Raw genomic sequence first — 267,572 nt, 5'->3', positions numbered from 1 at the left:
TGCAACACTGGCACTGCTGTGGCTCCTCGTGTGCCCACAATGTCACTCCTGGGAGAACAGGAGGTGGGGGCTCAAACACTCTCCCGGAGCAGGGGCTTTGTCTCTTCCTCAAAGTCTGTCTTGACTGATTCTGCCTTTTCTGTTTGATGGGCACGTTTCCCAGTCCCACCCGGTTGTGTTATTGAGATTCCTGTGAGCTCAGATGCAGCTGTTGTGGGTGGCTGTGGGGTTACCAGTGGCATTGCTAGCTCCCTTGCCCCGCTCCTGTCTTCCGCACAGAACTCTGCAGTGAGGGGTGCAGGGTGGTGTCCCTGTGTGACTGTGCCTTGCCTGTGTGGGGCAGGGGGCAAGGGAATATGCAGAGAGTGGGGCTGTGTGCCAGGCTGTCCTCAGTGCAGGGTGCAGGGGGGCTGGCTGCTGAGGCCTTCGAGTGGGGAGATGTCAGGGAGCTTTGCCCCATGTCTAGACGGGAGCGCTGGCTGCGGGGAGGGATCAGGCCGTCTGCTTGCTCTGATTAGCATGCTCTTTAAATAAGACTCTAATTTCCGCTGTTAAAAGAGCTCAGATCCCTTGTGCCCAGGCTGGGGCTGCCGCCAGCCTGTCCCATCCCCCAGCCCTGTGTGCTGGCAACAGATGGGATGGGGACCAACGTGCCATGGCACCCCGGCTCAGCCACGGTAGCCCCATGAAGTGCCCAGTGAATCAGCCATGTGGGATGCCAGGGAGCATCGGTGAGGGGTGAGGGCTTGCCTGTTTCCTGGGGGGGGGACAAGTAGCTTGCCCTCCCCCTGAAGCCCCATACGGCTGCCCGGCTGAGCTCAGCTCTGGGGAACGCGCTGGGATTCCTGGGCGCCATCCCAGAGTTCGTGAGAGAGTCGAGAGGAGAGACCTTCCTGCCCGAGGAGGTTGTGCTGCCCGCTGCCTTCCCTGGATGTCAGTGAGGGAGGAAACCCCCTTAGTGAGGGGCTTCAATCCCCTGGGGTCGTGGCTTGTGCCCTTTGCTGCTGTGTGTGCATCAGAGGGCGCCCAGGGCTCTGAGCTGGTGCTAGCATCTGGACAGACTGGGTAAACAAGGCCAGTGCGTGTGAGATTCATGGGAAGGGAGCATAACTCCTTCCCTGCTTATCAAGGTATGGACTGGCCTTGAGCCACAGATCTTGCAGGGGAGATGGCAGAACAGGGCCTCACAAGTGAGCTCAGGACATTAGACACCCTCAAGGACCCATGGGCATGGGGCTGGGAGCCCCTGGAGCCCTTCCTGCCCCTGGGGATGGAGTCATGGAAAAAGACATCAGAGCAGGGCTGTATGGGCCAGGAGCTTCTGGGATCCCTGAGATAATTCCTGGAGAAGCAGCTTTCACCAGACCTTCCCTCCCCGAGTCTGCCTCTCCTCTAATCTTAAGGTGTCCAACAGCACGTGACTGCACTCAGACCTCACCCAGCTTATTCCAATGGCAGGTGGCTTTTTAATGAGGAATTAAGCCACAGGCACATGTCGACTGTGTGGGGCTGAGCTGGTGCCCACCAGACGCTGCTCCCTGATGCGGGGCTGCTGCTGCTTGCAGGGAGCTGGGCGGCCCTATGGCACATGGCCACCGAGTGCCAGCATTGTGTGTGCCGCGCGGCATTCCCGATGTGGGCGCGTGGCGCCGGAGCCTTGCCGCCTCCAGCCGTCCTGGCGGGGATGAGCCTGCCTGCGCCACTGAGCCGGGTCCTGCCGTCTGGCAGCTGCTGGTCCCAGCCAAACTGACTGAGCCAGTCCTGTCAGCCGCACATGGCATGGGAAAGGAAGGAAGCACTGCCGCCGGGAGAGCTGGGTCAGGAGTGATGGGTTTTGCTGGGCAGCAGCTAGCACCAGGGGCTTGGCAAGGCTTTGGATCCTGCTGGCCTTGTCCACGCTCTGGCTTCCTCAACCCCCGGCTCCATGGGGAGCTGGAGGAACCAAGGGAGACTGTGCCCACCCTGCTTTCATCACGCAGGCCTCCTCCTTAAAGCTTGCACTGAAGCCTGGCTGAGAGCCCATCTTCTGTTTCTGGTGGTGCCCTCAGCTGCCCTGCCGACAAGGATGAGGTGGACAGAAGACAGCGATGGTGGGGATGGGGTGGAGTTGCCCCTTGCCCTTGGTCCAGGTGTGACCAAGGAGTCCTGGGGCAGGAGTCCAGCATGATGTTGGCGGCAGTTGCAGGTGCTGCTGGGCAGTGGTGTGGTGAGCAGAGTAGTGAGCACTGGGATGTCTTGGAGCACCATTAGATGGAGCGCTCTGGGTGCTCCCCACAGCAGACACTGCAGTGTCACCCTGAGACAGGCTCAGTATGTCCAGTGCTCAGCAAGGAGGAGGCATGGGGAAATCCACCCTCCCTTCTCCCTGCAGCATGGTGGAGTGCCAGGATAGGGACCTGTGGTGGTAGGTATCTGAGGTGTCCCTTTCCCACTCGTCCAGGGTCCATTCTGAGCTCTGCTGTCACGTGGCTCATGTCGGTGGATCAGGAATGCCAGCTGGCTGTCTGGGACTGGCTGGAGGTGACAAAGGTGTAACTGGAGCAGGGCGCCCACAGGCAGGTGTCTGCTGAATTATTCAAAGTCTCTCCATGATCTCAGTGAGCTGATGGCGGCATAGCCTCTCACTTCCACTCTGACTGGGACTGGTTTGGCATCAATGCACACAGACATGTAGAGGGATCTTCACAGAGCACTCATTTCCCCCAGGCCCTTTTGAAGGGATGTGTTGCTGCCCCATCCCCTGGGTATTTTCTGCTGGATAGATCCATGGCATGCACCCCAGGACAGCTGCTCCCTGAGCAATGCCAGTCATGGGGTGAGAGGAGAGCCCTGGAGGGCCCAGCATGCCATCTTCCCTCTGTTGTGGTGGGGACAAGGGCCAAGCTGCGAGCTGGATGGGGGTGCTGGGGATCCTGCCTCCAGCCAACCCCCTGTGTTTTGCCTGGGAAGGCAATCCCTGAGGTGAGGGGTGTTGTGGGGGTGTTGTGGAGCTGGCAGCGGCTCAACAGCCTCAGCCAGCATCGACTAAAAAGGACAAGAGCAGGGAGCTGACGGCAGCGCTGAGGAATGCCTGCGCCTCCGTGCGCAGCTCCGTGTGTGCTGGGGGGCAGCTGGGATCCATGGGGTTGTCCCCCCAGGCAGCTGCTGCTCCAAGGCGGGGGTGGCATCCCACCCCCAGCACCTGCTCAGGACGGGACCCTCAGCACTGGTTTGGCCCCCCCATGACAGTGCTGGGTCAGGGCATCCTGTGCTCTTCCCTTGCCCTGCACATGCCAGGGAGCTGCAGATGGACGGGGTGTCCGTGCTTGGCCATGCTCCAGCTGCTGTTCTTGGCAGGGGACCAGGCCCCCAGATCGTATGACAGCATCGGGCTGGGGCTGGCTAAATATACAGCTCATCCGAGCACCATGCCCTGCCAGGCTGGGGTCAAGCACTACGGAAGTGTTTGCCACACCTAGAGCTGGTTCTGAGGGGCATTGTGCCCCCTTTCTTCTCCACCCCATGCTGGTAGGGTCTGGCTAGGTGGTGCTGACCTGAAAAAAGCCCTCCCTGGTGCTCCCCAGTCCTGCACCTGCCTGTTTCTACAGTGGGGCTGTGCTCACAGCTTGTGGGAGCTGTTGTTGCCTCTCGGGAGTTCAGGGCAGTGTAGCGCGGTGGAGGGAGCATAACAGGGTGCCCCAGCGAGGATGGGGATGTGTGTCATCAGTACTGGGCGTGCTTGGAGATGTGGGGAGAGTGCCCCTCTAGCCCTAGTGGTCGCTGGGGTGCCATATGCCTTGGGCACATGGGATGCTTAGCACCTCTTCTGGGGCTGGGGTGGGAGCCACGTGAAGCGTGGTGTCCATGGGGGCTGCAGAGGTACATGGGGCTCAGCCTGTCCTGCGTCCCCCTCCAGGTGCGGCACCGCCAGTCGGGGCAGATCATGGTGCTGAAGATGAACAAGCTGACCAGCAACCGGGGCAACATGCTGCGGGAGGTGCAGCTGATGAACCGCCTCTCGCACCCCAACATCCTCAGGTACGACCTGCTCCCCCACTGCCGGCCCCATTGCCCCCCTTTTCCCTAGCCTGGGGGTTTGGAGCTACTGCTGATGCTGGATAAGCTCCTGGGGCTGGTCCCTGCCACGGCCACCCTCAGGTCCCCTCTATCTCACAGGTTCATGGGGGTGTGTGTGCACCAGGGACAGCTGCACGCGCTGACAGAGGTAAGAGTGTGGCAGCAGCTGTGAGTCTTGGGGTTCCTGCAAGCCTGGGGAAGGGACAGTGATACCTGTGGGGACACATTCTTGGCCTGAGACATGTGCATGCAAGGCCTGCTGGGAGGCTGTGCTGTGGGGTGGTTGGAAGATGCATTAGGATGAGAGATGGGCAGCCAGTGTTGTGGGCGGGAGGGACACAGTGATGCAATGGTCTGGCTCTCCCCATCAGTACATCAACGGTGGGAACCTGGAGCAGCTGCTGGACAGCCCTGTGCCCCTCTCCTGGTCCATGCGTGTCAAGCTGGCCCTCGACATCGCCCATGGCCTACGCTACCTGCACTCCAAGGGCATTTTCCACCGCGACCTCACCTCCAAGGTACAGGATGCTCCAAGGCACTGCGTTGCCCTCCTTGTCCCATACCCGTGTTGCTGCCTTGCTGCCCCAGGCGTGGCAGGCTGGGGAGCAGGAGGCTGTGTTGTGCTGGGGCGTCCTGGGAGCCCCAGAGAGGCAGGGCTGGTGCAGTTGGTGTGACAGGTCCTCCTGTGCCCCCAGAACTGCCTGGTGCGCTGCGAGGCCAGTGGCTACACAGCTGTAGTGGGTGACTTCGGCTTGGCGGAAAAGATCCCCACCTACAGGTATGTGGGCAGCATCCATCTGTCCATCCCCATCCCTGGAGCCCACCCAGAGCACAGGCTGGAGAGGGATGGACATTGGGGATGCAGCTAAAAGGGTAGAAATGGGGGTGGTGAGGTGGTCCCTGGCAGGGGGGACTTCAGGAGCAGGTGGACACATTTGGGAATGGCTGGGAGGGGATGAAGAAGGGGGTGGTGTGGTTGGGGAGAGATGCGTTTGTAGGGTGCATGGAGGAGGGTTAGCCCAGGAAGGGAGATGGAGATGGTGATTTGGACTGCTGCAGCAGAAGGGGGGAAGGTTGGACATTTGGGGGACTGGGAAGCTCCTGATACTCCACCATGTCTCCCAGTGAGGGCAGCGAGAAGGAGCCGCTGGCCGTGGTGGGCTCCCCGTACTGGATGGCACCCGAGGTGCTGCGTGGGGAGATCTACAACGAGAAGGTGAGGCTGCCCTGCATGGGGCTTTACTCAGGCTTGTGCTGCCACTGGTTTGCAGAGTTTGCAGTCCTGGGGTGCACCTAGAGGGAAGGAATGGGGCATCCCTCTGGTGACAAGGTGGCAGAGCCCCAGTGTGGCTCTGCAGGGAGGAGCAGGGCTGTGGCCTTGCAGAATGGTGGGCACATCACCTCAGGGCTGCGGCACACCGCCCTGACTCCCCACTCTCTGCAGGCCGATGTGTTTGCATACGGCATCATCCTGTGTGAGACCATCGCTCGTGTCCCAGCTGACCCTGACTACCTGCCCCGCACTGAGGTGACTCTCTGGGATGGGAACAGGGGGAGCTGTGGGTAGCAGCACTGGGGCTGGGACCACTTCATCAAACAGAGGGGGGCATTCTGCGTTGGGCAGAGACCCATGTGCAGGACTGGTCCCACATCTCAGGGCAGGGGTGCTGTGTCCTGCTTGCTGTCCACGGAGGGGTGGTCTCTGCTGGTAACCTCAGAACCCAATAGTCAGCCTGAGCAGAACAGGACAATTGGATTCAGGCAGAGAGCAGAAGAGATATCTGTGTCCCAGCATCCCCCAACCTTACCCCAATTTGGGGTGACATCAGGGTCCTCCTCTGTGTCCCAGCTGGCGTGCTTCCAGGTCCACAGCCCTGTGTGACAGCACAGGGTGGGGGGCGGTGCCAGGCCGTATTGGGTCCCCTGGGCCTGGTGGTGCTCCAGGAGACCCAATCTCACTCTTCTTCCTTTCCCTGGTGCAGGATTTTGGTCTGGACGTCACCACTTTCCGCACCATGGTGGGAATTGACTGCCCGGCGGCCTTCCTCCAGCTGGCTTTTCACTGCTGCAGTGTGAGACTCCCACCTCCACTGCCCTTCCCTGGCAGCACAGGCGGGCAGGACAGGCTGCCTTGCCTGCTCACAGGAAGAGCAGGGAGCTGCCTTTGCTATGCAAGGCTCCCTGGGGTGCTTGAGGAGGCACAGACCTGACGGGGAATTCCTCCTGCCCACAGATGGAGCCCACCTCCCGCCCCTCATTCCTGGAAATCACGCAGTGCCTGGAGAGCATCCTGCAGCACCAGCTGAGAGCCGAGGGTGCCGGGGCCACCCTGTTCGGCATCGGGGAGAGCCTGTCTGCATCTGGAACTGCAGCCACACTCAGTGGTACGTGGGCGCCTCGGGGACAGGCCGTAGCAGGGTGCAAAGATGGGGGAGTGTGAGGTGTCCCGTCCTACCCCATCAGCTGTAGGGGAAGGAGACAGGGGCGTGTGATGTCTGCAGGATGGAGCTGGCCCCTGTTCCTCCCTTGGGGTGTGCCCCATAGTTATTGGGTGCCCAACACCCCATAGCACCATGCACGGGCAGCTGCTGGCTGCTGGTAACACTCTCCTGTGCCCGTGTCCAGGAGTGACCAGGAGGTCAGCCAGCCATACCGAGCAGTCGCCCCTGCATGAGGTGGGGACACAGCACCTGCAGCCAGACCAGCGCCTGTCCCGCAGCCAGTCTGACATGTTGCCTCCCAAGCCACCTGCCCTGCTGTGGCCGCTGGAGCCTTACAGCGGGGCCAGGTCCAAGGAGATGTCCCCCCGTGTCAACCCCTTCTCCCAGCGTGAGGACCTGAAGGGGGGGAAGATCAAGCTCTTTGATACGCCGAGCAAGTCGGTCATCTCGCTCACCTTCAACCTGCCACCCCCCGCCGCGCTGCAGCTCAGCTCCCCAGTGACACCTGAGCCCGCCATGGAGGTGCAGTGTGACTTCTCAGCACCTACCACCAGCCCCCGCAAGTGCCACTCTCTGCCCTCCTCTCCTGAGCTGCCCCACCGGGGCGGCCTGGAACTGGGTGTGGGGTCCCCTCATCCCACTGATGACCCCCAGCCCCCCGCCCTCCTTCCTCCCCCAGCATGGGGAAGAGCCTCTACCCCCAGCTCCAGGGCAGAGGAGCAGATGGACTGCGGCCCAGACAGCTCTGAGCCGCCGCAGCCCACCCCACTCCCCCTCAGCAGCAACTTCATCCGCACCGCATCCTTGGGCACACAGCCCTGGCAGCCAGACGTGCGAGCCCCCAACGGGCTCCTCATCAACAACAACCATATGATGGTCAGCAAACCTCTGGCCTGGGGCAGTGGGCTGGAGCACGGCTTCTCCGAGCTCAGCATCTCCTGTGCGGCAGCGCTGGAGCGGACGGAGCGCTCGGCCATGCTGCCTGGGCACAGCTCTGGTGCCATGCTGGAGCAGGATGATGTGCTGCCCTGCCCCGGCTGCTGCCTGAGTCCTTTCAGCTTCAGCTTTGCCTCCATCTGCCACCGGCCAGCGCCCAGCCCACCCCGCTACCAGAACCTCAACTGCGAGGCCAAAAGCCTCATCTGCCATGATAGGGGCCAACACCAGAAAGCCCTGGGGCCAGTGCTGGCTGAGCCCAGCCTGAAGCTGCCGGAGGCACAGTCCTAGTGATGGGGACCCCAGGGCTTGCACCCCTCTGCAGCCACAGCACTGGGCAGTGCAGGAACTTGGCACGTCCCCACGGTCTGTCCTCACTCGGCACGTGGTGGCCACCAGTGGCTGTGGTGCCGAGTGCTGTGGCTGCCGTGGCGCTGCCCAGGCACTCGGGCACCCACCCCACCAGGATCAGCCTTGGGGATCTGCAGGGAACCCTGGAGGTGGGCTGGGTCTCTGCTGGGGACCAAAGTGCAATAACACTGCTGCCCTGAGCACTGCCCCAAGCGGCAGGGCTGGTCCCCCGCGGGGGCCACGGGGCTCAAGCCCTGGATCCAGGACCCCCTTTCCCCAAGGGCTCACCCCTCTGCAGGCTCTTGCAGAGGGGTTTACAATGAGCCTGCTACCTTGGGAGAACTGGGAGTTCCTTGCACCCAGGTGGGTGAGAGGGACTGGGCTGGGGTAGAGAGGTCAGCGTGTGTATGTGTGTTTTTGGGGATCCTGGGGGGCTGGTGGGTGAACCCACAAGCGCGGGGAGCACAGCCAGTCCCTGACACGGGGAGAAGAGGGCAGGGGACCGTAGAGGGGCAATGCCCATGGGCAGTGCACGGGGAGGATTGCCAGCACTGGGGTTGTCCCTGCCTGACCGATGCAGGGGGTTGGGTGCTGAGTCAGCACAGCGCCTCACATCCCCCTGGCACCCAGGTTTGGGAGCAGGATGCTGGCAGAGGGGCCAGGATGCCATCCTGGCATCATGGGGATGGGGCCAGTGGGCAGCACAGCTAGGCTGCCTGGCCCCCGGCAAGGGTGGGAGCCGGCTTTCCTCCCTCCTGCACAATGCACTGGTGAATGCAGAACTCTTTGTGTTTTTTATTATTATTAATAATAATTGCTAGTAATATATACCCAGCTTATTTAAAGTGTTCAATAAAAACTGAATGTCCCAGCAACTCAGACTGCTGGTTCTGTCTCTTGGATGCACATCAGATGTCGGCCCAGAAGTTTGCATGGTCTTGCCTGGGCATTCTGGGGAACTCCTCCAGGACTGCAAAGCAGCCTTGCTCAGCCCAAGATCTCAACTCCCCTAAAGCGCCCATCTCAATTGAGATGGCTTCAGACAAATTCCCATTCATTATTTAGGTCCTTTGGGTTTGTGCCCTTGAGCCCGTGTTTGTCATGGTACACAAGAAAGCAAAGAGCAGATGAACTGGGTCTCTTTATTGCTACAAAGTGGGTTCAGCGGACAAGACAGACAAGTGACACGTGCCACCTCCAAAAAGCCTGCCTTTAACACCCTTTTGCTCTTCATGCAAGCTCACTCACATAGCAGTTAATCAGCTATATATGGCACACACAACCCCATCATAAATCGAGGGCATTTTCGCCTGGTTGAGCACAACTTCCTCTGCTCTCACCTGGCTGCAGTGTTACATCAGGGCTGCTTTGCTTAATCTTCACATGTGCACATGTGTAGCAGCTATTTAAAGTCCGGATGAGTTGTCTCGCAAAGCGTCAGCCTGCTACACGTGCCTGAGTTAACTTTTGCTTTTGAAAGGCACAATCACACCATAGGACCCTAAAGGTCACTGCTCTACTTTCTAATTAGCGCAAAAAAAAATCCCCAAACGTCAGCACAGGCACCGGCCAGTTCAGGCTCAGCTTCCCTCCTTGGGCGCCGAGGCTTTGCCGAGGCCGTTGAGTGCTGGGTTGTCTGAAAGCCATGGCCAAGCTGCTCCTGCAGTGGGGTCAGGCAGAAAATTCCTGCTGTGGGGAGGGGACTGCATGGAGGGTGGGGCTGTGCTGTCCCCAGCACCTACTCCTGGCATGCCAGCACTGCAGCTGTCTCCATGCTGGGCATGCAGCATGGCTCCAGCTCTGAGTGTCAGTGCTTGCTCCATTCTGCAGCCGGTCCTGGGTTCCCCATTGCCCACCAGCCCTCATGCTCAGGAAGACCCAAAGTGTCCCATGCAGGTGTGGGGTGGGCTGTGGGGCCTGTACCACTCAGCCAAAGCACATCAGCTGGAGACAAAGGGCCACTGGGCATCAGTGGGAAGGACCTGGGTGGCCCAGGGGCAGCGGGCTGTGAGAGGGAAGTGGTTTTCTTGAATGGATGGGATATCCTGGGCAAGGATGCAGCAAGGCTGGAGCAGAGGCAGTGCAGGATGCAGGTGCTGCAGGGGAAAGCAGAGGAGGGTGAGGGTGAAGGTGAAGGGGAGGGTGAGATGCTGCCCAGCCTCCACCACATGCAACAGGGCTGGGAAAGCACCTCACCAAGGGTTTTCCCCCATCTTGTCCCTTTGCTGAGCCATGGCTTCAGGTAGTCCTCGAGCAACCTCAGACTCAGAACGCCTGTGGCAGCAAAGGGATGGAGGCAGGCTCCATCCAGCACAGGGAGGTGACTACATTCCTCTCCCTTTCCAAGGGAGGGGGTCAACATGCCCCAGGCAGAGCTGCAGGCTCCCCGCTTTCCTCCCTACACACCCCACAGGCCCCGTGCGTCCCAGACTCAGCAGAACCTGGTGTGGGCAGACTCACCACAGCAGTGCGGGGGCCAGCAGCCATCATCACCTGAAAGGGAGGCTTGGCCCTGCTGCCTTCTCACAGATCCAGAGGTTCAGGTCTTTGGGACCAGTGCACTGGGTGGGTTTGATACTCCCTCGGCTTATTATGGCACAGGTTCCATTCGATTTTGACTGCCACGGCCTGAATGGGGAAACAACACATCAGGCACTGACATGTTCTTTCTACAAACTCGGCCGAGGCAGCTGCGGCTGCTGAGAGCTGCCTTTCATACACTGGCAGAGGAGGGGTTGGATGCTGCAGTCAAAGGGGGGATCCCCCAGTCCTCCCCTACTGATTTCACAGGCTGAAGGCTCAGCTAACGCATCCCTGCACTTCCTCAGGCAGGCTGAGAAACCCTTCTGCAAAAGGTTTGCAGTGCTTGCGACACCCCTTTAGCCTTCCCCCTCTCAGCCTCGCTGCTGGGGGTTGTTCCATGCCTGCAGTGGGGAGAGCCAGGCCCTCCCTGAAGGCACGTGGATGACCAGAGGAGCTGGCCTGAGCCCTGGGTCTGCACTGGGGGCAGCCCCTGTGGCAGGGCTGAGGATGGAGGGCCAGGTACCCAGAACCTGGCCAGACAGGTTTGTTCCTCCCCAGTGCTCTCAGACACTGCAAGAGGAAGCAGCAGCAAGCTGAGGAGGTGGTGCACGTGGCAGGCAGGAGCCCAGGACTCTCCACAGACAGGAAGGCTTGATCTCCCTTTGGAGAGGAATCAAGAAGGCATGTGGGGGATAGAGGTGGTGCTCAAATACCTTGCCTAGGCCCCAAATAAAACCTGGGGTTTCTTCTATCCACTCTTGCTGCCTCCTGTTTCACATGCCCTGCATTTTACCCAGCCCCCTGAGTCTTGGCTTTCCATTTGCTTGTCCTCTAAGCATCTCATCACACCACTGCACCCACCTTCCCTCAGTCCCTGCTGCTCTGATGCTCTTTGTTTCCCAGGGCCTGTGCCTGGAACTGGGCACTGGTGGGATTTAAAATGCTTCCTAGAGCCATGCCAGAGGAAGGGAGTTTTGGCAAGAGTGCTGCCACTTACCTTTCGTAAAGGGATCCATCCACCCAGAACCAGGCCTCTGAGACCCCCTCACTCTCCGGATCCTCTTCCTCCAGCCAGCTGTATTCGTACCAGGGAAAACTGCCCTTCTGCAGTCCAATCCAGTAAGGGACATCTGCATTCTTCAGGAAGGTCTGGAGAAGAAGAAAAAGTGCCTTTCTATGTTTTATTCCATGCCACCTATGTACTGCAGTACTGTGTCCTTAGCAGGAGGGTCATCATCTCGCCAAGGAGCCCCTGGGGCTGGAGCTTCTTGAGGCAGGACAGCTGAGCAGCCCTGGTGCCCTGCTCCAGCTTGGGAAACATCCAGGGGTGCCAGAGCCCTTCTGTCCAACGTCAACCACCAGCCATGTGCTCCAGAGAACAGCCTTGCACCCTCCAATGTTTTAGCAGGACAGGGGGCCCCCAGAACAGTGCTAGCCCATCTGGGGACCCCATCACTGGATCTCCTGCCCTCAGCTCCCCCAGCACCCTACCGGCACAGTCCAACGACTCCAGGATTTGGTGATCAGGAGCTGAGAATATGTCTTCTCACACTCATCTCTGCTGTCTTCCCATGTCTTCTTCTCCGAGGAGATGAAGAGGCACTTGCCCCTGTACAGCAGCCAGCCCGAAGGGCAGCAATCTGTGGGTAGGGGCATAGCTCAGGGGCTTGCTCAGCCACAGATGCCCTGGGAGGGAACAAGGAACAGCCCCACACCTTCCCAGTGGATATCACAGGCTCAGCATCTGCTCCAGGCATAGCTTCAGCCTTTGGACCACCCTGTCCACACCATGTGGCCAAAAAAGCCACATTTGCCCCTTGGCACCTGCTGAGGGGTGCCAGTCACCTGGAGCACCCCATCCCTGCTCCATCATCACTCTACCTATAGCTGTGCAGGAGCGCAGGAGGGCCACGGTGTTCTCGCTGTTGTTGAGCCTCCCCTGCACCTCCTGCACCTCCCTCTCTGTCTTGCTCAGGACCCCCGTGACACGACGCAGCTCCGCGTTCAGCCTGTTCAGCTCCAGCTGGCTGATGTTGCCCTCATGCCACGCTCGCTGCAGCTCTTCTCTGGCCCATGCCAGCTCCAGCTGTGTCTGCTCCAGGCTCTGCTCCCGTGCCCGCAGCTCCTGTGACAGGCGGCCCTGCTCAGCCGCGTGCTTGCGGGAGGTGTCCTGCAGGCTGCGGGTGACCTGCCAGTCTGGGGACAGAGTGGGTGAGCTGAGGCATAGGCTTGGGACAGTCTGGATGTGGGACTGACCCTGTTTAAGGCAGGAAGGACGGGCAGGGCAAGGCAGGGAGTTATCCATGCTGAGTGGGAAAGGATGGGAGGGAAGGGCACAGCAAGGAAGTGTACGGTTAAGGGTTGGGCAGGATCTGGCAGGGGAGAGCAGGGCAAGGCAGGATGGGGTGTAGGAGCAGAAGCAGCAGGTCAGGGGCAGGGAAGGTGCAGCAATATGAGGCTGGGCAGCGCCAGGATGCAAAAGAAAAGAAGCAGAAATGGAGAGTAAGGCAAGGAAGATGGATGATGGGAGGCAAAGGAGGTGGTCAGGATGTGCGAGGGATATAGGCCAGCTTGTGGCAGACAGGGCAGAGGGACTCACCAGTGAGTGTGCATGAGTATGCCTCTCTTCACGCCCCCCCCCCCCGCTCACCCACAGCACCCACCCCAGCCCAGATGCCTCCCTGACCCAGCCACTCCCTGCCCCAAATGTTCACAGTCCCCTGACTCACAGCAAGCCCCCAGGGCCACAGCGGCCACCAGCAGCAGGCAAGTTGCCAGCAGACCCACAGGGAGGCACCACCGACGGGACCAGCACCCTGTACAACACAACAGACCACAGATATCACCTGAAGAGCTAGAAAACTGCTGGCAGCCCCCAGACCTCCTTCCTGCAGGCAGCAGAGTGGTGGCAAGGTGGCACAGATGGCATGGTGTGGGTGATGGGAGTGGGAGGACCCCAAAACACCACCCACTACCCACACCAGAACCATCCTGGGTCTGCTGGAATCCAGCTGGATACTCACCTGGGCTGGGCTCTGCCCCGTCCCCATCCTGCCCTGCCAGCGCTGGCTGCGTGTTGTCATAGGGGCTCTCTGCCTCATTCATGCTGAGGGCTGTTGGAGGAAGGCAGGGGAGAGCAGCTGAGGCCGTGGGGTTGAGCATGGCAGGGACAGCGTGGCAGGGCTGGTGGGCTCTCACCTGCCTCCAGTGCCTGGCTGGCCATGCTCCGGCCCCCCATCACCTTGGCAAACCTCAGGTCAGCATAAAGCTGGGCCATGTAGGCAAACGCTGGGCAAGCCCTGAGCCCTGCTGGCTCCCGCTCCGCACTGGGGATGCCTTTCTGAGATGTTCCTGTTCCTGGCGATTGCACCGTCTCTCAGACGTGCAAAGGAGAAGTGCAGCCAGCATCTGCAGAAGCAGAAGTTTGCTCCGCACTGTAGCAGATGGGACCAGTGAGGCACGGCTGCGGGGACGAGCACCCTCTCATTGGTCCCAGAAACACTGGCCCATCCCCTCCCATGCCCTAAAAATGCTCATGGTCCCCCTCAGCACAGGGCAGGGCCAGGGCAGCACAGCCAGAGGTCACAGCAGTGGAAGAGCAAAGGACAGACCCAAATCCATGGGCTAGGGGAGAGCTGGGGGAGAGCAGAGCAATCCTGAATACAGGAGCAAATTGCCATGTGGACAGCTCTGTGGAGGGCCGGAGGTCCTCACAGACAGGTATTTCCCCTCCCAGCCTCTGAGAATGGGAATTTCCCCATGATGTAATTTGTCCCACTGCCTCTCATCCCCTCCCCGGTCCCTGTCTAAGAAGATCCCAGCTTTGGCATTGCTCCAAAACACCCCCAGAGAGTTACAAAGATCAGTGACATCTCTTTGCCTTCCCTTCCCAAGGCCACAATCCCAGCATTCACAACACCTTCTTCTTGGTCCCTCCAGGCCCTCAGCCTCTCAGAGGTCTCCACTGAACTGTGTCCAGAGAAGGGCAGGTTTCAGAAGGGATGCCCCCAAACCTTCCCACTGCCTCCCACTCCCACTGCCTTCCCACTGCCTCCCACTGTCTTCCAGATGGCATCTGAACACAGCCAGTCCCTGGGACAGCACTGGAGGCACACAGTGGTGCTGGTGGAGCACAGCATTACAAGGCCACTGTCCATCACCTCTGCAAGAGCAAGGGAGGTTCTTCCTCAGTGGAGAAAGGCAAAAATCAAAGCTAGCTTCAAAGGGGACAGGAAGGAGATTTGGAAAGCTAAAGGTTAGGCAGCCTCTGCTCAATCTCTTGGAAGAAAATGGAGCATGTCCTCCTGGGGATGCAGGGGCCCAGACCCAGGGAGGACATGCAGGGGAGAGGCCAGTGGGATTTATTGGGTGACTGCCCAATGTACCTCCTACTGCTGGGAAGCACTGGCCTTGGGATGAGGGGAAAGAAAAGGGGCCATTTGTCATGACCCTTCTGTGGCTGGGGTTTGGTTTTCCATAGTGTACTTGCTGGCAGAGTGGAGAAACGTGGCTATGATGAGAGGAGAAGTGAAAGCTTGTGCTGCAATGTAGAAATCCCTTTTAGGCACTAGGGCAGCGATGCTCAGAATCTGGAGCAGAGCACAAAGAAGAGGGAACCTCCATCCTGGATGGGGTCAGCACCAAAGCTACCTGTTCCCATCTGGAAGACAGACCTGCTCTCCCCTGCCCTAGGGAATTTGGTCAATTCTCTGTAGGCTGAGCCCTACATCTCTGCCAGATGCTCCAGCGCCGAGCTGCACCACCCTAGTGCCATCCCAGGGGACATTGACCAATTTCGGGGTGCGGAGGACGGTAAGATGGTGGTGCCGGGCCAATGGCAGGGCGCGGGTGCCGTGGCCGTACTTTCCCCTCTGCCGCACCTCAGCACACTTCTGCTTCTGCAGAAACCAGCTGCTTTTGTCCTTTGAAGCGGAACAGAGCCCGCAGGGCCATCGGGGCCGCTCGGGGCATGGCCCAGAGCGTGGTCTATGCCGACCTGAAGTTTGCCGCGGGCCCTCCATCCACCGTCCCCGATGAGGATGACAGTCCCTACGAGAACGTCCCGCTGGGGCCGGTGACAGCAGCGCCCAGCCCAGGTGGGAACCCGGCAGCAGCCGCTGCCGCGGGGACGCCGCGGAGCGCGGTGGTGGCAGAGGGACCACGGGGTGATGCCTGCGGGTGCTCGTCTCTTGCAGGGCGCTGGACACGGCGATGGCGCGTCCCCAGAGCGCTGCTGGCAGCCAGCCTGCTCCTGCTGCTGCTGGTGGTGGCCGTCGTGGTTCTGGGGGCTTACTGTGAGTCGGTGACTGCCGCGGGGGGGGCAGCCGGGAGGGCGGCAGCAGGAGCGGGGTCAGGCTGGGCGAGGGACAGGCTGCTGGGGGCTGCCAGGGAGGAGGGGGGCTGGGGCTGGGGTCCGGGGCTCTTGCTTGGCCACCAGGAGCTGCCTCCCACTGCCTTTCCCACTGCCTCCCGCTGCCTTTCCCACTACCTCCCTTTGCCTCCCCTTTCCTCCCCTTGCCTTTTCCACTGCCTTCCACCGCCTTGCATTGCCTTCCCACTGCCTCCCACCCCTTCCCATGGTCTTGCCGCTGTCTTCCCACTACCTACCAATCCCTCCCACTGCCTCCCACTCCCTCCCACTGCCTCCCACTCCCTCCCACTGCCTCCCACTGTCTCCCACTTCCTCCCACAGTCTTCCCACTGTCTTTCCACTGCCTCCCACTGCCTCCCACTGCCTCCCACTCCCTCCCACTGCCTCCCACTGTCTTTCCACTGCCTCCCACTGCCTCCCACGGTGTTCCCACTGCCTTCCCACTGCCTCCCACTGCCTCCTACAGTGTTCCTGCCGCCTTCCCACTGCCTTCTCACTGCCTTCCCACTGCCTCCCACTGCCTCCCACGGTGTTCCCACTGCCTTCCCACTGCCTCCCACTGCCTCCCACAGTGTTCCTGCTGCCTTCCCACTGCCTTCCCACTGCCTTCCACAGATTCTCATTGAGTCTCCTTGCCTTCCCAATGTCTCCCACTGCCTTCCAGTGTCTCCCCTCCACTTGCCACCATGGGGGCTTCCTCTCCCTTCCCACTGGCACCCCCAGGACAATCTCCATCCACAGCCAGATACTCTTATCCTACTCTTCCTTGCTCGAGCCATGCCCCAGGCAAGGCCCCATGCCCACATCCAGCTCAACTGCCCTGTCCCCAGACTGGCAGGTCACCCGCAGCCTGCAGGACACCTCCCGTGAGCACATGGCCGAGCAGGGCCGCCTGTCACAGGAGCTGCGGGCTCGGGAGCAGAGCCTGGAGCAGACACAGCTGGAGCTGGCATGGGCCAGAGAAGAGCTGCAACGAGTGTGGCACGAGTACAACATCACCCAGATGGAGCTGGAAAGCAGGAATGCTGAGCTGGGGCATACCCAGCAGGAGCTGGCTGTGTTGCAGGAGGAGGTGCAGGTGGTGCAGGGGAAGCTCAACACCAGCAAGAGCCTTGTGAGCAGCCTGCGTGCCTGCGTGAACACAGGTAGAGCCTGATGGGGATGGGGCACAGGTGGTGTTGCTGCTGCGAAGATGCAGGGGCTGAACTCAGCCAGTCTGAGGCCCCTAAGCATCCACAGAAGGATGAGCACCTGAGCTGTGCCCCTGCCCCCAGATTGCTGCCCCAGTGGCTGGGTACTCTACAGGAGCAAGTGTCTCTACATCTCAATGGCAAAGAAGAACTGGCAGGATAGCCACCAAGACTGTGCAGAGAGATCTGCTCAACTGCTGGTCCAAGATGACTGGTCATCATTGCTAGTGCCGGTACGGAGCAGGGGGGTTGTGGTACCCCAGGAGGGTGGGACTGGACAGAGCCCTGCTGGGCCAGCTGCAGCACTATGTGTGGAGCTGGCGGGGTGGCACCATGAGCCCCGGGTTCCCATCCTGGAAGGCTGGGGGGAGAAGCACAGCCAGCCCTGGGGCTCCTGGGCACCTGGCAAGCACTGGCCATGAAGCAGGTGGTTGACAGCTTCTCTCCCTCCCAGCTTTTTGTGCAGGCATCTAATGCAAGGTACTGGATTGGAACAAGAATTTTTTATGAGGCAGGATCTTCTGTACGGAGGGACAGCAAATACCCGTAAGTGCAAAGAGTCCTTAGCACAAGCACCTGCCGTTTTGCCATGCTAGAAGGGTGCTGTTTTGCCCCTGTGACACCTCTCAGCAAAGGGGGTGATGGTCCCATGAGCAGAGCCCCAAGGGAGGGGGGTGAAGGTAGACCCAAGCTGTGGGGTACAGTGCCAAATATCCAAGTGGCAGAGAAGAAGAGCAGGAGGAGGAATATGACACTTTCTCAGACTGGTCTGTGTGCCAGGTGCCCTGCCTGCCCCAGCAGTACAGGGATCTGTGGGAAGTGGTGTCCACGGTGAGGATGTTGTCACTGCTGCTCTGAGATGTGCCCTCTTTCCTAGGAAACGCTATAATTCAGACTGCTGGTCAGTAGGTAATGGGGAATTATGGAGTTTGACGTGCAAGAATCTCTTCCAGTGGATCTGCGAGAAATCCCCAAACTTGAGCAGTGCATCTGAGACCCGACCTCCTTTTCTGACCAAGGACTGACTGCTGCCACTCCCCTCCATCACTGAACTCAGGAACAGGACCTGGGGGTGTACCCTGGGACTCTGTCCCCTTTGCACACTGCCTCAATTGCCTTGCAAAACTGCTGGGAAAGGGTGTGTCTATTTTAAAGCAAGGATTATGGAAAATAGACCTTATTCCCCTCTCCCACACTCATGCATACATGTATTATAGTGCTTTGTACTGTGCCCCTGCGTGTCCCTGTGTGCCCTGGCCAGCAGAGCTCTGACCAAGGTGTCCAGTGCAGAGCCCAACTCCCACCTTCTTGGTTACTCCAAGGCTGCCAGGGGTGCAGGATCTGCCATTTGCATCTTTTTGGAGCTGGGGGAGGACACATCGATGTCCTCAACCTGTCCGTTTTGGGGAGTCCTGTGGATTTACAGCCTGTCCCTTCTCTCAGTATTGACAGCTCTTGTCCTGTCCTTTCTCCTGCCTTCCTCACCTGCTCAGGGCTTTGGGCTGGTCCTGCCTGGAAAGGGTGCTGACAGTGGTGCCATCAGCATGAAAAACTGCTGGGAAGCCCTGAGACTGTATAGGAAATGAAGGAGTGCTGGGGAGCCTTGAGAACATGGTGGGTGAATGAGGAAACCATGGGAGGAAAATGAGTGCAGTGAAGAGCCCTAAGACCATGGGAGGTGAATGTGGGAATCCTGAGACCATGGAAAGAAAGGAGGTGCAGCAGAGCTGCAAATGAGGGTGCTCCTGAAAAAATGAAGGTGCACTGGTAAGACAATGGGAGAGAGGAGGGAGCACTGGGGAGACTTGGGAACATGAGGAAAAGGGGAGACCCCTGCCACCAAGGGGGAAAGATCCCTAAGAATGTGGTGGGACTTGATCTGCCAAAGGAGGGTGATGAGAGACCCCTGTCCAGGACCCACTTGGGGTGCGTGGGGGAATCCAGAAGGAGCACTGACCCTCCCTGTCTCACTTAGTGTTTCTGCAGAGAGGGGAATATGTTGGGAACCATTTTTCTGAGCTGGACTTGAGACAGCCAGCACAGCTTCATCACAAGCCCTGCCTAACCAACCCAGTGGCCTTCTACAATGGAGCAATTGCATCAGTGAACAAGGGAAGGGTTACACGTGTCTTCTGTCTGGACTTCTGTAAAGCCTTCAACACAGTCCCCCTCTAAACTGGAGAGAGATGGATTCGATGGGTGAACTGTACAGTGGGTAAGGTTGGACAGCTGCATCCAGAAGATAGTGCTCAGTGGCTCAGTGTCCTGATGTGGACATTGGTGATAATGTTGGCCCTCAGGGATCCACCTTGGGACCAATGTTATTAAGTGCTTTTGTCAACAACGTGAACAGTGGAATCAAGTGCACCCTCAGCAAGTTTGCATGTGATACCAAGCTGTGAGGTGTGTTTAACACACCTGAAGGACAGGATGTCATCCAGAGGGACCTGGACAAGCTTGAGGAGTGGTCCATGGGAACATCATGAGGTTTAACAAGACCAAGTGCTGGTGCTGCACCTGGGTCAGGGCAACCCCCAGTACCAGCACAGGCTGGGCATGAACAGACCCAGAGCAGCCCTGCCCAGAAGGACTTGGGGGTGCTGGGGGTGAGAGGCTGGACATGCCCCGGCCATGGCACTCACAGCCCAGAGAGCCAAACGTGTCCTGGGCTGCACCCAGAGCCCCGTGGGCAGCAGGGGAGGGAGGGGATTGTGCCCCTCTGCTCGGCTCTGGTGAGACCCACCTGGAGCACTGCATCCAGCTCTGGGGTCCCAGCACAGGAGGGACAGGGACCTACTGGAGCCAGTCCAGAGGGGAGGCTACCAAGATGATCAGAGGGCTGGAACATCTCTCCTGTGAGGAGAATTGGGATCGTTCAGCGTGGAGAAGAGAAAGCTTCAGGGAAATCTTACTGTGGCCTTCCAGTACCAAAAGGGGCTACAAGAAAGCTGGAGAGAGACTGCACACAAGGGCTTGTAGCAAAAGCACAAGGGGAAATGGCTTCAAACTGAGGGCAGCTCCTGGGAGATCTTTCAGAGAAGGAGGCTGGTGGAGCCAGCCCAGTGGCACGGCAAGGCTGGGACAGGATTGCAGAAGGTCCCCTACAGCCTCAGCTATCATGCAAAACAAAGACTTGCTGTGTCTGGCTTGTCCTGGAGAGTCCAGACGTGGTCTCCCTGCTGCCCACAGAGGACAATGCTCCCTAGTCCTGAAGCCCTGAGCTCTAACCTCCACTGCCCAGAGGGTCGTAGTTGCCACTACAAGGACACACTGCAGATCCCATCCAGCCTCTGGTTCATGGGTCCCCATGCCAGTTCAGCATGGCTGCTTATTTGCCCATCTTGATGTGTGGAGTTTCTCCTTTCTTCCCAGCTGCAGGATTTGCACTTTTACCCACTCCAATATCAGCAGGCTCCCATCAAACCATTTCTCCAGGTCTCTCTGTACCCCGGTCCTGTCCTCCAGTACTCACACTACTGACCAGTTTGATACTGCCTGAGGCCACCCCCAACCCAACATCCAGTGCACTGATGAAGGCTCCAAGGAGGATAAACCCCAGGACTGACCTTTCAGTGATTGCCAAGGGAACAAGGGCATTGCTGACACCCACGGCAGCCCTCACACCATTCAGGTTTTCCACCCACCCTCTTCTCTTCTCCTGACTTCATATATCCCCACTGTGCCAGTGAGGAGACCATGGAAAACCATCTCCCAGACCTCAAAGGTTCATGATAAATGTTCCCCATTATTCTCCCCTTATCCATAGCCCATTGTTCCCACAGCAGCAGGCAGGTCAGACAGGCATCACCTGCCCTTGGGAAATCCTGCCTGGCTTTCCCCACCCATCCTGGATGATCACATGCCCAGCAGGTGTCCTACATCTTCTTCCTGGTATCAAGGCGGAAGAACAAAGCTCATCTCCAGACAGGTGATGTAGGGAGCCAGCAGCAAATAGTGACAGAGGCAAGGGGCAGCCAGGAAAGCTAACAGAGTCCTCAAGGGGACACCAATGACACCACCTTACCCACCTTCACAAGGTGCAAGAGGCCTCTCCCAAACCCCCCTCAGAGGAAAGCAGCAGAGGTGAGCTGGAAGGCTGCTACAGAGATCCCCTTGTTGAGGAATACCTCTGCTCCAGGTAGCTGGGCTGGCAAGCTGCAGTTAGAGATGCAGATGGAAGTGGAGATTGAGCTCTGGGTGGGAGCCCAGCGCAAGAGGCTGGCTGTGAACTGCAAACCCTTAGGATAACACAGGGCAGGAAGATGGGTGGTGCCAGACAGGTAAATGGACACCGAGAGACACAGGGGGAGCTGGGAACTGCTGACCTTTTGGATAACAAAGGAGAGGGGTGACTAAAGCAAGGTGGATGGACAGAGAGAGGGGGTGGGAGAATAGGACCGAGGAAGAAGTGCAAGGCTTGAGCACAGGCAGACAGTGAGGGGATAAAAGCTATGGGGTTCCTTTGCTGGGGGTCCCTCCTCAGAGGAACCATCTCAAGCTGTTTCTGTGTTACTGCGCCGTGAATAAATGGCTTTGTGGAATGAGATATCTGAGCCTCTTCCATGGTGTGCCAGTTTGGCCAAATTTAGAAATATATCCTCTGAGAGAAGGCAGGTTACAAACCACCCCTCCCCCCACCAGGTTCGGGGAAAAAACCCTTTTTCCCCGAAGGAAAGTGAAAGAGATAAAAACTGTTTATTGAACAAACAAACAGGAAAAAAAAATACTAATGCTAAATAATGAAACTTCTCGCTGTAGAGAGAAAACCTGGGAAAATTTCAGAGTCCTTCCCCAGATCTCTCTCTTCCCCCTCCTTGGAGATGGGATGGGGTGATGGGCCTCCTCCAGGGCCAAGGCCTTGGTGGAAATTCCTCCCGATGTATTCTGATGTTGAAACCATCCAGCAGAGAAAAAAGGGGAAAAAACAAAGTCCCAGGAAAAGAAAAGTTCAACTCTCCATCTCTCTCCAGAGAAAAAGAAAGCTGAAAACTGGCTGGAAAGCAAGCTGCTCACTCCTGCTCCCACCACAGCTGAACGCAGAGAGCCGTCTCTATCTCTGTGTGACCTTGAACAAGCTGCAAACTGCTTTGAAAAAGTTTTGCTTGGTTTTTCCTCCCCCCTCTCAGGCTCAGTTTAAAGGCATAGAAAGGTACACAAATTAATTTCTGGGCATGGGGCAGTGATAGGGGATACACATCATAAAGTCACCCCAAGACACATGGGAAACCTGGGGTTGAATCAGCAAGGAAACCTGGTCTAACTGTGTAAGTGGGGTGTAGGGGGAGCCAAGTGGGCACCTGTGGACTCACTGGAGCTGCCAGCTGTGAAGAGCCTTCGGTCCCTGCAGTAGGAGTCTCTGGCATTGGGAGTATGACTGCCAGAGTCTCTTGAATGCTCAGGCTGGGAGGATTCCTAAACACCTTCCCTGGGTCACAGGAGCCAGAGCAGGGACTGGGGATGTCAACATGACCATGAGTGTGGAAGACAAAAATACAGCCTCTTTTCTATAAGTCTTGTTTTAAAATGCAGACACTTCTACTCATGGCTGGTGACAGTGGGACGGGTGCAGGTGGCCAGGATGGAACAACTTAATCGTTATACAACTTCCCATACAGCCCCTCAGGTTTGTCATGATGATTTCAATCACCTGCCTGCACAAAATGCTGGGAAGAGAGAAGCTGTTGACCACCTGCCCCATGCCCAGCATCCTGTTGGTGCCCAGGAGCCCCAGGTCTGGCTGTGTTCTTCCCTGTGGATTGCCATGGTGGGAACCTGGGGCCACAGTGGCACCCCAGCACCTCCCCAGATACTGCTGCTGCTGGCTCCATGGGACTCTGCAGAAATCCACCCTTCTGGGGTGACACAGCCCTTCCACTCTGTACCATCCGTGCTGGCCTTGGACCCTGGACCAGCAGTCAAGTGAATTTCCCTGTGTAGTCATAATGGCTGCTCAACCAGATCTTCTTTTCCACCAAGATGAAGAGACACTTGCTCCTGTAGGGCACCCAGCCCGAGGGGCAGCAGTCTAGGGATAAGATGAGTGCCCATGGGCATCACCCCATGGTCCCACTGCCACCAGCCGGTGCTCGCCCTGTGCTGGGCTATCCCTGTGGCAGTGAAGGCAGCTGGGTTCTCACACAGGCTAGACTCTGACAGCACCAGCCCCAGCAGCAGGTTCTTGTAGTGAATGTCATCCTCACTGGGGTCTGCAGGGCAGGTGAGGGCAGCAAGCAGAGGCCTCAGCAAACTTCAGGTCAGTGTGGGCCACACTCTGGGCCATGCAGGCAGCTGGGCAGCAGCAGCAGCCCAGGAACCCAGTCCTGTCCTTCTCCATTGTGGTCAGGTGGTAAACAGTGGCTAAGACCATACTGCATGGAGACACATCTTCATACACAGAAAAGCAGAAGTAGTTGCTTTATTTGCAAAAAGTGGGCTTTTTTCCTGTGTATGATCTTGTTTTAGGGGGTGGGGGGGTGAATAAGCTCCCTTCTGGGGAGCATGCTCTGCACCCAGGTCCCCAGGCTGTGAAGAGCCCAAGCCCATGGGTACAGGCCACAGCAAGGCTACAGTTCCCCATGCATCACATTCCCCCTCCCAGTCCTGCTCAGTCTGACAGGGTGCACAGACTGTGGGGGCTTGGTCTTTTGCATGTGCTGGGAGGGAGTCCCAGCGATGTCTGTGCCACAGCTGCAGGCTGCTGGAACAACCCAGTGGTCTATGCCAAAACCAGAACAGCCTCTGGGACCAAACAACTCCAAATTAAGCCCCAGCAGGCCTTTTAGGCTCTCACACATCAGCCGGCCTCAAAACAAAGTGAGCGTGTTTGCTGGGACCTCCTCAGACTTGGCAGGCATCAGCAAACAAGCTGCTGCCCAGCCCAAGTCCTCCATGGGGCTGCAGAGGCACAGGGTCACCTCTCAGCACCATGCCCCAAGAAGCAAAAACCCCAGGCAGCCACCACAATCAGAATGCCCAGAGTTTTCATGGAACCTCTGCCAGCCTGCACAGGAGCTGCCTCACACTGCCATGGGGATGTTCCGATTGCTGCTGGCTCAATGCTGGCTCCTGGCCACAGAATAGCAGATGCAATTTCCCACTTGTCAGTGATGCAACCGAGTCTGAGAGCTGGAAGATGCACCCCCATCCTCCCACCCCCATAGCCCAAAGCCAGCTGCAGTTGCTGGCAGAGTTTATTGGCAAAGTGCAGAGTTCTGGGAGATAAAGAGGTCTGGGCCAGGAGGCAGCAGAGCCTGGGAATGCCCATGCACTGGGCTCAGGGAGGGAACAGGGTGGTGGCACAGGCTGGGGGTCCCCATGGCCATCAGGGCCTCACACAGCTGTAGGTGGTGTTTCCCCAGAGGAAGGCAGGAGTTGAGGACTGGAGCCACTGCAGGGTGGCTGCACTCTGCTTGCAGACCCACCTGAGGGCTTCTGTGCATGGGCCACCTGACAGTCCCAAGCCTGACACCCTGCCACAGGCCTGGAAAGACCTGGGGTAGCGCTGGATTGGGAAGATCCTGCAAGGGAGAGAGTGGGATGAGATGGGATGGGCAGAAAGAGCTGAGGCTGTCCCATCAGCAGCTGCAGCCAGAGACCAGACACTGCACAGAGATGCTGCAGGGGCAAAGCTCACCCTCCCCATGGAGCACAGTCTCCTGCCAGGCTCCTCCCAGTTAGGCCACATGCCCTGATGCCCCCAGCCCCATCACTCACAAAGCACCCCCAGGTCAATCCTAGCAGGGCTCAGCACCAACCAAACCGAGAACCTGCTTTTGGGGGATCCCCTGCAGCCTCTCACCCAGACAGAGTGTGGGCACCAGGGTCAGGCCCCTGCTAAAAATGCCACCTCCCTAAAATGCCCCAACACAGTTCTGGGAAGAAAAGAGGTGGCCAAGACATGGAGCACATCCCTGCATGCCTGTCCCCCTGTCACCTCCCTGAGCCCTAATGCTGGACCCTCAGCAGCCCTGGCTGGGAACAAGCTGACAGCCTCACCCTTCCAGTGTGGTGCCATCCAGCCACTTCCAGTCAGACCTGAAGCCATCCTGCTTCAGCCCCACATGGAAGACCTCCATGTTAGCTGTACGCACCAGGAAAGCCTAGCACAGGAGAGGACCCACATGAGCTCCTTGGGGGAACAGCCAGCCCAGCCACACCATCAGTGATGGGGGCTGTGCTGTGTGGGCACAGCATTGCCAGCTCCCTGCCTGGAGGCTTTGTTAGGCTTTGGGCACACAGGCCAGGGAGCTGAGACAATGCTGTGGGTGGGTGACAGCTGAAGGACTGTGAGGTGGTCACCAGGACAGCCCAATGCTCACAGGGAGTTGGGACAGGCCAGGCTGGGTGCACTCACCAGGGTAGTGTTGGCTTGGATGGTGACCAGCTGTGCCCCTCTGGAGCAGCAGTCCTCTTTGCTCTGCTCCCAGCTCTTTCTGGCAGAGGAGAAGTAGTAGCACTGCCCCGCATCCCAGAACCAGCCGACCGGGCAAAACTGGCATCGCCCTGCACACCAGAAACACAGCAGCTGGGATGGGGCAACTGCCACCAGCCCTCAGCCCAAGGGACGGGAGGGTGACAGTGGGCAGTCAGGACACCAACCAACCCAGAGTGTTCATATGTCTGCCCCACTCTTGCCCTTACTTGTGAGCCCAGCTCCAATGTTCCAGTCACAGAGCCCTGGGAAGAGAGGCTAGTTACAGAAACGTGCTGGCATTAGGCAGGGCAGGGAGCTGCACATTTGGGGTGGTGAAACAAACACAATTTCCAAAGTGCTGGGAACTCAGTCAAGGTTTCAGCTGCACCAGAAGCTCATGCCATCTGGCACAGGAATGCTGGTGGCATCCATGAACCTGGTGCTGGTGACGTGCCCAGGTAACATTGAGCTGTCTGGGGTCATCTCTTCTAAAGGGGTCCCAGCAGTTCAGCCTGTTCAGCAGTGCTGGGGGAGCTCTCCATGCCATAAATCAGGGGACAAGCAGCAAGGGTGAAGGAATATGTAGGGATGGAGCCCAGGAAAACATCCTTGAGTATGGACAGATCCCACTGCTTGAAAGAAGCAGTGAGGCCCTCTTCAAAGCTTATCCAGGAGCCCAGCAGGCTCTCTTACCTTGCACTTACTTTGCACTGTCTGTTTCCCATAGCTGGGCCTCTCCTCTATGCTCCAGGGACCGTGGATGCAGCTCGCTTGTTGTTGTACTAAATCTACAGCAGAAGAGCACAGGTGTGTTCCAGCAACTCCAGGCTCCAGCTCCCGGCAGCACCCAGTGTCCTCTCCCACAGGACAGCCTCGTGGCTGTGGGTGAGCTGTCCCCTGCTTTAGGTACACCAAGCCTGCCAAGGTCCGTCCTTGCAGTTTCTTCTGTGCTTGGGATCCCTCCACAAAACAGGCTTTCTGGGAAAGTGCTCCTGTCTTTCGGTTTCAGTATCAGCGCTCTCCCTCCTGCCTTCCTTTCTTTGCCATGTGATGGAGTGGCTTTCCCCAAGCCCAAGCTGTCGCCCCAGCTTCCTTTTCCAGACATGTAGGTGGTGTCTTGCCTCACCAATTTTCCTGCTTGCCCCAGAACCCTCAACGCCCACAGCCCCAAGCAGAAAGGCCCGGCTCCGTGGGGAAGCTGCAGCTCAGTCTGTTGATACACAAGTGCTATGGTGCCAGCCCTGACCCCAGGGCCCCCTCTGTAGAGATCCAGGCACGGGATGGCCAGTACTTACAGTGGAAACTCAGGCTGACCAGGATGATTTGTGCCAGCAGGAGTATCAGGGAGAGGAGACCGAGGCTGAGGGCTGCCCAGAACCAGGGTATGTGCACTCGCTGCTGAGGAGCTGAGAAAATGAGTTAATGTAGACCGGGGCAGGGGGGATTGGAGGGTGCAGTGGGGAACCTTGAGCCAGGAAATGTCTGCAAATCTCAGGCAGGACATCAAGAGGCAGTGGGGAAACCTGGGAAAAGTGGGGGAGAGCCTGTTTGCAGCAGCTTGACTGCCCTAGAAATTATCTGCCTGCACACAGTGCTTGGTGGGGAGAGCAGCGAGAGGGATGTCTGTGCAGTGGCATGGGGGTGCAGTGGGCATTCCCTGCCATTGAGCCCCTCCTGCCCCCCACCCTGAGAGCAGGCAGTCTGCAACAGCGCTGGAGAGGAGCTGTTTGAGAGAAGGCACCCAAAAAGAGGCAGTGGGGGAAGCAGGTCTGGGAGGACATTTCTGGGGAGGGCAAAGGGCTGCAGGAGGTCAAGAAACCCAGAGAGAGCTGGGGGCCATTACCTGGTGTGGAGGGAAGGCGCAGGTCAGCATACATGACACCCTCTTCCATCTCTGCAGCCCACAGGGGCAATGGCAACCCTTTCCCAGCCCAACTCAGACGGGTGTGATGCAAAATGGAAAGTGTCACTTCCTGGTGGGGCCCCCAGAGGCACCACCTGAGACAAAAGCCCGGGGGTGTTGTGTGCCAGACACCTGGGGCAAGGGGCAGCCCTGTTGAGGCCAGCATCCAGGCATCCTGGCAGCAGAGAACCCCACACTCCTGGCTTTGGGGCAGCACGCAGTGGGAAGGGCTGCTAGCTCAAACATGGAGCCAGGGCTGGGCTGGCCAGCCATCGCTTGGAGTCATGGAGTCATAGAATGATTTGAGTTGTAAAGAACCTTAAAGATCATGTGGTTTCAAGCCCTCTGCCAAAGACAGGGACACCTTCCACTAGACCAGGTTGTTCAGAGCCCTGTCCAACCTGGCCTTGAACACTGCCAGTGATGGGGCATCAACAGCTTCCCTGGGCAACCTGTGACAGTGCCTCACCACCTTCACAATCAAGAATTTCTTCCTAAAACAGGGAAAGCCATATGAGAAGCAGCTGAGGTCACTTGGTTTGTTCAGCCTGGAGAAGAAGAGACTGAGGGGAGACCTCAGCACAGTCTACAACTTCCTCAAAAGAGGAAGCAGAGGAGCAGACACTCTTCTCTTCTCTCTGGGGACCAGTGACAGGACTCAAGGGAACGGTGCCAGGGAAGGTTTAAGTTGAATATTAGGGAAAGGTTTTTCACACAGAGGGTGGTTGGGCGGCTGGAACAGGCTCCCCAGGGAAGTGATCACAGCACCAAGACTGACAGAGTTCAAGAAGTATTTGAACAATGCTCGCAGGCACATGGGGGGATTGTTTGGGGTGTCATGTGCAAGTTCAGGAGTTGGACTTCGATGATCCCAGTGGGTCCCTTCCAACTCAGGATATTCTGTGATTCTATGACTATTATGTAACCTAAACCTGCTCTCTGACAGTTTGAAGCCATTCCTCCTCCTCCTCCTATCACTACACATCCTTGCAGAAAGTCCCTCTCCAGCTCTCTCGTAGTCTTTCTTGAACTCATGGCAGGGAAAGCTGTTTAAGGTCTCCTCAGAATCTTCTCTCCTCCAGGCTGAACAACCACAGCTCTCTTGGTCTGATCTGCCCTAGGCACTGCAAGGGAAGACTGGGTATCCTTGGGGCACAGGACACATGCCCATGCCCCTCTCTCCAAGGAGCAAGGCCACTGCGTGTTTGCTTACAAGCCCCTTGTTTTTGCATGGGGCTGCAGCTGCATCTCAGCCCTGGAAAACGGGGGGCTTGGGTCCTCCTTCCCCTGCCCAGCCTCCAGGGCTGCCGTGATGGCCATCCTTGCCGTGCCCTCGCGTGGGGGAGGGACAGAGTCCTCCCGAACCCCCGGGAGCCTGCGGGCAGACAACGACCCCGCTCCGAGCTGGCGGCGTTCTCTGGGGGAGGCTATCTCGTCCCGGACTACGTTTCCCAGCGGCTCCTCCCGGGGCTGCACATGCTCGATGCGGCGCCCGGCGCCTCCCGGCAGCTCCCGGCGCGGCGCCCGATGCGGCGCAGGGGCGGTCGGTGCGGCTCCCGGTGCGGCTCCCGGTGCGGCTCCCGGTGCGACTCCCGGTGCGACCGGCAGTGCGGCGGTGCCCGGGGCGAACCCCAGAGCGACCAGCGGGGAGGCTCGCGACGCTCCTGGTGCGGCTCCCAGTGCCGCCCCCGGCGGGGCATCCTCCCGGTGCGCCCTCTGGAGCGCACGGCTGAGCCCCGGCGCTGCTCCGTGCCCGCCGCCGGCCCGGGCCCGAGCGATCCGGGGCAGCCCCGCCTCGGGCCGGCAGCATGCCCCGCGGGCGAGCCTGGACGCAGGCGGAGGTCAGCGGCCTCCTGTCGCTGGTGAGGGGCTCGGGTGAGGCCGCCCTGCTCATGGCCTCCACGTCGCGACCCAACGAGGCGCTCTGGCGGGAGATCTCCCGGGGTCTGGCGGCGGCCGGCTACGGGCGCAGCGTGGCCCAGTGCCGCTCCAAGTGGAAGGCGCTCAAGCAGGCGTTCCACTCGGAGCGGGAGACGCGCCGGAGGGCAGGACAACACTCTCCCCGGCTGCCGCCTCACTACCGAGCCATGAAGAGCATCTGGAAGGCGGCCGGGCGGCCCGTCTTTGGCGAACGGAGGATGCCAGGTGGGTGCCGGGAACGTGTGGGCTTAGCAGGGTGGCTGGACGTGGGGTGCTGGTGGAGCACTGGTGCTGCGTGGACACCCAGGGTCTGTTGATGGTCTTTCTCTTCCCCTAGATGTGGTGAAGCTGCCCTCCAGGAAGCGCAGGTCAGCCCTTGCCACACGCTCTCCATCCTCACCAGAGCCACCAGGTACCTGTGGGCTCAGGCAGCCGGAGTGGGGCCTTGTCCTGGCTGCAAGGTGGCAGACACTCCTCTTGCCCCAGTTACTGAAGCTCTTTTCTGCACCCCTTCACCTCCTTCTGCAGAGCACGACGTTGGCGAGGACACCCCCAGCACACTGCTGTCACCAACGCTGCAGTGTGCAAAGGACGAGCCAGAGAGTCGTAAGTACTGAGCTGCCCTGCTGCACCGAGCTGCACGGCCACGGCTCCAGCCCAAGCCCATGCCAGCATGATGGGAATGGGAGGTGTACAGGATCAGGGGATCCATCACATGTCCCTCAGCAGGGATGCTCAATGATGGGTGTGTTGGGACTTCTATCTCCGAATGCTTTGGCTCCAAACCAGCCCCAGAGCATGAGGGGATGGGGATGGCTGGGATAGGGCAGGAGGGGATCCCAGCCTGAGAGCATGACAAGGCTGCTGGCTGCCCTATGGCAGTTCATGAGGTGAGAGGTCTGGAAGGGACAGTGGCCCTGACACAGTGCAGGGATCTCTTGTGGCTGGTAGCACTGCAGGGCATGTGACTCCCTTTCCTTCAGCAGTTCCTGGCTCCTCACTTGCGCAGTAACACCATAAAGCTTCAGATGAGTTAGGGCTGTGTATGAGGGCCAGAGCTGCCTGCGGCTTCCCTGCCTTTCGGCCCACCCAGGTGCGTATCCTGCACACCCCTGACTGTTCACACTCCTGGGGATTTGGCACTGAGGTGATGCAGGATACATCCCTGAGCCTGGTTTGCATGGACGCCCCAGCCAGCCTCCCACACTGGGTAACTACCTTCTGTCTCCCCAAATTCCCCCTGCAGTTTCAAGTGGATGTGGGATTCTCCTTCACTTCCAGTCCTAGTCTGTTGTGTAGCGTTGCTGTGCGCTGCTCCGCCGCTGCTGCCTTCCAGCCCAGAGGTGGCTGCATTGCAGTGGTGGGTGAGTGACTCCTGCTTTTGTTCCTAGCTCTGAAATGCTTTGGGGCCCTGCAGGGCGCTCTGGAGCTGTGGCTAGGGCATGTCAGGCTGTGGGGCTGGCTGGGGCAAGCTGGGCAGACCCCGGGCTGGTGGTGATCCACCAGCAGGTCCCTTCAGACGGCGTATCTCTCCTCTCTACTTTCTCCCAGCAGCTGGTGGGGACCACGTTACTGGAGTGCCACCCACGCCCCCCACCATGCCACGTAAGGCTTTCCTTGCCCTGCTCAGCCCGGTAAATCCCCTCAGCCACACGAGCAGGCTCTGATATGGTTCTCGTTGCAGATGCCAGTTGCTGCTTCCCTCCCCTCTCCCTCCTGGGTGAGTACCATGCCCTGCCTACCATGCTTGTGTGCCCTGGGGCAGGAAATGGCTGCAGCTCACAGGCTGTGTCTGCTCTCCTTCCAGGCTGTCACGCTGACCTGAAGCAAGAAGGAGCTGAGGGAAAGGCCAGTAAGTGTTGGCAGCTTTGAGCAAGTCCTCGTGCTCCAGGGCACAGCTCCATCCTGTCCTGCCGGTGGGAAGGGCATGGGCTCCCAGAGGCAGTGGCCTTCCAGGGCTCTGTGTTAAGCTGAGTTTGGGCCTTGAGTGTCTCCATCACTCTGGTTGTTTCCTCCATGCCAAGCTTTTGTGACAGGTTTTCCTGGTGAGACGTCCCTGGGGATGGGAAGAGGAAACCAAATGCTGCCTCTGGCTGCCGCAGCCACAGGCTCCCATGGGACAGCAGCCATGAGCGAGCAACCAGCAGCAGGTGAAGATGCATCAGACTCAAGCCTGCATGGTGGGTGATCCCTGCTGCTTCCCAACAGCCTCACAGGGAGCTCTTGGAGCCATGTTGAGGTGCCACTGACCCCTCTCTCACTGCAGGGTCTGGCGTGACAGGCTTGCTCCAGAATGTCCAGCACCTGCTGGTGCAGATCCTGCAGACATCACGGCAGCAGCAGGCACTACTGGAGAGCCTGGCCAGCGACACAGTCTCCCACCTCCACCTCCTCTCCCACAGCCTCGTGCAGGTGGGCGAGACCCTGCACCAGCTCCTGCTCCGACCGCAGACCCATCCTGGCCCCATTGGCCACTACGTCCCCCATGTGCCCCTTTTTGAGGGTGGCCCCAGAGTGCCCTACTCCCCTGGCGCTCCCCACACTTCCCCAGATCACAAAGAGGAGCCTCAGTTGTCCCCTGATGCCAGGTGCATCCCCCCATGAGTGCCACCATCACTGGCCCCAGGAGCAACAGCTTTGCTACAGAGCCATGGCACAAATCTTTATAGCAGAGATTCCAGATATTTTGCAAGTTTATACTAGAGAGACATTTTAATAAAATTAAAAATAGCTTTTCTACCAGTGATGACAAGTTGACCAGTTCTTTCCCCCTCTCTGGGGAATGTTCCCCTTCTCAGTTTCGAGATGAGCACGAGGGGAACTCAGCTATTTACAGACTCTGAGAAACTCCCAACCCACACAGCACAGGGCAGATGTACTTTGTCTACCCCTTCCAGCAGCGCCTGGGGTAGGTATCACCCTTGCCTGGGCAATGTGCTGCTGGGCTGTGGAGCAGAGCAGGGCCACTGCCAGGACTGGAGGCCACGAAGCCCAGGCTGCATCCTTCTCCAAGGGAAGAGGCTGGGGTGGGTGATGCTGGGCTGGGGAGGCAATGTGTGCAGCAGCCATGGTCCCTTAGTGTCCAGGTCCGTGGCAGGTCCCTTCCAGGGGACGATCTGGGGCTTTCACAGCCGGTGCTACAGACTTGCCACACGGTGCAGTGAGGCCCTCCTGCTCCAGGAGGGATCCTCCTGCTTCAGTACAGGGATCACCATCAGGTAACAGTAACTGCAGCCATGCCACGGCCTCTGACTCTTGGCTGGACCCCACCACCTTCACCAGTTCAGACACATCCTCCATGGCGATGGGGCGATGTGCCATCTGCCTCCAGAATCTCTTTGTCACATCCAGGGAGAGGAAGTACAGGTCATGTAGACATCACGACAATAGTCCCGCCATGCCAGATGCCACTTTGCTTGAGGGCTGGGAGGTTTGCCAGTTCTCCCAGGAGAGGAGGGACACCATATAGAGGCCAATCCATGCCAGACCAAGCCCAGCCAGGAAGGTGGGCAAGCAGTCCATGTTGAAGCAGTTATCATCTCATCTTGAGGATGTATTGATGATGGATCCACTTCCAGGATGCCATGCATGACCTTCAGGGTGAGGTTGCAGGACACGTCCCTGTAGTTCCCCAACTAAATGTCCTGGAACTCCTGCCCTTCCTGCTGCACACCCTGGCCCACTGCCTGCCCCACCATCTTTCAGGAGCTTGACGGGGCACCCCACGTCCTGCGGATGCACACACCAGCTGGCTGGAGCAGCCCACAAGTAGCCAAGCCATGGAGAGGGACCAGGGGCACAGTCACAGGGCCCACCAGTGAGGTGGCGGGGGGACAGCAGGTATCAGCACTAGTGAGCACCAACATCACAGCCCAGATGTCATCTGTCAGGGGAGAAACATGGGAGGGCCATGCTGGGAAAGCCTGTGACCTCTCGTGGCACTGTCCCTCATCCAGTACCAGCTGTGCACCCTGGGTCAGAGAGAAGGGTGTGCCACAGAGGCACGCTGGCCTCGTCATGCAGTGGGCAGGGAGCTGGGGTCTGTGGGGGCCTGCTGGGAGCAGGGCCAGACCTGGTGGGGATGGTGCTCCCACTGCTGCGTACAAAACATCCTCTGTGCTCCCAAGCAGGAGCAGAAACTGGCTGGCTGCTGGCCAGCAGCTCTGGCCCCAAGCCTCACGGTGATGGGGCCACTGCCTGCAAACATCTCTGCCCTGGATTTCTCTCCCTGGGACATATCAGGGTGGGCAAAGAGAGGAGAAAGGTGGGATCTCCCTTCCTGAGCCCTGCTTCTTGCACCAGTGAAGTTGCAATGGTTGGGCTGTGGTCGTTCATGCTTCACACCTACCTTGCTGTGTTCCCCATCACTCATCTGATTACCCTGCAGTGCTCCCTACCAGCCTGCTACGAGCCCCGTCACCCCACCACACTTCCCAACACCCTGGCTTGCTCCCTGCCATTCTGCCATGCTCCTTACCCGAGGCTACACCTACTCCTTCCAGCCATGGGACACCACGGCACCATTCCCTCAGCCCCGGGATGCTGGGGCAGTGGGGCAGGCTGCTGTCAAATTGTAACAAGGTGTGAAGTCAGAGCTTGAATACAACAAAGGCAGAGGGCAGTGAGGGTTGCAGGAAGGGGCTGGCTGCAGAAGGAGTGGTGGTGTTGCAGCAGGGACTGCGGGGGGGGGGGGGGGGGGTCAGTGTGTCTGGGGTTCCTGGGATAGCACCGGAGGTACAAGTGGGAGACACCGGCGTCAAGTACTGGGAACCGGGAGGGTTTGACAGAGTGCAAAGGGGTGCAGTGAGGGGTGCCAGCGGTGCAGTGAGGGGTGCAGCAGGATGACGGTGGGATGGCAGAGGGGTGCAGTGAGGGGTGTCAGGGGTGCAGCAGGGTGGCGGTGGGGCTGCAGAGGGGTGCAGAGGGGTGCAGCAGGGTGGCAGTGGGGCTGCAGAGGGGTGCAGTCAGGGTGCCGAGGGTGCAGCAGGGTGGCGGTGGGGCTCCAGAGGGGTGCAGTGAGGGGTGTCAGGGGTGCAGTGAGGGGTGCCGGGGGTGCAGCAGGGTGGCGGTAGGGCTGCAGAGGGGTGCAGTCAGGGTGCCGAGGGTGCAGCAGGGTGGCGGTGGGGCTGCAGAGAGGTGCACAAGGCCGCCAAGGCGGCTCACGCAGCGGCAGCGTGAGCGCACGGACCGCGATGCCCGCGGCGCAGCTCCGTGCCCCACGCCCGCGGGGCGCGGCCTGGCTGGAGTGACAGCTCAGCAGCCAATAGAAACTCAGAAAGGAGAGGGTGGGCGGGTCTGGCCGGGGAGCGCCACCCAATCATAGGTGCCATGGCGGAGCAGGGGCGGGCGCGGCCAATCAGGTAGCGGGGCAGGGCGGGGAGTGGGCGTGGCTCCCTGTGACGTCAGGGGTGGAGCATGCGCTGTCGGGGCGGGCCGGGCAGCGCCGGGGCTCTGCGGGAGGAAGCGGTGTCCGGTGTCCGGCCGGGCCGGGCCCTCACGGGGCTGGGGCATCGCCGCCCCCAGGTGGTGTCCCCCAGTGCCAAGGGGCTGACCCATCTCCACGCCCCTGGGGGGTCTTCTTCACTCACCGCCGCCTCCTGCGTGCGGGGGCTGCTGGGCAGGCGCGGGGTGTCCTGCCGGGGCCACGCTGTGGCACTCGCACGGCACCCTCTGCTCCAGTCTCTGCCCGCAAAGCATCCCATGCCCCAGTCTTCCAGTGCCCCCAGCTCCCCTCCAGCTTGGGCTCGGGGCGGTGCCAGAGGGGCGGTGGGGCAGGGCTGGACCCCAGCCTCTTCCCAGCCAGCCCCCAGTCCTGGGGTGCAGTGTAGGAGGCGGTTCCAGCGAGGGTGACAGAGGCTGGCACAAGGGGATGCAGGTGTAGAAGGGTCTGAGACAGACACAGCCGTCGCCTTTCCTGGGGGTGTCCATCACAAGCCCTGTGCCTGGTGAGACCCTCGCCCTCCTAACAAATGTAGTGTGTCTGCGCTTGCAGGGCTGGAGTGACAGCCAGGAGAACACAGGAAAAGAGGGTGGGCTGCTTCTGGGGCATGCAAGATCTTCTCCAGGCTGGAAATATAAGTGAAAGCACCAGCAGGTCTCAGCAGGATTTCAGTGCTGCTGTCTGGTGGCCCAGGGATTTTGAGGATGGTGCTCTGGGGCAGCCTGGGCCTGCAGCTCCTTCCACCTCCATCCCACACAACAGCTTGCAACAGGGCAGCTGAAACCCACCAGCCGACACTCCCTGGGGTAGTGGAGGCTTGGGGGGAGGATTTTTCCCTGTTTTTAACCCATTCTGGAAGAAGTCAAAGCTGTACCACTCTCCTGATCCTCTCCTTCCTGCATGTCCAGAGCCTATGTTTACTATCTGGAAGAACTGAAATAGTAAAGCTGTTACCTGCCAGTGGCAGCAAGCCCTTTGCCCTTGTACCTCGCTCCCAGTCAGCACCAGCACTCTGTGTCCTGGAGGTGACCACTTGAGCCCAGTCCCACCTCACAAATCTGGGGTACAGGTAGTGTGACCCAAATGACTTCCCTGAGAGCAGCTTTGCTCTGTGTGTACAGCTGGCTGCTAGTAGTTGAATGCTCAGACCTGTGGCTTCCCCGCTGCATCAGCTGCTCCTCTTCTCTTTCCTGTCCCAAAGAGTGCCCGGAACTCTGGAGGAGGGGTACACAGACGCCCTGGCCACAGCTCACCCCACAGCCCAGCTCCAATGGCCAGCCTGCTAAAGCCCCTGGCTACCGCAAAAGCATAGGGTATTGGCATTAGGAACAGTACCTGGCTCTTGAGCCTCTCCAAATCCTACTCATAATCTCCAAATACTGAAGGAGAGGTTTACCATGAAGGGAGGATGTGACTCCCACCAGCACTCTGTGCACATACTGCCCCTGCATCCTCATGCCTCTTCCTGTGCCAGGGGTCAGTGTTCACAGCTCAATCCCCTCTCCCAGGCTGCTGGATACCCAACCTGCTACCAGGGATGGGCCTGCAGCCACTGTGGGCAGGGAGTCCAGAGGGATGGATCCCATTGGGCTCTGAGGCAACCCAGCTGGCCTTTGGGCACTTCCCTATTGCACTTTCTTTTAAACACATTATGTTTTTCAATGGAAATAGAATCACCTTCACCAGGAACTCTTAGTTCTTCATAGGTGGAACAGAGGGCAATGACACAGTATTTAGGCTAATGGGCATGACCTGAAGGTCTCACACAGCACAAAGCAGCACCCAGAATCTCCCCTGCCAAACAACCATCCAGATGGGATGCAGCACAGCAAGGATTAGGCAGAAGTATAATTCCAAAATCCAGAACTTAAGTGAAGCGGGAGAGGGTGTCTAAGGACAAGGAGAAGAAACTGCTTTGATGTGTATCAGGATGTTTATCTTGATATCAAAGGCCCTAGTTCTCTTTTTTAATGAAGTGGCTCCTCCCTTTGACGTGGATCCTCCTGCGCTGCGCATGGCTGCAGCTCAGGGAGATCCTGCACAGACTTCACCCTCCTCAAACGTTAATTTTTCTCTTGTGATTTGCCTGAATATTATGAGACCAAAGTGAAAACTCAGGCATGAGAGCAGCCAAGCTTTGGACCTGCCAGACAGAGGACGGGGTCAGACGAGTTTTTGAAGGCAGGTTGAAGGCAGGGTGTAGGGAGATGCTGTGTCTGGGAGCACTTGGCACCTCCCTGCAGCAAGTACATCCTTGGAGTGTACAGACATTTATGAGGTCCCTTGAGAGGAGGTGGGCGTTGCTCCAGGTCCTCCCCCACAACAGGGAGGAAGCCTCCAGCTCAGATTATCCATCTTCCCAACAGGAGACGGCTTCATTAGTTAATTAGAACAACAATCCTCATGGGCTCATCTGGGATTTGTAGTTGTGCTGGCAGGAGATTTGCTGACTGCAGGCAAGCCCTGGGGCAAAGCTTCTCAGGAGGACTTGGCACACAGAACCCTCAGGGACTTACCTCCCTTCCTGCTGAGCCAGGAGCCTCTGGATTGCACTTGTTCCAAACCCATTTAATTTCAGCCAAAAACATTCCTCTTCAAAATGCAGAGCCTTGTGTTTTAGCTGTGGAGGTGATGAAGCATATTCATGTAGAGTAAGAATAATCTGTGATATTCCTCTCATTGTAGGCACCTCTTGCAGTCCAACAGGAAGCTTCAATGTGATTTCTTTAATGCAGTCTCCATTGAGAGCTCTCTTCATACATAACAACATATTGCTGAGCACTTGGGACTCAAGGGAAATATTAGTGGTAGTGTTTGAGTGGGGGGAAATGATTTTTAAGGGAAAACTTTAATCTGCAAGCCATAAAGGGAACAGTGGCTTTGCATCCTATGGACAATGTTCTCAGCCTCTACTAACATGATTTTATCTTCCTCTGCAGGCTTGCTTCTTAAGATAAATTTATCCAGGATTCCATTTGGTGTAACGGCTTGATTTCTGTTGGTGCAAGGCTGATTTCTCGCAAGAGCAACTGCCTTAATTTCCTACCAGTTGACAGCAAGTGCATTTTGTACTTGTAGACTTTGTCCTTGCAATTGCAGCCCTTCCTCTGCTCACCGGCCCGGATGTGCCAAGGCTGATCCTCCAGCATCACCCCTCTGTGGGCTGTAGACGTCTGCTTTGGGGATAGAAACACTTGACTTCCTTGTCCTAAGAGAAAGAGCTTGCAGGACTCACAGCTCCTACCCCAAGATTCATCCAGAGGGGTGGATCTGAGCTGCAGCACTCTGATGCACCCCTAGATATCCCCAAACTCTCATTGCTATGGCAACAATTTAGCAAATTTAGCACTGCAAAATTATTTGCAATTTTAAGCTGTTGCCAAGATCTTCCTCAAAGGCTCTTTGGGGGTTGTTTTGCTCTGGTTTTTAATGTAACCTTCCCCCCCTCTCATGTGCTCTTCATTTTGGCATGGCTCCCTTCCTTGAGGAATGACCTTTCCCACCCATTTACTCACTCTGCTCCTTGGCCATGCTGGCCTTGCAAATCTCGTTAAAGGACATGTTCATTTACTGGAAGTCTCCGGCATGCGGATCTGAGCAGTTCTCATGCTGTCTGCAGGCAGTCTGCCCCCCTAGCTGCTCTATTAATTTCTCTTAGCCAGCTCCCTGATTTCTATGCAGTTCCCTTGATGAAGTTAAGCACGACTCAAGTGGTTTTTCCGCTCGACAGAGCAGGTCTTCAACAGCCCTCTTCTAAATTGCCAGGGATAAAGTCCTGAGTCCAGCCCCCCCGCAGGTTTCCCCACCAACCTCTCCAAGAAACTCAATTAACAGCAGCTGAAAATCGTGATGCTTTGCATCACCACCACTTTTCCTGATTTCCCATGTCTCAGTGTCCCCCTTTTCTGTCTGCTGCTCCCTTCCAGCCATGGGAGCATGGCAGCTGCTGTTTGTCCCTTGACATATTCTCCCTGCAATGCTCTGGTCCCTGTGGGTACAGCCAAGCCTTTTGTCCCTCATCTCCACGGCCCCTGCACCCCTACCCTCGTGCTGAACCAGGCATGCCCTGCCACCCTCCTGTTTCCTCACTTCTCCAGGTGTTGTGACATGATGTGCTGCTGGGACAATGCTGGTTCTCAGTGCCCTGGGTGCCCCTCAGAATCGCTTGTCTCTGCTCTGGCCTCAGTTTTGTGGGACAGGTACCCATGGCAGGGTGTTTCCCAGGAACAGGGATCTGGAGAGATGCCCCATGGCACTGGAGCTGGGCTTTCTCCATCTGTAGTTTTATCTCCCACTTGTGAGTGCCTGGCTCCCACCTGGGCCTCATTCAGCATGCAGCAGACTGGGGCTGAAGCTTTGAGGAGTCCCTGATCCCACCCCTGAAGGCTGGGGATAGCAGCAGGGAGGATGAGACATGGAGCTAGGGGATGGGGGAGAAGGAGGGGTGAGCAAGCAGGCTGCACGTGGGTTCCCCCAGGGAAAACAGGGCCACTTTGCATGCCCAGAGCTGCTCCCCTAGGCTGTCCATGGTGCAGGCACTGCCTGCAGGGCTGAGGGACAGCCAGGGACCGAGCAGGGTAGGCAGGTCCAGTGCCTGTGAGCTGTATGGTGGTGCCAGCCGTGGGTGATGGATGGGTCTGTGTGGGGAGGGCGGTCAAGCCTTGCTACTCTGATGAGAAAATCATCGAGTGGCTGCAGGGTGCTTCAGGCAAGCTGCAAAAATAAGAGAGCAGCCAGGGCATTCTCTGAGCCCTTCATCATCCCCAGAGCGGCACAGTGACAGCCATGTCCACCCAGGGAGCAAGCTCTGTCTGTATCCACCATGGGATTTACATTGACTGAGGTGGAAAGGCTTTACCTCCCTGGGGTCTGGCAGCACAGTGAGCAGGAGGGATGAGGACTCCCAGGGTAGCTGTAGGGGATCAGCTGCCTCTAGACATGGGGTTTCATGAGGATCCAGGGAGAAAATGCTGAGGTGGAGACAGCAGGGTTACACATCCCTCCCTACACACCTACCTGGGGACCCACCAACCGCCAGGTGACCAATCTGGTGGCACCAACAGCCACCCTTGCACCCACACCTCCCAGCCACGGTGGCTAGCAAGGGCACAGCACCTTCGTGCACCCAGAGAGACCCGGAAAGCTTGGACCTCTCACCAGCCCCCACCCACTGCTGCCTAGGCAGGCACACATGGGTAGGGAGAGGAGGAGGGATGCTGGGTCCTGCCTGCGTGCACGCAGCCTGCTGCAGGGCTCAATAATTCAGGCCTGACACATTAAAGTTGCATGGCATGCAATCGCCATCTGCAACGACAGACTGTGTCAGGGCTGCTGGGTGATGAGTCCGGACAGCAGGCATGGACGGGAAGTGGTGGGAGGGTCTGGCAGCCTCTGGGGAGGGCAACAGGCAGAGCACCCCTGCAGTGGGGACTGGGGTGGGAGCAGGCTGTGGCAGGAAGCACAGTACCAGTGTTTGGGATACACGTTTCCAAGGAACTTGTGTTGGAGCAGGGAGTGCTGGCCCAATGGCACTGACAGCCCAGCAGGCAGGATGGAGCTGGGATGCAGGAGGCTGGGTCAGGAAGATACTGTTCCCAGGGCTGCCACCTTCTCATGCATCCCCTGTGTCCTCTGCAATCTTCCCATCAGGACAGAGGCTGTGAAGGTTTATGCTGCCCCATGCATCGAGTCAAAAACCCTTCCCAGCTCTGTCTATCCCCAGGGTCCCTGCCACCACCTGACCTAGTATGGCTCAAATCCCCCCTGTGCATGCTAAAGAGCAGGAGCAGAGGAATTTTCCAGCTGCTGAAGCATTTTGTGAAGTTTTCCTTTCTCATGTTTTAGCTGAGAAATGGTTTGCTATTTTGTAAACTAGTTTGCAGGTGCAGGCTGTTGTGGAAATACTGTGGATATTGTTTTTGTTCACTGGGAAAGATATTTTGGAAATGGGCGTTATGCTGTTCAGCCAATCCCTCTGGGAGGCAGATGGTCAAGCCTGCAATGGTTTTATGCCACCCTTGAGAACAAAGCTATATAAGCTGAATTATATAATTAAATATAGCCATTTCTGGCCTTTGAGCCTGATCCTGAATCCGTGTCATTCTTTGCGCCGTCTTGGTACAGCAGCGACACCCCCCCATCCCTCTCCAGCACTGAGGAAGCAAAGCTCTTCATCGGCTGTTCCGGGAGTTGGTTGCCATGGAGATGTCAGATGTACCTGGCTGTTATAGGGATACTGTTGCCATGGTTATGTGGTTGCTGTGCCTGGTAGAGGCAGGGATGGAGCATTGGGAAAGCTGTTTACACTGGAGGGGTGGGAGTCACAGAAATCCCAACTCTCTGAGCACGAGGGGAAGACAGGACAGTCCAGCCTTCACCCCAAGTGCATCCTTATGGGACAGAGGCAGGAGGCCGTGGGGAGCCATGGCAGAAAAGCTCACTAGACCCACAGGGATGGACACGCTGGTGCTCCTGACCCTGCGACAAAGGAGAGGTGACTGAGAAGAATCAGAGTCTCCCATGGTGTGTCCCAGCATGCTCCCAGAAAGGCCTGGTGGGAGAGGCACACACACTCCCTGTGCTGGGTGTCCCACAGGAGAGACTGGCTTCTCCATGCTTGGTGCTGGGAGCACAAAACCTTTCTGTCCTGCAAGACTGTGGGTTCTGCACTTGCAATGCACCTCAACGTGCCCCGAGCTGTGCCGGCCTCCTGGGCAGGGGAATGGGTTTCTGCCCACCGTGGGACTGGGAGATGAAGTGGGAATGGGGATTCCCAGCTCTCAGCAGGCTGCCCACGGGCCCCCAGGGATGAGCTGGGCTGGCAGAGAATGACTGGATCCCCTCCAGTGCTGCTTGGCCGAGCTCCCTCCCGGGCAGTGCGGTCAGATGCATGGCCTGTCCTTGAGATGAAAAATGCAGTTGCAGGTTTAATTAAAAGGAGAGGGAGCTCTGAGCTGCACCAGCAGCCCGGAAAAGCAGAGTCTAGCAGAGCTGGTGTGTGGCTCCTCCAGGCTTCCCTGGGCAGCTCTGCTGGCTGAAACCCTTGCCCACCCCGCCACCTCAAGGGTCCAGTCCCACATGTGTCGCCCCACGGTGTCTGCTGTGGGGCAGGCCAGGGGCTGTGCAGCTGCTTGCAAAGGGAAAGCTCATCCCACCACCGGCTGTGTTATTGTAGGGTCTTCACAAATTTGACAAGCAGCAGGTTTGCACTTCAGCCCTACAACAGTGAGACAAGGGATGAGGGATGGGTAAGGACGCTGCATGCAGCCCCAACATCTCCATGACACTGGGGTGCACTGGTGCAGGACCAGCTTGTGCCCAGTGTGCTCTGCACTCCAGCGTGTTGCTGATGTGAAAGCTAAAGCCAAGCTCCTCATCCTCTGGGGGCTGCTACTGCCAGTGGGGTGCAATTGGACTTGGTGAAATGAGTAATGATTTTAATTAAAAAATTAATCCTTAATCTGCCACCTGGCCAGACCAGACAGGACACTCTGTATGGCAGAGGGCGGGCTGCAGGGTGAGCTTGCGGGGGGGAAGGAGAGTGGCAGATGCAGGTTCCCCAGCCCTTGCACAATGACTGGGGCTCCTGCCGAGGCTGCCCAGCACACTTCCAGGCCAGGCTGGCTCCCCATGGGCACATCCCACACCAAGGCCCAGAGACACAGGCAGCAAATCCCTGAACCCACCAGCATTGTCATGGTCTTCTTCACCAGCTCACCCCTCCTCCTGCTCTGCCCACCCCATCCCCACAGTCCTCTTCAGCTGCCCCCACAGCCCCCCAAGCCCACCCCGCTCTGGCCAGCTGGAGCCCAGTTCCCAAGCAGCAGTTTTAATTAGATTGCAATCCTATTACATAGCTGCCTGCCCGCCTGCAGTTGCTAATCCTGTTAAGCATCCAGTAAATCTCCCTGTGCCGGGCTCTGTCCCCAGGGGTACAGAGAGAGGGGCTGCTGGTGGGCGGGCTCTGCTGAGCTAGGATGTGGCTGCTAGGATGCAGAGTTTTGCCTCGGGATTCCACCCTGAAGACCTCTGCAGGGCTGAGAAATTCTCAGGGGATTGGGGAGTCCCCATTGGGCTGAGAAGTGTCAGTGGAATTTTCCCTGTCCTCCCTGGTCCACCCTGACCCCTCTGAGCTGCCAAAGCAGAGTGAAAACCCCCTGTCCTTGAGGCACACACAGAGCCTGGGTGTCTGTCACCACACCATGGTCACCACTGGCTGCAGAGGGTGCTGAGCCCACAGTCTGACCATAAGCCAGACAAGGAGCAGGGGCTGAGAAAGAGCCGCCCCAAGCAGGTCACAGGGAACAGTCCATGCAATGCCCCTCCCACTGGAGCCCAGTGCCTGCAGAGACAGGGCTGAGGGCAACAGCAGGGACACAGGGTCACTTGTCTGCTGCTCCTTGGGTGCAGCGACATGTGGGGTGCTGAGGCAGGCTGCCCCAGGCAGGGGGGTGACACCAACAGGCTCTGGGCTCCTGGTGAGGCCCTTGCAGGCAGAGCACTCTTGGACCTGTGCACTGCCACAGCAGGCAGCACCAGCATCACCCCCAGGGGCACCTACCCCCATAGCTATGGGCTCCCCACAATCCTGCAGATTTGGAGGGGATCCTGGATGCCCTGGCACAGCACAGCTGCTCCTGGATCTGACATTACAGCCATCCTGTGGGAGCAGAGTGCCCCAACAAAGACATCCCAGCCTTGCAACCTGTCATGCCAGGAGCCAAAACACTGCAGCCTCTGGTCCCCATCTCTTGCCAGCCACTTTGCTCCATGTTGGAGCTGCATCAGCTCCAGAGCAGCCACCACAGGGTAGGAGCTCTCACTGAGAGCCAGAGACTGTTGCCATTCCTCCCCTCCACACACAGCCACATCCCCTCAGCAACTCCATGGCCTGGCAAAGAGAGGAGGATGGCCCAGCTCAGCCTTGAGACCCCACAGCTCTGCCGCAGACTGAGCAACAGCAACTCCTGGAGACAAGTTCAATCAGGCTGTAATTGGAAGAACAGGGTGGCACAGATGGCTGTGTGCCTGCCCAGAGGAGTCCTGGCACTCCCAGAGATGGGTGGCCAGCAAAGAGAGCGGGTGCCAAGCCCCACAGGGCTGCTGTCCGTGCCGGAGGAGTCTGAGCTGGCCTCAGCATCAGCTGGTACAAATACTGTTGATGGAGGCCACGGCAGGGTCGACAAGCCCCAGCTCCTCCTGCTCATTAACGCAGAGCTGGTACCCGCATCCCTTGCGCCGGGGCAGCGGCCCCAGGCGCCTGCTGGGCTTGGCACGGGGCGGCAGCAGGAAGCCGACGCTGCCGGCGATGAGCAGGTGCCAGATGCTGTGGATGTAGAAGTAGTTCTCCTCTGTCTCCACAAAGGCGTAGAGCAGCACGGCCGCCGCCGCAATCAGCGCTCCTGGGCACAGGTAGAAAGCCCAGCGCTTCCAGGTCGGTGGGTAGCAGTGGCGGCGACGGATGGTGCGAGCCGTCTGTGGTGGGGAAAGGGCAGGCTGGAAGGGGGAGCTGCGGCAGGGATGGACACAACCCTTGTGCCATGGTGACACATCCCTCAGGAGCCAGGGAGAGGGGGTCATGGGGAAGGGTGAAGGCAGCAGAAGGGAGGTGCTGGCAGGAGCAGGATGCTGAGCACAGCCAGGCTGGGGACATAAGGGACACCATCTTACCCAGGCGACGGCCATGATCCCCAAAGCGAAAAGGCTGGGCCCCAGCAGATTCCAGAGCCCGTGACGGTCCATCTGCAGAGCCATGGAGAGCAGCATGGCCCCCAGCAGGTACAGCACCTGTGGGGCAGTGGGGCACCCATCAGGATAAATCCCTTCCATGCCTGCCCTGCATGCCCCCTCCCCACACTTGCCTGCTTGACTATGGGCTGGAGCCGGGCCATGGCGATGACAGTGACCCAGACAGACATGAGAGAGCCCAAGAAGTCACAAAACTGCAGCACATCGTACTCCATGATGCAGAACACCACAATGCCTGGCTGGTCACAGGCATGGTAAAACTGGGGTAGCAGGGAAAGGGTGTGAGAGCTGCCCTGCACAGCCCCAGCCCCTTGCCTGCCCCTCAGCCACCCCACCCCAGACTCACAGTGGAGAAGAACATGGTGAAGATGTAGACGGCAGCTTCTAGGAGGTAGTGGCTGCGGACAGCAATGGCCACAGGAGGCACAAACATGACATTGCTGAGGCACAACAGCAGCGTGGAGAGGAGCTGGAAGCCATAGGAGAAAGCCTCAGCGTTGTCCGTGCAGCCCCAGCCATTCCAGCCTGTGACCAGGGAGAGCTGCCGTCACCGCTGCAGCACTCGCAGGGGCTGGGGGGTGGAGCAGGGAACTCCCTTTCCAGCACCCTGCAGAGACCTGGCATGAAGGGATATACAACCCGCAAGGAGAAGGGGAGGATGCTGGGGGTCCGTGGGTGCCCGGGGCAGCTCTCACCAGCTTTGCACTCGCAGGCAGCATACAGGTAGTTGTTGGTGCGCAGCAGCTTGCACTGGCCATAGATGCCGCAGTCGTTGATGCAGGGGGAGAGGTAGGCGCGCAGGTACACCTCAGCTGTCACGTTAGTGCAAGGCTCAAACCTGGGGGGTGGGAGAAGGAGGTCAGCCCTCACCCTGTGCCCTGGAGCAGCCCCTGCCTCTGCCAGAGCCACCTGTCACACCCAGACTTGGCAGGTGATGGGAGACCCAGGGACTGGGCAAGCCTGAAAATGAGCTGCTTTGGTGCTGTGTATGGTAGCTGAGAGCCAGTCCCCAAGGATGCTGTGTGCTTCAATTGTTTGTGCCAGCCTGGGTGAGCAGGAGGAACGTGGCCACGCTTAAACCCCCTCTGCCTTTAGCAGCACACTCAGCTGGTTCCTGTTTCGTTTGGATTTTGCTGTGCAAACACTGTGCCCTGCCCTGCAATGCCCGTGTGTGAACCCTTCAGGGAAGGACTGACTGCGACTGGCAACTCAGCGTGAACTAGAAACGCAGCAGAGGAGTCAGGGCAGGCACACCATCCCCACTGCCCCACGCTGCCCACACACAAGACTCTGGGCACTGCCAGCACCTCCTCAGCTCCAGCACACCAGGAGCACAGACAGCCCCACAGGCCAACAGCACGCTGGCTGGGCACACACACCCCCCCCAACACACACAAATACGCACACAGTGCCGGCTGCACTGCTATCCACTGACTGTGTCCTCACGCAGTCAAATCTGCACACGCATGCATGAAGAACACACACAGCCCTGACTGCCTGAACTAAGCCCTGACTGCTCCTGCAAACCAGAACAGGCACGTAGAGCTGCGTGTGTGCACCCAAACTTGCATGCAGTGCTGCATCCACACTTGCACCAAACATGCACACAGCATCATCTGCACTCATGCATCCTTGCACGTACAGACACATAACACACACACAGCAGCCCCTCTCCTCCACAGGGCTCCAGGCGGACACAGAGGCCAGGAGCAGAGCCACAGCACAGGACCAGTCCCTGGGGATGCTGAGCAGAGCCGCAGCCTGAGCAGAGATGCCCCCTCACACGCAGAGCAGAGCCCTGTCCTCCCAGCGACAGCCCGGTCCCCTCCCGGGCACAGGTACAGATGGGCCCTGCCGCGGAGGCGGAGAGGCACTGACAGATGCCCGGCGTTCGCGAGCTGACAGGCACTTCCTAACCGCGAGACAGAGGGAAGAGCCGCGGGGACCCACAGATGGTCAGGCAGACGCGAGATGGAGCCATCCGTGCCCACGCAGCACTCACACGGTGACACACAGCCCGCAAAGCCGCGTGCACACACAGGAACGGAGACACGCAGCGCAGGGGACAGGCACACCCACAGACCCACGGCACACACCAGCACGGGTCACGCTGGGGACATCCCCCCTGGGGGCACAGGGAGGGGATATGCTGGGGCTCTTACCCGTGCTCCGTGGCACAGAGAGAGCGCAGGCTCAGGTACCAGCTGCCTGTCTGTGGGTAGGGGATCCGCAGGCGGCTGAGGCTGGCTGTGGCATTAACGGAGAGCAGGAAGCCTGCCAGAGACTCTGTGGGCCAGGAGAGCTCTGGGTGAGCAGGGGAAGGTGCAGCCCCCTGGCCTGGGCAGAGCTGGAACAGGGACAGAGTACCCTGTGCCAAGCTCCAGGGCCACATGTCCCCATGGTCTCTGTAGCCTCCCCCCACCCAGCCTCTTGCCAGACACAGGGGGGTGTGACCCCATGGACGTGGCAGGATGGACATGCACAGCCCAGTCTACCTGTCTCGCAGGTGACCGAGGTGTTGTCACCAGACGTCAGTGGGACTTCATGGTTTAGACACCCGAACACTGTCACATTCTCACCACACAGGGAGCTCTGATGGCAGAGGAGATGGCCTTAAACCAGTGCCAGGGATGTCCCCTGCTCTGACAGCACTTGGATTGCAGCACACCAACTAGCAGTGCCCTAACCCACTGCCCGTCACCCAAGAACACTCCAAACCCAGGTTATCATCCTGCCCTTGGAGCACCCTAATCCATTCTCCATCATCCCAAAACTTCACAACCATTGCCTATGACCCCAGATCCTGTTCCCTGCCCTGTTGCAACCTTGACATCACCCATCTCCCACCCTGCCCCCTGTCCCATACTCTGGCCCATTCAGGGTATATGTGGCCACCTCACCACGTTGAGGCGCAGCTCCAGGTTGAGCACCCCACCACTGTCCAGCACTGGCAGGAGGTTGATGACGAAGACAGCGGGGCGGTCGGGTGGCACTGACACGTTGGGCCCGAAGAAGATGTAGAAGTGAACGGAGAAGGTGTCCAGCTCGTTGCGCAGCGTGGGCCGGACAGGCCAGCACCGCTCTCCAGCATGTGAGGTGACAGGGATGGGGACCGGGTGCTTCGTGTCATTGGGGCTGGTGGGCGGAGGGCTGTCCCCCAGCGCCAGCCCGCCCGCGGAGCCAAAGGAGTGGGGCATGTTCATGGAGGCGCTGGAGGGCAGGAAAGGTGGCCGGGCCAGGCTGGGTCGGGAACAGTCTGGAGGGACAGAGCCATCAGCCTGGGCACCACACAGCTCCAGCCCCCTCTTAGTTCCCATGTCCATTTGCAACCCAGCCCCAACACCTCCCAACATACCCATCCCAGCAGAGCTGGTATAACCCTGTGCCCAGCTGGGGACAGATCCTGTGGGCATCCCTTAACCCCCACACCAAACCAGAGTCAAGACCATGCCTCCACCAACGCCTCCTCATGCACCCTCACCTGTGAGCTGCACGGTGACCTGGAAGGAGACGGTGCCTGGCACCCCAGGGTGTTTCTCCACCAGTACGTAGTACCAGTGCTGCCAGAAGGGGAGGTCCTGGGCCAGCTGGCAGGGAGTGTGTTCCCGGCAGTCCAGTGTTGTGGAGTTGTGCAGGGGGGGAGCCTTGGCCCGCACACGCAGCCAGAGCGGGCAGCCCTCAGCCCCACGGCACCGCAGCACCTCCACGAGCACTCGCGATGTGTAGCTGGGCACAAAGACCCTGCAGGACAGCAGTGCCAAGTTGTGCCCATCACTGTGGATTAACAGGGCTGGGGAGGGAACCCAGCGGGATGGGACACCGTTATCTCCCCACCCTGAGCATGCCCCTCCTTAGGAGACCTTCTTGCACTCACTTGTAGAGGCAGGAGCGGTTGTGGGGGGCCATGCTCTGCTCGGTGACATGACCAGGGTACAGCACAGCAATGTTCACCAGGCGCTGCACGATGAGCTGTGGCTGGAAGAGATACTGGCACTCCTCGTAGAGCCCCTGCACCAGAGGAGAGTCAGCACACGGCAAGGGGCACAGAGCATGGCCCCCACTGGGGACACCTGCCCTGGGCACTGCCAGCGCAGAGCAGTCAGACCCCAGCCCTGCGTCCCCACGGTCCCTCCAGGCCCCTCACCTTGACAGAGATCTTGCCCTCATCTTTGGGCAGGTGGGCAGCCAGGAACCAGTCCCCAGGCAGCGGGCTGGTGACATTGAACACTCCCGTGGTGCGGTTGGGCAGGGTCCAGGTGAGGGTCAGTGCGAAGGAGCCAGGGACAGCTGTGTCCCTGGGGAAGTGCGTGTGCAGCGGGTTAATGACGGAGGGAGCCCCTGAGCGGAAATACCTGCAGGAGAGACAGCAGTCAGCAGGGTGTAGGCTGGGCATCGTGGCAGGGCCAGTATGTCCTATATGTGGGTGTCTTTCCTCTGTGCTTAAAGACATCATGGAAGCCATCTGTAAGCTGGGACCTTTCTGGAGACTGTGAGCTTTCTTGAGTGGGTGTTTAAGCAAAACAGTTCATCTATGAGATGCACAAAAGAGTGGAGCCTGCACTGGTCCCGGGAAGATGAATCATGAGGAAGGAGCGTATATGTTGTCTGGGTTTTGGCTGGGATACGGTTCGTTTTCTTCTTAGGGGCTGGTACTGTGCTGTGTTTTGGATTTAGTATGAGAACAATGTTGATAACACACTGACTTTTCAGTTATTGCTCAGCAGCACTTAGCCTAAAACACTTTTCAGTGTCCCATGCTCCGCCAGAGAGCAGGTGCACAAGATGCCAGAAGGGAGCATGGCTTGGAGAGCTCGCACAAACTAGCCAAAGGGATATTCCACACCATATAGAACATATTCTATTCCATACAGAGCATCCTGCCCAGTGTATAAACTTGGGATAGTTGGCAGGGAGCCACCAACAACTGCTGGGGAACAGGCTGGGCATCAGTCAGCATGTGGTGAGCAACTGTGTGATGAATCACTCGTCTTTCTTGGGTTTTATTTCTCTCTCTCCTTTTTGTTACTGTTGTTATTATTATTACTATTATTGTTGTTGTAGCTGTTTTATCATTAGTGTTATTGGCATATTTATTTTGATTAGTAAACTGTTTTTATCTCAACCCACGAGTTTTACTTTTTTTCCCATGGTTTCTCCTCCCCACCGGGGGAGCAGGGGGAGGATGAGCAAGCAGCTGTGTGGTACCCAGTTGGCAACCTGCTCTAATGGAACATGTCCCATGGCAGCAGGTTGGAACAAGATGATCTTTAATGTCCTTTCCAACCCAAAGCATTCTGTGATTCTATGATTCTTTGACTCTATAGGTACATGTGGTTGTGGAAGCAAAGAAGCAGGCAAGAGCGGACAAGCTGTGGGGCAAACCCAGGCAGGAGCAGCAGAGGCAGGCAGGAAGGAAACAGGCAGGGCAGGCTGCTTACTCACACGGTGATGCTACGGTCTGGGCATTGATCCCCAAAGGTGCCACCTTGCTCCTTGAAGGTGATGAGGTTCCAGACGGCGATGACTGTGTCCTCGGGAATGTGGAAGTGGAAGAGCTCAATGCTGGCAAAGGAGCGGAAGGGGCTGAGCTTGCGTGGTGTGCGGGTGAAGTAGTCGGTCACAAAGAGCCCATCTGCAAAGGAGACCCGAGGGGCTCTCAGCAGGGTAAAGGACTGGGGAGGGGGTTGTGTAGCACCCCTCCCAGAGCAGGCCCACCACCCAGGCTCTGAGTATGTTGCAAGTGTCCAGCAGCCTGGAGGCAGGAGGGGCTGGGACAGTGCCATTTCAGTGAGTCCCCAGGGCTGATGTCAGCTATCCCCAGCTGTGTCTCCCAGCCCTGGCAGACTCGGCATCATTCCTGGTTCAGCACTGCCTCAAGCTCAGTTCACAGAGCTGTGGGACTGATGGTTTGTAGCCCGAGGAGCCCACCGCCCTGGCTGCTCATGCTCTGCTCCCTGCATTTTACCTGTAATAAAGGGACATTCTTCGTGGCTTCAGCCATGCTCTAGCAGGTCAGGTCCCACAGGAACACAGATTCCCTCTCACCTGCCTGCTGGGGAGGCTCAGCACTGAGCCCATCATAAAGTGCCACGAGAAGAAGGAGGGAGCAGAGCACTTTCCTGCACAGCCTCCCAGCTCTCCTGTGGTTTGTGGAGGAGGAACGGTGCACATATGTGTGCACATATGCACACGTGGGTGCTGTCTGCACGCATGGCAGAGTGGAGGCGTGCAAACCCACGTCCATGGGGGTGTGTGCCTGTGCACAGCCCCATATCTGAAAGACACTTCCTGCAAGCCCACAGCACACACGGGGGCCACCTCCCCCTGACCAGCTGCCTGGCAGTTTGATTTTCAGGGATTTCCAGGAGCCCCAGCAGCAGAGAGGCGGTCACTTCTTTGTCACAATGGAGAGCAGGACTTGAGACAGCAGCCGTAACTTCACCTACCATTACCACACTACACCAGTGCCAGCTTGGGAGACCCATCTATTATTCCCCAGAGACACAGTAAGAATGAGATACCCCTCTTCACAAGCTGCTGGAAAGGGGGAGGCCAGCAGAGGGTGGGCTGGGAGCAGGTCTGTGCCCAAGAGGACTCGTCCAGCGTGGAGTGGGATAGCTGAGAAGAGGGTCTGCTTTGCACCGCATGTTCCTGGCCGGGAATGTGCGCATGTGCTTGTGTGCACGTGTGTTCGTGCTGCGTGTGTGCAGCCCCAGCAGGCTGTACACTGACATGCATCTGCTCCCTTGTCTGGAACAAAGGCAGCTCCCCCTCCCCTTCACTGCCAGCCGGCACAAGCCAAGCATGAAACACCTGTCTCCTCAATGCAAGAGCATCCGATCCCAATTTTTCCACCAGGAACCACCAGGTCACTCCACAGCCCCACGTGGGGACAGTGACCTGGCAGGGGACCCCAGGGAGGGTGTTGAACACAACTCCAGAAGGGGAGCTGGGGGAAGGACCCGGAGCCAGTCCCAGCACAGCCCCCTCATGCTCACACGCCCAGGGCAAGGGGAGGGAACTAGCTACACACAGAGGGTCAGTCTGAGGCGCCGTGGCAGTGCAGCCAGAGCACGGGAGAGGTGCTGGAGGATGGAGCGGGACTGCTATCCATGGAAGCGGAGTGGATGGAAGGAGAAAAGCCAAAGCCCCTCTGCTTCAGGCCAGCAGCCGGAGCCGCAGGACCCCAGTCCCGGTGTCACAGTCTCAGGTTGTGGCCGGCGGTCAGCACCGCGGACAGCTCCGCGGCTGGCGGTCAGCACCGCGCACAGCTCCCGCTGTCGCCCCACAGCTGCACTCCGGCACCGGCAGCCCCCGGACAGCTGCCCCCTTCCCAGGGAATGCCCCCTCCAAGCCCCCAAGTATCCTTCCGCATCCCGGTTACTAAGCCAGCTCCGTGCCCCACAGCGTGCTCCTGGTCTCACATACTCCCGTCGATGTATCCCCTCGCATATCCCGACGCCCCGCTGGACACATACCCCCGTCTCTGCAGGCTGTCCATCTCCGCTGCCCCTTGCACGCACACAGCCTTCTGCCCTACATCTGCAGCCCCCCGGGCCCACTCACTGCCCACGCACACGCCTCCCTCCCAGGGTGTTCACTGCCTGTGCGCTGCCTGCGTCCTCCTCGCACGCGCAACTCTGTGCCCCACTGCACATCTGTCTCCATGCCCCAGTGCATGGGTACACCGTGCCCCACAGCATGCTCATCACCGTGCCCCACTGCACGCACATCCACGCATCCCATTCCACACACATCCAGTACCCTCTACGCAGGCATCCCTGTATCCCGTTATGCAAACACCCCCCTGCACACGCATCTCTGCACATATCGCACCCACCTCATGTCCCAGTGTACATGCACCCCGTGCCCCATGGCACCCCACACCCAACTGGGGACACCTCTGTACTCTGCTGCATACGCGCCCCAAACCCCACTGCATGCTCGCCCCATCCCTTGTGCCACACTCACCGTGTCCCATCACGTGTGCACCCCACATCCCAGGATGCTATCCCCCCATTGCTGCGCCCTTGTGCTCCATTCTCACCCACACCCTGCCCCACTGCATGCAAACCCCACATCTCATTGCTCGTGTAGCTCATCCCAACCTACACACGTACCCATTCCAAACTCATGCCCTGCACCCCACCACACGGACCCCTGCACCCCACACCTGCAGCCCTTCTGCCCACCGCATCTCCCCACTCCCTTCCCCACTGCATGCACACCCCACATCCCATTATTCGTGTACCTCACACCCATCCCAAGCTCAACCCTCTGCCCCACGGCACCTCACAGAGCCCTGAGGCTCACACCTCCAGCCCTCCTGCCCACCGCACACACCCCCGTGCTCCATTCCCACCTGCCTCCCGCCCCACTGTGTGCACACCCCACATCCCATTGCTCGTGTACCTCACGCCCACTACAGGCTCATCCCCACCGCCCCTCAGGCACCCTGTCCTGTGCTCCACTGCACGGACCCCCCTGCCTGCAGCCCCCTGCCCACCGCACACACGCCCGTGCTCCATTCCCACCCGCCCCACTGCACGCACACCCCACATCCCATGGCTCGCGTACCTCACACCCATCCCAAGTTCATCCCTTGAGCCCCGCCGCGCGGACCCCCGCGCCCCACACCTCCTGACCAGCGGACACGCCCCCGTGTTCCGTCCTCACCCGCCCCCCGCCCCACTGAGCGCACCCCCCACATCCCATTGCCCCCGTACCTCACACCCATCCCAAGCTCATTCCTTGCGTCCCGCCGCAAGGACCCCCGCTCTCCGCTCCAGCATCTCTCCCACCCACCGCACACACGTCCTCCGCGCTGTCGCCGGCACCCTCGACGTGCGCTCCCGCGCCCCGTCCCGCGCTCGTCCCGCCGCCCCACACCCGCGCCCCCCGCCCCAGTCTCCCGGCGGAGCTCACCGGCGGCGGGCGGCGGCAGGAGCAGGAGCGGCAGGAGCAGCAGCGGGAGCGGCAGCGGGAGGGGCTGCCCGCCGCCCCCGCCGCCCCGCCGGGCCATCGCCGCCGCCGCCGCCGCGGCTGCCGTGGGGCGCGCGCCTCCGGCCGCCCCGCCGCGCACCGGCGGCCCTGACGTCACCCGCCCCGCCCACCGGGGCCGCCTCCCGCGCCGCCATTGGCCTCCGCGCACGTCAATCACCGGCGGTCGCACCACGCCCCGCCCACCCCGAGAGACAATTACCCCCCCCCACCCTTCCCCGCGGCGTGGACCCGGCGCTGACCGGGGCACCGGGGGACAGCGACACGGGCGGGAATGGAGATGGGAGGCTGCGGGAAAGGGACACCGGGCTGAAACCCGATATACGGGCCGGGAAGGCGGGCACAGGGCTGGGGACAGAGACATGGCGCGGGGGACCGGGACACGGGGCTGGAACGGAGATCTGAGCCGGGAACGGGGGCACCGGGCACAAGGACACCGGTGGGGAGAGGAACACGGTCTGGGGGCAGGAACATGGTGCTGGAACTGAGATACGGGCCGGTAATGGGGTCACAGGGCCATGGTGCTGGAGACAAGGATGTAAGCTGGGAACAGAGATACGGGGCTGAGGGACAGGAACATGGGGCTGCAGACAGGGACATAGGCTGGGGAAGAGGGACGTGGGGCTGGGGACAGAACAAATGACTGGGGACAGTGATGTGGGTCTGGGGCACAGGGACAGTGGCCTGGGGACAGGAATATAGGGCTAGTGGAGAGGAACATGGAGCTGCGAAAAGGACGGGAGGCAGTGAGGGCTACCTATGGGGCTGGAGGGGGTGGGGCTACCTATGGGGACTGTGTAAGGGGGTCAGGTGGTTTTCTACCAGTGGCTACCACCTTCTTACAGAAAACGGTGGCATGTGTCTTACAGAGGAGGTGTCCCACAGAGGGGCTCTGGGCACCACCTGCGGGGATGAGGGCATCTTGACTGGAAACTATCTCATCATGCTTTCCCACACTCCCTGACATCATCCCCAGGCTCCCCTGACATCACCATCCCCCTTGGCCATGATGGAGGCAGCAAGTTACTACTCATGGGAACGCTCTTCTCTCATCCCGTGCTCCCCACGGGGCACCACCCTGGGAGCTGCAGTAGGAGCAGCCACCCCACCATGTCCCAGCCTGACTTCCCAGCAACTCTCCCCAGAGCACAGAACCTCTCCAGGCATGGATCGGGGTCCCCTCCCCAATGCAGACCTCACCGGCACAGCTCTGGGGCCAGTGGGCACTGGGACAGGGATGTATGAGGACCGTGGTCCCTCCTGGAGAAAGCTGGTCATGCTCTCCTTGGGAAATGGACAAGGGAACTTGTCTCTCCTCCAGATACTCTCCAAGAGCTCCAGGGTCCCATCAGAGCCCCATGAGACTAACCTGAACTCTGTGTGGGTACCCATGGGGGTCTGGGGCCAGGTGAGTCCCTCAAGGGGAGCCAGCAACCCCCCTGTGGGGAGGAAAGAGCACAGAGCCGGGGTGGCAGTGGGTCACCAAGGCCAAGCAGGTATGAGGAAGGGCAGGGTGGGATGGGGGAACTGGACTAAACCTTCCAGGAGCCACACTTCAACCTCACACCCCCAGATATTTGAGACTGTACCGTGTCCCCACACCCTGCTGGTATGTGGGGTGCCCCATGGCCACACAACTGGGGCCATGGAAAACCAGGTACGCCCATAGCAGGACTCACGGTGGGGTTTCACTGCGCTCCAGGCGAGTAGAGGGGAACAGTGCTCCTACCCCTGCCCATTCCCCGGTGGGCTCCTGTCCTCATGGCTCCCCGGTGCCAGTCCTGGTCCGGCCCTATCTCACTGTTCCCCCCACCCGTCCCTGTCCCGTTCCCTTCCCGGTCCCACCGCTTCCCCCCCGGCCGTCCCTGTCCCGTTCCCACCCCCGTCCCACCGCTTCCCCCCCGGCCGTCCCTGTCCCGTTCCCACCCCCGTCCCACCGCTTCCCCCCGCCCGTCCCTGTCCCGTTCCCACCCCCGTCCCACCGCTTCCCCCCGCCCGTCCCTGTCCCGTTCCCACCCCCGTCCCACCGCCTCCCCCCGCCCGTCCCTGTCCCGTTCCCATCCCGGTCCCACCGCTTCCCCCCGGCCGTCCCTGTCCCGTTCCCATCCCGGTCCCACCGCTTCCCCCCCGGCCGTCCCTGTCCCGTTCCCACCCCCGTCCCACCGCTTCCCCCCGCCCGTCCCTGTCCCGTTCCCATCCCGGTCCCACCGCTTCCCCCCGCCCGTCCCTGTCCCGTTCCCATCCCGGTCCCACCGCTTTCCCCCGCCCGTCCCTGTCCCGTTCCCATCCCGGTCCCACCGCTTTCCCCCGCCCGTCCCTGTCCCGTTCCCACCCCCGTCCCACCGCTTCCCCCCGCCCGTCCCTGTCCCGTTCCCATCCCGGTCCCACCGCTTCCCCCCGCCCGTCCCTGTCCCGTTCCCATCCCCGTCCCACCGCTTTCCCCCGCCCGTCCCTGTCCCGTTCCCATCCCCGTCCCACCGCTTTCCCCCGCCCGTCCCTGTCCCGTTCCCACCCCCGTCCCACCGCTTCCCCCCGCCCGTCCCTGTCCCGTTCCCACCCCCGTCCCACCGCTTCCCCCCGCCCGTCCCTGTCCCGTTCCCATCCCGGTCCCACCTCTTTCCCCCGCCCGTCCCTGTCCCGTTCCCATCCCGGTCCCACCTCTTTCCCCCGCCCGTCCCTGTCCCGTTCCCATCCCCGTCCCACCGCTTTCCCCCGCCCGTCCCTGTCCCGTTCCCACCCCCGTCCCACCGCTTCCCCCCGCCCGTCCCTGTCCCGTTCCCATCCCGGTCCCACCGCTTCCCCCCGCCCGTCCCTGTCCCGTTCCCATCCCGGTCCCACCTCTTTCCCCCGCCCGTCCCTGTCCCGTTCCCATCCCGGTCCCGTGCCATTCCCGTGCCTGTTCCCCCGGGGCCGTGCGTTTTACCCTCCGGCCGCTAGGGGGCGGTGGCGCCCCGCGTGTCTGTGCCACCGGTGGCGCTCTGTCCCGCTGCGTTCCCGAGCGCTGATTGGTGCGCGGCCGCAGCAGCGCGACCATTACGCCATTCCCGGTGGCCATTCGCGGTGGTCGCGCCATCCCCACAGGGCAGCGGGACCGCCGGCCCAGCCGCGTGCCGCTCCCGGTGCCCGGTACCGCGGCCATGGAGTTCCCGGCCGCTCTCTTCCCGTCCTACTTCGGCGCCGGCCCGCCGCGGGAGGAGGGTGGCCCCGCGCCGGTCGCCGGCTGGGGCGAGCACGGGCAGGTGCTGGAGGGCGGCCCCGGCCGCCGCCAGGTGAGGTCCTGCCGGGGGTCCATGCCGGCCGAGGGAGCCGGCAGGACGTTCGGGGGCCGCTCTGACTCTCCCCCTTCGCTCCCCGCAGGCGCAGCCGGCGTTCATGCCCCGCCGTGGCGCGACGGGCGAGAGGTGGGAAGCCGCCGACGCTGCGGCCGTGCCGGTGCTGCTGCCCAGGGCGGGTGAGAGCCGCAGGAGCGGGAGGGAGCTCGCTGCACGGGGCCTGGGAGGGACATCCCTTCCACCTCTATCCCTGCCGCTGTCCCGCGGTGCTGAGTGGTGTCCCGGTGCTCGTATGGTGCCAGGCGGCCTCTGCCCTCTTCCCCGCAGGCTGCTGGATCCCCTCGCCCGCACCTCAGGACATCCTGTACCGCAGCGGCCTGTGCAAGAAGCTCCGTGCAGGCAAGTCTGGAGCCACTCTGGATTTCGCCCGGCAGGTGAGATTTGAGGTGTTGCATCCCGTCGAGGACCTGGGGGGCAGCGTGGGAGCTTCGCATGCACTGACCCTTTCCCGTCCTTCCCACACAGCTGGGTCATTTCTTTGTGGATCACCCAGAAGATGCTTTTGGCTCCCTGGGGCACCTGCTGCACAAGAACTTCTACCTGGGCAACTCCAAGCTGAAGGTCGCTGTCTGTCCAGGGATAACAGTGCTGTTCCCCACCCTTCCCTTGCCAGTCTCAACCTCTGCCCCCTCCTCCTGTAGAGACCAGCCCGGAATAGCACCATACGGATGACAGCCCTGGTGGAGGACATCGACCGCCTGGAGGCCCGACGGTGAGTGTCCCCATGTCCCCTGCCCTGCAGAGGTCTTGGGGGGGGGTCCTGCTCTGTCCCCCCACCTAATGCTGTCCATGCCCTGCAGCGGCTGCCCCCGGCAACACTTGGCCTCCCGCCTACGCTGGTTCTCCCACCTCTGCCGTGACTGGCTCTTCGAGGTGCCGCTGGGGCTGCTGGCAGACTGCCTGCACGAGGAGCTGATGCAGCAGTGGTCCAACCTGCTCTTCGACGACAGCCTCACAGGGGGAGCACTGGCCTGGCTGCCCGCTGAAGATGGGGGGACACCCATGGGCCGCCTCGTGCACCCTGGAGGGCAGGCCATGAACCACCTCTGTATCCTTCCCCATGGGGTGTCCCTGGGGAGGGAAGTGCGGGTTGTGTTGCACCACCCTTAGCCAGCATCCCAGATTTCCAGGACGTGGTGCTAGAGGAGCTGCCCCGTGCCCGGGGCTCCCCAGCGCAGTTTGAGCTCAGTGGGCGTGTCCGGCAAGTGGCTGCAGCCCGTGTGGATGGGGAAGGTGAGCCAGCTGTGGGATCCACATCTCGAGGCAGACAGGACGTAGGGAGGAGGGGCAGCAGGGGCTCCTGGAATGCTGCCAGCTCACATGCCACCTCCTTTCCCCTGACAGATTTTGTTGGGGTCCGCTCAGACTATCACTGTGGTGTTTGGAGGGTGCCGGGCAGGACAGGGGCAGCTCCCGCCCCACTACAGGTCATCCGCACCGACGTGCCTGCCTCCTGCCTCACTGTCAGGTAGGCGTTGGAGGAAGGGGCTGTGCGAGGAGGGAGTTCTGCTGGTGCAGCTCTGCTCCCTGTGGTGGGTGCTGTTGCCCCATGGTGATGCTGTGCCCCCCGTCCTGCAGCCCTCACCTTCCCGGGGAGCTGTCTGTCTGCACCCAGAGTGGGACCGTCTACCTCTGGAGCGTCGGGACTGGGTGAGATAGGGCACTCATGGCCATCTAGGGACTCATGCAGACAGTGGAGTCCCAGGGGTGGAGGGGCCAAAGTGACAGGGTAGCCCTGCCCCATGCCAATACTGCTGTCTCCCCACAGGCTGCAGCAGCTCCGCCATGACCCCCAGACCATGTTTTTTCGGGACCATTCACCCTGGCGCTGGAGTGACTTCACTGCACACCCACGGGTGCTCAGCTGTGCTGACCGCACAGGCCTGCAGTGCCTTGATGCCCGGGTGAGCCTGGGAGGGTGGGTTTGGGGCTTGGGGCAGGCAGGGAAGAGGGTTCCTCAGCCCAAAATGCTGACCGTGCCCCATTCTACTGCTGCAGGCCCCCAAGAAATGCCACTTCGACTTGTTCAAGGTGGGCGAGGAAGCTGGCTGCCAGCAGGGCGAGCGTGTGGTGCTGCCCATGTACCTGGGCAGGGCTCACCCCTCACAGTATCTTGTCACCACCCAGGTGAGCCCCACCACAGCTGGGAGCTGGGGGAGACACCCTGCACAGCTGCATCTCCCAGTGCCTATGGGGCATGGAGATCTCCCAGCTGAGGGGAGCTGCCGCAGTGTGTTGGGGTGTGCCCCGTCTGAGTTGAGACTCCTGTCCTAGTTCTCTGTGTATGTGCTGGACGAGCGGTTGCCACTTGTGCCTGTTCTGAAGTGGGCACACATGATGAAGGCCCCTCCACTATTTGCACACCTGATGCCAGGGAATCCCGGGAGGAGCCACCAGGTGCTGCTCGGCGCATCCCGCACCCAGGAGCTGTTGCTGTTGCAATACCGGGGTAAGAGATCAAGCTTCAGGGGTGCTGCAGGGCCAGGGCTCCTCTGTGCCCACGTCCCAGCCTCTTTGCTGCTGGGATCAGCTGCTGTTCTGGCATCTGTGCTCACCGGTAAGTTTTTTGGGTGTTTCCTCAGGGGGCAGCCAGTCAGCCTGTCAGCTGGCGGGGACTCCACAGAAGCTGCACAGCATTGGGGGGTGCCTGCAGCACCTGCCCACCCAGCTCCCACACCGCCAACACCTTCTCCAGCAGCGCCTCGAAGCCCCAGCAGCAGGTGAGTGTCCCACACTTCCCCAGGCTGCAGGTCCTGGTGTGGGAGAACCTGGTGTGTAGCCCCTGTCGTGGCCTGGCTGGAGGGTGGCTGAAAAAGCAAAAGCAAAGCCCCAAACAGTCCTGTGCAAGAGATGAATGACTTAGAAAACGATGTTCAGGGCAGGAACCAGCAGTGAATGTGCCCACTGAGGGGTGGAGGCAGCCCCCACTTCTGGCCATGGCCCTGGAGTATCCCCAGGACTGGAACCCTGGTGACAATGCCTTGCTTGTTCCCACAGGGCTGACTGCCACGCTGCAGGAGGATGGGCCACACAAGTCCATGGTGGTTTTCCAGCTCTCTGAGGCTGGGGATGTCTTCTGCCAGAGGCTGACCCACAAGGCAGCACAGCCCCCTGCACCCCCATCAAGGGATGAGGCCACAACAGCCCCTGGCTCTTCCCCTCTCTTTGAGGCTCCAGCCAGCAGCCCACAGGGCTTGGGCGGTGAGGAAGAAGAGGAGGAAGAGCAAACATTCTACTTGTCCAACCTGGAGGTGATTATCAATGAGGAGGAAGAGGAGGAGGATGTGGGCACACCAGCACCCCTGGAGGAAGCTGAACTGCAGGAGCCCTCTGCCAGTCCCCAGCCCTCCCTGGCAGTACCCAGCCCAGCTGCAGCCCTGCGGTACCGCCGCTGGCTGAGGGCCCTTTCCAGGGCCTGCAGGGATCCCCCTCGGCACACCTGGCACCCTAGCCTCAGCCAGAGGCGCCTCTTCACCCGCAGAGATCTGCAGGGGCCGGCGGGCCCCAGCAACCTGCAGAGGCAGATGCGGCAGCGGCTGCACCAAGCCATGCGGGAAGGTGGTCGCATCCAGCGCTGGGGGCTTTCGGCCGTCCAGCCCCCTCCCCTGCCACAGACCCTGGAGCCGGCAGGGGCTCCAGACCCCCTAAGCGCCCGTCTGACAGCGGCCTGGGCTGGGGACTGGGAGCAGTGGTGGGAGGAGAGGACGAGCTTCAGTGTGGCGCAGAGACAGCGGGCACTGCGGGAGCGGCGGCGGCGACAGAAGCGAGCCCGGGGCCGCCGCAGCCTTTCGGCCAGCTTCACCTCCTCCCTCACCTACCAGTCTGAGCTGTCCGAGCTGAGTGATGCGGGCCCCCCGCTGCTCTCCCCCGGCCACCCACCCGTTCTCTCCCAGGAGGGCTCCTCACCAGCAGGCAGCCCCACAGTTCGCAGCCCCCCGACCTCACCGGCACCCGATGAAGCCCTGCTGTCCTCACAGAGCCTGCGCTGCCGCGGCATCCCCAAGGAGCGTCGGAAAACGCTGCGGGACTATCTGTCCGTGTGGGCCGAGGGGCCACCCGAGCCCCCAGAGCCCCCTGGCAGCCAGGCCAGCCAGCTGTGCATCCCTTCTTCCCAGAGCCAGTTGTCCTCCGCCTCGCAGCCCCGCCGCAAGCGCCCACGAATGGGCTTCTGAGTGCAAATAAACGTGCTTGGTACAGCCTCGCTCCCGGGGTCTTCAATTGCTTGGTCAGGGCACCCACCCTTGGGGCAGGGGAGGTTGGGTGGGACGCCCGGGGTCGAGACTGCCCCCGAGGAGGGAGTGACCGTCTTCCCCGGTCGGAGGGTCCCCGCCGGGATGCTCCGAAGCGTGGGTCGCCCACAGGGCGGGCGCGGGCGCTTTAAGGAGGCGTGGAGCAGGGACGGGGTGTGAGTGGCGGGGGCGGGAGCGATGGCCATGGCGGCGGTGTTCGCGCGGGCGCTCGCTCGGGGCGCGCTGCGCCCGGGGCAGGTGGGTGCGGGGAGACGCGGGGATGGGGGGGGAGCCGGGATGAGGGGGGATGCACCGGGATGAGGGGCGTGGGGGGTAACAGGGACACCGGAACGGGTCCGCATCATGCTCGCCACTGCTTCCACCTTCGGGCAAAGTCGGCGACGGGCATGAGCGCGGGCCCGCGCACCCCCACGCCACGGCACGGGGCCTCGGAGCAGCTGTGTGCATCCACCCGCACCCCAGCCCGCGCCCCCGTGGGCACAGCCCCCTCCTCGGCACCCCCGAGGGCGGAGATCCCTGTCAACCCCGTGGACAGTCCTGTTTCCCCCGTGACCACAGTCCCTTGTCACCCCTGTAGGCACAGCCCACTGTCGAGGCTGTGGACGGTCCTCTGTCACCCTTGTGGGTACAGCCCCCCATCAGCCCCCTGGGCATCTGCCCCCCTTACTCCTGTGCGCGTTACTCCCGCGTGCACCTCCCTGTTGCCCCATGTGTGTCCCCCCCCGTCACACCCAAGCGTCACCCCCACGTGCACCCCACCATCACCCCCTGTGTGCACCCCCAGGACCCCAGTATGAATCCCACCACTCTCCACGTGCATCTCCCATCACATCACCCATCACCCCATGCAGTACTCCGATCACCCCCACATGCATCCCCCACCCGTACCCAGCGTGCACTCCATGTCACCCCCATGTGCCTCCCCGCACGTATCCCCCTGCCATTCCCACGTGCACCCCACCATCACCCCCACGTGTTCCCCACGTGCCCTGGCCCACCCTGGCGGCGGTGTCCTTGTCCTTGTCCCCCCGGGCACAGGCTGTAAGCCCCCTGTGCCCCTCAGCCCCTGCGGTGCGTGTCGGTGCCCGGCGGGCAGGACGGGGAGGTGGGCAAGGCGCAGCGGGCAGCGGCGGCCGGCGAGAAGGCAGGCGGGCAGCCTACCATCTTCAGCAAGATCATTGACCGCACCATCCCTGCCACCATCCTCTATGAAGATGACAAGGTAGCTGGGACAGCAGGACCTATGTCCCCACTGGGGCAGGGGGGCAGAACCCACGGGTGTGGGGCTTACCCTGCTCCCCCTGGTAGTGCCTGGTCTTCCGTGATGTGGCTCCCCAAGCCCCTGTGCACTTCCTGGTGATCCCCAAGCGCCCCATCCCCCGGATCAGCCACGTGGGTCCCCAAGACACTGAGGTGAGTCCAGAGAGGTCCCTGGGACACTGCTGGGGGGGGGTCATACAGTGCTGACGCTGCCACTCCCCCCTCTTTCAGCTGCTGGGGCACTTGATGGTGGTGGCAGCACGCACGGCGCAGGCAGAGGGGCTGGCTGATGGCTACCGCCTTGGTGAGTTGGTATCTCCTGCTGTGCTGTGGGGCAGGACTCTCACTGGTATTCCGGGGGGCTGGGGACACAGAGGATGGCCTGACCCTTGTACCTCTCCTGACAGTGATCAACGATGGGAAGCACGGCGCACAGTCTGTCTACCACTTGCACCTCCATGTGTTGGGGGGGCGGCAGATGGGCTGGCCCCCTGGCTAACCCCCACTACCCACTTGCCCCCCAATAAAGCATCCCCTTGGTGGTGACTTCAGTGGCTCTGCATCAGGGTGGCATTCTGGGGGGTGGAGGTGGCTGGCCTGAGCAGGACTGGCCTCCATTGTCACAGCAGTAGAGAGTTGGTACCCTGCTTTTTGCAGACGGTCTGGGCTCCACACATACCAACCTGCCCCATGCTGGAGATGATCTGGAGCCCTACAGTTGAAGCAGAAGCAGAAGCCCAGAGCTCACAGGCAAAAGACTCATCTTGGTGCTGGGCTGGGGGAGCAGGCTGGGTGCCACAAGGGTGTCCCCAAGTGGGAGAACATCCCTGGGGTATCAGTAGCACACCATGTTCAGGGCTGCCCACCCAGCCTCACTGCCATCACACACTCCCTGTTCTGCCTCACATCGCCTCCCGGCCAGCACCCCCATGTTGCTGCCAGCGCCCTGTACTGGACGCTGATGTTTCCCTGCTTTTCAAAACCAGTTAATTGCACTTGATTGATCTAAAAGCCCTCAGAGCAGGCTTGTGTACTTCTGCATGTGTACTTCTCGTCCACCCCAGAGGGGCCTCTCTGGGAGCTCACAGGAGGTTCATATCCCTGAGCAGAGCACAGGGCAGGACAGGCTGCAATGGTGGGTGGACCTGCTGCCCCCTCCATGTACACATACCCGTGTACTCCCCCCCACCGCAGCCACTACATTGCTTCCATGTGCACTGCCATGCAAAACTCAACTGCACTGCTCACCCCAGACCCCCCCCCCCAACTATGCACCTCCGAGGGAAACTATCGCTCGCCCCAGAGCCCCCAGCCACACACTGAGGAAAACACATTGCACCCTTCACTCCAAACCCCACAACTGTGAACCACCGAGGGAAACTGCACGCTCCAGACCCCCGTGCACACAAAGCACCGCCGGCTCTGTGCCCGCACGGCGCTGTTTACAGGCCTTGACCGCGCTCTCGTGCCTGCACGTGTCGCCGCCGGCCCCGTGAGGGGAGCACACGGGGGGCTCGGCGCATGCGGCCGCCCGCTCCCTGCCGCGTGCCTCCCGCGCCCGCTGCTCCGCGGCCGGCTGCCGTGGCTATATTTAGTGGCAGGGGCCGGTGCTGGCGCGGTGCACGGCCCACCTGGCACCGCCGTCGGGACCGCCTGGGCCCCCGCCAGCCGCCGCGCAGGGGACCGCAGCCCGCCGGGGAGAATGGCGGCTCTGTTCATCCCCCGGCTCGGTGGCGCTGGCGGCGGGGGGCCCCCGGGAGCTGTGTGGGGCTGTGGCAGAGCCCAGTCACTTCCCACACATACACACCCAGTATAGTATGGGGAACGTTTTCGGGGTGTAAATGAGCCTTAAAATTGTTGATATTGCTGCTTCCTGCTTCTGAGGCTCAGCGCGGGCTGGGGCCACTCGGACTCGGGACAGCCCTGCCTCAGGGATGTGTACCCCAAAGAGGGGTTGGGTGTCCCTGGGGAGATGGGGACGCTAAAGAGGGCTCAGGGATCCCCAGGACATTATCTCCCAGAGCTCGCCCAGAGCAGTCCCCCAGGGAGTGCTGGACTGGGCACAGGGCACAGGGCACGGGCTGGCACGCAAGGTCGGGGCCAGTCGTCTGCAATCGCGTTTCTTCCTGTGCCAGGTTTATTTTGTCAGTCCCCGGGCAGCGGCGGGGCAGGACAGTGGTCACAGCCCCATGGGGCCGAGGTGGGGGGAGACCGAGGCCAAGGGCTGTTTTGGTTATTCAGCCGGAGAGGATCACAAATGACGCAAGTTCCCAAAAGAGCCGGGCGGGGGGGCTGAGAGGGATGTGTCAGCCGGCGAGAGGCGGCCAGATGTGCTCCAGCAGCTCCAGGGCTGCTGTCCCGAGCTGATGCTGCCAGAGTACAGCCCCACAGTGATGCCCCACAGACCACCCCAGGGTAGTTTGCCCCACAGTGAGTGCGCACTCCGGGTTGGCATCGCCACACTCCCTGTCCCGCAGTGTACTTTGGTGCTGTTAGTATCCCTTCAGTATCCTTCAGGCACACATGCTGCCTGGCCAGGCTTTTGGTAAGCCCACGAGTGTTTGGTAGGGAATCTGGGGATACTCCTAGGAAGACCACCAAAAGGGATGCAAGCTGGGGCAGGGTCCCCAAGCTGCCACCCCTTCAGCATGAGCTGGGCTACGGGTGCACCTCAGGGGCCACCACTGGGCCCATGGCTGAGCATGGGGGCACGACCAGCAGCATGCAGCCCAGAACCCTCACAGCGAGCTGCCAGCCCTGGGGGCACCCTGGCACCCCCCTCCAGCGGCAGCAGGGCTGATGTGGCCCCAGCACGGGGGAGCCATGAGATGAGCTCGGGACACGTCTCCCATCTCTCCATCCTCCCTGCAGCTGTGCAGCAGATGGGCTTGGAGGAGCCCCTGCTTGGCACGGGGCCGAGGGCCCGCAGGGAGGAGCGGTCCCCAGTGGGGGCCCCCCTGGCCCGCCGAGGCCAGAAGGGCCGAGCACATCCCCAGCCAGGAAAAACAGAGGCCCCAGCGTGGAGCGCACGCTGCCCCGTCGGCGCACACCGCAGAGCCCTGGAATAACAGCCCTGCTCCCGAGCCCGCCGCCTGCTATCAAAGGGCCCTTCTTCTGCTCGGCCTCTGAGGGGATGGGGCCGGGGGCCCATCGAGGGCCGGTGGTGAGAGAAGGCAGCTGCTCCACGCCGGCGGGCACCGGCTGCACCCAGCCAGGCGCCGGGCACGCCCCGCCCCATCACCCTTGGCCAGCTGGGAGTCCCTGGGGCAAGCGGGCATATTCCATGCCAGGCCCAATCGGTGTTGGGGGTCACTTGGGTCAAGCCGGGGGGAGCAGTGTGTCCTCAGGAGTCCTGGGCTCTTCCCTCCTGCTGCCCCAGTGGGGCTGTGCTGGCCCTGCCCAGGCACGCTGCACCCCCGAGAGCCCCTGCGGCCACCCTTGCACTAAGTGGCGGCCCCAGGGCACCGGGACAGGCTGGCGCGGAGGACGTGGGCCCCAGGGGTGGGGACAACCACGATCCTGTAGTGCAGCGCGGGCACCCCTGTGGCCCTGCAGCCCGGCGCCCCCATCCCCCTAGACTCCCAGCCCTCCGCACTCCCGTCCCCTGCACCCCCGTCCCTCCGTGTCCCTGCACCCCCGCGCCCCGTCCCCTACACAGCCCCGTCCACCCTCAGCGCAGCCCCTCACGCCGAGCGCGCCCCGCCCCGCCCGCTCCGCAGAGACCACGCCCATTGTCCGGCTCACCCGCCCTCTTGCCACGCCCACTGCGGCCAAAGGCCACGCCCCCTCCGCAGCTCTCCGCCAATGGGAGGCGCGCACGCGCGCGGCTCCACCCACAGGCGCGCGGCCGCCGTGCGCCGTCTCCACGGAGAGAGGCGCGTCCCGCCGCGCGCATGCGCCATGGAGCGGGGAGGCGGCTGCGCTGTGGGGTGCGGCTCAGGCCGCGGGCAGCGAGACCCCGTGGGGTAACCCCGGGTGGGGAGAGTCGGGGCAGGGCCTGTGGAGCCTTAGGGGCCGGGGGGAATGAGAAAATGGTGGGTCCGGCCTGTGGGGAGGTCGGAGCAGGGAGGGGGCAGAGCCCAGGTATGAGGGTGGGAATGGTGTTGCTTCTGGAGGTCGAGGGGACAAAAGGAAGTTAGGGAGGGGGAGACCCCTTCAGATGACAGACCCAGCAGCAGGCACTGCTTCTGTCCCCCAGACGGAGAGAAATCCCTTGTCCCTTGCCTCGGTGTGGGGGTGACACAGAGGACCCGGGGTCAAGACCCTGCCCGTGGTGGTGGGGGCTGAGGATGTGGTTGGAATTGGGGGATGTGCCCCGCTGCCTTTCTTCAGGGTCTGTTCCCATCTGCAGGGGGACTCTGACAAGCCATGTGGCTCCCAGATGGCATGGGGACAGGCCACTGTGCAGGGTCCGAGGTTATCAGCCTGTGCCCGAGGTGCCTGTGGAGAGGCTCCCGTGCCACAGTGAGACGCTGACAACCACCGCCAAGAGGCTCCAGGAGATGTCAGGCACAGCCGAGCCGCCCCAGGATGTATCAGACACAGATGAGCTGCCTACTGAGGCCCTACCAGTTCTGCCCAGCACGGTGCCATCCCCAGAGACTGGGAAGGATCCCTCTGGGATAAAGCTGCCTCCCTGGCTTGGAAAGTGGGGGACTCGCCCCGAGAAGGAGTCCACCACCGCAGTGCCGGGGCTGCCCCCCACCCCACCCACGCCTGCAGAGAAGCCCAGCCAGTCGGTGCCCCAGCGGAGCTGCGTGAGCCGCAACTGGCAGAAGGAGGTAACTCCATAAGGGAGAATGCCCCTCAAAGCTGGCCCCGTCGTGTCTCACATGCTGATCTTGTGAAGCTCCCTGCTCCTGGGCAGACCCCTCTCTTTAAATAGCCACCCGGATGACCTTCAGCCCAGCGGGATAGATAAGGGATGAAACTCAATAGCACAAAAGGCACAGGCAGGCATGTGGGGAGTAACAGTAAGGCAAGAAGGGAGCTGGGATCTCGCTGCTGGGGAGCAGGAGCTGTGTATCGTGGCCCATCACAGTGGTGTGGGGATGCCTGCTTGGGCAAGCCATGCTGGGGGGCACCTGATGGGCCAAGCTGTGCCACAGCCTGGGGACTCATTGGGTTGTTCAAGTGCTGTAAGAGTGCTTGCCCAGGGGCAGTCTGTGCACCCAGATGCTTGGGACAGCCATACAAGGCTGGCTGACCTCCACCAGGCAGGTCAGCCTTGACCAAGCTGTGTCCCTGCTCTGGCTTTGCCAGGTTTCTGGCCAGAAAGACCATAACCCCTCTTTGCAGGTTATGCCTCTGGGGCTATCAAAAGCCTAAAAGCCAGGAGCAGGTATGGGGCAGTGCAGCTTGGCTCCTGCCCCCTTCCACAGCCCCCACTGTCCATCCCCAGACACTTGTGGACCCCCTGGACTCTCGGAAGGATTTGGGCTGTGAGGACTTCCAGCGTGGCTACCATGGACTACCGATCCACCAGTTCCTGTCCTCACTCACTGACAGCTCTGCCTCGAAGTACTGCCCACCTACCAGGGTCCTGCTGCTGGGGCAAGGTGAGGCTGAACCCCCCCAAGCCACGTGCACCCCGAAAAGGCAGCAGGGGAATCTTAGCTGTGAGGCTGATGGCACCTTCCCCTCTGCAGGGCAGCGGAAGGCCACACTGGCATCCATGCTCTATGAGAAATACAGGCAAGCCTGCATCCCTGCGTGATGACCACCCCAGAGAAGGGGACCTGGGGGGGCAAGGATCCCAGAGCTGAGGGGTGTGGGGTCTGCTCTGACTGCAGTAAGGAGACGGAGGAGGAAATCCATCCCCGCCCGAGGCGCATGAAATCTGTCTCCACCACGCACCAGGACTTCCGTGCCATGGGCTTCCAGTCCACACCCCAGCCCATCACTCAGGTACAGGCAGTAGACATCCCCCCCCTCAGCTTGCAGCAGCCTCCAGGGAGGCCACGAGGCTCCCGTGTCCTGCCGAGCATGCCATCCCCCCACCCACATTTTGCTTCCACTGCAGCCTCACAACTACTTAACAGAGCAGCCAACCAGCTTCTGGCTGGAGCAAGCCCGTGGACAGCTGGTAAGCCCCCCACCACCCTGCCCTGCCAGCACCCTGGGGGTCTCAGCTGCTGACAGAGACCTCTCCAATTCTCTCCTCTCCAGGGTGTCACCAGCCTCTTCGGCAGAAACATTCCCTTCAAGAAGAATGCAGCCTTCTCCACTCCCATTACCATGTACCTAGGGCATCCTGAGCCTTTCAACCTCTCTGACCCCTACGACCCCCTGAGCAGCCAGCTCCAGCCCCACAAGCAATAAAAAACAAGGGGACACAGGTGGTCCCAGCATCCTTGCCCACCCCAAGGCCATCCTCAAGCTGGATGTTTGGAGAGGGAGCACTGTGTCCCTGGGATCTCAAATCCCATGGGACCATGAAGCAAAATGGGAAACCCTTCAGCCCCATTGCAATTTCCTGTTGACCCAAAATACGTGGCAGCCCGAAGACTTCCTCCTTGGGCATGGAGGGAAAGCCCCTGGCACAGCCCCATCCCCTGGGACACGTCCCCTCCCAGCGCACGCAGCGGGTGACAGCAGCCGCTGTTCCAGTCCCCAGGCACAGGTGTGTTCCAGTAAGAGGCGGCAGCGGGGCGGCCAGAGCATGAGCTCAGAGGAACGCACTGCAGCCCTCACGCCAAAGCAAACTCCGCCACGGCAGCCCTGCCTTCCCAGCACCGCCCAAGCCCTCAACAGCCGCTGCTGCGACCGCCCGGCACTGGCTCCCCATGCCCACACCGCGGCCCTGTGCCGCAGACAGACCCCCGGGATACGATCTCTTCGGATGTTTCAGGCAGCTGTCCCCAGCCCAGGCTGAGTTCCATACTGTGGTCCCCCCTGGCCTCCCTCCCCACTTGGCATGCTGGGGCAGAGCGAGGTAGAGGTCATGGGACAGACGGATCTGGGGAAGTTTGTATTTCAACAAAATAGTTGCAGCGAGTCCTATATTTACACCTGGAGGAAGGGTGGGTATTTACATGACCCGGTGGGGTTATATACAGGAGAGGGGGAGACTGGGGAGGGGGGGAGCTGCGGCATTGAAGCCTGACCTGGCCAAGGAGTCAGTCTTGGCAGGAATCCCCATTTCCCCCCACCCCAGGGAGGGGTTGACATGAGCACAACTTCTGCTGGGGTCCAGGTACTGAAAAGAGACGGCAAAGTGCCCTGTGGGGCAGCCAGGCCCCGGAGAAGCTCAGAGCCAGCTGAGCCACAGGGGAGAGGGCAGGGGTGGCAGACCTCAGAGGGTGGGGGGGATACAAGGTCCCTCAGGCTGGATCAGGGCTGGTTACCCCACTCCAGCAGAGGCTGTGGGAAAGGTGGGCTTTGCTGGTGCTGATGGAGGAGGGCAGACGGTGCTGTGGCCGCTACCCCACCTTGCCCAGGCCCTGCTGAAGCAGGGGGGCTGCAGAGGCGGTGGTGGATGCAGTGATGGGAGGGGGGTGCCGGTGCATCCTGGGGCACCGGAAAACACTGGTGGCTTCATTGAGCTGGGGGCTCTGCCACAGCCACTGGGCTCAGATGACTTAAGGGTCTTTCCTCTCGCCCAGCAGCCAGTATGTCCGCATCTTTCCCTTGCCCTGGAGGCAGAGGTGAGCAGTTTAGACCCTGCCTGCCCCTGGAACTGCTTCTTGGGTGTCATCCCCTGCATTGAGGGCAACAAGGGGTCCCAGCCCCAACCCACCTCCCCATCACATTCCCCTGTGGTAGGAAGGGCTGGTACCCCACTGGCGTCCCTGTGCCCTCACCTTCATCTCTACATCCCCACGCAGCTCCAGCTCAAAGCAGCCAAACTCATCCAGGACTTCTTTGGTGGCAGATGAGACATGGATCTTCAGGGCTGGGGAGCACAGAGGGGCAAGAGAGACACGGCTGGGTGCCGTGGGAGCAGGACACACCCTGTGGCTCTGGACCCCAGCTGCCAGCCCCATGGCTTACCCTGGCCATTGGATTCCATGCGGGACGCAGTGTTCACTGTGTCCCCGAAGAGGCAGTACCGCGGCATCTTCAGACCCACCACTCCGGCGCACACAGGACCTGCAGGCACAGACGCGCTCAGGGATGCTGTAGGGTGGGTGGCTGGGTGGGCGAGCACCCTCCAGCTGGGTGGCATGGGGGCTCACCGGTGTGTATGCCGATGCGCAGGTGGAGCTGGTCGTTGGGACGGTGACGGATCTTGAAGGTTTTGACAGCCTCAAGCAGGGCCAGGGCCATGCGGACAATCTCACGGGCATGCAGCTTCCCATTGCGCACCGGCAGCCCCGAGACCACCATGTAGGCATCCCCAATGGTCTCCACCTGTGGGGGCAGGGGGAGCAGGTCCAACCTGGGCTCCTTGCTGCCTGCCTCACTTTGGGGGGCTGTGCTTGCTCACCACCGCACTCACCTTGTAGACATCAAAATTGTCAATGATGGCATCAAAGCAAGTGTAGAGATCGTTCAGCAGCATCACGACCTGGATGGAACAAGGGTGTGTGGGCGGCTGGGAGTGGGTATGTTCCCCCAACTCCAGGGACGGCACTGGCAGGGTGTGAGACCCCCACCACAGAGGCGCTGCCCCCCAAGCCCTGCTCTCACCTGCATGGGAGTGCTCTCTGCCGAGAGGGCAGTAAAGCCCACTATGTCACTGAAGTAGATGGTGACACTGTCGAAAGCCTCAGCCCGCACTGTCTCTCCACGCTTCAGCTGCTCTGCCACAGAGCTGGCAAGGATGGTGGTGAGCCATCACCACTAAACCCCCTGTTCCCCCTGCAACCCTTGCCCCACACCAGCATGGGAAGGGACCCCATGCTTGCATGGCAGTGGGTGCATGCTGAACCCATGCCAACCCTCAGACCCACACCCGCCCCCCCCTCTCCCCCTCTCACTGGGGCAGAATCTGGTAGAGGAGGTTCTCTGCCTTGCGCTTTTCCTCCAGGTAGGCCTGTGTCCTCTCTTCCACCAGCTTCTCCAGGTTGTTGGCATACTGCTCCATGCGTGACAGCAGGTTGTCCAGGATGCTGGTGCTTCCCTCCCTGCCGGGGTGCAGTCAGCTGGCACTGCAGGAAGAGGTGCCCCCCAACCACCACCACCATGGCTGTCCCCACTCCCACCCAGGGCCACTGTCACTGCACACCAACCACCCACTTGTTGAATCTACGGATGAAGATCTTGATCTGACTGAAGTCAGGGCGCTCGGCCGGCTCCTGCGCCCAGCAGCGTTCCATCAGCACTGCCAGCTCCTCAGTGTGCACCCCAATGTCAATGGACGGGCGGAAGAAGGGCTTCTGGCTGTTACGCACCTTCTGCACAATCTCTGCCGAGGCGTGGCCAACAGTGAGCACCAGATCTCCATGGTGGGGCGAGACCTCCACACACGTCCCCCCACCCTCACCTTTGGGGCTCAAGTCCATGCCCTCGATGTAGAAGGGGCCGTTGCGCAGAGCGACCTCCTGCACGATGATGCCGAAGCTGTAGACATCAGCTTTCTGCATGCCTGGGGTGGGCAGGTGCCCCTTCTGCAGCAGCTCTGGGGCTGTCCATAGCTTCTCTGGTGGGACAAAGCAATGGAGAAGTGAGACAAGGCCACCCCATCCCCCTGGTCCCCCCAGGCAGGCACTCACTGGCATACAGTGCATGCGTGTCCTCGTTGTCGCTGGGCGAGCGGAAGCTGGCCAGGCCGTAGTCGGTGATCTTCAGCACAAAGCGACTGTCCACCACGCAGTTGGATGACTTGAGGCTGCCATGATGACCAATGATGCTGTTGTGCAGGAAGGCCATTCCCTGGGACAGATGGATGCAGTGAAGCTCGTATCTCTCAGGCACCTCCCCCAGCCCCTCGCACCCCTCAGCTGGGTACCTTGACAATGTCATTGATGAGGGAGTAGCGAAACATCCAGTCCAGGTTGATGCTCTCGTTCTCCAGGACATCCTGAGGTAGCACATTGAGTGGACCCCACCAAGCACCCAGGGCATGGTGACAGTAGCCTCACCAAGTGCCCAACTGTGGGGGTCTGCAGCACCCACCCCCACCCCTCCACTGGCCTCTGACGCCCGCTTGGACAGCTCAGCTGTGAGCCTTGTAGGGAGGGCTCAGGTGGCCACCAGCATCCACAGCCCTGTCCACAACGCCCAGCCCAACTGGGTCACCAGGAATGTCTAAGTGTCACCCGCAGTGTCCCCAAGCCCTGCTACCTGCAAGCTGCCCCGTGGGCAGTACTCAGTGATGATGCAGATGTTGGGGGGGTCGATGCACGCCCCGATGAAGCGAGTCAAGTGGTTGAACTGGATGTCCCGCATCTGCAGGTGCAAGCGGACCCAAGACAGTCTTGAGGTCAAAGGGGATGAACTACTGCTCCTACTACCCTCCCACACTCCCAGGACCAGTTCCTGCACCCCCAAGCAGGCTGCCCACCCCAGCCCAGACCCCAAACCTACATGTTTTAGCTCGAAGAGCACCTGCCGTGTCAACTCGATGCGCTTTTTGTTGATGTGCTTAATGGCCACAACGTTGCCCTGGGGTGTTTGGGAAGGGGAAAAGGTCAATGCCCACTGGGTAAATTTGCAAAGGGGAGGAAAGTGCCAACATCCTGCAGGATGGGGGTGCAGCCAAGGGGGAGCACAACAGAGCTGGGGCATTTCAGGGGGAGGGCTCAGCTCCCTGCCTGCTGCACTGACCTTGAAGTGGCCGGTGTTGGCGAAGATCTGGTACTTGCCATGGGTGGTCATCAGGGAGCCATAGCTGGAGCCACGCTGTGGGAAGGAGGGGAATAGAGACAGGAACCCTCGGGTGGAGGGGTGGCCTGCGGCAATGTAGCAGGGCGGGGACATCCAAGAATGTGTGGGGGATGGTGCAGGATGGGCTCTAAAGGGTCAGGATAAGCTCTGTATGCTCTGTAGCAAAGGCAAAGACTCTGGGATGGGGCATGGTGCACTGCATGGAGTGTAGGACATGGATAAGGTACGTCTGTGTAGGTAATGGAGGGCAACACAGGGGCTTGATGAAGTATGGTGCTGCATCGGGGATTGGGGGCTGTGTAGAGGATGGATCTATAGTGGCTCTGCAGGGGATGGAAAGTCATGCCAGGGATGAATGGAGTGTGTCTCCACTGGGAATGGAGAACTCTGTAAGGATCAAGAGCTGTGCTAAGCAGAGATGCAGGGGGGCTGTGGCTCTGTAGGAAACAGAGGGCTGTTACATGGGAGGTAATCATGTGGGTGTCGTGCAGGGAGGGAAGGCAGCACAGGGGCAGGGTGGTGCCCCAGGGATGGCTCCTCTCACCAGGGACAAGGTGAGCCGGCTGCCCGCTGCCTTGTGGTACCGCTCAGGACTTCCAAACTGCAGCTCATCCCAGCGGATCCTCCAGAGCATGCTGGCAAGCTCCTTCTCCAGCATCAGCTTCCTGGGGGACACAGAGGGGTCAGGCCCCCATCTGCCCTGCCCTGCCTGTCCCCCCACCAGACAGAGGTTCCCCTAGTCCTGACTGACCTGAAGATGAGGAAGCTGGAGATACCAAACATGACAAAGGTGAGGCCAGTGCCCAAAGCCACGATGGCCAGCATGGAGAGGGGAGCTGCAGACAGGAGAGGATGTCAGGGTGGTCCAACTGGCTATGATGGCCAGGCTGAAATGCACTCATAGGGAAGGGTTCTTGGGTCCAAGTGATGTAGGGACCCAGGACACCCACTTTTTTCACAGGAGGGGTCATCCACATCAAAGACACAGGGAGGGTTGTCCAAGGGGGGAGCCCCCTTCACCCAGGGGATGGGTCGTCCCAGCCAGTGGATTTGCTTCTCCACACCCGAGTAGTGTCCCACCACCTAAGGAAAAGAGAGATAAGGCCACCCCCAGCCCCCACCATCCTATCCCCCAGCCCCAGCCAGAGGGAACCTGGTGCTGGCCCCCACCTCATACTGCCCGGTCTTGGGGTCGCTCATGGCCCATAGGTTGAAGTCAGTGTCTCGGTCATTGTTGCTGTCCATGCTCACAAGCCCTGTCACACCTGTGGGAGAATTAAGACCCAGGTGGGACAGGGACTGAGTTCCACTGCCCCCACGGCACCCACAGCCCAGCTTCCCCCATCCCAGTGTTACCCTGGAACTTGCGGTCCCGCATCTTCTCGATGATGTGGGTGGCATTTTTCTTGGAGCCGCCCTCGCGCAGAGTCTCATTCAGCACCATGGCGTACAGCAGCATCCCATCATAGAAACACCCCGCCACCAGGTTCATCTGCCAGGAGGAATCTGAGCACACCCACAGCCACGCACACAGGAGCACCCCAGAACCTTCACAGCAGGACCACGCACCCACCCACGGCCCCATAACCACACTGGGGACAACATGCACCCTGCAGGGATGGCAGTGCTTGTGGCTGTTCCCACCAGGGATAACCCCTCTGGCACTACCTGTGGCTGTGTCCCACCCTCTGCAACCTGGTGACGTGCCTCAGACCCATGAGAAGGGGCCCCATCACCCCAGCGTGCAGGGGGACTCACTCACCAGGGAGTAGTTGAGCTGCACCCCAAACTTCTGCTTAGCTCGCAGGATGAGTTGGGTTTGGAAATGCTGGTACTCGGGGTTTTGGGGCTCATAGTAGGTGATCACCAGCACCATCTGCAACCGAGCACAGCACTCTGTTTCACACAGTGGGGCCAGGCTGGTGAGGTTTCTGTCCCCAGGCAGGTGGGCCCAGCTCACCTGGAAAGCCTCGCGCAGCCCTGAATCCTGGCCTGGGCTCTCCTGCCAGGGCTTGAAGGCGTCACGGGCAGAGTCTCCCCGCAGGCTCTCCCCGAAGACGTCCAGGTAGAAGAAGACATAGTCACCATTGGTGAGGTTCTCCTGCTGCGCCAACTGCATGATCTGCCGCAGCATCTCCGGTGGCCCGCAGAGATACACCACTGCCAGAGAGAAGCAGGGGCTTCAGGGAGGCAGGGACACCCCACTGCACCCTGGGCACACAGCCAGCAATGGGGCAGATGGGGCAGAGCAGCCCCGGGAGCACTCGGTGGCTGTGGGGGGATGGAGCAGGCAGATGGGGCAGTGCTTGGCTCACGCCTCCCTGTGCCCCGTAGCCAGACCCACAGCCCTTGCTGGCACAGACCCACTCTTGCCCCATCAATCACCTGGGGCTGAAGGGGGAGAGGAGAACAGGGGAAAACTTGCTGCAAATCATGAGGTGGATGCTGCAGGCACCGACCCCACACACCCTGATACAGCAAAAACCAGCCAGGGGATCTCTCCCCCCTGCATCAGCTTCCCGGCTGCTCCATGCCAGCCCCAGCCACGGAATCGGGGGGCTAGGAGAGGCACTGGAGCCGTGCACCGGAGGTCCCTGGGGAACCCGAGCTGTGGAATGGGACAAACCCATGTTTGGGTTCGTGGCCGGCTGTCCGTGCGGCAGGAATGCGCAGGTTCCCAGATTCCAGCACCTTCGGCGGCCACTGGCGCTAATTGGAAACAGAGCATCTCGCCGGTGTGACCCACACGGCAAGGGGGTGCCCGGGCCCCGTCGGGCTGTCCCGCCTGCCCCCACCCTCTTCTGGGGGCTCGGTCAGCTCTCATGGGATGTCAACCCGAGCGCTGTGTGGGGCCGGCACGCCGCTCGCACAGGGCATCACAGGCTGTGGGGACGGGCCCCATAGAGTGTCCGAACCCCCCCGAGCAGGGGCCCTCCGTGCCCTTGCTGAGGATCCTGACACTGCCTCCTCCCTCCCCCCGGAAAACCAGGGCCCCCGCTCCAGCCAGTCTGGCTGGGAAGCCGGGATTGAGCAACGGAGGAGGCGGCGGCAGCGGGTGCTGGAGGAATGTCACGCTTGGGCGCTGGCCCCGGCACACAGCTCTTCTGCATGGGGCCCAGCGCCCCGGCTGGACCCGGGGAGTGGGGGGGCTGGGGACAGCAAGGAAGCCTCGCACTCTGGGAAGGGGTCTCTGCTGCTGGAAGGCACCCAGCGACACAGGCACCCCGCTATGTGGGCAGCAGGGCTGGAAGGGTCACCCATGGGGGCAGTGAGGAAGCCCACACGTGGGAGAAGAGACCCAGCACAGCCACCTTGGGCACAGGGAATCCACAGCAATGTGGGGAGCTGCTCCTGGGCACGGGGGAGAGGGAAATCGCAGCACCGTGGGCTGTGTGTGAGCAAAAGCCTGTTCCACGGTTTGAAATGGTTCCCTCTGAATGCTGCAGTACTTCAAATAAACACTCTTGGCTTCCCCACTTTGCTAGTCCTGCCCCAAGAAATGTACTGTCCCCCAGTTTCTCATCCAGGATGGGCAGCTCAGCACCTCCCCAACATGCAGAGCCTAAGGGTCCCCCCCAAGGACACAGATGGGACCCTCCCCATCCCACTGCAGGCGCCAAGAAAAGGGAGCCACAGGGGCTGGGGAGCCACAACAGCTGGTGGCAGATGGTGGGACACTGCAGGCAGCCAGCCCCTGCGGCGGCAGCGAAAGCCTGCCTGGTCAAAGGCCACCAAGCAAGGGGATGGATGGCGCCCAGACGGCTCCCCGGGGACAGGTCGCATGAGCTGTGCAGAAGCAAGGGTCAGTGCTTGGGGGTCTCCCTGAGGCAGGCAGCTGCCTCCAGCTGGCATCTTCCTGCATGGCCAGCAGTGCCTTAGGGGGCTCACGCCCCCCCCAGGGGCTAGCAAATGGCCAAATGCAGCCTCAGCATCACCCAGGACAAGGGGAATTAAGTTCTGCAAGGCTGGAGTGCATCCAGCACCCTGACATTTATTTAGGGGGCATCTCTGGTGTAGGTGGCAGAGTGCCAGGCCCCAGCGAAGGGGCAGGACCACGAGCATGCAGATGAGGTGGCAGAACACTGCTTGACCCCTGTATGATGGAAGATAACCCTAAAGTGAGGGCAAATCCTGGGTTCGGGCAGCAAATCCCAGTTTTGAGCAGCCTCACCAGCACAGGGCACTGCAGCGCAGAGACCATCGCACTGGCCAAGTGCCGTTCCATGCCCAGGGGGAGTGCGAGGATGAGGACCAAATGCACTCCCCTCCAGCAGCACCACCCAGCCACCTCCCCTGGCAGGGGACCTGAGCTTTTTGCAGGCAGATGCTCCGGTAATTCCCTCAACCACAGCTCTAATTATATCAGTGCTTTTGCAAATGGCAGGAGAGACGTGGGCCCCTGCACGTCGCCCAGGCTTTGGTGAGAGGGGCGATCCCACCCCCCCTCGTGCCCGTTCATTAGACCTGTGAATGTCAAGAACCACCAGTGTTAGGGATGCACAGGGGGCAGGGAAGCAGCTTTCTCCAGGAAATGTTTATCAAACTCCTGCCCGTGACTTGGGAGAAGGAAGGTGACGCCAAGAGGGGTGATACGTGATGTTATTGCAGGGCACGGACATGGATGCAGCTGAAGATCCTGCTTCCCTCTCCACGCCATGCCATGCAGGGGTCCCAACCCCTGGGACAGCCTTGCAGGTCCCCACTCCCTGCCCCACACACTTGGGTTAGGAAAGGACCTAGCACCAGCTTTGCTGGCCTGAGCACCCGTACCCGTGGGCCAAGCACGCAGCTCCACTCAGCCCCACACCCTGGCGCCATCTCTGAGCTGTGGCCAGAGAGGCCCAGACCCTCTCCACATCTCTGCCCATGGCAGGGGGAATGGAACTAAATGATATTTAAGGTCCCTGCCAACCCAAGCCTTTCCACGACTGTGACTATGACCCCAGCTTAGAAAGCCCTCAGGTCTCTGCCCATGCCTGGCCTTCTCCCCCAGCAACCACAACCTCCTGCCCGCACCAGGAGGGATTGATTCCTGTTGGGGTGATTTACAGCACGAAGAGGGAAATGTTGATGGGAATCACTGATTTCAGCCTTTCTCCCTGCAGAGTCCTTTGCCCCCATCCCATAAGAAGCTCCAAACGCCACGGCTGGTGATGGCACATGCAGGAGCTTCCACCCCAGAGGGGCAGCCAGAGAATGCTCACTCCACGGACTCAGCTTCACTGGCCTCAGTCCTGACGGGAACCCAGTCCAGCACCCCAAAGCACCACACCCCGCCTCCCCCCTGCAGCCTGGTCCTGCCCAGCCTTGGACACGAGTCCTGCTGGCCCATCTGGCTCCACTTATCCCGGCTAGATGTCCTTCCTAATGACACAGCATCTCAGAATCCATTAAGAAGCACTGCGGAGTGGCTGACTCCGGGATCAATACACCCTGCTCATCAATAATGAAAGAGCATCAGGCTGCCCTTGCTCTCCAGCTGCCTCCGTAAGCCCCTCCATTTCCTCCCGCTCCCAATATAGCTGCTCTCCTGGGGCACTCGCAAGGCACCAAATTGATTTATCCCTCCATCAGCAGGGTGGGGCCATCACAGCCCCATCCCAGGGGTGCAGCAGGGACAGGCACAGGCCAGGTACCCAGGTGCCAGTCTGGGGGGCTCTGCCTGACCATGGCACAGCCACCTAGGTATGTTGGCACCGTGGTTCTCTGGGCATGTAACCACAGCTGATGGCATCCTTCAGAGAGCTACATCCACTCCATCACCTTCGGCCTCCAAGGACGTGCCTGGGTCACCCCGATCCTGCTAAGACAGAAGGTGGGGTGGCCCCACAGGGTACCCTTCATAGCATGTGTTCCATGAAGGTGGGGGTCTGCCCCAGCTCTTGCTGGCAAAGGTTGACCAGGCTGGGGGCCTGGGAGAGAGACAATATGCCCCCTCCTCCTGCTGCATTCTGGCCCCTCCACTGGCACAGGGTTTGGCCCGGGGGGCTCAGGTCCTGTCTTGTCACCTGTGAACTCACCTCCTGTGCAGGTCCCGCTGCTCTTCCAGCCCCACTGTGAGAAAATGTGCTCAAGTCTCACTGCACCCCACACAGAACCCATTTTGCCCACCCATCCCTGTGCCCCACATGGGTCCCACTGTGCCCTCAGCCCATCCTCATGCCCCACACGGGTCCCACTGTGCCTCCAGCCCCTCCTTGTGCTCCACAGGGGTCTATCCCACTCTTCCTCTGGCCCTTTGCCATGCCCCACCACAGGTCTCACTCACTCTGCCCACCCCCCGCTGGACCCCACGTGAGTCCCAGCAGATCCTTGGTCCCTTGCCATGCCTCACATGGGCGCCATTTTGCTCTCGACCCTTCACAGGTCCCAGTGTCCCATCACCCTCATGGTGCCCCGCAAAGGTGCCAGCGTCTCCTTGGACTGTTGCTGCGCCCCACATGATCACACTGTATCCCCATCCTCTTGCTGCGCCCCATATGTATCTCACTGCCCTCTCTGACAGTTGCTGTGCCCTGTGTGGATCTCCATTGCCCCCTAACCCCTTGATGTGCCCCAAACAGGTCCCACTGCTGCCCCGGTCCCTTTTTGTGCCCCACATGTGTCCCACTGTGTTCCCAGTCCTTTGCTGTGTCCTGTAGAGGTCCCACTGCATCCCCATCCCCTCTCTGTGCCCCAGATGGGTCCTGCCGCTCCCTTAACCCCTTGCTGTACCCTACGAGTTGTCCACAGAACCCCTTGCTGCACCCCGTCCTTCCCCCTGCTGTGTCCCAGACGGGTCCAATGGTCCCCCCCGACCCCCACACGGATCCCACCGCACCCTCAGCCCCTCGCTGTGCCCCACGGAGGATACTGCCTCCTCCCTCGGAGCCCTACGCAGATCTCCCGAGGGGAGCCCCCTCTGCTTTCCCTTCCACCTCCCACCCCCACACCACCGCCCCCGCTCCCCGGGCCCTCAGCCCCATCCCACCCGTGGTCATCGTGCCCCCCCACACCCCACGCCGCGCCACCCCACGCACCGCGCCCGTTGGCTTTGATGAAGTGGACGGCGGTGTGGGGGCCGCCCTCCTCGGGGGAGTAGATGTGGACGGTGACGGTGAGGTTGTTGCCATCCTGCAGCTCCTGGTAGACACCCTCGACGGTGAAGTAGTAGGGTCGGTCGTCGGTCTTGCGGTCCACGTAGAGGAGCACGGCGCGGGCGCTCCAGTTGAAGTGCGCGTGGAGGTGGGAGACGAAGGCGCCCAGTTTGGGTGCCGAGGGCCCGGTGCGCACCGTCGTGCTGTAGTGCTCCCGTTTGCGGCTGAAACCCGCGGCCACCGCCCCGCCGGTGATGAGGGGCAGCCGCCAGTGAGAGGCGAAGCGCCCCACGGACGCGGCGGGGTACACGCAGCCCGGCCCGAACAGCACGTCGGGGTCGTGGTAGAGCTTCAGGTCCACGGCGTTGAGCGGTGCCACGTACTCGGAGCAGGCGCCCTCCAGCTCCGAGCTCATGAACTCGACGCGCACCGAGAAGGGCCGCGGCAGCAGGGGCGGCTCGCCCCGCTCCAGCGCTTCCAGCGCCAGGCTCAGCGCCGGACCCACGCGCGGCCAAGCCCACGCGTAGCTCACGTTGCGCTCCGGCAGCACCACCGCCACCGTCAAGTTGGCGGGCGCCCCGTCGGGGGTTGCCGCCCGCCGCCCCGCGCCCGTCGGTACCGGCAGCAGCAGCAGCGCCAGCAGCGGCAGCGGCAGCGGCGGAGCCATGGGCCGCGCTGGCTCCTCCGCCCCGGCCGCCGCCCGCCGCTCCGGCGCCCCCGCCGCGCCCCCGCCCCGCCGACCGCCACCGACCGCCCTCCCCCGGGGGGGCGGCGCCGCCGGTCCCCGCCCGGCCGGACGGGCACGGGGATGGGCGGCACCGCGGCGGGGCGGGGGGCGGTGTCCCCGGAGAGGGGGGGCCGGGGTGGGGCTAGCGGGGAGGGGGGCGCTGGTTGGGGTGGTGGGGGGGGTGGCGGGGTGCTCGCCGTCTCTGGCTTCCAGGTTGGCGAAGTGCTGTGGGGTACCCAGCGGGGGCTTAGGGAGAGCGGTCCCCACGTCCGGCGGCCCCTAGCAAGCAGGAATTGAGGAGGGGGTGCCTGTGTTTTCGGGGATCGAGGAGGGGAGGTAGGGAGGAGCATCCGCGTTCGGGGTGTTCCCAGTGGGTGGGGAACCGAGGGAGGTGTACTTGGATTCTGCTGAGGTGCGGTGAGGGGGAATTGGAGAAGAGGGCACCGGTTTGAGGCAGGGACTGGGCTGCTCGGCTTCTGGATGGAGGGGTTGGGGACGGGCTCGGGGGTCCCCCTCGGAGGATTAAAGGACGGAAGTCCTCAGAGCCGGCGGCTCCCAGTGGTCAGGGATTGAGGAGGGGGTACGTGGGATCTAGGGGGTCCGTGAGGGGAACTGGGGAGGGAGCATTAGGGTTTGGAGTGTCCCCAGTGGGTGGGCGATTGAGAAAGTACCTGGGTTCGGAGAGGTGCAGTGAGGGAGCACCCAGGCTCTAGGGTCCGCCACTGAGTAGGGACTGGGGAGGAGATGTCTCATGCTGGGGGTCCCCAGGGTTTGGGGAAGACAGTGGGGTGCAGGGGATGTGTGTGATGGGGCAAAGGGGTACCATGGGGAGGGGTGCGAGGATGTGAAGGGATACATGGCTATGGGGTACAGCCCGCTGAAAGGGGAGGGGATATATGCTGGGTGTGGGTGTCCTCACAAGGGATTTTTGGGAGGTCTTAGGCTGTGGGATACAAGAGGAATCAGGCTCTGAGAAGGGGCTGCCCGGGATCTGTGTGCCTCCTTCGTGGGGACTTCCAGTGCCTTGGGCGTGGGTGTCTCCCCTTGGGGAAGGGGAGGAGGTTGGAGAGGTCCTCGGGGATTTGGGAGGCAGGGAGGCACCTGAGGAGTTGGACCCTGAGAACTGGGATGCCCTGAGGATCCAGACGTCCCTGGAACTCAGTGTATCCCCCCAATAATGGAGGGTACGCTGGGACCCGTGCCACAGGGACCCGGCCGACACAAGACCTGACGGGGCAGGGGAAGAGGAGGGCAGGGGACGGCAGGGGCTGGATGCAACGGGCACGTCACCACTGCAGGTTTTGGGGGTCCAGCCCCTGTGCTATGGGACATTGGCCTGTGGGGGGGTGGGGTAGGAGGGTGGACGCCTTTGAGGGGAGAACAGGGGAGCGCTCGGGGTGCAAGGTCTGGCTATGGGGAGATGAGCCTTGCACAAGCCCCCAAGACACCGTGGGGCCGGGATAACGCGGGCAGAGCGGGGCTGCTGGTCCTCCCGGGGATTTGGGAAGGACCTAAGGGGATGTCATGGGCTGCCATGGAGGGACCCCCCGGCCCGGGGGGACACAGACGTGCCGTGCGTTTGTTTGCAGGGCGCCTCGGTGGGACAAGGGGGGCTCGGCGAGGGCAGCATGCCTATGGTGCATTCCTGGGATTCCCAGCCTGCTGCCTGCTCCCATCGGGCGGGGGTGGGGGGCGATAGAGACTGGAGGGGGGCGTTGGGGGTGGTGCCAGCCCCTGCCCCACGGCTCAGAGCTGTGTGGGTGGGATGCTTGCGGGTGGGAGCACAGAGGGAGCGCACTGGCTGCACGGTGGCCCCTGCAAGGTCCTGTGTAGTTCAGATGCCTGAGGGATGCTGCGCTGAGAGGCGGACAGGGCGTCTCTGTCCCCTCCCGGGATTTTGGGGTACCCACGAGAACAGAGCAGCACCCTGGGCATGGCACCGCAGGGTGCCCCGGCATGGGTCCTTCCACCTCTGGGGTTGCCAGGAATCACAGTCCCTCTCACTGTCCCTACCATTCACACTGCAGGTGTCCCCACCACGAGTGACACGTGCCTCTCGTCGTGGGGTCACGGAGCTCGGCCCACCCAGCCCGGCAAAACCCGAGACGAGGGGTTGGATTGCCGGCTATAAATAGCTCCGTCCGGTGGGGCACGGAGCTGGCAGCGGTGGCTAAGCCGAAGGACAGTGAAATCCAACCGACAGTGATTACATCCAGAAATGAGAAGCTGGAAGGATCTGGAAGAGCTTTTCTGTGGAGTGTGAGACTGGGCATGGTGGGGTGGTGATGGTCCCACTGGAGACCGTAGTGCCTGCGGAATCACCCCTGCTCACGGGGCCCAGATGGTGGCAGACCCTGCATCATCCGGGTGACCCCAGCCCAGCCCTGTGGCCCCTGTCTTGAGCCTCCGGTGGCCCAGGTCGGGGGCAAAGGGGACACAGAAAGGCTGGCAGCAGACTGAGTGGGAAAAGCCTCCGCCTCCACCTCTCCGGGAGGTGGTGCTGCTCCCGCGGGACCTGCGGCAGGCGGGATGCAGCCAGCGGAGGAATGGCTGTGGTAAAACAAAACAGAGATATGGGGAAGAAAAGCAGAGGGGGCGGAGGGAGCGAGGGAGGAGCCGGTGGGGACTCGCTGCTGCAGGGATGGGGTGCGTGGGATGCCCGTGACGGGGATGTGGGTGCGGGGGCACCCCGTGTGTGCGCGGGTGAGCCGGCAGAGGGGGCCCGGTCACCGCCCCGGTACCGCACACGCCTCACAGACACCGCACAGACACACGGGCCAGACACACACCATATACACCCCATACACATACCAGACACACGCCATATACACCCCACACCTCATACACACCCCACACACCCCCCATAGACACTGCACACACCGTACACACACCATATACACCCCATACACACACCATACACACACCCCCCACACACTGCACTCACCATACACACCCCATACACATACCAGACACACACCATATATACTCCACACTTCATATACACCCCATACACACACCAGACACACGCCATATATACACCAGACACACACCATATACACCCCACACCTCATATACACCCCATACACACCCCACACACCCCCCATACACACATACGTACACCATACACACCCCATACACACCCCATACGCACATACACACACCATACACACCCCATACACACACCCCCCACACACTGCACACACCATACACGTGTTGTTATGTATAGCACCATAACACCGTGGTGTTATACACACACCATACACACATCACACACACCCCATACACAGACCACACACAGATCACACACTCACCATACACTCACCATGACACACAGACGTGTGATACCTTAGGGTTTCTCTAACTCCATTGCACCTTCCCTGCCACGGTCTCACATTGAATTCTGCTGACATCCCACACCTTGGGATGACAGTCTTCCCTTGCACTGAGCTGCACCCAGCACCCTGGTCCTGGTGGTCTGTAGTGGTCCATGGCCATCTGTGGTGGTCCATGGGAATCCACGGTGACCTATTGTGGTGATGCATCCCCCCTGCTTTTCCAGGCTGCACTGAGATCTGAGAAATGCTTGTTAGGCCTCAGCCTTGAAAAACAGCACCTGAGCTCAGCTCTTCTTCAGCTCATCAGAAATACTGCCTGTTTCCATGAACTGCTGCTGTCTATAGAGCTCCTGGGGTTTTTTATGAACAGCCTTGGAAGCTGTTTTTTCCTCCCTGATGGGCAGAACATCCCTCTTCTGGGATACTCAAAGAAAGTGGCGACCCAAACTGTGGCCAGGATGAAACATTGTTATGACTAAAGCCCACTCTCTTGCAATCCTATAAACAGTGGTGCAAAATGAGACTCTTGGAACTCTCCTGGATCGTGGTGGGTTGCGACCCCTCTGTGTGGCGCCTCTCAGAGCCAGCAAACTCAAGTCTGCTGTACTCGGAGGATCGCCAAACAACAATGGATCCTGGGCTGATACCCTCACTCCTTAAGGCTCAAGCCTTTGCCCCTTGAGCAGATGGCAAAACCATCTGGAGTGAGTATTTCACTGACCTCTGAGGGGAATTTTTCATAGGTACCTTGCTTGCACTGACTTTCTGTCTGTGTGCATGTCCCTACGCATATGCTATAGCAAGTCTGGGGGAAATGCTACTCTCTTAGATGCTTAAGTACCTCAGTCTAAGTAAGTTAGGTCTGTAAGTAAGGCTAAGTCAGAAGTTATTAGCTAAGTTAAATGCTGTTGTTCTTTTCCTAAGTTGTTAAGTTTAAATTACACAGGTTGGATGCTGTTAAGTGTTATTCCTCTGTTAATTGGTTAAGTTGTAAGTTAAGTAGTGTTAAGTGTGACTGCTGTTGAGCTTTTAGGCCATATTCCTTTTTATCCTTGCCCTCACTGTCCTTTTGTCACACACACCTAAACACACACACACACACATGCACAAACACAACCCTAGATGGTTTTCGGTTCATTTCTCTTTTAATTGCCTGGATTTTGTTTGTTGTTGCTTTTTTTCTCCTCAGTGTGCCTTAACTGTCTACCAAGTTGTAGAGTGGATCTTGCCAATGAACCCCCCACACACCCCACACACCATACACACCATACACACACCCCACACACACCACACACACACCAGACACACACCATATACACTCCACACCCCATACACACCATACACACCTCATTGTTGTGCTGCTGCTTAATATTAAATCTGTTTTATGCTGATACCCTTGCTGGTGATTTTTTAAGTGACCTCAAACACTTGTTCATGACACCAATGCTGGTCCTAGGACTGCACCAGATCATGATGGGCACCAAGGTCACAGCCCTGGGGGGCTCACGTTCCTGGGGTTCCAATCTTCTTTCCCATGTTCCCCTGGCAAGCATAACCAAGTCCCTGGTCCCCTGAGCTGACAGTTGTTTTTCCACCTCCCAGTGTGCAGCAGCACAAGGCCATGGGCTGCAGGGCCCTGCCAGTCTCCTTCACCTCCACACCGAGAGTGGAGCCAGAAACCTGCCAGCCTCAGGAGGTGGCTGTAAAGAGCGTGGCAGGCACCACAAGTGAGTGCCTGTAGCATGGCTGTCACTACCAGGGCCAGGTGAAGGAGTCGTGCAGATGCTGCTGTGCCAGGCCACAAACAGTGCTGGGTCATGGGGAGGTCCAGCATGGATGGGCAGCAGCCCCTTCCTGCTGGAGGCTGTGTGGCAAGAGGGCAGGGATGGAGAAGGTGCCACCGAGGATTCACATTTCTACTCCAGTGGGAGTCAGGGTTCTGCTGGGGTCTCTATTGCAGGTGCTCAAGTTGCCACCCCATCCCAAATGGGAGAGTAACACCTTCCGAAGGTCACTGAGGCATTGGCCAGGTGGGCACAAAGCACACAGGGACTGGTGCAGGTATGTAGGGTGACCTTTTCACATAAGGGATTCCTGTGCTCCTGCTGTCCAGGGAACCTGAAGGGCTTCTTGTTTGGATTTGAACTTTGTGTGCCAGTAATGGAAAAAATAGAACAAAGGCAAATATTTAAAGGGTAAAATGTGGATAAATGTGACACCTGTGTCACTTCAGGGTTGTCCCTGTGTGTCTGTGCAGAGAGCCCCTAGAACCCAGATGTCTCTGTGCCCCAGACCCAGGGTGGGACCCTAGGAGTGTTCTCACGGGGCACCAGGACAGGAAGTGTCACCCATGAACCCCTTCAGGTGGGTGCTGCCTGTGCCAAGCCAGGAACACCTGCTACGGTGCTTTCCCCTCCAGCTTCTCTGGGATGCCCAGGCTGAGCATGTGGGGCCCTGGCCCCCTAGGCAGTCTCTTCCACCATGAAGCCATCACCCATCCACAGCTTTTCCTGTAGGGTGTCCCTAAAGCAGGGTGGCACCCCAGGGTGGCCCTGTGGGTGCCAATACACAGCCAAAGCACTGTGCAGGGGGATCTGTCTTTCTGATACCAGAGTGCGGCCAGAGATCTGCAGGATCCACCCAGAACACAGCCTCAGGGTGTCATGCGGTTCTCCCTGCCCCTGCATCCCAATGAAGCAAGGTGCCCAAAACCAGTCTGGGAGTCCCTGGTGGATCGTCAGCATTTTGGAGGCCATTTGTATTCTGAGGTCAGCACTGGTGGCATGACAGTGCCATGGCAAAATCCCCTCCAAATAGGGTGCCTGGACCCTTGACCTCCTCAGCAAGTCCCCAGGCCAACAAGTACCTGGCACTTTTTTGGCTGGTGCGGCTTCTGCGTGGCCAAGGAATGGTCTCCCAGGGTTATTTCTGACTCACAGGACAGGAAACATTTTGGGGTTTAAGCCAAGCTGAATAATATGCTCATTTCCTTGTGCCGACTACAAAGCACCTGCTCCAGGGGATTTATGGAGTGCCGGCCTCTCGCACTCGCTACGCAGCTGCCTGCCCGGATGTTTTTATTTTCCGGGTATGGCCAGCAAGTGCCAAGGCCTGTTTTCCTAAACACCCCGTGACCTCCCGGCACGTTTCCTTGAGGGGAGCCCGGGCAGAGCCACGGGCTGCAGCACACCCATGCTGATACCCAGGGTGATGGAGAGCCAGGGTGGGTGCCAGCACCCTGCCAGGGCCGAGGGTAGCAGGAATGCTTGGCTGACCCACTGATGCCAAAACCTGGCCTGACGCAGAGCAGCCACAGCTAGGACAAACAACCTGGGAAAGTGCCAAAGGAATGGAGTACGGGCATGAGCAAGGGAGGATGAGACCATGTGAGAGAGGGCAAGAGGGCATGAGAGCCCAAGTGAACCACAGCATGGGACTGCCCAGGACATAGAGCCCATCCCAAGACTGGGGACCTGCAGACACCATCCCACAGCTGGTCCTGTCACATGGTAGGGAACCCCCAGACACCGTCCAGCCAGGATTGTAGAGCCCCTGTGAAATACTGTGTCTAACCCCCGGGGTTGGAACATCTGCCCCCTGCAAGGAGGGTCAGGGTGTGGGTGCTGAGGCCAGGGACACCCATGGAGGACACAGGGCACGCCTTGCAGCCCATGCTTCTCCACTGGCATTAAGCTCCATCCAACAGGCAGCCAGTCTGCAGAGTAAGGTGACATCAAGTTTGTCTCACACCCCCTCTACTTTGTCCCCTTTTTGGAGTAACAGTCTCGTTGCTGGTGGGGCTGGGTTTGATCCCACCTGTACTCCAGCATCTGTGAGCTATCCCATCGGGCTTGCCAGCTGTGGGATGAAGGATGCTGTGAGCCAGCTGTCATTCCCTGGTTAGCCCTTTGTCTCCTCTTGTTCCCCTTCCCAGCTCCTGGCTGCCTATCTCTTCCTCACCCCTCTGCTCACCTCTCCCCAGGGACTGGCCATGCTGGTGAGCAGTGAGCATTCATGAGTGGTCATCACTCAGAGCCAGCATCCTCCTGCACCTGCCCTGGTGCCTGGGTACTTTGGTGCTAGAAGCATCCTTAAGGTGCTGGTAGAGCAAAGGTGCCCACATCCCAGAGCTGCCTCAGGGTCCACAGCAGCACCCAGGCAGTTCGGTCCAGTGACAAATTGGGGTTGTGGGTTTTTTCAGGGTTTTTTTTTGGGGTTTTTTTTGGTTTTCTTTTTTGGTTTTTTTTTGTTTGTTTTTTGGGGTTTTGTTTTTGGTTGGCTTTTTTTTTTGTTTGTTTAGAGAGAAAATAAAATGCCTTTGGGGAGCAGGAGCCAAGCTCCCCAGTGCCTAAAACAGCAATCACAGCACTTCCTTGGATTTATGGTGTTTGCTTTCACAATGCCAGCCGGGATCCTGTTTGCTTCCTGCTCTGCAGCTGCAGCCCCAGCTGAAGGCTCAGGAGATTGAGGTTTTATAACCCTCCTGGATTCTGCTGATGGCAACTTGTCCAGCATCATTTATTCCCCCCTGAGCCTCCTTCAGTGCTGAGGTGGGCTGTTGTCACCTCATTGCAGCACCCACTGTCTTGGGTGCTCATCCCTCCCCATCCGTGGGGTCCCATCCCCAGCACTGGGCATTCTGCTGCTCTTCAGAGGGATTGCTGGGAGAGGAGATCAGCAGCACTGTGCCCTTGGTGGGGTGCATCACCCAGCTTTTCTCAGGCACAGCTACAATCTGAGAGCCAGGCCAGGCAGGAGAGCTGGGTCCTGCTGGGGGGATGCTGAGACATGGATATGACCTTCTGTGGGATCCTGGAATACTCAGAGTTGGTGACTGCTCCTCACTGGCACATGTAGACAGGCAGTGGTCCCTGCTGTTGGGCTCTGGCTGGCAAATCAGAGTGACTGAACTTCCAGAGGGGCTCTTCTTCCAGCCCCTTTATCCTTTCTGCAGTACTTGTCTGGATCTCAGTTGTTCCCCAAGATGTGAGACCAAAAGCAGTTGCCTTCTTTCAGTCTCTGTGGCAAAACCTCCTCCAGGATGCCACAGCAGGAGAGGGTGTCAGCTTCTCCTGCCACAACACCCTCAAGAACCCAAGCAGAAGCTCTGAAGCACCAAGCCCAGTTCCAGGCACTGCTTCCAAATTACAAGCCCCCTCCTGTACAGCCTGGACCAAAATGCTCTGGATCACCCATGGGCATGTGTGTGCTGGGACCAGGCGGGTGCCCAGGAATGCAAAAGTGGAGGAAGGAAAGTGGTCAGGAGGTGGAATAGCAGGATCACCAGGCTATGGGGGACCAGCAGCCCCTTCCCTAATTCAGAGCCACAGTGTGGACAGTGCTCCACTGCCCAGATCCCTCTGCAATGTGCCAAGAGGTGTCCTGACACTCCTTCCTCTTTTTCTCTGCATTTTCCCAGCAAAGCACTGTGATGAAAAACCCAATGGCCATGAACGTTCTCGTAGCTTTAACCCTCTATTTAATAAACTGTAATGGCTACAGAAATCCTGAGTATGCCTCTCCATGTTCCTGACAGAGCAGGGCAATGCCCTTCCACACAGCTGAGAGATGCTGTCACCCCAGGATTTGAGCACTCTTCTGGAAGCCTGTCCAAATCCTGTGGCCCTCTGAGTGAAACCCACCATTTCTTTTTTTTAACATTTGCTGTTCTTGTTGATGAAACAATGATGGATTATTTCATTGCAGTTACTAGTGCGCCAGACTTCTTTTTCCAAACACACAATAGGAATATTAATTAACTGTTCTGACGACGAAAGCTTTTATCCTCCTTATATAGTAACAACTCTGCACCAAAGGGCAAGTTCCATTTGTCACTGATACACTCCACCATCCCAGCTCATGGCCCCATGGTCAGCAGGGGGTGCCGAGCATTTCTCTGATTTATTATCAGCCTTTCCCAACAGATCCCACACTTGCTGCCATCCAGCCACCCCACCGAGGGACACAGCACCGTCTGTGGCACTACAAGAGGGCTGGGGTAATTCTCTAAGGGGAAGAAGGGATGCAAAACCAGGGCTTCTCCCTCAGCAGTGAGAGCACAAGTTGCAGGACAGGGATGCAATGGGATGGTGAAGGGGCCCAGAGCACTAAAGAGAAGGGACTGTGCCTTCAGATCCAAAGGTGGTGAATCCAAAGTGGATAAAAGGAAGCAGTTTTTTTCTCACTCTGTGCTTAATTAGACTGCCACAGGAAAATGCTCAGGCCAAAATTTAGCAGGATTCAATTAGGGATTGGGCACTTACAGGGAAAAGAAAAATATCCAGCTATAATAGTGAATGCCAATACAAATTCTGGAAGGGATATTAAGCCTCACGCGTCAAGGTGTAAATTTATTCCAAACTCTCAGAAAGCAGGGAGCTTAATGCAGGGGCAGATGACCCACATATGCCACTGCTACCGATGCTGCCTCACTGGCGGCACAGCCCTGCACTGGCCGAGACCCTGGCTGGACCATCCCCAGAGCCCTGTTTCCTGCTGCTGGCAGCACCTCTGACAAGAGCTGAGAATTTCTTTTGGCAAGTCAGCCCTTTGCCTGTAGCTCTCCAGGGCCATGTGGCTCCCAGTGCTCTGACCTCTTCCCTCTTGCACATCCCCTCACTTTGCCAGCTGATAACAGCCTTATCACTTCTACACAGAGGCAACCCCTCTGGGTGAGGGTCTGTGAGGTCCATGGGCACATCCCTGGGTGGTGTGGCAACTTCCCACAGGTCCTTCCTTCCAGCCAAATGTGTTTACCTCTCAGGTCACTTGTTGCCCAAAAGCACTTTCACCTCCTGATTTTATCCCTCCTGTTTTCTGCTTTTGCTGGGGCTGGTCTCCAGCTCTAAAAGAGGATGCTCAGCTCCAGTACCTCATGGGTGCATCAGGTGCACAGGTACAGCCCCCTTTCCTGGCCACTGCTCAGATGAGCCCTGGGTCTCTCTCCTGTACTGCATCAGTGGCAGTTGCCATACTGTCTGCTCTGGGCACAGCACCAAATCTGTCAGAGCTCAGTAAGTGCTCTCAGGCACATGCTGGGATTCTTGGGGTGTCCTGCACAGGGTCAGGAGCTGGACATGGTGATCCTAATGGGCCCCTTCCAACTCAGCAGATTCTATGATTCTATGATTCCAAACATGCTGTTCCCCCCAGCCTATGCATGGCCATGAACCTGGCACGGCTGCAGCCCAGGCTGGGGTGGAAGTGCCATGATGTGGTCCCCAGGAGCTGGGTGCAAGCACCTCCTTCCCCAAATGAGGATGGTGTCATTTGCATCCCACACTGTTTGTTAGCAGAGTGCTTGCGCTGCTCTGGTCACTGCGAGATGGGATGCTCCCAAAACCTTGGCTTGCTGTGAAGGAGCAGTGATGGCTCAGCATGACCAGAGGGGAGCCTGGAGCTCTCCTGGTTAGGAGCCAGGGTCTCCCGTGCTTGCTGCTTACGTGCTCACCACGCTGCCGAGGGCAACGCTGCTGGGGACCTTTGGATCTCCCCTCACTGTGGAGCCTTGCACCCACAGGGGCTTCCAACTGGAGAAATTTCTGGAGGGCATGAATCAGCTTTTCACAGCTTGTTAAAAATCTTGATCCTACCTCTTGTTTTCATGCCTTTCAAATCAGGAAATGAGTTTTACAACTTTTCCAGTGGGGCACAGCTGGTGGCCAGGGTCGTAAAGCTGAACTTTATAAATATCTCTTGTTGGGATCAGGGGAAGAGCATTAAAAAGGCAGAGAGAAAGAGAAAGAGAGCAAAGGCAATAGAGAAGCAAAGCGAACAAGTCCAGTTCAACATCAACCATGGCCACGCAAGCACAGAAGATGAGGTGTGCTTGGGGCAGGCTTTGCCTGCTTCTTTCCCTCTTCCTCCAGCTGCCAGGCTCCCAGGCCAAATGCTACTTCCAGGCTAAAGGTAAGCGGGGAGGTGAGATGGGAAGAGGCCGATGGGAAGAGGAGGCCTCAGCTTTCCCAGCATGGCAGGGCTCTGCCCTATGCCTGCAAAGTGTGGAAGGGACTGTGCTGAGCTCAGGCATGGGATCATGGGCCAGTGGTGAGTGGAAGGAGCAGTCTATAAACCACAGAACAACTCCCCAGGGCTCTGGCTGACAAACAGCTTTCTGGGCCACAAAGGCTGCCTGGGGCCGAGTGTGCAGGACTAGCAGCAAAGGAAGGAGGGCAGCTCGTCAGCCCTCCACTGCCTCCTCCCAGGGCTGCAGAAATGCCCAGACTCCAAGGGGTGCTGGGTTTGCCCTCTCCAGGGAAGCAAGAGCCACTTGCCTCTTGCTCTAGACCCACTGGGTAGTGGGGAGAGCCACAAGGCATGGCTACGAGAGGATGGATGGGTACATCACCCATGGCAGATGACAGGGCATTCCATACCTGCAGGAGGACGGTGGACAGACCACCATATATCTTCCATACCATAAGGTGGGTGGGAGGTCATGATGACACCTCTTGTCCCCTCTTTCAGGGCACAGGGGTGTCAAGGATGCTTCCACTTGCCCTCAGCACAGGCCCATGTGTTCTCATCACCACTGTTTCCTTTGCAGCTCCCTGTGAGTATGAAGGGAAGCAGTTCTCCCTTGGGGAATCGTGGCTGAGCACCAACTGCCTGCTCTGCACCTGCCTGCACCCCATTGGTGTGGGCTGCTGTGAGACGTGAGTGAGGGGTCAAGGGGTGCTGGGGTGGGCTATCAATTCCCACTTGCACCTGCAGCAGGGGATGTCTGGTGGCTGCAAATGCAGCAGGTATCAGAGCCCTGGAAGGGCTGTGGGGCACCAGACCCTGCAGAGCAAGAGGCAGAGGTGGGCAGGACCTCACCACGGCATTGAGGGTGGTGGGGTGAGCTGGGGAAGCAATGTGGTTGGAAAGGGTGTCTCGGCACAGCAAGATGCCCAGATGCACCAGGGGCTGTGTCTCAGCCTGCCTGAGCTGGTCTGGGAAACATCCTGCGCAGGGGGCTGGCAGCAGGAAGCCATCCAGCCCAAGTCAGCAGCTTCCTGGCACAAACTGGGGAGACTGACAGCACCGTGTCCTCTCCCACAGCACCCAGCACCCCATCGACTTCCCTGACTGGTGTGAGGCCCACTATGACTCACAGACCTGCCAGATCTCGGTAGTGCAGAAGGCCAACCCCAGCCTGCCGTGTGTGAAGAGTGTGGAGCACGAGTGGGGCTCAGCCGGCACCCCCGAGCCGCTGGTGAACAAGGTGCTGGGTGCAGGGCTGAGCAGATAGAGAGGCTCAGCAGTGCCCCGTGCCCCTCGACGCCATCCTCCCCTTCCAGAGCACTCCGCCTGCATGCTCCAGACCTGCCCCACCCACCCTGTAGAGGCATCACCGCTGGCACCTTCGAGGGAAACCACTATCCACACACCATGGTACCAAGCTTTGCTTCTGCCTTCAGCTTCCTGAACCAGGGCACTCTCCCTGTGAGAAGTTCTGCACACCGTGGAAATGCAGATTCTACAGGATCTCCTCCCAGGTGGGCAGAAAACCTCTGGTGACTAAAAAAAGGGCTACAGGACTAAATCAGCCTGCTACATGGCAGTCCTGCATTCCCATATCCAGCCCCAAGCAAAGCACCTCCCTACTCCCTGCCAGACCTCTACTCCTCTGCATGGCAGCCATGGGGAGCTCACTGGAGTCACCATGGCCCCTGGTGCAGGATCCCCACACCCCCTCCAGCCCTTTCTCTGCTCCCAGAGCACGAGGGGCAGGCACAACCCACCTCTGGAACCACTAATGCCCCTGCTCCTAAAGCTCCTGTGGTCCCTGGCACTGTAGGCCAGCCCTGGGCAACACTGCAACAGAGCCAGCCCAGGTTGGGTGGCAGAACAGGATGCTCCAGGGAAAGACCCCCATCCCCACTAGCAAGGGAGCAGGGTGAGGAGGGTTCAGGAAGCAGAAGCAATTCAAGTGCCAGGGTGGAGGCAACCGCCCTGGCAGCTGCCCCAGCTGGTGCCATGCCTGTGTTGTGCAGAGAGCCTTGTGTAGATGTTTCTGTTCTTGCAATAAAGATACTGAACAAAGAGGAAGTCTCCAGCCTGTGACTGCCATGGAAGGTGGGATGTGTCCACCACCGGGAACAATGTACAAATAAGACTCTTGGGAAGGCCTAGTTTTGCACATTCGGATGTTTACTACAGTTCCATGCAAAAAGGAAAGCTCATTGGGGAGGCTTAGTAAAAATCCAGGGGAACTGGCTGTTGAGCAGTGAGATCTCCATGCATCTCTTGGATGCACAGCATGCATTCCCTACAGCCGCCCAAGGATCCAAAGACCAGCAGGATGCCTTCACACCCAGGAGCCCAGGTAGACAACAGCCCAGGGGCTCAGTGCTGCTCAGTTCTGAATCATCACGATCGTACTGACACAGCAAGGGCTTCCATCCAAGTCACCAGCACAAGCCAGCAGCACAGGGCAGGCCAGCCAGGACCTGCCTCCTCCAGGTGGGGGTGGCTGAGGCACTGCACTATGTGTGTGGGACAGCTCTCCAAGAGGCAGGACATGTGCCAGTGCAGGAGAGCAGGCTCCCACCCAGCCCAGGTGGCCACTGTGCTTCACCTGGATGCCAGACCTCTGCTTGTAGGGTCCCTGTAGGGGCACAGCCGTCACCCACAGGTGGTATGAAGCTTCACTGGAAGAGTTCCCCTCCCCCCTCCCTGGGTTGGGCCTTTCCTTCTTAGAAGCCCCACATGGGATAAAGGCACATCAGTGGTTCTCTGGGAAGGCAGATTTCTTTTTGCTGAGTGCTGGGACTTGCACCTTCACCCAGGCAGGACGGGCCCAGCTCCAGCTGGGGGCTGCAGCACAAGACACTGCATCAAGCAGTGTTCTTCCACCCACAGACAGGACAGACTTGCCCGGTGCCCAGCTGGGCATCACAGATGAATCCAAGAGGACACTGGGATGCATGCACCACAGCATACTGGTGACAGTCCTGCCTGCCATTCCTACTGGTGGCACATGCTTGCAGCTCTGCAGGCCAACAACCTCTCCCTACTTCAGATGGTGATGGAGTTAGTGCTGGAGAACTGAGATACATAGGAAGCCAGGATGGGGTTGGTGGGAAGAACTTTGATGGGCAAGTCCCAGCTGAAGGTGTCCACTTCCATCTGCTCCACCCCAGTCCAGGTGACAGCCTCTGACTGGCTCCCACGAACCAAGCAAGTTCCCGCCGACTCCCCAGAGGTCACAAATTCAAAGTGCAGCCTCCACTTCAGGGACACTGTGGGCAAGAGGGTGGTCAGCAGATAACACCACAAGGGCCATGGACAGCAGCTGTCTCAGCACTGTCTGTCCTGGCAAGGGGACAGCAAATGACCCCACTGACACAGGCCAGCTCCCTCCCAAGGAACACATCTCTGCTGAGCATGGGATATGCAGGGCTGGGGACACCACAGTCCTCCTGCAGAGACAAGCAGGGGTGGGTCCCTTCCCTGGTGAGTACTAACCGATGTTGGTGGTGAATCCTGGGGTCGAGCTGAGCGGGATGGGTAGGCTGAAGCTGCTCTGCGCTGTGTGCAGGCAGGACTCCTGATGGCGGGCGTGCATGGTGAAGGAGACAGGCTGCCCCCGCCGGCGCTGGAACTCCTCCTGAATGCTCTCCTCTGTCTGCAGGCTCACCGAGAACTGCAGGGCGATTGGCAAGGTGCTTGCTCTCACAACCTCATACACACCACGTGCAAAGCCTGGAGGCTCCATTTCCCAAACAAGCTCAGGACTGGGCCATTGTCCACCTCACACTCCCAAGGAGACCCCAGCTGGGTCCCACTAGAAACCCTTAGAGCCCAGTGCCACCCCAGCCCCTTCTCCCTAAAACCCTGCCTCTCCCCCATGATCCCAGAGACAATAATGACCTGCAGACATGGGATGTCTCCTTCTGAGAAGTTGAAGGTCCCAATGACATCCTCTCCAATCTTATACACAGTCTTAAAGATGCAGAATGTCCCCACCTTCCCACGAGTGTTGCTGATGTTGTACAGGTCTGTGGAGCAAGAAGAGGAGTAAGGGTTGCGGCAGGACAAGGCCCTGCACTGTGCAGTGCTCTGGGTTAATGACATGACCACATCCCTCCTGCTTGGGTGTGAAGGACTGTCCCTAGAGTGGTATTCCCTTTGGGAAATGTCTGCAGTGGGCAAGAGCAAACCCCACACTGGCTGTGATATGCTGGGCACAGGGTCTCTCTGCCTGAAGTAGGAACAACCTGAGACTGGCTAGGAGGCCCTGAGCCAAGCAGGCCCTGACAGAGCTGCTCCACAGCCACAGTTGGAACTTTGCTTTGTCAGCAAGAGATTTTTTGCAGCTGGCCCCGAGATGTTCTCCATGCCCAGCTTCTTAGGAAGCACAGCAGGTTTGAACAGGGAATATGACCTACGCAGGCTGCGTCGGGAGGTGGCCACCATGAGCAGTTCTGTCGCTAGGTCCGCCAGGCGAGAGTCTTTCTTCAAGCCCTCCTCCTCCTCCAGGAAGGGGTTTGAGGGTGCAACAGCCTCATCCTGTGGGAACTGGTAATCCTTGAGCCCTGGGAAGAAGGCAAGAGTATCAGCAGGGCAGGGTGCAGCCTGCCTGTGTGTGCAGGGAGGGCAGCGTGTGGCCTTACCGTGCAGCACGAGGACGCGGAAGGGCACGCGCAGGAGCTTGATGGGGGAGTTGACGCGCTGGCAGCCGATGGTCAGCTTGTACACATACTTCACGGACTGGCCCCGGAAAGAGGGGGGGCCATCAACAGGCAGCGTCTCACAGTATGAATCTGCAAGGGGTGCAGAAAATTTGCTTTCTGAGGCCAAAAGGAAGCTCCTGCAGCTGTGGTGCGCAGGCTCCCTGCGCCAAGTTAGGAACAGCAGCGCTGAGTTAGGGACAGTGCCTGGTGCTTTCTGCTGTCTCCTCTTTCCTCCAGAGACCAAGCACAGCTCAGCTCCCCTGCACCAGGCACACTGCTCCTCACATCACATGCACCATCATCCAAATATTGCTTCCAGCACATACAACCACACACACAAACTCTGTCTCCAAAGAATGTGAAAGATGTAAAATCCAGGAACACAAACACACGAGAGCTAAACTTACTCATCACGAGTTCAACCCAATTTTGCCTCTGTGCACTCCTTTGTCCACTGCTCTCAAAGTGCAGCCTTCTGCAGGCCCTGCCCCATGCGCATGTTGATCAGTACCTCACGCCTCTTTTAGTATTTGCTTTACACAAACCCTCAAACTCAGCAACAAGTTAGTTTCTTCCTGTGTTTTTCTTTGAAGGACTGCATCTAAAAGATCGAGAAACAATTCCGAGATCTTCACAACAACCTGTGGTGTGTCCCCTGTGACAGGCTGATGACTTAGACCACATAGCCTCTGAGGGCTCTGAGATACCAGGGCCTGTCTTACACCACATTCAGCCCTCCTAGAGCCCCTTGGCCACCACACAAACCCCAATGCCTCTCGACGCAGTGTGAACACTTCTGCAGCTTTCCCAAACCACATGCTGTATAACAAGAAAGACACAAACAGCAAACTGTGGAAAGTCTCCACCTCTCTGGCTTGCCCACCGTAAAGCAGATACGCCCTGACAGAGGAAGGGCAGCATCCTGCTCTGAAACCACAGATCCTTCCCCATGTCTGGCACATACTGAAAGTTGAGGCTTAGATTAAAAGTTAGGGTTATATTTTAAATATAACTCCTAGATTTAAAATAACAGGACTGGAAGGAAGAAAAAAGCCTGTGCTAGTGTGTAGTGTCCACAGGATGTCACACCTTAAAACAAGCCTCTCTTTCTGGACCAGGGTGCAGATAAAGCAGAGAACTATCCTGACAGGGAGGAAAATCAGATATTTCCAAGGAAAGAAGCAGACTTCTGTAACCCCCATACCAAACTTAACAAAAATGCTCACAAAGCCCTTCATGCCCAGTGAAGATAACCTGAGCAGAGACCACCGCTGTCAGAGGAGGATGGGAAGTCTGCTACCTGGCACAGGAATGCCAAGACTCAGGAAGTCCCAGCTTCCCTGCATATCCCAGAAGGAAGCACATTCCTGGTGCTACACATGCATTCCTTACCCACCCACTGTGCCCTCTGGCTGGGCTTCTGGCCTGTGTCCAGGCTGCTTCCATTTCCTCCCCTCTCTGTGATCTACCAAGGTATTACAAAAACAGCCACAGAAATTATTTGAGGACTTGAGAAAATGTTTCATTATGACAAATTTAAGAGCTCAGCCTGGGTCGTGTGTCAAAGGGCTGGGAGATGAGTCAACTTCAACATATAGGTACCATAACAAGAGTAAGGTATTGGGGAATAAGTTGGTCAGCAAATGAAAACAAGTCCTTCTATCAAGAGACAGTCTAACACAACCTCAACTGTATGTGCCAGCTCTGGCTGCAGTTTAATAACACAGTATACTGCTGAAGCAGAATTAAGATTTCTTGGGGTTTCTGGATTAGTTTTTTTTCCCCTTCCCAAACTGCGTAGCAAAACTCTAAACTTCTGAAAAACAGGAAATGAAGAATTAAGATACACACCCACACAGCCTCAACTCTCCCTCCACAGAGCTGGCAGGAGACCCCAGGAATGATCCGCAAGTGTGCCAGCTGCAGTCTTGTGTGAGAGCAGCAGCACCGCAGGCTGATGTGATCGGTGTGAGCAGCCTGGCAGTGAAAGACCAGGGCTGTGATACAGGGATTTCAGTGCTAAAAAACCAGTGCCACATGCAGCCACATCACATGTGATGCATGAAACAGACAGGTGCATCACGCAGCCAAGGGAAAAGGTTGTAATGTACAGCCAAGGAACCTCAAAGAATAGAAGAGTCTGTGTCCTTCCTGAGGAACTGCATCCAAGCACCAGGCAGATGCAGGCTGCTAGTGCCAGTGCCACCCAGAGGCAGAGAGGACACACACACACACCCCACACAACTTCATTGGGAAAAACAGACAAATCCTAGCTTAGCTGGGGGCTGAACAGCTTCTGCCTGTTCAGCCAGCACTACACAGTCAATCCCTCAATCCATCCCAGCCACCTGGAACATGGGCTGTCGTCACTGATCTGCTATCCCAGAACCTGCCCAACCTCGCCAAGATGTGCCAGGAAAAGGGACTTCCCTCTGCTCCCAGGGAATGGATGCTCCAGCTCCCAACCTGCAAGCAGCAAGGAACACAGGAGAATCCAGGTGAGCCTCAGGCCAGCTGAGATTTCTGCCTCCTCCTCCTTCTTGCTGGCATGGCCAGCTCCTTTCCCCAACATGCTGCTGTAGAACAATAAACTAATAACCAAACGTCTTCAGACAACAGGCTCTGCAGTTTAGGGGCACAGCCCCCAGATGGCACTGCCCCACTCCACTAACCACCAAGCCAAGCCAGCCTGGTTTCACCAGGTCCACCTTTCCCTCCAGTCAGGCCCCTCCAAGGCCAGAAAGGCAGGAAATACCAGCTTCAAAACCAGCATGTCACAACCCCACGGCTGCTTGGTCTCACTTGCAGCTCTGCTCTCAGCTCTGGAGAGCTCAGTGATCCAGCAGAGCCCACCCCAGCATAGGCATTGTGTCTCCAGTCCCTGTGCTCTACAGCATAAGGGGTCTCCATCAACCATTCCCAGCAGATCCCTGGGACAACCTAACAGAGCTCTTCATGCACAGCCTGCAAGGCCTAACATCCCTGCTGCTAGATCACAGGCCACTGGAATGCAAAGGAGATCTGACATAACCTGAACAGGCTGGGTCACACAGCCACCAACCAAGAGACAACAGCGCATACTCAGCCGTTTCCATAGCTATCTACTCAGACATGGAGAGCTTTGAGCAGAGAAGATGAGGAGTGCTTACTTTCACAGCAAGAAAACTAGAACATCCAGAAGACTGTTATCTCCATGACAGCCACAACCTGAAGAGGATGCACAAACCTCTGGAGGACACCAGTCTAAATTCCAAAAATACTCTCGTGTGGCTGAAGAAATAAAGGCAAGGAAATGCAGGTGTGTGTAGCCATTCCTTCTGCTGCAACCAGGTATTTCAGAAGTTTTATGCCTTGCAGCTACACCGTGGATTGGTAGCAAAGCCCACAGGCCAGGGGCAAGACTGAGGGACATGTTGCAGTACACAGCCCTAACGCAGCAGAGAACAGACTCTGGATAATGCAGCAGCTCCTCAGCACTCATGCTCCAACCAAAGCACCTCACTTTTCCCGAGCACCAGGGTCTCACACTTGCAGCACTCAGGTCTGTAAAGCCAGTTTTGAAAGCAGAGCTCCCCAGAGACAAGCTCTGTGAGCAGGGGAAGACAAGACAGAACTCACAGGACTTTGACTCCCCAGGATCCAGTCGCAAGTCACAGAAGAGAATCTTTGGTGGGGTGGACAGGATACACTGACCCCGCTCTCCTGAAAGAGAATAAGAAACACATGAATGCTGCTCAGCCTCAGGCTGTGCCTAGGCCAGTCAAGCTTCATCCTCATGGGGAGCAACAGGGAGAAGAGAGCCAAGGAGGAAACATCTCTTGCCCTGGTCATATCATGAGACCTTGCCACTGCAGCTGGACAAATAACTGTTGTGTTTCAATCCAAGCTAGGGTAACTGTGATTTCAGTATTAACAAGGTCCCACAACATCCATCACTAGGGAATGACAAAAGGAAAGCAACACAGACTTCCCACTCACTTCTATGCATGCTGCCATCAAGACATACACATTATTGTCTGCTTGACTCCTGCCCACTGTGCTCTCACTGTCCCTACCCAGGTGACAGGCAGGAGTGGCACTCACCTCTGTTGGGGACAAAGACGGTCTCATTCTCTGCCTGCACATCGTGCTTGCTGCCATCAGAGGGAGGGAGTGCCACCCGGTTCTCGCTGGCATGAAACTGGCAGTGGATCTGGGCGCTGGCCCATGCCAGCATCTCACTGAAAGCAAAGAGCAACACTCATATCTGTGCTTCAAACCTGAATTACAGCAGGCAGGAATTGGGAGAAGAGCAACTCTGTGTGCTCAGCTCTATGCAGGACTGCCTGTCTGGAAGAAAGAAGGCCTTGTTTCACTGTCACTGAAGCCACTCTCAACAGTCCCCCTCCAAACAAGCCTTGGGACTAAGCTCACACTGGGGTGCTGACTCAAAGCCACTTCCACCCCAGCTGCTGACAGCAGCTTCACCCAAGGCCTGGCTCTGTGGCCCAAGGACTCTTTTTAAGCATCAGTAACTGCAGCCTGAACCACAACAGCATAGGCACAGCACTGACACGGCATGAGAAAACACATCTGCCCCAAGAAACCTGCTGTACACTCACGGCAGAAGACAACAGGCAGCGGAGGTCAGCAGCCCCTGTCCCATTCCATGGGGACAAGGAGGCCTGTGCAAAACTTCACAGGGATCTTTCAGCAAACATGCTGAGATCAAGCAACAAGATCTAGTCCAAAGCCTTACTCATTTCTTCATCTTTCTCATCATCCACAGCTTGGGAATGGCCACTCACTGCACTCTTTAGAGAACACCTCGAGCTGCTGCATGTGGGCCCTGGCAAAGGAATCTCAGCCATGACAAGCTAAATCCCAAGCCAGTGGTGACACACAGAACAGCACTCTGGTAACAACACAACCACTAGGGAAGTGGGCAAATTCTAAACCAACAAATTCCTGCAACCTGGGTTCAGCTGCCCCTGCCCACAGCATGGACGCCCCAAGCTCAACACTCCTCAGGACAGGTAGGCACAGACATGCTTCCTCTGCCCCCAGAGCATCATCCCCATCAAGAACATCAGCTGCTGTTTGTGCCAGACCAAAGAAGACACTTCTGGGTCTTTCATTAGGACCTATTTACTTCTCCTTATGCAAGGGGTTTGCTGACGGCAATAGGGGAGGCAGCGGTGTCATTTTGACGCTTCTCTGTACAGCCACAGGAATTAATGTAGGGCCACACATCCAGCACAAAAAACAGTCTCATGTTTTGGACTCTGCTGTGACCTCAACCATTCCCCAGGGCACTTCCCATGGTACTACTGACACCTTTCAATTTCCAAATCACTCCTCTATCTCAATAGAGGTCTCTACTTTAGCCACTAAATAGTTCCTCTGGTGTTTTCAAACATCATGATCTGATTAGTAAGCACTAACACCAGAGCTTTAGGTGACAGAGGGATTTTTTGTGGCACACAGGTGTCCCTCCATGTGACACATTGTTCCGGTTTGGTCAAATTTAGAGATATATCCTCTGAGAGAAGGCACAACCACCCCTCCCCCACCAGGTTCAGGAAAAATAAATTCTCCTCGAAGGAAAGTGAAAGAGATAAAAACTATTTATTTAACAAACACCCAGGAAAAGGAAAACAATGCTAAATAATAAAATCTTTTGCTGTGAAGAAAAAAAACTGGGAAAGTGTTAGAGTCCTCCCTTTGGTCTCCTTGGAGCTGGGGGCTTGGTCAGGGCCAGGCCCTCTGTGCTCGGTGGGAAGTCCTCCTGATGTGTTCTGATATTGAAGCAGTCTACAGAAAAAGGGAAAAAATCTGAAAATTCCAGGGAAGGAAAAAAAAGTTCAACTCTCAGTCCCTCTCTGGAGAAAAAGAAACTGAAAAACTGGCTGAAAGCTGGCTGAAAAAAAAAAAGTTGCTATCTCTGTGTGACCTTGAACAAGCTGCAAACTGCTTTGAAAAAGTTTTGCTCAGTTTTTCCTTCCTCCTCTCAGGCTCAGTTTAAAGGCATAGAAAGGCACAAGAATTAATTTCGGGGCATAGGGCAGCAATATGGGATACACATCATAAAGTCACCCCAAGACATTCCACCCCTTATCCCATATCATTGGCTCAATGCCCAAACTAATATATTCTAACACTCCACACACACATCAATACTTATATATATATATATACATATATATATATACACAGCTATATAGGAACAGTGACAGTGACACTCAGCAAGCAGTGGTATACAGGCATTTTGCATTACAGGTGGTTTTCACCCAACAATCAGATCTCCCTGCGGTACACAACGTGTTGTTCCATCTTTCTGCATTACCCACCATGTGCAACCAGGTCCCTGAGCAAAGACAACCCCACGGATGGGTTTGTCTGTACTCGAGGCAGAATTAACCCAAACAGTCTTTCCTAACAGACCTCTGACATGCACTACTGGAACCTTATCTCCATCTACTGTATGCAGGGATTCAGATTGGGCTGGACCAGCTCTATTGGTGGAACCTCAGGTGTTAACTAACCAGGTGGCCTTTGCCAGATGCTGCTCCCAATTTTTGAAAGCTCCCCCACCTAGTGCCTTCAGGGTGGTTTTCAACAATCTATTGCACTGTTCCACTTTCCCAGCTGCTGGTGTGTCATAGGTTAGCAAGCAAAGACCCAGAGGTAATGTCCTTGCTAAGGGGTGCTTACAGCTTCCTCTGGGACCTGATAGAACCTATCAGCTGGCCAGTTTGAATATGGACAATTCTTTAAGCCACTTAAAGTTGTGACCGCCTCTGTGATCCACACTTAAGAATAGGCAAACTCCGCCCCCGCCCCCGAGCTCTGTCTCATTTCCGGCGCTGGCACAGGTGGCTGCGGGGCCCGAGCGGGGCCCAGTGGGTCCGGCCAAGGCCCTGCTCAGGCCAGGCCAGGCCGGCCCATGGCTCCAGGACGACCCCCCCCCCCAGCAGGGCTGTGGGCAGCCAGAGCGGCTCGAAATCCTCCCCGCCGCCCCGCCACTGCGGCCAAGATTTCAGCAAAGCGGCACCGCTATCTGGCAGAGGTCAGGTGACAGGTGACCAACAGCGATAAGGCACACAGCTGCAAGGCCGAGGTGAGATTAACCCTTTTACTGCTATGAAGAGCTGAAAACCTGAGGGAAGAGAGAGACGAGATGCTTAAAGCTGAAAGTCTGTTGTGAAGCTATGATATATCAGAGTACCTGCTGTAATTTCATGAAGATATGGGGGGTGGAGTGTTCAACTCGTGAGCAAAAGCACCTGCGCTGAGATAGGCAGATGCTGACACAGCTGTAATTTCATGAGAAGTTTGGACAGGGAGAGATGGAAGCAATGAGGACTTTTGCTCCAAACGGGAAAGGAGAAAACCTCAGTCCCTAGAGATGGACCAGATGAGGACTTTTGCTCCAAAGGGAAAGGAGAAAACCTCAGTTCCTAGAGATGCTCCCAGAGATAGTCCTAACAATAAAGATGATGAAGACCCTTTGCTCCCAGGGAAGGAGAAGGGCCTCTGTTTCTGTTTCTGAACGGCTCAACCTTAAAATTGTACCCCAAAAAACTTCAAGAGTGGACCCTCGAACGCAGTTGTGGGAGGGCCGATTGCTATCTGTGTGTGACCTTGAAAAGCTGCAAGTCGGGGGAAGGGACTCACATGCAGGGAGAGAGACTCTTCCTAAATGGACTGAACGGTATTTGGAAGTGGGTGGCTGTCTCGTTGTGATACTGTTTTCATAGGACGAGCAAAAAGAGACTTCTCTTTCTAAATGGACTGAACAAGGTTATTATGGGAGTGGTAAACAGACTGAACATCTTAAGGGTTGTCTTTTTACATTGTCAGTGGGAGAAGGGAGGAAGGTGGGGGGAGGAGGAGAGTTCTGAAGGTGGTATAATTTTTTTTTCCCTTGTTTTAGGTCTGTTAATAAACTTCTTTATATTCTTTCAAGTTTGGTGCCTGCTTTGCGTTTCTCCTAATTCTTATCTCACAGAAGATAAACAGCAATGAATATTTTAGACCAAACCACTACACTAAATTGGTGCTTCCACCCGGTTACAAACCCAACCCGCAACATGGTGCATGGTAAGGGATGTGGTACACCCACTCTATGCCATGTTCTCTAGCCCAGGTGTTTATAAGGCTATTCTTAAAATGAGTCCCATTGTCAGACTCGATTCTCTCAGGGGTGCCATGCCTCCAAAGGACTTGCTATTCCAGGCCCAGGATGGTGTTCCGGGCAGTAGCGTGAGGCACAAGGTAGGTCTCCAGCCATCCTGTGGTGGCTTCTACCATTGTGAGCACATAGCGCTTGCCTTGGCGGGTTTGAGGCAGTGTGATGTAATCAATCTGCCAGGCCTCCCCATACTTGTATTTGGACCATCGCCCACCAAACCACAGAGGCTTCACCCGCTTGGCCTGCTTGATCGCAGCGCATGTCTCACAGTCATGGATAACCTGGGAGATACTGTCCACGGTTAGATCCACCCCTCGGTCTCGTGCCCACTTACAGGTGCATCTCTGCCTTGATGGCCTGAGGTGTCATGAGCCCACTGAGCTAGGAACAACTCTCCTTTATGTTTCCAATCTAAGTCTATCTGTGACACTTCTATCTTTGCAGCCTGATCTACCTGCTTGTTGTTTTGTGCTCTTCATTAGCCCTACTCTTGGGGACATGGGCATCTACATGGGGGACTCTCACAACTAGCTTTCTTACTCGGGCAGCAATGTCTTTCCACTCTTCAGCAGCCCATATTGGTTTTCCCCTACGCTGCCAATTAGCTTTTTCCCACTTTTCCAGCCATCCCCATAGAGCATTGGCTACCATCCATGAATCAGTGTAGAGGTAGAGCTTTGGCCACTTCTCTCTTTCAGCAATGTCCAGGGCTAATTGAACAGCTTTGAGTTCAGTGAGTTGGCTTGATCCACCTTCTCCTTCAGTAGCTTCTGCAACCTGTCGTGTGGGACTCCATGTGGCTGCTTTCCACTTTCGGTTCATCCCTACGATGTGACAAGAACCGTCGGTGAAAAGAGTGTAGCGTGTGTCTTCTGATGGCAGTTGGTTGTATGGTGGAGCTTCTTCAGTGCGTGTCACTTGTTCTTGTTCCTCTTCATCAGCGAGACCAAGGCTTTCACCTTCAGACAGTTTGTGATTATTTCCAAAATCCCAGGGCAATTCAGTTTCTCGATACAGGCGTGCTGTGTGATGAGAGCAATCCATTTGCTCCATGTGGCATTGGTGTCATGGTGGGTAGAGGGAACCTTTGCTTTGAACATCCACCCCAGCACTGGTAGTCGGGGTGCCAGGAGGAGTTGTGCCTCTGTGCCGATTACCTCTGAGGCAGCTTGGATTCCTTCATAGGCCGCCAGGATTTCTTTCTCTGTTGGGGTGTAGTCGGCTTCAGACCCTCTGTAGCTTCGGCTCCAAAATCCCAGTGGTCAACCTCGAGTCTCACCAGGCACCTTCTGCCAGAGGCTCCAGGACAGACCATGGCTCCCGGCTGCAGAGTAGAGCACGTTCTTCACCTCTGGTCCTGTCCTGACTGGGCCAAGGGCTACAGCATGAGTGATTTCCTGCTTGATGTGGGCAAAAGCTTGTTGCTGTTCAGGGCCTCAATGGAAATCATTCTTCTTGCGGGTAACCAGGTAGAGAGGACTCACAATCTGGCTGTACTCGGGAATATGCATCCTCCAAAAGCCTATGGCACCTAGGAAAGCTTGTGTCTCCTTCTTGTTGGTCAGTGGAGACATTGCTGTGATCTTATTGATGACCTCAGTGGGAATCTGACACCGTCCATCTTGCCATTTCACTCCCATGAACTGAATCTCTTGAGCAGGTCCCTTGACTTTGTTCTTCTTGATGGCAAAACCAGCTTCCAGGAGAATTTGAATTATTCTCTCTCCTTTCTCAAACACTTCTGTTGCAGTGTTCCCCCACACAATGATGTCATTAATGTACTGCAAACGTTCTGGAGCCTCACCCTTTTCTAGTGCAGTCTGGATCAGTCCATGGCAGATGGTGGGACTGTGCTTCCACCCCTGGGGCAGTCAGTTCCAGGTGTACTGCACACCCCTCCAGGTGAAGGCAAACTGAGGCCTGCACTCTGCTGCCAGAGGAATGGAGAAAAATGCATTAGCAATGTCAATAGTGGCGTACCACTTCGCTGCTTTGGACTCCAGCTCGTACTGGAGCTCCAACATGTCCGGCACAGCAGCGCTCAGCGGTGGAGTCACTTCATTCAAGCCACCATAGTCCACTGTCAGTCTCCATTCCCCATCAGACTTGCGCACAGGCCAGATGGGACTATTGAAGGGTGAGTGGGTCTTGCTGACCACCCCTTGGGTCTCCAGTTCACGGATCATCTTGTGGATAGGAATCACAGCATCTCAAGTTGTCCGGTACTGTCAGCAATGCACTGTAGAGGTGGTGATTGGTAGTCTTTGTTCTTCCACCTTCAGAAGGCCTACTGCAGATGGGTTCTCTGATAGTCCAGGCAAAGTATTCAATTGCTTAATGCCCTCTGTCTCCACAGCAGCTATTCCAAAAGCCCACTTGAGTCCCTTTGGGTCTCTGAAATACCCGCTTTGGAGGAAGTCTATGCCCAAAATGCATGAGGCCTCTGGACCAGTCACAATGAGATGTTTCTTCCACTCATTTCTGGTCAGGCTCACCTCAGCTTCCACCAAGGTCAAATTTTGTGATCCACCTGTTACACCAGCAATAGAAACAGATTCTACCCCCACATGTTGCGATGGGATTATTGTACAGTGCGCACCAGTGTCAACCAAGGCATCATATCTTTGTGGTTCTGATGTACCAGGCCAACGAATCCATACAGTCCAAAAAACATGGTTTTCCCTGACCTCTACCTGGCTAGAGTCAGGGCCCCCCTATGCCTGCTTATCCTTCTTTCCCTGGGCCTGCATCTTAGAGGTTCCTTCATGGGAATAGGACTTGCCATTGTCTTTTCCATCATTTCCGGCAGTTTGGCTACAGGCAACTGGAGCTACTTCCTTTTTGGTAGAACTTCCTTTCTGAGAAGTTCTACCAAAAGTTCTACCTTGCACTCCTTCAATTCACGTACTCGTGCTGCCAAAGCAGAAGTAGATTGTCCACCCCACTTCCTCATGTTTTCCCCACTGTCACACAGGAAATCCCACAGCTCACTTGGTGGGATGTACTTTCTTTCTTGGGAACGTCCACGTTTGGTATCAGAATCTCTGATCTGTACCGCTGAGATTTGGAGAAGGCACTCTTTAATCTCCTGGAGACTCTTCTCCATCTTATCTTCCATTTTCTGCACACGTGTTTCCACAGCTGCGACTCTTGCATGTGTTGGGCCATGTGTTGGTGTGACCCAGCCCACTGTGGGGGTGGGGCAGCGTGATGCCAATCAATCCCAGCCCATCCCCTGGGTCAAGTTTCCCAAAGAGGCAGACTCAGAGGGTGGGTCATGGGGCGGCTCAGAAGCCTAAGCTGCACCCCCCCTCTGGGTCCAAGCCGCCTCCCCCTGTTTGGGAAAATTCTGGGTTACTTGGTTGTTCACTGGTTCTTTGTTATAACTCCCGCCTCTCAGTTTCCCCCAGTGGTTCTTGTTATATTGTATCCTCCCCCTGGCTTGTAACTCATTGGTTGTTTTCCCCTTTCCCCGAGGTTTTCAAATTCCCTGTAAAACTGACGACAAGCCTGGGGAAGGGGTCCCATTGCATTCCATCCCTTTCCGAGCTTGTTCGGGTTGCGAAACTTCTCACAATAAACCTGTTAGAAGCCAGACCAGAACAGCCTCTCTCTTCCTTTGTCTCCGAGCTAATGTGAGCCAATACCATCAGCTCCTGCCGTGTTTCCCTCTGCAAAGAAGCCAGCTAGCCAGCTCAGCCAGCAGCTCTTTTCCTGATGCCGAAGTCGCTTCTGCGACGCACAGAAGTAACGCAGCTGGGCTGTCTCTGACCTGGGGCACGCCAGAGCTCATGCATCAAGCACAAGTACTGCGTTAGCCATGCACGGAATCTGCATATGCTCGGAGCTTCACTGCCATATCCCACATGGTCTCATTCGCAGCGTAGTTCGGTTTCATTATTGCTAAAGCAGAAGTGTATTCTTGTGGCCCAAGTCGTACAAGTTTTTGCCACATGAATGGATTAACTCTGACCTGGTCTGGACTCCTCAATCCTGGGTCGTCTGTGAAGACAATCTCTATCACTCCTAGTTCTCTCACACGCCGGATCCCTTGTTCTATGGTCTTCCACTGGGTTTGCTGCATGTAGAGATCATCTCCGCACATATATCTTTCAATCATGCCTGTCAAAACCCGTCTCCAGAGACTGGCAGAGTCAGCCCCGCCAGTCATCGCTTGGTCAATCACTAGATCACATGAGAGGGATACCAAATGCCTCGCTTCAGCACCGTCCAGCATCACATCATCACCTGCCACATCCCAAATACGGACCATCCAACTTATTATGGATTCATCAGACCGTTGGGTGTAGTCCTTTCTTAAGCTGTGAAGGTCCTTTATGGACATGGACTCAGTAATGGTTTCTGTACCTGAGTCAGTTGGTGGTTTTGAGGTTCCTTCCCCTGCATCATCATCATCTTTTACTGGGCGATCAGTTTTGGTTGTGTGCTTTTTCCTCATGACAGGAGCCACTGCCAATAGCTTAGACTCTCCATCTGGTTTGGGCTTGCTATCTGGTTTGGCTGCATTCTGAGTGACTGGGGTGTCTGCAGGCTTTGTTGACTTATCTTCCTGCCCCTCTACCTTTACCAGCCAGTTTCTGAACTTGTTCAGGGGGGGAATTGCAAACCATTGGGTCAGAGAATTTCTTCAGGATTTGGCCCGTATCTTCCCATTCCCCACACCACTCAGGATTTTCCACCTCTGGGTCAGGTGTCTCGGCAGTCACCCTGGAAATCTGAGCTCTCATTCTAGACAAGCTGCGAACCACATAGAGGAAGCTTACCAGATAAAATACCAGGAAGGTGGTCTCTTTAACATCCAGGGGAAACTGAACATTCTCAAAAGATAACCTATCAAATTTAAAGGGAAGAGAAACCCCGTCTCCTCCTCCTCTAACAATCTGGGTGCAATTACTAATAAATTCCCAAAACAGGCTACTGAAGCTAGGACTGGGATTAGGACAAAGAAACCACATATCATATCACACACTTCGGACAGCTGCCTGTACCTCTGTTAACTTCTTATAAATCATTATCACCGGGCACAGGAAAATAGAAATCCGAATTCGTGTCCCTCCTCTGCAAAAATTCCTTATCAAGGATAAGATCGGACCAAGTTGCGGATAGGCAAATAGGCCTAGGGACCAGAAAGGCACTAGTACCTTAAACAAGCCTACAGACCAGAAATAGATGAATATGTCAAGCCAGAGAAACGTTATGAACTCAACCAACATGGTGACTACTTTACCCCAACACAGAGTAAGTAAATTCAAACCAAAATGTAATTAGCACAGACTTTTCACCTTCCTCCAAGCCGCGCAGTTGGGCGCCATTAAATTTGTTCCGGTTTGGTCAAATTTAGAGATATATCCTCTGAGGGAAGGCACAACCATCCCTCCCCCACCAGGTTCAGGAAAAATAAATTCTCCTCGAAGGAAAGTGAAAGAGATAAAAACTATTTATTTAACAAACACCCAGGAAAAGGAAAATAATGCTAAATAATAAAATCTTTTGCTGTGAAGAAAAAAAACTGGGAAAGTGTTAGAGTCCTCCCTTTGGTCTCCTGGGAGCTGGGGGCTTGGTCAGGGCCAGGCCCTCTGTGCTCAGTGGAAAGTCCTCCCGATGTGTTCTGATATTGAAGCAGTCCACAGAAAAAGGGAAAAAATCTGAAATTCCAGGGAAGGAAAAAAAAAGTTCAACTCTCAGTCTCTCTCTGGAGAAAAAGAAACTGGAAAACTGGCTGAAAGCTGGCTGGGGAAAAAAAAAAAGTCGCTATCTCTGTGTGACCTTGAACAAGCTGCAAACTGCTTTGAAAAAGTTTTGCTCAGTTTTTCCTTCCTCCTCTCAGGCTCAGTTTAAAGGCATAGAAAGGCACAAGAATTAATTTCGGGGCATAGGGCAGCGATATGGGATACACATCATAAAGTCACCCCAAGACACACATCAGAGCAGTTAAAGGTCTGTGTTGGAGAGTGTTGGGGAAGATGAAACAGGAAAGCCTTATAAATATGATTGCCTGACAAAAGATTTTGGGAATATGAAAACTACAGGCGACATCGAAATGAAAGCCACTTTTGAAATACCAAGTCTTAGTTACTGAACAACTGGAAAACAATGGTATGGCCAACTGAAGGTAATCCCCTCTTGATTGAACAATACCCTCTGCTTGCAAGCAGGTCAGCAGAAGGGGTCCAAAGAGTAGTTTTTAGAAGTTAAGATGTAACACTCTATGGTAATATAAGAACTCTTATAGGCTGTATGTAAATGCTATAGGATTTGTATCTTGTATTAGATTGGTTAGTGACAATTAGAATATTCAGTACAGAAGATGATTTATTGTATTGTAACCAGGACTTCACCATTCCATTCTATTCTCATCACTTCTTCACTCTCATTCCTCTCACTCTCTTTACTTACCCGCTTACTCTCTTGCTCTCTTGGGCCTGCTCAGAGCTGCCAGCTGCAGCTCTAAGCAGTGCCCCTATACCCACGCCCTTTGCAATAAACCGCATGTTCCAAGATCTGACTTCAGAGATCTCTCGTCTCCGTCCGTCCCGACCGTCCAACCCACCCAGCACCCACAGGAGAGGATGAAAGTTTGGTAAGAAAGTTTCACAGATATGTAGGCTTGGCAGAAAGATCTCTGAATGTAGAAACTGAGGATGAGATAGAAATGAAAGCAAGTTTTGATATAGAGTAAAAGATGTTTTGCTGAAACACTGGTCACTGAATAACTGAGAAGGCAAAGGCTGGAGATGAGTTGGAAGGAGATTTTTATGATTAGGACAAAGGTCTGTGACCACCAACAAAGACATGTTTTTCACCAAGTAAATAAGTCTCAAGAAGAGCATAAGTAAATAGAAAACATGTTTTTATCAAAAAGAGAGCTATCGCAGGCAAACAAGAAATGTCGATGCAGCAAGAAGAAGAGAGGTCTGAGAATTTTCCACTGTAAGCTTAAATTGTAACTTACTTACTCTTGTCATTGGATAATAATGACTATAATATGGTGATGGTAGTAGCTACGATATGCTACAGGCAAATGTAAAGGTATTGTGTATGGTGCTTATTGGTTGTTATGTATTAAGATACTCAGCAAAGTATATAATGCTTTGTAACTTGAACAGAAACTTCAGAACAGTAACTACAGAAACTTGTAGGCTTCAGATACGCCTACAAGCTCTAGCTGACAGCTGTAGGGCTGGCTCTGGATACCCACTCCCTGAGCTGCTGTAACTTTGCCTATGCAATAAACAGCTTTCAAGAGAGCCACCTGAAGTCCAGACATCCTTCGTGACCCCTTCTCCTATAAATTGGCACCCAGCATTATAGAGGGGCAAAAAGGGATTTTTTCTGCGTATAGGAGACTTCTCGCTGAACATGTAGTCGGTCGCTGAAACGAAGTGACCTGAGTAGCTGCAAACAGGACGCTTGAAACGAAAGCATGTGCAGCTGCTAACGAAAGGAGACGCCTGAAATGAAGGCGTGTGGAGGCCGGACTGACACCGCTACGGGTCAGCGCCTGGACCGGACCTCAACGAGAGACACCTGCCGCGACGGGTCGGCAAAGGTGAGCAGCGAGTAATCCAGTCATGGGTCAGCATGTGTCTGCCCAACAGAAGGATGGTCTATCAGCAACTAAAACCTCTAATTAAGTCCAGTCCAACTGAATTGCCAAAAAAAGAAATGAAAGATCTCATAGCATGGACTGTGACCCATGTCCCAATCACTGACTCTAAAGCAGTCTACACCAGAGATTTTTGGGACTCAGTGGGAATCAAATTATTTAATGCCATATTGCACCAGGACAAGAGAACCGCAAAACTCATACCAGCTTGTACAGCATTAGTGGAAATACTCACTGTGCCTCCCCCACCGCCATGCAGCTCCACCCCGCCTCCTCACCCGCTGCCACCAAGATCAGCCGCGCTGCTCCCGCCGCCCAGCAATATCCCTCCACACAGCTCAGCCCTGCCTTACAAGCCACAAACCGGGGGGGAACAGAGGGGAACAATGCAGCTCCATTAGCAAGCGAGATGGGGAGCCGCTCTGCTGGAGCTGATCCTTTGAATCTAACACAAGGAAACACTGAAAACAAGCCAGATCTGTTTTGCAATGAGCCCCAGAGTCTCGCCAGCGAGCGGCGGGGATCTTGCAACCCAGAAAGAGAAAACGAGTTCCGAGAGTTTGTCAGCGCTACTTTCTGTATCAAAAAATCCTCCAAAATGTTCAGATTATTCTCAATTAACAGATTGGCATGAAATAAGACGCCAAATCTGTAAAGATGAAAGTCTTAGTCTATTAGCTTAAGCCTGTGATAGCTGGCCAACAGCCTAGCAGTCCTAAAACATAGGCTCCCATCCCCACTCACGGAATTAAAGAACTGAGAAGGGCTGTAAGAGATAGTGGTATTTGCTCACTGTATCTTAAACAACTGCTAAAAAGTACCCTAGAAAGAACACATCAAACTTTAAAATGCATTTTAGATCAACAGAACGGGGGAGAAGCCCAGGCTACACCTCAAAGAAGGTTGAATAAAGCCGTGTATGTTTATAATTTCTTGAACAGCTCTGCAGAAGAGCCTGACCCCCCCATTTACAGACATTTCTTGAACAACAAAAAAGCAAAATTGGAAGAACAACCCCCAGTTTTAATAAAGAATTTAGAATCAGGAAAAATAGAAAGACCATATGATCTTATAACATGGGGAAAGGTGTTTGCATGTCTCTCTACAGGTGAAGGAATCAAGTCGATTCCAGCAAAGAACGTGAAGCGGTACCACGCATCAAAGCTCATTGACGGTTCCACTTCAGCCAGTGACCCCGCGAGTGGAAGCCGAGAAGCCGGCACCCAAATGTGAACTAGGCAGAACCACTGAGAGAAGATCGTCTGCCAGAAATGGCTCAAGAAAAGAATGGAGTTTTACTATTATTTGTGCAGATGCATGTTGCTTTTACCCTTTTTTGTTTTTGCAGTGAAGCTTTACCTGTAAATCAACCAAAGACAAATGTTTGGGTTGCTTTAGCCAAGTCCACAGGCTCTGACACCATCTGTTTATCCAACACAAGCCCTGACAAACCCTTCTCAACTTGTTTAGTTGGAGTGCCTTTCCCAGAAGGTTTTGGTAACGTTACTTTTGATAAATATTGGCCATATGATGATCATCACATTTCTCAAACTCCCAGCCCGAGACACCAAACTTATATTGATAATTTCAAAGTTGATAAATCTGACCTTCAAGAATTAGAAATTTTAAGCTCTTTAACTATGGACACTTGTTATGTGTTTCATTTTGTAGGAAAAAATGGCCCTCACCTAAACATCACTCCTTATCACCAGTTTATGGTAAACTCTGGAGAATCAATTGTTACAAGCATTTTGTTGCCTCAGCTAAGTTCTTCAATTGCATTGAATCAACTAAACAAATTAGGATGCTGGCTCAGTAAAGAAATAAATGACACTTCTTCTGTGATCAGTGACTTGCTGACAGATGAAGAGGCTGTCAAGCATGCCACTTCACAAAACAGAGCTGCACTTGACTATCTTTTACAAGTATGGCTGTGAAGATTTTGAAGGATTGTGTTGTATGAACCTATCTGATCATTCTGCTTCTATTCATAAGCAGTTGCAAAACTTAAGAGATTTAGCTAACCAAATTACAACAGATGAACCATCTTGGCTAGACAGTTTGTTTGATGGTTGGAGATTTACACCCTGGCTGAAGGAACTTCGTAAAATAGGCTTAATTATTCTGGTAGTGATAATTGTGGCTATAGTAGTAGTACCCTGTGTACTTCAATGTGTGCAGAAAATAATGAATAAGACAATTTCTAATGTTTTAATAGTTCAACAGAAAGGGGGAGATATTGGAGAGGATGAAAGTTTAGTAAGAAAGTTTCACAGATATGTAGGCTTGGCAGAAATGTAGAAACTGTAGAAACTGAGGATGAGATAGAAATGAAAGCAAGTTTTGATATAGAGTAAAAGATGTTTTGCTGAAACACTGGTCACTGAATAACTGAGAAGGCAAAGGCTGGAGATGAGTTGGAAGGAGATTTTTATGATTAGGACAAAGGTCTGTGACCACCAACAAAGACATGTTTTTCACCAAGTAAATAAGTCTCAAGAAGAGCATAAGTAAATAGAAAACATGTTTTTATCAAAAAGAGAGCTATCGCAGGCAAACAAGAAATGTCGATGCAGCAAGAAGAGAGGTCTGAGAATTTTCCACTGTAAGCTTAAATTGTAACTTACTTACTCTTGTCATTGGATAATAATGACTATAATATGGTGATGGTAGTAGCTACGATATGCTACAGGCAAATGTAAAGGTATTGTGTATGGTGCTTATTGGTTGTTATGTATTAAGATACTCAGCAAAGTATATAATGCTTTGTAACTTGAACAGAAAGTGGCTTCAGATATGCCTACAAGCTCCAGCTGACAGCTGTAGGGCTGGCTCTGGATACCCACTCCCTGAGCTGCTGTAACTTTGCCTATGCAATAAACAGCTTTCAAGAGAGCCACCTGAAGTCCAGACATCCTTCATGAACCTTTCTCCTACAGGTCTAGATGAACCACAGAAAAAGGCGTGCTGCATTTGCACCAGCTGACTAATGATGCACTATTAGATCTTTTGTATGTGCTGGCTGCCCTTACCCAAATGAACCTCAATTACTATACCCAGTTGCTTCGAGCCCTAGAGTTGTAATTCTGCATTTTCAAAAATACCAGCACAGCTTTTCCATCAGGGCTGCCGTATGTTTTTTTGTTGTAAGGTGTCTGCTGTTTGGAAACAGAGAACTGGTCTTGCTTGAGGCAATGTTTACTAATTTTATATAAGCTTAGAGTGATTACAGTACCTTTAAATACCATATTTTGAGTATTTATTTTTCTTTCTTTTTCAGTATTGCTCTACAATATGTCACTGGATTGTTTTCATTTTTTCTAACCAGATGTCCAAACAAAATTTGCATGTCCCTTCCTGCCAGCAGAGCTGGCTTGTTCAGCTGGTGTTTGTTCAGCAGTGGAGGATCCTGCACTGGTGCTGAGGTCACTTCCCTCCAGTCTCACCTTCCCCCACAGCTCCTGTAGCCTACACAGGACATGCTCCATGCAGCCTCCAGCTAGAAGAGATTTCTTTCCCATACTCCACCACCAAATTAATTCCCTGCCTTTCTTTCAGTTCGGTTCCTGTACTCAATATGCAGCCTCTCTGTCCCTCCACCTGTCAGCCCCAAAACCTTCCAGTCTCTGACAGGTCTATTTGTTCTGACTGCCTGTTGCAGTCACTGTGCTTTGATCTGGCTCCTGCCTTTACGCAACCCAGGGCTTCATTTTCCAAACCACCAATCTATTTGCTGCTGCCACTCGTATGACTTAGCCAGGTCTCGTCAGATTGATCACCTGGGGTTTTTCTTACTATTTTAACAACTTTTCCAAGAGGCCATCTTCTGCAGACCACAAGACTCTTGAAGTTCCCAAATGAAGGCCTCATAAATGCACTGCAACCCCCTCAAACCATGCCACCTGGTACCCTTGAAGTCCCACATGTTTCAGAAGCAGGCAAAACAGCTTTTGTCATCACACAGGACAAAACTTTGGGAAGCTGGATGCTTATGCCACAGCTGAATTTGAAACCTGAACTGAGCAGGGAAGAAGAAACAGGAGGAAAAGATGGAAAGTTAAGAAAGGCAATAAATACAGAAGCCCTCTGCTGCTGAGACTGCAGGTACTGCGAGTGGGCCCACCAAAACAATCACATGTGAGTATCGTACTGGTGATGAAAACATGCTGAACCTGACAGAGCTGGAAACAGACACTTCCCGGGAAGGACTCAAGATGAGAAAGCACTCTCCACTCCCTAAAGAATCAGACAAGGCCACACACTCAACATGAAGGCTTTGGGTGATTGCTTGTGAAATGAAGTCACCTGCTGTGAGCCAATATGGGAAGCTCCCATCTTCTCACATTTCCTTAACACGGATAAAGGGAGATGCAGTGCTCAAAGGCTGGGCCACAGAAAATGCGGCCACAGAACGTGTCCCTTTCAGACCCCTGGCACTACTCGCCCCTTTGTCTGCCATCTCTGGAGGCAGGGATCACATTGATCTATCCAGCGCTGCTGGACAGAAGAGAGCTCCTTCCACAAATGCAGGAAATAATGACGTTGCCTGGATGTTGCTCTGTGGGACTGTCACCCTGGTGTGACCAGATATCCCACTTTGACAGCCAGTTGGGCTTCATTTTCTGCCAGTCACTGTCACTGAGGGCTCACTTGAGGCACAGAGAATCTCTAACTGCATACTTCTTTCCTTGTCTACTTCTTGGGGGCACAAAATCAGCATAATTACCTCAGCTTTGCCCCCAAAATTGAGATGGTGCAAGGCCTTCTTAAGGGAGTGCCTCAAGTAGGGAAGTCACAGGGTGCTGAGCTGGCACCATTGCCCCACAATGTAGCCATGACTACTGCTCCAGAGGGAGAAGGGAAAGAGGGAGGGCCGTTCCCTCTGGAGGGACCCAGGCAGCTCCAACATTTGGAAGCTCTGGGCATGGACTGGCACAGGCCCTGTACCTGCTGGCGGAGGTCGATGAGGCCGATAATGGGTTGGTGAAGGTGATCACACACTCCAGCACCTCCCCTGCCAGGAACACGGGCCCACGGCCCAGCTTGGCCAACACTTCAATCATGGCTTGGACAGTCCTGCTGCACACCTGTCAAAAAAAGCCAACAGCGGGCACGTTATCACAGAATCATGGATTCAAGGAATCACTGAACGGTTTGGGGTGGAAGAGTCCTTAAAGATCATCCTGTTCCAATTCCCCTGCCATGGGCAGGGGCACCTCCCACCAGACAAGATTGCTCAGGGCCCTATCCAGCCTGGCACTGAACATTTCCAGGGATGAAGCAACCAAAACCTCTCTGGGCAACCTCTGCCAGTGCCTCACCACCCTCACAGCAAAGAATTTCTTCTTAATATTTAATCTAAACGTAGTACCTTTCAGTTTAAAGCCATTCCCCCTTATGCTGTTACGGCGACACAGTAAGAGTGCTGAGCCACGTAACTGAGGGGGAATGGGGACACAGACACATACACACATAGGAGGTGTGGGGGGGAAACACGCACGGCCCTGTCCTTACAAGCACATACATCCTCCCCCCAAGTCTACACAGTTAAGGGGGATCAAGACACACCGCGAGGGTGAGAAAGGACAGCCCTGACACCCCCAACCCTGCGGTCCCTACCGCAGACACGCACACGGATAGCTCTACCCGAGAGATCAGGGACACAGGGCCGCAAACCTTCCGGAACTCCTGCCTCAGGCCCACTCACCACCCGCACAGGCCGCGCTCGCCGTCCGGCACCGCACCAGGCCCGGCTCGCCTCAGCCGCCCAGAGAGGATCGGCAGTGCTCGGGCAGAGTTCGGCACGGCTCGGGCAGCGCTCGGCAAGGCTCGGGAACGTTCGGCAACACTCGTGTTACACTCGGCAACTCTCGGGCAGGATTCGGGCGCCCTCGGTCGGCTCACGGGCAGCTCCCGGCAAAACTCGTGTTACACTCGGCAACTCTCGGGCAGGATTCGGGCGCCCTCGGTCGGCTCACGGGCAGCTCCCGGCAACTATCGGGCAGCACTCGGCAACTCTCGCACGCCCCTCAGCAGTGCTCGCTCAGCGCTCGGCTACTCTCGGAATCTACTCGGCGGCGCTCGGCCACGCTCGGCCGGGCGCCCCCGGGGACCGGCGGCGGGGCGGGTCCGTGTTTCCGCCGTGCCCCGGGGGCGCGGGCGGGGCGGGGCGAGGCGATCAAGAAGAGGGCGCGCACGGGCCGGGGGGCGGTGATGGCGGAGGCGGCGGTGGCGGCGGGGCCGCTGATGCGGCGCTATGAGGGGGCAGCGCGGGGCCGCGGCGTGGCGGCGGACGGCTGGCGCGTCTGCTTGGCACACAGCTTCGAGGAGCTGCGGCAGCCCTACGGCGCTGGGGACGTGCCGGTCCGCGACGTCCTGCGGCACATCGGCCTCGTCTTGCGGTACGGGGGGGAGCGGAGGGGGCCGGGAACACACCGGGACGAGGGAGGGCGTCCCGCGGGGGAACACAGCGTCGCGCTGGAGCCGCTCGGTGCTGCGGGGAGCTCGGCCCGGGGAGGTGCCGGCGGTGTCCCAGTGCACGGAGGGCAGAGTCCGGCGGATCACGGAAGGCCCCGGGCTGGCGGGAGCCGCCCTCCTGCCGCCCGGAGCCGCCGGCACTCTCCAGCCTTCCTGGCGCCGGCACTGGGAGCGCTGGTGCTAAGGGGCAGCACCCGGCGCTCGGGCTGGCCAGAACGGGGGGAGCGGGGAGGACTGGGGCATTGCTTGGGGATGGGGACCCCCATCTGCCACCCCCAGGGCTCATCGCTGCCGCATCGTCCCCAGTGCTGGCAGCTGGAGGTTAGACTGGGGCCGGCTGGGAGGGGTTTGGAACGCAGTGCTGTGGCAGGTTTGGGAATGGGGCACCTCTCCCGGTTTGCGTTGGGGTGAGCTGGAAGTAACGATGGAGAACACGCGTGGAAAGCGAGGGTGTTGTTTTAACCTTTAAAGCGGGACTCCGAGCGCTGGCAGTGTTTGTGCACTCGTCAGGCTGAGTGCTGGGACCAGCGATGGCATCGCTTATTTCCTTGTGCTGGATTTATGTCTCCTGCCTCCATTTTCTGCTGGTGTCCTTGGAGGCTGCAGCTTGCCAAGCTGGTTCCTGCAAAGCTGCATGAAAGGGCAAATACTGGATTGCTTCGGGATGCACGACATGCTGGTCTGACCTGAGACACCCCGGCGCGAATCTGGACATCAGGGAAAGGAGAGCGTCGGTCATGCACTGGAGATAAATAAAGGCTGCTGGAAAAGCCGCCGCGTCAGGTTGGGATGAGCTGAGCATGTGGGAAAGCGTGAAGTTCTGGTGGGGTGAGCAGGGAGGAGAAGCAATCCTGGCCTTGTACTTATTGAAGTCTGGAAGTGGCTTGTATCAGACCTAGGAGAAGGTCTTTGAAAGCAAGAAGCTCAAAGTCAAATTGCTGCCTCTTCTGTTCAAGTTTAGGAGGTAATTTGGTTGTCATTTCAAAATACTTTTTGCAAGGGCAAGAGCTTCCTTGCAAGGAGATTCCAGCTTCAAGAGCAGAGGAGACAAAGTGCTGGGACGACAAGAAATACCTGTGTGGGCTTGAGTTAAAACCCAAGGCCAACACTATTGGCTGACACAGGGCAGCCCATTCAGGGATGTGAGGGTGTATGGGAGGCTGCATGCTCCAGACACGTGAGCATCTTCCATGACATGGAAACCTGGGTGGTGGTGCTGCAAGAGGAGCCTGGAGCACAGTTCTATGTCATGGTGCAGGGATCTGTGAAGCTCTGCAGACTGGCCTGCCCTTTCCTGAGTGACCCATGGTGAGTAGCCCCTGTGCCAGGGATGCTCTCAAAACTTGGCCTGGCTTGGTACGTCAAGTGCAAAGTCACCTGCTGCAGGTGTTTGTAGCCACTGGGAGTGCCTTGGAGTCACTGCACATCTTTGGCTCAGGAGGTCCAGGACTGACAGAGGAGCCACCACATCCTGGGTTGACACTGTTGTGTTGAATTAAACATGATGATGGGTGCCCTCTTCTGCAGCACCAGCCCTTGATGCGGGTGACATGCCTGGGGATGTTGACAGCCCTGGGGCAGGATTTTTTTGTTAATCAGGGCTCATCGGGGTAACTGTGGGGCATATGCATGTTTGGAAAGAAAGGGCTGTGCAGAGGACTCAGCTGGGGCTGGTGAGGCAGGAGAAGAGGTGCAGGTAGATTTCCACAGAGATGGCTTGTGTCCTGAGAGGGGTCACAGCATGAATCCAGATCAGCTGGGTAATGTTCAGATGGGTTCTAATTCCACTGCCATTTGAAGGGAAAGAAAGCCCTCCAGCCCTGGCAGGGCTTTTGGTGCTATGGAGTACAAAGACTTTCTCCTGGTTATTCTGTAGCCCTGGCAGAGCTTTTTAATAGCCAGCAATTGGGCGTCGACCACTGGGCTTCTCTTCTTGACTTGCACAATTTTGGGAGAAGCTGGCAGGAGAAGAGTTTGCTATTGAGATGGTAGAAGGACTCTGGCAGTGGAAATAAATCTCAATTTTTTTCTATTGTGTGCTCCTGGAAAAACTGCTTCTTGAAATCCATCTCCTTTCCAAGGAGTCAGAATGCCCCACTAGGCTGTGCTGCAGCCACTCTGCCTGGACACCTTATTTCCTGTTGCCAGAAGCCTGCTGGGGAAGAGGCTGGGTTGGTTCCCTGGCGCTGGGTTGAAAAAGAATAATAATCATTTCCTTGAGAGAGAGAACACTGCCAAAACCTCGCCTTGGCGGGGTAAGGCCAGGGCTGTCCTGGCTGGAGAAGAGCAGTTGCAGCAGATGTAGCTGGAAGATAGTGGCAGGCCCTGCTTCAGGGCAGTCATGCAGGACAGGCTGGTTCTCATCATGCCCTGAACCTCTATGAGCAAAACATCCACAGACAGCCAAACACAAAAGCTGGGTCTGTAGGAGTGGAGAGCAGGCTGCAATTAGGTCCTGTGAGACTGCAACCCAGAAAATCTCACCCTTTGAGGGATCTAGGGACCTTAGATGTTGGTGAGTAAAGGTGTATGCCCAGTGAGCAGCCAAAAAGTCAAGTGTGGGTTGTTTCTGCTGGGGAAGTGTAGTAGTAGATGTGTCATGGAAGCACCTCTCCCGTTTTCTCCTGGGTGTACATGTCCCAGAGGATTATTGCCCATTGCCTGTGCTCTGCATCCTGTGAAACCAGGGGCAGGACAGGCTGTGTGCTCCTGGTCGGGGTGGTTTTCTGCTTGGCAGTATGGCATGGGTGTCTGCAGGTAGCTCAGGGACATTGTCCTCCGTGGGGGTTCCCGTGTCCCCACTGCCCTCCTGGCACCCAGGGCCATGGAGCTGCTGGCTGGGTCTTGCCTGACTGCTGGGCAAGGTTCAGCAGCTTCTGGTCTGGTAGCTGGTTTCCGTGTGCTAATTGTCTCTGTACAGTAGGCTTAACTTGAGGCAGTTTATTAGCCAAAGCCAGGACTTAAAAGCACTGACTCGGAGCCCAGCCCTGATCCTCTTGCCTGGAGTGGTGCTGGCACACCCAGCCACAGGTGTCTTGTTTGGGTGTCTCGATTCCCAGGCCTTTGGGTGAGAAATTATCGGATGGGCAGTGCTGGTCTGCACAGCTGGCGTGTGGCTGGAGGCGAGTCCCCAGGATCCTGCCGGCTGCAGACAGCAACCATCCCCACTTCCAGGGAAAGGCTGCCCTGTGCAATCTGCCCCTGAGGATGTGGCACAGGGATGTGGCAGTTTATGGCAGTGGAGACATGGAGGTAGAAGAGCAAAGCTTGTGTCCCTGGAGCAGTGTGTGGCTTCTCTGGGCTTGTACCTCTGTTTTCAGGCCTTCCTTAGCAGGACATTCTGTACCAGGCATGGAGGTGGTGGTGGTCCTTGTGCATTGTGGATGTCTGGGAAAGCCTCCTGTCCTGCATGAGCTGGGAGTCCTGCTCCTGAGTTGCCCTTACAGTCAGTCCTGAGCTGCCTGGACTCTGCCTGCTTGTGCTTGCTGACCAATGTGTGCTCCAGATGGATGATAGAGGCTGTCACCCCTTGTGCCATGGGCACAGGGACACAGGTTCCTGTTGTACATCTCTACAAGGAGGGAAAGCTCAACCTGTGCTCATCCTGCCCAGTAGCACTGAAGGGATGGTGTTGCCTGCTCCTGTCTTCTTTAATGCTTCTCTTTCCCTTGCAGATACTTCAGGTGGTGGTTAAAGAAGACCCGCATAGAGAAGAAATCTGCCTTCATTGACCTCTTCTGTGCTGTTCCGCTGCAGCAGATCTATGGTCAGCCTGCACTTTGGGCACTGGGATGGGTGGAGGTTCACATGGGGCCATCTGGGTGCTAGACAGAATGAGTGAGTCAAGGAGCTTTCGTGCTGCGGGTGATGCTGAGTGTTCCTCCGCTGCAGAGATGCATGGGGAGAGTTCTTGTGCCAGATCCCACCAGGGGGAGGAATGAGGGCTAACTTTTGGTGTCTTTGCCAGGGTGTCCGCTCGGCGGGATCGGGGGAGGCACCATCACCCGTGGCTGGCGGGGAGAGTTCTGCCGCTGGCAGCTGAACCCTGGCCTTTACCACTATGAAACAGTTATCGCCAATCAGGTAGGGTCTGCGAGGGGATTGAGTGTCACTGCAGCAGCCTGGGCACTTGAGACATCATGCCATGCTCATCTCATCCCCGGCTCCTCTCCTCCACAGTTCACGGTGTGCCTGCGGTGCAAGGGGCAGACGATTTACCAGCAGGTCTTGTCCGTGGAGAGGCCCAGCACCCTGCAGGGCTGGAACTGGGGCTACTGTGGCCACTATGCCTTTTACCATGCCCTGTACCCCCGTGCCTGGCTGGTCTACGAGCTGCCGGGGCAGAACGTGGTGCTCACTTGCCGACAGCTCTCTCCCGTCATCCCCCATGACTATAAGGTAAGGAGGTGATGGCATTCCCGAGGGCAGAGCTCCTCCTTAGCCGGGCTTTCCCAACATTTCCCCGTGCCTACACTCAGCAATGATCCCGGGCAGGGAACCCCCGCAGCCATGCGGGAGCTCGGCATTGCATCGAGGGATGGCTCAGCTGCTGCACTGCCCCTGCTGGCTACCAGCCCCAGGCGAGGGTGGGAGCTGCGCTGCTGACATGTCTGACCTTCCTCTTACCCCAGCGCAGCACGTGAGCCTGTATCAACCTGCCGAGCAGATGAGTGATGAGACACCCGGCTGAGCCTTAAAAGCCGCTTTCCGTCTCTCTGCTGCCCGTTGTGGTGTTTGCTAGCCCAGGGCTTCTTTTCCGAATTTTGCCTTGCCTGCCTCCCAAATTCCTCTGCTTCTGCTGCTGCTCCTCAGCTTGGCAACAAGACCGAGTTATTATTCCTGGTGCTGTTGCTCCTTCTGCTTCCTGCATGGTGTCCCCATCAGTGGGGGAAATGATGGTGGGGCAGCTGCCTGTGGAGCAGCAGCCCTGTAGACAGCATTCTGTGTCTCTGCCAGGACTCCAGCCTGCCAGTGGGAGTGTTCATCTGGGAGGTGGAGAACGGGAGGGATGAGGACGTGGAAGTGTCCATCATGTTCAGCCTGCAGAATGGCACAGGAGCGAAGGAGGACAGGAGCGGTGGGCACTGGAATGAGCCCTTCACCTTCCAGAAGGATGGCGAGCGGGTTGCTGGAGTCCTTCTGCACCACTTCCCGGCTGTGAACCCCTTCACCTTGGCCATCTCTGCCCGGGAGAAGGTAAAGGGCTGGCCCTGGTGCTATGGCTGCTGCTGGGGAGGTTGTACAGCCCCGCTGGATGTGGGGGAGCTGCTTGCAGCAGCTGGTAAAGGATGGATGTGCAATGGGTTTGGGGTTGGCACCGGTTCTCAGTGCTTCCCTGATCCTAAGAGTGGGAAAATGACTTCCCTGAGGGCACCCTCTTTGGGGGTATCAGGAGAGCAGCTGAGGGTGAAGCTTGTGGGGCTACAAGTTTGGGGTTAGAGTTGCTGGGCAGCACATGGGAAGTGAGTGTCATGTCCTGGTGGTGATGTTGGGGAGTGGAGAGCATTAATTTTCTCCTCCAAAGTAGCAGCCCCTGATGATGCTCTTCCCTTTCCCAGGCTGGCACAGGAGTCACCCATGTCACGGCATTCAATCCCGCAGGACTGGGTAGAGAGGTGTGGCAGGACCTCCTGCAGGATGGCAGGCTGGATTCACCCACCGGTGAGTCCGTCCATCCTCTGTGGGATGGGGGGAGAGGGAGCAGGGGGAAAGGGTGGCCACACTGGTTCTGGGCACCCAAGCCAGGGCAGAGTTCCCTCCCTCCAGCTTCCTTGGTTGGTAAAAAGCTGTCCAGGATGCTTAGGCTTGTTCTCAACTTTAGGCTGTATCCAGACTTCCTGTTGCTCATCCCTTCTGTGGTTCTCCAAAAAATGTTCATGCCACTTTGGGACTGTTCTTGGGTATTGGTTACACGTGCCAGTATCTCATTAGTTGCACACTGAATTAGATTTCTGCTAGGGAGCCAGTGTGCTGCCAGCCACCTTCCCTCAGTTCCAGTTGCCAGATGAATGAGTTGTATTCCATCAGAATTGTTCCAGCCAGTGTTTAACAGTGCTGGGGGTTTAGTGCTGCCATTGCTTCCTGTCCTCTGTCTACTGTACCAGTTCTCTGAAGGTCTCTGCTATTCCTTTGATGATTCTGCATCCATCCTCAGGTCTCTGCTCACTCTTTTGGGAGGAGCCTTGAAGTAGGGTGACGTCTCCAGCCTTTGCTGGTCACCTCCTATTGCCATAAAAGGTGACCATTTCCCCAATGTCTGTCAGTTTTTAAACAAGGATGGTGCTGACAAACTAGTGATGCTGCCTCTGGGTCTTTGCAAGATTTCTTGAGGCTTAAATTATGTAAATGAAGTGTTTAATACGTAATTTTTTCCAGAAAAATAAGCTTCCTGCCTAGATGCACTCAGAGCTCCCCAGGCTATTGGGATGTGGTTTTCCTTCATGCCTGCCAGACATTATCATAGTCAGGATCTGTGCTTATGTTGCTCTAATGAGTTTACCTTGTACACATGTCAGAACTAGCATGTAATTATCCAGCCACCTCAGGGCTTTTCTTAAATACCAGCACGGCTCAAACACCCTGCAAAAAGCTGGAAACAATGACTGTCCCTAGAAAGTCACAGTGTCTCTGAGTGCAGCGCAGATACAGAGTCATGGGATACTCTGTAGCTTCCATTCATGCCTCGTGGCTTTTCCTGCCGGATTTGGATGACTGAATCCTTTTAGCCACTCCTCCCATGGAAGGTATTTTTTTCCTACGGCAGCATCATCCCTTAAAGCCCTGGGGCTGTACCTTCAAGGTTGTATGGGGGCTTTGGTATGCCCATACAGTCTCATCTCCCTCAAGGTGTGTGTGAACTTCAGTTACCCTCTCTTTGGTCTTCCTTGATTGCTTAAGAATATCTTAATTTTTCCTGGCAGGTAAAAGCAGCCCAACAGAGAAGGGGGAGGTGACAGCAGCAGCAGTGTGTGCCAGCTGCCGGGTGCCTGCCCGTGGGCACAAGACACTAGAGTTGGCCCTGGCTTGGGACATGCCCCGTGTTCACTTTGGCTCCAAGGAAAAGCTGCACCTCAGGTAGGTGGGTTGTCTCCAGTGGTGTTAGGCTTAAGCCCCCCAAAGCCCCCTTTTCCCTCTTTCCTGATTTCTGTACAATGTGGGGACCTTTTGCCACACGCTCCCTGTGGCTGTGGTCCTGCCAGCTCAGGGAGGGGACCCTGTGTCCAGCCCCTGCTCCCCAATGCCACTGCAGTAGCAGTTGAGTTCTGCTGTTCGGTGTAGTTCAGTGTCCCTCTGTGGTGTCCATGTGGGTTTCCCAGGTGGAGCCCATGGGGTGATCACCAAACCCTTGCTTGGCAGGCGGTACACACGGTTTTTTGGCAGCGAAGGCGATGCTGCTCCTGCCCTGTCCCATTACGCCCTGACACACTATGAGGAGTGGGAGAGGAAGATCGAAGCGTGGCAGAATCCCATCCTGGAGAACAGGTAGGGCAGATGAGGGCACTTTCCCAGTGGCCTCCTGGGGTTGGCTGTCGTAGCAGCATCACCACCTCAGCCACTGAGGGCAGGCTTCCCTCTTCCCTGCAGCCAGCTGCCTTCCTGGTACAAGTCGGCCCTCTTCAATGAGCTCTACTTCATGACGGATGGGGGAACCATCTGGATGGAGGTGCCTCCGGATTGCTGTGCTGAGGACCTGCAGGGGCCGGCGGGGGCTGGGCTGTCCCACCTTCTCCCTGTTCTGCGGGAGTACGGAAGGTTTGCTTATTTGGAAGGTAACTCACAGGGATGCGAGGGATTCTCCTAATTCATCCCCTCCCATTACTGTAGCCATGCGCTTTTAACCTGCCATGGGGATGTTTTTCACACTCCAGTGTGTAGGGAGCAGTGCTATTCCTAGGTAAACCCCTTGCAGCCCTGTAGGATACGGCAGGAAATATTCTCCAGACCCTTATGTAGAGAATAAAATGCACTTTGAATGGAAGCCCCTGCCTGTGCTGGGAAAGATCCCCTTGTCCTGGGCCATGTGGAGGGAGGACCTGCCCCCCTTTTCCCTTCCCCATCCCTCACCATCTGCCCTGTCCTGCCAGGCCAGGAGTACCGGATGTACAACACCTATGATGTCCATTTCTACGCCTCCTTCGCTCTCATCATGCTGTGGCCCAAGCTGCAGATCAGCCTGCAGTATGACATTGGTGAGTGTCCCCAGAGGCCCTGCCTTGGTGTGTGCTCAGGGCTTCACCTCAGGAAGAGACGGAGGATTTGCGACAGCAGCTGCTGTAGAGATGTGTGCCATGGATCCAGCATCCCCCATCAGCTGCTCTGCTGTGCCCAGGACATGCAGCCCTGGAATGTTGCTGCCTGAGCATCTCTGTGCCCAGCACTGAGGGTGCCTTCTTGCCACGCTGGGGGTGCACAGCTGTCTCTGCCTGCCCTGGGGGGAGCCCCTGGTCTTCCCATCTCTGTCCTTGCCCCTTGCAGAGCAGACACACAGAGCTGTTTGCAGACCCTGTTGCTCTGGCTGGGCTTGGTGGCTGCTCGGTAGTGCCCCAAGCAGGGCTAGAGCACGGCTCATTGCTGGGCTCTGGAAGGGTTGACCCACTATGGTCCCTTCCCAGCCCAGCCCTAGGGAGGTGATGAGAGCTGTATGTCCCCTGCTGAGGGGGGGTATGGGGAGCAGCCTGGTGTCCCCTCAACCCTTTACAGAGGGCTGTGATCTTGGAGCCGCTGAGGGCAGCCTGATGTACTGGTGGCCCTGCCTGTGCCTATGCTTGGACCTTTCTTCTGCAGCTTCTGCTGCCCTTCTAATGTGTCTTCCTCTGTGTCCTCTGCAGCTGTCACTGTGGTGAATGAGGATGTCCAGCCCCGGCAGTACCTGATGTGTGGTCAGACAGCCCAGGTGAAGATGAAGAACGTGGTGCCACATGACATTGGGGACCCAGGTGAGGGATCTGTTGGACCTGTGGGGGAGCAGAGAGGGTGCCAAGCTGTGGGAAATGGGTATGCTGCATGAGATACACTGTTTGTTGTTGTCAAGTGTTGGAACAGGCTGCCTGGGAGGTTGTGGTATCACCATTCCTGGAGTGTCTAAAAAAAGTGTAGATGAGGCACTTAGGGAGGTAGTTCAGTGGTGAACTTAGCAGTGCTGAGAGGTCTTTTCCAACTTTAATGATTCTGTCATTCTGTATTTTCTGGGAGTGGAAAGCTGGATGGTGTGGGGTGGTGATGAAGACCGTGCTGCATGGAGCTTGTACAGGGGAGACGGAGGGAAGTAGCAGGAAGGCTGTTCTCACTAGATGAGATGGCACTGGGTACAACACATTCTTCCAGTGCTGCTTGATCACAGCACCCTTGAGTCCTTGCTCCTGTGTAGGAGCAGGGGTGTTTGTTGCTTGCTGCCCTGCTGCATCTGGTCTGTCCTGGTTTAGATGATGAGCCATGGCAGCGTGTCAACGCCTACCTGATGCATGACACTGCTGACTGGAAGGACCTCAACCTGAAGTTTGTGCTGCAGGTGTACCGTGACTACTACCTGACACATGACTGCCTGTACCTGCAGGACATGTGGCCAGTATGCCAGGTACTGGGAGGTCAGACCCGTGGGGCATCACCCTTTCCCTCAGGAGCCAAGCAACTTCCTGAGAGGATGGATGCTCCCAAGCAGAGTGAGAGGAGCTTCCAGGATGTGAGGGCTGCGTGACCATCTCCTGCCTCTCCCACAGGCTGTAATGGAGTCGGAGCTGAGGTTTGACACGGATAACGATGGGCTTATTGAAAACGGTGGCTTTGCTGACCAGACGTACGACGCATGGGTGGTGCATGGAGCCAGGTGAGACAGAGAGGCAGGTGGGGCTGGAGATGGGGACTGTGGGGTGGGGACACAGCTCAGAGCTGGGCCCTTGTATCCCACTTGTCGTGGAACCCTTGAGGTGTCCCACATTCCTGATGCTTCTCTCTTTTGGCTCCGGCAGTGCCTACTGTGGCGGGCTGTGGCTGGCTGCCGTCTGCATGATGTGCAAGATGGCAGAGGTGCTCGGGGATACTGAGGTCCGGCAGAAATACCTGGACATCCTGAACAAGGGCAAGGAGGCGTTTGAGAGGAGGCTCTGGAATGGTGGGTGCTCAGCAGTGGGGAACCATGCTCAGCTGGCCATGCGTCCCTTGGGAGGGGGGGGCTCCTCCTTGGATCATGAAGCCTTGTGGGGAATGGGGGAAGAAAGGGGTGATACTGTCCCTCCAAGATGGGGGAAAGGAAAGGAGTGGAGGGGAAGGAGCAGGTGTCTAGGAGGGAACAGGTGTGGGAAAGGAAGAAGAGTCTTGTGGAAAAAGCAGCTGTGCTCCTGCCACACAGGGTGGTGTGTAGGGACAGCTCACGTGAAGCAGTATCCTAATCTATTGATTTAAAACTATCTCCTGCCTTTTCCAGGAAAATACTACAACTATGATAGCAGTGGAAGTCACACCTCCAGCAGTATCATGTCAGACCAGTGTGCTGGGCAGTGGTTTCTCGGAGCTTGTGGTCTGGACCAAGGGGAGTTTGAGGTAAGAGAAGGGGCTGCTTGGTGTAAGGTTGGAGTGAGATGGGACCTGTGGCAGGAGGGAAACAGCAGCAGGGCTGGTGCATGCTGCGGGGTACACATTAGGGCTGGTGTGGGGGCACCTGCCTGCTCTCCCAATGTGCACACCCCAGTGGAGGCTGTTGGATGGATCCAGTGGAATCCATCTTAAACCAAAACCTTCTCACAGAGAGGCCATGCAGCAGGGATGTATAACTGCAGTTATCTTTGGCCCCAATGAAGTTTGCTCTGGACAAGGTGCTATTTGTTTAAAAACGGTAGAAAAAAGTGTAGGAAACTTTCCAAGTTATTTGCTGCCCTAAAAAGTCCAAAATTAGTATCAGAGGGAACTATGGCTTATTCCAAGCCCTAGAGTCTGTTGCTCTTCAGTTGCAAGAGAAGAACTGGCTGCAGACTCCTCGTGTCTGGTGGGATGGTCCGGAGCAGCTGCTGGTGCTGCAATACCTAGAAGAGAGGGGGGCAGTGGAGAACCACTGGGTTATTTATGCCCCTTGGGCAGTTGTCAGAGCAAAGCTTTCTCGTGGAGATGGGCAGGCAAGTGCCTCTGCTGAGTGAAGGGAGGAGTGGCTTTGTCTGTGAGAGAGTGACAAACCACTTCACTGTCTGTTGGTAAATCAGAGGGGAGCTTCAGGTGACTTTACCTGGTCATTCCCTCCTGTGTTTAACCTAGTGTGGGGTTGGGACTGTGCCTGGAGCTCCAGGCAGGATCTGGCCCAGCCCTCCTGCAGTAATATCCTTTTGGGAGGAAAGAGTAAACGTGGTGCAGTCCAGAATCTGGCCTGCCTTTGCCCAGCCTCCGACTGCTGCTGCTGAAGGTGGCACTTCTCCCTGCTTTCTGGTGAGCTCTGAGCTCACTGGAGGTGGGACTGGTGAATTCCTCTCTGTTCACTATGACATTCCGTGATTTTTTTCCATGTATTTTGATCTGTTGCCTCGCTGGCATCACTCCTGTCAGTAACCTCATTAATGTGGCCTTGCTGCATGCACAAGGCAGCAGTGAACGAGTCAGAAACGTGATGTAAGAGCAGCCTGTGATCCAGTCCTGAAGAAAGTGTGCCCCAAGAGCTTCTGCCAGAGAAGGGCACGTCAGCCCTTTACTGATTCCTACAGCATCCCCATGGCTTATCTCCAGAGCCACACTGGGTAAAAATGTCTGCAGGGCTGCTGGGCTTGAGCACAGAGAGAAGGAATTTGCTGCTTTTGCTTTGAGTCTGCCAAAGCTGTCTGGTTGGACTGCCCAGCCTTCCCAGCAAGGTCCTGCCTGGTGTCATCCCAGCCTCTGCTTCTCCTGGCTCTAGTGTCACCAGACTGGCAAGAAGTGTCTGGCACGTCCCTGGGCTGTGCTGATGGGCCTCCTGGCTCTTGCTTCTCTTGCAAGTGATGAACATAAACCAAATGAGGATGGTGTGGTTGGCCAGGCCCCCAAAGCAAACCCCCAAGAGATGGGAAAGGGGCTTGGCCAGTGACTGTGGTTGAGAAGCTGTTTTTGGAGATGGACTAGTTGGATGAGCTGTCAGCCTCCTCAGGAGGAAGGTGGAATGTGGTTCAGCATTTCTCTGCTCTCCTCTGGGAGCTTTTTGCTCTTTTCGGGGAAAGAGACTTTCATGTCCTCCTGTTATTTTCCTGAGGTGGGAATTCATTGCTATTGACCCAGCGAACAGTGTTGCCCTTTTCCTCATGGAAAATTTAATCCTGCTCCAGACCCAGCCTGAGGGGTCCACATGAGCACCGAGCCCATCTCTGTCCGGCCAGGTTTTCCCCAAGAGTCATGTTCTCAGCGCGCTCAAGACCATCTTCGAGAAGAACGTGATGAGCTTCGCGAGCGGCACCATGGGAGCAGTGAACGGTATGAGACCCGATGGCATGCCCGACACCTCCAGCGTCCAGTCCAACGAGGTTTGGATTGGCGTGGTCTACTCCCTGGCTGCCACCATGATCCAGGAGGTGAGCGGGGATGCTGCTGCCGCACTTCCCAGCATGTGCTCCGTGTGCTCCGTGGATGTGCTGATGGTCCTGTCTCCTCTCCTGCAGGGCATGGTGGAGGAAGGCTTCCGCACGGCGGAGGGCTGCTACCGGACGGTTTGGGAACGGCTGGGCATGGCTTTCCAGACGCCGGAGGCCTATCGGGAGAAGAAGGTGTACCGCTCGCTGGCCTACATGCGGCCCCTCAGCATCTGGAGCATGCAGCTGGCCCTGGAGCGCCGGGCTGGCCAGGCACCGGCAACCGCCCAGCTCCCCCAGGGCCCCACCCACCCTTGAGCCTCGTGGCACTGGGCAGAGCAGCGGGCGCACCCCGGGCTGGGGGGGCCGCAGATGGCAGGCAGGGACCCTCCCCTCCCGCTCTGTGCTAGTATTCGCATTGCTGTTTTCCTTCCCTACCTCCACTACATGCCCTTGACCTCAGGGGGCTTCCAGCCACTGATGCTGAGCACACGGGGGGATCAGAGGTGTGGGGATGTCTCCTCAGAGGGGGGTGGGTTAAGGAGTGGCTGCTGGAGCCTGTGCCTCCCCTTCCCCATCGCTCAGGGCTCTGATAGCCTGCTGGTTCCCCAGCCATCCCAAACTGCAGCTGGTACCTTGTCCAGGGGCACAGGAGACCTCTCTGCTGCAGTCATTGGGCTGGGTAAGGTGGGGACCTGTCCTGCAGGGAGAAAAAGGGTGTGGGTGAATGTGTGTGTGAGGATGTTGGACTGGTGCACTCAGGCACATGGATGCTGTAGTTGTCCTGGGGTGACACTGCACATACTGACTGGCTCTGCCCCAGGAGGGCCTGTGGCAGATACAATCCCCAGGGGAGACCCGGCTCCCTGGATGGTGACAATCTGAGCCCAAGAAGCAGGTCCTGGTCTGGTACCATGGCCCCCCTCCCTGCTGGCACCGGGGGCAGGCAGTGGAGCACATTTAAGGGGATAAATCACTTCAATTCTTAATAAATCTGTCTAGCTGTCTACTCCTGTTCATCTTCGGTATCTTCTTTCCACCAGGCCAAGCCAAAAGAGGAAATCCTTTCTGCCCCCATTTTTTCTTCTTGGGTTGGGCTGGAGGGCTACGGATGCAGGGAGTGGACGAGTCCCAGTGGTGGCTGACTCTTGTGGAGTTTCGCTAAAGGGAGCAGGATCTGCCTCCTTACCTACTTGCCCAGATGTGACAGCAGGCAAGACCTGCTTCTTGCTTGGCTCCTGGCTCTGCCTGGACTGCCTTGCACGCAGCAGAGGCGAGAGCATTCCTCCTGAGAAGGCCTCTGTGGGGAGCAGCTGAGCCACAGGGCTGCAGGCCCTTGACTAAATCGAGTCCCCTTCTGCCCAGGGTTACCACCTCGCCTCCTTTTCTTTCTTTCTCTGCCACTGCAGCATTTGAAGGCTGTACCAGCCTGGTGTGGGAGGGATAGAAAGGAGGGAGCTCCCCTGCCTTTCCCTTTGTGTCCCCAGACATACAGATCTCCCTGGACAGACAGATAGTCAGCACCCCTGCTGTTATCCCTTGGATGGAGAGAGGGACACCCCAGTTCCCTTTCTGTAGCAGGATGCTCTGCCTGAGTGGGAGTAAAACAACTTGAGCAATTCCCTATTTGCTAAGTGGTAAATGGAGAAAGGGGTGTCATGCTGCTTTTGGTGTTGAAAAATGCTGAAATGAGTCAGTCCTCAAAGTTAAACATCCTGATAGCGGTGAAGATGTCATAAAACTGGTAAAGAACCAAATAAAGGAACCAGAAGGTGATACTATAGATAACATATCTAAAGCTGCTGAGCTGACACAGCTGACATCTGGCTGACAGTCAATCACTTTATACTGTAAAAGCCTGCTCCCAATTTCTAAGGGCAGGATCTTCTTACACACCCCTTCCCAGAATGTGTGTGGAGATTCTGCCCTTTATGGAGGAAAAATAGGTTTGCCCCCTCCCTAAGGCTGAACTAAAGAGATTTGCCCACAATTACTAGTACGGATGAGTAACTTCAGGCTCTTCTTTGTAATTGGTTTTGCTAGCTTTAATATAATTAATGCTGCTCCAAAATAGTGCATCATACAATACATATAGCTTCTAATCTGTAGTAAGTAATTCTTACTAAGAAATTTTTGTCTGATTATCATAACAAATAATTTATTTTTATATAAATAGATCTGATTTGCCATCCTCAGTCCTGTGGTACTACGTTGTACAAAGTTTATATTACACCTCTACAATCATTTAGACATAATCCATTGACAAAGTCTAGGGCTAAGTTTGGATCCAGCTCTGCCCAAACTCTTCACTGGGGAGGATTCTAAAAGGCCAGGGAGTCCTTTCTGAACCTTGTGATTCAGTGGGAGGGCCTTTTTAATAAACACTGTCTGAAGTTCCCATTCTGTTTGTGACACTCTCATAGACAGATAACCCCACAATCCCATGTCCCACATCTCCTCCATATCCCGAGGCAGGAGCAGATGTGTGGGCCAGTTCTGTGCCCACAGCTGGGGTTCCTCTGGGTGCCATGAGGGATTTGGGGTACCAGCTGGGGGCTCCCCCCTCCCAGCATGAGCAGGGGATCACTGGCACTGCCATACCTGAGAACTGCCACTGCACAGTGAAGCCAAAGGTGGGGTGTCTCTTGGCACTGGGATGCTGCTGGACCCCTTGCAAGGGTGACACCAGGATCTGCTTGTTGGTGGCTGCCACCACGGTGTGGTAGGAGCCCGAGAAGGTCCCAGCTGTGTTCAGGGCCAAGATGGTCATACTGGAGCCCAGCTCATTTCTGCACAGGCCCTGCAGGTGACACTGGGGCTTGTGTGGGTGTCTCAGTCAGTGCTGAGGCACAGTCCCACTTCCAGCCTCCCTAAGCAGTGGGATGTGTGTCCCATGACACAGCCCCTCCACCTGGCAGCTGGGACCAGTGGTGTGGGCACTGGCTGGAAAAGCACCCCTCTCTGCCTAGGCAGGGCAGCAGAGCTGGAGGTGCTGGGTACCCGCCTATGGCAGGGGTGGGTGATCAACACTACCCCCAGGGACAGCACAGCCAGAGCTGGCAGCTTCCTTGGTCATGGGCAGTGCAGCATGGCATGGCATGGCATGGCATAGGATGGTACCCCCAGAACGTGCAGCCCCTCAGGCACAAACTCTGTGTACTGGGGTGGCACAGGACAGCACAGCATGGCACAGAGAAAACATGCACCACAGGGATGGCACAGCCAGTGTGTGCAGCCCCTCACCCCCACCCTGCACCCGGGACAGCACAGCACGGCTCAGCACGGCCAGACTCGGCTCCAGAGCTGCCCTTGCCTTCCTGGATGCAGCGTCCCGGGGCACGAGCAGGGCCAGGGCGAGCAGCAGCAGCAGCCCGGGGTCCCCATGGCGGTGGTGGCTGTGTGTGGTGCCCGGGCTCTGCCTCTTTCATAGCAGAGGGGCAGAGCCTCCTGCCAAGGGAGACCCATGAGGTAGGAGAGTCCTGATCCCTCTGGACAGTGATGGAGTCTGAGGGGTATACTGAGGGAGGTGGAAGAGAGCATGCCCAGGGCAACAGGTCAGAAGAGCATTGCAGGTATCACAGGGAGGGCAGGGGACCTCTGGGGAAGATATAAATATTCTGATAAAATAATAGATTTAATTGTATGAAAAAGTTAGTTGTGATTACAGGTAGAAAACTGTGATGTAAAAGGTACAAGAGTGTTAGCAGTGCTGTGTTTAAAATATGCAGCCATAGAACCCTCTGCAAGGAGGTATGGGAATTCCTGTCTTTTTCAGGAAAATCTGGACACTGTTATGCACGCCAGTTACGCTGACTGGAAATGTCCCACCCTTCCCCTGTAGATTCATTACCACGGATTCCAGCCAAATTTGGAAACACACAGACTGTACAATGGCCTGGCCAGAGGTGCCACCTGCACCCTGGGTACCACCCATCCACCTGGCAGCAATAAAAAGTAGAGGGAGCAGGAGCATCAGCAGAGACCTGCAAGGAGCACATCCCCAGGTACATCAGCCGTCTGCCTGCTGCAGAGATGGTGCAAGCAACTCCCTTCCTCCTTGTACTCTTCCTGGCCCTGGGAGCTCACAGCCTCTCTACTGAAAATGTACCATCAGGGATGAGATGCACAGGGCAGGGTGGGCAGGGGGCTGTGGCTGCAGGCACCGGTGCTGAGTTCTCTCCAGTGCATCCTGACCGGGCGCTGGGTCAATGACTTGGGCTCCAACATGACCATCACGAACGTGAATGCAAAGGGTGTCTTCACTGGCATCTACTACATGTCAGCCACCATGAAAAAGACTGAGGAATCACCACTGCAGAGGTTCCAGCACCTCCCAAACCTGCTGAGCCAGCCCACCTTTGGCTTCACCATCCATTGGAGCTTTTCAGGTGCTTCATCTTTTCTTAGCATCCTTGTTGTGTACGCCAGCCTCCCTTCCATCCCTTCCTGCAGTGTCCTTGCTGATTCCCTGCCTTCCCCTGCACTATCCCCACTGCTCTCCCTTCCCTCTGGTGTCCCCGAGGCTCCCCCATCCTTGTCCCTGGAGCTCCTTGCTCGCTGTCAGCTCCCAGTCCCAGCCTGCAGGAGATGCAGCAGGGGCTGAAGCCTGCACTGTCTGCCCATCTCCATGGGACACCCCCAGCCCCCTGAGCCCTCCTGCTTGCTTTTCCCATCCCCACAGTCCCCAGAGGCCGGGGACAGCAGAGGTCTACTGTCCCCTGTGCTGGGGCAGCCACTGACCTGCCACCTCGGCCACGCTCCCCTCCACCTCCTGTCCTGTCCCTGCAGACTCCATCACTGTTTTCACGGGCCAGTGCTTTGTGGGTGACAATGGAAAGGAGGTTTTGAAGACCATGTGGCTGCTGAGACCACATGCAGACAAACTCAGAAACAACAGGAATGCCACCTTGTGAGCTCTCTGTCCCTGTCCTGCACAGGTCCCCTGTGCACCCCGGAGGGGTTGGGGCTGTCACGAATGAGTGTTTTAGGTCACTTAGGAGTCACTCTCACAGGTGCTGGCAAAAGTGGGCTTAACATCTGTTTGCAAAAACACGAATTAAGAAAGCTCGATGGCAAGGTACACTTGATTGCTTTGTGCATGGGTAAAACATAGAAAGGAAAAAATGGTTTAGAATCAATTTAGAATGATTTCCATGGAGGCTGGAGATGGAAAAGGAGAAGTGAGACCCTTTGAATGAATCACAAAGTTCAGGGAGGTACCCTTTGCTTTCTAAACTACTGATGGATCCTAGGTGGGGCTGATACCACTCTTAGTCTCAGACCTTCTCAACGGTTTCTGTCTAAAGGATTTGGCAGCACTTAACTACTGACTAATTTAACATTTATGAAGTGATTTGGGAGGGTTTACCAGAACTGCAGCAGACACTCAGTTATAGATCCAAGCTGGCAGCAGTCATACTGCATGTGCTATGGGGTGTTCACATCCATCCACCCATGTACTCGGAGGGAGATGGTGGCACAGCCCTGTGCAGTGGTCCAGGAGAGCTCGAAGGGCCTCACTTAGGAGCACTGCTGTAGAGTTGTGAGAAACGAAGCCCACTCCTCTTTTTGGGGTTTTATACATTTAATAAGGGACTATAGGGGATAAAGGTCACTTAAAGCAAGAATGACAGCGCTGGGTGCATGGCTCATAGTTAGAGGCACACAAACTTACACAAACTTCTGATAATATTCTCTAACATTATACATATTAATAAACCACAATGCATTTGCATTATTTTTCTAAGAACTAATTTACATTTTCTTTGAAGGGATTAACATAGTTCCTCCCCCGATCTGCCTTTTTAGAGCATGTGTAATGTGATCATAAGGGTCTTCGGGGGTCTTCCTCAATGAAGGCTCAAGGTCTTCCTCGCATCTGAACTTTTCGACTTTGTCTTTGGAGCACGCGCAGTTATGGTGTTCCTCCGTCTTTCTGGATCTAACTGGTTTAAATTCTCCATTTTGTGGCTAATTGACTTTACATTTGCTAGTTTCTCATTAGTACATTCTGCTGCTTCCCAATACAGCTATACTTGTCTGTTTTTGAGATTATTCACCTGGCGAGTTTCCATTTATTTAAGCATTAAGCAATTGGATAACCACATACTAGCTATTACATTGTACAGAACGTTATCATTCAGATTATATAGGTATAGAAAGTTATGATTCAGGCTATATTGGTATCTTATAACTCAAGTTATAAAAGCATCTTGTAACTTTGACCCCAGTTATAATATTAACTAGTTAATATCTGCATAGCAAAGTTATTCTTAACATATTCGCACATAACATTTCCTAACGTTTTCTGGTACATAATATTTCTTACATTTTACTACCTGCAAAAGCCAATGCTATAATAGCTGTTTATCACAGTGCCCTTCTGCGCCGGGGCTGGGTACCTTGCATCCTTTTCCTCCTTTCTGTGCCAGCACAGCATTTGAAGGTTACACCAGCCTGGTTAGGGAGGGGTGGGTGTTAGGGAGGTCAACTGCCCTTCCTGTTTTGTTCCCGGACAGACAGGGCTGGGAACTGCGAATTTTAGTGGGTGCCTTGGTCACTGCTGAGTCACAGTCCCTGCTCCAGCCTCCCTAAGCAGTGGGATACGTGTACTGCATGTGTGGGGCCAGCATGGCCCTTTTTGTGGCACCAGGGACTGGTTGCATGAGCACCAGCTGGGACAGCACCTCTCCCTCCCCAGCAGAGCAGGACAGAGCTGGGAGTGCTGGGTACTCCTGTATACCAGGGGTAGGTGGCCAACAGTACCCACGGAGACAGCACAGCCAGAGCTGGGAGCTCCCACGGTCATGGGCGCTGAACCGTGGGATGGCATTGGAATGGGGTGGGATGGTGTGGGATGGCATTGGCTAGCGTTGCAGGGCACAACAAGAGCATACAGCCTGTTAGACAACATGGCACAGCAGAGCCAGGGCGTGCAGCCCCTCACCCCCCACCCCGGCACAGCTCAGCACCAGAAAGCACAGCGGGAGCAGGCAGCCCCTTGGCCATTCCCAGTGCACCGCAGGGATGGCACAGCCAGTGTATGCAGCCCCTCACCCCCACCCTGCACCCGGGACAGCACAGCACGGCTCAGCACGGCCAGACTCGGCTCCAGAGCTGCCCTTGCCTTCCTGGATGCACGAGCAGGGCCAGGGCGAGCAGCAGCAGCAGCCCGGGGTCCCCATGGCGATGGTGGCTGTGTGCGCTGTGCTCGGGCTCTGCCTGCGCTGCCGCCTCACGCCCAGCCGGCCCCTTTCATAGCAGAGGGGCAGAGCCTCCTGCCAAGGGACACCCATGGGGTAGGACAGCCCCGTCCTCTCTGGGGATGCACAAGGGACCTGTGCAGGGCAGGGACAGGGAGCTCACCTGATCTCGGCTAGAGCTAGGCAGAAAAAAGAGCATGAAGGACACCACAGGGAGGGCAGCGGAGCTCTGTGAACACCACAGGTTGGGCAGGGCATCTCTGTGAACACCACAGGAAGGGCTATAAGCTCTTTCTGTCCACTTTAGAGCTTAGTGTTCCCTAAGTCCTTAACAGCCTTTAGGCTGGGGTGGGAAGCAGCCTATCCTACCTGCTGCAAGCATTCTTCCCCCACTTGTCTGTGTTGGGAACTGGCGCAGGCAGGGGATCACTGCGGTGGCCTGGCGCTGTCAGTGGGTGACAAATGACCTTTTCTTCACGCCCCAGGGGAGTGTTCCTGCAACCACATGGGTAGAAGAATAACAATATCCAGGAAGGACAGGCTGTCCCGGATGCAGCCCCCACCAGAGCAGCTGGTGTCATCCTCACATGGCAGAGCCCACAGATGATGGAAAGGGATGGAGATGTGCTCCCTTAGGGTCACCATGGCAAGGCTGGTGGGACAGGGGTGCCAGCACATCAGTGAGGAACACCTGGGGTTCCCACCTCCATTTGTCTTCTGTTGGCAGCTTCCAACAATAGCAGTGATGTCCCAACCCAGCTGACAAGGAACAAGAGCAGGCACTGAAGCCAGCATAGCTTCTGGCTGCACTGGCTATTGCTTTGACACACCAATACTGTTCCTTAATCGCAGGCAACATGCCTTCCAAAGGTTGGGGTGTTCAGTCTCTATAAAGGGGTATTTCTGATTTCTCCTCCACTTTTGGCTGTATCACCTCAATAAATCGCGTATTAGATAGGCTCAGCTTTCATCAACTTCTGCGTGGACGTAGCTGAGGGCTGAGAGGACAGTCCTTGGTCACAGATGTGATTTTCATCAACATTTGCCCGTACTATTGTTTTTCAAGGCTGACAACCCCAGTTTGAGCAACAAGTTAATTTGTTCATTAATCCTTTCTTACTATAATTCACCAACCCTTATTTTTCATAACATCCTGAACTTACATGGTTTTTAAACAGCCTGCTGATTTTTAACTTCTTCAGTGCTTCCTGCTTTGGATTTCTTCCCTGCCTGCTAGTTGCCTCCACTTCCTACTGTGCCAGGGCTCAGGCATGGCATTGCAGAATTTAGTTGTGGTGATGATTGCCACATCCAAGTCACTTGGCTCTCTCATTTTTGGAGGGCACAAACCACATGGAGATACCCCAGCACTCAGATGAGACCAGTCAAGAAATCTGCATGCTTGAGCACTGAGCTGGCCCCTGAACCTGCAAGATAAGCTACAGGGATTGTTAGGTACAGGAAAAATAAAGATTACGTAAGAAATAAACCGTATTGGTTGTGTGGTGCTGAAATAAACCTCCAGCTGTGAATGAGCTGTGGGCTGCCATCAGCAGCATGGAGACTTCCTGTTCTCCATCCACAGGGTTCCTGCAGGAGCTCCCTGAACCGTGGTGATGGTGAGGGGGGGATAGTGAGGGGATGATGGAGAGGGGATGGTGGAGAAGGGATAATGTCTGCCCCTCCTGCCCCCTGCAACCTTCCCAAACTGACCTCACTTGTTATCCCAAACATTGGCAATGCTTTGGGCAGCACCTGTTTGCCAAGAAGCAGTCAGAGCAAACAGCAGCTGTGCGGGAAACCATTCCTTGTTATGCAGTTGATTTCTGAGACAGCAAACACTGGGGCAGGAATGTCAGGCGGGCAGCCAGCTCTCTCAGCAGGGAACTCTTCCAGGCAGGGGTGCAGGGCTCCTGCAGGGAGGAGAGGGGAGTGTGGAGATGCCAGCAGCAGAAATACAATGCTCCCCAGCCTGGACAGCAATGAATTTTACTGCCAGAGAGAAACCAGGACTCAAATGTGAAATCTAAGAGAAAGCAAAGACTGAGAAGTATTTTTGAGACATTGCAAAGAGCTGCCTTGTCTCCAGCTTACAAAAAAAGGATTATTTTCTGATGAAGAGCTTCCATCAGCTTCTGCTACGATGACTGGTGGAACTAAAACATATTTTAGGAGACTGCCTTGAAAACAGTTTAGAAATGGGTGAGAAACTCTGGGCTGAATCCATGCACTTCAGCCTCCCTGGTCAGCAACAAATATAACATAAGGGGAATTATAAAAATATGTACTTAGAGTTATCTAAGAATCCTGTGTAAATACAACTTTCATCACCATTAAAATCAAATGTCCAAGATATTCAGTGAATGTTGGCTTTTCATTAACTAAATTATTTCCTTCCAACACAAACCAGTTTGTAAAAACAACAGCTAATATTCACATCAGACCTTTGTAGACCCATGAGTACTGGGTGCGGCGGGGGGGAAAAAGCTGGGTCCCAAAATAATCTGGGTGGTGGGTGGGTTTGCATGAGCATGCCTGGTGAGGAAGAGAAGGGTGAGCTGTGTACTGCAGCCAGTCCTGAGGTCACCAAGGTTAAGGATCCTCAACAACTGGGCACAGAACTGATGTAGCAAATGTATGACAGAATGGACAACAGCTCCAGAGAGGGATTTTCCCTGCTGGTCATTTCCCAGCAGAGACTGATCAGCAGGAGCCTGGCCCTCCCTGCAAGGTGCCAGGGGAGCAAGGAAGGACACTTTCAGCACTCACTTCTGGGAATATTTGCTGCAATTACCTCTTCATATGGCTGAGAACCACACATTTGGAAACACCCAGATTGCATAATGACCTGGCCAGAGCTGCCACCCACAGCCCTGGTAGCAATAAAAAGGAGAGGGAGCAGGAGCATCAGCAGAGACCTGCAAGGAGCACATCCCCAGGTACATCAGCCGTCTGCCTGCTGCAGAGATGGTGCAAGCAACTCCCTTCCTCCTCGTGCTCTTCCTGGCCCTGGGAGCTCACGGCCTCTCTGTGAAAAAGGTACTGTCAGGGATGGGATGCACAGGGCAGGGTGGGCAGGGGGCTGTGGCTGCAGGCTGTGCTGTGGCACCGGTGCTGAGTTCTCTCCTCTCCAGTGCTCCCTGATCGGGGACTGGGTCAACGACCTGGGCTCCAACATGACCATCACGAGCATGAATGCAAAGGGTGTCTTCACTGGCATCTACCACACGGCTGTGACAGCCACCTCGAACAAGATCGAGAAGTCACCACTGCAGGGGGCCATGCAGAAGAGCCCTAACCAGAAAGGCCAGCCCACCTTCGGCTTCACTGTCAACTGGAGCTTTTCAGGTACTTCTTTCCCACCCTCCTTATGGTATCCTGGACCTCCCCTGCCCTCCCTGTTATGCCCTCAAAGATTTTCTGCTCTCTTCTTGCAGTGTCCTTGCTGATTCCCTGCCTTCCCCTGCACTATCCCCATTGCTCTCCCTTCCCTCTGGTGTCCCCGAGGCTCCCCCATCCTTGTCCCTGGAGCTCCTTGCTCGCTGTCAGCTCCCAGTCCCAGCCTGCAGGAGATGCAGCAGGGGCTGAAGCCTGCACTGTCTGCCCATCTCCATGGGACACCCCCAGCCCCCTGAGCCCTCCTGCTTGCTTTTCCCATCCCCACAGTCCCCAGAGGCCGGGGACAGCAGAGGTCTACTGTCCCCTGTGCTGGGGCAGCCACTGACCTGCCACCTCGGCCACGCTCCCCTCCACCTCCTGTCCTGTCCCTGCAGACTCCATCACCGTTTTCACGGGCCAGTGCTTTGTGGGTGACAATGGAAAGGAGGTTTTGAAGACCATGTGGCTGCTGAGATCACATGTGGACAACATCAAAAATGACTGGAAAGCCACCAGGTGAGCCCCCTGTCCTGCACAGGTCCCCTGTGCACCCCGGAGGGGTTGGGGCTGTCACAAGTGAGTGGTTTAGGTCGCTTACAGAGCCACTCTCACACACGTTGGCAAAGGCAGGTTTAATATCTATTTCATATCTGTAAGCAGATATTAGCACAACTTAAGAAAGCTCGATGGCAAGGTACACTTGATTGCTTTGTGCATGGGTAAAACATAGAAAGGAAAAAAAGGACCCTGGTGTCCTGCCAAGGTGCAAATGCAGGGGGGAATACAGGGCTGGTGGGGGTTTGGACACTGCCATGTCCCTCCCTTACATCTCCTCCTCTGTGTCCCCGCAGGGTCGGCGTCAATGTCTTCAACCGCCAGCAGTTACAGGAGTGAGGGTGGCAGCGGGGGGGTTCCCGGGCTGGTGGCAGAGCCAGGGGTGTGGCCCTGCTCCTTCCCCAACCAACTGCTTCTCCCAATAAAGCTTTGCTGCAAATACTCACAGTCTCCTGTCATGTTGTTGCAAAATGTGGGATAAGTAAAAAATTTCTTAGAAAGGGATATTCTTCTGTGTTTGATCTTTTTACGCTTTCGAGCCTAATCAACAAGAAAGGAGATTTAGTCTGTGAAACAGAGAGCAGCTAACAAGCTCTAAGCTATGTTCAGGGGGTTAGAAAGAGATATTACTTGGTAGAGCTGTCTTGTTGAGGTTTAGATCTTGACAGGCTTCAGTGATCTCAGACCTGGGTGGAGGTTAACAAAACTTGGGCTGGAGGATGTCTCATGGTAATGGACACAAAGAGTGCAGAATTTACAGGACATTTGGCAAAACCTCCAAGATAAGAGAAAACTAGTAAAGATGACTGAATCGGTGACAACTCAGTGCTGAATCAGCTCCGACCGGGTAGGAGGTAAACTCTGGCAGGGGCAGACCATGACTTACGGCCCACTGAGTCAAGAAGCCCACCAACTCAAGGGAAGAGAAAGGCTGAGCATGCAGATTAATTAGCATGAGACACAAGAGAGTCCTTAACCAATATGAGAGAGATTAGTAATTAATAAGAGAACTGAATAACTTGTAGCCAACGAACATTAATGCCTCTGTTTGCTAAAATGTGTAAATAGCAAAATGTTTTGATAGTTGGTGTGCTTGATCTTTGGAATAACGCTGAGGACCCCGGCTTGTGGAACTAAAATAAATAACCAGTGTCTCTCTTGGGTATGTAATTACTGCCTTGTTATGCACCAGGTAACAAATCCAGTTTTTCTGGACAACTCCGTTATGGCTCAGTACACACATTCCCAATACCCTCCATGGTGTCCTACAGTCCCTCCTGTCACCATACCTGAGGCCTGACACGTGTCCTCTGCTGTGACCCTTCATGGCACAGAGTCCTCCTTTGCAACCCCCCCACCCCACCCCCGTCCTTGGGACCCCCACCTGGCCCAGGGGAACAGGATCCCATTCTACCTGGGGCAGTGGCAGGTTGCCCACCTCCCACCGGCTCTCCCTTGGCAGGAGGCCCGGCTTCGGCAGCCGCTGCCCGGCCACAGCCCCCTCTGCCATAAAAGGGGCCGGGCGGGCACAGGGGCAGCGCAGGCAGAGCTCGGGCACCACACACGGCCACCGCCATGGGGACCCCGGGCTGCTGCTGCTGCTCGCCCTGGCCCTGCTCGTGCCCTGGGACGCTGCATCCAGGAAGGCAAGGGCAGCTCTGGAGCCGAGTCTGGCCGTGCTGAGCCGTGCTGTGCTGTCCCGGGTGCAGGGTGGGGGTGAGGGGCTGCATACACTGGCTGTGCCATCCCTGCGGTGCACTGGGAATGGCCAAGGGGCTGCCTGCTCCCGCTGTGCTTTCTGGTGCCGTGCCGTGCCACTTCATGCTGTGCTGTGCTGCAATGTGCTGTGCCACACTGTGCTGTGCCACAGGCTGCTGTGCCGTGCTGTCCTGTGCCAGGCTCTGCCACCCCTGGGGCACAGTGTGCAGGGCTCACAGGGTTGCATGTTTTCACCATGCCATGCTCTGCTATTCTGTGACACCCCAGCACAGAGTGTTTGTCTGCTCTTGTTGCGTCCTGCAGTGCCATGCCATGCCATGCCATGCCATGCCATGCCATGCCATGCCATGCTGCAGTATCCATGACCAAGGAAGCTGCCAGCTCTGGCTGTGCTGTGCCTGGGGGTACTGTTGGTCGCCTACCCCTGCAACAGGGAGGTACCAGCTCTGCCCTGCCCCTGCCCTGCCCTGCCCTGCCCAGGGAGGGAGAGGGGCTGTCCCAGATGGTGCCCATGAGCTGTTCCCAGCTGCCACACGGAGGGGCCATGCCATGGGACACACATCCCACTGCTTAGGGAAGCTGGGTGGGGAGAGGGAACTTGCACTGCCCAAGCCACCCACATGACTCCCGATCCCCAGTGTCACCTGCAGGGCCTGTGGAGAAATGAGCTGGGCTCCAATATGACCATCTTGGCCCTGAACACAGCTGGGACCTTCTCGGGCTCCTACCACACTGCGGTGGCAGCCACCAACAAGCAGATCCTGGTGTCACCCTTGCAAGGGGTCCAGCAGCATCCCAGTGCCAAGAGACACCCCACCTTTGGCTTCACTGTGCAGTGGCAGTTCTCAGGTATGGCAGTGCCAGTGATCCTCTGCTCATGCTGGGAGGGGGGATCCCCCCAGCTGGTGCCTCAAATCCCCAGAGGAACCCCAGCTGTGGGCACAGGTTGGCCGCACACACTCACTCCTGCCATGGGAAGTGGTGGTGGGAGAGCTGTCTGTCTGAGGTGGGTGGCAGGGTTGTCTGGAAGAGGTGATGGGGGTGTCCATCTGTCTGTCCAAGTGGCATGGCAGGGCTGATGCCCAACTCTCTGTCCAGGAGATGTGGAAGTGATCCACCTGGCCAGGGAAGTCCATCTCTCTGTCCAGGGCATGTAGCAGGTGGTGTTTGCCTGTCTGTCTGCCAGGATCAGGTGGCCCAGGTTTCCCTGTCTCGAGGTGCAGGCCCTCACCTCCCTCTCCATCACTTGAACCTTGCCAGATTCCACCACTGCCTTTGTGGGGCAGTGCTTTGTGGATCACCGTGGGAAAGAGACCCTGGAGACCATGTGGCTCCTGCGTGAAGAGGTCCTGTCACACAAGGACACCTGGAAAGCCACCAGGTGAGCTCTGCCATCTCACCCCACAGCCCTCCCTCCCATCCTGCTGACGCATCTTCCCCACAGAGTCGGCACTTCCATCTTCACCCGCATCAAGTGATGGGAACAGGGACCAGTGCTGCCTGCACCCTGCTGTCCTTCTGCATTTCCAAGCCTCTCCACAGTCCCAAGCTGGGCTCCTGACAAGGAAATACACCCTCACCTTGTCCAGCTTCTTCCCAGCACCTCCCAGCAACCTGCTGGTGGGGCTCCCCGTTCCCACACTTGCTGCCCTCACACATGGAGCCAAATAAGACTTTCTCCACACGGCAGAGAGCTGTGTCCCTTGTGTCCCTGGGATACAAGCAGCCATTCTGTGGCCATGGGCAGAGCAAGGTGCTGGGAGGGGGAGCACAGGGAAGTGTTTTGGAGAGGCTGGGAAAGATGGGCTGAGGGACAGTAGCTGAGTAATTCTGCTTCCTGAGCATGACTTCAGGCCTCAACAGGTGCCTTCTTGCCTGTGCACCCATTTGGGACATTGACAGGGGCCCTGAGGTGGGTGGCTCCAGGCAGCACACCCAGTGTGGGGCAGTAGGATACCCCACAGCTGAGGGTTGGGTGAAAGCTGCATGTGGGCAAGCCAGCACTCTCACCTGGCCTCATCCCGTGTCTCTGCACCCCACTCTGCCCCATCTTCCTGTCAAACTCCATTTCCAGCTGCTGCTCTGGATGGGAGTCTCAGTGCTGCATGCACATATGGGGGAGAGCTGGGTGCCAGCCCCCATAGAAGGGAATTTGGGGTGTTGGGGTGGTCCAAAGTCCAGACTGAATGCTGAGGGGACCAGGAGAGAGACCTGGGACTCCAGGCAGAGCTACTGGGCAGACTGGGTGGGTAAAACCAGATCCTGAAGGTGTACCTGTTGCATGTAGGCAGGTGTACAGTGTGCTTCCCATTGGCTGGCTGTCACCTCATCAGCCAGAGGGTGGAACAGGATACAGATCCTTTCTGGCGTTCAGATTCACAGGATGTTATCTGAACATTAAACTCTATTTTATCAGCTCCTTCGGACAGGAAACAAATCAAATAAGGGTACCATGCCCTTTTCACTGATCTAACACTTGACCTCACTAATCCATCATTTCGGCAGCTCATGAATTAGTTACCTAACCCATGAGGCACAGCTCCTAGCTCCTGCTCCTGAGCACCACAGGGAGAAGCTGTGTGGGCAGGGAGAGGTGCAAAGGGGGTGAAAGACAATGCTGCCTGTGGGCTGCAGGGCTGCTGGGGGAAGAGACTGCTGGATGGAGCAGGGACTTTGGGGCAGAAAGCACACAGTGCCCCGAGAAATTGTCAGGGCCTGTCTACCATCCTCTTCCTCTCACAGTGTGCCTGTCCTTCCCCAGCCTTCCTCAGCCTTTGCGCTTTTCCCTCGTTCCCTGCTGGGCTCTGGGGCTGCTCCCAGAGAGTGCACACACCTGAGACTCTCCAGGGTGTGCTTGTACTGACTGAGCACAACTGGTTGATGTGCCTGGTGGTCCAGCTTTTGGTCAAAAGTCACCCCTGCATCCTCATCCTCAGCCCTTCATCCTCACCCTTGCATCCTCATCCTCGCACCTGCATTCCACACAGAGCCCTCAGTTCATCCCCACTGATCCTTGGCACTGCCCTGGTCGTGCTGGGCTCATTCTGCTGCTTCCCCTCCCCACATGCCCACTGTGGCTGTCACCAGCACCACAAGCACCCAAAAGCTTCTCTGAGTGGTCTGTGAGGCTAAAGCCTTGGGACCCAGGAGGAAGTGGAGGGTGAGGCTGGGAGCCCTGCACAGTGGGGCACAGGGCGACTCAGAACCATGTTGGCCCAGGGCATAAGACTTGATTTTTGTCATTTCATTACCCCCACACCTGCAAATTCCCTGGCTCCTGGTTTCTCCTGAGAGGGCAGTCAGTAGTACACAGGATGATGCAAGCACTGTGCTTGCTTAATAGGGAAACTGAAAGTAAAACCAGAGAGTTTACAAGAAATCAGCACTGGAGGTGGCACCTCTTCTTTATCATAGTCTGTGATCATCAGCTGTCCTAACCATCCCACATCCTGTCCCTGACCTTGACGTGATCCTGCCCTTTTATTGCCCTTTAATTTGCCTTTTCCTCTTGCCTTAGGTGCTACCTGGGCTGCTCACCTCCAGCCTGCAGTGCCCTATTATGCAATAGCCTGCAATTTTGCAAACCTGCAAAAAAAAAAAAAAAAAAAGTGCTTTCCTATTGCTATTGGGGCAGGTTTGCTTCCTTCATCTTCCAAATCCCTGGACCCACTGAAGATCACCTGCTGTCCCTGCACACATACCTTACCCAGCCCTCATGACTCTCTGCTCTTCCGTCCATCCCCTGCCGTGACCAGAGGGTGCTTTAGGACACAACAGCTCCTGCAGGGCAGGATGGAAACAGCCCTCAACCTGTAGACATGGGACTAAAAACCCCCAGGCTGGGTGGCGTCAGTGGGCAGCCCCACGCAACCCCTCCTGCATCCCTATTTCTGCCTACTCCCATGTTCACCTCTGTTCCAGTGCCCATGCCTATGCCTATCCCTGCCTCCAATCCCGCATCCCTGCCCCGTCCGCATCCCTCCCACCCTTGCTTCCATCCCCATCCCTCTGTTCCGTCCCCATCCATGTGCATATCCCCCACCCCTTATCCTTGCCCCCATCCCCACCCCAATTCCCGTTCCCATCCCACCACAACCTACAACTCCTTCCCGCCCCCACCCCTGTCGCTGTCCCCGTCTCTGTTCCCTTTCTTGTCCCTATTCTACTCCCCTCCTCCGGTACCGCCCAGGGCTTTCCCGGAAAGCAGTGGCAGAGCCGAAAAATAAAAGTCTGTGAGTCAGTGGCACGGCGCGATTCGTTGCCGCCGCTGCATCTCGAGCTGCATCCTGAGCCGCATCCCGATGAGCCGCCGCGTCCTCTCCGTTGTCGCCCTGCCTGTAGCGGTGTCCTTGGCCGCGGTGGCGGAGGGCTTTCAGGTGGGAATTCCTGCTGGGATACACGCGCGGGAAACTCGGCTCCGGGGAAGTCGGCGTGGGAGCACGCCTGGGGGTCCCGGTGTTCAGGGAGGGACACGAGTGGGAGACTCACCGGAGGGTGGAATATGATCTGGGAGCTGCAGCGCTTGTTAGGGATGGGACACGTGTGGAAGACCCTTCTGCGGGGGGGAATACTCGGCAACAGGAGGATTCCCTGCTCCAGAGGGTATCCAGACCGGACCTCCAGCCGAGGCAGGTGAGGGAAGAGATGCTCCAGGGCTGTCCGTGTGCCTGGGAGGGATGTGCATGGGGATTCCTTCCCTGGTGCAAGGGGCATGCATTTGGAAATCCTCCACTTCCCTCGTGGAGACTTGGAGGGAAATGGGGCGGGGGAAGCATGGGGACCCTGCCGCAGGGGGTGACTTGCCCCTGTCTCGGACGGCGCGGTGTGGGAGAGAACAGGCAGTGCTTGGAACTCCAGCCAGAGCCTTGCAGGTGGGATGTGCAGGGCTCTGGCTGAGACTGAGCCCACCGTGGACCTGAGGGCTGTGCCCATCCCAGTGGGCTTCCCTGTCGTGCTGTATGTATGCTGAGCACAGCACAGGTCCCCACAAACCCGGGCAGATGTGCCCTGGACTCACACAGCTCACCTGCCAGGGCTACAGCAGGGGTCCTGCCCAGGTTCCTGCCTGTCCAGGGCTCCCATCTTTCACTTTTCCTCTTCACATCCCCGCTTTGCTTGGCTTACCCCAGCTTTTGGCCCTCTTGACATGGCAGAGATAGCAGCAACTTTATAAATCATGTCTTTTAAAAATGAATGCTAGAGCACTCACAGGACTCCAGCAACACTCTGCAGTGCCACCATCCACAGCCTGACCTGTGTTTTTGTTCTCTTCCAAGCTCTTCTGCCAGAGAGGTGATCACCCTGAGAAGAAAAAGGCCAGCGAGAAAGAGGAAAAGGCAGCCACAAGCAGCCAGTGGAAAAGCACAAGGAATATCAAGGTGAGTGCCAGCACCCTGTGGGTACTGGGGGCTGTGGGCAGGGGGCTCAGCCTGCAAGGGCTGTGTACAGGCAGCCCCCAGGGACACGTCTATTCATTCCCAGCCGTGCAACCTGACTGGCTGGTGGAAGAATGATCTGGGCTCCAAAATGCATGTATTCAACGTTGACAACAATGGAACCTTCTCTGGGGAGTACCACACCGCAGTGTCAAGTGCCAAGAGTCCCATCCAGCCATCCCCCCTGGTTGGCTCCCAGCACCTGGATAAGGATGAACAGGACACTTTTGGCTTCACGGTCAACTGGAAGAAGTTCTCAGGTCTGTAGCTGCATGACAGCTGTTGTTGGATGGGGTAGTGGGATGGAGAGGGGAGCTCAGGCAGGTCCCAGTGCCCATTCCAATCCTTCTGTTCTCTCTCCTGTCCCCTGTCTCTCCTTCCCCGATCTCTCCCCACTCTGGATGGTGTCAGCAGACAGCAGGACACCTCCCAAAACAATGTTTGAGTAAGGCAGCACAGGGGCTTGCTTCGACAACATCTGTGGTACACAAAATTTCCCTGCAAATACAGGGATCCACACGGGCTCCACAAGCATTAAACCCATGGATGCTTGTGAAGCTCCAAAATCAGCTGGGGTCCTGTTGGGATGCTAATAGCCACCACTGCTTTAGACTCCACAGCTGTCTTTGTGGGCCAGTGCTTCAATGGGGCTGATGGGAAGGAGGTCCTGCACACCTCCTGGTTGCTGCGGGAGAAAGTCGACTCGGAGACAGATGACTGGAAAGCCACCAGGTGAGCCAAGGTACCCCCAAACCATCTGGTATCCCTACCCTGCTACTGGATGGGCACCAATGAGCTACTGCTTCCCCACAGGACTGGCCGCAACACCTTCACTCGAATGAGCTGAAAGGGGGGAGAAGCATCTTGTTCTAGCCACACTTGGGAGACAGTAGTCCCCTCAGCAGGATCAGCATGTACTAGCATGTCCTGATGTTACCAGCTCTGGAGGAAGATATATCAAAGAACACCAAATAAAATTAAAGATATTTAAACACAACCTTGTGCGGTCTGTGGATATGTCCTGGAAAAGCTGGGCTAAAACGTGGTGGTGGGTGGGTGTGGAATGAAACCCTCATTCCCTTATTCTGGGAAGAGACTGGTCCTAAGGAAGCCCCTTTTCCAGACCAAACAGGATGGTGCATCCCCAAAGTAACCCTCTGACACGTAGTGTGACCAGCAGTCCCTCTTTCCTGTTGAAAGCCAGGGAGGGTAGGCTGGGGAACTCTTCTGCATCCCAAAAACCTGGCTGGGGGGCCGCTGGCTCTGACACTGCCCTCAAGCAGGCAGGTGACTGGTCTCAGCTGTGTCCACACTCCTGAAAAGTGCCAAAGGCTGCTCTGTACCAGCCACACAAGGACAGTAGCTGCAGTACATCCAGCCCAAAATTCTTCCTAGGAAACATGTGATTTACTGGAAAAGCCATGACCAGCAAATTCAGCCTCAAATCTCTGCCCAGTGGATTATGTGACTGACTGAAACGGGCAGTGCCTGTGCTGACTTGGGCACCCCTCCAAGGCAAAGCAAATGATTTCCAGGAAATCAGCTCTGGGTCTGAATCTGAGCTTAGACCCTGTGTCTTTCATTCTCAAAATAACCTGGGACAGTGCTGCATGCCCTGAGCATACTGCCTGGGATTTGACAAACTTAAAAATAGAACTGAGCTGCTGGGGCTGCCACTTCCCACTGCTCCCCTGGTTTTTCTGCTGTGAATGCTGCACGTGGGAGAGCTTTACTAACAGCACCTATGGCTTTAGTAAGTTTGCCTGCCCTGCATTTTCATCTGCCTCGTTGCACACTTGCATGTGGTTTGCTCTTCACGTCTTTCTCCTTGGCATTCATCTTCCCCATCTAAAGCAGTGCTGCTCTTCCCTTCTCAGTGCCTTGCTGGCATTTCTCCAGCTTTTTCAGTTCCCTTACAGCCTTTCTGACCAGAAAGCCTTTACACCAGCTCTCTGCTATGCATGTATGTATCCACACAACCTTTTACATGCTTTTAGAGGAGGCTGAGAATTGGGAAGTGAGGGGCAGAGGGACCACTGGACTCTGCTCTCACCTGAAGCATGTCCAGCTCAGCATTGAGGCACCTGCTAAGCCTTCAGCCTCACTGCATGCATCCTCTAGACCTTGTTATTGCCTTCATGCCAACATTTCCCCAGGGCAGAGCTCTCCAGAGGTTGTGCAGCATTCCCAGGGTACTTCAGCAAGGCATCGATGCTGACCCCAACTGGAGCATCCTGCAAACCCCGGTAGGCAGACACCGTGCCTGTGAGAGGTGTGGTGGGTGTGAGCTGGCAGAGATGTTTGCAAGGCCAGTCCCTTTATGAGGGCACCCAGCTAAGCTGCAACACATCCCTGGCACCCCTCAGATATGGGGTGACAGGACGTAGGACATGGTGTGCCAGAGGTGCCTGCAGACATCTGGGAGTGGCTAAAGGTGGGGATGTTTCCTCGTGCACATTCAGCATCCGTCAGATCTGGGTTTTATCCAGCTGCAAACCTGCTCACGGTGCTGGTCTGCAAACCCAGCACCATTTGTTTTCATCTATCACGGCCTCATCAGCAAGGCAAATGTGAGCAGGGCTTCCCCTTCAGCCCTGTTGCAGACCCTGAGAGGAAAACCCACTATTTCTGCTGCATGACAAGCCTTGATCAAGGTCATTCACACACTGTGGATGCCTCCAGGGGCAGGGGGAGCTGGCAGAAGCAGGAGGCGCCTGCAATCACACGGACATCTGTGTGGCACAGGTACTCGTGCACACAGTGTATCAGTTAAATAAAAACCCTGAAAAATTAATTTATTAGGATCTTGGCATGGGGTGATGCTTGCATAAGGATCAAATCCCTTCAAGCAGATAGTCACTGTTAGAATGGAGAAGGAGTTTCCACTGCAGGGGTCACCCGGCACTTCCATGTCTTGACCACATGTGGAAAACTGTCCTACGCAACCGTTTCTGCGGGGACTGCTCCTGTCGACCGTTTACAGATGTCTCAACACTGCACATCATGGTGCCCAACATCTCAGTGCAGCTGCTGATCCACCCAAGCAGATGGAGGGAGGGAGCTCCCAGGTCACTCGTGGGACTCCATGGCTGGTGGGTTTGGGTGTGTGCCCAAGCAAAACCCAGTACCATGCCACTCTGCAGAGATGACAAAAGAGGAAATTTGATTTTCAAGCCATAACTTCACTGGTGAGTGAGGACACATAGCTCCCATCCCCTCCACTGTTTCTGCGCAGTCCTCTGGTCAGGACCACGCATTGCACTCTGCTCTTCTACCTCTCTCCATTGCCCTGCTCTAGCTGCAGCCTTGCCAAGCGCAGACTGCCATCCTGAGAGAATGGAGGAGCTCCTTAGTTACATTCTCAGCCCTTCCTTGGGCTGGTTCAGAACTAGGGCACCCTCCCAGATGTGTTCTGCCTCCCCATCCTACAGCTGAGTTAATCACATTTGTCAGTAAAACGCTTTGTGTGGATGAGGGCATATCCCACACCTGTTCAAGGTCCCAGCAGGACAGCAGGCTGAGGAGGGGGAAAGGCTGACCCACAAGCAGGCTTTCCCACTGACAAACTGTCTGCCTAATAGGGACAGCCCCATCTCAGCACCATCTCATCCCATCCCTTCACAGACCGCAGACTTCATCACCTCCTCCTCAGGCCAATGCTTCATAGATGACAGGAAGGAGATACTGAAGACCACATGGATCATTCAAGATGAGGCTGACATGCTCGAGGATGACTGGAAAGCCAGTGGGTGGGCTGCAGGGCGCTTGCCTATCCTGGGGCTGCACCTGTTGGTGCTGCATGGAGTCCATGGGGGAGTGCTGAGCCCTGGGTGCTGGGAGCCAGCTGGGCAGCAAGCAAATACAAGGGGTGTCAAGATCTCAAAGGCTTTTGGAGCAAGTTCCCAGGATGAGAGTTGAATACATCTCTGTAATTTTTTTATTAAAAACGAAGTGCAATTTGAACACTGGATCCTGCTCCCCGAGGAAGAGGAGAGCGGGTTTCCTTGTCTTCAGGCCCAGGAAAGATTAGAAGGATTGTGAAAGCAGATCTCATCCCTTGTGCTTGGGCAGCCCATGATCCGGACACAGCCAGATGCCACCTCTGTCTTCCCCTGCAGCATTGGCAGTGACACATTCACCTGTTTAGGGCGATGTCTTAGAGGATGTGTCTGTCCCTGGGCCAATGCCAGGCAGTCTGAGCACCCCCATTACAGTCTTGCACCATCAGGAGCCCCTTGGGAAGGGTCGGACAGGGCCCTGCCCACCCTCAAAGCATCATGCATGTGGCAAGGTCTAGGGAGGCACCGGGCACAGGACATACCCTCCCACAGGGACAAGCAAATTTTAATGTCTACATATCCTCCAGGAAAGCCCTTCTGCACTTGGAAAAATTATTGATTCAACAGTTCCTACTACAGCGACAGTCTTAGGTCCCAAACCCAAGGAAAGCCCAGCACAGCCAGGACGAAAAACAGTTTAGAAAGAGCAGCAGACTCTTACAGTGCAGGAGGGGACGGTCACAGGGGTGAGCCCCTGCTGGCAGACACATGGTGATGTCAGTAGAGCGGAGCAGAGCTGGCCGGACTGCTCTTGCTGCAGCCTTTAGGCGCAGTATTTAGGTGGCAGCACTGGGTCGGTGGCAGTGGGACAGTGTCAGGCCGTGCCCGCCCCCAGGGCTCGGGCACTGAGCAAGGAACGGGTCGGCAGAGCCTCTTGGACAGTGGATGTGTAAATCATCCCCACCTCCGTGCGCAGCCGTGCTCTCCGCAGCGTTCCTCCAGCGCTGCCCAGGTCACGCAGACCCCCTCAGCTCCCCTGACCTGGGCACGCTGACATCAGGACACTCACGCCGCAGCTGCCAGCCGTCATGGCTCCGGTTACAGCCCTATAAAGGGGTTTGGGATGCAGGGCAGGGAGGGAGCTGAGCCGGGCATCGCACGGCCCCGCAGCCATGGGGAGCGGCGCTTTCATCCTGGTCCTCGCCGTGGCCCTGGCAGAGAGTATTGCTCCTGCAGAGAGGAAGGTACAGGGATGGGTGACAATGGGAGCGCGGCAGACATGGCACTGGGATGCAGGAGTTCTCTCTTAAATGCCATTTTAGGCTTAGACAAGCAGGAGAGCTCTGCAAGCACCGAGTCCAGGCAGAGGGCAAGGTATCCCTGGATCACCCTCAGCCACCTGGTACCACCTCCAGAAAGATTTGTTCCCACAAGGGAACCATGCACTGGGCATTCCATCCCTCGGGGTTTGTGCCTGGGAGCACCATGCATGTGGCACCCCTTTCCATGGGGTCTGTGTCTGGACATACTGTGCATGCTGCAGGGCTGGGACATTCTGGCCTTGCTCCACCATCCTCTCAGCAGCCAACAGCACTCTGGGGCAGCATTTCCCCAGACTGGGATTAGGGATAGCCATGTCCTGCACTCATAGCAGGGCTCGTGGCTCCTGGTGTGGGGCAGCAGCAGGGATGGGGTCCCTCTGTGTGTGGGGACAGAGAGCATGTGGCTGTATTCCTTCAGTGCCAGCTTAACGGACTGTGGAGGAATGACCAGGGCTCACTGATGGAGATTTCAGCGTTGAGGGACAACGGGGACTTTGAGGGACAATACCTCACACGAGTCACCCTCTCTGGGGCCTGTGCCCAAATCTCCCCCCTGAAGGGCACTCAGCAGCAGCTTGGAGAGGAGGGCTGGTCCACCTTTGCCTTCACTGTGCGCTGGGACAAGTTCTCCAGTAAGTGCTGGGACACCTGGGGATGGCATGGCAGTGTCAATGGGAGCCACACATGCAGACAGTGGCAATTTTCTTTTGCCAGGAATTCAGCTGGGTGCTGCTTTGGTGCAGCTAAGCAGCAACACCTGCAGGATGTGGGGCTAAGGAGCAATTCTGGGCTTGGACAGGGCAGCCCCTCCTCACCCAACATCTTTGGGGTGACCACAGTGGGTTCAGACCCTGTTAGCGCAAGTGGGATGTGGTGCAACAGATCCTGCCTTGTCCAAGGGAGCCACAAAGAAGGGCGGGGCCCCCCAGCATGGTTTGGTGGTTGTGTGGCCATTGGAGCAGGAACACAGCTGTGTCTGGCAGGGCAGTGGGGAATGGCAGCCAGTTTCCCAGTGGATCTCCCAATAAGTGCTTCCTCTCAGATGCCACCACCGCCTTCGTGGGGCAATGCTTTGTGGATGCAGGTGGAAAGGAGACTCTGACCACCATGTGGCTCCTGCGTGAAGCTGTCGGATCCCTTGAGGAGGACTGGAAAGCCACGAGGTAGTGGTGGGATATGGGGGACACTAATCCCACAGAGGTGTCCTCGCTTGAGGAAAATTGGGGTGCATTTAGGGACACCCCATCACTGCTGTGAGCACTGGCAGCTCTGAGTGGGCAGTGTCTGTGGGTCATCCCACAGGAACTCTCAACTTCTCACAGGGTAGGCAGAAATGTCTTCACACGCAAACGCACCACAAAAGGAAAGATCCTGCCGAGTTTGTCCCCTCCCTGTGAAGATGTGTCTTCGTCAGCCCAATGATGAACCTGACCCCTCAACAAGGCAAGAAAAACTTGCCTCTCAAATGAGAATAAAATTTAAAAATCATCAGCTGTGGTTGCCTTTTTTTAAAGTCTGTCCCTGATACACCTTCTGTCCCCAAAGATACCCCTGCTGAGGTGAGGTCTCACCACTGCACTTCCCCAGGGATGTCTGCATGTCTCCCTGATCCCATCCATGCGCCTTCCTGGGCTCATTTCCCATCTCCTCTAAACCCAAACTTCCACCCTGTGTCATCATTTCCTGCCTGCCTGATGGTGGCAGAACTGGCACCAGCATCCTGAATCCAGCTCACTTCCTTGTGGTGCCTTCACATCCATTCCCACCAGACCCCTTCCAGTACTGGGGCTCCATGCTCTGTAGAGTTGGGCAATGGAGGCAACTTTATCAGTAGATTTGAGATGTTGATTAAGCACTTCCTTTGTGCTGTCCAGCAGCCCAAGTAAAATGTGCATAAGTTAAAGCCCTCATCCCATCCCATCCCATCCCATCTCATCCTTTACCATCCCCTGGGTTACACTCAGGGATTTTCCCCTTCTCTGCCACTGAATTTTGGCAGTGCCACTCTATTGGCTTCTGCAGACACCTGGCAGACTTAGCCAACTCTTTTGACACAAAGCTTTTGGCAGGTCTGTGGGTGAAGAGGAAGCCTCTTGCGGAAGTGTTACAAAAATATCCCAGCCTGAGGGATAACAGCACCGTGGCCACACAGTCCATCAAGCCTGGCCCAACTCTAGCAAAGCTGCAGCACGGTGCCATGAAGTGGAGGGATGTCTGCCACCACCCTGGGATCTCTAACAAGGTGGCTTGTCCCTGCCAAACAGCACAGAAAGGCAGGAGGTGGTGTCAGGCCAAAAGAACAGACTGTGCCACCCAGGATGAGAGCAAGAAGATCCCCAGGAGAATTTTTTTGAGCCCCTGTGATAGGCCATGAGTTTGGGACTGAAAAAGACAACAAGGAGGAGGGATGTGTTAGGAGAGAAGTGTTTTCTGCTCGGCCCAGCTTTTGAGGCTACCTAGATGAGAGAGAGATGTGCTGAGCACAGGGTGCCAGGGTGTGCCAGGGCTAGCGTGGTCACAAAGAAGTGCCACCCCAAAGGGGCACTCCCCTGCCCCCAATTTGCACACTGCATCCCTCCCAACATCCCCTGCCCCAAACACAGCTTGTGTTGGAAACAGCAGGTGTTGATTCAGGCTGAATCCCACCAGAATTTTCAGCAACCACAGCCATATGCCTGCTCCAGGCATCACAGCAAAGGGATGGCTCAGGAGCACAGGGACAGTGCCCACTGCATTTTGTACATCAGAGGTCCTTTAGGGCAGAAAATACAAGGAAGAAGTGTGAATACAGCGCTGGTTATCATGTTCTGTGTGTTTAGCAAACACACTTGCTGGGACCTCAGTAATGCTGCTGCAGTTACTTCTTCCTCTAACTCTCATAAAAGTAAAAGCAAAAGCCTCAAAATCAGCAGCTGATACCCAGAAGAGGCTGGAGAAAAGCTTTTGTTTCTGAAATGAGTGAGCCTTCCCTCTCATGCAGCGCTTCAGGATGCTGGTCTAGCAGTGGCACCAGCAAAGCAGGGAGGAGGTGAATGTTGAAATAGGTGGTAATTTCCAGCCTTCGTGCATGGGAGGCAGATTCCCAAAGAAGGTGTTGATTTCCAGGCTACTATAGGGCCTTATGAAAAGCTTGTACTCCCATCCCTCCGCACAGCCGTGTTTATGACTGTGTTCCTTCAGCGCTGACCAGGTCATGCAGACCTTCTCACTTCCCTTGCCTGTCCCGGGCACCCTGACATCAAGCCATTCATCTCACAGCTGCCATCCTGGTGCTGGTGGGGCTCCAGTTACAGCCCTATAAAGGGGGGCAGGCTGCAGGGCTGGGGGAGCTCTTAGCAGCCTTGCAGCCATGGGGAGAACTGCTTTTGCCCTGGTCCTCGCCCTTGCCCTGGCAGTGTGTGTTTCCCCCGTGGAGAGGAAGGTATGGGGAGACGTGACAGTGGGGATGTGGTGCTGACACCCTGCTAGACCCCAAATTCTGCTGCTGGGGCATCATAACTCAAAAGGGAGCCAGGGCTGGGCTGCTGGAACTGGTGGGAACAGCACTGTGCAGCGCTGATGGAAGCTGTGACAAGGTTGGGAGGAAGGGACTGCTCCTGCAAGGACGCTTTTCATTCCGGGAAATCATTCAGAGGAAGGCAAACAGAGCCATACCACAGATAGCTCCTGTTTTCATCCCTTGAGTGTAGGAAAAGCAGCACACCTGCTGCTTTAGCATGGGGGGACCCACTCCCTCTTGGGTGGGTGGAACCGTCCTGGACAGCGGCTGAGCTGAAGGCAATCGGTGCTCAGACACGCCGCTCGCACTGAGGTGGCAATGCCAGTGGCTCATCAGGTCCGCGGCACACCGCTCAGTGCTGCAGACATCTCTGGGCAGAGCCAGGGTGAAGGGGTGGGAGCAGGATGCCCCCCTCCCTGCCTGGGCACTCCAACCCACAGCACTGGCCTTGCAGTGTCTTCTCTCCGGGTCGTGGCGGAGTGACACCGGCTGCCGGATGGTTGTGTCCACCCTGGACAAGGACAACAGATTCTCCGGTTTTTACCTGCCGGGACCTGCTGCTGGCCACGTGGAACTCCTCACCTCACCACTGGAGGGCTCCCAGCAAGACACAGGGCTGGTCCCACAGCCCACCTTCTACTTCACCGTGAACTGGCGGCTCCGAGGTAGGCAGCAAGGGCCATCATCCTGTAGCAAAGATGCCAGCAGGACACAGGGTGACCTTGTGCCTCACTGCCTGACTCACATCACCTTAAACCCTTCCAGACTCAGAGGCTGCCCGGACAACTGTCTTCCTGGGCCAGTGCTATGTAGACACCAACAGGGAGGAGACCCTGCATGCCCTGTGGCTCCTACGAGAGGTGGCTGACAGTCCTGATGAGGACTGGAAAGCCACACGGTGAGTGCTGGGTCCCAGCCACTGCTCTGCCAGGGTCTCCTGCATCTCAGGCTGGAGAAGGGAGAAATCCCACAGGGTGAAGCATGGGAGGACCGTGAGGGTGAAATGGATTTGTCACCAGTGGTGTGCAAGGGCTAAGGAGCATCCGTGTATGATCTACTCCTGCATGCCAGATGTGCCTCAGTGTGGGGGATCCCAGGATGGGGTCTGGCCAAAGTGGGGTCCCCTCCAGGACCATCTTTTCACTCTCCACAGCAGGGAAAGAGGAGGAAAAGATGCCAGCACCTGGCACAGCCTCTGCTACAGGGTGTTTGAACCTGTAGTACCCCAGTCAACCACACAATGCCCCCCTTGGTTTTCCCTCTGTACCCTCCACAGCATACATGATCCCATCTGATTTGGTGTTTTCTGCAGGATTGGCACCAGCATCTTCACACGGATCAAATAACGGCAAGTGGGGAAATCGTGCAGGCTCAGGACGGCCGTGGGTCAGCGCTTCCCTGGACGGGCTCTGCCCGCACCGACATGCTGCACTTAGGCAGCTCTCAGCCCAGAGGCTCATGCTTTCTCAGGCAAGCTCACCAGATGCAAAATAAAGGGTTTCTGTGGGTCTGCAGGGTTTGGCTCTGTTTTCTGCCCTGACTCAAACTTGTGGGGTTTGTCTCACCCAGCAGCCACCCTCCCACAGGGAGGCTTCATGCTACAATGCTGAGGGCAGCAGCGTCCCTGGGGATGGGGGCTGTCCCGGCTCCCCTCCCTGGCAGGGTGCAGCAGTACTGTGCTTGCAAATCTGATGCCGTGCTGTGGCTAACATGGCCCTAGGGGTCACTCCCAGATGTCCCTAGAGATGGGGGACAAGCCGGGCTGTGGCCAGAGAGAAGGAAAAGGCACAGCCCCAGTGCGCTGCCACGGCCAAGTAGTGCGGAGCCCTCCTCATGTGAGCGGAGCAGAGGAAGCTCTCGGGCGCCCGAACGCACGGGGCCGCTGCAAATGACTCTGGCAGAGCTGTCAGCCTCCGGTTCCCAGCCCCAGCGGATGTGCAGCGGTGGCAGGCTGCCAGCTGCCCTCCCATCCCAGGCCTGGGGAAAGCTCCCAAATGCCCCTCCCCAAGAGTCCTTTCTGCACGGCTGTGTCCCCTGAGTAATCCATGGGGGTGTGTCTCCAGCCAGGACCCTGATGTCCATGCAAGCCAGGGAAAGAGAAGAGGGGAAGGCCACATCTGGCACTGGCTGGGCTGTTTTAGGCATCACAGTTCGACCTCTCTGCTTTCTGCCTTAGACACTTTGCCAAAGTGGTCCCAACATGACCCTTGGGGGTTCAGCAGGCCCAGGGCCAAGATGCCCAGCTGTGAGAGCTGGAAGGAGGCAGTGGCTCTATCGCTGTATTTCCAGCTGCTTTTTAAACCAGCTTTCAGAATTCTATTAGTTTTTCTGTTTCCACCACTATCCAGCAGCTGGTGCTAGTGGATAAAAATAGGATGGATGATGACACAGGACCCTTGAAGAGGTGGATATATCTTGTTTCTGCTACTGACTGAATTTCCCCTCTCTCTGAGAAACCCTAATTCATTTTAAAAAAAAGGGAAAACCTGATTCCTTTAAAGCCATGATCAGGAAGTGTTTTGCATTGGTTACACAGCCCAGGCCTTCCTTGGCAATAGAAGGCAAATTTCATTTATGCTTTCACAAATTTCAGTACATCACTACCATAGAAAGGAGATGATACTCTGATACTCGAGGAGTCACCAGGCACAACTGATACTTTAGGAGTCACCAAGCAAAAAAGACTCTGTTTCCATCTGGCAACACCCATCTGGGACTTGCAAGGGCTGTGCAGGACATTTTGCCCTGAAAGGCTCGTGCTTCCAGTCTGCCAGCGTAGTCCCACAAAGCTGACACAGGCACTTGCTGGGACACAAGGGAGATACAGGCTGACCTCAGGCATAACAGAAGAAACACAGTGGGGAAGGCAGGCAGGGACCACACTGCTGATCTAAGGCAGAGCGTGGGGCTGTGTGTATGTGAAAGCAGCAAAAATGCACACACAGACCATGCTCTGATCCCTGCAGCATGCCAGGAAAAAGAATGGGGATCTGCAGCAAAGAGGACAAGGAGGATGGCAGGAATAGCAGGTGGCTCCTGCTCCTCCACTTGATATACTAAAGTCCTCAGCCAAAGAACTCATTATGGGCACTTTTATCATCACTGCCCTTTAACCCAAGGCGTGAGGTCCAGGCTGAGCTTCCTTCCTCTCCCCAGCTCAGAGCTGCTTGCTGTGGGACTGGCACGACAACACAGAAAGCAATGAAAAATAGCACATCTGGGTCATTATGAGCTGGGACCATGGAGCAATCCTCCCCAAAACTCCCAACTCCTGGCTCCCTGCCTGCTCTCCCAGAGGTATCTCCCTTCCTGACGTCTGGCCAAGCCAGCCAGACTGCTACAAAGAGCAATACTGACCCCATCACACCCAAGGCAAACACCAGCTCACGTGGCTGCTCCCAACTTTGCTGGCAACACCACCATGTATTACTTCACATGGCTCATTCAATATTGATTAGTGCTGGGTCAGGGACACCATGTAACATCTGTGACGCTACACACTCTGGCCTTGAACTGCAAAAAATGAAACTAAAGGGAGAACAGGGCATTTCACACACTGACCCTGAACTGCAAAAATGAAAGTGAAGCGGGAACAGGACATTACACACCTTGGTCTCAAACCGCAAAAAAATGAAACTAAAGTGGGCAGAGGCATTACACACCCTGGCCTCGAACTGCAAAAAATTGAAGTGTAGACAGGGTCCTTTGACCTTCCTGATGCCATGCACAGCACTTCCCTGAGGAAAAAGGTCCAGTGATTCCCTGGTGATGCTCAAGGGCTATCAGCCCTAGCCGGGGTAGAGCTGTGACCTGGCCCTGTTGGGACCATGCTGCTACCTGTGCTGAGGCAGAGCCCCAGGGCAAGCCCCTCCTTGGCTGTCTCTCCTTGCAACACAACATTGTCTCATACCTTGTTTGCTGGGTGGGCTGCAAGCATGAATCTTCCTGCACTCACTGCCTGGCTGAGCTGCCATGCCCCCAAACCCTACTCTGGGCTCTGCAGCCTGAGCTCAAGGTCTGCCAGTGCCTCCCGTGGACCCAGTGATCCCAACCAGACCCAGGGACAAGCCTGAATTTAGCAACCCCGCAGCAGGCAGGGCCCACCCGGTGGCTGTTGCAGCACCCTAGCTCTGCTCCATTTCCTGTGATTGTGCAGCTCCTCATTACAAAAGCAGCGGTGGGGGCTGACACCGGCTCCTCACACTTCCTCCTGGGGAAGCTGCTCGCTTCCGCAGCACTGGGGGCTTGGGGGTGCACGGTGGATGCTGGGCGCTCACCACATGTACATTTCTCCAAGAGTGCTTTTGCACCCTTGAAGTGGGGTGAGAGCAGAGCAGCAGCCCTGCAAACCCACACAGGCCTCAACAAGCCCCTCTGCACAGCCACAGCCACAGCCACAGGGAGTTCCCCTGCACCGATCTGAGAGTGACGGTCCCCAGGCCGCTGCTGGGTTTCTCCCACAAGGCTCCCAGCCCCAGGTGCAGGCCCCAGCTTTCACCCAGCACCTCGCCAAAACAACCAGAGAGGACACAGTCACACACCACTAATATTTATTTAGACTCTTATTAATAAAGAAGCTATTCATTATTATTCTGATCCAACCGAAGCTGTCCCTACTCGTTGCAGGGGGAACTGGACTAGATGACCTTTACAGGTCCCTTCCAAACCATTCTATACGACTCTCTGAAATATCCTGAAGTAGGACAAGGAGATCTCTACAGGTACCACTAAGCTGCACTCTGAGGCAAAGACATTGCTCACCAGCTCAAAGTGCTTCTGCTCAGCCCAGAACCATTGACTGCATCACAAGCCAGCATAGCAAGGCTTGGGCACACAAGGACATGGCTTTGAAACTGTCCTGTGGCCATGAAGGCCTTCAGAAGAGCAAGCAGCTCTGCTGCTCTCTGCTACATGCTGCCTCAGCAGTCTGGCTCAAGGCATGCCTGCCCCCTGAGGCCCAGAAGCCTGCAGGAAATGAAAGGCTCAGCCCTTACAGTAGGCAAACAGCACACATGGCTCAGGAAGGACTCCACATTACCTTCTCTAGCCAGGCTGGGAGCTGTGGCCATGGCTCAAAAGCTAGCAGGAACAGGCGACATGCTGGATCTGTCACAGCAGCAGGAAGGACCACTCCTGTGAGGGCATTGAAGGTCAACTTGCTCCCTCACACCTGGAAATCAGGCAGCACTGCAGGATTAAGGGGCAGGGACATGGAACAGATGTTTGGGGCCACAATACAGACTAAGAAGTGCCTGTTCATCTCCAGCTGGGCAGTGAAGAAGCAGGGCAGTGGCCTCCACCACCAACTGCATCCAGTCAGACCAAGTACCGGCACCCCAGCCCAGCTTCCTCCAGCCTCCTGGCCACAGCCCATCCCCACAAGCCACCAGATGTGCTTTGGGCTGCAAGCCACATCAGCAGCCATAGCGAAGTTTTCAGAATTTCCTGTCCCATCTCAGATGGAGCCTGATACAAACCTAAAATGTCAGAATGATTCCTCCCTGGTAAACCCTCTGAGCTGCTGGCAATCAGGAGAGTATTCAGAAGGAATGCTCGGATAGATAATCTGTTAGTGCAGCTCTGTCCCTGCCCCATGGGGCGCCTGGTATCATCCCAAGGAGCAGGATGCAGCATTGGTCACATCTCGTTGGCATGGTGCTGCTGGATGAGAACTCTGTCAGGGTGTTCCACCCACTCCTGACCCTTGGCTTTCCACGGCACCAGCACTGCTGCTGGCAAAGGGTCACTCTGGGGTGGGTCTGGCTCAGAGCCTGCTGCTGCCGGAGGGTCAGAGGATGAGTTGCTGTTGAAAGATCTGGGACTGGGGTTGAGTGGACTCTGCCCCTCTTCCCATGACTGACTGAGGTTGCCCGACAGCAAGAGGTCCCCAGGCTCTGGGCTGAAGCCCTCCAGCTCTGTGCTGTGCTGCACATCAGGTGCTCCATGGTTCGGAAACTCGCGGATCTGCCGTGACAGCACTGTAAGAGAGGGAGAGCCAACCCTGTCACTTCCAGCCTCCCACCCTCCTGTGCTGAGTATGGAGCCACCACAGAGCCCAGAGAGAGGACAAACTGTTTAAGCACGACTTCCTCCTCCCATGGGAGGCGGGGAGAGGATGCTGCACAGCTGCCAGGCACAAGCACAGTTTGTGCTCCAAGACGGACCGGATCTCCCCTGTCCTTGCACCGCCCCTGGCGCAGGGCCCTGCTTCCAGGCAGGCCTCTGCAACAGGGCTGAGAAAGAGTCCAGAGCTGGGGCAAGACAGCAACCCAAACCTAGTGGTCACCCCAGGCAAGGGGATGCTTAGCTGGAAGTGCCCCAGAGTTCAGGCTGTCTCCAGGGAAGCTGCTGTGCTCTGAAGGGCAGCACTTCACCTGGAGCCACACCTCAGCCCCAACCTGAGCACCTCAGCCCCAACTCAGGCACTCACCCTTGAGCTCCCGCTGTGGCTCTACGCTCCCAGGTGAGTGGATGCTGGGGGACAGAACGAGGCAGAAGGACAGAACCACGATCTGGAAACAGAAAGATCAGCACAGATCTCAGCAAAGGAGATGGACAGGCATCACTGGATGGAATAAACACCTCTCTCCCAAACTTGTGAGGACAGCAGAGACTCCTCCACAGGCACTGGGGCTTGAAGCCACTTACCATGGTGCAGGTTTTGCTTCTGGTAGTTTTGGGAGCTGACCGTCTCACCAAGGCCTGCAGTTTCTGCAACTGCCTGAGCAGTGACCTGCAGGAGAGCAGGAAATGCAGGTTAGCACAGCAGCTGAACCGAGAGCTGCACACTTCCCTCCAGCCTCTGCAGCCAGAGACAAGCCGCAGTCCCGAGAAGAGGAACAGCCCTCCCCACCACATCTCCTGCCAAACCCAACAAGACAAACTCACGTGTTCTGCTTCTGCAGCTGCTGCACCTTCTTCTCCAGTTCATGGTTTTCAGCTGTGCAGGCTGCCACCCTTCCAGAAAGGACAAGCAGAGTGGGGGAAAAACAGAGATTCTGTTGGTCAACAGCAGAGACTTCACATCAGTCACCACCTCTGAGTAGCTGGGGCAGACAAAACTGGTCCTGGGGTCTACCTGGTATCACCTACAGCAAAGCCCAGAGAGCACCTTCTCACGTTTCTTCTCCTCCATGCCAGCTTGAAAGTCTCTGGGCACCAGGCCCTTCCCTTACTGGCCTTGAAGGTCTCAGGCACACAGCCAGCTCTGTGTTGCTGACAGCCCTATCACAGAGCAGGGGAACACAACAGCACAGAGTGCACCGTCCACAAAATCAAGCAATTAGAAAGTCCTAAGGGGGACCTTGGGAGTAGAGTTTCTGCTGGACAGCAAGGCTCAGGAACTCCCTGCTCAGGGACACATCTACCATTGCCTGTTTCCTGCCATGACTAAGGGAGAGACTCATATTCCTCTATAGCATTTTTGAATCTATGTTATGATCATTATATTAATATACAGAACGTCTATTAAGATCTGATCCAATCTGCAGAGGGCCTGGGTGGCTAGAAATTGTAAGCTAAGTAAGATGTATCAGAATGCAGGTGATTAGAAACTGTAAGTTAAGTTGTATGATAAATCCTGTATTACACTGCTTAGAGATTGTACTACATTGATTCTGCTTGTAGAACAACCGTGCCATTCTAATCACAAATCCTGTGGTATACCCATCATAACATCAATCAAAAACTCAGTTTTGATTGAAAGTACAATTTAGTGCCATCATCATTCTGCCAAGGATCCCTAAAAGAACATATGGGTCCCTCAAGTGCTGGATGACACTGCCATGTGACCATACCTGTTTTCCAGGCCATCCACATAGATCTTCCTCCTGCGACGACTATCCTGAGCTGCCTGCTTGTTCCGGATCTTACGACGCACCTTCCTCAGAACTCGCTCTTCAGCCTGCAAGCAGCATCTCATTAACAGCAATCCCAGGGTGTTGGCAATCCCACCCTCCCACACCCCACACACATCTCAGTGCCCAGCCTGAGTGCTTGTGTCCTCTGTCCTTCCCGTAACACTGAATAAGCTGCAAGGAAAACTCTGGCCTGCTGATGCAGCCAGCAGTGTCCATGGCATAGCAAAAGTAAAGCATATCTAAGGGAAATGAAAAGCATACAGCTCACAAGCCACTAGGCAAGCAGGAAAAAATAGCTGGAGGCACTTGTGGTGTAACTGCCTCCTGCAAGCAGCCATGAGCAGGGAGACTGACAGCAGCCAGAAGCTGCTGTGCACATGGATGACACCCAGACTCCAAAGGAGGAAAAGGACACCAAGCTCGGATGAACACTGCCGTGAACCTGGACAACACCTGGACAACAGTATTCCCATCAAGGCACCGTCCTGTAGTTTCCAACACCTGCCACTACCTGACACATTTAAGTGGTCTAAGTCTGTTTGGTTCCAGTGAGGACTCACTTTGGTTAGTGGCAGACAGGTTGGTAACGTAACACCTTCTTTCTCCAGGAGCTGCTTCTCCTCCTCTGTCAGGACCAGCTCTGGGAAGTCAGACTAGAAAACAGCAAAAATAAGCTTACTGAGAATGCAAATATATTCATTCATGGTTGTTCAGCTGGAATACAAGGAGTCCACCCAGGGCCAGAGAGGGCATGCAGCAAACACAGAGAACTGGAATCAGCTCTCCCAAGGCAGAGTCATGCTTTCCCTCAGAGATATCCCTCACAGAAGCCAAGTCAGAGGAGAAGGGGAGATGTGAGCAGAAGCAAAGGCTGGGGTCCACAGGCATGGGAGTCAGTACCTGCACAATGGCTCCAGGCACAAGCTGGGATTCATCTTCCACAGCAACAGCAATGGGGAAACTGCTGCTCTCTTCAAGTGTCTTGCTTGTGCCTTCCAGACCCACCCATGCCCCTGGGGAAGGAAAGATGAGTCAAATGCCGGGCCTCAGTGAGGCAAGCACTTGAGCAGCCAGCTTTGAGAAGCATGAAACAGCAATTTTACAGCAGCAGAAAGCCTCTACTCTTGGCTCTCTCCATCAATTGCCTGACAACCACCAAAATAAACCAATATGGGGCTGCTTTTCTCTTTTCTGCCTGTAGCCAGGGCAAACAGAGTCCATACACATCACTCACCCAGCTCAATGGTGACATCTCCTACTGCCATGTCAGACCTCACACTTTCCAGCACAGGCCAGTCCTGGTGGAGGGAGTAGTTGTGGTCAACCTGCACAATGTCTCGGCTGGCAAAATTGCTACCAAGGCAATGGGACAGATGCTGATCCTCAGAAATGCTGCTGTCACTGTTGGCAGGCAAATAACCGAGCCTGTCTGGTTCATCTTCTAAAGGGCTCAGCAGTGAGCTGATGAAGTCATCCATCTCCTTGTCCAGGAGCTGCAGAGGAACAGCTTTTACTCAGCAGAGAGACAAACCTCCTAAACCTCAGCTCATCATCAATTCCTCACAAAGAACTTACCTCAGGCATTGGTAGGCCCCAGTCTTCCAGCAGACCGTTCTGCTCCTCTGGGATTTCAGGGCAGGGAGCATCGTCCTTCAGGAGAAAGTCAAGCAGATCCACATCTGCCAGGGCATCCATTTCCTCTGGGCACGACATCTGAGCAGGACACCCAAAGTGAGCACAGGCACAAGGGGAGACAGCAGCCGTGCTTTAAGATGTCCCTCAGACCCTACAGACAAAGCATCTCCTTGCAATGTCAACAGCACGGACAGCCACTTCACAACTACTTCCCCAGCAAGGCTATTACAGCACCACCGGTGACAACAATACACTGTTTTCCCCACAAGGTTACTGTGACCCAGCCACAAGAGCCACGCTCCACCCAGAGCACAAAAGCTGCAGGAAGGAGAGGAAAAGTGAAACAATCCCAGACTTAACGGTGTGGAGAGCATGCAAGATCCTGCTGTTCCACAAAAGCCTGAAGGTGCCATACTCCCTGGTGTGCAGCCAGCAGGGAGAACTTCCGGACACAGGAAAATTATTAAGAACAGTCATTGTTGAGGTTTTAACTAAAAGGATTCTGTTAATGATTAAACAATGATCAAATTCTAAGTAATTGATGACTGAACAGAAATTAGATGGTAATCAAATGGTGATTAAGTGATCATTGAAGGGTAATTAATGAGTGATTCGACAAAGGCCCAAATGATGATTTAGTAATTCAGACAGCTGTCAAACACTGCACTGTTTAACACACTTGTAATAAATGAGTGGATATCGTAATAAATAAGTACCTGTATACATATAAATATCGTTAGTGCACAACAGAGCTTTAGGCTGAAAGTAAAATGCTCCTTACCTCGTTGTAGAGATCAGACACTGGTAAAGTGTCTCTCAGCCCTGAGGAGTGACCTGGAGAGCCGTCCCTGCTGCCAGGGGGGTCAGGGCCCGGCAGCACGAGAGCAGCAGAGCTCAGTGGCTCGGGGCAGCCACAGGTACTTCGAGGGCAGAGTGAGGGACTTGCAGCCGAACGCCGCCCTGGCGCTCGTGCACCTGTGTGGCTGCAGCAGCTTTAGCTTTGTCTGGTCCCAGCTTGAGCTGCTGCTGTTACGTCCTGACAAGACATGGCCCAGGAGCCTCGGTCCCTGAGGAAATGCGGCCTCGCATGGCTCTCACCGGGATCAGCCCGGCCGGCTCGTGGGCGATGCCTGAGCCAAGGCACCGCTCAGGCTGTCAGAGCGCGGGCATCCATCACACCTCTCCATCAGCACTGCTAAGCTTTCACATCTAGCTGTCAAGTGCCACGGTCTGAAAAAAAAAAAAAACCAACCAAAAAAACCAAAAAAACCCACGAAAAATAGAACACCACCAAAACCACCTGAAACCCCACCCAAAACCAGAGGGCCAGGGCACTCCCCAGCCACAGGGCTCCTGTGCCAGCTTACTGCGAGCACGGCTGCCAGCAGAAAGTGGCGCAGGGAGAGGAGCCGGGCAAACGAGGGCAATGCCAGGGCCCATCGCTTCCACAGGCTCGGAGGAGTCTCTCCCCAAGAAGCGTGCGCCGAGCAGGCAGCACGGGGAGAACGGGGGCAGGAGGAGCAGGTACGGCAAAAAGAAGGGTAACCACAGCGCAGGGGCAGCTCCCCACGCCGGGACACCCACCCGAGGAGAACCAAACAGCCCCTCTCAGCCCCGGCCCCAAGCCGGACCCCAGACCCCCTGCTCCCCGGACCTCCTGGACCCTCGGAGCCACGGACCGCCGGCCCCCGCTGCCCTCCCGCCCCTCACCTCAGCCCCGCCGCTTCCAACGCACCGCGGTGACGTCACCCCGCCTCCCGGCGGGCCCCGCGCGCACCGCCCCCGCCCCTCCCGCGCTGACGCCCCTATCGCTCATTGGTTGGGAGCGCGCGCTGGCGGCGGGAGCGCGGGCGGCCGGGGAAGGGAGGGGAGAGGAGGGGATGGAAGAGACGGCTTGAGGGGAGGGCGGTGGGCCCGGGGTCATGCGGGGTCTCGGAGGTGTCCCGGGTCGGGCGGGTGCCCGGGGGTGCCGTGTGAGCAGCGGGCGGAGCACGGCCCCGGTACCCGGGCGCGGAGGCGCCTCCCAGCCCCGGGGCGTCGGGCCGGGCCGCGCGGGTACGGAGCAGCGCTGTCCGCGGGAGCGGGATGCCTGCGGCTCGGCGTCCGGGCGAAGCGCAGCCCCGGGACACCGTGCGGGGCCGTGCCGTGTCACCCGGCGGCGCGCCATGCCCCGGCGCATGCGCGGCGGGGGGGGCGGGAAGCGGGCGGTGCCGCCCGCTCAGCTCCCCTCAGCGTCGCGGGGCCGCCGCGCTGCTCCTGCCCGCGCAAAGGTACGGGGACAGGGGACGGAGGACACATGGTGTCCCGGTAACCGGGGAGGGGGGGCCTCGGAGTGGGGTCCTGGGGACCTGTGGCGTCCCTGGCTCTCGGGGGGCTGCCGGAAACGGATGTCCCGAGGACCCTGCCCCCGCACCCCGCCCGGTAAATGGCGGGGAGGCAGGGAGGGAGCAGCTTCCTAGTTACCAGGGCTTCCCTGCTCCAGGCAGAGCTTGTCCGCGGTGACCCGGGGGCTTACGGGGTTCACTCAGACTCTGGGGCGTGCCCAGATCGCCCCCGGGGCGGGCGGCACCCGCGCACCGACGCCCACCGGAGGCTCCGGGGCAGCACGGGCTGGCGCGGCCACGCTGTCTCCGGCCACGTTATCCCCGGCCCTGCCCTTGCCCTGCCCCACCAGGCCTGGGCCTGGAGTTTGCCCTGGCCAGGCCCGGGCCAGCATCCCCACCCTGGGGGGGCCCTGGCGACAAGACCCCTGAACAAGCCTGGCTGTGGCCACCGGCCCGTGGGGCAACCTTTGAGGCAGGCCAGGCGCAGCTTTTCGCCCGGCACGCCGTCCACCCTGCCGAGGCGTGGGGAAGAGCTAGTGGCAGGGGTGTCTGTGTGCTGCTGCGTGGTTTTGGGTGGGGACGCGAGGGGACACGCTTCCCATGGCCACACCGAAGCCAGGGAGGTCACCGCAGCAGTTCCCACCAGGACAGACAGCTGGCCATGGGCCCCCGGGATGGGGCGCTGGGGTGGTTCCCATGCAAGGCGGGACTGGCCCCCATCGAGGAAGGCCTGGGTCCCACCATGTCCCGGCCGAAGCAACTAACTAAGCAGGGGGAAACCCTACCCCATTCTCTGCCTGTTCCCTGCCGGATCCTGCTCGAGCCCCTGCAAGCTCCCCATCCCTTTGAATCTGCCGGCAGGATGTCTACATGCTTCTGCCGTGGCTTCATCGCTGGCTGTTCGACCCATATTTGGTAGCAATAATTGTTTACTCCTTTCTCTCCCCGAGCCTCGCTGCTGAGAGGGGGAGGGCACATATTTTTGGGATCTCTAGTTTTGCCAAAACCTGCGAGTTGCCCAGTAAAGGGTCCAGACCACCTGCCTCCCCCCAGGCCATGGGGGAACCCCCCCAGGTGCTAAATGAGCTTGTGATGATGCATGGGGAGCATCAGTCAAACACTCAGCTTGCTTGCTGAATGGCAGTGGCAGGCATTTGGTGCTTCCCAAAGTGACACATCCCAGCAGATTTGGGGAAGGGTGGAGTGGGAAGGGTGAGGAAAAGGGAGGAGGGTCCTGTGGGGCACCCTTCTGTTCAGAACTGAGCTTTGCTGGCTGCTGGATGAAATGACCCCAAAGCACAGCCATGCTCTCTTCTTTCTTTCACCTTTCTGCCTGTCCAGCAGCATGGTGCTGGGCAAGTTGCTTGTTGTGGAAAGTGTGGGTGCCTGGATCAGGGCACCCAGTGCTCTCCAGAGGTCATGAGAGCATCCACCACACCTCAACCCCTGCTTTTGGGGTCCTGTGCCAGAGGGCCAGCTTGCTAAGGACGCAGGAGGGATTGCGGCTGGAGTCTCGCTTGCCCCCATGCCTGCCTTCATCATGGGCAGTCTGGAGGTGCCATGATTTGTGCTCCATACCTTTGGAGGTCAGGGGATGCTGAGCAGGAGCAGACAGGATGTGGGATATGTGCAAAATGTGGGCAGTTAATGGCCGGAGCTGCTTCAGCTCAGTGTGTGTGAACTGCACAGGCTGCGGCTGTGATCCTCCAGCCCAGCTGCCTGGCCCCTACCCACTTCCCACACAGAGCAGGGCTGCCCTCCCTGCAGGGGTGAGAGGATGCTACTGTCCTAGCCATGGGTAATAGCTGAGCGGTCACAGCAGTGCTGTGTCTGTCCTTGACAGCCACTCATGCTCCCCAGGAGCAAGCTCAGCCTCAGCTGGAAGAAACTGTCCTCCCATCCGACGTGGACATGCAGCTGGGAAAGAGGAACTGGGCTCGGCAGCGTGTGACACTAAACCAGCTGGTGCTGCTGGCTCAGCCTTCCCATTGGTGCAGGGCTGAGCCACGTCGGCCTCAGTGCCTGCTGTGGCTGCGTATACTGGTCCCATACTGGAGAATGCAGGAGAACCCAGCCAGAGCCTAGTCTGGCTTCTCACCAGCTTAATTTTTCTCCCAGTTGATGGTGCTGGAGTGCAGATGCTGACATGCCAGCCAAGCCACTGCTGCAGGCGTCACATTTTGGTGGCCTGGTATCTTCCTGGCTGTGCCAGTGGCTGTACTGACTGGGCCGTGCCTGTGGAAAACCCCAGCACTCGGGCAGTTTGCAGCTGATAAAGCTTCCTGCAGCCAGCTCCTGGTCTGCAGTGGGGCCTTTCCCAGGTGAAGTTTGGTATTGCCATAAAAAAAAAAGGAAAAAACCAAATCCTACTACCAAACCTCTTTCAGAGTATCCCTTAAGAGAGAGCATAATAAAAATGGCAAAACTGTTGCATCTGAAGATTTGCAGCTTGTTCTGGAAACTTGCCACAAGTGTTCCAGCTGTCCTCAGTTGAATTTTGGTGGGTTTTTTTTGTCTTTTAAGACACAAGCCCTCCCCTGTAACCGTTATTGCAGCAGTGAACTCGTCTGACACAAATATAGCAGTTACATCACCTGACTGAAGACTCACTGTCAGTTGTCCCCGGCAATGACATGGTGGTTCCTTGGGCCACACGGTGCTGTCTGCCTGCAGCCCTGCCTGCACTGTCCCTGCCCTCAGGCACAACGTGGAGGCCTCCACCACCATCTCTGTTTAGCTCACCTTACATGAGCTGAGATGGAGGAAGCCACAACAGCTCCTGGGGGAAGTGGTGGGACCCCATCAAGGTTACCCCCTGCCCCCTCATCATCTTGAGATTGGCTCAGAAACATGCCCATGGTTCAAAAAGGGTTGCACACAGCTTGCTATAAAATGCAAAAGTGTGTTAATCCGGCTGCTCCAGTGCCTTATCTGACTTTGCATACCGACAACGTGATTGAGAATAGGTTTGACTGAGAATAGGTTTGCTTTCTCTGGAAGTGAGCCAGCAAAAATTTGGTGTGTGTTCATCGAGACTTCGTTTGTTTGGGTTTTTTGGTTTTTTTTTTCTTTCTAGGGGGACAGCTTGAGTTTCACTGTCCTTTTCCTTTTTCTGGTTTGCACTGCCAGGCTCCCAAGCTGTCTCATCTGTTGCATCTAGTCCACCTTTTCCCTCTCCACATGGTTCCTGGGGGGAAGGGTCTGTAGGAGCTGAGCCCTGCATTGGTGCCCTCACACCAGGCAACAGAATTGCAAACCTCGTGTTCTGCTAATAAACTTCACTCCGATTTGAGGAGGCGTAGTTTTGCAGCACAGGGCATTTCTGCTCTAGACCCTGCTGTCAGCAAAGTTCAGCTGCTGGAGCCTGGACTTTTTTCATGGAATATGGCAGTTGAAGTGAACATCTCCCTTTTCCTTGAGGTCCTCCTTGATGTCATCAGCATCTTCCCTGCTGAGCTCTGTCATTTTTCTAAGTGTTTGGGAGTGGGAAGGCTTGAGCAGTCATCTTCTTGTGGGGTCTTGGGAAGCATAGCGACCCCTGTGAAGGGTGTGTTGAGGGGTGCCTCTGGTTCAGTGCCTGGTTTTGGGTGGCTTTGTGAGGGCAAGAAGAGGATGCAGAAATGGTGGCAGATGTCCTGGCTCCTCTCACTTCCTCTCTTACTGTCTGACATCCTCCACTCCCCTTGCTCCATGGTCTCTGACCTTGTCCTGTCAGTGGCATGTTCTCCTTTTCCTGCAGAGGGATGGAAAGCAGCTTTATGCTCAACTTGAGAATATTTTTAGATGTAGAGAAGTTGGCCTGGTGACCGCAGCAGCCCGCCCTACATATAAAATACTTGGAAAACCCTTTCCATGGCAGAGTGCTCCTCATTCGTTCAGCTCCACAGCTTTGCTGGTACTTCCAGATAGATGGCAGCGGGTGCCTCTGCCACCTCCTTACCTCTGCCGATGGGCTTCCTCGCTCCGGAGCTGAAGTGCATTTCATTCCTCAGCAGCAGAGACAGTGGGGGCCACGGGCCTCTGCAGAAACATTGCAGAACGGCTCAGGAATGCAGAGCTGGAGCCGCTCCATGTGCTGGCGGAGGCGGCACGCTCCTTGGTCCCTGCCTCCCACCCCGCACCACCAGCATGGCTTTCTGGCTCTGCAGAAGCAGGGCCCCTGCCCTCTGACTTGCTCCTGGACAAAACTGACCCAGATCCTGCCCCTAGGCTGCTCAGGTCTGTGTTTGGGAACAGCCTGCACTGGTGTACCCCCTCCCAGGGGGACCAGAGCTGGCCGCGCCAGGCAGGGATGCACAGACTCACCATGTGCTGCTGCAGTGCGAGGAAGGCTGCCAGCACATTTTAACCAAGAACCTTCTCAGGTCAGGCTGAGGATGCAAGATCAGCTTTCCCTGGCAGCCATAATAGGAAGCCTGGTAGGAGCAAGTCAGTCTAGAAGAGAATAAGCACATGTGCATCCCACCAGTGCTCTTGTATCCTCCCATCACTGGAGTTTAAGGACAAGGCAGCCTGGGTCAGCAGAACAGGGAACTCCCTTCACATGAGCAGGCTCTCAGGGAGAGGAAAAGGCATGTCACTGCTGGAGAGCATTGGGTTGGGGCCAGGCAGCGATAGGGAATGCTGAGAAGGGCATGGAGCAGTGGGGCAGGAGCAAAGGACTCGGTGTAGGGACCCTGAGGCGTTTGGCAACCTGGGAAAGCACTGAAAGCTGTTGCACAAAGCTGTTGCTTTGTTTGGGTTTACCCAAAAGGAAGGACTCTTACAAACTGCATCAGGCAAGCGGGGCACTTATGTACAACCTCTTTTTACTTTTGTTACTTCTTTCAGCTTTTATTCTGCAATACAAACATTGCAGTTCTGATTAGGTGTTATTAAAGTTGGTGTTTTGGAGCCCTGAAGAGGGGCACTTGCTCTGAAGGTGCTCTATGCAATCCTTTAAGCCTGAACTCTGCAACTACCTGAAAGGAGGTTGTAGTGAGATGGGGGCCAGTCTCTTCTGCCATGCCTACCGTGAGAGGACAAGAGGAAATGGCCTTAAATTGAGACAGGGGAGGTTCAGGTTAGGTATTAGAAAAAAATTTTTCCCTGTTAAGGTGATCAGGCGTTGGCATAGATTGCCCAGAGAGGTGGTGGAGTCACCATACCTGGAGGCGTTTAAGAGGCATCTTGATCTGCTGCTGGGCGATACAATCTAGTGATTTAGGGGTTACTGTGGTAGTGCTACGTGGGTGGTCAGACTGGGTGATCTTCCAACCCTGATGATTCTGTGATTCTATTCTGCGATGCTGATCCTTCAAACTGGACCAGCTTGAGTCCTTTTTCAGATGGCATGGTGTGGCCCTTGTATGTCCATGCAGTGAGACCTGCCACAGGTGGTCCCTTGCCCTCCTGTGCATCATCCTGTGCCCTGGGTTGGTGCAGTATCTGCTGCCATAGACCCTGATCTCATGAGCACTCCTTGGGTGTGAGTGGTGCTTTCCCCAAGTAATTGTATTTAACGTGTGAATTCAATGCCTGGTGCCCTTATCTTGCCTCCCTGTGCAGCTTCAGGCTTTTCCGTCCCTCTGTGCTCAGGCTGCCAGCTCAGCACCGTCTGCTGGTGACATGAGGGGTCCTGATAGCTGGGGCAGGGCCGTGCCAGCTCTGGGTCAAAGCTTGGTTTTCCTCTTGTGGCTTCTGTGTCATGACGGGTTTAATTATAACCTCTTCCATCATGCTCTCACAGCTTATCTAGTGTGCTCCCTCATGCTCATTTCCTCTCTGTAGTATCTCTGTTGGGTACCAGCTGCTGTCACTCGCACAGGCAAGTAAAATTGTCTTTGGGGCCTTAGGACAAGGAGGTAAGGGTCCCGGTGCTGCTCTGAGGTCCCAGGACCTCTCACAGGCTCACCAGCACAGAATGCAGCCCTTGCTTGCCATTGGAAGCTGAGTCCCAGCTTTCAGGTGCTGCTGGAGGAGGAAGGAGGACCGTGCGCACCGGTGGGGTCAGAAGAAAGAGCTCACCCATCTGTCTCCTCTGGCAGGTGACGCAGGAGTGGGGACAGCCCAGCCGCCACCATGGTTGCCCTCTCGCTGAAGATCAGCATCGGCAATGTGGTGAAGACGATGCAGTTTGAGCCCTCCACCATGGTGTATGACGCCTGCCGGATGATCCGTGAGCGGGTGCCAGAGGCACAGATAGGACAGTGTAAGTCCATGGTGGGACTGGCTGCTGTGCCAGGGCTGCCTTGGCTTAGCTCCTGGTATTTCACTGGTCTCCCTTTTCTTTTCTGTCTGTGTCTCTCTGGCACTTTCCCAGAGAAAGTGGTGGGGTGGGGGGACCAAGGTCCAAGTCCTCTTGTCCAGTTGAGGTGAGGGTCTGAGCTTCTCAGACTCCCTCCTCATCACCCCAGAAGAATGTTTGGGGGTTTGGAAGTTAGGAAACCACATTTGGAAGTGAAATACTCATTAAGCAATTTGAGTCCACTGCCCTTTCTGTCTCTGCTCCTCTGTCCTACTTGCATTCATCACCACTAGCCAGGTCTATGTGAGTTTAAACAGTTGCAGGGGTCGTAGTAAACATTAGTAAACCATTTGAGTTAATTTTTCCTTTCTTGGGATATATATAATCTCCACTGGGTCTGTCCTCACTGGCAGCTCTCTGCCAGACCCATGCTGGTGCTCCATTACCTTTCTAGGCTGCCTTAGCTCCAGTATTTTCTTGCTGCTGCTGGGCTCACAATTTATCCTATGGCTCATGAGCTCATGATGTGACTCACGCCCACGCGGATGTGGCCTGTCCCCATCATGGATGGGGGGTTGGAGCTCTGGGACGCTGTCTCAGGGGCTCTCCTGAGTCCCTGCAACCCCCAAAAGCGGCTGTGCCACAGAGGAGAGACAGCAAAGCGGAGGTCAAGAGTCGTGGGAAGAGGAGGGGGAGTGCAGCGACATCTGGGAGCAGCACATTCCTTAAGGTTGAAAGGAAATGCCTTCTCGCGCCGTGCCCGGCTGGTCAGCAGTCCAGCAGACCATGGCTTTCAGCTTCAGCGAGGGACTGGATGTCTTTGGATATGCAGGGCTATAGTGGTGTTGGATGGAGCATTGCATTTCCTGCTCCTGGGTGTGAGCCAGCCTGTTTATAAAAAAAGCAGCCAGGGGAAGGCCTTAAAGGGAACTTCTTATTCCTGCGTTCCTTTTCAGTTGCTCCCAGCTTTTCTTTTCCTATGTGTTCCTTGCAGCTTTTACTTCTCTTTGCTGTCCTTACACACGGGCACTCGGGCTCCTTTTTTGAGCTGCCCTGTGTTTTTGTCACCTTTGGGCTGGGGGAGCTTCAGTGTAAGTTTCCAGCTCTGCTCTTGCTCTGTCTCAGGAAGTGCCTATCCCCACCCAACCCGTGGATCTGGGGCAAGCTGCTCAGTTTTCAGTGCTGTGGATTTATCCTCTTGGAATTTGCTCTGAAAACAGTTTGGTTTTTTGTTGGGTTTTTTTTTTTTTTACTTCAAAAATAAAATGGCAAGCTTTCATGATTTTTCTGCTCCCTGTTTAGTAGGATCCTAACGGCAGTGTTAGCCAGGCAGGCGCAGGGCGGCTCAGGAATTTGTCCCTCCCCAAAGAGAGCTGCCAACAAGATGACGAGTTATAAACATAGCCAACCAAGACAGCCTGCGGCGCAGGATTGTTGCAGAGGTGGAGAAGGACCTTTCCAGGGCAAAGCCAGGCGTGGTCCTTGCCTCTTGCTACATGAAAATGGGCCTATCCCTGTGGGTCCAAGCTGAGGAGCCACTGCCCAGGCTCCAGCAGCAGCCTTTTCACCAGGTACCCCACCCTGAGGGAGCAGGATTTGGTGAGCAATATTTACTCACCACCTCTGAGACCTTGTAAGCCTTGAGCCCATCCTCCTTCAGCCTCTCATTCTGTGAAAAGAGGAGTCCCAGGCCCTCTTGTCCCTCACACCAAGGTTCCATCATTTAAGCTGCCTCTCTGTATCTTTTCAAACTGTACTGTGTCCTGGGGAGATGCAGACACCCTACCACCAGAGAATACTCAAAAAGTGGAGTGCCTAGATTTTATAGGCCAGTTCCCAGCACCCTTCATGGTGATCCCCACCATTTTATTACCTTATTTTCACTATTACTACGCATTGCACTGAAGATTTCAGAGAGCTGTCAGCCACAACTGCAAGCTCTTCCTTCTGTTGTGTCTGTCAATTCCAAGTTCAATGTTGTGTAGGGATGCTGCAGATGATTTTTTCTGTAGATAACTGTGGTAAAACCTCAGAGCTTGCGTGCCAGCTTTATTGCCCACTCATTAGGTTTAGGCTCCAGTGTTTGCAGGGCTGCTGTGCTTCATGCACTGGGCTGCACCCGGTGCATATCCCTGGGCACAGAGCAGCACCTTGGTGGCCCTGTGCTGCTCTACCAGGACTACCCTGGCAGAGACTTTACATGTTTTTCAGCCAATGATTTTGGGCTCTTCCTCTCGGATGAAGACCCAAAGAAAGGGATCTGGCTGGAGGCTGGGAAGGCTCTGGACTACTACATGCTTCGCAATGGGGTAAGTGTCCATCCCACATCTTTCCAGCTGCATCCTTTGCTCTGTGGTTGGATGTGTTTGCAGCATGGAGGTGGTGTGGGTGCCTGCCCTGCTGCCTTGCACTGTGTCCTGCAGCACGTCCTGTCACCCCCACAATTGCACTGGGCAAGGGGGAGCTGTTGGACTGGCGGTGGGATGTGGGTGCACCCTGCACTGGTGCCACTGCTGGGAGCTGTGCTCCACTGTGCCCACAGGATACCATGGAGTACAAGAAGAAGCAGCGGCCCCTGAAGATCCGCATGCTGGATGGGACAGTGAAAACGGTGATGGTGGATGACTCCAAAACTGTCACGGACATGCTCATGACAATTTGTGCCCGGATTGGTGAGGAGAGGACAGCAACAGGGGAGAAGGGTGGTGGGGAGAGAATGGCAGAATCTGACAGGCTTCTGGGGGAGCAGCAGCAGCTCTGTGGCAGATGGCCTGGCAGCACGGGTGTCTGAGGGGTTTGTGAGGGGAGGGGACGCTGCTCTGCACCCCTGCGTTGCTCCATGCTCTTTGTTTGGCAGAACAGTGCTGCTGAGTTTGGTTCTCTGCAGGCATCACCAACTATGATGAGTACTCACTTGTACGGGAGATCATGGAAGAGAAAAAGGAAGAGGTTACTGGCACCCTCAAGAAGGACAAGACCTTGCTGCGAGATGAGAAGAAAATGGAGAAGCTCAAGCAGAAGTTGCACACAGATGATGAGTGTAAGTGCCTGAATGTGCTGGGCATGGGGTCAGCCTGTTGTGAGGGCCTTGGGGAGGGGAGCAAGGACCCCTGTGAGGGGAAGAGGGCATGGAGAGGACTGTGATGAGGGAACATGTGCCCACACTCCCTGGAATGTCTGCTGCCTGGGGGCCCAGGACAGATGGGTGATAGCTGGGATGCGCCAGGTGGGCATATCTTTCTCACTTGACATGAGCAGCCCCAGGGCGAGGGCCAGTTGTGCCTCGGTGCCTGTTCCTGTTCACATCCTGGCATTGTCTGCAGTGAACTGGCTGGACCATGGCCGGACCCTGCGTGAGCAAGGCATCGATGACAATGAAACGCTGCTGCTGCGGCGCAAGTTCTTCTACTCTGACCAGAACGTGGACTCGAGAGATCCTGTGCAGCTCAACCTGCTCTACGTGCAGGTACGGCTTCCCAGAGCCACCTGGCTCCACTGCCTCCTGCCAGCCGCTGACAAGGCTGATAGCTGAAGGTTTTGTCAGGAGCCATGACAGGGGGGTACTCGGTTATGTCCTGGGTAAGAGCCAAGACTGGCAATTCCAGCCCTATCCTCCGTGGGAATCCTGTGCCAACTCTGTCTGGTAGGAACCATCCTGAAATGCTGCTGTGGTTCCTCTCCCAGGCTTGATGCCTGTAGGGGACAGCCTGGTCCTACATACTCCTGTTTTTCAGGGCCACTTCTTTTAAGTCTGTTAAACATGTTGTGCTTGATGTGGAGGAGAGCAGTGGCAGGGCCGCGTGGCTGCCCAGCCCACTGCAGTGTCTTCTATTCCCACGTAGGCTCGTGACGACATCCTGAACGGTTCCCACCCTGTCTCCTTTGACAAAGCCTGTGAGTTTGCTGGCCACCAGTGCCAGATCCAGTTTGGGCCACACAACGAGCAGAAGCACAAGCCGGGCTTTCTGGAGTGAGTGTCCTGAGAAGCCCCTGGGCTTGTCTCGAGGTGGCTGGAGCAGCTTGGCAGCACCCAGCACCACACTGCCTTATGGGGCTCCAGGGGTTTCGGTGCCTCTGGTGCAACCCCTGTCCTCCCTACAGCACAGTGCCCAAGTATGGGGATCCACACCAGCTGTGAGGGGTGCCAGCCCTCCATCCTGCTCCTTCTGACAGCCCTGTAGGGACATGCAGTCAGCTGCTGTGGGGGTGGCCCCAGCCCACCCTCTGGCCTGCCTCGATGCCGCACAAAGGGCTGCATTCTCAGCACCTTTACCCCACATTCAGCTAGGGCAACTCCCAAGGACAGCTTTCATAGCTGCGGCAATCTCTCCCACATTCTTTCTGCTTCCAAAAACTCCCAGTTTGTGCCCTGGCAGGGGTTTGTCTGAGGCTTTGGGTTGGGCCTGTTCATAGTCAAGGACAGACACTGGCTTTGCACTCTGCTGCTAACAACTCACTTGGCTGTCTCTTGGCAGGCTCAAGGATTTCCTGCCCAAGGAGTACATCAAGCAGAAAGGAGAACGCAAGATCTTCATGGTATGTGCAGTGGGGAGGTTGAGATCTGGGCTTCTTGTTCCTCCTCACTAAAGGTTGAGGCACTCCTGTCTGAGGAGGCAGCACACAGCAGTCTGGTGGGTGAGAAACAGGAGCAGGAGCTGGGCAGACAAGGCAGCTCCTGAGGTCCCAGAGATCAGAGCTGGGGCAGGGAATGCTGGTGGGGTGGGGAGAGCCCAGAAAGGCTGTGCAATGGTGTTGAGGCAGGACTGTGGAGCTGGTGCAATGTTCTGTCTTTGCTGTTGCAGGCCCACAAGAACTGCGGGAACATGAGTGAGATCGAAGCCAAAGTTCGCTACGTGAAGCTTGCCCGTTCCCTCAAGACCTATGGGGTCTCCTTCTTCTTGGTCAAGGTAGAGCAGCAGCCCCCCGGTCCCACTTCAAACTGACCAAAATCCTGCTTCTTCAGCATCCCTCCATCTGTCGTGTCTCCAGCTGCTACCCCTCAACCTATGTTGCTCCAGTTTTCTCTGCATCTCCCCTGTCCACATCTCCTTCTTGCATTTCCCTGTGTACTGCCTTCCTACTCCTTGGTTCACGCTTTTTCTCATTGTTAAGCTGCATGTGATAGTTGTCACCACTAGAAGGTGTGGCCTTGCGGGTGTTTGGTAGCTATGGCAGACTTCAGATGTCTCTACCTCGGTGGATCCATCCAGGGATAGCCCGCAGCCCTTCTGTTGTGGCCCACAGGAGAAGATGAAGGGGAAGAACAAGCTGGTGCCACGTCTGCTGGGGATCACCAAGGAGTGCGTGATGCGCGTGGATGAGAAGACCAAGGAAGTGATTCAGGAGTGGAGCCTGACCAACATCAAGCGTTGGGCAGCCTCACCCAAGAGCTTCACCCTGGTAAGGGACCAGAACTGATCCCCCATGCCCCCTCTGCTCTGGTGCAACTGTGGGGGGCTGCTCTCACTCCAGTTCCTGTCTCTGCTGTTGCCCCATGGCAGCACAGGCTTGTCCTCCTCTGGTGCGTCTCCCAGTGCTTGCTTTGAAGGCTGGCGCTCGGGTGCTTAGTGCATACCAGAGGGGCTCAGGATGGCTGCCAGTGCCCTGCTCCGGTGCTACCCTGTGCCCTGCTGTTGCAGGATTTTGGAGATTACCAGGATGGTTACTACTCAGTGCAGACGACGGAGGGGGAACAGATCGCCCAGCTCATTGCTGGCTACATCGATATCATCCTCAAAAAGGTGAGGCTGTGCTGAGAAGGGCACTGATAGCCCCTCTCCAGAGAGGGGTACAGGGTGTGCCTTCCAGCTGCCTCCAAACAGCCATTGGCACACAGTACTGCTGGGAAAGCTGGAGACAGGGCAGGGGGATCCTGTGACCCTGGTATGGTGTCTGGGCTGCAGGAGGAGGGCAGGGCTTGGGGGTATCATTTTCTCTTTCCCTTTGCAGAAAAAGAGCAAAGACCACTTCGGACTGGAGGGGGATGAGGAGTCCACCATGCTGGAAGACTCCGTGTCTCCAAAGAAGTAAGTTTTCCAGGAGCAAGGCAGCTGCCAAAGAGAAGTTGAATGGAGTCTGTGCTCCAGCCAAGCTTGCAGCACAGCAAGGAGGAAGAGCTGCCATTCCCACAGAGCCTGGTGCTAGCACTGTGGGCGTCCCTTTACCTGGTATTTCTCTCCATTTCAGGTCGACAGTCTTGCAGCAGCAGTTCAACCGTGCAGGCAAGGCAGAGCTGGGCTCAGTGGCCCTGCCAGCCATCATGCGGACAGGGGCTGGAGGGCCAGAAAACTTCCAAGTGGGCACGATGCCACAGCCTCAGCTGCAAATCACCAGTGGCCAGATGCACCGAGGGCACATGCCTCCCCTGGTAAGCTCTCCTTGTGCTGACCATAGGGCACAAGCTCTGAGAGGTGGCTGTCAGGCTTGTGTAGACCAATCTGTTTGGGTCTATGACCAAGCATTGCCTTGCTGTGAAGAGCAGGGGCTCTGTGCCACTGGCTTCATGTGCTTGCTGGTCTGGCTGAGCCAGTGTCCTCCTGCACCCTCTCTGCAAACTTGAGCTACACCCCAGTGTTTTCACCTGGCTAGTGACTGCAGCCTCTCATTCAGGCTGTGACTGGACAGCCCCACTAGGACTGTGGTTTGCAGCAGAACCCAGTGCTGTGTTTTGGTGCCCCCATCTACTGTGCAGCTGGAGGAGCACTTGGAAAAGGCCTCGAGGAGGCTGCTTTCTTTTACCCTATGCAGCCTCCTGTGGGAGCTTGCTATGAAAGCCTTGTGGGATCCCACAGCATCTGCTCCCCACTCCCTGAGAGCTGGTTAACTGTGAGACTTGATTGTAACCATGGTGGAATGAGGCATTTCCTAGTGGGAGGTGCAGAGGGGAGACTCCCTTTTTGCTAAGTGCACCCCACTTTGTGGAGACCTACCTAGAGTGGTGTCATCAACAGCACATTGCATGGAAGCATTTGAGCCAAATCTGTAATCCTGGATTACAAGCCTTCGTCTTATCTCGGTCTGTCTCTGTGTTGCAGACCTCAGCCCAGCAAGCCCTGACTGGCACTATCAACTCCAGCATGCAGGCTGTGCATGCAGCCCAGGCCACGCTGGATGACTTTGAGACCTTGCCACCTCTTGGGCAGGATGCTGTGAGTGCTGGGTGAAGGTGGGGTGCTGGGGGTGGACCTTGCTGGAGGCTGGGCTGGGTGAAGCTGGCCACATTCCCAGGAGAAGTGTGAGCAGCTCCTGGGAGGATCTCCTGAAAAGAGATGGGGTTGTATCCCACTCTGTGGGCAGACATGGAGGGGACGCTTGATCATGTTGTTTGGTCAGGGTGGACTAGAGAATTTGGGTGGTCGCAGGTCTTCCTTCTGTTTTCGACATATCCTCTTCTTTGCACTTCTCTGTGTGAGCATGTGTGCTCTACCACCATCTCCTGATCCTGTTCTCCCCATTCAGGCATCAAAAGCTTGGCGCAAGAACAAGATGGATGAGTCGAAGCATGAGATCCACTCCCAAGTGGATGCCATAACTGCTGGCACGGCCTCAGTTGTCAACCTCACTGCAGGTATGTGGAGGGTTGGAGTAGAGGGAAAGGCCAGTTCAGGAGAAGGCTTGGTCCCTCTTTTCTGGCTGAAAGACTCCTTTTGCTCCCAGAAAGGAAAACCACATCAGTGACAGGTGTGGGGATGCTCTTGGAGCACGACCCATGCTGACTCCTCTCTTCCCTGTGCAGGGGATCCAGCAGACACGGACTACACCGCCGTGGGCTGTGCCGTCACCACCATCTCTTCCAACCTGACGGAGATGTCCAAGGGTGTGAAGCTGCTGGCTGCGCTGATGGAGGATGAGGGAGGGAACGGGCGGCAGCTTCTACAGGCAGCTAAGAACCTGGCGAGCGCCGTCTCAGACCTGCTAAAGACAGCACAGCCTGCCAGCGCTGAGGTGGGGTGCTGGAGTGGCTGTGGGACTGAGAGGAAGGGGGAAGCCAAAGGAGAGCCACTGAGTGAGGTTTTAAGGCTTGTTCACGAGCCTGGTGTTGATTTTGCCTTGTTCGTTGCAGCCTCGCCAGAATCTCCTGCAGGCTGCTGGCCTGGTAGGGCAGACCAGCGGGGAGCTGCTGCAGCAGATTGGGGAGAGTGACACTGACCCCCGGTTCCAGGTGAGCATACCCAGCAGCAACCAGGGACACCCACTCCCTAAAACCATCAGCCTTTGCACAGGACCTCACAGGAGGGCTTCGGGCTGAACATTGGCCACTACCCATGAGGGAGGAGACAGGCCATTGCCCATCTTTGTCTCTAGAGTGATATAGCACCTCTTATCTTGTGGATTCCATGTAGATCCCAGAAAACCGGTGTGCTTGGATCCAGCCTGCCTCTGAACCAAAGACGGTAAAACAGGGCTGTAGGCATGGCTTGTTGGTCCTTGCCGTCTCCAGCGTGAAGGGGGCTCCTCTGGGAACTATAATCTGAAATCTTTGGAGAAGGGCTCTTGCAAAATTCTGCTTTTCTGGTGGTTGGCTCTCAGAAGTCCATGCACTCGGGTTGCTGCTGGGGCAAGTGCTGCTCTGGGGGTCATCTCTTGCAGCCACCTCAGCTCCTGCCTGCTGCTCCCTGCCTGTGGGAGCTGCCTGCCTGTACCCGTTAGAGACCCTGTATGGGTGGAGCCTTGTGTGGCATTTTTTTTTTAGATGAGCTAACTGCCAACTGGCTCGCTTTCCCATGACTGTTCCTTCCAGCACAAAGGAGGTAGCACACTGTGCTGGGGAGTACAATCCAGATATAGTATAGACCAAAATACTCCAGAAAGAAGGGGTTTCTGTTCATGGCAGCCACACAGCTTCAACTGAGTAGAGAGGCCTTGACTGATATCCAAGGGGAATAGAAAAGCTAGGACCAGGGCAGGAAGCTCTATTGGGCCATGCAGCAGTGCCAGGACAGAATATCCCCAAAGGTCAGATTTAGGACCTGGAAGACAATTTGCAGTTGAGCAGCAGGATGTTCTGCCTCACAGCTGTCAGACCCGAGTGTATGTACTTCCTTCCATGGGCTCAGATGCCGTGGTCTGGGGACTCTGGAATTGGATGCATGCACTCTCTGGTCTTTCATCCTGTCACAAAAGGTGGTGGATTGCAGTGGGAGTAGTCTTGGCTTGCAGGAGGTGAGAGGATGCTGTGACCTTCTGGTTTGGTGGCTGGGGGCTTACCTGTCATGGGGTGCAGGGCTGCTCACTGTGAGCACACACACAGCAGGAGGTTGGCAGCTGCAGCAGACAGAGAGCCCTGCCCTGCCTACCAGGGTTTTTGCTGTTCAGTGCTGGTGCTGCCAGTTTGCACCAGCAGTGTGCCACGGGGGCTAATCCTGAAGGCTGCAGAATGCTGTCATGTCTGGTGCCCTGCAGGAAAGCAGTTTGCCATGTGCTGGTCCCTGCCTCTTGCCTGCTGGCGCCTGTTGTGCACCTGCCACTGAGGAGAGACGAGGCTGGTTGCCCTGTCATACCTCTGCTTTAGCCTCGGGAATAACAGCGGAGATGTATTCTAGCTTGTCAACCAACAAGTCAGAATTGAAAATAAAAATAGCTGTCATGTCTGCAGTACGGGTGACCAGCATGGGAGCATCTCCCACTTGCCTCTTGCTGGCAGCTGCCCATGGTGTGGGTGTGCCATGGCTGGCTTGTGCCTGCTGTTTGGCTGGAAGGGTTTGTCATTTTTTCTCTCTGTTCAAATGTTTGCAAACCCGATCAAATCCAGGCAGTACCAGCAGTGCCTTGCAGCAGGTTCTCTCTGTGGAGCAATTGGGGATGGGTGGTTGCCTGGGGAGTGGGGTAGTGGGGTGATGCTGAGCATTGCCTGAGCTGCTGCAGGTGGTGTTTGTGGCAGTGCAGGCTGCAGCTCAAGGCCAGGCTACAGCCTCACAGCCAGCAACAGCAGACAGTGGAGATGGGGTCAAGGTGTTGCTAGCCTTTCCAGGTATTCAGTGCTGCTGGTGCTTGGACAGAGTGGCTGAAGGGCCCCCGAGGGCTCACATTTCCCATCTGAATATTTCACAAGAGCCCTGCAGATGGCTGTGGCTGCTCCCACTGCCATGGCTGCCTTGTTGACCTTTTCTGTCCCCTCCCAGGACATGCTTATGCAGCTGGCAAAGGCAGTGGCCAATGCTGCCGCTGCGCTGGTGCTCAAAGCCAAGAACGTGGCTCAGAAAACAGAGGATGCTGCACTGCAGACACAGGTGATCGCAGCGGCCACCCAGTGCGCCCTCTCCACCTCCCAGCTGGTGGCCTGCACCAAGGTAAGCAGCAAAATTAACCCTTGCCTCAGTGTGGCTGTGAGTTTCACCTGGCTGGGAGGCAGCTTTGCGGCAGGGCCCTAGGTGTGCCAGGACCACACGTCCTAAGGCAGGACATTGGAAATCTGGCACAGGAAGTGTGGGCTGCCAAGTCCCTGCCACTGTGCCCAAACAATGAGGATCCTCTTTGGAGGAGCAGAAGTTTGGGATAGCTCCTTCAAGGAGCGTAACCATGCTCACTGCACAGCCTTTCTCCTCCCTTCCAGGTTGTCGCTCCCACAATCAGCTCACCAGTTTGCCAGGAGCAGCTGATCGAGGCTGGCAAGTTGGTGGCCAAATCAGCTGAGGGCTGTGTGGAGGCCTCCAAGGCAGCCACCAGTGATGACCAGCTCCTGAAGCAGGTGGGGGTGGCAGCCACAGCTGTCACCCAGGCCCTGAATGACCTGCTGCAGCACATCAAGCAGCATGCCTTGGGTGGGCAGCCCATCGGGCGCTACGACCAAGCCACTGACACCATCCTCAATGTCACTGAGAATATATTCAGCTCCATGGGCGATGCAGGTGAGACTGAGGCACCCAGGGCAGAGCACAATGCATAGCAAGGTATCAAAGAGCCCTTGGGACTTGCTAACAGGCCACACTTCCATTCTGTTCCAGGGGAAATGGTGCGTCAGGCTCGTATTCTGGCGCAGGCCACCTCCGACCTTGTCAATGCCATCAAAGCCGATGCTGAGGGAGAGACAGACCTGGAGAATTCACGCAAGCTTCTGAGTGCGGCCAAGATCCTGGCTGATGCCACTGCCAAGATGGTGGAAGCTGCAAAGGTCAGTGTGTGGGGAAGGATGGATGCTGGCTTTGGCCCCAGCCCTGTCCAGTGCTATTGGCTCAGTGCTGGGGAGGGGATGATCAGCCCGTGGTTGAGCAGCAGTTCCCAGAGCAAGGTCTTGCACTGAGCCAGGGACCTGTGCAGTAGCATGGGGCTTCTCCTGTGGAGGAGCTTCAGGGAGCTGTGGGTGGTAGCAGAGGAGCTGTTACCTCTCCTGCTGCTGGACTCTTCTGGAGAGACTTTGAGCATCTCCCGAGCACTGTAAACCAGACTACCTTGTGGGGGACTCCCTGGCATCAGGCCAGAGTGGAGGTGCTGCTTCAGGAGGAAAAGGGACTCCATGGTCCCTGAAAGCTGTGATGGCTTTTCTGCTTTCTCCAGGGAGCTGCAGCCCACCCAGACAGCGAGGAGCAGCAGCAGCGGCTGCGTGAGGCAGCAGAAGGGCTCCGCATGGCAACCAATGCCGCAGCCCAGAATGCCATCAAGAAGAAGCTCGTGCACAAGCTGGAGGTGAGATGCTGGGCAAGGATCTGCAGAGGGCAAGCAAGCACAGGCAGTGAGCAAGACCTGACAGGGAGCCCCCATATACCTCCACCTTGCAGAGGGATAAAGTCCTTTTCAAGTCCAGTGTCCATTGTGCATCACAGAGAGATCTCCCTTCCCTTGTGTGCACTGTGTTGCTTTGGGGTGCTGGGCATTGAGGGCACTGAGGATGCTCAGGTGCCACTGGAGTAGGCACAGGAGAACTTGTTTGGGGGATCTGGGCCCTGGTAATGGCAGGGGGGCTTGATACAGACTGCCAGTGTTAAACCTGTGCCTCCCTGTGCCAGCACGCAGCCAAGCAGGCTGCCGCCTCGGCCACTCAGACCATCGCCGCCGCGCAGCACGCCTCCTCCTCCAACAAGAACCCTGCCGCGCAGCAGCAGCTGGTGCAGAGCTGCAAGGTAAGGGCCTGGGCCTGATCCTGGCATCTCCAGTGTTCCCTCTCCCTGTCTCATCTCCCATCAGCAATGCTGGTGCTTCCTGCTCAGCCACAGTGGTCAGACTGGATCTTGGGGTCCTCACTAACGTCCCTTAGGAGCTGATCTTTTGATCGCTGGTCCTGGGTTGAATCCATGTCCTTCTGATGGATCCTCTCCAGTGACCCTTTTCTCTGGCAGGTGGTGGCAGAGCAGATCCCAATGCTGGTGCAAGGTGTGCGAGGAAGCCAGTCCCAGCCGGACAGCCCCAGTGCCCAGCTGGCTCTCATTGCTGCCAGCCAGAACTTCCTGCAGGTACTCATACTGCCCAGAGCCGCCTCCCATTACAGCTCTGGCATTGCAGCTTTCCTACCATGCCTGTCCCTTTTAAGACATTGGGAGATCTGCACACAGGCAGCTGAGACACTGCATGTTTGTACTCTTCTCACTGCTTTTTGTTCTGGCCCTACAGCCTGGTGGGAAGATGGTAGCTGCAGCCAAGGCCACCGTCCCCACCATAACGGACCAAGCCTCTGCCATGCAGCTCAGCCAATGTGCCAAGAACTTGGCCGCAGCTCTGGCTGAGCTCCGCACAGCTGCCCAGAAGGTGAGAGGCTGGGTCCCATCCTGCAATGAGACACCACCTGTGCAGGGCAGCAGGGAACGGCGGGGACAGCCTGGTGGCAGGCTGCGCTCTCTGCCACAGCCAGAGACAGGTGGGCTCAGCGGTCACCCACTCATCTTCCCTTCTTCCCCACCACAGGCTCAGGAGGCGTGCGGACCCCTGGAGATAGACTCTGCGCTGGGTCTGGTGCAGAGCCTGGAGAGGGACTTGCAGGAAGCCAAGGCAGCTGCCCGTGATGGCAAGCTCAAGCCTCTGCCAGGAGAGACGGTAAGGGTGCAGAGAAGGGTGGCTCAGGGTGGACTCTGGGGCAGTGGAGTTGCTAAAAGGTGCAGCTCACCAACATGTCCCACTCATCCACTTGCAGATGGAGAAGTGTGCCCAGGACCTGGGTAACAGCACCAAAGCTGTCAGCTCCGCCATCGCTCACCTCTTGGGAGAGGTGGCCCAGGGCAATGAGAACTACACAGGTACTGGCCTCCACAACAGGGCTGGGGGAAGGGGCACTAAGCTGTCAGGCACTGACCTCTCCATACCCCCAGGAATTGCTGCCCGGGAGGTGGCCCAGGCCCTGCGCTCGCTCAGCCAGGCTGCCCGCGGTGTGGCAGCCAACACCTCCGACCCGCAGGCACAAAGTGCCATGCTGGAGTGCGCCAGCGACGTCATGGACAAAGCCAACAACCTTATCGAGGAGGCGCGGAAAGCAGTGGCCAAGCCTGGTGACCCAGAGAGCCAGCAGCGCCTGGCCCAGGTTGGGACAGTGGGTACCCCAGTGTGCCCTGTCAGGCTGTGGGAAGAGTGTGAGGCTGGCTGGGAGGTGGTGACCGCTCTTTGCTTCTCTGTAGGTGGCCAAAGCAGTGTCACAGGCCCTGAACCGCTGCGTTAACTGCCTGCCAGGGCAGCGGGACGTGGATGCTGCCATCCGCATGGTGGGAGAGGCCAGCAAGAGGCTGCTCTCGGATTCGGTGAGCTGAGCTGGGGCGGGAGGGGAAGGGGGAAGTCTTCTGGAGATGCAAGCTAGTCCAGCAGCATTGGGTTCCACTAGCATATCCCCACACATGTGCCTGACTTCCATCCTCCATCTCCTCTCACTTCTCTGCCTCTCCTAACCCCTCTCTTTCCTTCCAGTTCCCTCCCAGCACCAAGAGCTTCCAGGAGGCACAGAGCCAGCTGAACCAGGCCGCGGCAGGGCTCAACCAGTCCGCCAATGAGCTGGTGCAGGCGTCGCGTGGCACCCCTCAAGACCTGGCCAAGTCCTCTGGCAAATTCGGGCACGACTTCAATGAGTTCCTGCAGGCAGGAGTGGAGATGGCCAGCCAGTCCCCGGTGAGAGCAAATACCTCTTGGGACATCCTGAGTGCAGTGCGAGGTTGGGGATATCTGAGAAGGTGGCTGACCAAAGGCAGGGTGGTCAGGCAGTAGTGGTTAGGGTGGCTGCGGCCAATGCAGCCAGGGAGATGGGGACTGGAGCTGTGCAAAACTGCAACAGCAGAGAGAAGGTGGCTTGGGTTAGTTCAGCAAAAATTGCTGTTGTATCCTTGCTGTTCGCAGACAAGTTGGATGAAGGGAACCAGATCAGCTTGAAAATCACCAGAGAAGACTCAGGGTGGGTGTGGGCTTTAAAAAGTTGCTGCAGATAACTCTTACTGGCTTTTTGCAGAATAAGGAAGACCGAGCACAGGTGGTGTCAAACTTGAAGAGCATTTCCATGTCCTCCAGCAAGCTGCTGCTGGCTGCAAAGGCTCTCTCTGCTGACCCTGCTGCCCCCAACCTCAAGAATCAGCTGGCAGCTGCAGCACGGTAAGATGAACTGCTCCCTGAGAGTGGCTGGCCATAGCAGTGGCGCTGGGTGGTGGGGCAGGCATTCATCTGTGGATCTTTCTCTCATGTCCCTGGCAGGGCTGTGACTGACAGCATTAACCAGCTGATCACCATGTGCACCCAGCAGGCCCCAGGCCAGAAGGAATGTGACAATGCCCTGCGGGAGCTGGAGGTAAGAAGCCACATATTGACAAGGCACTGGAGAGGTTGAAATGTTGTGTGTGGGGGGAGCTGCACCCCACTGCAAGGAACAAGGGGGAATGAAGGGGAGGTGCAAGTGGAGGATGCAGAACTTTCCTCTGGATGTGACACCTGTGTCCCTGCAGACGGTGAAGGAACTGTTGGAGAACCCCACCCAGACTGTCAACGACATGTCCTACTTCAACTGCCTTGACAGCGTCATGGAGAACTCCAAGGTAAGCCCTGAATGGAGGTTTGGGGAAGGACAGAGATATCCTTGGGAAGGATGTGGGAACAAAGGGAAAGGTGGTTCCTCCCCTACTGATGAAGCACAGTGAGCTCTGATCCTGGGAGCACTGCAGGAGCCAGAGATGGTCTCCATAATCAGTGCATCGTGTGTCCTGCAGGTGCTGGGAGAGTCCATGGCGGGCATCTCCCAGAACGCCAAGAACAGCAAACTGCCAGAGTTTGGAGACTCCATCAGTGCCGCCTCCAAAGCTCTCTGTGGGCTGACAGAGGCAGCTGCCCAGGTGAGACACAGTCCCAGCCCTGAGCCTTAGCCCAGGGCCAGAGTTGTCATATGCATCCCACCCCTGCCCTTCCAAATCAGTGGGACAGTGCTGCCAGACTCCTCAGCAGCCCGTGCCCTCTCTGAGCCACCCTGCGGTGTGCAAGCTCTCTCTCACCACCTCTCCCGTGCTCCTAGGCTGCCTACCTTGTGGGTGTCTCAGACCCCAACAGCCAGGCTGGACAGCAGGGCTTGGTGGACCCCACTCAGTTTGCCAGAGCTAACCAGGCCATCCAGATGGCCTGCCAGAACCTGGTGGACCCTGCCTGTACCCAGTCCCAGGTGAGTGTGGTGTGGGGCTCCATTACAGTCATTTACTTGCATCAAAAGGAGTATGAGGCTGGTTGGAAATGCTGCATCCCACCAGCTAGCAAAGATGATGGCTAGTGTTTCATCAGGACTCACCAGCTGCACTGGGAACCAGCTGGCAGCTTTGGTGCAATGGTCACAGTCCAGATGGAGGGACTCTGTGGGCATGCAGGATCTTTGTGATCCTTCTTGGGTCCCAAGAGAGATGCCTGTGGTCACTGGTGCCCTACAGAGCATGGGTGGGAAGGGAGATCTGTAGGGATAGGGGGTCATGGTGGATCCTGCCTTACTCGGCTTTCCCCTGCAGGTGCTGTCAGCAGCCACCATCGTAGCAAAACACACCTCAGCTCTGTGCAACACATGCCGTCTGGCATCCTCCCGCACCGCCAACCCTGTGGCCAAGCGCCAGTTTGTCCAGTCGGCCAAGGAGGTGGCCAACAGCACAGCCAACCTGGTGAAGACCATCAAGGTGTGGTGTCCTTTCTGAGGCAATGTGGTACTGATGGGATTTGGGGCATGGTGGGGGCTGGGTAACTGCTCTGGTCTCTCCACACCAGGCCCTGGATGGTGACTTCAACGAGGAGAACCGGGAGCGGTGCCGTGCTGCCACCGCCCCTCTCATAGAGGCTGTGGATAACCTGACAGCCTTTGCCTCCAACCCGGAGTTCGCCACTGTTCCTGCCCAGATCAGCCCAGAGGTGGGGTGCTGCTGGGACAGGGAGGATGGAGCCTGGCTGTAGCAGGGTCTGCTGTGGGGTGGAGAGGAGCTGTGCCTGGGGGGCATGCACTGAGGGGGTGTGATGGGGAGGTGGCAGCAAGCCTTGGGCTTCAAGGGGCTGCTCCAGGGTAAGGTTCATGGGAGGGGGAGCAACTTCCCATGCACAGTCCCTTACCTCACCAGCCTGTTGTCTCCCTGTGCAGGGGCGTAGAGCCATGGAGCCTATTGTCATTTCAGCCAAGACCATGCTGGAGAGCTCTGCTGGCCTCATCCAGACTGCCCGCTCTCTGGCTGTCAACCCCAAGGACCCGCCACAGTGGTCAGTGCTCGCTGGCCACTCACGTACAGTCTCAGACTCCATCAAGAAGCTGATCACCAACATGAGGTGAGCAGAGTCCTGTTTCTGTGGCTGTGGCTCTGTCCCTTCTGGCACATACCCCTGCTCTGAGTGAGCATTCCTGGGGATGTTTTGGCTCATCATCTCCTTGGACACAGTTGTTGCAGACAGGTAAGGGATGGGATGGAAGATGCTATCCCTCTTGTCCTTCCTGGAAGCTGCTCCTCCAATTCTCATGTAGGTTGATGGGGACAGACACTGATGTGCCCAGGCACTATCACGCCAGGAGAGCAGTCTTGCCCCTCACCAGCACCAGCCAAGCTGAGGGTGAAGGGGTGGTGTAGCAGCTGCCAGCACTTGGCTGATTCATCTGTCACACAGGGACAAAGCTCCAGGACAACGGGAGTGTGATGAGGCCATTGAGGTCCTGAACAGATGCCTGCGGGAGGTGGACCAGGCGTCCCTCGCTGCCATCAGCCAGCAGCTGGCCCCTCGACAAGATATCTCCCAGGAGGTGGGTCAGGGACACACTGTGGGCAAGCCTAAGGGAGTGGCATCCTTCCCCTGACTCTCAGCAGCATGCAGGGACCCCTGCTGCAGCCTCATGCAACACTCTCTCTTCGCACAGGCTCTGCACAACCAGATGATCACAGCTGTCCAGGAGATCAGCAACCTAATTGAGCCTGTGGCTGCCGCGGCAAGGGCTGAGGCCTCGCAGCTGGGGCACAAGGTAATGGGGGTGTGGCACTTGGTGCCTGGGGAGGAGAGGTACAAGGCAGCTGGGGCTGGAAGCTGCTGGTGCTCACACTGCTCTTCCCTAGGTGTCCCAGATGGCTCAGTATTTCGAGCCACTCATTATGGCGGCTGTCGGCGCTGCCTCCAAAACACCCAACCACCAGCAACAGATGAACCTCCTGGACCAAACCAAAACACTGGCTGAATCCGCCTTGCAGATGCTGTACACAGCCAAGGAGGCTGGTGGGAACCCCAAGGTGAGCAGGAGGGGCACGTGCCCTCCTTTGCATGTGGGTGCTGCATGCTGCACACATGTGTGCCCAACGTGGAAACCCGCAGGTCAGTGTGCAGAATCCCTGTCGGGAGGGGAGCTGCCACCTGCCTTCCCTCACTCTGGCTTCTCCTTGCAGCAAGCTGCCCACACTCAGGAGGCTCTGGAAGAGGCTGTGCAGATGATGAAGGAAGCAGTGGAGGACCTGACCACCACCCTGAATGAGGCAGCCAGTGCTGCAGGTGTTGTGGGGGGCATGGTGGACTCCATCACCCAAGCTATCAATCAGGTGAGGGGAACACGGAGAGGACCTGGACAGGTCTGGGTGTGGGAGAGAGGAACAGTCAGGGTCAAACCCTACAAGCTAAAGACCTTGTGGGCCAGAGCTGGAGCCAGAATGTCCTGATGGTTTCTTGCAGCTGGACGAGGGGCCCATGGGCGAGCCAGAAGGTACCTTTGTGGATTACCAGACCACGATGGTGAAGACAGCCAAGGCTATCGCAGTGACTGTGCAGGAAATGGTGGGTGCAAGCGAGCCTGTCACTGTAGAATGCACTGCCTGATACTCAGTTAGGCTACTGCCCTACTTGCCCTGTCCAACTCCTGCTCTTCTTCCATTGACAGGTCACCAAATCCACCACCAACCCGGATGAGCTGGGCATACTGGCCAACCAACTCACCCATGACTATGGACAACTGGCACAAGAGGCCAAGCCGGCTGCCCTCACCGCTGAGAACGAGGAGGTACAAAACTGGGGGGAGTGCTGGAGTGTGCTGTGAGGCAGACCAGGGACTGTTGGGGTGTGAGAACTGAGGACAGGGACACTTGAACCTCCACTTGGAGCTGGGGGCAGGCAGCTTTCACACCTCCCCTGAAACATGGCATAGAAACAAAGAGCAAAGCTGTGTTTCCTTTTTCTTTCTCCTGAGTGGGAGGATTGGGAAAGAGGAGCTGGGTGATGGGTGTTTCCCAGCGGGTATCACAGATGCAGAGCTTGGTTCCCTGCTGACGCTGTCACACATACATTCCTCTGCAGATTGGCTCCCACATCAAGCGCCGGGTGCAGGAGCTGGGTCATGGCTGTGCTGCCCTGGTCACCAAGGCTGGAGCTCTGCAGTGCAGCCCCAGCGATGCCTACACCAAGAAGGAGCTGATAGAGAGTGCACGCAAGGTTTCTGAGAAGGTAGGTGGTTGAGAGAGGGGTTTGACAGCATGGTGAGGTGGGAGGCATACTGGATTCAGCCATGTGCCCTTGGAGCTACCACACTGGATCCTCTCCTGGTCCTGTTGGGTTCTGTTGGCTCTCTTGGCCATGCTCCCCCTGCCCAGCTGATGGGGTGGAGGATGGATCCACCTCTGTAGACACTACAACAGCAGCTGGTGCTTGTGGTGGGTGAGTGTGATGTCTAGGTGCTGTAGCCTGCCTGGGAAAACTGACCTACACACTGGTGACGGGCCAGGGCTCTCCAGATCAGTTCTTGCAGAGTTGGGCAAAGCATCTGCAGCAATGCTTGCAGCTCGTGCTCAGTGATCAGTCTCCACCTTTTGCTGGCATCCTGTCCATTAAGCCAGTCTAAAGAGCAGAGCACACTTCTTAAGAACAGATGAAAGCGTGGCTTAAAAAGTCTGGTTGATAAGGATAGAGCAGCAGTGCTTTTAAGTACAAACACAAAAGTAAGCACTTGTCAATTGTGCCTGGCACCTCCATCTGCAGGACCTCCTGCAGGTCCTTCCTTTCCACAGTTGCTTTCCATTAGGAAGCTTGTTCTCCTGTGAGTGCTTGCCCAAGTACAAAAATTAAGAGCTAAAAGAAGGAACAAGTTGTGATATTGTGCAGTTCTGATGCCCGTTATTAGTAAGAGATCTTACTAATTTGAAAACTAGCAGAGTACAGCTAGTTAGACTACCAAACACGATAGGTGCAAGGTAAAAATAAATAACTGGAAGCTAAGAAGGAGTGTGCAGACCAAAGTATTCCCAGTTCCTCTCCTTGGTATGGAGCAGCTCCACCCTTGGACGTGTTGGAGGTGTATGCAGTGAGGGTTCCTGAGCCTGCTTTGCTCCCCCAGTCACTGTACTCGTACCCCACAGGTGTCTCATGTGCTGGCAGCTCTTCAGGCTGGGAACCGTGGGACACAAGCCTGCATCACAGCAGCCAGTGCTGTCTCCGGCATCATTGCTGACCTTGACACCACCATCATGTTTGCTACAGCAGGAACCCTCAACCGGGAGAACTCTGAGACCTTTGCTGACCACAGGTACCCAGGCGCTATGTCCAGCCTCTGCTCAGCCAGAGACAGGGGTGTCAGAGTGGTCCTTCTGAGCGCTTCACCAGTGCCAAGGAGAGCTTCTAGCTCAGATCATGCTGGCTCCATTTCCCGAAGCTCCAGCTTGTACATAAAAAACCCAGGGTCGACAGTCCCTCTGTACCCCAAGGACCATGTGTGCAGTAGAGGGCTGTGTCCTCCCTGACCCACTTTTTCTCTGCAGGGAGGGCATCTTGAAGACAGCCAAGGCACTGGTGGAGGACACCAAGGTGTTGGTGCAGAACGCCACGGCCAGCCAGGAGAAGCTAGCCCAGGCTGCCCAGTCCTCTGTGTCCACCATCACTCGCCTGGCAGAGGTGGTGAAGCTGGGTGCTGCCAGCCTGGGATCTGAAGACCCAGAAACCCAGGTGTGTGACTGAATGTGTGGGCTGAGCAGAGGCTGCTGCTAGGTTGCTTGGAGGGGTTGAGGGATGCAAATGTCATGTGGTGCTCTGGGCTGGATCCCAAGAGTTGGGGAGAGAGGGGGCTGGGCTTTGGTCAGTGCTGGCTGAGCTAGACTCCATGTGGTGCCCAAATCTCTTATTACTGGGCCACGCCATCCCCAGCCTGAGTGTGACTGTAGCTCAGCCATTCCCATGGTCTTGCTCTCCCCAGGTGGTCCTGATCAATGCTGTGAAGGATGTGGCCAAGGCACTTGGAGACTTGATCGGTGCCACCAAAGCAGCTGCTGGCAAAGCTGGGGATGACCCTGCTGTCTACCAGCTGAAGAACTCTGCCAAGGTCTGTGCTGGTTATGATGGGAAGGAGCAGATGAGGCAGTGGGGCTGGAGAAAGAGATAGGTTTTTTTCTGCCTATCTGGGCACAGAAGCACAACTGGGGGGCAGTCAGGACAAAAGGGTAGGAAGGGGCATGTAGAAGGTGGAACACAGCATGCAGAGAAGCAATTGAGGCAGTGTGAGTGGATTATGGGGATGGGACAGTTTTGGACCAATCCACAAGGGAAGGACAGGTGCAGGCAGCAGGCCGGAGCTTGTGTGGGGATTCACCTGGCTGTCTTTCTCTTTCCACAGGTGATGGTGACAAACGTCACTTCCTTGCTGAAGACAGTGAAGGCTGTAGAGGACGAGGCCACGAAGGGGACACGGGCGCTGGAGGCCACAATTGAGCACATTCGCCAGGAGCTGGCAGTGAGTATGGCCACGGTGCTGCCCCTGCCACACCACTTGCCCACAGCCCCGTGCCTCACCGCTGCCTCTCGCCTCGCAGGTCTTCTCCTCCCCTGTGCCTCCTGCCAAGGTCTCCACCCCGGAGGACTTCATCCGTATGACGAAAGGCATCACGATGGCCACAGCCAAAGCGGTGGCCGCTGGCAACTCGTGCCGGCAGGAGGATGTCATCGCCACGGCCAACCTGAGCCGCCGGGCCATTGCAGACATGCTGCGCTCCTGCAAGGTGGGGCGGGCAATGGGTGTGAATCTGGTGTGGGTTTGTGGGTGGAGGCAGGGATGGTGCTGGATGTGAATCCGGGTTTCCCCTGTCTCCGGGTTGCAGGAAGCAGCCTACCACCCAGAGGTGAGCGGGGACGTGCGGCAGCGGGCGCTGCGCTTCGGCAAGGAGTGTGCTGATGGCTATCTGGAGCTGCTGGAGCACGTGCTGGTGGTGAGTGTCCCCACTCCAGTTCCCAGGGTGGGCAGAAGCTGATCGTGGACTGCCTGAGTGTTCCCCAAATCCCCAAGGTCCTCTGGGCTCTTCACCTCTTCCCACTAGGGCCTTTGCACAGCCCCTTCACTGCTTGTGCTGGCACAATGTGTGTCCATGGCCCTGCCATGGAAGCAGATGTCAGAGAGCTCAACAGGCTCTAAGAAAGGTAATTTGCTAGTAACAGATGGAGATTAACTGGCCATAAACAGATGGAGGCTGGAAATCAACAACACGGTAGTATAATCTTGTAAAAATACAGCTTCCAGTAAAAGTGATAGGAATAACAGACCTCAGGCAGTGGGAAAACAAAGTGTGTAATGCCCACAGCACAATGTGTGGGAGATGGACGGTGCCTGCCAGAGCAAAGATAATGACTGCAAGCGCCCGCTGCACCCTTTTGATCCAGTCTCCCTCTGACTGAGTCTTCCCAAGGACTTCAGCTGCAACATTAGTTTCCAACAAGTAAATTAAGCCTCTAGCATGGTAGAAAAGATCCAGTGAAGTCCTTCCAACAGTCTGCATTCTTGGCAAGACCACAGAAGTGGAGCCAGGGGCACTGTGGGGATGTGCACACTCAACCCATGGTGCTGTGAGATCCCTCAAACCAGGGTCAGGACAAAGACTGACAGTGATTCAGCTCTGTGTCAAGGTTGCACTAAGCTGGTTAGTGAGTGAGTGCTGTCTGGGATCACCAGATACAAAGTGATGGAGCCCAGGGTGTGGTTTCCTGCAGGGAATGCCCCTTCAGGCAGAGGGTAACCAGCACTGGCAGCAGCCCGAGGAGGTGGGCAGGAATTGATGGCTAGAAATTGAAGATGAGTAGAGGAGAAGTCAAAGGGTGGTTTTATTAAGCGGAGGTAACCACTGGGGTACAGTTCCAAGGGGAGCAGTGAGTTTTCCATCCTCTACATCTAGATCAAATGTCTGCCTGGAAGATGCTTCAGGCACACATGAATCATGGCAGCCAAGGCTGGAGTGCTGAGTAGAAATTCTCTGGCTGACCTGTTGTTAACAGATGATTAGGCTAATGACTTAGTGTGGCAGTGCCCGAGGTCAGCCTACTTGCAGGAACACGCCATTCCCCTGTATTTTGGGTGTTACCATCCCGCTGCGGTGCAATGTTTTGACTATCACACATTGGAACATTCCTTGAAATGTTCACTGGAGGTGCCTCTTAGTAAGCTCGTAGCCTCCGGGGTGCCTTCAGCTCCAGACAGAGATCATTTAGCAGTCTAAAACACGTTGTCAGAGCAGACAGCAGGCTTAATAATAAGGCATTTAGACTAGATGTGCTCATGAAGGCAAACCAGCCATCACTGTGTGCCATCAGCTTGAGTACTCTGAGCCTTACACAGCTCTGGTGAATGCTGGGATGGTCCAACACAAGGCCAGGAAAAAGCCATGACTTCCCCCAGTCTCCTTCTGTGAAGGCAGGAGTGAAGCTCATGGGTCCAGTTTATCAGAGCATAGCAGGTTCCTGGAAAACCACAAGCAGGAAGGATCTAGGGGAATGGGAGGGCAGATGGCAGATGGGGTGCAGCCTCATTCCCCAGCAGCAGCAAGGTCGTAGCTGCACACTGTGTCCCCAAGGGAACCACTGCCTTCCACGGAGCATGAACAAGTGTGGTTAGGGTTCAAGAATAAGGGTTATTTGTCTCAGGCTGGAAAACATGGCTCCCAGCAGAGGAGTGGGAAAGCCTGCATATTTCGCTGGGGAGGGGTAGGAATTTGAACCTCCATGGGGACTTGGTATTTGGTAACAATAGGTCTCTCCCTCCAAAAGCAGAGAGATTCCGTGGCTCAAAACTGCAGTGAAGCAATTCAGGGTGGCGAGAAATAAGGTGTAAAGGGTGTGAGGAGGAGAGTGGCTACTCTGAGTGTAGGTGGCTCCTCTGGCTGTGAGAGCCTCATCCCGGTGCCCTGTCTTGCCCATCTCTGCAAGGCTGAAGTAAGAGCTAATGATGGCAGCACAGCTCTCCACCCAGGATCTCTGATCCTTTGTTCCCACTTCTCCTCTTGGCTGCCCTTCACCCCTCACCAAAAAGCACCTCCCTTCCCCTACCCTCCCCTATCTCTGCTCCTCCTGGCTGGGGCGTTCACTGCTTTCTTTTCTCTCTTCTCCCTCCTCTCTGTCAGCCGGTGAGTAAGGCAACACTGGGGTGCCTGCTGGTCTCTAACCTCAGCATGAGCCTTGCTCATGGCGTGTCTGTGTGCCCAGCCCAGTGCTGGGGTGGCACTTGTGTGTGTCCACAGGGACCCTGGGGTCCATGTGTTTGTGTGTGTGTACTCACCCCTGCTCTAGCTGATGGGCAGCTGCTGCCTGTGTGGTGCAAGTTGGGCCAGCAGTGAGCTCTGCTTGTGCATACAGACCCTGTGTGCGTGCACATGTGTGCTGTGGTGTGTGCATGTGTCCCTCCAACCCAGGGAAGGACCCTTAGGGTACTGCCTGCCACTTCATCCCGTTGGGGCCAGCCCTCCTTGGTGGGGACATGGCTCCAGGGTACCCCCCTTTGCCCAGCTTGCATTTGCAAACAAACCTCCAAAATGGAGACAGCGAAGGGGAAATGCTTCTGGAGCTTGAAATGATTTGCAGGGGAAAAATATTGGCCTGCGTAGCTGCTGAGTGCAGAAAGGCTTGTGCTGAGGGTCTTGTGTCTGAAAGATGTCCCAGAAGCTGTGGATGCAGAAGGGCCCTGGGGAAGCTCATCCTATCCTGGGGCATAAAGAGAATAGACAGAGTCACTTGAGAAAGCTGCTCAGACAGTGCCTGATGTGTACACGTGTGGGAGGGGGCTGGGGGATCCCACCCTCCTTCCCTGGGGAGCGCACCCCAAACAGACCTATGAAGTCCCCCTTTTCCAGGTGCTTACATCTGCTCCTTCCCCCCAGATCCTGCAGAAGCCAACTCACGAGCTGAAGCAGCAGCTGGCAGGCTACTCCAAGCGCGTGGCCAGCTCCGTCACCGAGCTCATCCAGGCAGCCGAGGCCATGAAAGGTATGGAAAGATCCTGCTCAAAGGGGCAGGACCAAGGGCTGGGATTAGGGTGGAGGGCTCAGCAGCTGCTGGAGGAGGTAGGGAAAGTCGGAAATGAGGCTGCATGCAGGTGTAACCTGCCTGGTTTCCTGGTGTTCCTAGGGACAGAGTGGGTTGACCCAGAAGACCCCACTGTCATCGCTGAGAATGAGCTGCTGGGGGCAGCAGCTGCCATTGAGGCTGCAGCCAAGAAGCTGGAGCAGCTGAAACCAAGAGCCAAGCCCAAGGTAGCAGTGCTGAGCCTTGTCTGACCCTCGTGCTTAGCTTGGGGTGGGCTGGGGCTCTCCTGCCTGTGCTTTAGCCAGGTTTGAAGCCCCATCTGACAGCTGGTCCCTCTTCCTGTACTCCTGCTACCTCCCACATTCCCAGCTGGACTTTCCTCAGGTAGCCTATGCTGCACCCCATAGCCCTTAATCCAGCTTTGTATGTGCCTCCCTCGGCCCCCTGGAGCCATCCTTCTGTTCTGCTCCATCTATCCCAGCACTCCTGCTTGGGACTCACACTCTGCTTTTGCCCACAGCAAGCAGACGAGAGCCTGAACTTTGAGGAGCAGATCCTGGAAGCTGCCAAATCCATTGCTGCAGCCACAAGTGCCCTGGTGAAGGCAGCCTCAGCAGCCCAGCGGGAATTAGTGGCCCAAGGAAAAGTAAGGCCATAAGATGGGAAGAAGAAAATGTAGAGAAGGGTTCTCCCCTCTTCTGCGGCTACTTGTAACCCTCATGCCCTGTGACAAGAGGTGTGCAGGGTGATGACCTTTCTTCCTCCCCTCATAGGTGGGCGCCATCCCAGCCAACGCAGTGGATGATGGACAGTGGTCCCAGGGTCTCATTTCAGCCGTGAGTATCAAGGTCGTGCTGAGGGGTTGAGGGGGAAGCCTTCCTCTTGACTCCTGCTTCAAACATGAGGGTGCTCTGCCCTTTTGCTTCTCCTCAGTGGAAGAAGCAGCCATGCTTCTTCCTTCCTCTCCCACATGCTGTGGAAGCTGTTTTTTTCCATCCCGTGCCCCACAACCTCCTTGGAGCCAATCAGGGCTCCTGTACCCTCCCTGACGGCCTTTCTTGCCACAGGCACGCCTGGTGGCTGCTGCCACCAACAACCTGTGCGAAGCCGCCAACGCTGCAGTGCAGGGCCATGCCAGTGAGGAGAAGCTCATCTCATCTGCCAAGCAGGTGGCTGCTTCCACAGCCCAGCTCCTGGTGGCCTGCAAGGTGAAGGCTGACCATGACTCAGAGGCCATGAAGCGGCTCCAGGTGAGTATTAGGCTGCTTCTTCAGCCCCTGTTGCTTGAGAGGTGGCTGGGAGTGGGGTGAGGGCATGTGGGTGTTCTCCAGGGCTCATGCTCCCTGCCTGCGTGCTGTCAGTGGGAAGTTCACTGGAACACAGGCTCCAGGTTGTTTGGATTTCACTTCTAGCTGTGTGCCAGGCATGTGAGTGATGCTGGGCTGCTCAGCTTGGCAGCATTCAGGAACAATGAACTGGCACAGGAATAGCTGAAATGGGTGCACTTTTTCACTGGCATTCAAGAGGTTAATGTGTGGGGGGGCATGTTCTGTATCACTGTTAATCCTCAGAGGCCATGGCACACAGGAGGTTAATGCCCATGTGTTAACCCTGGGTTAACCTGGGGTCTCAGCACTGGGGCCGAGGGCTGGGAAGAGTCAGCAGGGCTGCCTCCCAGTCCCAGTCCCAGTCCCAGTCCCTGCCCCGCTCCTCCAAGAGGAGCCAGAGCCTGGCTGGGAGCAGAAGCGCCTGAAATGGTCATGAGCGGGTGACAAGGCAGCGAGCCATGTAAAGGAATCCCTGCCTGCAGCTCCCTGCACTCCTGGCTGCCTGTCCTGCCTGCTGGCCCAGCCTGGGCTGGGGCAGGAGTTCCTTCACACCCCCGGGCAACAATCATACCCTGGGGCTGTGAGTCATGCTGACATTCTCCTCCTCCCTGCTGCAGGCCGCTGGAAATGCCGTGAAGAGAGCATCAGACAATCTGGTGAAGGCAGCGCAGAAGGCAGCTGCCTTCCAGGACCATGATGAAACGGTGGTGGTGAAGGAGAAGATGGTCGGAGGAATTGCACAGGTGAGTGAGGCTGCTCCAACAGGGCAGGAGCAGCTCTAGGTGCCACCACAACCTGTGTGTGCTGGTCTCAGGAACATGTCCTACCACCCACCAGCACAGGTCATGTCTTGAGAGAGCCTCACAAAAATGCTGTGGGTTCACCCATCCCACTGAGCACCAGTTAAACAATGAGGCCTCACTTTGTCTGCCACAAGTAGCAGTGGGTGATGGTGCATGCTCCCAGGAGTGTAAAGCCCTGGCTTCCCCTTGGTGCAGAGCCCACAGTATCCCAGTGTCTGTGACACATGGAAAAGGCAGAGCAGTGGGTAGAGGGTGAGATCTACCTAGTGTGGGGTGCCACAGTCCCAGTGCTGGCTCCGTGCAGCTGAGACCCTCTACACAGCACATGGGGCTGAGCCCTGGGAGCTGTGCTGTTCTGCTTATCTCCTGAGTACCGTGCTCCCACCCCAGGGACAAACAGCCCTCATGCTCAGTGAGGCAGTGGCTGTGATGGGAGGGAAGCAGCAGCTGGAGAACCCAGCTCTGGGGTTGACATTGCTGGTGGCAGAGGCTCTGGCCATCCCTGTGGGAGGCAGCTGTGACCCTGGGGCTCTCTCCTGGCAGATCATCGCCGCCCAGGAGGAGATGCTGCGCAAGGAGCGGGAGCTGGAAGAGGCGCGGAAGAAGCTGGCGATGATCCGGCAGCAGCAGTACAAATTCCTGCCCTCGGAGCTGCGGGACGAGGAGCAGAACTGAGCCGCACGCCCTCCCACCGCTCACCGCACAGACTGCTGCCTGCCCACCCGCCCACCTGCCTGCTCCTATTTAAGACGACCCGCCACAAGCGAAGGGCTGTCTGGGCTAGACCAGAGCTCTGCCCGCACCCAGAGCAACGGGACTAACTCAGTTGCCCCTCCAAGCCGGTGCCTCACCAGCAACTCCGCTTCGCTGCCCAGCCCACCTTCCCATGCACACCCAAGGCACAATCAGAGCGCTCGGAGGGACTCGGTTGGGGTGGGAGCCGGGGCTGCACTGGCTCAGGGCTCACCCGCCAGCCCCGGGGTGCGGGCCCACAGAGCTCTCCACTGCAAGGGGATATTTACTTGTGCCTTCTTCGTTCCCTCCTGTGCCCCTTCTTTCTCTCTCCTCCGTGCAGGATGGGGACAGGTGGGGGGCTTGCCCTCTCCTGTGCAATGGTGTGCAGGGAGCAGCTGCCCCTCGCTAAGCTCTTGCACGGAGCTGTCTTTCACCTCCAATGCCTTATTGCTGGCTGAATCTTCCTCTATAGCTACCCTGGAAGGCACTGAGTCCACCCCATGAGTATCTTCTTCAGCCCAGGCCCCTCTGGGGAGCAGCAGGGCTGGAAGCCACAGTGCCTCCACTCAGGATGGGGGATGATGTGTTGAGTTCACCCCCAGAGCAGTTTTTTGCCTTCCCGCAGGGCTTCCCCCCAACTGCGGCCCCAGCCAGCTCTGCCTTCCTCCTTCTTCCCAAGTGCCTGCATTGTTTTCCAAGATCTACAGTATTTTTGTAACTTTTCCATTTCTCTAGTATTGAGCCTGCAGCTTTCAAAGTTCATTTATTTCCCTGCCAGCTCATGCTCTGCCCACTAACACCCAGCTCTCGCCAGGGTCCCGTAGCCCAGCATCCCACCCCTCCTTGGCTCCGGGACCCCCGTCCCTTCCCCTTTGCACTCGCTGAGGCTTCTCTCACCATTTTGATACTTTAAGCATCCCATATTAAAGATTGAAGGAAACCAGCTCCCCCCCAAGCCTCCGGGGTGGGGTGGGGGATGCTAGTGTCTCCTCAGAAAGACGCTTTCATCAATAAAATCTGGTTTTCCTGCTTTCTTGCCAACTGGGTATCAACAGGCCTCTCCAGGAGACGGGGAGGGCAGGGGGGCCTGGGCTCCTTCCCTGCCGGCAAAGGGAGGGGGGGAGTGTACCACGGGTGCTTATACAGCATGGAAAATATTTGAGGCACGTCCAGCCCCAGGCACCCGGCAGGCCGGACCCCCGCTGCCAGCCATGTGCCGGCCTCGCAGGTGCTGCCGGGGGGCCACCACTGCAGGAGGGGGCCTTGGGGATTTTGTTTCTGGGGGATTTGGGCTTCAGGGAAGGCGGGGGGCTTATGTGTGTGTGGAGCTGAGCTCCTGGCCCCATTCCTGCTACTAGCCAAATACACTCCTGGGTAGGGTGCCATAGGGTGCAGGTGGGGGACCTCCCACCCCGTAGTCACTGGTGGCCCATCAGTGGGGAGCAGTCTGGTGTGTGGGTCTGGGAATGTGGCCGGAGCCCTCCCGGCTGCTGGCGTTGATCTCACGCCCCGAAATAGCCCCCCAGAGCCAACCTGTGCGGGCAGCAGCTGCCCCAGTGTGTCCCCACCTGTTCCCACCCCGTCACTCAGCAGGGATTTGGGGGGCCTAAGCAGTGGCAGGGCAGGCAGGGGTGATGTGGGGTGCAACAGGGACATTGCGGGGTGCAACAGGGGCACGGCCAGGTTGGCACGTGTCCCTTGCCTCTGGGGCTGTTCCTGGTAGTGTGAGCTATAAACATCATCGGTGGCAAGGGCAGCATCCCACAGTATCCCAGAGAGCAACTCCTGTCCCCTTGTGGTCACGTCCCTGGGGGTGTGGAGGGGCTGTTTCTCCTGAGACACTCACCCCTGGCCAGGATCCAGGGTGGATTTGTGGCTCTCACAGGCATCCCAATCCTCCCAGCTGTCCCCTGACAATCTGCGCTGGCCTGACCCGGCACCAGGCTCTCACCCAGGTACCGGCTTGGACATGGGGCCCTTCAGAGTGTCCAGCAAGGACAGTGAGCGGGCACAGCGTGGCAGCAGCCCTGGCCTCACCCTGGCATCCTGGGGACAAGGGAGCTCCAGTACTTCCTGCACAGTGCTGCAAGCATATCCACTGCTGTGTCCTCCAGCTTGGGTACAAGCAAGAGGTGGTGGCACAAACACCAGGGAAGGGACATGGGGGTGTGATTAACCACCGCCCCTCAATCTCACATACTGATCAAAGGGTTATTTTGGCAGGCAGGTTCAGGAAAGCACATACAGAGGTTTGGAGCTGGGATGACACAGTCATGAGGTCCCAGGCCTCTGCAGGGATCCAAATTCAACTAAGTTGGAGGTTAGTGGGCAAACCATGTCCCAGCTTCTTGGGGAGCCCAGGGATGAGGTGATAGGCTGCAGCATGGATTGCACCTGGGAAGGTCCCATTAGTTGTCAGGATGAGCCCTTCCTTGGGAGTAAGGTCTGACCCTAGAGTGAAACATGGAGGGGGTTGCCATCCTTGGAGACCTTAGCCCAGGACAAGCCTGGGCATGGGGCAGCAATGGGAGGGATGTGCACCCACAACTCTCTGCACCCTCTTGTCCCACAGGTTACCCCACAGGATGGACTGAAGGGCAGAGTCATGGGCCTCAGCACCTGGATGATTCCAGCAGTGTCCATCAGACATGGCTATGATGCCTGGAGCAAAGGGGAGGGGGTTGAGAGGGAAAGCAGCATCCTTTGGGGGCACATCCGAGGGCTGGCCTGGCTCCAGGGTAACTTCCTTGCTCCTTGCACCACACCCATCATTATATTTGCCCCATGCACTGAGTACATGAAGTTGCTCAAGCCCATGAAGTTGCTCCAGGCTGAAACATCTCGCAGAAAAAACAATTACTCTCTCCCAGGAATGATGGCAGATGGATCTTTCCCCTCCCCTCAGAAGCCACACGCTGGCAGCTACAGACCCTTCTTGTCCAAATATGTGCCTAATTCATCAATACTAATAGCTGCTCTCCAGAGTCCAGCAGTGGCTCTTCTCCTTTCCCCATGGAGCCAGCAGCCACTTGGTCCTCAGCTATTCCACCCCTCCTATGCCCTCTACCATCTGGGCCTGAGGGCTCCTAAAAGGCACTTTCTCCAGCTGTCAAAATCTTTTTGTTCCTCTCTGCTTGGAGCATTGGTGCCGAGAAGTTGCGCCAAGCAAGGACTGGCTGCAGCCCAGGGGCAGTGGGCTGGGGGAGCCTGTGCACCCCTCCTGTCCCCATCCCATCCCCGCTTTTCACACGTGCCACACGGCTCCCATGGCCCCTCCACCAGCTCCTTCCAGCCCCCCCGACCCACAGCCCACCCTGCAGCTGGGAATGTGCCAGAAGCATTTACGATCGTTATTAAAGTACAGGTTATTTTTGGAGGAGCTGGGATTTGAAAGGTTTGCATTTTTTTGCCTGTGGAATACAGTTTATTTAGAGCAGAAAGATGAAGAGGGGCAGTGAGCTGCCTGTATGCCCTGTGTCACCCTGAAATGCCATTGTATGGGCTGTGCATGTGCCAGGTGTCCCTGTGAGTGCCAGGGACAGTGACACCAAGGTGCAAAACAGAGAGTAGGTGGGTGCCAAGAAGTCTGCAAAGAGTTCTGGTCCTCCTGCCCCACTAGCAGCTGGATGGGAATGTCAGGAGCTCTGCTCACTTCTCCCCCAGCTCTGCTCACTTCTCCCCTGGGGGATTTTCCCCATGTGGGCAATGCCAGCCAAACATGTCCCTTAGTGCAATCACAGCCTGAGTGTGTCCCCTACCCTTCAGTGCTGGCCAATTCATTGGTGTTCCCAAGTGCCATGCCAGCCCTTGAGGTGTCCCCACGCTAGTGCCAGCAAGCAGGGTCCCTCAGGCCCCAGTGTGCTGTGACAGGGCACGTGGTGTACCTAGGGCACTAGCATGAGGACAGCTCTGGAGCCAGTGCAACCAAGCTACCCCTACTCAGTGCCCCAGCATGTCCCTTGCCCGGTGCCACAGGGGTACCCCTAGCTCAGAGCTACAGAGTGTCCCTCACCCAGTGTCACTGAGGTGCCACCAGAGCATTGTCTTGAGGTGTCCATCACCCAGCGCCACCAGGGTACCCACAGCACAGTGTCCCGGGCTGTCCCTTGCCCAGTACCATCGGATTGTCCCCAGCGCAGTGACCCGGGGTGTCCCTCGTCCTCTGCCCCGGTGGGTGCCGGGCGCCGGGGCTGCGGCGATGCCCGCCGGGGGAGGCTGCCCCCCCGTTCCGCTCGGTGCGAGGGCCGGTGGAGAGCCAGTCCCTAAAAGGTGCTGGCGGGCGGCGGGGGAGGTACCGGGGCAGCCCCCGCCCGGCGCGGCCCCTCCCCAGCTTTTAGGCAGCTCGGCGGGGCGGGGAGCGCAGTGCCGGTGCTCCCGCCGCTCCCGGTGCTCCCGGTGCTCCGCGCCCCTCTGCCGTCCCGCGCCCCGCTGCCGACACCCCGCCACCATGGAGGCCATCAAGAAGAAGATGCAGATGCTGAAATTGGACAAGGAGAATGCCATCGACCGCGCCGAGCAAGCGGAGGCTGACAAGAAGCAGGCGGAGGACCGCTGCAAGCAGGTGGGTGTCCCACGGGCTTCCCCGGCATCACCTGGGAACCCTCCACTCTAGGGGTGTCCAGCCCTGGAAACCCCGTCCGGCTGGGTTCCCAGCCCTGGGGATTCCATCCCACTGATCGTCCAGCCTGGGGACATTGCACTCTCTAGGCTCACCCAGTCCCCACACTGATCTCCCCTGGTTGTCCACCCTGGAGTCCCCTGACCTAAGCATGTCCTGGCCCAAGGACCTTGCCCCACTGGGTGTCCTGCTTGTGGATGCCAGCTCTATTGGTTGACAGCCCTTGAGACGTTACCTCTCTGGGACTGTGTCCCCAGGGACCTCACTCCACATGGGTCTGTCCCCAGGAACCAACGCTTCAGTCTCTTTTCCTTGACCCCTCACACTGGTCTCCCCAAACATCTTTCATCTCAGTGGGACTCCCCAGTGCCACCCCTCTGTCCCCGTGCCAGGGAGAGCCCTGCGGACTGCATACTCCCACCACAACCACACAGAGATGGGAACACAGATTGGTGTCCCCAGAGCTGTATCCCCAAGTCAGAGCTCTCCAGTCCCCTATAAAGGGAGGGAGACCACCACCCCCTTACCTCCGCCAGGCTCGGGGATGATGGGGGTCCCGGCAGCTGCTCTACACCTCAAGGACGTGTAGACCCAAAGTTGTCAGAGAGGACACGTCCATGTTCTCCTGCTGTGCCCCCCACAGCCTGGGTGTCACCAGGGGAAGGATGGGGGGACAGATCCCCTTCCAGCCTTGCAGACACTGCCATCTCCCCTGACCCCCACCCTTTGTCTTTTCCCAGCTGGAGGAGGAACAGCAGGGCCTGCAGAAGAAGCTGAAGGGCACCGAGGATGAGGTGGAGAAGTACTCAGAGTCTGTCAAGGAGGCCCAGGAGAAGCTGGAGCAGGCAGAGAAGAAAGCTACAGATGTAAGTAGGCACGCCAGCAGCTCCTCCCCTGCACAGGCTCTGGACCTCGGGGGGGTTAAAGGAAGAGGGGGCCCTTATATGGAAAGCGTCCGAAGGGAAGACTCTCAGGATCCCATTCCTTCGATGTTGACACTGAACTGGGCTGATGGGTCCTGTGTGGGGTGGGGGGGCCAGGCCAGCTGTGGGGGCCAGTGATGGGGTTGCTGGTCCTGTCTTGAGCTTTGTGGGCAGCCTCCAACCTGGCTCCCCAAAGCTAACAGGGACAAATGTTCCAAGCTGTGTCAGAAGTCCCAGGCATGCACCTCCTCAATGCTAGTAGGAAAAACTGTTGTGTTTGCTGAACTGTGGCAGAGCAGAGAAACAAAAAAATCTCTTGCTGTGGTTGGCTGCTGAGTGCTGGCTGCAAGGAAGAATGCTTGGGGAGTGTGGAAGGGGATTTGGGTGGATTTGGGTCCGGTGTGCTACTTTGTACCCTGAGAAAGGCAAGGCCAGGAAGAGTTTTATTTAGTGCCAAGACTGATGTTCCTCCTGGGAAATAGATCCCTCTGGGGAGATGTTAGGAAGGTGTTGAAATTGGCTTGTGCCTGGCCAGGATGAAGGGTAGAACAGCTGTGTGCGGCCACGGGGACGCTTGGGAATGGAGTATAACGACCTGTGGTGCCACACAGGGTATTTGACACCCTATAAATAAATCCTCCTTTTGATAGCCAGCCCCTCTTTGATGAAAACGAACCCTGGAAACTGGAGGAGAAGCTAAAGGAGAGCCGTCTGGAGTACAGCCAGCAGGGCATGGCCAGGCTTTTTAGGATTGAGAACAAAAAATTCAATCCCAGCTGGTTTATGGAGCTAAATGGGGGAGATGCATCAAATCTCTGAGGCTGCCGCCAAGGACAGGGGTGAGCGGACAAGGACAAGCAATGGCAGCACCAGTCCTCTGGCAGCCCAGAGCCCCTGGGCAGCAGCCAGGGGTCTCCTTAGACCTCTTTGCTGATCCTACAGATGACTCTCCTTTAAAACACTGAGAATCCTCGGGAAGGGCACACTCAACCTGGCATAGGGCAGCCATGTCAAGCTGGGCAAGGTGGCTGCTGTGTGCAGTGGGGTTCCCGCTGGTCTAATTGGGTCCATGCTGGTGTGGGACAGGGCAAACCCAGTGTGGGTGAAAGGGGACATGATGTTCCCTGTGCAGGGCTCAGAGGAAGGGGCAAACAGTGGTACCAGGCAGATGTTGGCTGTGGGGTGTGGTTTGCTGCTGGCAGTGGGCTGTGTGATGCCATCCTTGGCAGGGAGGGTGTTTCCCGGCTCTTGGTCCACAGCAGTTCGGCAAGTCTGTGGGCTTCAGCACAGAGAGTTCTGTACCAGAAGATACAGTGGATGGGAGCCACCAGGGAAGGGCTGGAGCCGGAGCCACGGTGAAGGAGCAGTGTCAGGCTGCAGTGCTCCAACACCGGGATCTCCCCACAACTATGCCAAAGCCTGGACAGGCTGCACCATGTGTGGGACTCTGGGAGTCACCCCTTGGCGCCAGGGACCTGAATGTGCTGACAGCTCTAAGTGCCAGAGCTGGTATCACCTCCTCCCTGGTGCAAGGCACAGCACAGCTCCTGCTTCCAGCAGAGGAAGCATTGGGTAGACCCCCAGAGCACACCCACCCCAGGCACCCCATGCCCTCCCTGGCTGTCAGGACAGTGGGTGCCTTTGAGCACAGAGTGTCCCCATTCCTCAGATGGCTCAGGCTCATACCAGTGATCCAGGCAGCCTCCTGCTCTTGGCAAAAATATCAATGCCTTAAAAGAATAAACAGCCACCTCAATATGGCCCTGCCCTGCTGCTGGCACTGCATGCTGGGGTATGAAGGCCACGGGACTGCACTAAAGAGTGCAAATACAATGCCCCAGGCACTTGGAGAAGTGTCAGATAGTGGCATAGAGCAGGGAATGCCTGACTCCTGATCAGCAACTCCACAGAGCTTCCCAGCAGCTCTGAGAGCCCACCATGCCCCCAGAATCTCTTGTTCCCAGGAGGGACAGTCATGGTGCCCAGGTCGGGATGGGAAAGGGCTGCTGGAAACGGTGAGGCCGGGAGAGCAGGTTTAGCCAGAACAGCCCTCTCCATCGCCCCGCATCCCCAGCAGTGGCTGTCCCCAGCCACCCCGGAGGGGCCTTAGGGAAACTGCCATTCCCAGGCCATGATCCCAAAGGCTTCACCCATGCTCCCGCCCCAGCTGCTTTCCCCAGCCAAGACTTTGCTCTTATTTGGCGATTCCCTGAGCTGGTGGGAGGGAACAGCACTCTGCTGGGAAGTGACTGCATCTCGGGGTGGGGCCACAGCAGGAGGCACCTAGCCTGGCTACTGCAGGACCAGGGTGGCTGACCTGCATCCTGTTCCCCTCCTGCCTGCAGCTGGCTCATCCCTGCCCCACTGCTGCCAGGAACCCTTGTTTCTGCTCTGGGCCCCCATGTCCTGGCTTGGGAGCATTACTGACATCCAGGCCTCAGACTGGGAGGAGGCAGTACCAGCTGGGCCCAAGGCCAAGCCCAAGGCTGTGTGCTCCCAGGGGACCCACAGTATCGCCTCTTCCGCTGCCTCTTGGCAAGGGGACATGGATCTGCAAGGTGCAGATAGCAGTGTGGCTGAGTCACCCCCAGGACCCCTGGCCCTGGTGAGCCAGCTGGTGAGGTCAGCCTGGGAACTGGCATTCCTGGAGGCAGGTGTGAAGTGCAGCCAGAAGGCTGTCAGTACTTCTTAAGGGAGGATTGAGCGCCAGCAGCTCCAGCTTCTTCTGATGGATCAAGACATGTGCCCCAGCCAAAATGGAGAGCCAGGAGCTGGAGGTTTGGCCTCCCCCACAGGGCACAATCCCCAGGCTGGAGGTGCCAGGGTGTCCATGGGCCCCATGAGTCTCTGTGGGGCTGTCAGACAGGTCCTCACATTGGGGAGCAGATACAAGGGACTGAACATGATGGATGCTGGGGACCTGGCTGAAACCCAGGTAGCCCCAGAGGGCAGCCAGGAGCGGGCTCTGCTCATGCCTCTTACTGACTTTCCATAAGGAAAAAGTCCACAACCCTCCTTAGCTCTGCAGCAAGGGCTGTGGAGGGCAGCATTTGGGGAATACCCACGGGTACATAGCTCCTGTGGCCATGGGGGCTCACACAGGACAGGCTCCAGCACTCACAGACTCTGTGGACTGATGGAAATGAGTCCATTTCCCTGGGGTCCTCTCCGTTGCTCTGGGGGATTTCAGTGTGACTGTGCACCCCTGCCTGGGGGGCAGCCTGCATCCGGGGCAGCACCCCTGCCTTGGGGCCACTGTGTGCCCTCTCTGGGGGTACCATGTGCCCTTTCAGTGGGGACCATGCATCTGCCTGGGACTATGCGTGCTGACCCGGGGTGGGGGCCAGTGTGCCCTGCCCCGAAGCCATTGTGCATCTTGCCTTGGCGGGGATGTAGAGATGGTGACCAGAGCCTGGGGAGGACCACGCACCCTGCCCGGGGGCACCCTCTGTCCTATTTGGGATGAGGGGCACTGTGCATCCCTCCCGGCGTGGGAACTCTCTCCTGCCGCGGGTGAGCCCCGCAAGCCTTGCCCAGAGGAGCGGCGGAGCAGGTCGGTCGGAGGCAGCAATAGCAGCAGCAGCAGGAGGAGGAGGAGGAGCAGGAAGGGATGGAGGCAGGGCGGGCGGCGGGAGCGGTCGCTGCCTGAGCGCTTCCTGCCCGAGCCGGGCGGATCCCACAAAGGTCTTGGCGGTGTGGCCTCCCCGCCGGCAGTCCCCGCCATGGCCAGCGCCAGCTCCATCGATGCCGTCAAGAAGAAGATCCAGAGCTTGCAGCAGGTGGCCGACGAGGCGGAGGAGCGCGCCGAGCACCTGCAGCGGGAGGCCGATGCCGAGCGGCAGGCCCGGGAGCGGGTAAGGGCCGCTGGGATGGGAAGAGGAGGGCGGGGGGCGCCCCGGCAGCTCCCCGGGATGCCCCGCCGGCTCCGGCCCCGCTGCCGGCATCCGTTCCGGCGGGCCGGCCCCGGGCCCCCGAGCCGCGGTAGCCGGGCTGGCTGCCCGCGGGGCGGAGGAGCGGCGGGAGGTCCCCGGGGAGCCGCGGGGAGCTGCCACCCGGCTGGAGAGCCCGGCGCTGGGGAGCTCGGGGCAGTCCCTGCCTGCGGGCAGCGTCCGCCAGCCGCCTCCCTCCTCCGAGAGAAGATGCTGCGTTCAGCGGGGCTCCCCAGGGCTTCCCGGCTGGCCGGGTGCTGGGAGCGGGCAGCGGCCAGCCCTGCCTTGGGATCGGGCGCCTCCTGGGAAAGGATCCTCTCCCTCGAAGGCCAGCGTGCACAGCTCAGAATCCCACGCCCAGGCTCTTGTCTGGCTTCCAGCGGACTTTGCGGTCCGGGCCGCAGAGCTTTAGCTCTCCAGCCTGTCCCTTCTTGGGGACAAGCCGCCCCTTCACATTGCCTCAGGCCAAAATTTCCATTCTGGCAGTGGGATGGCATTCCCAAGCTGCAGCTTTTTCCTGGTTTGTCTTTTTAGTTGTTGGAGCTTTCGGTTTTCTTCCTTTCTTTCTGTTTCCTATGCCTACTCATTCAACATTCTCACCATATCAGGAGCGGCAGAGCTGGGTGCAGTACCCGGGTTGTTGTCACTCGGGCTGTGTGCGGAGGAAATGGCCCTTTCCTGCAGCCTCAGATCGGGTTCCCCGGTCACTGGGAGCTGCAGGGAGAGCTCATGTTCCCAAGTGTCCATCCGGGCAGGTCTGACCCACTTTGGGGGTGATTCCCTGGGAAAAAAATCTACCGACACAGTGAGGTTGATGCTGCGGGCAGAGCACTGCCCTGTGGGGGCCAGCTCCAGCGCCCCATTGGGCAGTCCGGCAAGGGACAAGCTCTCGGAGAGTCTGTAGAAAGGGTATTCATGGGGTGGAAGCAGATGTGGGGCTGGCAACCCTCTCAGAGAGGTGCCGGCTGTGCCTGTCCCCATTCTGCCAACTCCCCACGGGGAATTGTGAGGGCACAGTGGCGCCATGCAGGGTGACAGCCCCTTGCTGTTCCCATAGGCCTTGTGCTTGGCTAATATTCCCTGGGGCATTCGCAGTGCTGAAGCATGAGGCTGGATGTGTCCAGGCACCGCAGCCAGCCAGTCCTGCTGCAGCCTGTGAATAAGCAGGAGACACTATCTCCTGGGTTGGTGCATGGGGCTGCTCCCCACAGTGAGGTCTTATTGCCACCCATCCCCTGATTTTGAGGGGTTTGTTTTCCTTGCACCCCCCTGGTGGGAAGCGGGGCTGGGAGCTGCTGAGGCAGTGTTTCCCGACTGTGGCGATGGAGCAGGAGGCCTTTACCAAATGGAAAGAGTGCAAGGCCAGGCGTCAACGGGCTGGCGGAGGGCCAGGGCCACTGCTCCTGGCCAGCCCCAGCTCCCAGCCCTGTGCGTGGGGAGCCTGGGAAAGGGAGGGCTCTGGTCCTGCCAGCCTCATCTTGGCCGGGCGCCAGCCTGCTGAGGGCGACTCGCTCCACTGCCCCCGGCACCGTGCTGTACATCAGCTGGGGGGGCTCCGTGCTTGGCTTCAGGCTGCCCTGTTGCACAGGGCCCTGGGGGTTCCCGCAGGAGAAACTCCCGGCTCACTCGGCCGCCTCTGTAAACAGGAAATCCACAAGCAGCTCCGATCTCCTTTTCAGGAGCGAAGCCGCACAGGGCATTCCTCCCCCCTTACTCACTGCTCTGCAAACCCCAAATACCATCCCCGTGACGACATGGCTGCTATGGCCACCCTACCCCAGTGAATGTGCCCTGTCCCCCTCCAGGGCGGGAGCTGGAGGTACAAGGACATGGTGGGGCTGCACATGGCAGGCTGTGGCTGAAAGGCTGGGAGAAGCCAGCATCAAATAGCCACTAGGGATGGAGATAACCCTATAGAGAGGTGAGGGGATGCATGGTCAGGCATGCCATTCCAGTGAACATGGGCTGGTTGCACAGTGCCAAGGGGCATTCCAGATGGTAAATGTAGGAGTAACCATTGAAAATGTATTTTTCAATATATGTATGTGACATGGGATGACTGAGGGGTTTCTGTTCCCCCAGGCTGAAGCTGAAGTGGCTTCCCTCAACCGCCGCATCCAGCTGGTAGAGGAGGAGCTGGACCGTGCCCAGGAGCGCCTGGCCACTGCCCTGCAGAAGCTGGAGGAAGCTGAGAAGGCGGCTGATGAGAGCGAGAGGTGGGATGGATAGACACAGTGGGAGTGGTATCAAGTCACCACTGATTGCAGACAGCCCCCTTAATTTTGCAGTGGGGTCCCTCTGAAGTGACCTTATTGGGGTTTATGTTGGTTTTCCTGCAGACTTCAAAGGGAGAGAATAAAGCCATAATGCAAAGAAGTCCCCCATATACAGACATTCTTATCCAGAGCACACATAAAATCCTGAAAAATTTTATCTTGTATTTATAAAAGCACCAGACTGTAACCAAAGCCAGAGGAAGATAAGAGCATATTTTATTCCCCAGAGCAGCTTTCTATGCTCAAAGACACAACAGCCCAGGAGGGAACCTCTGTGCTGGTAACTAAGGTCAGATTTGAGAACAAGACAGCCTCATTCAAAGAGAGTTCCACAGGGTGTGTGTTGCCCCATCCTCATGGCAAGCAGGTTTCCCAGACTGGAACTGTGCAGGCAAGGGCAGTCAGGTTGCATGGGAGTGCCCAGACATGTCACAGCACTCCTGACAGCTACATGAGCTCTTCCCTCCATTGGCAAAGACCAGTTTGAGCAACAGCATCTGAGTGAGAGAAGAGTCTGCAGGAGTCCCTTCTGTGGGGGTTTGCGGGGTTTTGGTAATCCCCTGTTTGTGAGCATCACCCAGAATGAGAAAGGCTTTGCCACAGGATGTTTTCCAGTGTTTCCTTCAGGCTGCCAGCCTGTTGGGCTGTTTTTGTGGAGGTTGTGGCTGGCTCATCCTGGGCTGCACACCTTTTCACCCCCAAACGTGGGTTCAGGACCTGCGTGCTTGAGGGGCACCATAGGCATACCTCACTCTGGAACATTGCCCTGGGGCCAGCTCTACTCTAATTCTGCACAGGAGCATTTTTGGGGTACTGCTGGTGTGACCTTACTGCATGCCATCCTCCCCAAGCAATGTACCATGTCTCTGAAGCTGGAGGGTGGTATTGTTTAGGGTACAGGATGTGCAGATGGGCAGGCAGGATGTGCAGATGACACCTTGACCCACAGCCGTAACATCTTCTCGCATGGTCTTTCCTCAGAGGCATGAAGGTCATCGAAAACAGGGCCATGAAAGATGAGGAGAAGATGGAACTCCAGGAAATGCAGCTGAAGGAGGCAAAGCACATAGCAGAGGAGGCTGACCGCAAATATGAGGAGGTGTGTAACCCTTTCCCCAGTCCTGACACCCTGGCAGCACCCAGAGCCACCTCCTCACAGCCCTGTGCCCCCACCTGGGGCAAGCACAGGGCCAACGTGGGCCTCTTACTGCCATCAACAGGTCGCCCGCAAGCTGGTCGTCCTTGAGGGAGAGCTGGAGCGCTCAGAGGAGAGGGCAGAGGTGGCGGAGAGGTGAGCGGGGCTCCTGGTGGGCAGCGTGCAGGGGTCCCACACAGCCCTTGCCCCAAATCCCTGGCAGACATGGGGATGGGGATGGGGATGTCCCTCCCTGGAAGCAGCAGGGTCTATCATTGGGATGGCAGGCTGGGGGTGGGGGGGTGCCAACCCACCGGCATCACATCCCTGACCCTGTTCTCTGCTGTCCCCCTCCTGGGGTGCCCCCCTTCCACCCCAGCCGAGTGAGACAGCTGGAAGAAGAGCTGCGGACCATGGACCAGTCTCTCAAATCCCTCATTGCCTCAGAGGAAGAGGTACTGGGGCAGGGGCACGGGGCGATGTGCAGAAGCCCCCTCTCTCTGTCGCTGTCTCTCGAACCATGCGAGCCACCTCTCTCCTTTCTGCACCACTGCCTCCACCACCGGCCTCCCCTTGCCTCCCTCTGCAGCGGGTGCAGGCCGGGCACGCTCCTCCATCCCTCCATCCATGCTTCCCTTGGCGGGGCCAGCGAGAGCTTGGCTGGTGGTGATGCACAAGGTATCCGTGCAGGGAAGCACAAGGAATGGATGAACAGATGCGTCCCGGCAGCTCCTGCTCAGAGTGGCTCTGCTCCTGGTCCACCTGCACTGAGTTTCCTCCTCTCTCAACTTGTTTTCTCTCTTTCTTTCCTGCTTCCCCGTGCCTGTTCTTTCTGCTCCTGCCTCTCTCCTGCCCTTTGGCCCCACTCCCCCCCTCCTGCCGGCCCTGCTTGGGATGTAGTAAATGTGGTGACCTAGAGGAGGAGCTGAAAATTGTCACCAACAACTTGAAGTCCCTGGAAGCCCAGGCTGACAAGGTAGGACCCAGTGAGGCTGCTGGAGCTGGGAAGAGTGCATGGGGGGCTGGGAAGAGTGCGTGGGCGCTGGGAGTGCTGCGGTCTCCTGCTGGGGTGAAGGACAGCTGGAGGCACGCCTTGGGACTCACAGGTGCTTTTCTCTGTCTCTGCAGTATTCCACCAAGGAGGATAAGTACGAGGAGGAAATCAAGCTTCTAGGGGAAAAACTGAAGGAGGTAAGGGGTGTAGGGCCACCACTGAACCACTACAGGCATGAGCTTGCTATCCTGAATGGGTTTTGACGCCATTATGCCCATGTCCTCTCACGGTTTCCTAAATTGCAGCCCTGCAGCATAGCAGGTACCTGCATCTGGGATGACCTTTATTAGTCTGTTCTGATGTAGGGTGTGAGGCTCCATGGAGCCCTAGTCGCTTCTGTCCCTTGCCTTTCCCATGGGAGGGCTTCCGGAGAAGGGTACCAAAGATGCAAATGCGGCAGATTTGGAGTGCAGTGCAGCCTGCACCTCCCGTGTTGTGTCCTGCAGCTCACCCTTTCCCCACTGTGCTTCCCACAGGCTGAGACCCGAGCGGAGTTTGCAGAGAGGTCTGTGGCAAAGCTGGAGAAAACCATTGATGACCTAGAAGGTAAAATGTTTCCACCAGCCCTGTGTCCCTCTTTCCTGGGGTGGCACTGGGCACACCATGCCCCTGGTGTGGCTGGACAGTGCTTGGCCAGAGGGAGGGGATGGGCAGAAGTTCTGGGAGCAGGGTGGCTGGGAGTCACAATGTCTGGTGCAGGGGCACAGAGCTCCTTGGGTCTGTGCTCTGCCCTCGGGTCGGGAATAGGGTCTCATCCATGCTGCCTGTGCCCGCACACTCCTGCTGCCCTCAGCCTGCCATTCACAGCCACTCTCTCTCTCCACCTTGTGCCCTCCACTCTACTCCACCATCTGCTCCCCGCCTGCCCCCACCTGCAGATGAAGTGTATGCGCAGAAGATGAAGTACAAAGCCATCAGCGAGGAGCTGGACAATGCACTTAATGACATCACCTCCCTCTGAGCCCCACGCTGGGCACCAGCACTGCACCCGCTCCCTGCCTGTCTCTCCCTTCCCCAGCTCGGCTGTTTGCCTGCCTGGCCATCCCACCTCTCTCCCTACCCTCTCTGTCCTCCTCTGTCCTACCTAGCCTGTGCCTGTCCATCAGCTCCTTTGGGACAGGAGCTGACGAGGGGTGTTCCCGCTGTACCCCTCTTTGGGGAGACAAGATGTAGGTGCTTAGAGCTGTTGTTCAGGGCAGGAGAACAGCCCCACATACTGACTGGACAGTGTAGTTGTAGGCCCATGCCACAGCATTGCCCTGGGGATCAGGACTGTGCCCAGAAGCCCTTTGTTCCAGCAGCTCCCTCCTTGGCTCCCCAGCAGCAGAAGCACTGGGGACCCTGCAGCTCCGGGGCTGGGGGGCCATTTCCCCCCCCATGTACTTCCAGCCAAGTCCCCCGGTGCTGCTTGCTGGCCCCAGCATGGGGATGACCTGCACTGGGGAAGCGGCACCTCCACTGCCAAAGCTCAGGCCTGGGGGATAGAGGGTTGGATCCATCTGTGCAGACACCTTGTTCCCCGGCAGGCAGGCGACCCCCACTCCTCCCTCACCCTTCTGTCCTTGCACATTGCTCTTCAGTTTGCATCTCATGACTTTTCTTTTGTGTTCTGTCCCTCTGGGTTAATGAGTTGATATCAATAAAATTTTAACATTGGTTTCTCCTTTGTTTTCTTCATGCCACTCTATCCCTCATCTCCTGCCTGTCTCATGTGGGTACTGTCAGCAGTGTGGTAGGAGGTGGTTGCAGGCAGCTCGCAGCCACAGGCCCCCTGGGGTGACCATGGCTGAGACCCAAGAGGCTCCTGCGCTGCCAGGCTGAGCGGGACAGGGCCATTCTGCTGACCCCAGCCACCTTCTGACTCTCGTACACAGCTTTCCTCATCTCATGCTATCTTCTCCATGAGTCTTTTGGCGTGAAATAGCGGGGTTAGTCCTGGTCCTGTCCATTCCCTGCCTGTCTCCACTCCCAGACGTTGCCTACAAGCAGCAATCTCAGCCCTGTCATGGCTCCTGCAGCCCCTTCCCTTGGTGAAGGGTCTGATGCTACCCTTCAGCAGTGATCTCTTGTGAGCCCTAAATTGGTCCTGATCCCCCTCCTCCTTCCTCACCACCCTTCCATGTCCCAGAATCCAGTTTCCAAAGTGATGGATGTACAGCCTTGTGCCTGCACCAAGACTGGCTGCCTCCTCCTGCCCGTCCAGCTGTATCCCACCACTGTCTGGGTGGCTTGTGGTGTTTCCAGCGAAGGCTTTCAGAAATGCTGTCTCTTTTCACTAACTCACTTTTTTCTCTCTTTCCTGTGCTGCGTTGATGTCTCCATTTTCTCTAGAGCGTTCTCAGCAGGAGGCCGAGAAAAACCGTGTTCTCACTAACGAGCTGCGGGTCATCCTTACTGAACTTAACAACTGAGCTGCCCAGAGCTCCTGGCCCCGGCCCAGCCTCCCTGCCCCATTTTGGCCAGGCTGGCTCAGGGCTGGGAGCCCCACCCTGCTGGGGTGAGGCAGGGTGTGAAGCCTTGCCTTATCCTAATAGGGGTAACTACCATGCTTGGGCAGGACAGGGAGCCCCTCTGGAGCTGATCAGTTTTTTGTGGGAGAGATATGAGGGGTTTTGTGATGTCCTGGGATGCCCACGTAGTGATTGCTGTCCTCTGGCATCATCCTGGCTCTGCTGGGGAGGGATGTGGTTTGTATTGCTGCCTTCCTCCCCTTGTCCCAGGAGTCACTGGGCAGCCTCTTCCTCCTCACTCTGGTCACCCCAAACTGTGCAGGGAGGATCCCCTTAGAAAGAGGTCCTTGCAGGGTGCTGGGAAGGCTGGGATAGGAGCTGGGGATCCAGCAGCACCCACTGCCCCAAACTTGGGACAGGGAAGAGGCTAGCAGGGCACACTGGGAGATGGGGCTGGTTGGACAGCAGTCTTGTTCCATACCCATCTCTGGGGGAAGCATGATGCCATTTGGAAGTGAACACCAGAGGGAGGCTGCCTTGGCAGCAGGCTGCCTGGCAGAGCTTATCCTTCTAGCCTTTTTAGCTCTGCTCCTTATCTCTCCGTTGTCCTCTGCCCACTCTTCTGGGCTGTTAATGGGCTGTTTTCTCACTCCTTTTCTTCACGGAGCACTGCTGGGTCATGCAGCAGGCATTGGTTCTCTGCTTCTCCTGGCCAAAGGTTTGTGCATGTGCCCACAGCTGGCCAGTGGTGATGCCCCAGTGTCTGGCCAAATAATGGTACTTGCCAGCAGCACCTATGCTGCAGAGTACTCAGCCATGGGCAGTGGGGCACCCTGGGAAGATGGAAATGCTGAAGAGTGGTAACTGCCTGCCCCAGAGATCAGCCTCACTGGCCTGGCCTCCCTGGCAGATCTGAGACTGGCTGGACTCATCCCTGCCAGAAATGGGGCTACTTGTGTGGACTATGCTCCGCAGGGGACGCCCCGTTCGACTGGAGGCCATAGCTGTACTGAAATGTCCATCTGTGTGTGTGTGTGTCTGTGCTTGGTGTGGTGTGTGTGGGTCCTGCTGCACCTGGGTACATTTGGGCTGTGTCTGTGTGCGTGGCTGGGTGTCCCTTGTATTCACAGAGAGCCTGGCCAGTGCCAAAGAGGAGAACGTGGGAATACACCAGGTCCTGGACCAGACCTTACTGGAGCTGAACAACCTCTGAGCTGCCCTGGCAAGCCCCTATCCCTTTCCCCCACCCAACACATGCACCCCACTGGCATGCTCAGGATGTCATCAGCTGAACTGCATCTTGGCCAAATCCACACATCCATTGAGAAGGGAAGCTCAGCAGCCTTGCACTGTGGCTGATCATGGGGATCTTGTTTGTGCACAGCCTGAATGGCTCTGTCCTGTCTTTATGTCCAAATATTAAAGCAGTTTGACAAGACGGATGGCTATGTTTGGTCCTTTGGGTGGGTGCAGGCACTGGGATAAGAGGTGTGTGTCTCTCTCCCCAGTTCATGCAAGGAGGGTCTGCAGGACCTCTGTGGCTGTGGTGGGCTTGGAAGGATAACCATGTGGTTTGGACTGCGTTCCCTCATCTCCATCACTTTCTTGGAATGCAGAGGAAACCTCCAGGTCTCAAGCTCAGTCCAAACTCACCATCCTCTTCAAGTACACAGTGATAAACCATGTTGCTGGTGTGTCCCCTCCCACAGTCTGCATGCTACTGGGCTGGCCACCTGGGGAAGCCACAAGGTCTTTGACGTCTCCATGGAGGGTTCATGTTTATCACAATGAGGAAACACACAAGCACGTGATCATGCATGCTCACATTATTAGTTGTCAGGGTCTTCTCCAGGTCTGGGATTAGCTGCTCACCCTTTGTACTAGTTGCAATTTCTATTGCCAGTGATTGAACGCCTGCCTGAGGGACAGCTGTGTAAGCCAGCAAATATTAATGCAGCAGACAAAGTGTTCAGGAAGTTTCTTCCTGGCTTGCTGTATTTTCTCCAACACAATTTGAAGAGCAGCCGGATGTGTCTCATTGCTGCCACCAAAATGGGCTGGATTTCCTGGGGATGCCCAAAACCATTATCTAGTCCTGCCCTTCGCTTCGGGCCCCTCCATAATGTGCACTGAGCCCTGCTGTCCCACACTACCCAGCGGATATCCGTCTAAAAGCACATCCACATACTGCCAGGAAACACAACTCATGCTGACCCCTTGTCAAGGCAGACCCAGCAAGACACTGGCAGGGATAGCTTTTGTTATCTGCTTTCCTTTATTTGCTGCACCTCTCAGGTCAGGAAAGGAGGGTGTTGAGATTCAATCTCTTTCCTGCCCAGCTGCTGCTGGCCTCCCGCCCTCTCCATAGCCCAGTAATTCTGTTTCATGGTTCTAAGACCTTCTACAAGAGGGAAAAAAGCTCCCCATGCATGAGGTGCTCATTTTCAGTTCACCCTCCCAAGGTTACAAAGTCTGCTGTGAGCTGCAGCCTCCCACCCTGGGCCTGGAGGAGCCAGAGGGGAGGACAGCACATGGTGTCTTGGACTGCTGAGCTGTCCCTGCGCAAGGGCCGGAGCTCCTCCTTGGGCCCGCCTTCCTTTTCTGCAGTGCATCAGCTGAGCCATTCTGTTGTTTAGTCAAAGCCCCTTCCAGGCAGGGGGTTGTCTGGTTTTGAAAAGAACCAGAGTGTAAAAGCACCTCTTCTCTGGAAGCCTGCACCCTGTAATGCAAACAAGCCTGCCCTGTGCCCCGGTCAGGGTGCGTCCCAGTGCCCAGCCTCTGGGCGCCCTTCGTCTTCCTGCTGGGACAAAGAGCCCTTTCACACCCACTGTTTTTTCCCCATTAGCTGCTGCTGCCTCCTGGTTTGGACCAGTCCACTTTACTTAACTGTTTACACCTCGCTGCAAGGGACTTTTTATTCCTTTGAACTGCCTGTGATTTGGCAGTGAGATCCTGACTGCTGTTCCCAGGTGATGCTCAGCCTGGGAAAGGCATGAGCTATGTCATGGTTCAGCAAAGCCTTGCATTTTCTCCATTGTCCCACCCATCTCCTTTCCCCTGCAGCCCCACAGAGAAATACGCAGACCAGGGAAAGCTCTGGGAGCCTGGGGCGCTGTGGAATTGTCGGCATGGGAGCATGTCTCCCCACAGGTGTCACAGACCCACTCTGGGGACTGAAGTGCTGGTGCCCTCCTCCCTTCCTCTCTCTCCACCTCTCCCATGGAATTTCAACCTTTGGATTTGTTTATCTTGGCCTAGCAGACTGATGACCTCCCCAAAGAGCTTTCAGCCCTGCTGTGGGCTGCCACCCCATTGATATACCAGCACATTAACCTCCTGCAGCCTCTCACCTCTGCTCTCTGCTCCAGCTCTCTCATCTCTCCAGTGCCTCATTTCACCTCTGAATCCTTCCTGTTCAATGCCCTTGAACTACATGCTGGAGTGGGAGGACCACACAAAGAGCATCTGAGATGCTTGGATGAGATGTGTCGAGCTGTGCAGAGCCAGGCACAGACTACTGCCACCCCTCAGTCCCTCCCTGCATCTACAGCTTGAGACACTAGGGTGAGGACCAGAAAAACTGTGCTGCCGAGTTGTGAGGGTTTTGCAAGACTCTGGGGGATTTCAAAACAGGTCAGGCCCCCTAAAGCCAAGTGCCACACAAATCTCCCAGCCCTCAAATCAATATTACTGACTTGTCAATGCCAGCAGAGGACAAGGCAGCTGGAGGGAAGCATGGATAGCCATGACCACGTGGTGCCATCTCATTTTTGTATGAACATGCCCCATATTCAGTGCCTGGGGCTGTGCTGCCTGTGAGGGTGGAGTATGCAGTACAGGAGGACATGTGGCCCCTGCTGCACTTGCTCAGGGGATCTGGGAGCAGCACTGGAGCATCTCTGCTGCAAGACAGGCTTACAACGGTGACAGGCAGCAAGGGACCCTTGGGGGGCATTCATTGCTTTGGTTTAGCAGTTGCTGGTCACAAGGTTGATTTATTGCCTTTCAGAGCAAAAGACAATAAAGTAAAAGCACTTGTTATCAGGGTTCTGTTATGTGATGCCTTTCTTGCAGGATGTCTTCCCTATGGTGAGGTTTATTGTCTTTGTGGACTGGGCTAGGATCATCATTTTGGTGAACTTCGTAGTATTGCCTTAGGGGATGATAAATCTTGGTCTTGATTCTATCATGCTGGCCCATGCTTCATGTGCTGGGCAGATCCTGCTTTAGAATCACAGAAGGGATCAGAAGGGTCAGAAGGGATCTCTAAAGACCATTGCCACAATGAGTAGGGGCGCTCTCAACTAGATCAAGTTACTCACAGCCCCATCCAGCCTTAGCTCAAATGTTCCCATTGGTGATGGATGGGGTGGTCACAAAGATAGATCATGGTGGGCACCTTTGAACTCCTCCTGGCCACTGTCCTTCTCCTTGCTGTGGGAGCTCTCCTGCTCCCTGCAGCTGGCAGAGGCACACTTCCTTCACCTGTCCAGCCAGCAGCCCACAGCGACCAGGACCAGGGCTGCTACAGCACCTCAAAACAGCCACTGCTGCTGCACTGCAGAACGGAGTGGGGCTGCCATGGTCCCCCTCTTCCCCTCAATCACCTGCAGCAGCCAAGTCATCTCATGATGCAGATATTCCTGACACTCTTCTATCCGTTTGGCTGTGTCTGTCTCAGTCTGGTCATGGTGCTGCAGTCTGGGCTGAATGGTCAGCAGAGCTAGGAAGAACACAAGTGTTGGAGCCAAGGCCTGGTGGATAGAAAGGGAGCTCATCAGGTCTGGGTGGGAGGGAGCAGGGGGCTGGGGACATCCAGGGTGTCCCCAAAGCCTTTCTGGGCACCTGCCACCACTGAGCGCCCTAAGCTCCTCTTCTTTCAACCCCAAGCACAGTTCTGTGCCCTGTCCTGCCCTGAGGTGCTTGTGTCTCTTCTTGGCCTGGGCATTGTCCCTGTTCCTATCCAGCCCAGCACTCCTCTGCATGCATACTCACTCATCACCAGAATCCAGTTGTGGTGGGGCTGAGGATGCCTGGTGATGCCCCTGGTGACACCTCCTGTTGTGACCCATCCTCCTTGATGTTGCAGCCACCAGAGCCACATCTCCCAGCTGGCAAGCCCCAGCCTTCATCTGCACCCCTCAGTGGGTCCTGGCCATCCTCATCCAGGAGCAAGCTCACAGAGGCTCTCTTGACCAAGTGGGCAGGTCCCTCAGAGCCGTAATTGAAAGTAATACAGGGACTGGGAGTGGATGTCCCTGGCTTACAGAGGGAAGTGTGACTTCCTCTGGGCCAAGTGGTCTGATTCTGAGCTATTTTGCAAAGAAGCTATGAAATCTCAGGCAGGGACGAAACTATTCCCCTCTCTCCTCCTCTGGAATCACTTGTACTTGGGCATGATGTGGCCTTGTAAACCCTGGTGATCAAACCAAACATCAATAATGTCCCCAGAACAAGTGGAAAAGATCCTGTGATTCCTGTTTCCAGCTACCAACTTGCTGGCTGCAAGGGCAAGCCCATGAGCTGGAGGGGATATGCTGGGACCCACATCTCGCTGCACCCCTGGGATTTCCCCTGGTTCATGAGAGTCCTCTGTACTCCACCCTGGAGTGCTGTGCTGTGAGTTGTGCCTTTTAAAAACGGGGCCAGTTTTCCATGAGTTAATGAAACTCAGACTCCTCAAAAGCCTCCTCTGACCTTGTTGCATGTGTGCCAAGACTGGCATGGGTGCGGTGCTTCTGCCAGTTCAGCACATGCAGAACTCTACATCCAATGCTCCTGTCCAAAGTCTTCTGGAGGCGGAAAGGGTGTGTGTTGAGGTGCGGGGATCAGTAAGTGGGAAGTTCCCTGAAGTGCTTTTCGGTGTCAATCTCGTTGAGATGGGGTTGGACTCGAGGTGCCAAGTGTGGGGAGCACAGAACCACTGAGGGTGGGACAGCCTCCATGCCTCACCCAGCCCCCGCTCTTGGGGGGCCGCGCAGGGCCCCACTCGTGGGGGGGCCGTGGGGACAAGGCCAAGCTGCGCCCCCAAAGGACCACAGGACCCCAGGACATGCCGAGCCGGGAGGGACCGACAGCGATCATCGAGTCCAGCTCCTGGCCCTGCACAGGACACCCCAAGAGTCACACCGTGTGCCTGAGAGTGTTGTCCAAACGCTTCTTGAGCTCTGCCAGGCCGGCGTTGTGACCCCTTCTCCGCGGAGCCTGTCCCAGGGCCCGGCCCGCTCCGGACGGGCCTTTCCCGATATCCAACCCCGCGCCCGCCGTGACTGACGGGCCTGGCCCCGCCCCCCGCGCCCGCCCCGGGACGCTGCTTCCGGCGGCGGCGGCGCGCGCACGTGTGACGTCATCGGCCCCGGAAGGGCGGCGGAGGGGGAAGGGGCCGCGGGGCCCGTCCGGTCCGAGCTCCGGGTCCGACCCCGGTCCCGTGTCCCCGCTCCCGCCGAAATGACGCTCGCCGTCTTCTTCGGGTGCACCTTCATCGCCTTCGGGCCCGCGTTCGGCCTCTTCATCTTCACCATCGCCCGCGACCCGCTCCGCATCATCATCCTCATCGCCGGGTCAGTCAGCGATGGGGGCTCTGGTGCTGCCGTGGTGTGGGAGCAGGATCGGCTCCGGGAGCAGGATCGGCTCCGGGAGCCGTGTGGGCGTGGCCGGGCGCTAGGAGCAGCGCCGGTGCTACTACCAGAACGATCGTGGTGGGGGCACTGATTCTGCTGCTGGTGCTGGTCCCAGTACGGATGTGTCGGGGTGCTGGTCCCAGTGCCTGTACACGATCACTGCAGTCGTGACCGGGGTGCTGGTACCAGTGACGGTGCTGGTACAGGATGGGCGTGACAGGAGTGCTGGTACCAGTATGGGTGTGACAGGGTGCTGGTAGCATCAGGGGTGTGATAGGCATGTGACTACTGGCTGAGGCACCATCGTGGGTGCAGCAGACACACCAGGACTCATGCTGGTCCTGTTGTGGACTCGCTGGAGTCACCAGGACTCATGCTGGTGCTGTTGTGGGCTCACTGGAGTCACCAGTACTCATGCGGGTGCTGTTGCTTGCATGGTAAGAGCACAAATATTGTTCCTCTTACTGTCACAGCCATTGGCACATTGTGGACACCAGCACTCATACAGTACCAGTGAAGGGTTGGTAGTGGTACTGGTGCTTGTGTGCATCTGGGTAACTGGTACTAGTACCACTGTGGGACCAGAAGGATATGGTACTGGAACTGGTACTGGCGTGGATATGAGCCTGGAACAGGTGCTGGTACTGCTGCGGGCACAACAGGGCTACTGCTGCCGGTTCTGGTGACCAGTGGAGCAGGAGTGCAGGCACAACACAGTGGTGGGACCAGTACAGGCACCAGCCGCCCAGCACTGGTACCATAATGGCACTGGTGCTGGTCAGAGAGTGGGCAAGGCCGGGGCACAGCTGCCGGTGCCAGTCCCAACACAGCAGCAGCTCCAGCACAGCACCAGTGCCAGCAAGCTCTGTGTCTTACAGGGCTTTCTTCTGGCTGGTGTCACTGCTGCTCTCGTCCCTCATCTGGTTCATCGCAGTGAAAGCCAGCGACCCCCAGGATGAGCGGCTGCAGAAGGGGCTCCTGATTTTTGGGGTGATGTTCTCTGTGCTGCTGCAGGAGGCCTTCCGCTTCCTTTACTACAAGCTCCTCAGGTAACGGCATCTCCCTGCTGTGCCAGCACTTCTGGACAGTCTTCCCAGCCATGGTGGTGCCAGATTCCGTCTGTGAGCTGCTGGACTGGGGGGAATGTCAAGTGTGGCATGAAGCTGCCTCAGTGCTTACTGGGAGCACATGGGTGGCACCTGCTTCTGTGTGTTGACCTTAGTGGGTGTCAGGTGGTGGGGCAGAGCAGCCCTAAGCTCTGGAGGATCTGGTGCCCTGACCAAGCTGGGAAACAGTCTCATTGCAGCTTTGGCAGTTCCCAGCCTTCCTGATACCATTGTCTTGGAGCGCAGGGGCTTGTACTGGCAGGGAAGCACGTGCTGCACCCTGTCCTGTGTATGGATGGACACTGTGCTGGGGCTGGGCAGGCAGGCATGGGGAGGTGTCCTTCATACTCCCTAGTCTTCCCGGTTGGAAGCTGGGAGAATGCTGGGGGGAGCATGTCTGCAGGCCATGCTGCTCCCTGCGGCAGGGCACTGCCGGAGGCAGGCAGGCAGAGGGTAGCAGAGCTCCACGGAGCAGCCTCTGACACAAACTACTGCGTTTCCTTTGCCTTGCGGATCTCCGGTCCCAAGTGCTGCTGTCCTCTCCGGGCCGAGGAGCTGCCTGGCATGCTCCTTACCTGTCACACCTCTAGCTGGCATAAATTATGAAGCCTCTCCTCTCCCAGTTTCTCCCCCGAAAGAATTTTTCTAGCTCTTCGAGCTCTTCCCTGCACCTCCTCCATTGTTTGTCAACATCTTCTCAGTATAAGTGCAGAGATCAGGTACAGCCTCCCACGCCTGCAGTGGGGCTGCTTTCCATGCGGGGGTGCTGCTTGCCTTAGACCCAGCGTCCTGCTCACACCAGCCCTGTTCTGCCGGGCTGGCTGGCACCCACATTCCTCTGTGGAAAATCTTTCCGTGTGGCCTCACATGATTTTCACATGCCTGATTTGTCTGGTGGTACAGTCACACGGGGGATCTCCGTGGTGGGTGTTGCTTGGGGAGGGGGAGGTTGCCAGGAAGGTGGCATGGTGCAGAGTGAATACTGCACCATGCCTCGGGAGGTGGCTTGGCTGTGCTGGGCTCCAGTGTGCTCTCACCCCACAGGAAGGCCATCGAGGGGCTGGTGGCCCTCAGTGAGGACGGCTGCTCCCCCATTTCCATTCAGCAAATGGCATATGGTGAGTGCTGTGCAGAGCAGAGCAGCCTGAGCACAGGACAGGGGGCGAGGCTGGGCAGGGCTGCACATGGTGCTGGGAGCAAAGAGAGATTTCTCACGCCAAAGCTGGCTGGGTGGTACATGGGGTGGCCCTTGGGAGGCTCAGAGCTTAACAGTGTCCCTGTCATGGCAGTGGCTGGCGTGGGCTTTGGTCTCATGAGCGGCGCCTTCTCCATGATCAATCTCCTGGCAGACGCGTTAGGGCCTGGCACTGTGGGCATCCATGGGGATTCACAGCTGTATTTCCTGACCTCAGGTGAGTAAGTGGCACCCTTCGCTCACATCTCTGCCCCACCACAGAGGCAGCAGATGAGGCGCTGGAGTTTTCCCTCTTACATTGTCTTGCCCATGCTGCACCCTCACCCACCTGAGCTCCTTATAGTCCCTTGTTACATCTCTCTGTGACAAGCCCTTCTTGCTGTTCCCTGTGACTCTCCCTGCTCTTCTTTTCATGTCTCCCACACTCAAAGTCTGACCCAGCACCTCCCAGTCCAGCCATGCTGTTTCTCTATCCCCCCTTTACTGACTCATCTCCATCCCTTCCCCAAGCCTGCAGGCCAGGTGAGGTGGGTGATTCCCTGGTGACACCTCCACTTCTCCCTGCAGCTTTTATGACCATGGTGCTGATTTTCCTTCACACCTTCTGGGGGATCCTCTTCTTTCATGGCTGCGAGCACCGGCGCTGGTGGGAGATCGCAGCGGTCGTTATCATGCATCTCACTGTTTCGGGGTCGGTGAGTAACTGGGAGTAGGGCTCTGCACTGGGACCTGTATTCAGAGTACTGGTCCCATGCTGGGGCGAAACAGCCTTTGGCACTAGTGAAGCAGCTGGTCCTTAACAAACCAAATCCTGGGGTTGGTGCCACCTGTCCCACTCCATTCACTGAGGTGGTGACACTGCCACACATCCTGTTCCTGTCCTCTCCTGCCTGCTCACCCTTCTCTCCTTGTGCCTCTTCCCACAGTCGTTTTGCAACCCCCTGTACTTGGGCAGCCTGGTGCCCTCCTACCTGCTGATGGCTGCTGCCGCTGCCTGGGCGTACCTGCTCTCGGGGGGATCTGCGCAGAACCTGCGGCGCTTCCTGCTCTGTAAGTACCGCTCCAAAAAGGGCGTGGGGGAACACTTTGGGTCTCATGGGGTACCAGGACCAGTGCTGGGGTGGCAAGAGGTTTTCTCTGTGGCTCAAACAAGGATGTCATCCCCTCGTCTCCCACTTTAGAGGAGCAGGGAGTTTTTGAGGCCATGGTTAGGTTGTTGCTTCTCCTAGGAGAAGTGGGGTAAAGAGTTTGGTGAAAACTCACCACTTCTCTTCTTGGTTCCTGCAGGTTTACGGAGTGGAGCCAGCCCCCAGCCAGGATCCTGAGGCCCTGCAGGATGTTCCAGTCCCCAGCCACCCCTCCCCTCCCCTCCTATCCTGGCGGCAGGATCGGCCATCACCTTCTTTGCAATATCTTTTCTCCTGGACTGGGGGACCCTGGCCAGCCCTGGTGGGGCAGGCGCTGGGGTCCAGCTGTGGCAGCCAGCCGACCGGTGTGGCTGAGACTGGCTCACTCCAACGCCCTTTGGGAGTCCCCATAAAACACCTCAGTTTTGGGGGACCCAACTTTGCTGGCCCTGCTGTGAGCTCAGCCCTAGTTAGCCTGCCTGTGACTGCCGGAGGCTTGAGCCCAAAGAAACCCATCGCTTCTCCCCCCGCTGCCACAGATGTGCTGCCCCCCATGCCAGGGCAGGGGGCCTGCGTTGCCTCCTCGCTGCAGGGTGGAGGAAGGGGCTTTGCAAAGTGCTGCCGTGCCCTGGGTCGTGGCTGACTGCTGTAGTGCTCCTTTCTCCACCTCTCTGCCCAGTCCTGCTGCCCCAGAAGCCGTGGCCCTGGCACTGCCCTGCAGTAGCGCAGTGAGCCGGCATCCTGGTGCAGCAGGATGGTGCTGGGGGACCCACGGGTACTGACAGCTTGCAGGATGGGAGGAGAAGAGGGAAAAAGACAGTATGCAAAAGACCCAGTGGACATGGAGGGTGGTGGAGGGCTTGGGAGGAGATGCAATGCCACAGCTGTTGCCGGCACAGATTTGGGAGGGGGTTCAAGGGACCATTCCAATGGATCATTGCCCTCTCCTGTTCTTGGGGATTTTCAGGCGGGTACCAGCCCTGGTTCTGTGCCACAGGGCTGGGAGGGAGAAACTGCCATTGGGCTGAAAAGGCAGTTTTATCCACAGTGGGCTTTTATATCAATAAAATTAAGTACCACAGACAAGTGGGGGTGTGTGTGGCCATCAGCACTGCCCTTGTGGGGAGGGTACAAGCAGTGGTGGCAGTGGCCTGTGCTGATATGATTGGAGGGGGATGGTCTGGCAGTTGCAGGCCCCATTTGCCTGGAGGCTGCTGAGGGCTGGAGACCTGCAGGTTCCTCTCCTCTCCCAGACAGGGCCAGTTTCTCCTGGTTTTGCCATGGCCATAAAGCTTCCTGGGACTTGGCTCCAGCTCCACAGAAGCCATCATGAAAGGTGGGAGGTAGCCATGGATCTAGGGTTGTTCTGGCTAATCTAGCTATGATAAAGCTGGGGGTGAGCTGGGTGGGGGCTGGCCAGCAAGCAAGCAGTGGCTCTGCCACCTTCAGCTCTGCCTTTCTTCAGTCCTACCAAGCTATGTTTTTCCAATGCTTTGCACAAATAAGAGGAGGAAGAAGTCCCAGAGTGATGGAGGGCAGGGCTGGGCTGTACAAGAAGCCTTTTGCTGCTTACTCTGGAGCTCTGCCCGGTGCACAGAGGCTGATGCTGTCTTTGCTGTTTGGGAAGGGGTCCCTGCACACCCCTCTCCGCTGTGGGTCCAGCTGCACCAGGGCGCTCTTTCTTGCCCCACGGCTTCTCACAAAGCCAGCAGAAACAGCTGGTGCCATGGGAGGATTTTACTTTTTTTTTTAATACTTTTTACCTTTTTTATAACAAAAATATCTATTGGGACCAAATGCTGCCCCTAGACAAACAGTGCATGTGGGCAGCTTGTGCAGCCAAGGGATGCTGGAGCACTGGTCTTCCTTGACCTGGGATGGGAGTGAGGGGAGGTGGGGTGGCAGGCTGAGCCTGTGGGGCTGGGACTGCCACAGAGGTGTGGAGTTCATGCGGTGTTCTCAGTGCTGGCTGCCGTGTAGATGACCTTGGATTTGGTTGGCGAGTCCAGCCTGTTGGGGAAAGAAGGAAGGGGGGAGTGTTAGACCAGGCACGGGGTCTTGTTGCCTGAAACCACCATTAAACTCCATTCTCATGCCCTGGACCCTTCTGCCTCCAAGCCCTGTCCTCCTGCATCTCTCCCTTGCTCACCGTGTGTTCTGGCTGCGGTGCTTGTAGATGTACAGCAGAAAGGCCAGTGCTGTGACAGCAAAGAGCACCCCAAAGAGCACAGCTAGCACGTCTCCTGCAAGCCAAGCACAGGTGTGTTACTCTGGGGATGGTTCCCTGCGACTGTTGGCTGAGTAAGAGGAGGCAAGGAGCAGGCTGGTAGCCCAGGGGCAGAGGGGACACAAAGGAGCAGCCTTGGCTAAGCACACTTACCTGCATGAAATGAGCTGGAGTGTCCTTCTGCAAAGGAGACAAAGACCAGCGGATGAGAACCAGCAGCATGGATGCCGGAGCAGCCCTACAAACCCACTGGCTGCCTGCTCCCAGCTCAGCGCATGGCTTCCACAGGACCCCAATTCCCAAGCAGGTACACCCTGTGCCCTCCTTCCCCTGCTTCATGCCAGACCCTCACCTACCTGCTGTTGCTGAATCATCGCTACCTGTAATGAGAGACAACACAGTCAGGAAGTTGCCTTTGAAGTGTTTGGAGAGGGAAATCTCAAGCCTGCAGGCCTTCAGACCCCCCTCCCAAAGTAGGGCTCCCCTCAAGGCTCCCCATCACCCATGAGCAGGGGAGAGCTGCCTGCCACATCCCCAGCAGCTCACAGCATCTTGCTGCAGGAAGCCCAGCCCTGACACTCTGGCAGAAGCATGAGGAAAAGGGAGGAAAAGGGAGGAAAAGGGAGAAAAACGGATCCCTGAACCACAGCCCACACCTGAGCTTTGCTGAGCCCAGCCAGAAACTCCCCCCACTGCTGCTGCCACAGCCTAGGAAGCAGTCAGGGTTCTGAGCACTTCAGCACCCCATGACTGCACTGGACCCCACAGGAGACCCCAGAGAGGCACATGGGATGAGCCCAGCAAGCAGAAACTGGGGGAGCAGTTGCCTGGAGTGAGATGGTCAGCAGCTCCCAGAGAAGAGGCAGCCACACACTACAGGTAGGGCACCTGGCATGGGGATGGCTTGGTGACCCTACATGCTGGGAAGGAGCTGTGCTGGACAAATGTTTACCCAGCATAAAAACATGGCTTTTAAAGAGCTGCATTATCATCTGTACACGGCTCGGGTGTTACGCACAGTGGCACTATCTGTGGGCTCTATCCAGCTACATGGCTGCTGCAGGAAAGCTGCCACCTCCACCCGGCAGCTGGGGGCAGGAGTGGTTATCCCAAACTGGTGGTGACTGGAAAAAAGATCAACAAGAGTGGGCACAGAAGGTGCAACTACAAGCAAAACAAGATGTGACCCCACAGCACCCCATCTCAGTGCTCAGCAGCCCCAGGGCTAAAGCAGGCAGTCAGCACTGACGTGGGGAGAAACCCCCAACAATCCTGTGCACACAAGGCAGGGGACCAATGACCTCATCCAGTACTGGGGCATTCTCCTGGCACTTCAGGAACAAGAGACTTGTGGCTTTGTTACAGTTGGGAGTTTTGTATAGAAATAGCAAAAAATGAAAAAAAAAAATAGAGCTGGGCAACTCCCCCCTTGCCCCAGCACTGGGAGGCTTTGGAACAGCTTCTGCAAGAAAATAGTAAAAGAAAGGCTTGGAGGTAAATGGAAAATATGATAAAGTATCTAACAGGTTTACCAAAGATAGAACATGCCAGCCTAACCCGATATCCTTCTTTGATAAGTGATGTTCTAGACAAAGAAAATGCGTTAGATTTTATCTCTCCCGGCTTCAGTGAAGTATTTGATGCAGTGTCACATGGGAAAGAGCTGGCCAGGCCGAAGACCACAGTGATTAAAAGCCTACAGCCATTAGCAAGCAGGCTGCAGGTGGGACGGTGAGGGAAGTGCCTTGCACCACAGTGTGTGGTTATTGAGGCATTGCCCAGAGGCCTGGGACCAACCCTGTGCTGTTCCTATTAGTCACCTTCACAAAAGGTGTAGGAAATGCCATCAGAACAGAAAAGGAACAGGATGTTGAACAGAAAAACCCCAGTGACCTCAGGGAGAAGCAATGGGCAAAAAATTCAGTGATGCAGAGCGATAGTCACACCTGAGGATTAATAGTGATTTCTACTCATGCCTGGAAATCACCAATGCAAGAAAGACCTTCAAGGAGAAATAAAGGGTGGGCAGACAGGGATCTCTCAGGCAGGGGACTGTGTGCCTCGCCAGCACGGCTGTGAGGCCCCACTGGCAGAGCGCAGCTTTCAGGAAGGGTCCCCAGCACTGCCCTTCCTGCAGGATTTGGAGGAGGGGTGTTCACTGCAGGCTTGTACCTCTGGCAGCTCCTACTGAATTTGTCTATTGCATTTGGGATTGAAGTAGGTAGCTGGAGTGCTAGGACCTGCCTGTTTGCTCTTGACCATGCATCCCCTAGTCCTGCTACTGTTATGCCTGCAAGACTATAAGTTCCTAGAAATCAATCTTCCCCAGGGAGCATGAAAGAAGTGCAGAAATGAGAGAGAGTGGGACCCTAAGACCAGTGCTGCCACACATCACTTGCCGGGCACATCTAACCCATGCAGATGCTGTGTTTCTGTAAGAGACAGCAAAGCACTGACTCCTGGTGCTTGCCCCATCACTGCATCCCTGCAGCTGGGAGCAGCCTGGGCACAGTCACACACTCCTTACCAGGAGCATGCTTCACCAAAGGGGTGGTCTGGAAACTCGCCAGCACCCGTCGCCCATGCAGGTTCTGCACTGGCCGGTAGTTGCTTTGCAAAAGCTTGTCATCATCGGTTCTCAGGCTTGAAACCAGCATTGACATCTGGAAGGAGAACAGTGTGAACAGAATAGCATCATCCTGCCTTTGGGGGCCGGATGAGCTGCAGAGCACTGGCACAGGGCACCTGCATCAGCTTACTGGGACAGGCTGGGAAAGACCCAGTGCGGAGCTCGTTGCCCACACAGACCTGGTTATGAGAAAGCAGCATGGTCTGGTTGAAGATTGTCCATTTGACTGTCTGGTAGCAGGGAGGGGTGGTCAGAGAGCCGTTATAGTGGAAGTAGAGTTTCAGGTTGGCAGGCAGCAGACCTGCAATGTTGAATCCAGGCACCAATGTTTCCTGTCCTGGGAGAGGAAACATAATGGGAGTGAGACTGGTACAAATTCCTTGGAGGACAACAGCATAAAGATCATGGGCAGTCTGGCACTGTATGTGCCGCTGCAGCCACTGGAGGAAGAGCAGTTGGTTTGCCTGGGAGGCAGGGGAAAGCAGGTGGGCTGCCTGCTGCAGCCTTGCTCTGCTGAGCAGCAGGCTTCTCTGCTGGGCTGCAGCCCCTGAGACAAAGCACTAGTGGGACAGGGCCTTACCCACTTCTTGGATTTCGAACAGATGCTTTAGTATTTCATGGTAGTACTGGTTCTCCCCGTGCCCAACCTGCAACAAAGAAACCCCACTGTAATGGCAAGGACAGGGGCCAAAGGGAGACAAGATGGTGATGGCAGTGCCAGCAAGGAGGTATCGCCCCTTGAGAGAGGCACCCTATCCCAGTGACCGCTTCATTCTGCCCTTTCTCTCCCCTTCTTTCAAGGTGCATTTGCACCTCTGCCAGTCCCCAAAACCGTGTCCAACTCTGCCCACCCTAGTCCTATCCTCCCCCTGCTGATCCATGGAACTCACCTCCAGAAAGGCTCCCAGTACAGCCAGGCCATCTGGGTGAACCATTGCCTCTGTAAAGCTGTCGTACTTGGTGTTGTAGTGGACCACATGGATCTGGAAGGGAAACACGTAATCCCAGTCCTGGATGGGCACCACTGGGAGATGCTCACTCCCACAGGGCTACAGCCTGCTTATGCAAGGGCTGTAAGAGACATGCAGATGTGACGAGTACCCCTGTAGGGAAGGGAAAATGCTGGCGGGACCAAGAAAATCTGCTGCTGCAAAGCAGCCAGCATGAAGGTCTGCCTGCAGAAACTTTCCTGGTCAGGAACAGCAAACCAGCACTCTGTCCTGCATACCAGTGGCTCATACTGCAGAGCCAGGCTCAGTTTGATGACAGCAGCTAGAGAAGGAGGGATAAAACCAGATGGGAGCTGGCAGAGCAAGAGGACAGTGTGTACAGAGTAAACAGTCCCTGTAGCTCCCAAAGCAGGCTCACAGCTTCCAGGGAAGCTGGCTTCCACAGCCTGGGAGCTGCCACAGCTCCTGCTCCATCAGCCCAGGACCAGGCTTCACATGTGCCTGGCTCAGCATCAAAATGTAGCCTCCTACACTGAACACCACTGCTGCAGAGCTGCCCAGGATCCTGGCCAGGGGTTACAGCCTACATCCAGTGACAACCAGAGCCATGGGTGAGAAGCATCCATTCCCTGCCCAGCACCACAAGGGAAAAGATGCATCCAGCACCATGAGGGCTCCTTACCTCAGCAGGAAAGCGTCGCCCATTGATGGTGTGCTCTGAGCCAGGTCCCAGTGGGGAGCCCCAGTGCAGGTGCAGCTGCACAGCTCGGTACTGCTGGGCATAGCCACCAGTGAGGGCCAGGGACTCAGGCAGCTCAAGGACAACTGCGGAGGCAGAAGGAAGAGGTCAGTAAGTCAACATAAAGCCCAGTCTTTTCCACAGGTACGCAAAGGAGATGTCTCAAGGGAAACAGTCAGCCTGGGTTTCTAGAAACTGGTCGTAACAGAAAACCTTGCTTTCCATCTCTCTTGAGGCTGTGGGCAAGCCTGCCAACGTGCCAGGGTTCAACTTTTGACTTAAGGTTGCAGGAAACTGCAGTAAATACATCAGCTTCAAAAACAGCTACTGTGAAAATGCTGGAAAGTGAAGACCCCCTCCGCAAAGACTCCCAGGGTCAGCTCCAAGCCAAATGTTATCCAACAATTTATTGAGTAAGTGAGAATAATATAAAGAGACCATGGACAAAATTCATAGAGAAAGATAGTGGCAGAGTGGTGGATATCTGTGAGAGCAGGGCAGTTGGACAGAGAGCTGCAACTCTTGGCAAGCTGGGACCTTTCAAATAAAGCAGCCTGTAAGTGTACGACAGCACTGGAACTAGTGGCATAGAAGCATTAAATATTTTGAAAGCACTTAGAGCTAAAATTTTTGCTTCTTTGGACACCATAAATTCATACATTGATTTTTCTTTAATGTGGTTTATCCAGCTGTTTCGGACTTAGGCAGCAATGTGGCAAATCTAAAACTGAGTTACCCGGACATGTGGCAAAAATATCAGGAGCATCCCTCGACCCTGAGAGAGGTTGTCCTATCCTTTTAAGCACCTTTTCCTAATTTTTAATGTAAGTTCTTCCCCTTTTCCCTTTTTAGATGAAGTGTGCCTTAGTAACATTGCCAAGCTAGGGCACAGATTCGGGATTAACCACGTAACAGGGCTGTGATGAGTCATTGGCCATCTCGGCTTCCTTGCCACTGGGTTCAGAGATAGAAAACTCAAATACAGGAAGTGATAAACTGTTCCCTCCCTATGAATTTATCTGCTTTTGTACTTCTTTTGTACAGCTAAACTATTGTTTTCCTTCTCCTAACTACCTGAGTCATTTTCAGGCCCTCAAAAATGCTTGTATAGCATAAATACCTTGTTACCAAAATGAGTAACTGTACAAATATCTTACTGGACTTGCAACTTTTATTTATTTATGGATCTTCATAAAGCAGACCAGTGGTTGCCACAATAAAAAAAGGCATCTTAAAAGCATGTGAGAAAGTACTTCCCCCCTCCCCAATGAAAATGCTCTCACTGCTTTCCTAAACACCAAGCAACACCAGATTCCAGGGTGTCTAAAATAGCAACTACTGAGCTCAACTAGTTTAACTCTGCAAGCACATTAGGGCAGGAGGCCACAATATAGAGCTCTGTGCATGCACCAAGCAGCTGATCTGGCCATACACAGCAAGTCTGACCTGTCAAGTTTGCTGTATACACAGGTCAGCTCCATCTCGTTGGCTACCAGGGCAAGGAGGTGCCTTATCACACTGTCAGCAAGTTCTTAAGTCCCTTTCTCCATAACCTTTTCTTAGCCTGGGGACTGGCAGACACCAGCGTGCACAACACGTTCTGCTTCCTCCGAGAAAAAGCTGGTAGCAACCAGGTCCAACCATCCTCAGCTCTGGAAAGAAGTGGTTTTTGTCCATATCTGGCATACTGAGGCTGATACTAAAATAACATGAATAAGTTGTGTCCAGAATTTTACAAAAACCATCTGATACTGGAGAAGGGAAACAAAAGACCTACAAAAAGTTTTAAGGTCTTGAGATAGAATCTTTAAGTACAAACAAAGTAAGGTGGTCAAAGCTGTGCCCTAAAAGACAGATGTAGGTAGCTTAAAGGTTAAGCCACATCCAGCAACTGATGAGTCCTTTGAAAGTGAAATGCAGGGGAGGAAGCAGTGGCTGAAAACCTGGATCAGAAATACCAGAACACATTTTTAGAGAAAATGTGGAGTTAAAAAATTTCTGAAGCCAGCTCCCAAAGGCTCTGGACATCTCGGGGCTTCTCACTTTGTCCAAGAAAACACATGGACCTGAAAAATTTCTACAGCCTGTTGCTCCCGTTTTGGCCTAGAAGGCAACAGGGCTGCAGCCTGCAAGACTATTTCCTTCCCAGAGCCCAGGGGAAGGATGTCAGAGAAGCCTGGTCCTGCTGGGAGAGTCTGAGTGTCTTCTGTTTGTGCTCCAGCCCCTGCAGGTGCCTTTGCCCCTACCTGTGTGCCCATTGTTCTTGAGCTTGAGCTGCTTGTTGGCAGGCAGGCTGTAGCCAGAGAGCTGGATTGGCCGCAGATCAGGGCTGAAGGTGGCCTGAGCTGTGTCAACATTGATGGGCGACTGCTTGGTGCCCCCGCAGTCCGAGTAGTCCGTACTCCAGTGCTTTAGGTCTGGTGCAAGAAGGAAGGGAGGAACTGTCAGTGAGAGTGCCAGGATGAGGACACTTCCAGAAAGAAGGTTTGGGGGTACTGGGGAAGGGGACAGGCACTGGCCAGGGAATTAGCCATGCACATAAGGTTAGCTTCCATGAAGTTAGCTTGGGAGCAGCTTTATGCCAACATGTGACTGAATGCAGCTGTATCAGGAAAGGTCTCGGAGCATGGTGAGCTGCCAGGAAAGTCTATTTTTGGGGTGTTTAGGAAGAGTGCAAGAAGATCATTTACAAGTGGACTTGGCAAGCTGAGGAGCTGCTGCCCTGCAGCTCATCACATACTTGCTGCCTTGAACAGCCTGGCCTCTGGCAGGTATCGCCCCTGCTGCTGCTTGAGCAAGGTACCACGGTGCTCCTGGGCTCTATGACAAAGGGCCAGCTCACATGGCTCAGTTGGCCACTGAAATGGACACCTCTCCCCAGTGCCACAGCTGGGATAAGCATGGCTGATGCCCCAGAAACCTCCCTTTGCACTGCAGAGGTCTGCTTCTAGCGTGTCATGGGCCAGTGCAAACCCAGGCTTGTCCCCAGGCCAGCCCCTTGCAGGACCCCTGTAAATATGGAGCTGGGCTTTAGCAGCTGAGCCAAACCTCAGGGTGATGGTGCAGTGGTAAGGGGTGTATCTGTTACAGCACTGTGGTGATGCCCATCATGGGTGCTGTGGAGAGGCCCCCCAAGCCTTGATGCGAGGGCAGGGCCAGGCAGGATGGGGAGGGAGGGTGACAGAGGGCAGAAGTGAAGACAAGCTAATCCCTGGGCTGGTCAAAGTCCCAGCATGGACTGCAAGTCCAGCCTGGGGAGTGCAGCCCTTTCCCCCACTTGGCTTCCCACAGGGTCAGGGGAGCTCTCATTCAGGGAGGAGCCCTTCCCAGGGGGGCAACCCCGCACAGCCAGGGGCTAGGAAAGCCCTCGTTGGAGCTGCTGCTTCCTGGTGAAATCAGAGCAACACCTGGCTCTTCAGCCCATCCATGCCTGAGTGCGGGCACTGTGTCAGGGTCAGGCAGGAGGGAAGGGTGAGTCGTGGAGTGCGCACAGAAGCGCTGTAATCATTAACCATGGCTGGCTCAAGCCCAGGATCTGCTGGGTAGTAGGAAAAAAGCAGAAGTAACTGCAGGGTATTTACCTTCATAGCTCCAGTGGCTGTGGCCTTGAAGAAAAAGAAAAGAGAAAACCACATGAATGGAAGGGAAAGGTTGTCAGCAAACATGTCTCTGCCAGGCAGCAGGCCTTTGCGCTCCCACTGCCTTCCATCCATCCCCCTCCCCGCCTTTGCTTTCCCACTTCTCCCTCTGTCCCAACAAAGGGCATGTTCCCAGAGGGTACTGCCTCCTCAGAGCACGGCCAGGTCCCCTGCAGTTGTCGGTCAGAGGGAAAACACCAGGGCTGACATTTTGGCATTGTCCTTAAAAAGGAAAAATCAGAGGTATTGGCTTCCATCACTGAGCAGCTGTACCAGCAGCTGCTCCAGAGCAGCCAAAGCTTCCCACTGCCCCAAGACAAGGCACTTCACAAGTGCAGCTCCCACACTTCACGAGGAGTTCGGGCAGCAAGATGCACTGCACCATGCAGACACCCTCCTCCCACCTGGGAAAGCTGCCTGGGACTGAGAGCAGAGGCAGCAAAGGAGCATCAAAACCTTCTCTTTACATCAGCGAGTGCCCCTGCAGTGGGGATGTGCTTTCACAGGAAAAAGTGCCAGGCAAAATGCTCAGCTCCTGTCCCCAGCTGTAACTCATATGACCACCCAAATACCCACACAGAGCTGCGTAAGGTCTTACCATGCAAAACCCTTTCCTTAGGAAAAGTGAGAGGGAGGATGGGGGATCCTATGCCGGGACCTCTGCTCTTCTTGTGTCACCCATGGGTCACACAGTGACCACAGCAGGGCAAGATGTGACCTGAGTTTCCCACAGCTGGTGGTGTGCCACTGTGCAGATCTAGAGGGGGCAAAGCCCTCCTGGGAAGGTCCTGAGAGTACCCAGTACTCAACGGGCTGGCCCTTGCACTGTCACTCTCCTCCAGAGCTGTCAGCAATGCCCAGATTCCTGGCACATCACTGGAGCTAGCCTTAGGAGTGCACCAGAACCTCTTCTCAGATGCCCCCAAACAAACACCTTGGCTGTCACCAGCCCTTCTAAACAACCAGCTCCAGACAAAGGGATGTGGGGCTCAGATTGCCCCAAGCAGGGAAACATGGCACAAAAGGATTATGTGCCTGCTCTGACTGGCACAATATGTAATTCATGGGCTCCTCCTGACTTGTCCTTACCAGCAAGCTTGTCACTGCAGACAGGCTGTTGGCGCTTCTCAGACCACGAGTGCAGGAGCAAAGAGTGCCAGACTGGGGCAGGTTTGGGGCAACGGGGGGCATTCATACAGCAGCAATGACATGGAGGAGCATTTAAGAGGTACAGCTGAGCCCCAATATCATCTCTGTCCCTTGGTGGGGCCATCTGCCTGCCAGCCTCACCAGGATGCTGGAGGGTCTCAGCAGGAGCTGCTCCAGCCCCGATCCCTACTGCTGACAAGAGCTATCGACACCCACTTGCTATTAATAGGAGTGGATTCCAGCTCAGGGGTGAGAAAGGAAGAGGCAAGCTTTCCCAGGCCCAGATGTCCCATGCGAGGCCCTAAGCCCAGCAGGATCCTGCCCTCCACTCAGCAAGGATCCAGGCATGGGCACTGCTGGGGGTTTTGGAGCATCTGCTGCTCGGGGGAGTGGATGACCACAGCCAAACTGGGCTGGGAAGGGCTGGAGGGTGTTTAGGGGCACTGTGTGTTGCGGAGATGGGAACAGATCTCAGGGCTCCCTCCAGTATGACTGGTGACTCACCTCTGTCAAATTACTGACGCTCAGGAGCAATGCTCAGGGATCTCTTGGGTATTCCCAAAGGCAAAGAAAGAAGGAGCAGCAAGCAGAGGACTGTGCAAGCCACAGCTGCATGCACCAGGACACATGTGCCCCAGGACAGACTGCAGTGCCCTCTCCATGCCTGCTTGCATGGTACTGCCCAGGCATGCACCCAGCTCTGCTACAGCAAGCTGAGATCCATTTATCCTGCCCACCTTGCTCACACAAAGGATTCCTGCTGCCCAGACACTGACTGTGCATCAAAATTGAGAGACGATAGACCCTCCTCTGGAAACACCATATGTCTTTTCCCACTCTGCTCCCACTCTCCTACCCCTTTGGGCACTATCTGCACAAAGAAACACTCACTTTGGGGCAGTCCTGGCACAGGTGAGGCACAGCACCCCAGGGCTGGCACACGGTACCTCAGTTCACTGCACATGCCTCAACTGGCACAGCCCGCCCCAACACCCCACTTTTTGCTCACCTCCAGGGACTCTGCCTTGACAGAAAGCAGCTCAAACATCATATCACCGGTTGAGCAATAGCCCTGTGCTGACACCTGCCCTGCTGTGTCAGCACTGTGCCAATTACCTCAGCTTCCCACATCTCCCAGCACACATCTATTCCCACAGCTGAGGGGGCTCTGGACCCTCCTTGCAGCCCCCTGCCAGCTCAGCTCGGCAGCTTTGGACACCCCGAAGGCTGCAGCTGCACCGAGGAACCAGTTCAATCCACCCCAACACAACAGACTTCCCCAGGGATGTCTTGGCATCAAACCCAGAAGGACCCATGAGCTCTTATCCATCCACCGAAGCCCCCGTGGGTGTGTTTTCCCACCCCGTGGTTCTGGGTGCAGTGATGGCACAGCCCCCTCGGGCAGGCATCTCTCGAGCGCAGCCGTGCAGGGTTGGGCCCCCGTGGCGCCCGCACCGAGCGCTGCAGGAGAGCGCCGAGGCGAGCCCAGCTCGGGCGCTGGGTCAGGCTCTCAGCATCCCCCCCTGCCCCGGCACAGCTCGGAGGAGCCCTGCGCTAACTGCTCCGATCCCTTCCACCTGGGGGCCTTTGCAGTCTCGCAGCCATGAACATTAACCCACTGCCCTGCCCAAGTGGTGATTTGCATAATTCAGTCTGCCTCCCACACTTCCCGCCGGAGCACGTCTTCTCCTTCGGAAAGCCGTGTGATGCCAGGTCTCCCTTCTGCTGAACTGCTTCCACTCACCACAAAAGAACCTCGGCAGCGGATGCTGCAGCTCTCTGCATGCCCTGCCTTACCTCTGAGCACCCACTGCCTCGGCAGGGACTGCAAAGCGCTCCCGAAAACGTGGAGGGAAACAGCCCTGGTGATGCGATACGCACACCGGGAGATAACGCGCAAGAAGAGGGTTCCTTGCAGGGGTTCCTGCGGGAAAACACAGTAGGGTGCTGACAGGAGCTGCCTGCCCTTGCAGGCGAGAACGCCTCCGTGCTCAGCCGCGCAGAGCCCCCCGGTTCACCTGAGTACTGCCTGCCGCCCGCCTTTCCCCAGCAGCCCGCGGTCCAGCCAAGTTTCCCACGAGTTTCCCCCCTTTACACCCTCCCTTTGTGCTTTCTCCCGCTGTTCTTTGCTCCCACTCAGCCCTCCCATTCTGGGATACAGGCTTTGCTGCAAGTGCCAGCTCCCTTCCCTCCTTGATATCCAACACCATCCAACAACACTTTCCTGCCGAGTTCAGGCAGACGCTGCCATTACCAGCGTGCTGCTCCGCATGTCCTGCAGCCGGGGAGGAAGGGTAGGAGCAGCTTTTGGCAGCGTGAGGAGCCAGCTCAACCACTGGATGCCGTGAATCACTCATAGGAAAGGCACTGATGCAGCAGGCTGCTCCCAGGAGACCTCACCAAGGGCACACAGGGATGGACTGTGCACCCAAAGGACTCAGAATCGTTTGCACAGACCAGGAGGCAACCTTCAGCAGAGCCAGACAATAAGGAAGGGGATCAGAAGGTTTGCCCTACACGTCTGCACCTCCCATCCTGAGTTTTTCATATTTTAGGCTCTGTGCAGTCTGAGGCTGCTGCAGGGTACCTGACAACCCTGAAACACATGTGCTGCTCACAGCGTGGATGCTGCCTGACAGCAACACAGCCACTGCTGTGAGCTTGAGCTCCAGAAGTTTGGATGGCACGTGTGTGGCAGGCAGGACAGCGGGCTCACTTCAAGCTTTCCCATCCTGCTCTCTTATTGGCCAGGCACACAGTGCCCAGTGCTCAGCCACGGGGAGTGCTGGCACGCTGCCAGAGCCTCCTCTTCCTGCTGGGAGCCAATCCTGAGCTATACCAGTGTCAAAGTCCCATGGGATGAGTTCAGCTTGCAGATGCCAGACCAAGACCACCTTTCTGTGCCCTGTCTATGGGTCAGTCTCAGGCTATGGAGAGATCAGTGGAGCTCATGGCCCAGAAAAGAGGGTAAGTGGGGTGTTGTTCCCAAGGGCCAGTAAGCCAGGAAGTACCAGAACATGCAGAGATGCACAGAGTGCAGGTCCCAGAGTAGGAACCAGCTACAGCAGCCGGGTCCCAGCCTACAAAACATATCCAAACACCACATCCCTTGAAAGCAATAACCTGATCATGGTACCTGGACTGTGCTCATGCTGCCCAAAGCCAGCTCTCCAGTCATGGCACAGGCAGAGGGTCTGGGCAGGGGGGTGCATAACCTGAGCATCCTTCTGCCAAGCCCCACAGGAGGCATGTGTATGGAAGGGCTGTGTCGTTCCAGCCCCACCTCCTCCCTGGTTTCTCCCTCCAGACACACCCCTGTGCAGCTGTGCCCATGTACTTTCAGCCCAGGACACCACCCCATGTGCTGCCCATGGGGGCACTGATCCCTCCCAAGCCTGGCTGCATTAAAGCCCCTCTGTGTTTATAAACTCTGACCCACTGCAAATCTTTGGGATCAGCTTTTAATGTGCCACTGGTAGCACAGGTCGCTGCAGGGATTGTTCTTTGTTCTCCTGAGGCTGTGGAGATCCTGTTCTCTTTGGGCTGTGGAGCCCAAGACTCTACCATCTCCCCCGAGAGGGGCGAGGGTTTGGGTGGAGGAAGACATAGGGCAGGCTTTACTCCAAGGCACATTCCTGCTCCTTCTGAACCCAGCTGCCCCAGTAGGTGATGGGGAAGCAGGAAACAACCAGAGTGCTGCAGAGAAAGGGCTGTCCCAGCAAAAGGGATAAAAATGGGGAAATCCCAGAGGACAGATCAGTGCTTGGAGCTGGGGAGAGACATGAATAAGGAGTATTAAGCAAGAAAAATAGGTTCTCCTGGAAGAAGAGGACATGGGGGAATGACCAAGAAGAGGACACTGAGAGCAAGACACATCTGAATGGCAGGGAGAGGAAATAGGGAGAGAGAGTTACTGTCTCCCAAAGACACACTTAGCACAGGACTCAGGTCCTTGGGCAAGCAGAGTCTTCTCAGGGAGCAACCTCACAGCAAATCCCCAAGCATGTGCTGAGTACCCAGGGCTGGGGGGCCACCAGATCTACCTCATGCATAAGCCTCAAGCAAGAGGGAACCATCTCATCACCCAGCAGAGGTGCTGAGACACGCAGCTCTTGGCACCTGGCAGGAGCCTTGGAGGGTTCCAGCCATGACCTGCTTCCCATGGGATTCCATCCAGATCTTCAGCCGTTAACACTGGTATAGCATGGGCTAACTTGCCTGTTCCCTACCGACCTCCTGGCCACCTCCTTTCCCCTTCTCCATCCCAGTCCTCCCACCCACCCCTCCCAAACCTCACGCAGTGTCCAGCCCCTTGGCCAGCGCAGCACACCGATATGCTGGACACCCAACACCCCCTCACCGTGTGGCCTGGGTTACTTAATCTCTGTGGCAAGAACCGTCTGCATCCCCATCTCTGTCCAGTGCTCAGCCCGGCAAGAGTGGTAAGAAAAGTGATTCATTGCAATAACAAAAGCAGCTCCTGGCACCAAACTATTCCCAGTCCTTACCACAGGGCAGCTGTCCTGGCACAGGTCAGGACAACTCTTTACCAAAGGCAAAACCAAGGACGTGCTATGAGGCTGAGCCCAGGAAACAAACCTGTGGGCAAAGAGGGGACAAGGTGCATAGCCAGGGACAGCAACATCCCAGTGCAGCACTCATCCCCAGGTGAGAAAATCCACAGCACTCCCCCAAAATCCCCGCAGAGCTGTGGCAGTGCCGTAGCCTCCAATCAGAAAAGGGACCAAGACCAAAGACCCAGGACTTTTCCCCTGAACCTCTAACTCTGAAAGCCCCCATACCACCAGCAAGACATCTCACGGAGAGGAGGAGGGGCACACAACCCTGCAGTCCTGCGTTCTGTCACGTCCCCCGTCCCCCATCGTCAGCAGTGGAGCAGCCCCCCTCCAACTCTGCAGCAGGACCAGACCCCGCTCTTGGCGGGCCGCGGGGGGACCAGGTGGAAGCAGGGCAGCCCAGCCGACACGCCGCAGGGTAAAGGGGACCGGCCATCATTCACCGCGCCAGGGTGCAGGGTTGGAAGCTCCGGGCGGTCCGCGGGAGCAAGCAGGGACTGCTTGGTGCACAACCCTTGTACCCCCATCTCAGGAAGTCCTGACCCCCTCAGTCTGATGCAAGCGGGTCCCAGTGAGGGAAAAGGGCTGCGGACAAAGCGAGGGCCCAGCCCCTGGGCAGGGGTCGGGCCAGTCGAGCCGCACGGGAGTTGGCGGGAGCAGGGACAAAGGCAGGGACGTGCTGGGGGGTGCAGCGCCCGCAGCTGGGCGATGCTGGGGGAACACATCTCCACAGGGGCATTTCACCCTGGGGCGCACATGGAGCCCTAACAAGGGTGCAGCAGGAGGTAGAGCAGCCCCCCTGCCCCCAACCCAAGCAAGGGGAGAACTCCCTGGCAGTGGGGACACCTCTCCACTAAACATCAGATACCCCAAATCCAGCACCCCTTGCACTGGGGCACTCCACTCATCAAGGATTCCCAACTCAGCAAGAGAGGGAACTCTGCACATCAAGGTACCCCATCTATCAGAGACCCCAAACTCAGTATCGGGGTGCTGCACGCATCAGGGTGCTCAGGCACCGGCCATCCCTAACTAAGCTCCGAGGCGCCTCGTGCACGGGGACCCCAAAGGCAGCAGCGGGGTGCTCCACGCCTCGTGGAGCCCCGCGCACCGAGGGACCCCTGCTCACCTTTCCCCGGGGAATGCGGGGGCTCCTCGCCGCCGTGTTCCTGGTCGCTCTCGCTGTCGGAGCCGGCACGGCCCAGGGCGGGCAGGAGCAGGAGCGGGAGAAGGAGCGAGACCCGCAGCGCGGCGCGGTTCATCTCCGGCAAGTGCGCGGGTGCGGGACGGCGGCTCCGTGCCTGCCCGCCCGCCCGCCCGGCCGCACGTAAGTGAGAGCGGGCGGGGAGGAGGCGGCGGCTCTGACTCACGCCTCCGTTACCTTTTATAGGGGCTGGAGCCAAAGTCTGCCTCCGCACGGTCCGGCCAGGTGAGCCGCTCGACGCGGGACTCGAATCCGGGACTCCCCACGGAGGTGTCCCTACCCCACCACAGTCCCCCGCCTGGACATGCGGTGGAGCAGGGGGCGGGGGATCCCAGTCGGCTCCTCAGTCCCTTCAGCCATGGGTGTCCCCTCTCCTCAGTGATGGGTCAAGGAGCCCTCAAAGGTGAGCGTCCCTCTCCCCAGCAGCGGGTGAAAGACCCCTCAGCAGTGGGTGTCCCCTCTCCTCAGTGTTGTGGTTGGGATCACTCAGCAGCGGGTATCCCTTCTCCTCAGTGACGAGTTTGGGATCTGTCAGCCAAAAGGTTTCCACTCTCCTCAGTACTGGGTGAAACCTCTCCCCAGCAATAGGGTTGGCACCCCTCACCCATGACTGTTCCCTCTCCTCAGTGGTGGGTGAGGAATCCCTCCATCATGGGTGTCCTCTCTCCTCAGAGACGGGTGAAACCCTTCAATACTGGCTGTCTCCTCTCCTCAGGAATGGTGCTGGGACCCTGAGCAAAGGGCCTCTCAGTGGTGGGTGTCCACTCACCTCAGCAATGGGTGAAGGACTCTGCTGGGGTGCAGACCTCTCAACCATGGCTGTGCCCTCTCCTCAGCAGTAGGTAAGGGACTCCTCAGTGGTGGATGTCCCCTCTTCTTACTCATGTACAGTTAAGAAAAGGATTTCCATGGATGCTAGAGGATGCCACAACCCCACTCTGGGCAGAAGTCTTTCTCCTGCTCTTCAGAGGTGGCAGGAAACATATGGGTGCTGCTCAGTGTGTGTATACAGTGTACCTGGATACCAAAAAGCTCTGAACAAAGATCCTGCACCAAAAGTGGCTGGGCACATCGACAAGAGACTGTGGTCCCTGTTGGTAGGTGCAAAGTGCTGCACATTTGATGAATCAATGTGTGGCACAGGGTGGGCGTTAATCAGCTAATGAAACTCACAGAGCAGACCAGAGAGTCATGGTGATGTCAGCTCACCACTTGCCAAGAAAAAACTGAACTAAGCATCAGGGATTATCAAGAAAGAAACAAAAACCAAGCCAAAACAAAAAAACCCACCCCATTCTGATCTTGAATAAATCTTGGGTGAAACCTCCTCTAATTTTTTGCCCATGGTTTTGTTTCTCCCATCACAAAAGGATCCGGAACAGAAAGAGCATGCATGGGGCCCCAGGGCTGCTTGGGAGTGAGGGTGGTTTCCTTTTAAAGAAGGAGCAAAGCATGGCTGCCCAGCCTGGTGGAGAGAACTCTGTGCCCATAAGCATCTTGGCTTGGATTGGATTGGAGAGCAGGGAACGAGCACTTACTCTCTTGGGATAGCGGATTTACGGCACAACCAACGAAAATAATCCAGCAGGAAGTTTGAGTTCAACCAGCAAATTATTTTTTTTCATGTGGTGCAGAAGGGAATGGGAAAATCCTTTCCCTCAATGTGTGATTTGTGCACACACAAAAAGGTACTGGACAAGTTAATGGGATATTGTGCCTTGCTCTGCGGCACTGCCAGAGTCACAGCTCTACGCCATGCCCCATAGGCTCCATGCCTCTGCTAAACCAGTTTGCCCAGCTCTTTCCTGGCCCAAGTCACTGGTCATCCCAACACCTTCCTTTATGAATGTGCTCAGCGTAGCCATGTGAATACATCTGTATCCACAGGCTTGCTATCACTGCAAGAGGGCTCAAGATCCACTAAGCAGTACAGAAGTTCTGGCTGGGGCCGGATTTTTTGCTGAGCAGAAGCAATCTGTGCCAAAAAGGTGGCAGCCGGGAATAGAGGCTGCTGGTCATTGTCTACCTGACACCATGGGGTTCTGCCATGGGCTGTGCCAGAGATGGTCCCTCACTCCTGGCCTCGCTGGAGAACTGTGCTTCCAGGGGTGACCTGCAGGTAGGATCAACGCAATTGTCCTGACTCACCTTGTTCCTTCCAACACGAGATAAACAGAACTGTTGGATAAGAAGATATTCATTTGTCAAGGCTCAAGGAAACAGGGGTGTGGGGGGGAAAACAAACCATTAACTGTAATTCCAGTGCTCTCTCCTGCTCATGTTCCCATGGTTTATCTAAGTGGTCTTTATCCTGGACGGAGATGAAGAAGGCTGTTTTATACAGCAGAGGAATGACAGACTCAGCCTACCCTTTTTTCAGGACAAGCCTTATGGACTTCTCACCTCACACCTGAGTCTATCAATTCTGCTTGCGTCTCCAGGGAGGTTACCCTGCATTCTCTTTGCTGCCATGACTTTCTTAGGTTTCATTGTCCTCCCTCTCTATTGCTCTTCGAGGATGAGCATATCATATCAGCCGCTGTAACCGCGCGTGTCTTCTTTCCACCTGTGATCCCTTACACTTTGTCAGCTCTTTTGTAGAGATGATACTTGGCTGCTGTGGACACTTAGAATGAAAGGTGACTCCATCATCAGGGCACTTGGGCTGGATGGTGCCTCCTGGGAATGCTGGGGCTTGTGGATCACAGCCACCTTCCATGAGCCTTTCAGTCCACACAGGGAAGAGCACAAGGGGTTTGCTGTCCTGCCCAAGGTTCACATCAGTGCTATATCCTCACCAAAATCTGTCCCCTGGGATTCTCTGGTAGAATTATGTCAGAGGAGATCTGATCAGAAGGATCCAGGCCCTTGCAAACAGCCCAGCTCTGTGCCCTTCTTTGCTGTGAGCTATGTGGAGATGTGCAGCACCAAACTTGTGCTCAGCTCAGCACAGATCCAGCCCGAGGCACAAAGCACTGGCATACCAGGGAGCTTCTCCAATCCCGTGCAGCACAAGATGCACCAGGCTGAGACAGAGTGGGTGTACTTCTGGAAACACTGGCTGGTCTTGTTTTAGCTCCAGTGCTATAGGGAGAGACGACCTCTAAATGCTTGTAAAAGGGTTTATTCTTAGGAAAAGGATGTAATTCCCAGGAAAATTGACTCATGTTAAGGAAAGGCTTGGATATCTAGAAGAATTTTGGCACTCTGGGCCTGGTTCAAAATTGTGCTAGTAATCCTTTCCCACGGGATATACCAGTGAATTCCGGAGCTTATGGAGGGCTTTTTGTCTGTTACTTTCAATGTGAAAACTGTGGACACTATTTTATCAGTGCTGCTGTTGTGCCTATTCACAGTTTAGAGTTAAGTTCCCTGGAAGATTTCCAAACAAAATCAGGTTGATCTATGCCACTCACTGAGGTGAATCCCAGATACCCGCACCTGCAGTTTGTATTTTGTTACTGAGATTTGGGTAGAATTATCTAAACAACAATCTTTCCTTTGAGGTGATATTAGTTTGCTTTGCAATTGCAAAAGTTGCAAAAAGTATCTCTTCCCAGTTATCTTTTCTTCCATCTCCCCATCTGTACATTTGTTGCGCTGGTGCCATCGGCTGCCCAAGCCCTACACCAACACAGTGCTTGTCCCCAGCAAGTAACCAACTTTCAGTGCCTGAGGGTAGGTTGACAAGGGATATTTTGAGGCAAGAGTGTTAATTAGCTGGCTGCTTTCCCTTGGATGTCTAGTGTGATGGTTCCCAGTTCCAGAGTAACCCCAGCACCTGTGCTGTGGGGTTCTATACCCAGTCTAGATCCTGGTCTGCTCTTCTCTGTGGCCAGACTGTAGGAAGCAGGTAGCCAGGGGAACCACCTGGCCTGGGAGCTCCTGGACCTGGGCCAGTCTGAGGTATGTGAGCTGCTTTAAAACTATCAATTCTAGCAGCTGTAATAGGGATGGGTTTAAAATACACATTTCAGTGTTTCTATGTACAATTATAATGTATAATATTTACACACTCATTGCTGCCTATTGCTAAAAACAGCTTGAATAATGGGAAACAGAATTTTATTTTAAGAGGCTTGCTTCTGGATCTGAGTCTCAAAATATCAAAACTTCTGTAAATTTAAAAATCTGACTTCAGGCAAAATCTACATAGAAGCCTCTGGATCCTTATGTCAGTATGTTCCAGGCAGGAAAGCAACCTCCCCAGCAGCTGCTGGCAAGCACCAATGAGAGTGTTGTCCCAGCAGGACAAAAATGTGGAGATTTGAACCTGGCAAGCACCTCCAAGAGCACTGAGGTGCACAACGATCTCTCTTTAATAGTGAATACATCATCTTTGTAATTGCAGTGAACAGAACAAGACTTTACCTATAGCTATGTCCAAATTAGGACTGACATTACTTGCCTGGGCACTGACTTTGATACCCCCTTTTAAAAAATCAGTTTCATGGCCTCCCTCATGTTCTGATGAAAGCATGTGGAAAGCAGTAGTCCTCCTGCCCTGTGTTTTCTTGGCATTATTAGAAAACCTCAGTTTATGAATCTCCTTTGCATTTTCCTTTAAAGTGAATTTATTTGCTCATATATGAAGGCTGCCCTTTTGGTAGCATTTATTTCTGATGTATTTATAGGCAGCAACTCTATCCCTTCTCAAACTGTGTTTTGAAAGTTCAGACTCAAGTCTGAAAGAGTTTAGCTTGTCAGAGGCTAAATGCCCCTTCTACTCTGGATTTCATTACCCTCTGCACCTCTTCAAGTTTTAATTAATCTTTTCTGAATGTACACATGCTAAATTATACATTTAACCTACATGGAAAATCCTTCTCCTGCCACATGTGAAACCACTTATGGAAAGCACACAATCAGGTGGTTTGAATGCTCTTCTTTTTTTTTGTTTTCCTACAGTACTTTATACCAGGAATTCTGATTAGCAGCTCATAAGCACTCAGGAACACGAGGTTCCATGACAGGCGGTCTTCAAACCCATGCTGCAGCAGTTTGACTTTCAGCTGTGCAGCAGTGTTTCCCATTTCATTTCATTGGCACATTTCTCCCCCTTGGGAAGGTCCCTAATGACAGTATTTATGAATGTGGGTCCTAAAACCCACTTCAGTGCATTTCAGTGATATCTTCTTTACTGTGCAGGGACTCTTTTCTTAGGATGACCCATTATTTTTCCCTTTCTAAATTGTATCTTTGCGTTCCTTATCATCCTGACTCTAATTAATACTCACATTTGAAATTACTTTAAAAATGTGTTGAAATCCTGGTAAAGGAGCCCAGAACTTTTCCTTCGTTCAGAGAGAATCTAGATTAGTACTCTAAAAAATCATTGTAGCAAATCTGTATTCCTTTTCTTATCCTTCTTCCTGGTTATTCCATAACTTTCCTTCTTCCAGAGACACTCATATCCCTTTTCTCCACTGAAAGTGAGGTACCTTTTTTAGTCTCTCCTGTGGCACCACCTCCGGTTGGACACCAGACCTGTAGGGAACTATTGCTTCTTTCTGGTCTGAGGCTGCAATTTTCAAGTCCTTTGGACACCTTAATCTCTAGACTTCATTCTGGATGGGGTGGCCTGTCCTTATACTTGCTTTTTATTTTGTCCTCTTTTTCTGTCCTCCTGTCTCACAACATGGACATGGATGCTTGTCCAGTTGAGGAGTCACCCCTAACACTTGATTTTTAATCTTCGCACAGGCTCCCCTCCTCTTTGCTGTTCTCCGTCAAATACTACTAAAGACCCTTTCATGGAGCTTTAGAGTTTCCTCTGCAGGTTTTCAAATGGGAACAATTCTCAGGTTTTCCATGCACAACCTGACCTCCAAGTCAGAGCATTCTTTGTTGATTGACCACTTTTATTACAGCTCAGATTCTTTGTTCATCCTCAATATCATTCACCTTAGATATAAGACCACAGAGGGCTGGAGTCACCTCTTAAAATATTTAGACATTATTCAGGACACACGTTTCAAATGGTTTTTTGTACTGAGAGAACTAAAAAATTCCATGCCTCTCTTTGTTCCATGCCAAGTCCTCGTGCTGCTCAGTCCAGGTGACTTCATTACCTAGTTCCCGTAATTTATTGCTCCAGTTTCTGTCCTTGAAATTAAATATCATGATTATAAACATTTGTAACCTTTCACTTGGTGTAATTAAACTGTTACCAGTGTGCATAAGGTTATTTTCTGCAACGAGCCTGACTACAATAATTTCCACACGCCTAAGAAACAATGTTAATGACCACCAACTCGGGCTGTTTCCCTGGTTCTTTAAATTGAGCAAGCCGTGGCTGGTGCAAGCGGCTTCAGAGTAAACTCTGACTTGCGTTATAGTCACAGGAAACTACCAAGCTACTCCCTCATGTGAACTGGCATTAGGTAAAGAGCAACAATGTCTCAATGAATAAGAAATTAGCGGAGTTGAGGATCTTGCCTGTAATTTACAGAAAATTGTGAAATGCTTTCTGGTGAAATTTCCCCAGCACTGCAAACTTTACACCCGAGAAACCAAACATGTTTTCACTGCTTAGGAGACACTAGATGCTGGTTAGGACTACTCAGACATTGTGGCATTGTGGATGACTGTATGGTGTAGTGAATGATGACTTTTTCTTCCTTAAGTTCTTCTCCAAAAAGGGGATAGAGTAGCAAAGCCTCTGTTGGGGCCATAAGACTACAAGACAAGTATTTAAGAAAGGGGAATTCGTGGAAGAGCAAGTTAAAAAGAACCACTCTGAACTATTGTCACAGTGTCTTATTGACCAAAAGCAGATAAAATAAAATAGAAGGTACCTGGGATGGAAGATCCCAGTGGCAGTTTAGAGACTAGGAGCTGCAAAGAGACTCACTAGGCCATTCTACCAGGCATCAGCTTACCCAATCACCCTGGCACCCCGCCTGGCAGCTTGCACATGATCCAGTGTTCGCTTCTGGGAAACATAGCTGGAGCTCATAAACCTTCAGGGGACTTAGGATTTTTCTTAGAACTCTCCTCCAATGGATGTCGAAATTTAATGCTTTGTATTTGTTTTTCATTAGTCCGACTGTAACACCATGCTGCTGCTTCTCATTCTGCTGTGTGGCCAGTCCAGGATTCTGAACCATCCCTGTATTTTCCCATATCTCACTCAAAGCACCTCTCAATAAATTAATAAATATTAATAAATATCACCTCTTGATAAATTGATAAAACAAAGCCCTTTTAATTAGTGTCTGGAGGACACTTTTCCAGCCTTAGAGCCCATAATTTTTTACTGTGTGTTCTCCAATTTTCCATCACAGTTATTTCGAAGATGTGGACACAGGAACAGGACACTTTACATGAGCCACAGGCTCACCAAAACTGCTCATGAAGGAGGAATCCCTTCCCTGTTCCCAAATGCTAATCCAAGATCCAGGGTGGAAGGTGTCCTTGCCTAGGGCAGGAACGTTGGAACAAGATGATCTTTGCGGTCTCTTCCAATTGAAACCAATCTGTGATTCATTGTAATTCATCCTTGTCTGGAAATGCATTAGCTCCTTCTGGCACAGTATCCTGGTAGGAATTCATACCATTCTGCTTCATACTGAATATTTACTCAATACTATTTACTAACATCTGGATTTCCAAGGAAAAAACCATTTGTTTCCTAAGCCTGCCCTGCTCCCCGCACTCACACTTGGCTATCATGTGCTATGATTTTGAAGAGATCCATGTCACTCGGGCTTCACAGTAAATTCTCACTTCACCAGCCTTTGAGCACGGCTGGGATTTTGCCAGAGGGTCCTTGTATTAAACTCCAAACTAGAGATTACCCCCAGATAAAGCCACTTTCAGCAGAACTCCTGACAGCCATCCCAGCAGGTTGTTTAGCAGCAGGAGAGAACTGCTCTGCTGTCAAACATCCTCAGAAGCAAGCTGTGGAGCTCCCGTGCCCAAAGCATCTCTGACACCGCCTATGGAAGCCCATAGACAGAAAACTGGAAGTGTCTTTAACACTTAGCAGGCCAGGGTATCTCAGAGTCAAGGGAGGTCAGTGCACTCTTTCACCTCTGTTCTTAAGAATCATCCTTGTCAGAGATGAGTTGGCAAAATAGGCCGAGGAAAAGGAAGTCAGATTCACAAATGACACTTGCAGGGTTGTGACAATGGTGAGGAGAGCCAGAAAACTGCACAGAAATCATGAGGCTCTAGCATATGCTGAAGAGACTCCCCCAAGGTGCTACAGCCCAGCCCAGCCCAGCTCATCCCCTGGGGGATGCTGCAGGCTGCCAGCACCTCTCTGCGCCTCAATGCCAGCTGCACACTCATGGCCACGGGGCAGGGGCTGCATCTTTCACAGAGGGACACCGGCCAGATGCAGAGAGATGCAGCACACAAACAAAAGAGATTTGGCCACTCATGGCCACTTGGCTTATAAAAAGCTAACAAGTCTTAAGCCTCCTCAGCAGAGCCAGCCCTGTACGTGGGGACCAGGCTCTCCTGCATGCAGTGACAAGCAGCACAGGAGAGACAGGCAGGGATCTCAGAAAGGACGTGCAGCCAGAGCTCCCACTGGCAAGGCTCGCTGCCACGTGATGGCCATGGAGCGAAGCTCACACCCGTGACTGCTGCACAACAGCGCAAACATAAAAGACCTATATATCAAACAAGCCAAACAGCTCTGCACAGCAGGGCACAGCATGTCCCTCATCACAATGGGATGAAACTGTATTCATCTTGCCAGACCTGGGGATGAAGAAAAGGTGGAGGTGAGCCTACTTATCAGAACCACAAAGCATTGTTTTCTACCACGCAACCCAGTGTGGGCACCATGGGTGGCCAGTGTCCTTGCACACATCATCTGGAAACAAAATCACCATGGAAAAGGGCTGGGAAAGAGCCCTAGTTAGGCAGCACCCCCAGGGCCAGCCTTGCCTCCTGAGCAGACTCTAATGCTGCTGGGTGACAAATACAGGTATGAGGGGCCATCATAGAAACTATTTTCTTAGAACAGAAGCAGTACAGCCAAAAATATGGTCTCTCGGGCTGAAAGGACCAGTGCCCTTCCTTGTGAACACCAGACCCATGCTCATTCCCTCTTCAGTCCATTCGAGATTTTATAAACCCCAAGCCAGGCCTGGCAAAGCCTCTATTTTAGCCTTATACCACTATAGAATCATGAAGAAATTTAGCCTGGAAAAGACCTCTAAGATCATTGAGTCCAGCCATTAACCTAACACTGACAGATCCACCACTAAACCGTGTTCCCAAGTGCCAACATCTACATGTTTTTTGCACACTTCTGGGGGCAGTGATTTCACCACTAGCCTGGGCAGCCTGTTCTAATGCTTGACCACCCTTTCAATTAAGAAATTTTTCACAATATCCAGTCTAAACTTTCCCTGGTGAATCTTGAAGCTGTTTCCTCTTGTCCTATCAAGCTTTCCTTCCACAGGAAGGTCCCACTTCTGTCTCCCCTGGTTTCTGTCTGCTGCTAACTTCTGGCACATGGCAGTGCTCCACCTCTAAGTGACACAGCATTTTAGGAGACAGGAGAGCCCAGGCTTCAGACCAGAGGGGCCTGGGAAAACCAACCCCCCCAGCCTAAAGGCTGTGACTGATGTCTGCTGGGAGCAGAGTGAACAGCCCAGCACCTCTCGGGTGAAGCCTTTGGGGAGCCAGCAGGACTGCGCTGCCAGACCATGTCTGCATCAGATGTATGACACTGGGGCACTGTTTTAATTTAAAATGGATTAGTCTTTGTTTTCTTTTTAGCACAATAACATTGCACGCATTGTTGGGCGATAAAACCCACAGATAGCTCTGCCAGCAGGGTGTTGGGGTGGACGTGATTGGCAGCACAGTCTGAGCTGAGATGGCGAAGAGCGTGGGGAAAGCCTATGGAAATGTGCTGCTGCCAGGTCCTGGGGAGGCCCTTGCACAACTGCTGAAGAGTTCCTTCCTCAAAGAGGGGAGAGGGGCAGCCCAGAATCTGAATAGCAGCTGGAGCAGAACATGAGGGTGAGGCAGTGGGGTTATGTGTGAGCCTTGTGTCACTCCTACTCCCACCTGTGTGAGGGGGATGGTGCTGATGACTCCTGGGAGGACACTGTGAAAAGGAGGACACTGTGAGACCCCTGCCTCAATTCACCGTAACAGCTATTAGCTAACTGCTGTTTTTTCCAAGCTGGTTCTGCCTCTCCCTGTGTGCTCCTCTCCTGGTTTTCCTGGGCTTAAGCTCTGCATTTAGCTCTGGCGCATGAGGGGAGCATTGCCTGAACAAGGTGCACTGGCAAAATAATTTTATTCCCTGGTTTTCTTGGCAGGACCTTGCTATCACGTGCACCTGGTTCCTTCACTACCCTAATCTGTGCCTTTTGGCTTGCAACAGCACAGGGCAAAGGGGTGTTACTCAGCACTGACCCTGAGCTGCAGGAAGCATTCGTAGAGCGTGAGGGCTGAGCAGCTCACTTTGGGGACACCTACCTATAGCCCACTGTGGTATAATTTTTAGACCAACTATAATTTTTGCCTCCTGCAGAAATAGAGGGTTCCCTAACAAATCTTTCTACAGCCTCAACAGCTCACCAAAACAGTGCTACCAAGAAAGCTGGCCTTAACAGGTCTCTGACCCAGTTGTTCCTGAGTCTCCTCTTCAGTCACATTTGCTCCTGACACGTGTGATGCCTGAAGAAGGTGATGCAGGCAGCAGGAGTGTTCCCAAGATGTTCATCTAGCAGCTGGGGACCTGACCCCATGCAGCTTTCTGCACAGTAATCGCCCAGTACTTTTTCTCCTGAAACTCTTCATAACCTCTCATAGCTTTTTTTAGCATCAATTTTGCTGCTGACGTGCTCCAGAGCAGGCAACCCTTGGTTCAGAAGCTAACAGAAGGCACCAGGCTCTCCTGGGATAATTTGTCACTACTAGAGGGACCGCTGGATCTGATAGGGCCAAACCTTTTAGCAGGGCCCATTGCAATAGGACAGGGGGCAATGGCGTAAAACTGAAGAAGGGTCGATTTAGATTAGATATGAGGAAGAAGTTTCTGCTAATGAGGGTGGTGAGGCCCTGGCACAGGTTTCCCAGAGAAGCTGTGGCTGCCCCACCCCTGGCACTGTTCAAGGCCAGGCTGGGGCTTTGAGCAACCTGGTCTAGTGGAAGGTGTCCCTGCCCGTGGCAGAAATGACCTTGATTATGCCCTTTTCAATTTAAACTATTATGTAATTTTTTGAGCTCCTCTGGACGTGGTGAGGGTTGGGCTCAGAGCATGCTGCAACATAGTATGTAGTGTAACCATCACTGCTGCCTCAGGCACCAGTGTGAGACCTCAGGGGCAGCATGAGAAAACCCCTAGCGCTGCATGACACCTGTGTCCCTCTGCCCTGACCTGCCAGGAAAGTGGAGAAGCCCAAACCAGCCAGACCACAAGTCTGCACAGGCCCTTGTAGCAGTGTACTCCCAGGAGAGAGTCATATCAGCAGGCAGCCTCTGATGGTAGGAACCCAGCTGCCCAGGGAGCAGAAGGAGGGCAGATGTTCTGAACAGTGCAGGAAAGAGCAACCAGTTCCAATGCTGCTCAAGTGATACCAGGACAGGCCAGAGTCACCAGGAAAGGAGACTGTCCCTGGGTGGGGAGGTGGCCCAGGGCACTTGGCAGAGGCTGATGCACCACCAAGTCTCAAGTGGACAGTCTGAGAAGACAGAAAATGAGGTGGGATGAGCCAAGTATTAGCAGCAAAACCAACACAGGCCAAGAGTCTGCCTGGATGGAGGCCTTGCATGATGTGAGGGCTGCATGAAAGCCTTCCCCTGGGCCACCACAGACTTCTGGCCAGGTGATCCTGTGGTCTCTTGCAGACTTAATACACCATGAACTGACAAGTTCTTTCCTGGTTGCAGTTTAATTAGACCTTCATGTTACACAGAGACTCTCCTCTAACAGGTATAATTACAGCAGGAATGCAGAGAGTACAGTTTTATTTCTATCAGATGCAGGTAATTTCCTCATCCCACAGTCTTGCAGTGTATTATTTACCTGACACATAGGATCCCATTTTCTTAGAGGGGAAAAAGAGTCAGCAAAACATGTAGCAATAACAAATTAAGTGTCATTAAGTCAGGCAATCACAGGGCTGCGACTTAATGCCCCAATTTATCCACCTCTTCCTGCAGAAGAGCTTCTCAGTGCTATATCCACTCCTGTTGCTGACAGACATTATCAGGACTCAAGAGCAATGAAGACCCTTTGGCATTTGATCTGGACTGACATTGTTCCATCCAAAAAGCTCCACGTTTCACCTCCTATGAGGATGACATAGGTAGGACCTTGCCAAGTCAAAGTTCATGCTACAAATTCGCGACTAAAAACAATCCTCACTGAACAAAAACTCTCTGCAAATAGTAGATTCTCCTCTCCTACTCAAGTCCAGCTAGATCAATCATCTCCTTTGGCAGCAGCCCCTACAGAAAAGGATGGAGTTTACATAAAAGAGGCAAAAGAAGAGCAACTGGGCAGTTTTGGGCTGGGAGAGGCAGGGAAGGACTTGTTCAAGTATAAATTGACTGTGCACACAGTATACCATGTCAGTGTGAAGTGAACCAGTGGGAAGGTAACATGGAACAAAGACATTAATCACCAAAACTTTGAAAGAACAGAGAAATATGTGATTATTTTAAACATATCCATATATGTGTATATATGTGAGAAGAAGAAGCAGAAAAGCTTCACATCACACTGAGTTTGGCCAGCGTGGTCAGAAAACACCAGGTCTTATTGCAAAACCTGGACAACTGCAAAGTCATCTGCACATGCTGCAGGGAAATCTGGGCCATTTATTATTAAACTGCAAAGCAGCCTCCTTCTCAAAAAATATCTTCTACAGATGACAAAAATCTGTCCCAGAAAAACTGGACTTGGCAAATCCCAGCAAAAAAACTGAGGAACTCCCACCACAGAGCCTGGAGTCCCATGTCTCCTGTGATTCACTGTGTTGCTCTCCTTGCTCTAGTGCCCATGGCAAGGATAATACCCGGGACAGCCATGGGGCCCACGGAATGCCCAGCCCTGTGGAGATCCAGCCCCCGCCTCTCGCTCCACTGCAGCAGGACCACGAGGGGATAACAGGATCAAAAGAGCAGTAACGAGCTCTGGGAACTTGTCAGACAAATGTGTTTTTAACCAAATCCCAAATGAGCCGCTGAAGGGAAGCATTAAAGCTGTCACGTGGAGCACATGATTTTGGAATTCATTAAGCCTTTGATGCAGTGCTAGCAGCGCCGTCCCCTGCCCCAGCCATTAGCCATCTGGCTGAAAAGCAGCCAGGTTTCCCTCGCCCCAGAACCAGAGGAATGGCCTGTGCTTGCAGCTGGTCACAGGAGCTACACAGAGTAGAGTATGTGTGCACCAGACCGGCTGATTGCACTGCTCTGGAGGAAAAATGGCACCTCTTCTTGGAGGCCTCAGCACAAACATGCCACTCCCCACGTCCTGTGATACTTCCTCAAAGAAATCAGTTGAAGCTCCTTTTCTTCTTTCTTTTAAGACAGGTTAGAGAGGAATGAAAAATCTAGTTAAGGAGCACTGGAACTAGGGATAGAAGTCCTGCATTTAGATTCTGAGAACTAGAACAGATGCACCTAAATTTGGATGAAATAAGAAGAGAACTGCAATTGAAAGCTAAAGGCAAACATTGCTGGATGTTGTTGGCTACGCACGGGGTTATGTTTTTTCAGCTCTATCTCAAATACAAAGTCCCCTCCAAAACTCCAACTCTCCCTTGTTTGAGGACAGTTTGTAAATTAACCTTGCTGTGGATGTGAAGACACAGAGGTAGCTCCTGGCTGATGAGAGCAGTGTGGTGCAGAGCTGGCTTGAAGGTGGAACAGCACCCATGACAACTCCCTCCCCCAGCTCCAATATTAGTGAGCACAGTGGGCACCTTAAACCTGCTCTTTCACCTGGAAGTGGCTTGTGTTAGGAATACTGAGCTGTGGAATGGGGTGACCATGCTGGATCCAGGCTGGTTTCTACAGAAGCATTTCTGTGTCTTGCACTGGTGAATATTTTCTATTTCCTAACTCATCAGGATTGAAGTCCATTCCCCCTCGATCTTCATCCAGGATAACAGCAAACCTGTAGGCATACAAAGACACAAGCTATCTCTTACAGCCTATCACAGGGGTGATAACTGCCTATTCCTGACTGGGATCTGCCTGATGCCATGGCTTCAATTCCTCCAGGGGAGCCACCACATTGTCCCTGGGCTGTGCAAAACTACCTGCCACTGTGCCTCTGTTCTCCTCCTAGCACATGCAGTGTGGTGAGGCTGGTGCAGTCGCTGCTCAGCAGGCCCTCAGCTGTGCTGTTGCTGTCATTCCGGCCAATATTTGGTGAGACGATGCCTCTGGCAGGGACTGAGCAACTAAGCTGATGCCTGCCAGACCAGCCACAGCAGGGCTCAGTTGCTGGCAGACACCTCCAAAGCACAAAAGCAGGGGGAGAAACACTTTGAAACTCTCTACCAGGTCTCCTGACAATGTGGTGTTTCTTACTAATTTTCCAACATCGTAATTTCCCAAATGTTTTTGCTTGACTGGAAGCCAAGCACAGCTTTGGGAACAAAATCTGTGGTACACCAGGGGTTCTCCTGGCTCTCAGCTGCCAGGATCTGTGATACAAAGAGCTGATGCCAGACACAGTAAGCAGACTCAATGCACAGACCAAAACATAAGCTGAAAATCTTTTAGCCTGGCCTGCCCTGTCCAGAGCAGCTGTGAGCCTCAGATACGCTGTGCTTCCTCCAGAGATTCTGCTGGAAACATGCAGCATTCCCAATATGTGACGAGAGCAAAAAGTGCCCAAAGCCTCATGCAAGTGTGAATGTAGCACAGAAGGGGCTAAAGACTGACCATAACTTTGCCGCTGGACTCAGGTCCATGGTGCTGCATGGGGCATTAATTCTGCACCTTCTCTGGATGCTTTGTAAAACCACAGAATGGTTTTGTTTGGAAGGGACCTTAAGATCATCTCTTTCCACCCCCCTGCTGTGGGCAGAGACACCTTCCACTCTCCCAGGTTGCTCAGAGCCCCATCCAGCCTGGCCTGGAACACTGCCAGGGATGGGACATCCACAGCTTCTCTGGGTGACCTGTGCCAATGTCTCACATCATTCACCTCAACGAACTTCTTCCTACTACCCAATCTAAACGTATGCTCTTCCTCCAAAGGCCATTTCCCCTTGTCTTATCACTCCGTGCCCTTGCGAAAAGTCCTGCACATTCCAACCTCCTCCAAAGTGGCTCTAAAAGAGCTCAAGATGGAGCTACTGAAATCTGAAGTGGTGTTTAAAGTTGGCTGCAAGAGGGAAAAAGGTGGCTGATAGGACTTTCTAATGGGATTCCAGAAAACTCCAAATTCCGAAAAATGAAATTAGCATGCAAAAGGGAAAATGAAACATATCGGAAGAGACAGCTCACCCTTTGAGAATATTTCGACACCTCCAGCAATTCTCTGAAGAAGAGTAACCACAACAAATGAAATGGAAAACCATAACAGTCTGTTAGAGTGATAAGCTGGAAAACTAAAAAAAACTCAAAACCCCAAGCCACCAAACCATTCCAATAAAAAAAACATTTTCACCCTGGAAGTTTGCCATAAATAGTATAACAGAGGTGTGAAAGACCATTCAGGGAAGGTAGAGGCCCAGCAGAAAAGCAAAATGAGTAATCCACACCAGCAAGGAATGAAGGGAAAATCCCATCCTACAGTCTCCTTTTGGAGGGTCAGATGATTCAAGCGAAGCAGTTAGCAGGGTATGTTTAAACCCAAACTGAGAACACAGAGTAAATTATACAAATGGCATTTATCCAAGAACTCTGGAGGAATTCCAACAGAGTGCCATGGAATAGCATCCATGGACACATAGAGAAATGGGATTAAAGGGGAAGGAACAATCCCACTGTGGCAGAAGAAAGTGATGTCTCACTCTTAAAGGAGTGAGAAATCCAGTTCAATCAATGTGGCTGTACAGATGGATGTCACAGGATACCCAAAACATTTTCAGAAAGATCCCAGACCAAATGTCCTGAATTGCTCTCTTCCACAACATGCTTATTCCCATCTTATTCCCATTAATAGCAAGGCAAAGATGATGAACGGAAAAGTCAGTGTTTAAAATGGAATGCACCAGTGTGTCCCACCAGGACCTATGCTAGGGCTTGTGATTTTTAATGTACTCATAAATGGTCTGTGTGTGAGCAGTGAGGGGGAGGAGTTTGATGATGAGGCTGAAGAATGCAGCGTAGTGAAAATGACATCTCAGGATGAAGAGCTGGGGGATAAAACAACAAATTAAAGTGTGGGTAAATGTATTTACAAGGAGAAACTACCTGCACAATGAAGGAGTTCAGACCAGTTAGCACCAACTGGGAAAGTGGCCTGGGGATCAGTTACAGGTTTTCTCCCTTCCTTCTCAGAGGAGGTACCATGGAATTAAGAAGAAGCAGAAAAGGGGCAACGGAAAATCAAATTCATAGGGCAAAGAAGACAGCCAAAGGAGACAAACTGATCTGTTGAAAACTATTTGCAGTGACTGAGGTAATTTGGAAATGATAACATGTTACGTGTTATAGTATAGGAACAAGAGCATATTAATCAAGTAATGACATAGCAGATTAAAGCAAATTTAAGTACTTTTTTGCTATGCATTGAGGAGCCTCCCTCACTGGAGACAGTCAGGAGCCATCTGGACTAAATCCTCTGCAACATGCTCTAGGATGACTATGCTTGAGCAGGGAGGTTGTACCAAAAGTGGTCCTTTCCAGCCTTACCCACTCTGTGATTCTGTAAGTCTGAGGAATTAGTTAATCAGGATTTCTAGGATGCAAAACAATGCAGAATGGATCTGAAGAAATCAGGTTCTCTTATGGAAGAACAACACAGCAAGAACTGCTAGGCAAAATGATACTTTGGTCAGAATAAGATTAAGCAGAGCATTACTGAAAACGTGGCAGAGAAAGTATGGCTTTATGCCTACACTGCTCCTCCATCTGCTCCAAGCATACCTCCCTGGCCACCTTCACAGCCAGAATCCCGTGCTGTTTCTAAATCTCACAGTGGCTTCTATGCTCTTGTGATGCACCAGGAGGAGCAAGATGATAAGCAAAACCCTTGTCAAGTAGCCTGTCCTAAATGTTGTTGCAAAGCAAAGCCACACCATGCGAGCACTCGGTTTGGACAACAGTTATCTAGAAGATAGGAAAGAGTGTATCCCAGAGAAACAGTTAAACACTCCACGGTCACTTGACACAGGCTAGAGTGAGCCTAAGGGTAGTGTGGAATAGCCCTTGTCTGGGCTGAGGGCCAAATCGATCTTTAAGGCACATTTGGGGAAGGAAACATGTCATCATACACTATAAAGTTGCCCAGGAAGAAAGCAAACAATGTGAAGGCTGCCAGTTTTGTGAAAAGAGTGTAAGTGCCATACTGGCACTTGAGTTACAGGTTTGCATTACTAAAACTCAAGTGTATGCCAGAGATGATGGTCAGACCGAGGAGAGGAGGTGGAAAAACAGAACTGGGAAAAAGGAGAACAAGAAAGGTTGAGAATGGAAAGAGAGTGAAAATTTGTGTTTCAGCCAGCCTGATGGGGAGTTGCTGGTCAGATACCTCAAGGGCCAGAGGCAAGACAGAGTTTTAGTTTGGACAGAACAAGACTAACCTGGAGTAGATCTTAGTCCTAAAGTGACTGGCTAAAATGTCTGCAGCCAAGATCATTCAAATGCAAAGGACAGAGGGAGGTTAGAGAGAGGCACAAAACCCTCCTGCAAAAACAAGGAAGCAGGTTAGGGAAGCTCTCTAAAGGATGATATGAAGCAGCAGTTGCAGAGATGGAGTGTAAGGAGATGACTATTAAGGCCCAAATTATGATATAAAGTTCCTCCCAAGCCTTCAGAGCCAGAGGAGCACTTCCAGTTCTCACTCTTGTGGATTGCAAATCCTTCTTGCTGCTCTTCCCACCTTCCTGTGTGCTGGCCCTGCCCAGCTCCCCATGCCTGTGTTTCTATTCCTATGCTTCCTCTCAGAGCTCACCTTAAGTCCCATAGGGTGTGAAATGCAGTGCTCAGGGGATCTGCAGGCTGCCTGACCCCCTTCTGAGTGCTGCCCCTGCTCACTCAGCCCAACAGAGGCTGGCACTTGCCCTCTGTGAGGGCATCCTCATCCCATACAGTTCATCATACACCAGCTGAAATATAGCGTGATGTATCATGAAAGGTCTTCCCACTTTGGCTTACATGATTTCTTCTTCGCTTTTTTCTGAGACATGATTTTCTGAGTGCCACAAGGTAAGATGCTGCTGTAGGAAATGAGGTAGGGCTGCCCATGTACCTGCTCCTCTTCAACGGATAATTGGATCACAGAATCACAGAAACTCTTGGGTTGGAAGGGACCTTAAAGATCATCTCATTCCAACTCCCAGCCATGGGCTGGGACACTTCCAACTAGAGCAGGTTGCCCATCTGGCCTGGCCTTGAACACTTTCAGGGATAGGGCATGGACAGCCTCTCTGGGAAACCTGTTCCAGAGCTTCAACCTCCTTCACACCAAATAATTTCTTCCTGATATCTGATCTAAACCTGCCCTCTGTCAGTTTGAAGGCATTGCCCCTTATCTGACCACTACAGCCCCTCATAAAATGTCCCTCTCCAGCTCTCTTGTAGCCCCTTTAGGTACTGGAAGATGCTATAAAGTCTCCCCAGACCCTCCTCTTTTCCAGGTAGAACAATCCTGACTCTCATAGCTTGTCTTCACAGGACAGGTCATCTTCAGCGAGAAGATGAAATAAATTCTTAGCTTCCACACAGAGCTGACTTTGGCCATGAGCTGGGGGCACACAGACAAAGACTACACTAGAGATACCAAATGTGCCTGTTATTCTTCAGCAGCCTATTGTATTCTCAGCTCTTCCCTCAGTTTTTCCCAACTGCTGGCACATGTTTGTGTCCATGACAGCCCAACACCAGCCACACTGCTCTCCAGATGCTTGGCTAGACTTTGCATGTAGGCAGGGCACGGACTGTTTGCTAATAACTCTGCAAACCAGACCCCTGCAGAAATTATGCCAGTGCCTCCTGTGCTGCATAACCTCCTCTGACTAGCAGCTTCCCACCCTCTCTTCGCTTGGTTCCCTCCTACCTTGCCACAGAAAAAGCAGAAATAACAGATGTGAAAGAAACTTGACCTGCCAGCACAGGTGTGCTGCCTGGCTCTGTGCCAGGCTCCTGGCTGCACACACTGTGATTCAACTTCCCACCCATTGCAATAGAGGCAAAAGAAATCTGGGATTGATCTGCTTTAGTTTGGGAAAGCTTGCCAGATGTGCCATGCAGGGAATTGTCCTGACCCTCTCCTCATGTCATTCCTCTGTGTCACTTGTGAGCTCTGCCTGCAGCAGCACCCAGGAGGTACTTGAGGCACTCTTGGTTCCACCCTCCTCAGTTCAGCATGATCCCTGCCAGGCTACAGGAGCTGTTCTGCAGATGGGTCTTAGCCCTGGGCTTGCACCACGTTCTTTGGCACAGGAACTAGGAAAGAGTTACTGAGGGACCTCATTACTGACATGCATTTCTCATACATGTCTCAGCTCTGAGCATGAGTTCCTAGAAATGTTTTGACCATGAAGTGGTTCTATGTGCTACCCAGAAGGCAAGCTTCCCAGCAGCCCAGTGGTGGAGGAAAGTAAGGAGAACACTGGAAAAGAGGCCAAGGCTGCCCAGCAAAACACCCCTGGGCTCAGCCAGGAAGAATCTGCCAACAGCAGCCTTTGACTGCCTGGACTGGTTCTCTCCTGAACAGCTTCAAACCAGCTGCCAAAACCCAACATGAGGAAAAGCTGTGTTAACGCTGCAAGGCAGTGTTGGGGAGAGCCAGACTGCTTCCCTGTGTTGCAGCCAGCAGTGCTGCCTTGCGATCCAGCAGAGCTCAGCACCAGAGCAGTGAAATAGCCCCATGACTAAAAGCAGTGCTGAGACACTGCAACTCACACCCTGTATCATACTGATAACAACACCAGCCTGGACTCAGCTGTGCTTGTGCCTCCCAAGGATGGAGCAGGCAGGGTGGGCAGCTTGGCTGT

At 56.1% G+C, this 267,572-nt stretch overlaps 23 protein-coding genes and 1 long non-coding RNA gene across 49 annotated transcripts in view; 17 read left to right on the top strand and 7 right to left on the bottom strand.

Annotated features, from left to right (window-relative positions):
- TESK1 (testis associated actin remodelling kinase 1) overlaps positions 1 to 8,659 on the top strand; it is an 11,832-nt gene extending 3,173 nt beyond the window's left edge. Inside the window, exons 2-10 of the mRNA XM_048292172.1 lie at positions 3,896 to 4,017; positions 4,156 to 4,204; positions 4,428 to 4,574; positions 4,752 to 4,834; positions 5,182 to 5,272; positions 5,501 to 5,584; positions 6,039 to 6,128; positions 6,290 to 6,440; positions 6,682 to 8,659. Of these exons, the coding sequence (XP_048148129.1) occupies positions 3,896 to 4,017; positions 4,156 to 4,204; positions 4,428 to 4,574; positions 4,752 to 4,834; positions 5,182 to 5,272; positions 5,501 to 5,584; positions 6,039 to 6,128; positions 6,290 to 6,440; positions 6,682 to 7,724 (1,860 nt within the window). The 3' untranslated portion in view covers positions 7,725 to 8,659. The remainder of the gene's footprint in view (positions 1 to 3,895; positions 4,018 to 4,155; positions 4,205 to 4,427; positions 4,575 to 4,751; positions 4,835 to 5,181; positions 5,273 to 5,500; positions 5,585 to 6,038; positions 6,129 to 6,289; positions 6,441 to 6,681) is intronic.
- Positions 8,660 to 8,907: 248 nt separating this feature from the next.
- LOC125320145 (B-cell differentiation antigen CD72-like) lies at positions 8,908 to 13,744 on the bottom strand. Its single transcript, XM_048292173.1, has 8 exons — positions 13,506 to 13,744; positions 13,331 to 13,420; positions 13,037 to 13,123; positions 12,189 to 12,503; positions 11,799 to 11,947; positions 11,305 to 11,456; positions 10,245 to 10,412; positions 8,908 to 9,880 (listed from the first exon to the last, which is right to left on the bottom strand). The coding sequence occupies exons 1-7, from the start codon at positions 13,582 to 13,584 to the stop codon at positions 10,274 to 10,276; spliced, it is 1,011 nt and encodes a 336-aa protein (XP_048148130.1). The 5' UTR covers positions 13,585 to 13,744; the 3' UTR covers positions 8,908 to 9,880; positions 10,245 to 10,273.
- Positions 13,745 to 14,244: 500 nt separating this feature from the next.
- On the top strand, positions 14,245 to 18,099 carry LOC125319367 (B-cell differentiation antigen CD72-like). Its single transcript, XM_048290474.1, has 6 exons — positions 14,245 to 15,403; positions 15,503 to 15,601; positions 16,509 to 16,823; positions 16,953 to 17,101; positions 17,323 to 17,414; positions 17,746 to 18,099. Exons 1-6 carry the CDS (start codon positions 15,142 to 15,144, stop codon positions 17,891 to 17,893), a joined length of 1,065 nt encoding a protein of 354 aa, XP_048146431.1. The 5' UTR covers positions 14,245 to 15,141; the 3' UTR covers positions 17,894 to 18,099.
- A 5,129-nt stretch (positions 18,100 to 23,228) lies between these two features.
- LOC125320575 (killer cell lectin-like receptor subfamily G member 1) lies at positions 23,229 to 27,211 on the bottom strand. 2 transcript variants are annotated; one of them, XM_048292994.1, is made up of 7 exons: positions 27,125 to 27,211; positions 26,577 to 26,687; positions 25,986 to 26,069; positions 25,509 to 25,544; positions 25,222 to 25,370; positions 24,864 to 24,967; positions 23,229 to 24,385 (listed from the first exon to the last, which is right to left on the bottom strand). In XM_048292994.1, the coding sequence occupies exons 1-7, from the start codon at positions 27,171 to 27,173 to the stop codon at positions 24,190 to 24,192; spliced, it is 729 nt and encodes a 242-aa protein (XP_048148951.1). In that variant the 5' UTR covers positions 27,174 to 27,211; the 3' UTR covers positions 23,229 to 24,189. The 2 variants fall into 2 exon arrangements, with proteins under 2 accessions (XP_048148951.1, XP_048148952.1); XM_048292995.1 differs by lacking the exon at positions 25,509 to 25,544.
- A 1,514-nt stretch (positions 27,212 to 28,725) lies between these two features.
- Positions 28,726 to 31,846, top strand: LOC125320410. Of its 6 annotated transcripts, none has more exons than XM_048292718.1 (8): positions 28,726 to 29,329; positions 29,442 to 29,516; positions 29,633 to 29,710; positions 30,656 to 30,709; positions 30,789 to 30,824; positions 30,912 to 30,956; positions 31,129 to 31,254; positions 31,371 to 31,846. In XM_048292718.1, exons 1-8 carry the CDS (start codon positions 28,993 to 28,995, stop codon positions 31,706 to 31,708), a joined length of 1,089 nt encoding a protein of 362 aa, XP_048148675.1. In that variant the 5' UTR covers positions 28,726 to 28,992; the 3' UTR covers positions 31,709 to 31,846. The 6 variants fall into 6 exon arrangements, with proteins under 6 accessions (XP_048148675.1, XP_048148673.1, XP_048148672.1 ...); XM_048292716.1 differs by having other exon boundaries at positions 28,727 to 29,329; positions 30,659 to 30,709; positions 31,129 to 31,284; XM_048292715.1 differs by having other exon boundaries at positions 28,728 to 29,329; positions 31,129 to 31,284.
- Positions 31,847 to 43,515: 11,669 nt separating this feature from the next.
- Positions 43,516 to 51,608, bottom strand: TMEM8B (transmembrane protein 8B). 2 transcript variants are annotated; one of them, XM_048292382.1, is made up of 12 exons: positions 49,734 to 51,608; positions 48,436 to 48,643; positions 48,166 to 48,299; positions 47,773 to 48,032; positions 47,192 to 47,547; positions 46,787 to 46,883; positions 46,454 to 46,577; positions 44,987 to 45,129; positions 44,638 to 44,816; positions 44,405 to 44,551; positions 44,214 to 44,330; positions 43,516 to 44,052 (listed from the first exon to the last, which is right to left on the bottom strand). In XM_048292382.1, the coding sequence occupies exons 1-12, from the start codon at positions 50,072 to 50,074 to the stop codon at positions 43,750 to 43,752; spliced, it is 2,409 nt and encodes an 802-aa protein (XP_048148339.1). In that variant the 5' UTR covers positions 50,075 to 51,608; the 3' UTR covers positions 43,516 to 43,749. The 2 variants fall into 2 exon arrangements, with proteins under 2 accessions (XP_048148339.1, XP_048148338.1); XM_048292381.1 differs by having other exon boundaries at positions 43,516 to 44,018; positions 49,734 to 51,607.
- Positions 51,609 to 56,322: 4,714 nt separating this feature from the next.
- TAF1C (TATA-box binding protein associated factor, RNA polymerase I subunit C) lies at positions 56,323 to 60,824 on the top strand. The gene is made up of 14 exons (XM_048292666.1): positions 56,323 to 56,560; positions 56,649 to 56,742; positions 56,891 to 56,997; positions 57,089 to 57,184; positions 57,265 to 57,335; positions 57,424 to 57,671; positions 57,746 to 57,856; positions 57,968 to 58,091; positions 58,202 to 58,273; positions 58,392 to 58,527; positions 58,622 to 58,750; positions 58,898 to 59,072; positions 59,206 to 59,343; positions 59,621 to 60,824. The coding sequence occupies exons 1-14, from the start codon at positions 56,429 to 56,431 to the stop codon at positions 60,793 to 60,795; spliced, it is 2,808 nt and encodes a 935-aa protein (XP_048148623.1). The 5' UTR covers positions 56,323 to 56,428; the 3' UTR covers positions 60,796 to 60,824.
- A 193-nt stretch (positions 60,825 to 61,017) lies between these two features.
- Positions 61,018 to 62,679, top strand: HINT2 (histidine triad nucleotide binding protein 2). Its single transcript, XM_048291651.1, has 5 exons — positions 61,018 to 61,110; positions 61,937 to 62,095; positions 62,182 to 62,286; positions 62,365 to 62,437; positions 62,541 to 62,679. The coding sequence occupies exons 1-5, from the start codon at positions 61,051 to 61,053 to the stop codon at positions 62,630 to 62,632; spliced, it is 489 nt and encodes a 162-aa protein (XP_048147608.1). The 5' UTR covers positions 61,018 to 61,050; the 3' UTR covers positions 62,633 to 62,679.
- A 3,352-nt stretch (positions 62,680 to 66,031) lies between these two features.
- On the top strand, positions 66,032 to 68,499 carry SPAG8 (sperm associated antigen 8). Its single transcript, XM_048292343.1, has 7 exons — positions 66,032 to 66,098; positions 66,485 to 66,914; positions 67,535 to 67,691; positions 67,782 to 67,827; positions 67,926 to 68,040; positions 68,156 to 68,218; positions 68,302 to 68,499. Exons 1-7 carry the CDS (start codon positions 66,034 to 66,036, stop codon positions 68,452 to 68,454), a joined length of 1,029 nt encoding a protein of 342 aa, XP_048148300.1. The 5' UTR covers positions 66,032 to 66,033; the 3' UTR covers positions 68,455 to 68,499.
- Positions 68,500 to 69,090: 591 nt separating this feature from the next.
- On the bottom strand, positions 69,091 to 80,665 carry NPR2 (natriuretic peptide receptor 2). Of its 2 annotated transcripts, none has more exons than XM_048292341.1 (22): positions 79,923 to 80,665; positions 74,864 to 75,063; positions 74,666 to 74,779; positions 74,260 to 74,395; positions 74,074 to 74,168; positions 73,854 to 73,986; positions 73,655 to 73,739; positions 73,448 to 73,568; positions 72,844 to 72,918; positions 72,604 to 72,681; positions 72,361 to 72,465; positions 72,026 to 72,097; positions 71,790 to 71,949; positions 71,561 to 71,716; positions 71,314 to 71,482; positions 71,055 to 71,204; positions 70,765 to 70,888; positions 70,574 to 70,642; positions 70,311 to 70,485; positions 70,126 to 70,224; positions 69,936 to 70,027; positions 69,091 to 69,767 (listed from the first exon to the last, which is right to left on the bottom strand). In XM_048292341.1, the coding sequence occupies exons 1-22, from the start codon at positions 80,644 to 80,646 to the stop codon at positions 69,714 to 69,716; spliced, it is 3,186 nt and encodes a 1,061-aa protein (XP_048148298.1). In that variant the 5' UTR covers positions 80,647 to 80,665; the 3' UTR covers positions 69,091 to 69,713. The 2 variants fall into 2 exon arrangements, with proteins under 2 accessions (XP_048148298.1, XP_048148299.1); XM_048292342.1 differs by having other exon boundaries at positions 71,055 to 71,201.
- An 11,172-nt stretch (positions 80,666 to 91,837) lies between these two features.
- Positions 91,838 to 93,365, top strand: LOC125320031 (microseminoprotein, prostate associated). The gene is made up of 3 exons (XM_048291958.1): positions 91,838 to 91,949; positions 92,587 to 92,695; positions 93,084 to 93,365. Exons 1-3 carry the CDS (start codon positions 91,838 to 91,840, stop codon positions 93,271 to 93,273), a joined length of 411 nt encoding a protein of 136 aa, XP_048147915.1. The 3' UTR covers positions 93,274 to 93,365.
- A 789-nt stretch (positions 93,366 to 94,154) lies between these two features.
- RGP1 (RGP1 homolog, RAB6A GEF complex partner 1) lies at positions 94,155 to 118,596 on the bottom strand. Of its 4 annotated transcripts, none has more exons than XM_048291953.1 (9): positions 118,208 to 118,596; positions 117,448 to 117,587; positions 100,784 to 100,920; positions 100,319 to 100,402; positions 96,641 to 96,790; positions 96,416 to 96,562; positions 95,898 to 96,025; positions 95,493 to 95,670; positions 94,155 to 95,266 (listed from the first exon to the last, which is right to left on the bottom strand). In XM_048291953.1, exons 2-9 carry the CDS (start codon positions 117,561 to 117,563, stop codon positions 95,043 to 95,045), a joined length of 1,164 nt encoding a protein of 387 aa, XP_048147910.1. In that variant the 5' UTR covers positions 117,564 to 117,587; positions 118,208 to 118,596; the 3' UTR covers positions 94,155 to 95,042. The 4 variants fall into 4 exon arrangements, with proteins under 4 accessions (XP_048147910.1, XP_048147913.1, XP_048147911.1 ...); XM_048291956.1 differs by having other exon boundaries at positions 118,133 to 118,308; XM_048291954.1 differs by having other exon boundaries at positions 118,177 to 118,259.
- Positions 111,436 to 114,304, top strand: LOC125320032. Of its 2 annotated transcripts, none has more exons than XR_007200969.1 (3): positions 111,436 to 111,474; positions 112,237 to 112,443; positions 113,609 to 114,304. It is a non-coding gene; the product is annotated as an uncharacterized LOC125320032 (long non-coding RNA). The 2 variants fall into 2 exon arrangements; XR_007200968.1 differs by having other exon boundaries at positions 113,587 to 114,304.
- A 135-nt stretch (positions 118,597 to 118,731) lies between the features above and the next one.
- Positions 118,732 to 132,498, top strand: GBA2 (glucosylceramidase beta 2). Its single transcript, XM_048291871.1, has 17 exons — positions 118,732 to 118,901; positions 122,652 to 122,743; positions 122,945 to 123,060; positions 123,157 to 123,375; positions 123,934 to 124,173; positions 124,536 to 124,638; positions 125,898 to 126,051; positions 126,334 to 126,459; positions 126,562 to 126,746; positions 127,062 to 127,166; positions 127,806 to 127,913; positions 128,400 to 128,551; positions 128,694 to 128,800; positions 128,943 to 129,085; positions 129,398 to 129,513; positions 131,301 to 131,492; positions 131,580 to 132,498. The coding sequence occupies exons 1-17, from the start codon at positions 118,747 to 118,749 to the stop codon at positions 131,805 to 131,807; spliced, it is 2,541 nt and encodes an 846-aa protein (XP_048147828.1). The 5' UTR covers positions 118,732 to 118,746; the 3' UTR covers positions 131,808 to 132,498.
- Positions 132,499 to 141,587: 9,089 nt separating this feature from the next.
- LOC125319995 (avidin-like) lies at positions 141,588 to 143,065 on the top strand. The gene is made up of 4 exons (XM_048291872.1): positions 141,588 to 141,730; positions 141,826 to 142,039; positions 142,465 to 142,585; positions 142,921 to 143,065. The coding sequence occupies exons 1-4, from the start codon at positions 141,659 to 141,661 to the stop codon at positions 142,961 to 142,963; spliced, it is 450 nt and encodes a 149-aa protein (XP_048147829.1). The 5' UTR covers positions 141,588 to 141,658; the 3' UTR covers positions 142,964 to 143,065.
- A 784-nt stretch (positions 143,066 to 143,849) lies between these two features.
- LOC125319778 (avidin-like) lies at positions 143,850 to 146,032 on the top strand. The gene is made up of 5 exons (XM_048291338.1): positions 143,850 to 143,857; positions 144,087 to 144,270; positions 144,982 to 145,192; positions 145,604 to 145,724; positions 145,788 to 146,032. The coding sequence occupies exons 1-5, from the start codon at positions 143,850 to 143,852 to the stop codon at positions 145,819 to 145,821; spliced, it is 558 nt and encodes a 185-aa protein (XP_048147295.1). The 3' UTR covers positions 145,822 to 146,032.
- A 2,485-nt stretch (positions 146,033 to 148,517) lies between these two features.
- Positions 148,518 to 150,775, top strand: LOC125320525 (avidin-like). Its single transcript, XM_048292909.1, has 5 exons — positions 148,518 to 148,719; positions 149,620 to 149,721; positions 149,825 to 150,038; positions 150,390 to 150,510; positions 150,592 to 150,775. Exons 1-5 carry the CDS (start codon positions 148,645 to 148,647, stop codon positions 150,623 to 150,625), a joined length of 546 nt encoding a protein of 181 aa, XP_048148866.1. The 5' UTR covers positions 148,518 to 148,644; the 3' UTR covers positions 150,626 to 150,775.
- Positions 150,776 to 154,694: 3,919 nt separating this feature from the next.
- LOC125320450 (avidin-like) lies at positions 154,695 to 156,370 on the top strand. 2 transcript variants are annotated; one of them, XM_048292780.1, is made up of 4 exons: positions 154,695 to 154,801; positions 155,298 to 155,511; positions 155,922 to 156,042; positions 156,202 to 156,370. In XM_048292780.1, exons 1-4 carry the CDS (start codon positions 154,730 to 154,732, stop codon positions 156,299 to 156,301), a joined length of 507 nt encoding a protein of 168 aa, XP_048148737.1. In that variant the 5' UTR covers positions 154,695 to 154,729; the 3' UTR covers positions 156,302 to 156,370. The 2 variants fall into 2 exon arrangements, with proteins under 2 accessions (XP_048148737.1, XP_048148736.1); XM_048292779.1 differs by having other exon boundaries at positions 154,719 to 154,801; positions 155,922 to 156,045.
- Positions 156,371 to 158,228: 1,858 nt separating this feature from the next.
- Positions 158,229 to 159,724, top strand: LOC125319663 (avidin-like). The gene is made up of 4 exons (XM_048291087.1): positions 158,229 to 158,300; positions 158,833 to 159,043; positions 159,144 to 159,276; positions 159,691 to 159,724. Exons 1-4 carry the CDS (start codon positions 158,229 to 158,231, stop codon positions 159,722 to 159,724), a joined length of 450 nt encoding a protein of 149 aa, XP_048147044.1.
- Positions 159,725 to 162,911: 3,187 nt separating this feature from the next.
- Positions 162,912 to 169,683, bottom strand: CREB3 (cAMP responsive element binding protein 3). The gene is made up of 11 exons (XM_048290803.1): positions 169,583 to 169,683; positions 168,654 to 169,102; positions 167,813 to 167,950; positions 167,472 to 167,730; positions 167,138 to 167,250; positions 166,798 to 166,890; positions 166,175 to 166,281; positions 165,267 to 165,335; positions 165,027 to 165,111; positions 164,809 to 164,890; positions 162,912 to 164,356 (listed from the first exon to the last, which is right to left on the bottom strand). The coding sequence occupies exons 3-11, from the start codon at positions 167,948 to 167,950 to the stop codon at positions 164,016 to 164,018; spliced, it is 1,287 nt and encodes a 428-aa protein (XP_048146760.1). The 5' UTR covers positions 168,654 to 169,102; positions 169,583 to 169,683; the 3' UTR covers positions 162,912 to 164,015.
- A 364-nt stretch (positions 169,684 to 170,047) lies between these two features.
- TLN1 (talin 1) lies at positions 170,048 to 204,965 on the top strand. 3 transcript variants are annotated; one of them, XM_048290800.1, is made up of 58 exons: positions 170,048 to 170,142; positions 176,223 to 176,386; positions 178,634 to 178,731; positions 178,965 to 179,094; positions 179,310 to 179,462; positions 179,746 to 179,888; positions 180,265 to 180,392; positions 180,898 to 180,958; positions 181,225 to 181,329; positions 181,667 to 181,822; positions 182,062 to 182,163; positions 182,372 to 182,448; positions 182,609 to 182,789; positions 183,457 to 183,570; positions 183,881 to 183,989; positions 184,158 to 184,366; positions 184,485 to 184,583; positions 184,765 to 184,815; positions 186,544 to 186,711; positions 186,975 to 187,269; positions 187,366 to 187,532; positions 187,916 to 188,044; positions 188,365 to 188,478; positions 188,695 to 188,808; positions 188,966 to 189,100; positions 189,257 to 189,385; positions 189,483 to 189,585; positions 189,658 to 189,866; positions 189,961 to 190,080; positions 190,244 to 190,441; positions 190,776 to 190,915; positions 191,015 to 191,108; positions 191,263 to 191,352; positions 191,524 to 191,646; positions 191,823 to 191,966; positions 192,301 to 192,462; positions 192,551 to 192,691; positions 192,915 to 193,096; positions 193,430 to 193,562; positions 193,677 to 193,778; positions 193,870 to 194,040; positions 194,194 to 194,343; positions 194,474 to 194,575; positions 194,679 to 194,798; positions 195,092 to 195,238; positions 196,147 to 196,313; positions 196,546 to 196,729; positions 196,977 to 197,102; positions 197,394 to 197,510; positions 197,590 to 197,775; positions 197,875 to 197,982; positions 200,914 to 201,019; positions 201,161 to 201,285; positions 201,579 to 201,704; positions 201,832 to 201,894; positions 202,126 to 202,308; positions 203,004 to 203,129; positions 203,733 to 204,965. In XM_048290800.1, exons 2-58 carry the CDS (start codon positions 176,257 to 176,259, stop codon positions 203,862 to 203,864), a joined length of 7,677 nt encoding a protein of 2,558 aa, XP_048146757.1. In that variant the 5' UTR covers positions 170,048 to 170,142; positions 176,223 to 176,256; the 3' UTR covers positions 203,865 to 204,965. The 3 variants fall into 3 exon arrangements, with proteins under 3 accessions (XP_048146757.1, XP_048146759.1, XP_048146758.1); XM_048290801.1 differs by having other exon boundaries at positions 170,066 to 170,142; positions 176,220 to 176,386; XM_048290802.1 differs by lacking the exon at positions 184,765 to 184,815.
- Positions 204,966 to 208,271: 3,306 nt separating this feature from the next.
- On the top strand, positions 208,272 to 221,747 carry TPM2 (tropomyosin 2). 11 transcript variants are annotated; one of them, XM_048291759.1, is made up of 9 exons: positions 208,272 to 208,485; positions 209,283 to 209,408; positions 215,477 to 215,610; positions 216,652 to 216,769; positions 216,891 to 216,961; positions 217,706 to 217,781; positions 217,934 to 217,996; positions 218,336 to 218,405; positions 220,191 to 221,433. In XM_048291759.1, the coding sequence occupies exons 1-9, from the start codon at positions 208,372 to 208,374 to the stop codon at positions 220,268 to 220,270; spliced, it is 852 nt and encodes a 283-aa protein (XP_048147716.1). In that variant the 5' UTR covers positions 208,272 to 208,371; the 3' UTR covers positions 220,271 to 221,433. The 11 variants fall into 11 exon arrangements, with proteins under 11 accessions (XP_048147716.1, XP_048147715.1, XP_048147713.1 ...); XM_048291758.1 differs by lacking the exon at positions 220,191 to 221,433 and adding an exon at positions 218,738 to 219,518; XM_048291756.1 differs by lacking the exon at positions 220,191 to 221,433 and adding an exon at positions 221,440 to 221,747 and having other exon boundaries at positions 208,273 to 208,485.
- Positions 221,748 to 226,654: 4,907 nt separating this feature from the next.
- Positions 226,655 to 231,443, top strand: LOC125320100 (gamma-secretase subunit Aph-1b-like). The gene is made up of 7 exons (XM_048292097.1): positions 226,655 to 226,869; positions 227,808 to 227,978; positions 229,080 to 229,153; positions 229,325 to 229,447; positions 229,798 to 229,925; positions 230,157 to 230,280; positions 230,518 to 231,443. Exons 1-7 carry the CDS (start codon positions 226,757 to 226,759, stop codon positions 230,553 to 230,555), a joined length of 771 nt encoding a protein of 256 aa, XP_048148054.1. The 5' UTR covers positions 226,655 to 226,756; the 3' UTR covers positions 230,556 to 231,443.
- Positions 231,444 to 232,079: 636 nt separating this feature from the next.
- Positions 232,080 to 247,619, bottom strand: CA9 (carbonic anhydrase 9). The gene is made up of 12 exons (XM_048292096.1): positions 247,396 to 247,619; positions 240,484 to 240,507; positions 239,149 to 239,319; positions 236,846 to 236,988; positions 236,104 to 236,196; positions 235,794 to 235,860; positions 235,393 to 235,550; positions 235,112 to 235,247; positions 232,941 to 232,964; positions 232,738 to 232,764; positions 232,507 to 232,600; positions 232,080 to 232,367 (listed from the first exon to the last, which is right to left on the bottom strand). The coding sequence occupies exons 1-12, from the start codon at positions 247,526 to 247,528 to the stop codon at positions 232,304 to 232,306; spliced, it is 1,134 nt and encodes a 377-aa protein (XP_048148053.1). The 5' UTR covers positions 247,529 to 247,619; the 3' UTR covers positions 232,080 to 232,303.
- Between the last annotated feature and the right edge of the window lie 19,953 nt (positions 247,620 to 267,572).

The sequence above is a fragment of the Corvus hawaiiensis genome, chromosome Z (assembly GCF_020740725.1).
Source record: "Corvus hawaiiensis isolate bCorHaw1 chromosome Z, bCorHaw1.pri.cur, whole genome shotgun sequence".
NCBI lineage: Eukaryota > Metazoa > Chordata > Aves > Passeriformes > Corvidae > Corvus > Corvus hawaiiensis.
The sequence above is the reverse complement of the archived record's forward strand: the minus strand, read 5'-3'. Positions and strand labels throughout refer to the sequence as shown.

Coding starts and splice junctions, on each gene's coding strand:
- LOC125320145 (XM_048292173.1), bottom strand. CDS start 13,584: ATGGCCCAGCTTTATGCTGACCTGAGGTTTGCCAAGGTGATGGGGGGC. Junction 13,421..13,505: donor CAGCCAGGCACTGGAGGCAG/GTGAGAGCCCAC, acceptor TTCCTCCAACAG/CCCTCAGCATGAATGAGGCA. Junction 12,504..13,036: donor TGTGGCCCTGGGGGCTTGCT/GTGAGTCAGGGG, acceptor CTCTGTCCCCAG/ACTGGCAGGTCACCCGCAGC.
- LOC125319367 (XM_048290474.1), top strand. CDS start 15,142: ATGGCAGGGCGCGGGTGCCGTGGCCGTACTTTCCCCTCTGCCGCACCT. Junction 15,602..16,508: donor CGTGGTTCTGGGGGCTTACT/GTGAGTCGGTGA, acceptor CCCTGTCCCCAG/ACTGGCAGGTCACCCGCAGC. Junction 17,415..17,745: donor CGGAGGGACAGCAAATACCC/GTAAGTGCAAAG, acceptor CCTCTTTCCTAG/GAAACGCTATAATTCAGACT.
- LOC125320575 (XM_048292994.1), bottom strand. CDS start 27,173: ATGGAAGAGGGTGTCATGTATGCTGACCTGCGCCTTCCCTCCACACCA. Junction 25,545..25,985: donor TGGGAAACAGACAGTGCAAA/GTAAGTGCAAGG, acceptor CTCTCTTCCCAG/GGCTCTGTGACTGGAACATT. Junction 25,371..25,508: donor CATTGGAGCTGGGCTCACAA/GTAAGGGCAAGA, acceptor TCTGGTGTGCAG/GGCGATGCCAGTTTTGCCCG.
- LOC125320410 (XM_048292715.1), top strand. CDS start 28,993: ATGCCCCGCGGGCGAGCCTGGACGCAGGCGGAGGTCAGCGGCCTCCTG. Junction 29,711..30,655: donor AAAGGACGAGCCAGAGAGTC/GTAAGTACTGAG, acceptor ACTTTCTCCCAG/CAGCTGGTGGGGACCACGTT. Junction 30,957..31,128: donor AGGAGCTGAGGGAAAGGCCA/GTAAGTGTTGGC, acceptor CTCCATGCCAAG/CTTTTGTGACAGGTTTTCCT.
- TMEM8B (XM_048292381.1), bottom strand. CDS start 50,074: ATGGCACTGTCCCAGCCCCTCCTGCCTCCAGGCTGCTGGACACTTGCA. Junction 48,644..49,733: donor CCAGACCGTAGCATCACCGT/GTGAGTAAGCAG, acceptor TCTCTCCTGCAG/GTATTTCCGCTCAGGGGCTC. Junction 46,884..47,191: donor TGGAGCTGCGCCTCAACGTG/GTGAGGTGGCCA, acceptor CTCTGCCATCAG/AGCTCCCTGTGTGGTGAGAA.
- TAF1C (XM_048292666.1), top strand. CDS start 56,429: ATGGAGTTCCCGGCCGCTCTCTTCCCGTCCTACTTCGGCGCCGGCCCG. Junction 57,857..57,967: donor AGCCCGTGTGGATGGGGAAG/GTGAGCCAGCTG, acceptor TTCCCCTGACAG/ATTTTGTTGGGGTCCGCTCA. Junction 58,528..58,621: donor TGCAGTGCCTTGATGCCCGG/GTGAGCCTGGGA, acceptor CTACTGCTGCAG/GCCCCCAAGAAATGCCACTT.
- HINT2 (XM_048291651.1), top strand. CDS start 61,051: ATGGCCATGGCGGCGGTGTTCGCGCGGGCGCTCGCTCGGGGCGCGCTG. Junction 62,287..62,364: donor TGGGTCCCCAAGACACTGAG/GTGAGTCCAGAG, acceptor CCCCTCTTTCAG/CTGCTGGGGCACTTGATGGT. Junction 62,438..62,540: donor GGCTGATGGCTACCGCCTTG/GTGAGTTGGTAT, acceptor CTCTCCTGACAG/TGATCAACGATGGGAAGCAC.
- SPAG8 (XM_048292343.1), top strand. CDS start 66,034: ATGGAGCGGGGAGGCGGCTGCGCTGTGGGGTGCGGCTCAGGCCGCGGG. Junction 66,915..67,534: donor GCCGCAACTGGCAGAAGGAG/GTAACTCCATAA, acceptor GTCCATCCCCAG/ACACTTGTGGACCCCCTGGA. Junction 68,219..68,301: donor AGCAAGCCCGTGGACAGCTG/GTAAGCCCCCCA, acceptor TCTCCTCTCCAG/GGTGTCACCAGCCTCTTCGG.
- NPR2 (XM_048292341.1), bottom strand. CDS start 80,646: ATGGCTCCGCCGCTGCCGCTGCCGCTGCTGGCGCTGCTGCTGCTGCCG. Junction 72,466..72,603: donor TGCTCTTCGAGCTAAAACAT/GTAGGTTTGGGG, acceptor TTGCACCTGCAG/ATGCGGGACATCCAGTTCAA. Junction 70,889..71,054: donor CTCTACCAGATTCTGCCCCA/GTGAGAGGGGGA, acceptor CATCCTTGCCAG/CTCTGTGGCAGAGCAGCTGA.
- LOC125320031 (XM_048291958.1), top strand. CDS start 91,838: ATGGCCACGCAAGCACAGAAGATGAGGTGTGCTTGGGGCAGGCTTTGC. Junction 91,950..92,586: donor ATGCTACTTCCAGGCTAAAG/GTAAGCGGGGAG, acceptor TTTCCTTTGCAG/CTCCCTGTGAGTATGAAGGG. Junction 92,696..93,083: donor GGTGTGGGCTGCTGTGAGAC/GTGAGTGAGGGG, acceptor CCTCTCCCACAG/CACCCAGCACCCCATCGACT.
- RGP1 (XM_048291953.1), bottom strand. CDS start 117,563: ATGATTGAAGTGTTGGCCAAGCTGGGCCGTGGGCCCGTGTTCCTGGCA. Junction 96,563..96,640: donor CCGCGTCCTCGTGCTGCACG/GTAAGGCCACAC, acceptor CCTTCTTCCCAG/GGCTCAAGGATTACCAGTTC. Junction 95,671..95,897: donor GAGACATCCCATGTCTGCAG/GTCATTATTGTC, acceptor ATCGCCCTGCAG/TTCTCGGTGAGCCTGCAGAC.
- GBA2 (XM_048291871.1), top strand. CDS start 118,747: ATGCGGCGCTATGAGGGGGCAGCGCGGGGCCGCGGCGTGGCGGCGGAC. Junction 123,061..123,156: donor AAACAGTTATCGCCAATCAG/GTAGGGTCTGCG, acceptor TCTCCTCCACAG/TTCACGGTGTGCCTGCGGTG. Junction 129,514..131,300: donor TGGACCAAGGGGAGTTTGAG/GTAAGAGAAGGG, acceptor CTGTCCGGCCAG/GTTTTCCCCAAGAGTCATGT.
- LOC125319995 (XM_048291872.1), top strand. CDS start 141,659: ATGGTGCAAGCAACTCCCTTCCTCCTCGTGCTCTTCCTGGCCCTGGGA. Junction 141,731..141,825: donor ACGGCCTCTCTGTGAAAAAG/GTACTGTCAGGG, acceptor TCTCCTCTCCAG/TGCTCCCTGATCGGGGACTG. Junction 142,586..142,920: donor AATGACTGGAAAGCCACCAG/GTGAGCCCCCTG, acceptor GTGTCCCCGCAG/GGTCGGCGTCAATGTCTTCA.
- LOC125319778 (XM_048291338.1), top strand. Junction 144,271..144,981: donor GGGACGCTGCATCCAGGAAG/GCAAGGGCAGCT, acceptor CCCGATCCCCAG/TGTCACCTGCAGGGCCTGTG. Junction 145,193..145,603: donor TGTGCAGTGGCAGTTCTCAG/GTATGGCAGTGC, acceptor GAACCTTGCCAG/ATTCCACCACTGCCTTTGTG.
- LOC125320525 (XM_048292909.1), top strand. CDS start 148,645: ATGAGCCGCCGCGTCCTCTCCGTTGTCGCCCTGCCTGTAGCGGTGTCC. Junction 148,720..149,619: donor CGGTGGCGGAGGGCTTTCAG/GTGGGAATTCCT, acceptor TTCTCTTCCAAG/CTCTTCTGCCAGAGAGGTGA. Junction 149,722..149,824: donor AAAGCACAAGGAATATCAAG/GTGAGTGCCAGC, acceptor ATTCATTCCCAG/CCGTGCAACCTGACTGGCTG.
- LOC125320450 (XM_048292780.1), top strand. CDS start 154,730: ATGGGGAGCGGCGCTTTCATCCTGGTCCTCGCCGTGGCCCTGGCAGAG. Junction 155,512..155,921: donor GCGCTGGGACAAGTTCTCCA/GTAAGTGCTGGG, acceptor GCTTCCTCTCAG/ATGCCACCACCGCCTTCGTG. Junction 156,043..156,201: donor GAGGACTGGAAAGCCACGAG/GTAGTGGTGGGA, acceptor AACTTCTCACAG/GGTAGGCAGAAATGTCTTCA.
- LOC125319663 (XM_048291087.1), top strand. CDS start 158,229: ATGGGGAGAACTGCTTTTGCCCTGGTCCTCGCCCTTGCCCTGGCAGTG. Junction 158,301..158,832: donor TTTCCCCCGTGGAGAGGAAG/GTATGGGGAGAC, acceptor CTGGCCTTGCAG/TGTCTTCTCTCCGGGTCGTG. Junction 159,277..159,690: donor GAGGACTGGAAAGCCACACG/GTGAGTGCTGGG, acceptor TGTTTTCTGCAG/GATTGGCACCAGCATCTTCA.
- CREB3 (XM_048290803.1), bottom strand. CDS start 167,950: ATGTCGTGCCCAGAGGAAATGGATGCCCTGGCAGATGTGGATCTGCTT. Junction 167,251..167,471: donor AGATGTCACCATTGAGCTGG/GTGAGTGATGTG, acceptor TTCCTTCCCCAG/GGGCATGGGTGGGTCTGGAA. Junction 165,336..166,174: donor GTGGATGGCCTGGAAAACAG/GTATGGTCACAT, acceptor CCTTTCTGGAAG/GGTGGCAGCCTGCACAGCTG.
- TLN1 (XM_048290800.1), top strand. CDS start 176,257: ATGGTTGCCCTCTCGCTGAAGATCAGCATCGGCAATGTGGTGAAGACG. Junction 197,983..200,913: donor TGCTGGAGCACGTGCTGGTG/GTGAGTGTCCCC, acceptor CCTTCCCCCCAG/ATCCTGCAGAAGCCAACTCA. Junction 201,705..201,831: donor AATTAGTGGCCCAAGGAAAA/GTAAGGCCATAA, acceptor CTCCCCTCATAG/GTGGGCGCCATCCCAGCCAA.
- TPM2 (XM_048291756.1), top strand. CDS start 208,372: ATGGAGGCCATCAAGAAGAAGATGCAGATGCTGAAATTGGACAAGGAG. Junction 209,409..215,476: donor CAGAGAAGAAAGCTACAGAT/GTAAGTAGGCAC, acceptor CTGTTCCCCCAG/GCTGAAGCTGAAGTGGCTTC. Junction 217,997..218,335: donor TAGGGGAAAAACTGAAGGAG/GTAAGGGGTGTA, acceptor TGCTTCCCACAG/GCTGAGACCCGAGCGGAGTT.
- LOC125320100 (XM_048292097.1), top strand. CDS start 226,757: ATGACGCTCGCCGTCTTCTTCGGGTGCACCTTCATCGCCTTCGGGCCC. Junction 227,979..229,079: donor CTTTACTACAAGCTCCTCAG/GTAACGGCATCT, acceptor CTCACCCCACAG/GAAGGCCATCGAGGGGCTGG. Junction 229,448..229,797: donor GCTGTATTTCCTGACCTCAG/GTGAGTAAGTGG, acceptor TTCTCCCTGCAG/CTTTTATGACCATGGTGCTG.
- CA9 (XM_048292096.1), bottom strand. CDS start 247,528: ATGAACCGCGCCGCGCTGCGGGTCTCGCTCCTTCTCCCGCTCCTGCTC. Junction 232,765..232,940: donor CGATGATTCAGCAACAGCAG/GTAGGTGAGGGT, acceptor TCTCCTTTGCAG/AAGGACACTCCAGCTCATTT. Junction 232,601..232,737: donor CTCCAGCTCATTTCATGCAG/GTAAGTGTGCTT, acceptor CTTGGCTTGCAG/GAGACGTGCTAGCTGTGCTC.